This window comes from Oryctolagus cuniculus, chromosome 7 (genome assembly GCF_051225735.1).
Source record: "Oryctolagus cuniculus isolate XC-2025 breed Fujian yellow rabbit chromosome 7, ASM5122573v1, whole genome shotgun sequence".
Taxonomy (NCBI): domain Eukaryota; kingdom Metazoa; phylum Chordata; class Mammalia; order Lagomorpha; family Leporidae; genus Oryctolagus; species Oryctolagus cuniculus.
In genome coordinates this window covers 87,287,365-87,554,655 of record NC_142873.1, presented here as the reverse complement: position 1 = coordinate 87,554,655, position 267,291 = coordinate 87,287,365, and the positions used below count along the sequence as shown (strand labels likewise).

The following is a 267,291-nucleotide window of genomic DNA, read 5'->3' as shown; positions in this document are numbered from 1 at the left end:
GCCCTCCATCACGTTAAGGACACAGACTCCTCCTGTCTCTTTGCCCCCTCATACATTTGTTGTACATCATAACATCCATTTCTAGAATCAAATATTTTACAGCTCAGAATATCTACTTAAGCTCTCAGCATCACTACCTGGAGTCTAACCATCAGGGAGGAGAAAAGCAGAGAGGGCCGGACCTTCTTCCTAAAATGACACTCCTAAGAAACTGTATATAATTATTTCCTCTCATTTACTTGTAGACACACCCACACCCTGCTGACTAGAATTCTGTCACATTGCCATACATAAGCTGCAAGAGAAGCTTGGAATATTTCTCTTTTTTGGAGACCACGACCAATCTGAAATTCAGAAGTCCCGTCATATACAGATAAAAGGGGGAAGATATTGAGGAACACTGTTGTCACTGCCAGCTGATCACTAAAAACTCAATGCAAATGAGATTGAAAATGTCTTCCTCTGTATTTTTTCCAGTTTTGAACTTGGATTCATCAACATCAGACCTGGACTTTGCTATAAATGTTTGTCAGGAGGATACGAAGACAAATAATTACAGAGCAAGCAGAACACTATAAAATCGTTCCTCAGCTTCTGATGGCAGCCTTCAGGCAAAATTAGTGAATTAAAGTTGTCTGCTTCCTTACACCCAGTGCAAAGGCCTATGACACGCAAGAGGCCTGAGCCCTTTGGCAGTGATTGAAGGTGCTTGCGTCCCTCCTCCGTGGAGGTGAGGGGGAGCAAGTGTGATCAAAATAGCCAGAGAGAGAGGCTGGGAGTACTTGAAATTCAGCAGGTAAGCAGCCTTTGTCTCCAGACAGCTGTAAACACCAGAGACCTGGATTCCTTTTCAGATCACACTGGATTTTTATTAATGTGAACTGAATCTGCGACTAGTAGCAAATACACAGGCTGTGAGGGAAAGCACTTCAGGAACAGGAGAGGGAATGGACTCGCCCTGATGCCAGTCTATTTTATATCAAAGGTTCATGTGAGAACTGATTAATGCTGAATTTGATCACTCTCAATCACACAGACAGAGAGGACTTCAGCATCACAAGGACTGAAGGCAATGACTGCACTCCAGCACTGCTGGTCACCCCCACATTCAAACCTGACAAATGAGATGGAATGAATTGATGTAAAGGCTAAGGCACAAACTGGCCACTCTCCAGTGAACCTAAACCAAGGTGTTTTCGTTTGGCCAATGCAATCTGCATGTGTGTTTAAAATTACATTTACACCCTTCTAAAGTAAGACCAAAATCTCCAATTTGCTACAGTCTCTTCCATTACCTGTCACAACCAGCCAACTTCACACTTTCACATTAACTGTCTGGACCCTGAAGGCATTTTAACTTTTAGACACTCCTACACCACCCCTGAGCTAGAGAAGAAAAAAAAAAAGAAAAGAAAAAAAAAAAAAAAACCCACAGCCTCCTTAGAGTAAGTTAATTCAGGAAATGGAGATATGGAGACAGCAAGGAGATTTAGTTGAAAAGAAAATGAGATGGCACATTGCATTGGAGTGCACAGCAGTTTGAAGTGTTTTTAATTCTTAGTGGACATGATGATAAATAGGCAGAAAAAGAAGCCAATCAGGGGCAGTCTATTGGTGTCCTCAACAAATATGCTACGTGAATATATAGGTTTCTGTCCCTCTGGGATTAGCGTATGCTGTCAGGAACACACTGTCCTTCAATTGTATTAGTGAAATATATCTTTGGGGGAATTTAATTTGCAAAAGTCTAATGACCCACAGTTGCCCAACCACTCCCCTATTTGGAAGCCAAATACAAAAAGTACTTAGTGGTGGTGATTCATCTGCCTTTGACGGTCCTGCAAATGGGATCTGCAGGGGTCAGGTCTGGGCCCAGAGCCATTGAGTGTTTTCTGTAATGATTTGGAAGATGAAGTTAAACGTTCAAAGAGCTGACTGCTGCAGGACAGATATGCCTCTTAGGAGAAAACTTGTTAATTCTGCTTCTAAACCAGGAACAGAAGCCCCAGGAAGGAGAGAGCGCACAACGGGGGCATTAATGAACAGCTCGTTAGTTTCATGCTGTAGCTCCAGAGGCAATTAAGTAGTCTGGGTACCATTTCTGGCCAAAGTATATAGACAGAAGGAGATGAACACAGTCAGATCCAAGTTCGTTCAGTGACTGTGGCACTCTTAAGTCCTGAAATTACTTGGAGGTGGGAAAGAGTGTGTCTAGCCTAGCACTGAGGCCAAAGAACGAAACTGGGAGTCAAGATGTCTCTTTGTCTCAGTTAGGTCCGGCTGTCCTGTCCCCTGTGGTCTTTCAGAAAATTCAGGAAAAGTGGGGGTGCTGGGGCCATCTCCACAGAACAAGTCCATGGACCAGCCTACCACATTTACCACAGGAGAGTGGGGGAATGGTCCGCGGGGAAGGTGTGAGCTACATGGAATGGCCTTGTCGCCTGTGGAGGAAGCCACGGCCCAGGCAGGCAGATAAAGAAACACAGGGCGTCACTCATGGGGCATCTTTTGGTGGTGGAGTTAAAGGCCTCGAGATTCCAGAAAAGCCAGGAAAAGTAACCAAGGCAAGTTTTTCCCCTAGAGCCCCCACTTTTGCCATCTGTGGGATGTATCAATGGGCAAAGTATCCCAAGTTAAATGTCTTCCGTTGGAATTAAAGACAATGGAGTCATTCAGTAAATTGTTTCATATCCTTTTTATTTATTTATTTTTTTGACAGGCAGAGTTAGACAGTGACAGAGACAGAGAGAAAGGTCTTCCTTCCGTTGGTTCACCCCGCAAATGGCTGCTACGGCTGGCGTGCTGCACTGATCCGAAGCCAGGAACCAGGTGCTTCTTCTGGTCTCCCATGGAGTGCAGGGCCCAAGCACTTGGGCCATCCTCCACTACCTTCCCGGGCCACAGCAGAGGCCTGGAAGAGGAGCAACCAGGACAGAATCTGGCGCCCAGACCGGGACTAGAACCCGGTGTGCTGGTGCCGCTGGCAGAGGATTAGCCTAGTGAGCCGTGGCACCGGCCCATATCCTTTTTAAAATAGATGACATTTAGCTTTTCGTGCTGGGAAATACGCAATTGGAAAATAATACTATAGGACTCATCAGATTATAAGCATCTTTTGAGGAGAAATCAGTGAAACTCTTCAAATTGCCAGCACTTCCTGCCTCCAGAATCAGTATTTGGCACAGTATTGTCTTTTGCATAGCTGAGCCCGTGACGCCAGGTAAGATACACTGCATGCAGTGGGTGACATTACTGGGGTTGCTGCAGTTAGACCTGAGCTTGAATCCAGCCCTGCCATGTACTTGCCATGGGAACTTGGGGAAGCTGCACGTCAGCCTCAGGGACTTCCTGTCTTCTCAGTGCATAAATACAAGAGAGCAGAGCAGAGCTAGCTCAGCACTGTCCAGTAGAGACACACGGAGAGCCACATGTGTCATTTTTTTTATTTGACAGGTAGGTATAGACAGAGAGAGACAGGTCTTCCTTCTGTTGGTTCACCCCCCAAATGGCCGCTGCAGCCGGCGCTGCACCGATCCGAAGCCAGGAGCCAGGTGCTTCCTCCTGGTCTCCCATGCGGGTGCAGGGGCCCAAGCACCTGGGCCATCCTCCACTGACTTCCCAGGCCACAGCAGAGAGCTGGCCTGGAAGAGGAGCAACCGGGACTAGAACCCAGCGCCCTTATGGGTTGCCAGCGCCACAGGCGGGGGATTAACCAAGTGAGCCACAGCACCGGCCCCCACATATGTCATTTAGAAGTTCTTAATAGTCACACTCAAAAAATAAAGAGGACCAGGAGAAACAAATACTATGATTTTTAAGCCAGTATATCCAAAATATTATCATTTTAATGAATGATAAATATAAGAATTATTAGAGATTTTACAATTGAATTTGATTTGCCTTTAGAATTCAATGATTTTCTATTTAAAGTACATCTAAATTAGGACAGTGTAGTTCATGAGTATCATTTAGGATTAATTTCAGTTGAAACCCCAAGTAACAGTAAGTTAAACAAGATGGGATTTTTCTATTGTATGTGAATACATGAGGTTTGAAGGTGAGCAGTTCAGAGTAGGTATGCCTGCTCCATAATAGTTGGGTCCCAGTTTTCTCTTTGCATTTTGCACCGTCATCCTCAACACATAGCTTCCTATGTGGCCCAAGATGGCTGCGTGGGATTCAGTTATCACAGCTGCACTCCAGCCAAGAAGAAGAAGAAATTAAATCTAATATAAGAAACTGCATACAGCACTCCCGCTGACATCCTTTTAACAAAACCTTGGTTATTTGGCAATAGGGAGGTTGGGAACTGTTTTAGGCAGCCAAGTGTCCAATTAAATAAGGATGGGAGGATTAATGCTGTGGAGGAGCTGGCAATCCCTCCACAGTACCACTCTCATAAGGTTGATAGGAAGTTGAATGAGAGTACATTATACAGTCCTTGGTATTACATTAAAAATATGGTTTTATTACTATGACCTCACCCTGTTCAAGTGAAGTACAGTCAAAATTAACAAATGTATGCCAAACCCAAATACTATTTATTTGATGCATTCTAATAGTACAAAAAAAATAGAATTAATTCCTTAGTTCTTTGGAGATTGGGTAGTTCTAAGTGCTGCACCTTCCTAAGTTCATATGGACCCAAACCAAGTCCAATACAAAAAGCAAATTGAGTTATTTAACTGTCTTAAAAAATTGTTATGCTGACTTAAGGGAAATGTGCTGGGCAAAATGGGTATAAATTGGTTTTGGTCTCCAACTATGTATAGAAGTAAGTTGGAAGCAGTGGTGAGTTCTAAGTCTATCCTATTCCCAATCTAAAATGAGCATTCAGCGGCATTCAAAATGGTTTTAAGAGCAATGAAAGGAAGACCCATGCTACCTTTGTGATTGTAATGAAGGTGTGTGAGGGTCAATCACAAACAGCAAAACATGTTTTGAAATAAAATGTTACAAATTGGAGTAGAGCTGCATTCCTTAATTTGAGCCAAGTATGTTGACACCAGTCTGCTTAATTGTCTATCTGGGCATATGCCTATAATGAATCTTTTTTTTTTTTTTTTTAATTTTTTTGACAGAGTGGACAATGAGAGAGAGAGACAGAGAGAAAGGTCTTCCTTTTTGCCGTTGGTTCACCCTCCAATGGCCGCCGCGGCCGGCGCGCTGCGGCCGGCGCACCGCGCTGATCCGATGGCAAGAGCCAGGTACTTATCCTAGTCTCTCATGGGGTGCAGGGCCCAGGGACTTGGGCCATCCTCCACTGCACTCCCTGGCCACAGCAGAGAGCCGGCCTGGAAGAGGGGCAACCGGGACAGAACCCGGCGCCCCAACTGGGACTAGAACCCGGTGTGCCGTCACCGCAAGGCAGAGGATTAGCCTAGTGAGCCGCGGTGCCAGCCGCCTATAATGAACCTTAAATGCTACGATGACCTCTTGCAGGGCTGGCACTGTGGCCTAGCCACCACCTGCAATGCCGGCATCCCATATGGACACCAGTTCGAGTCCCAGCTACTCCACTTACAATCCAGCTCTCCGCTATGGCCTGGGAAAACAGTAGAAGATGGCCCAAGTCTTAGGGCCCCTGCACCCACATGGGAGACCCAGAATAAGCTCCTGGTTCCTAGCCTCAGATCAGCCCAGCTCTGGCCATTGTGGCCATTTGGGGACTGAAGCTGCAGATGGAAGACCAGACTCTCTCTCTCTCTCTCTCTCTCTCTCTCTCTCTCTCTCTGCCTCTGGCTCTCTATAGCTCTGACTTTCAAACAAATAAATAAATCTTAAAAAAAAAAAAAAGAAAAAGATGACCTCTCCCAGCCACCAGCATTTCTGTAGGTTGTTCATCAGCCTTCCATATGGAATGTGTGCAGAATGAGGAGTAAGTTAACATTGGCTGAATCTGTACACAGTGAGAAAGGAAAACTTTGGGGTTATGAATACACAGTGGAAGAGGAAAGAAATACTGGAGCAGAAGTCAGAAGACCTGAGTTCTGATCTGAAATCCACTTCTGACTCAGAGACCTTAAAGAAGTCTCTTAGCCTCTCTTGCTTCAGTGGCCACCCCTGTAAAAGAAGCCCAACTAGAAGTTAATCTCAGCGCGGAATTCCTGTGATTTTCTAAGACCACAGTGATCTGACTTACATGACACTGCTCCCCTATGCCATTCAGTTAAAACTCAACAGCATTGTCACATTCTACAGTGTCATTTCTTCTTAACAAATGTTCTAATATTTTGACCTGATTTTGGTTTTCTCTATAGTGGACTACGAACAGCTGTTTTTCTTGAGAAACGTCGTTTGATGACTGTGTAACCCTATTGCTTTAAGTTTAAATCACTCTCACTGTGTCCCCTGGTGGATGTTTCCCTAGGAATAGAACTTCTACATAATCAGAACCTAGAGTTGAAGGGATGGGGAAACACACATTTCCCAAATGCGGCCCTAGTAGTGATGATAAGTATGGAATGGATGGCAAGCCACTCCTATGGCCGCACCTTGATGGGACATAGCACCGTACAGGAGTCAGGGTTTAGGGAATACACTGCATGCTATGTACCCCATCCTCACGGTGTATCAGCTCCAAGCTGACTCTTCAGTTGTGCCGCTAAGGGAACAGCCCATCTTTTCAGGCTGACAACTCTGGGATGGTGTAAGTGGGTGATAGGATTGTGTAGCCTAGGGTCACTTACAGATTGTCACAGTTCTTCAAAGTGGGTCAGAGTAAAATTAAATGGAATTCTGGAGGCCTTTGGATGATGGTGCCTGCTGAGTCCCTATGGCCAGGAAAGGCAAACCCATTCCCCGAATAGCTGTCCCATTCTAGTCCAGATGAAACTCTGCCCCTTTCTGAATGATGTATTCAACTTGCTGGGTAGTCTACTCAAAGACTGGTACCATAGCAAGAACTCACTCCAGGCTGATTTCTATTGCTGGAAGGTTGTTAGCAGCCATTGTCAGTAATGGCGACCTGGATCCCATGCTTTGGGGCCTTTGTATGGTTTGAACTCTTGCCACAATGACTACTCTGAGTTCATTGTGCCAGCACTGGGATTGCTGATAACAGAGGCTAACTGACATCAACTGGCCAGGACATTCTGTCTGCTTGATTATTTCTTGCTTCTTGCATGGTTGATGCCCTTTTGTAGACAGTAATATGCAAAACAATGATCTTCCATTTCATTTATATCCATGCCAATGGGTCTGTTCACAAGCCTCTTTCTTCTGCCCAATCTCTTAAACTTCCTCTTTCCAGGTGCCTGACCAACCAAGTCATTTGCCACTGCCCATGAGTTTGTGTGATTGTTAGCTAGGGACACATCACACACAAGTAGATGACTTCAGTGTATTTCCTAACACTATACTCATTGGGAGAATTTCCCTTAACAACTACACTAAGACCCACTTTTTTTCTTCAATCCTAAGCAGGAAAAATGCTGGAGAAACAGTGGGGAGTAACATAGGGATTTGGCCTTCTGCTCATGTACTTTCCTGTGCCCTCCATGCCTGCCTGGGCCTGATCTAAGATCCCTTGTTTCCATCTTCCAAGACACCACTGCTAGCCAGGTTATGATGAGAACCAGGCGTATGATGAGCCACTTCTGCCATAAATTCCACAGATGCCCAACGGACAGATGTTCGTCTCCTGAGACTCAGTCATACACCAGGACCTGTTTTTCAACTGATGACTAATTATCTGCAGTAGATAACATGGCCTTGCCCCGGAGCACTTGTAGTCCATGTTGTAGTTTTCCAATTGCGTCTTGCCCTAAGCCTCAGAGTTTTACCCATCTGAGTCACTTCGAGCAGCATAGAGTTCACCTACAGCCTATGCAGAAAGAATGTTTGTAACCAGTCTGGACCTGCTTCAGACCTTTCTACTGCTCTGGGCCCCACACAAAGCTGGAAGCCTTCCTTGTCACAAGTAAGGGAGTGATTCTCCCAAAATCAGCAGCTGAGGCTCAAATTGACACCCATATGGGTTGCAGGCACTGCAGGCCAGGGCTTTAACCTGCTGTGCCATGACACCAGCCCCTCTCATTCTTGATTTGAAAATTTGATGGGTTTTCAGTAGCATCCACATAAAATCTTCCAGTTACTGTACATATTGTCTGGGCCTTTGCCACTCTGGCCTGTTGTCCCTTTTCCCTTAGCACACCTAACATGTCTCTGGTTTATTAATGATGTGACATTACCCTGTTTGTAGGTCTGGTGGCCAGGAGGATAGATCCCAGGAGCCTTGTGTGTCTTTGTAGGTAGAAGTGTCTGCATCATCTTCAAGAACAGTGCTAGCTTTTAACATGGAGAAAGAGGCCAGTTCTGCATGCCCAGAGAATTCAGGCAAAGCTGAGGACTCACAGTTTCAAGTGCATCAATCAGGAGCCTGATCTTGGTGTGACAGACCTGTCAGAGTTGAGAATTCAATTTCCCTTGGAGCTCTGCTACTCTTGTAATTAAGCCTTAGGCTCAATTCTAAGCTTTTTATGTCGCTTGGTTGTATAATCTCTTTGTATGCTGCCAGGCTAGCCCTCTGAGTTTCATGTTTTACCTTATATTGATTATTATCCTTAGCTGTTCATTTCCTTCTTACATTATTGATGGTTCCCAGCAATACCAATCCAACATCCATGGTCCTTTTAATAACTGTTTCTTTGAAACCTCTCAGAAGTCTGAGATATTGCTCCTGCTTGTGTATGCCTTTCTTCCAGTATCCCATCCCATCCCATCCCATCCACCTCTGGGAAAAGCAGTAACAACTGCATGACTACAACATTCCAGGGGCTCCTCAACAGCTAGCAAGCAGGTGACCCAGCTCCAAAGTGTCATTTTAGAATCTCCATCATAGAAACACTCCTGGTCTCACAGATAAGAGAAAAATATAGTGAGACCATGAGATTTTCATGCAGGAGTTTCCTTGGGAAGCCCTCTCAGAAACAATGCCTGTGGGGGAGGCGGGGGGGGGGGGGAGAAATTGGACAGTTGTGATGGAAGACCTCAGCCAGTGGGGAGCCCTGCAGCTGGAGTGGCCATGCAATCGAGGCAAAGGAGTGAGGACTTTGTATCTCTCACATCTCTGAGACATCGGATGTGAGCTGTTCCCAGGGAGTAGCTGTAAACTTGGGACAGATAGCTTCCTCAACCAAGGACAATCCCTGCATGGAGACTTAGCTGTTAGCCTCCAGTGGCCAACACTCTGGCATCACTGGGAATGAATGCTTTTTGGTCCCAGAGGAGACCCCAGTATCTTTAACAAGAGTTCTATCTCTCATTTTGTGACCACAGTGGGGACGTTACTGTACACCAAGGGCAGCAGAGGAGCGAAGGATGGAATGGGTCAGAATCCTGCCTTTACTGAATCGTCACACCAAACCTGGGAGAGTCCTGCCACTAAACTTTAAGAGTATTTTCCGCTTAAGACACTCATAGACATTCAGTCATTTGTGACCCAAAGCAGTCTAAGCCATACATGATTTCAGTTAATCCTCTGCTCCCTGTGCCCTGTTTCATGAGTGAGAGAACAGGAGCTTAGAGAGTATGACTTGCTCAGTCAAGGTCACACAGCTAGACAGCGGTGGAGCCCACTCTGAAACAGCACCGTCTAGATCCAAAGCCCATGTAACCATTCCCCAGATCAGAAGGGAAGAGTGACCTGCGTGTAGCTAAAGATCTGGGCACTGTTTCCTTACTTGGTACAGTGGGCTGAGTGGTGGTCCCCAAAACAGTCTACCACCTAATGCCCAGAATCTGCAAATGTGAACTTATGGGGTGGGGGGGAGGCTTTGCACAGTTAAGTTACGGGTTTTGAGTTAAGGAGATTACCCTGGGCTGTCCAGGTGAGCCCCAGATCCAATGATCAGCATCATTATCAGAGCCACGCAGGGAAAGGCTGACAGAAGAGGAGGAGGTGATGTGACCGTGAGGCAGAGGTTGAATGACACAGCCAGGAGTCACAGAACCCTGAAGGCGTGAGAAGCTGCAAAATACAAGAACAGAATCTCCCCTAGAGCACTGGGAGGGAGCATGACCCTAGTTTCCAAAACAGGAGGGAATACCCACCCACTCCCAAAAGCCTCAGGAAACTAGTGTAACTGGCTCCTTTTTTCTCTAAACATACTTACTTCTTTTCACATGTAAAGATGAGTGTACACCTTTCTTGGAATTTGGTTCAATGTGCTCCTCATAGGACTTTCTGTTGAAGTCCCTGAAGAGTAAGATGTGACTCATTCCTGAGGAGCGGTTGAGGCAGGTGCAAGACGTGAAGGAGCTTCTTTGCTGGGAGGAGCCCCTCAGCCGACATATTCTGAGCAGGGCCACAGTAGGCTTGAAGAGACTTTAAGAATTTCTGAGGGACCAGCATTGTGATGTGGTGGGTAAAGCCACCACCTGCAGCACCGACATCCCACATGGGCATTCGAGTCCTGGCTGCTCCACTTTCAATCCAGCTCCCTGCTAATGCATCTGGGAAAGCAGTGGAAGATGGCCCAAGTGTTTGGGCCCCTGCACCTGTGTGGGAGACCAGAAACAAGCTCCTGGCTCCTGACTTTGGCCTGGCTCAGTCATGGCTGTTACAGCCACTTAGCGAGTGAACTAGAAGATGGAAGATCTCTGTCTCTCTGTCTCTGTCTCTCTCTCTCTCTCACACACACACACAAGATTTCTGAGAGGGAGTTTGGGAACTGGAAGAGCAAGAAGCTGCTGGGCTCTAAGAGAAATGAGAACAAAGATCCCCCAAAACACAAAGAGATGAAGTTTGAAATATTTAGAAACAGGAAGAACCCAACACACCCTCCTAGGAGGTTTGAAACCTACGTCTTTGGAAACGGGTTTTGGTTCACTCCTCAGGGCTGGTAAGGAGGAAGACAGGACAAAGGTTTTGCAAAGGCTACCACAAAGGACAAACTCCACACAGCTCCAGGCCTTGAAGGAAAGGAAGTGTTGTCAACAGAGGTCAGGAGAAAGTTTTTTTTTTCCACGAATTTCTGTGGTCAAAAGCCGTGGGTTATTGAAAAAGGGGAGGGTGGTGGGGATTCTGCATCAATAATAAGTAAAATGCTGTCTCAAAAACAATCGCTACTGGGGCCGGTGCTATGGCATAATAGGTTAAGCCTCCGCCTGTATGGGCACTGGTTCAAGTCCCAGTTGCTTCTCTTCTGATCCAGCTCTCTGCTATGGCATGGGAAAGCAGCAGAAGATGGCCCACATGCTTGGGGCCCTGCACCTGCGTGGGAGACTCAAAAGAAGCTCCCGGCTCCTGGCCCCAGATAGGCCCAGCTCTGGCTGTTGTGGCCATTTGGGGAGTGAACCAGAGGATGGAAGCTTTTCTCTCTCTCTCTCCCTCTCCCTGTCTGTAACTCTGCCTCTCAAATAAATACGTAAATCTTTTTAAAAAATATTATTACAGTAGGCAAGAAAAACAGCTTTGAAAAATAAGGACTAGTGCAAACTTAAGCTGACTCTCTAAAGGAAAAGGAAAGGATATATTTTCTGAATCTGACACTACAAAAAGTTACAAGATGAAATCCAGAGACTACAGCACAGTTAGCCAGAACCCTGGCTGCCAAAACCACAGCCTGCTCCATCTACCCCCTGCAAACTGCTTCCCAGCAGTACCTGGGCCTGGAGTCGCCTGCAGTTTTCCTCCATGGACGTTCTTCAGAAGGGGCTTGGGGTTAAGGAGAAGAGAGAGTGTTGGGAGAGCAGCTCTGCTTCCCAGAAAGCTGGAACAGAATCCCTGGAGCCTTCCTTAGCAAAATTATACCATGTTTTGCTACAAACTATCTCACAGGTGTTTACGGTTCAGCTCTGCCTGCCCCTCTGCCAGAGCTGAAAGGAGCAGGTGAAACCCAAAGCTGGTTTTCGGCATTTATTTTACACTTCTAACCACAGAAATCATCCTGCACAAAACAGGAACCTGCTCCTTGGCAGTTCCACAGACTGCACACAGCCTTTGCTGGCATACACCTGGGATATAGCATCCAATCACGCGTCTCCAACGCATTACAGGAGGTATGCTGAGTCCAGGAGATGCAAACGCATAGATGTGCAAATTGGAACATGGTGTCTAAGGATTCTGCTCTAACACAGGCTTCTTCTCTGAAGAAAAATATATATATATAGTGTTTCTAAAACCAGCAAGAGAACAGCAAGTAAGAAAGGCATGTGTTTCTCTGTGTGTGTGTGTGTGTGTGTGTGTATGATTGTATTTTTAGCAAAGTCAGGCTACATTCCAATTGGAACAGAATCAGCCATTATTAGCAGATAAGTAAAATGTACAAGCCACTAGGTCATGGATGTTATGTGATGTAGAAGTACATTTTGTAGCAGGAATATTGAAACTAGCAGAATATTTTCCCTAGGAAGTTATTTCACCTTTCTTACCCTGGGCCTTTCCAAGAAGGCACGAGCTGGCAACGGCCTCCAGCGTCTCGTAGGGTTTGTTGCTCTCATTCCTCCAACTCTCCCTTGACCCACAGAGCCAGTGAGGGCTTCTACTTGGGTCTAATAATAAAGGAGAAAAAGTCAGGATGTGAAGTACAACCTAAGAATATTTTATACTGAAAATGTCTATGTGTCAGGCACAAATACTGCAAGAACACTTTATAAACATTCCCATTGCCATGACTTCCAGTATCAGATTATCTTATGGATGAGGAAACTTGTCACAGATCTAATAATCACGTGGAGCTGGGATGTAAATGGGTTTGTGGCTGACCTCACAAACCATTTACATTCCTGCTCCACGTTATTGTCAGTGGTCCTGTGAGCAAAGCAGAAATATCAAATAATAGCAAAGGCTATGGACACATTGCTTAAAAATGGAGGCTTCATTTCTTTAAAAATGTGGAAATTTTAAAAGCAAGAAAGGTTATCTAGAACATTCACAGGGATAGATTTCCCTGGTGAGCTTCTAATATGTAAACGATGAAGGTGTGTGGTGTCTGTCAGGTAATGTTCATCAGTTGACAGAAAGGTCATCTACCCCTCAAACCTGTGTTTACCTTTAAATCATTTTAAACATATTTCTCTGATTCTAAAAGCAATAAATGCTCATAATTGTAAGATTCAAAAAGCATGTGGTAAAAAATTTAAACCCAGCCTTATCATCCAGAAAACATCATTGCTGATATTTTCACAAGTATCTCCTCTCTAATCTTCTATCTTTATGGATGTTTTTACATCTGTATACTAACAATATTTATAAAATATGACTCTTTGTGCCAAAATGCTCCTTATTCAAAGAAAAGCAATTTTAACTTCTTTTTTGTGCCCCAATGTGTACTAAATATCCTCCAAGTGTTGTAAAATTGCAAAATTGATACAACAGAAGGAGTATGTAAAAATTCTTCCATTTCTACAGGTTTTGTTTTGTGAATTTAAAACTATTCTGGAATTAAAAGTTTTAAAAGAGAAAAAACTCACCTTAGAAAAAATCACAAAGTACAATTAGAGTAAAAATACAATAATGATATATATATGCTAACGCATTTTTAGGATTTCAAATATTCCAATACAATCCCATCAAGATTGCATGTACCAATGCCATCTCACTAGTCCAAGTGATCAATTTCAGTTTACAATTGATCACACTGACAGGTCTAAGAGTCAAAGGGATCACACAAACAAGACTAGTGTCTGTGGATACTAACTGATAGAATAAAAAAGGGAGAGAACGATCCAACATGGAAAGTGGGATATACAGCAGACTCATAGAATGGCAGATGTTCTAAACAGCACTCTGGCCTTAGAATCAGCCCTGAAGGCCTTCGGATATGGCTGAAGAGCCCATGAGAGTATTTTAGGCATGGAAAGCCAAGACACTCTGGAAAAAAAAAAAAAAAAAAAACTAAATGAAAGATTTCTGCAAGTGAGATCCCAGTAGAAAGAATGGGCCATCAAAGGAGGAGGTACCTTTCTCTGAAGGGAGGAGAGAACTTCCATTTTGACTATGACCTTGTCTAAATAAGATTGAAGTCAGCGAACTCAAGAGGCTTCCATAGCCTTGGCAACTCATGACTAGAGCCTAGGGAGATTTCTGATGCCATAAACAAGAGTGTCAATTTGTTAAGTCAACAACAGGAGTCACTGTGTACTTACTCCTCATGTGGGATCTCTGTCCTTAATGTGTTGTCCAATGTGAATTAATGCTATAACTAGTACTCAAACAGTATTTTACACTTTATGTTCTGTGTGGGTGCAAACTGATGAATTTTTACTTAATATATACTAAATCAATCTTCTGTATAAAAGAGAATTGAAAATGAATCTTGATGCAAATGGAATGGGAGAGGGAGCAGGAGATGGGAGGGGTGCAGGTGGGAGGGAAGTTATGGGGGGGGGGGAAAGGCCATTGTAATCCATAAACTGTACTTTGGAAAATTACATTTACTAAATAAAAGTTTAAAAAAATTAAAAAAAGGATTTCAAATATTCAATCAATTGAAGTCACAACTGTGACATTTTTCAATATGATTTTTATTTCCTTTTCTGCATTACTCAGAAGCATCAGTAGGATGAAAATAATACTTGCTGCTTTAACTTGCACACAAATTAATTGATGATGACATCCCCATTATTTCATGAGGATTTTCTTAATGAATTAACTTTAAAGCTTCTCTAAGGTAGAAAGGCACAAGACAACTAAAAAGAAATATTGATTTATGACTGTTCTAATTCTGCTCAGTTTTTCAAGCAAACTGTATCTATGATGCACATTATTATTACCAATAAGGTAATCCACAAAATCTTTGCTGAGCAAGATGTACACAAAATAAATTATTTCATATGAGAGGAAAGTGAACACTGTAAGTCAATATTCCAGGTTGAAAATGTGCATGGCTATAATCTCCAGTATCAAAAACAGAATAAAGGAACTCCTCAGCCGAGAGTAGATTCCTGCCGGTGGCCACAATGTCACAGCCTTGAAGACAGCTTCCTCTTGACAGTACCAGTAATTTTGCCATATGGATTGTCTAATGGCAGCAAGACCTGCAGAAAAAGCACTTGGTAACTTCAGACACATTAAAACAGCCCTCTCCTATAAATGAGTCAGTACTAAGACAACAATGCAAACAACAACTTATCAACCAGGAAAATGTGTGTACCCCAGAGTAAAGTCATTTCAAACATGAGAATGGCTTATTTCTGCAGTGATAGTTTGATAGATGACTTGCTTTTCCAGAAAAGCAAAGTGTTTTTGAAAAATTTTGACCATTAGGATACAAATGCTTCTAAAATGCATTACATACCCCTGCTTTTTAACTAGAGTGCTGGAACACAGTTTGACCTTTCCTTGATGATTCACTTCTGCCATCCATCACTGTCCAAAGCTATAATGCCACCATGCCCTCAGGATCAGCTGAGGACTGCTGGGCTGTTAGCTCAGCGCTAAATGGCCCCAGACAGCTGCACTCTGGGGCTCTGTCTTTCTGCCTTGTCATTTGTTGCTTCTCTACTGTTGTCATAGCATCCAACTGCATACCTCTCATGTGCTGCCTTTACCTCATACACACCTGCTAGGTGAGGGCCCCAGACTGGCTCCAGACATCCCCAAGGCGCAGACACAGACACAGACACAGGCACAGGCACAGGCACAGGCACAGGGAGAGCTTGTTCAGTCCCTCAGATGCCTTTATGTGGAGCCCTGACCTGAAGAAACTCGGGGTCTTCCTGCCTGGAGGCCTCTGGCAGATCCCAGTAGGAGCTGCAAGTCTGACCTCTTAGAGGGGCAGATCAGCAAGCCCTCCAGGAGGGACCCCTGCAGGTGTGGGGGTCACTGACAAGCCCCCTCCTCCCTCTGCCTGGGGTCCTTGAGCTGAGCACCACGCTGGTCATGGTAGCTGACCTTTTTTCTGTTCCATGCTCTTTTATTTTGCTTCAGGTGGATATGGCCAGGATCACTTTCAGGTCGTCTCCCATCCTTTGGAAGCCAATCATTTTTGGAAGGCCTTGCATTCTGGTCAGTGGCCTTGTGGTGCTCACTACCCTTTCCTACCCTGAAGAAAACAGTAGTGTTTCCATCCTTTCCGAGAATGAATGGTGTATGGGCCCGAGGTTGCTCATCTCTGCAACTCAGGCCTCTAGATCACTTCTGTCAGGCACCTGGGCTTGACCTGTGTTTCCCAACACCACCCCCAAGCTCCACCAGCAACCAACAGTGGCGCAAATCTCAGTGGTGTCTATTAGCATTATTTGCAGGACGGTCACAAGGCCCCTGGAGCAGCTGGTCCAGAATGGGAGACCTTCTGGAGACTCCAGCCCTAGCCCTTTTCCCCCAGTGGATGTGACTGTGCAGCAGGAGAGCCATGCTCGTAGGTGGCTCCTTCTCTACTCACTCCCTCCTATACCAGAGAAGTCACCCAGAACATGTGCTGCCAATCCAAGAAAGCGGTGGAAGGATGGATCCAGTGGAGGACTACTATCGTGTTGAAAGTCCAAGGGGCAAAGACTGTGCTTGTTCCTGGGAACTGACCACAACAGGCAAGGGATCAGGGCTCCGGGCTGCCAAGTCAGACACATTGAGTGGTTTAACCTTCTGCTGTGGCTACAAACAACTCAGAGTAAAGCACTTTTTCCAAAATAAAGGTTTCCTTTCAAAAACTCAATTTCCTCATCTTGCCTTCTATAATTGCAATTAGAAACACAAACACAGAAAGAAAAAAAAAAACCACAAATACCCTTTCATCTACTCAGAGTGTGTTGGGAGCTACTAAACTGACCACTTAATCAAATGGTTGAGAAGAGGGAAAAAATGAGAAGAGGGAAAAAATGCGAAGAGAATCCCTTTTTTCCTCTTCATTGCCTCGTCGTGGAAGAGTAACGAAGCTGCAGCCTCGCTGGCGCTTTTCAGAGAAGTCGCTCTCGGAGCAGTTCGTTAGGCACACTCTCTTCTTTCCTTGCCTTTTCCTCTCTGTTACTCCCAACCCTCCTCTATAAAAATCCATCCACTTCTAGGATACTCCAGCCTCAGGCATTTGAAAGGCCCAGAGTCTAAGAGGCTTCTAATCAATGGCAACTACAAATATCCCCAAAAGCGGGGGCAGGCATTTGGCATAGAGGTTCAGATGCCACTTGGGGTGCTCATACCCCATATTGGAGTTCCTGAGTTTGAGTCTTGGCTCTGCTCTCAATTCCAGGTTTCTGCTAATGCATAGGCCAGGCAGCAGGTAATGGCTCTGCCACCCACAAAGGAAACCTAGATTCACTTCCTGACTCCTGGCTTCAACCTGGCCCAACCTGGCTGTTGCAGGCACTTAGGAACTGAACTAGCAGGTAGGAGACATGTCTTTCTGTCTCTATTACTCATTCTTTCAAATAAATATAAATGAATTAAGTTAATTGTGACAACGATACTAATATGAGATGCTAACATGGGAAATGGGCTGAAGTGTATACAGGAACTGTGTATATTACTACCCCACAATTTTTGTTTTATAAATTTAAAACTATTCTAAAATAAAATGTTAAATAAATACCTAGATATATGTATGCATAAAACAAATAAATATTCCTCCAAAGCAATAGCTGTTAACTGTGATGTTATCAACCCCAGTTTATAAAGAGGCACAAAGGGGATGGGATCGAGATGTGCTTTAAATATTTTTAAGTTCTCTTACCTCTTCCTTGTTGATCAGTCCCATTTTGGACATGTCTATGTTAAAGTAGTGAATGTTTGGCAGGCTGATTTCCATATCTTCTATCTGGAATCCACAACAGTATGCATCACATTGGGCAACTCTAAATCTGTCACTTTGTCACTCTGCCCACCCTCATCCCACTTATCCACTGCCCCGACACTCAGGTCCCAGCTCTGTGTTTGAAACACCCTCTGGTGTTCCTCTGTTCTCTCCTGCTAGTCCTATTATCAGGTGTTAGGCTCTCTCTTCTCATCTCAGTGCTTCTCGGGAAAACAAGAGTTCTTTGGGTCAGAAACCTGGGACCTCTTCAGCATCCAACTGGCTGGCAGGTATCGGTCGATCATCATCCTGAATTCCTCTTCCTTCTATTCCCTCCTCTCCCAGTATGTCCTTAACATCGACAAGCCCTGGAGTAAAACTATAATTGGAGAGCCATGTGCCAGATTTGTAAAGACTTTGAAGTTATAAATTAAGCTAAAAAACTTTTAAGTGAAATATGTTCTTTCTTCTAACTTGACAAAAATATACCTTTATAGCAACCTGGAAATCCAGGTTTTAATTTAAAATTCTGTTACTCTTTGGAGTCCCATGCCAGGACATGACAACACGGGAAGAGTCAATCCCCAGCACCTGGCCCATGCTCTCTCTCTCTCTCCCTCTCTCTCTCTCTCTCTCTCTCTCTCGGGTTCATGTGGGCAGGCACTCTGGCTTGCAAGTCAGTCCTTCCATATCTTCTGCAAGCATCCACCCTTTGCCAGCTCTCAGTCCTCAGTTGTGCACATCAAGAACATGCCCTGCCCTTCACAGAATGGATCTCGGGAAGAGCTTAGCCCGTGTTCTGCAAGTATTCTCAGGGCTCTTGGGCAGGAAGTTCTGAGAACTATGGCTCCTAAAGGGTTTGTTGCCTTGGTCCTACCCATGGAGGGGGCCCAAGCAGAAGAAGGCCTGAAAGGGGAGCTTTGACAGTGCTGTGCCATCGTGGGACTCCCCCTTGCCCAGGCCTAAGGGAGGTGCTCCACCCTTCATTCTCACCAGACTTGCCCACGCTCCCTTGCCACATTTCTGCAATACCACCCTAACAGGTGTCCTTGCCTTTTAATCCATTCTACTTTTCGAGCACAAATCTGGTCACGCCACACTCTGCCTAACCCCTCAGTGGTTCCCTAAGAACTTTCAGTTTAGAGCACAGGCTCTATAAATAAGACCACAAAAGCCCTCCTGACTGGTGTCTGCCTCATTGCTAGGCACACACAGAGATTCTCACTCCTAGAGCATCCTATGTAGGAGATCCTTAAAAGGTAGTGAGCCCATCATTCTCCTCCTGTCTCCATACTTGTTCTTACCCTGCCCTGCATCCTTAAGAGCAGACTCATGACTCCCATTGTCCCTAAAGGATCAACTCAAACACATCTCCCTCCAGAAAATCTGGCTGGCCGGAATGAGTATCCCATGACAATTATTCTTTATTGTGTTGTTATTTTACTTAATTGTTGCTGCTGTTGTTGTTGAGCACTGAGTCGGGAGCTCTTGGAGGGTAGGGGCATGTCTAGTTGATCTTTGGATCCTTGGATCCTTGGGGTACCACCAGAGACATAACAATGATTCCACAATTGAATGAATGGATGGGTGAATGGGTGCATGAATTCGCCTACATCTACAATCCTTCCTTCTTTGTCTGGCTCCCCCTGAAACACAGACCCTCCATCTCATTACCTTTCCCTCCAAGCATTCAAGTACCCTGAACACGAGGCTTACATCAGTGACAGGCTGAAGAGACTTGAAGAATTTTCAACAAAACTAAAGAACTACAGCAGTGGCCTGCATTTTCGGGTTGGACAGATTTTTCCATTTTTTGCTCTCTTCTCACTTGCTATAACAAGCTTTTGAACAACAACAGATGTCATGTTTCATGTGTCTCCCACTTTCTTATTTTAACTCACAACTCTATCTCAGAGCTGACAGGAGACACAGCAAGGGTTCTAAATCCTCATCATGGCAACTGACACAACCTACCTGGGGCACACGGCTCAGGGTGAGCACCTGGATGTCATAGAGGGTCTTCTGGACAGAGGGCGAGTACTCGCCTTTGTCATAGGGCCCAGCAAATTTCTCTAGGACAGTGTCCCGGACAATGTCCCTGAAACACAGAGAGAGGAGAAGTGAGGACTCTCATGGGATGGTATTTTAGGAACGCTTTATAGAGCAAAGAAGTACAGCACTTTTCTCCCCCCAGAAAACAATTTCATTGGTGGTTTTAAAAGACAATAATACTTTGTAATGTCAACACACACACACACACACACACACACCCTCATTTGCCATTCCCTTACACACACACCATTTCATATTGGGTATCACTGGGCTGTCTTTTGGCACCAGGACCAAATGGGTATTTCATCTCCCACCATGTTTGAGGAAGCCATGATGAAGAAGCCTCCCAAGTACTGAATGCATCTTACTGAGCTGTGCGACTGGTTACTTGAATTGTGACATTAGGGGTTTTACTTTGTGCCTAATCTGGGCTAGGCAGTTTGTGATTGTCACTGAATTCTTGATAGAGATAAAGTAGGTCCTATCAGTTTCCCCAGTTTAGAGATGAGGAAACTGAGCGTAACATTTAAATCAGGAATGGGTGTTTGGTGCAGCAATGACACCCGGGACAACTGCATCTCATATCAAAGTGCCTGTTTCTCAAGTCCTAGCTACTCTGCCTCCAATCCAGCTTCCAGCAATGGGATCCTGGGAGGCAGCAGAGGATGGCTCAAACAACTGGGTCCCTGACATACACATGTGAGACCAGATTTAGTTCCAGACTTTTGGCTTTGGTCTGGCCCAGCTGCGGCCTTGCAGCTATTTAAGGAGTGCATCAGTAGATGAAAGATCTATCTGTCTCTCTGTCTCTCTGCCTGTCAAACAAGCTGAAAATTTTTAAATTAATTAATTAAAAATAAATAAATAAAAGTTAAGTGACCCACTCCAAGTGCCTCTCTTTAGTGGGAGCCCCAGCCTATGACCCTGATGTTGGCATGTGCAATGTTGTACTCTTCTCACCATAAATATGGCAGGCTCCCATGGGGCACATATGAAATATAAAAGGAAAAAAGAGGAATGAGGTGAGATTCCAGAAGCATTTTAAAACCTATCACATAATAGAGGGAGCAGAGAAGAACTGTGCCAGTGGGAGGGAGCTCCCGAGAGGGAGGGCAGATTGCAGCTCATCATTGGGTGAAAATTCCTAACAATTAGACTTCAGCAAAGGAATGAGATTGCCAGTCAAAAGGCAAACTCTGGGAGTTCAGAGGCCTAATTATCCCTTGTCAAAGATATAATAATAGTAATAATACCTTGACATTTTTAAAGCATTTGTCATTTACAAAGCACATCTATGAAAATCATATCATTCTGAGTTTAGCCTAGAGTGACCGACCAATAGTGTCAATTTTCCTGGGACCATGGCATCTACAATGACATGAGACTTTTGGTGTTCAAACCAGGAAAACTTGCAAACTGGGGCAGACTGGTCCCCCTAGGTTAACTCTGCATCACCACAAAGCCAGATATTCTCTTCACTTGATGCTGTGAGCCTCAAAGTCTGGTCCAGCAGCCTTAGCATCAGCTGAGAAATTGTAACAAATGCAAATTCTCAGCCCCCCCCCCCAAGATCTACTGTATAGAAGCCTCTGGGCCTGAACCACAGGGCCTTCATTTGAACAATCTTCTGGTGATTTGGATGCACATGAAATCTGAGAACCTCTGATTTAATAAGTCAAAAAACAGAAAGGATTTCTGGATAGCAGGAAATAGCTCTGTCTCCCTTTCAGATCTAGGACTCCATGAACTCTGGCCACAGGGAAGAGGGAAGATACCACCTGCCCCAGCACCAGGTCCTACACACATTCATACCAGGTGGCCTCAAAGTCCACGTCTTGGTTGTGCTGGTAGCGCCACTTGCAGTACACTTGGGTGGCAAAGCACCGGTCCTTCACCTCTGGGAGGGTGGTGAACTGGTCCTTAATGAATCCTTCAAACCCAGACTGAGTCGTTTTCAAGACCTTGAGGTCTTTGATTCCAGAATGAATGACTGGAAGTCCTGTTTAAAGCAGAAAGGTAGGAGAGGATGAAGTCGTAGACAAAAGTGCCTCCTACTGACACCTGCCCTGAGGAGTGTAGTCACAGAAACATGGCACAGTGTGCATATACAAAGAACCATTTTCCTGCTCATATTTTCTGTCTCCCTGTGTCTTCTGAGGTCTGAGCCAAGGGGCTGACAACTCCAATCGACACCAGACCCTGATGGCATCTCTATTCTTTTGTGGTTAGGAAGGCAATGGAACTAGACAATGTCATGGACTGATAATAGCATGGACCTCCCTGTACCTAAAGAAAGACTGGGAGGACGAGGCACATGGCTCACAAGTCTGCCTCAGTTGATGCATGAAGGCTTGGGGTTATTGACCGAAGGAGAAGGATTGCAGTTGGGTCATGGGTAATTTTCAGAGAGGAGGAGGAGTTGGAAACAGTGGAGGGGATGACCCAGGTCCTTTTCTATCTCTGCTGATCCTCATGAGCTAACAGGGCAGGGGAGGGTGCCAGGCCTAATCTGAAGAAGCTGTTTACTTGCATGCCCAGCACTTACAGCTCAAGACTCAGGTGATAGGTGGGGCACAGTCTTAGGAAGGGCCAAGATTCTCTCTGTATGAACACTCTGTAACTACATTAGCTGAATGAAGCCAGAAGAGAACATGGTACCCAATGACACACAGGGAGGGCCCACAGAGTGATGCTCTGTGGAAAACAACGGACATGGCAAATGCCGGACAGAGACAATGGGCAGCAGATATACCCAGTGGGTGCAAACTTCTTCCTGAGCATGTGCGAAACAGCCCTTTGAGGTTGTCAGGAGGTGGGCATGTTTGTTGGAAAAGTCTAGACGCTTTGTAGTGAGAAAGCTACAAGACCAAGAAAATTCAGGAATTAACATTACCATGTCCTTATTTGTGTGTTGCAGGCTGGTACCATCAGGGGACTTGCAGCGAGCACTTGGCAAACCCACAAAGCTAAGTGTGAGGACAGAATTATTGCCTCTTTTTAGTCTCTAAGTCAGCTCTGTCTAGTAGCTGTCCCTTTTGACCTGTTTAGTCTAAAACTCAAGGGGTAGAGGTGGCAGGGATCACCGTATCTGTGGTCTTCATTGGAGAATAAGAATGTGACTCATGATTCTCAACTGAAATGCAGGAAAGCTCTGAAAAGTCAATGGTTTACAACACATGTGGTTTCAAATGGTCTGCTTAACTCAAGAGGCGGGGAGTTTCAGAACATAAATAATGACTGTATTTTGGTATTTTTCTATGTTGCCTGTGTGAACATATCAGAAAGAGCAATCACCAGTGGTTAGTGGCAGATCTCCTGATTAAATATGTTCTGATTAAATAAGGAGTTTTGCGCAGAGTGTTGCAGGACAATGTGATTAAACAGAAAATGATAACTGCTTAATTTTCTGAAGTTCTCATTGGAAACTATATCTGAAGGAGGATCATGAGAAAAATATCAGCAGTGCCTTAATGCCTCCAGTTGGCTGGGTTTATCAGATTCTAAATGCATAAGGATTTAGTGCCTCAAAATTAGAATTTCTAAATGCAGTGAGTCTAGTCTCAAATCCAAGAAGCAGTCAGTATTTGTTGAATGAATGAATGAATGAATGAGTGTAACAAGGGTGATTCACATCAAGGAATAAGTATGTCATATTTCCTACCTTTCTCTTCCAAACAGTTCATCTCCATCAGTCCTTCCCATTTCCCCTCCTGATCCCAGCTCTCACTCACAGTGTGGTGGAAGAGAGGACAATGGTGTTGACGCTGGCTGAGACCCTCCTGTCTGGAGACATGCCTTTGGTTGCTGCCTTTTCAGTCTCTGTCTTACTTAATCATCAAAGCTTTCTATGCAACTGACTTTTAAGCATTTACCTATAATCAGATGGCTAGAAACTAGCAGACATGAAGTTCAAATTCAGCACCACATCGAGAGTCCATGCTTTTGTTACCCCGTTTTCTATCATTCTCCATCTATGCAGTATTTCTTCCTTCCTTTAACTGTTTCCCCATTTCTGTGCTATGAGAGATCTTTCCAGGAGACAAGAAGGCTGCTACCTCCACTCCTTAGTGTGACTTGAGGGGCTCAACCAGCGGCCCCAGCCTGGAGAGTACAGTCCCCATTGGTCTGAAATGGAGATTGATACATCACTTTTAGAAATGGCTTTCGGGGCAGGTACTATGGTGTAGTGGGTAAAGCTGCCGCTTGCAGTGCTGGCATCCCATATGGGCACCGGTTCAAGTCCCGACTGCTTTACTTCTGATCCAGATCTCTGCTATGGCCTGGGAAAGCAGTAGAAGATGGCCCAAGTCCTTGGGCCCCTGCACCTGCGTGGGAGACCCGGACGAAGCTCCTATCTCCTGGCTTCGGAGCAGCTCCAGCCATTGTGGCCAATTAGGGAGTGAACCAGCGGATAGAAGACCTCTCTCTCTCTCTCTCTCTCTCTGCCTCACCTTCTCTCTCTGTGTAACTCTGACTTTCAAATAAATAAATAAATTTTTTTTAAAAAAAGAAATGGCTTTTGAGTATCTTGAAAACTTTTTATTCCATAAAAATTTCCTGTTGAAATGCAGAGATCCCTCAATGGACTGACTCCTTAAGTCTTTTCGAGTTAATATCAGAATCCACTTCCAATAGTAATTCCTTCCAGAAAACAGAATCCGATAGAAATGAAACATGAGTTTGTAATCAGGAGTGACACTTACATGACTAGCAGAAACTTTGGAATGGTACTAAAATTAAGGTGGAAGAGAAGTAAGGCAAACTTCAACTCTTATGTAACTGGCTTTGATCATCAGCATCCATGTGAGCAGTTCGAACTTCGGCTCTTCCAAGAGACTGAATCTTAAAAGGATTCCTGGATGCAGCGTTGCATGGGGGTTGAATCCACAACTTTAGGACTCAGATGCTTTATTTCAAACCCTAGTGTTTTCCCTGCTTCCCCCACCGCCGTTTAAGAGCACTATGTCCCTGGAGAAATTACTTCACCTCTCACTATCTTAACTTTCTCATTTGTGGAGTAGAGATGGTCATCACACCTATTTACTAGAGTGGATACAGGTCTAAAACAATGCACATAAAGGACTTGGGAGAATGGGTGCCTTTGAGGAAATGCTCCATGAAAGTTAGTATGGTTTTAGCAGAATTAACCTTTCCTTATCCACTTCAGTCACCTGGAAATATTTTCCAAGGTTTACAAAAGTTCTTTGGGTTGTGACAAGTTTCCCTCTCCACTTCTGTCCCTGGGAGATTTATTGACCTGAGGATCGTGTCAGTCCTGCTAGGTCACTTTAAAAACATCTAGATTGGCTGAAAAAGAAATGCAAATCTGAAAAAGGAGAAAGTGGTTGCATTTATATAATTTGTTCTGGCATGGGGCCGATGTTATGACACAGCTGCTGTCTGCAGTGCCAGCTTCCCACATGAGTACCAGTTCGAGTCCCTGTTGCTTCTCTTCCAATCCAGCTCCCTGCGAATGTGCCTTGAAAAGTAATGGAAGGTGGCCCAAGTGCTTGGGCCCCTGCACCCACATGGAAGAAGCTCCTGGCTCCTGGCTCCTGGTTCCTGGCTCTGGATCTGCCCAGCTTTGGCTGTTGTGGCCATTTGGAAATTGAACCAGCGGATGGAAGATCAAGATATTCTCTCTCTCTCTCTCTCTCTCTCTCTCTCTATCTCTATCTCTATCTTTTTTTTCCAAGTAGATAAATAAATCTTTAAAAAGAAAAGAAAATTTGTTCTGGCATCAGTTTCACACAGAATAAAATGTCTCACGTTCATAAACACAATTAACTGTTGCACAGTTTGGGCAGAAAGCAAACCATCTACTCTGGTGCCCTCATTTTATCAACAACAATACAAACTATTCTCTTTGAATGCTAAAAAAAAATTTTTCCTTGGCACGCGTTAGACACGCTGGATGAAATCAGAGAGCTTATTTTGTCTTCTCTGTTGGCGGCATCCCAGCTCTCTGAACACTTGTAAGAATCTGAAGCTTTCAAATTCATGGGCCCATCAACTAAAAATACAAAACCTCACACCCAACAACAAAGATTCCAATTTAGACTAACAAGAAGTAATTCAACCAAAAAGACTGTCCTTTTCCAGGTTACTTCCCTTGAAACCACTTAATCAGCATCCTCCCTCCTCTGAGTTTTCTGCCACGGTTATGGTATAATGCAAAAGGAAGGTTTTTCATACTTTACTGTGCTAGAATATAATCTTTTCTAGCTTTTAGTGTCCTCCCACACACTTAACAGATTGTGGTTTATCTCTCGGAGAAGCATACATCCTACCCTTTAGCTCTCCAAGTGAAAAACTCACAGTGAATTAATAGAAAATAAGCCCAATTTCTTACCTACGCATCAGGTGTCACAAAGCACAAAGCTTTACAGAGCCAAGAGAAAAAAAAAAATCTTGTCATGAAGAGGATAATTGCTTCCACATTTAACACCTCCAAAAAGGACACAAATAGCTAAAAGGAGGATATTTTAAAACTATATGAAATCATTCTAGTGGAAAATCTCAAGCTTGTACAGTGCTAGAAAAAATGAAGATCGATTAAATATCGTTTACCCTTGAGAGTCAGTGTAACTCATGCAAGGGATGCAAAAGCTCCCTCCCTCCATGCAATTCTGGGTGTGGGGAGATGACATCACACACAGGGAAGGAAGTGAACTGGCGTTTGTGATGATCACAGGGACTGTAAAGGACCTGGTGTCCACCAAGAACTTCTCTTATAAAGGAACCGAAGTACACCTTGACATCTAAAGGACATCAACAGCCTTCTTGGCTGTGGCCATCTCTGTCCTTGGTCTTACACTTCCCCTGTCTCACCTCTTCCATTTGCTCACCTCGTCACCTCCTAAATGTGTTCTCCTCCAGGGACTCTGATTTCAACAGCTCCCTTCCTTAAAACCATCTTCCTATCCAACCTGCCCTCCCATCAGTGGATGTGGGGGACTTTCTCTTTGGCCACCACAAGATAGTGTTTCATACTTGAGGTCTCATCTCCAAGGCCCATTCCTCTATTTTACCCAGGCTTAGCTGAATTGTTGTAATGAATGTCAGCACAGGAGAAATTTGGTGCTTAAAGAACTGTGCACTGTAATTCAAATAGTACAGAGGTTTAGGACCAATTTAGTTCAAATTAGTAGCAGCCACCTCCATAACATCAAGGTTCAGCTAAGCATGCAGTTCAACAGAGAAAGAGTTCAGAAGATCCAGTTACTATATGACATCTATGCCAACAGCTTGCCTCACACATGCACAGACTAATTCTCATCTTGGGGCTTGGGAAGTCACAAGCACAACACCAGCCCTCATCCCTTTGAGTGAACAAGTTTCTTTCTGTCTTCCAGATTCCTCCACGGAACCAGTAGATTTTGAAACAGCTAAAGGTACAGCTCAACAATGTAGCTTTAAAAGATCTACTAGGGGCCGTCGCCACGGCTCACTAGGCTAATCCTCCGCCTGCGGCGGGTTCTAGTCCCAGTCGGGGCACCGAATTCTGTCCCGGTTGCCCCCCTTCCAGGCCAGCTCTCTGCTGTGGCCCAGGAGTGCAGTGGAGGATGGCCCAAGTGCTTGGGCCCTGCACCCCATGGGAGACCCGGAGAAGCACCTGGCTCCTGGCTTCAGATCAGTGCGGTGCACCAGCTGCAGCGCGCCGGCCGCAGTGGCCATTGGAGGGTGAACCAATGGCAAAAAGGAAGACCTTTCTTTCTGTCTCTCTCTCTCACTGCCCACTCTGCCTGTCAAAAATAAATAAATAAATAAATAAATAAATAAATCTACTAGGAGAAACAGCATAATGGTAGTTTTAGAACAATTCCAAAGACTTCAAATGATGCTCAAGATTCATCAGGGTTTCCATAAACATTTGCTCTGTTGTTAAGAGAGAATAAATTAAATCTACGAGGAGAAACTCAGTTACATATTCTGATGGCAAGAGTCCTTTTTGGGAGTTCCACAGCTGACTGTGTAATTAAATACCTATTTTTTTTAATTATTCATTTATTTGAAAGGCAAGGGAGAGAGAAAGAGAGAGAGAGAGAGAGAGAGAGAGAGAGAATGAATCTCCCATTCACTAATTCACTGTCCAAATGCCTGCAACAGCCAGGATGGGCCAGGCCAAAGCCAGCAGCCAGGAACTCAAGCCAGGTCTCCCACACGGCTAGGAAAATCCAAGTATTTGGCTCACCACCTGCTGCCTCCCAGGGTTTGCATCAGCAGGAAACTGGATTGGAAGGCAGAGTCAGAACTCAAACTCAGGCACTTGAAGGCATCCCAAACAGCATTTAACTACTGTGCCAAATGCCTATCCCAGGACCCATGTTTGAAGGGGTAGAAGTCTTATCATTGTAAGACAACTTCTTACCAAAGGCACTACTCAGGGGTTTATAATAATAGCCTTCACATTGCATGAACTGGGGTGTGTGTGTGTGTGTGTGTGTGTGTGTGTGTGAGAGAGAGAGAGAGAGAGAGAGAGATTTATTTTCTTCAATTAAGACTACACCAGGACATTTCTTATGACACTGATTGTAACATAGACATACATCATAATATCTGTGGTCGTAGTTCTTGGATAATAAAAAAATTAAGAATTAAACTTTTCTACCAAAAGAGCCTACGTCCCAGCTCTCCAAAGAGAGACAATACAAACATCTTTGTAGACATAGCCCTGGAAGATACACACACTCATATACATATGCACACATATAGCTGCACACATTTAAGGGAACAGATGTCTCTGCCTCTACCCTGGTCCCTGCCAGCCCTGCATGACACTGGAGAGGGGCTGGACTCTAGATGAGTCAAGCTGGAGCTTCTGGGAACCCTGCCATGATGATCTCAGTCCCCTGAAGCTTTTAGCTTTCAGCAGAGAGAAAACACTTCACCCTGATTGTGGTGGCTAGTTTTTCCACTCTGCAGCAGCCAGGTGATTAGAATTCAGGCTGATCTCAAGCCCTAGTAGTTCCTGGAAAGAACAAGGGTATAAAAAGAAGCCTGTTTTCTTTTCATGATCAGCAGAACCCTGTCTTTGGTCACTTTGCTTCCTCCTCCATAGCTCTGCCAAAAGCACTCTGGTGGAAGTCACCGATTGATGCCTGTTTGTCAACCGCACAGTTTCTCTGCAAGTCTTCTTTTAATCCAAATTTCTTAATCCTCTGGGAGCGGGGGGGGGGACTAAATAAATTTCCTCTTCCTCCTGGATACCCAGCTGGACCACACTTGGCAGCCCCACCTTGCACTTAGCCATGGCAGTGCTGTTGGGTTCTCGCCAATAGAAGGGCTATGTGCTATTTGAAGGCCTGGTACCTAGTCTTGTGGGGTTCTGTCCCTTTTTTTGTTCCTCCAAGTTTTTCTTCCTGTGCTGGCTATCTGAGGAGCTACTCTCAAGGTGAATCTAAAAACAAAGGCTTAAGACTGTAAGGATGCCATCAACTTGGGCTCCTGCATAACTGCATGGAGAGGAGCCATATTCTCACCTCCACCCCTCAACTCACACACACAACGTCTAGACACTCAAACACAGACCAGACTCCCATGAAAAAGTCAGCTTCTTGAGCTGAGACATTGCACAGGGGACTATTTGTTATGCATCCTATTATCTCGATAATCATCGCTGGTTCCTTAAAAATATTTATTCTGCTTCCATGATGCCACTGTCCCAACCATTCTGTCTCTTGACCATTTTTCAGTCTCTTTCTCCTTAAACTGCCCAGAGCTGAAATTAAGGCATTTTTTCCTGGAACTCTCACCTTTCCTCCTCTCAGTCTATGTTTTTCTGGAATCATCTCCTTCCTTAGTACGTCTTCACCTACTGTCAGTTTAATGATGGTCTCCAAATAGACCCCCATCCAGTTATTCCAAACTCACTGGCTTCCCCCTGGAAACTTCCTCCTTGTGGGCATTCTCCTTAGTCATTCCCAGGCTCTCCCACTTCAGGGTCACCTGGAACCCCTTCTGCTCTCTATCCTTCCATGCCTACTCAACCACCGAGACTGATCGGTTACACTTCACAAATGCCCCACATAATGCCCCCCGCCAATCTCTCAGTCTCTCCACCTCGACTTCCACTACCTTACACCAGACACCATCACGTGTTCATCTGGGCAGCAAGGCTCCAAATGTCTCAGCGTGGCCTGTTTCTCCAGACTGTTCGACAAATCTTAGTCAGGATTGCTGAGCGAAAGCATGAACACACACACGCACACACACACACACACACACACTCACTCAACTGCTCACCTAATTACTAAAGACCTCGCCTCATTGTCCATTGCCATTCCAAACAGTAATTCTAGCTGTTATTTTAGGAATGTTTCCTATGTGCCAGGTACTCTGCTAAGTGTCTCAGTAGAATCATTGTAGTATTTATCTCCTTTATTTCTCTGGACAACTACAGAGGAAGAACTGGTGCATTTCATTTACAAATGAAAACTCATGGAAGTAGTCTAAGTCCCTTGCTTCCAATCACAGAAATTTTTAGTAGTGGAGCTCAAGCTCAAATCCAGTCCCTTCTGACTCTGAATCCTCTGGGCTGAACCACTGTGCAAATCCACCTGTGAGTGACGGGACAATTGCTAGCATGGCACAGGAGGCCCTTCAGTGTCCAGTCTCAGCCACTTCCATCCTCATCTCCACTTCTGACATTCCAGGGCTCGGACCCACTGAACTTGTGGCTGCTTCTCAAATGCTTTGTCCTCTCGACGATTGAGTGAACCACTTGCACATATGGAGCTCAGCCTGAGGCAGGCGCTCAACCTATTTCAGTTCCCTGCAAATGTTCCTTGGTGAATCCTACCTCTATGGACCCTGCGTCTTCTATTTACAATTCTTTTTCCCTTTCTATGCCTAGCGTGTTCAGAAGTATTTTTCAAAAGTCCCTTGAAATATTTCCTCCTGGCTGCCAAGCTGTGGGAAGAGTTAGTTTTCTGCTCCTCTTGGTTTCATAGCATGCCCGATCCCTCCACGTGGTCTTTACCTTCTCATAGTGCAATAAACCTGTTTAAAAGTCTATCTCCTATTATTCATCTACTATTAACTCCGTAGGGTTAGAGAATGCCTTATTCATCTCTTTATCTACAGCTCCTCGTATGCCTAATAAGTCCTCAAAAGCTAATTGTTGAATAATAGTATGTGAAGGACTTATATAAGCATTTTTCATAAGTGCTCTCATTTTTGAAATTCTGCTTCCTGGAGTCTAATTTGAGCCTTTGCTATTATCCTACATAACTAAAAGCAGAATGAAGAACATGCTAAGAATTACCAAAGTCACTGAAAGTCCGTGTTGAGCTGTGCTGATCAATATAGTAGCCACAAGCATCCTGGTGCTATTCAGCACTTAAAATATGACAAGCCTGACCTGAAATGTGTTGTGAATATAAAATACACACAGCATTTAAAATGTACACAGATGTAAAATATTCCACTAATAATTTTTTATATTTATTACATACTGAAATATTTGGATATAGTGAGTTAAATGATACATATTATCAAATTTAATTTCCCTCACTTATTTTTGCTTTTCTAATGTGACTACTGGAAACTTTTTAAATTACAAATGTGGCTTGTGTTATCTTTTAGTTGGACAGAGCTGGTTTGGGGTTTCTAATTTAATGAGTGTAATCAGTGTGGTTTGGGTGGCAAAACATCCACCTAAGAATCAGAAAATTGTTCTTTTTCCTCCAAAGTCACATGAAAGAGAAGGAGGAAGGAAGTTATTTCCATTTTAACTAGCAAAAAGCTCATCAGGTAGTGATATCACATGGCTACACATTTAAGGGATACAAAATCAGCTTTTAAGCTTAATACTATTCATTCTCTGTTGTAGAACAATATATTTTAACTGTTAATCAAACACCAAGAAGGTACTAGCTGTGTCTCAACTTCAATACAGATGGTGAAAAGTGCTAAATGAAGCTATCATGCTAGAACTTTCTAGAGAGAAAGAATTCGGCATGAAAAGGGTCCTTATATTTTATGAACCTTGGAATATTCTCCACATTTACTGGATACCACCTCAAATTCTTACTGTAGAGAGCTAAAGAAAAAAAGAGAGAGAGAGAAAAAACAAGGGCCCAAAACAAGGAAAAGGGAGGGAAGGGAAAAAAGACAAAGAAGATAGATCACAGTCCACACTCTCACTTTATAATTACTATTGAGTTTTGTTTTGTACTGGGATAGAGACTTCCTACCATCTTTGGTTCTATGGGTCCTGGAGATCTTCTAACCAAACTTTTAGCCAGTTATTGAGGTTTGTTCTGATGACCTCAGCAAATCAGTGAACACAAGCTTTGAGAATTTTATTACTTGCTAAGTTTAATTATCAATAGTAGCAAAGCCTACAGTAATGCTCCACAGTTAATTTTGAAACTTCCTGATAAATAGATTGCATAATTGCCATTGCTATTCTTCTTTATTTTTAAAAATTTTAAATTACTTTTTTGCATTGCTATTTTAAATGAAATTCATTTTATAGAAATTATAATAGTATCAGTGATTTTATTGTGCAAATAAAATGTTGAGAAACTTGATTGTTACTTAGTAAAGATTTCCTATAAAGCTTACTAAAATTATAGCATGGTATGATGCAAAATGTATTGGTCAGAAAGTTCAGAGATTTGGAGTTTTGTTAGCCGGAGCCTTTTTACCTCATCTCAAAATCAGACAATAGGAAGGAACAGTCCCTCTCAGCCCTCAAATTTTGTTACAAAATTAATTATTTCATTTTTATATACTAAGGCAAAATGTAGATAACTCTTTACTGTACTTCAAAGTCACAATATTCATTCCCATTTACAATTTAAAAGCCTTAAGAATCTCTATGGTTTCCTCCATGTTAATAAATCAAGTTGTTTAAAGGAAAAAAAAAAAAACAACTCTGAAGTGCCTTTTGCAGAATCAAAGCATGAAAAATATTTTCTTACCACTCCTCCTCTGTTCAACCTCACAGAAGTGTGTTCCAGTGGGAGTATGAATAAATGCGTGGACATGCTGAACTCCATTCTGAAAATTAGGAAAAACTGGCTTTCAGTACAATTTCAGCATACGCCATAAACCCAATGTCTTTCATTAAACTTGGGACATAAATAAGTGAGATAACCTTTTCCAAACGCTTCCAAGGGACTTCTTCCACGTAGACGTGAACTCGGACGACGTGGTTAAAGGAAGAAAGGAAGTGCTCACAGATATTCATAGCAAAGACTTCTATGCTTTTGATCTGTAAAAAGAAACAAAATGCTAGCAACCAGAAATACTTGCTCCATTTAAAACTATTTTTTAAATATTTACGGAGCTCTCTTTCCTGATCAATTGCTTTTCAGAAGGAGAGAAACACAGAATTGGAAAGAATCTCAAGAGAGGTACTGGTCCTAACCCAAATTTTTCACTAGTACTCCAAGTGTAGTTAATAGAAGAGCCAGGGGCTTCATCTGGGTCTGCCATGTGAGTAGCAGGGGCCTAAACACTTGAGTCACCCTCTGCTGCTCTCCCAGGCGCATTAGCAGGGAGCTGGATTGGAAGTGAGCAGCCAGGACTTCAACCAGTGCCCATAAGGGATGCCGACTTGTTGTAGGTGGTGACTTTACGCACTCTGCCACAATACCAGCCCCATCAGAATAATTATTAATAGCATCCCATTTCATTCTTTAAAGTGTCCTGGCTCAGATAAGAAATTACATGGTCATTCTACCTATAATGAATGAATTTAACTTGTTTTCAGCATGTAGTTTCATTCCATCACTTGTCTTAAAGCTGTCACACACAAAAAGAAATTTAAGAATCTGTGCTGCCTGGCCCTCTTCTCTATCGCCAGATAGGTGTATTTTCAAATAAACGTTTTAAGAGAATGATTCTTTCCCCTTTCATCCTGTCTATGTTTGCTGGGCTATTCTGATTAGCAAGAGAGGTCCAGGGTAGAAATAGGCCCTACACAAATTATATTCTGACTAGTTCATTTATTTAATGCATTATGGATGCATGTAAAACCAAGGGAGAAGCAGCTTTCCAGTGTACATTTCTTATCCTTTTAGGCTTCTTGGAAAATAATATGTGTGTGTGTGTGTGTGTGTGTGTGTGTGTATTGCCCTGAAGTCTGCTGGTGGCCCTGCAGAGCTTCACTCACACCTAAACTACCTGGGCATGGAATTGCTCAAATGCAAGTTTTTACCAGATCTAAGTCCCATCCAAAAGCACAGTTGATTAGCATGTAGGAAAAGCAAGTAGCAACTGAGTTGAGAAAGTTAGGAAGACATTAAAATTTGGACAAATAGATTTTGATAGTTATTTTTCAAATGTATCTGATAATTGAGATTTTCCTCTGTGGTAATAACAGGAAAAGCAATGGTACTTCCTTCCGTGAATGCACCTAATTCTACAAGAAAAGTAAATGTTAGGACTCAACAAAATGCATGAGAAAAATGCATTAGGTTCCGAAATCAGGACCATAAGTCATCTATAAGCCTAAAAAGAGATATCATGTAAACTTGTCAGGTGAGATTCTCTGCCTAAAAGATTGTCGCTTTAAAAAGCTCTGAACTCAGAACCTTGATTTCTAGAGGCTGGGAGATTAGAGAGATAAAAGGAGTTAGGATTTGAAAAGTAGGGGTGTTTCATTAATTGTGACAAAATAGACGAATATAAAATGCTACTAATAGGAGAGGTGGGGTGAGGGTATATGGAAACTCTATTACTATTTTGCAATTTTTGTTTGATAAATTTAAGACTATTCTGCAATAAAATATTAAAAAGACAAAAAGAAAAAAGATGGTAATGAGATGAAAGTCAAGAAGTGAAAACAAGAGTCGAGCTTAAAAAAAAAATGGGAGTGGGGTGCAGACTTCTCTGCAAGTCTGAAGGTTTTAGTCTAGAAATAATATTTGGGGGCTGGCACTGTGGCAGAGTGGGTGAACCCACCATCATCCTATATGGGCACCGGTTCTAGTCTCGGCTGCTCCTCTAATCCAGCTCTCTGCTATGGCCTGGGAAAGCAGTAGAAGATGGCCCCAAGCACTTGGGCCCCTGTACCTGCATAAGAGACCTGGAAGAAGCTCCTGGCTCCTGGCTTCAGATCAGCCCAACTCCCACTATTTGAGGCCATTTGGGGAGTGAACCAGCAGATGGAAGATCTTTCTCTCTGTCTCCTCTCACTGTCTGTAATTCTACTTCTAAAATAAATAAATAAAGATCTTTTCAAAAAAAAAAGGAAGAAAGTTTTGTAAATAGTTTAAATGTAAGAATAGCTTAAAAGGTAAGAGAATCTGGAAATAAGCAAGTCACGTGCCCATACTATAGCATAGTGAATTCTGCACCAAGACAGGTGGTGTCCAAGAAGACTGACACCTACCCCTTTGAACTTTGCCAAGACGTGAACCGTGTTCTTGATGGTGTCTGTAGGGATGATGTCTGAATTGTCTCCATACACGTAATCTTGTTTGGAACTCAGAGTGAGCTGCACGGAAGTTGCCACTTCTTTAATGCTGTGGTATTTTCCATCTCGTTGAATATGAAGAACTTTTACCATATCCTTTCCATAGCCGGTTCGGACAAACTCCACATCCTCATTCTGCAATGATACCACAATCATGTTTCAGAAGGTGGCTGAATGAGAGCAAGCTGTCAACTGTTTATCACGTAATTCAAAAGGTGAGATTCAGTGTATTTATGAGAGCAAGATCCCATCCGCAAGTTGCCATTTGAGGAAATAGGGGGCCTTGTGTAGGCACAGAGAATCCCAAGAAGTGAAAATGCATCAGACCTTCTGAAGAGAGACATGTAGGTGGCTTCCTTGATAATAATTACAACTAATAATAAAATCTCCTGGGTCAAAACCAGGCTGCTCTATTTTATTTATTTATTTATTTATTTAGACAGGCAGAGTGGACAGTGAGAGAAAGAGAGACAGAGAGAAAGGTCTTCCTTTGCCGTTGGTTCACCCTCCAATGGCCGCCGCAGCTGGCGTGCTGCGGCCAGCGCATCGTGCTGATCCTAAGGCAGGAGCCAGGTGCTTCTCCTGGTCTCCCATGGGGTGCAGGGCCCAAGCACTTGGGCCATCCTCCACTGCCTTCCCAGGCCACAGCAGAAAGCTGGCCTAGAAGAGGTGCAACCGGGACAGAATCCAGCGCCCCGACTGGGACTAGAACCGGGTGTGCCGGCGCCTCAGGCAGAGAATTAGCCTATTGAGCTGCAGCGCCAGCCTCTATTTTATTTAAATCTTGCTGCTCTAATCCTTGTAACAGCTCTGTGGACTAATATTCCCATTTTTCAGAGGGAGAAACTGAGGTTCAAAGAGATGATGTGATTTCCCTTAGTCCACAGAGCTAGTAAAGGACTGAACCAGGATTTGCTCTCAGCCCGGAGTCCTCCAAACTGCAGAGTGCTCACCCTATAAACTGCTTTTCTTCTATAGAATGTCTTGACTGTGTTAGCTGGAAACAATGATATGCCCTTTTGGTAGGGAATGCTATTCTGGAGAAAACGCCCTGTGATTTGAACACTGCCTTTTCTACTGGCTGCGGGGAAGGAGAAGAGTAATTGGTGACAGAGTCCAGATTACCTTCAGAAGCACAGTGCTGGGGCCATCTGGCTGCAGGCAGAGCTGTGCTGTTAGCAGAGAGACACTGCATAAAAGCTGGTGCCTGACTCATTAGTACCCGTGTCTGACACTGGAGTTTCAGCTAACAAACGCGTCTCCTCTGGTAGAAGCCACCAGACTTTTCTCCGGGCCTGGCTGGTGTTTGAGAGAAGAGGCAGGAGAGAGCAGAGGGACAGAAGCATCTATTTTAGTTAGCATGGAAATTGAACATTAAAATGGTAATGAAGGAAGGTGACAAAAATAATAGTGAACCAAAAACAGCATACAGGGAGGGTCTGGAGAGGAGGATAAAGAAGGAAACTCACCTGCAAACAGCACTCAGGATGTTACCTAAATGTTAGGGCTGCCTAAACATCCAAGCGCAGAGAAAGTCACCAGATCCTCTGAGAGGAATTTAGAATAGCAGGCCAGATCGGAACTTATGGCCATGATCTTAAAGTGGGAGATGGGAGGCTGTCTCAAACCTTAGGGCCAGTGCTGTGATACAGCAGGTAAAGCCACCACCTGCAGTGCTAGCATTGGATATGGGCATCCTGACCCGGCTCTCTGCTGTGGCCTGGGAGAGCAGTGGAGGATGGCCCAAGTCCTTGGGCCCCTGCACCTGCATGGGAGACCTGGAAGAAGCGCCTGGCTCCTGCTTTGGATTAACCCTGCTTCTGCCATTGCAGCCATTTGAGGAGTGAACCAATGGATGGAAGACTCACTCTCTCTCTCTCTCTTTCTCTCTCTCATATATCTATATCTATATCTATATCTATATCTATATCCATATTTGCTTCTGCAACTCTGCCCTTCAAATAAATAAAAAAACTAAAAAAAACAAATAAACAAACTTGGGAATGGAGCTGGGTGAGGCTGTCTGTTTCCCTTCTTTAACACTTCCTGGCTTCTCGAAGTGTCTGAATTAGGTCTTTTCTACCTGACCTGTTAAACATCTGAGGCACCCTTCTAGATGAATATTCAAGAAAAGGGTATGTAAGAAAACCAGAAGAGCAGACCCGAGGGATCCTAAACAGAAACTGGCGCAGTTGTATGGTTGTGGAATCAGACCAGGTCCATAGTCAGTCCTGTCACTTACAGCTTCATGGCGTGTGTGACAAGTGATTTGATGCCTCCGAGCCGTACTTTCCCAATTTGTACAAACGCCAATAATACCTCTACCCTGTAGGCCTGCTTCTGAATATGAATGGCTTGGCTCAGCTTTAAATAGCCAAGACAGCAGCAAGATCAATGCCAGCAATGATGGCCATGGCCAGCCTGGCTGTGGAAGGGGCAGCAGCAGAGGCAGCAGAGGGCTTTAACCATGGGTCCTGGTTTTAGGGTGGAGAACACTGCCGGAGGCAGGAAGAAGAATCCAGCAGGTCTTGAGGCACACGAATTCCACCAAGAGAAGAAGGGAGGGATTTGGCTGGTCAGGGCCCCTGGGGTCGAGGACCAAGGCACTCTGAACACACCCATCATCCCCAACACACTGCCGGACTCAATAAATGTTACTCTCCAGCCCCGGGCCCTACCGCTCAGCATGCAGGCTGCAGCTGTTCAGCCTGTGAAAGCAAGTGGCGCCTCCATAGTGCAGAAAATGCTTGGACAACAGCCACTCTTCCCATCCCCCACCTGCTCTCCCCTCCAGCTTCTTATCTAGCCACATCCTATTTTCGACCTTGTTTCAGCCATCCTGAGCTAATTCTGGCTGCCCAGACTCCGTCTGCCTGCAGGCCTCTGACTTGCTTATTCCTTCCTTTCTGAGCACTCTCCTCCTCGCTTCCCAACCACCAACCTCTTTTGCAGTGTAACTTCTCACCCTCCTTCAGAACTCACCCAGCACTTCCCCCAGATAATGTGTCTCAGGCCTTCCAGTCTGAGACCGGCTCCCCTTTCCCCTGCTCTCAAAATACTTGTTATCATCTTATCAGAAACATCACCAAATTGTATTGCAATCACCTGTTCATGTGTCTGATTCACTCAAAAACAGTAAACTATGAACCAGGGTCTATCTTGGTCACCATGGCAACGGCAGCACTCAGCACAGTGCCTGGAACATAAATAGGTACTTAATAGATATAGATGTGTCATGACTGAATGGATGGTGCCACCGCCACCTCCACTGCCTGTGTGGTGACACGCTATAGTTCATGAAAACACACAGAAGACTGCAATACAGGAAGAGCCACTGCAGCTCAGATCCCCGTCAGGAAGTTCTTTTCCTAGGAGAGTGGGGAAAGGAGCTTAGGCCTGGAGATCATAGGCACAGCTGCCAGAGAACAAGGGCCCAGGAAGAGCAGCACTGAGTGTGGACAGCCCGTGGTGCAGCACAAAAGTGCTTGCATTGCTAAGGAGACCACGCGCCAGCACAGCACAGCACCCCCGGGCTACACGCGAGATGTGTACCAGGGTGGTCAGTGCTTCTTAGCAAGAGCCCCACTATGGTGGACAAAGCTTGGCATTTGGGCAGAGCTCGAGTAATCCAGGTTAGCCAGAAATGAGTCAGAGCAAAAAGGACCTCACCATCCGTGCCTGGAACAGGATAGAACCAGTCCCACATGGGACACCCAAAAATGCCTCTCAGGAGGCCCTGACAACAGATACTGGCCCAGACTAGAGGCCAGGCTGTCCTCCCCCAGGGCTGCATCCAGAGAAACCAACATGCCATTGTATGTAACACAGACTGCAGTGCAGAGATCCTTGTCTAAGACAACCACCCACTAAAATACAGCGCTTGTTCTCAGCTTGAGGGAGGTGGGACAGAGACAGCACACTGAGAGGGGCAAGGGGCTTCGGGCTCTAGAGTCAGGCAGCCCAGATGGAATCCTAGTTCTCCACCTGTTAGGGCTGAATGGAGGCAACTTTCTCCATCTACAAAATGGGAATAATAATAATGTCCATCTCTCAGGATTGACATGAGGAGTACATGAGAAAAACATTTTTTAAAAAAAGCATTTGTCAGATAGTAGCTTCTCAATAAATCTTAGCTGATAAATGTCACTGATAAATAATTATGCGTCAAATTTTCCATCTAGGCCAGCGCAGCGGATCACTAGGCTAATCCTCCACCTTGTGGCGCCAGCACACCGGGTTCTAGTCCCAGTCGGGGCACTGGATTCTGTCCCGGTTGCCCCTCTTCCAGGCCAGCTCTCTGCTGTGGCCTGGGAAGGCAATGGAGGATGGCCCAAGTGCTTGGGCCCTGCACCTGCATGGGAGACCAGGAGAAGCACCTGGCTCCTGCCTTCGGATCAGCGCGGTGCGCCGGCCGCAGCACACCGGCCATGGCAGCCATTGAAGGGTGAACCAACGGCAAAGGAAGACCTTTCTCTGTCTCTCTCTCTCTCACTATCCACTCTGCCTGTCAAAAAAAAAAAAAATTTCCATCTAAGGAGTCTTCCCATGACAAGAGACATGCACACCCAGAGTGTTCTCCAGAGCTGGGGTGATAAAACCAAAGGGATACTGTTGGTACGAAGCCTGTTTCCACCTGCCTACCCCGAGTCCACTGACCTAATTGAAGTCATGATCACCGGTGCCAGCAAATTTGACCTTCCTCAGGCTTGTCCTTTGAGAAACAGTTACAAAAGGAAACTCAATTTCCTGGGGTAAGACTGTGCGCAAAATATTTGCAGGAATCCATCTTTAAATCTTTGCTTGGCTCTATCCAAAAAAGAAAATCATTTTTCTATATGTTTTTTGTACTATAAAGAGCTGGAGAAACATCACCCATCACCAGTCTGCAAGTAATGCTGAAGACAGCTCACAAGGATTTGAAGTGACTCATGAATCTTCAGTTCTATAATGAGATATCGAGTGTCCTCTTGCTTCTGCGCCATATTGAAAGTGACTAGGTTGTCACTACGGGGCTAAGAGGTTCTTAACCTGGAGTCTCTAAACCTCAGATGGTCCAGTTGAGACATGGGAGGCAGGACTGTGTACTTCCAGCAGTTGTAACTTGAGCCTCCTGTGTTTGGGGGGAGGATGAAAGGGTGGATTTTTCTGGGGAGAATCCTCACAGATTTTATTATATTCCAAAAGAGTTGGTTCGTGACTCATAAAAGTTTAAGAACCATTGTTCTGTACAACTGGAGGCCAAACTGTTAGGGTCACTTTGGCTAGACTGACTTTGCCATGGTCTAAGAAATAGCCATGAGACAGCAGGAGGGAGAGAGCTTTGCCATTGTCGGTGTGCAGCCACATGTATGCAATGGAACATCATTGTAAAGGTCAAGAGCACATGGGCTCTGGAGTCAGACTGCCTGAGTTTAAACTGACTCCATCCCCAGCTAGCTCCATGGCACTATGCAAGGTACTTAATCTTTTTGCTCCTTTCCTTTCTGATCTGTAAAATAGGATAATTATAACACCTATTTTTTTCTTGTCATCATGCAGTTGAAGGCAAATGCTTGGAACAGTGACTAGTACATGGTATCAGTGAATGTTTACTATCACCATTATCGGGCCTGCCAATTTGACCAGACGTGGTGGTTGGAACATTTTGATATCAATTCCATCACTAAGTGTGGGGAGAGTTGTGCTTCTCTTTTTGATAAGAAAAACTGTAGATGTCATACAGATACGCATTACTTCGTGCTACAGATATGCTACTGATAAAAAAATTCTTGTCAATATTAATCACATTTTAAAATTTTTATAAAATTTATTTGATTTATTTAAAAGGCAGAGAGATACACAGAGAGACAGAAAGAAAGAGCGAGAACAAGAGTGAGAGAGAGAGATTACCCCATTCACTGGTTCACTTCCCAAATGACTGAAACACTTGGGTACAGGCAGGGCTGAAAACAGCAGCCAGGAACTTAATCCTGGTCTCCCACATGGGACACAACCCATTTGAGCCCCTCAGGGTGTGTATCAGCAAGAAACTAGAGTCAGGAACACAATCACGGCTCAAACCCAGATACTCCAATATGGGAAGAGGGCATCTCAAGCAGCATCCATCTCAACCCCTATGCCAAACCCACTTAAATGAATTCTAGGTGCTTATACACACTGAGGGCAATCTTTATATAAGCTAATATCTTCACCCATATGCTGTACTTTCTGGCTTCTATGCATGTTTATTTTTAAATTTTTTATTTAATTTTTCTTTTTTCCTTTTCAACTGTTATTTAATAAATATAAATTTCCAAAATACAACTTTTTAATTATAGCAGCTTTTCCTCCCATAACCTCCCTCCCACCTGCAACCATCCCATCTCCCACTCCCTCTCCCATCCCATTCTTCATCATGATTCATTTTCAATTATCTTTATACACAGAAGATCAACTTAGTATATACTAAATAAAGATTTCAACAGACTGCACCCACAAAGACACACAAAGTATAGAGTACTGTTTGAGTAGTAGTTTTACCATTAATTCTCATAGTACAACACATTAAGGGCAGAGGTCCTACATGGGGAGTAAGTGCACAGTGACTCCCGCTGTTGATTTAACAATTGACAGTCTTTTTTTTTTTTTTTTTTTTTTTATTTTGACAGGCAGAGTGGACAGTGAGAGAGAGAGAGACAGAGAGAAAGGTCTTCCTTTGCCGTTGGTTCACCCTCCAATGGCCGCCGCGGCCGGCGCAGCGCGCTGATCCGATGACAGGAGCCAGGAGCCAGGAGCCAGGTGCTTTTCCTGGTCTCCCATGGGGTGCAGGGCCCAAGCACCTGGGCCATCCTCCATTGCACTCCCTGGCCACAGCAGAGGGCTGGCCTGGAAGAGGGGCAACCGGGACAGAATCCGGCGCCCCGACCGGGACTAGAACCCGGTGTGCCGGCGCCGCTAGGCGGAGGATTAGCCTAGTGAGCCGCGGCGCCGGCCCGACAGTCTTTTTTATGACGTCAGTAATCATCTGAGGCTGTTGTCATGAGCTGCCAAGGCTATGGAAGCCTCTTGAGTTCACTGACTTCGATCTTATTTAGACAAGGCCATAGTCAAAGTGGAAGTTCTTTCCTCCCTTCAGATAAAGGTACCTCCTTCTTTGATGGCCTGTTCTTTCCACTGGGATCTCACTCACAAGAGATCTTTCATTTAGGTCATTTTTTTTTTTTTTTTTTTGCCATAATGTCTTGGCTTTCCATGCCAAACTCTCATGGGCTTTTTAGCCAGATGTGAATGCCTTAAGGGCTGATTCTGAGGCCAGAGTGCTGGTTAGGGCTTTTGCCATTCTATGAGTCTGCTGTGTATCCTGCTTCCCATGTAGGATCATTCTCTCCTTTTTAATTCTATCAATTATTTGCAGACACTGGTCTTATTTATGTATTCCCTTTGACACTTAATCCTATCTTTTTGATCAATCATGAACTTAAACTGATCACTTTAACAAGATGGCATTGGTACATGCCACCTTGATGGGATTGAATTGGAATCCCCTGGCACGTTTCTAGCTCTACCATTAGGGGTAAATCCGAGTGAGTATGTGCTGAACTGTACATCCCCTCCCTCTCTTATTACCACTCTTATATTTAACAGGGATCACTTTTCTGTTAAATTTAAATGAATAAGAATAATTGTTGGCCGGCGCCGTGGCTCAATAGGCTAATCATCCACCTAGCAGTGCCGGCACACCGGGTTCTAGTCCCTGTCGGGACACTGGATTCTTTCCCAGTTGCCCCTCTTCCAGGCTAGCTCTCTGCTGTGGCCCGGGAAGGCAGTGGAGGATGGCCCAAGTACTTGGGCCCTGCACCTCATGGGAGACCAGGAGAAGCACCTGGCTCCTGCCTTCGGATCAGCGTGGTGTGCCAGCCGCAGTGGGCCAGCCGTGGCGGCCATTGGAGGGTGAACCAATGGCAAAAGAAGACCTTTCTCTCTGTCTCTCTTTCTCTCACTATCCACTCTGCCTGTCAAAAAAAATTGTGTGTTAATTAAAGAGTTCAACCAATGGTATTAAGTAGGGGGAAAAAAGCACGAAAAGGAATAAAATAGTAAGTTGTTCCTCAACAGTCAGGACAAGGGCTGATCAAGTCATTGCTTCTCATAGTGTCCATTTCACTTCAACAGGTTTCCTTTTAAGTGTTCAGTTGTCACTAATCAGGGAGAACATATGATATTTGTCCCTTTGGGACTGGCTTATTTCACTCAGCATGATGTGTTCCAGTTTCCTCCATTTTGTTGCAAATGACCACATTTCATTGTTTTTTACTGCTGTATAGTGTTCTATAGAGTACATATTCCATAATTTCTTTATCTAGTTTTTTTTAATGGGCATTTAGGTGATTCCATGTCTTAGCTATTGTGAATTGAGCTGCAATAAACATTGAGGTGCAGACAGCTCTTTTATTTGCCAATTTAATTTCCTTTGGGTAAATTCCAAAGAGTGGGATGGCTGGGTTGTATGGTAGGGTTATATTCAGGTTTCTGAGAAATCTCCAAGCTGACTTCCATAGTGGCTTTACCAGTTTGCATTCCCATCAACAGTGGATTAATGTCCCTTTTCCCCCACATCCTCACCAGCATCTGTTGTTAGTGGATTTCTGTATTACATTCATACTTACATGTACCAGATACCAAATGAATTTCCCCACTTACATATAAGGACCACTGCAGAAATCAGTATATTTCTTCTGCCATAGGACCAGGATTTGATGTCAAGTCTCTCTGTGACTTTAGCCACCAAGCGATACACTTTCCCTCTGGCTGGAATGCCCTTTCCCCATATACCACGACTCCTTCCACACTGGATTTCCTCTATAAAGCTTTTCCTGATGCTCTCAAGAGAAAATGTAGTCTCCAGCCCTTGAATATCCAAAGTGCTTAAATGCATAGGCGTTAGCTATGTAGGTCACTGTCTTCCTTTATTATCCTTATTTGTGTGTATATCTTAATAACCCCAGTGTGGCTGTCTTGAAGGTGAATCTTTATATTCCCACAGCACTTAACAATGCTTTCTAAATTCTCATGAATTATTTGTCCAAGGAACAAGCTCCTTCATGTTGCAAATTATTTCAGGAAAAAAAAAGTAGGTCATTCCTATTTTAATAGGAAAAACATTGCTTCAGCTATGTTACTCTATTAATCCAGCTTCAGGTTCACATTTTCAAATTATGGATGAGGTGGAGGAGTAAAGGAAGACCCCACTTATACCAGTCTATATTTTCTCTACAAGGACCTTATAAGGAAAAGAAATAAGATTTGTTTGAGTCACTTATGTGCTCAAAATTATTTTCAGAAAATACAAATTCCCATGGAACTGCCCACAAGCCTTTATGTCATTAAATATTATCAGAAGTAAAAATAAATTATGGTATATTTCCAATACTTAAACCTCAAGCACACCTTTACTTATTTTTTTACACAGAATCTTTATTCTAGTGGCCTGTTTTAGCTGTGATCCTGTGTTTTTGATCTCAGTTTGCTATAATACAACCACTGAATTTATCTACTGTGCTGGAAAAGTTTGCTGTTTGTAATTTTAGATTTTTCTAATACTTAAATAGAAATATTGGTTTGATATAAGTGTGTGGTCACCAAATATGTGTTTATATAGAGAGATTTTAATTAGAGAGAAACTATTGGAAAATGCTAGACAAAGTAAGGTGAAACTTCTATAGATTTAAAGTTTTAAATAACCGGAATTTTCCCTCAAGTCTTAGAAGAGTTTCTGTAAGAGTCATCTCTATCCTCCAAAATAGAAAAAAAAAACAAAAATTCTAGCTATGTAGGACGCATCCATATGCATAAATATTCGGTTGCAACATTCCGGGACAGGAAGAAGAGTTGTGCATGAAGGCAGCCCACCCTCCTGTGTTTGGAATGTGCTGGAGACATTCTTCTAGTTCTGTGACCAGGTTTCTCCTAGCCTGATTATTGCCTTGGGCCTTGGTGAACAAAATGAATTGAGAGAGAGAGACAGGCATTTGGTGCAGCAGTGAAGACTCCACTTGGGATGCCCACATCCCATATCAAAGTCCCAGCTGGTGCAGGCATGTGGGGAGTGAACCAACGAATGGGAGATCTCACCTTCTGTCTGTCTCTCTCTTTTCTATCTCTTTGCTTTTCAAATGAATAAAGGAAAAAGATAACATTTTTAAAAAGACTTCAAAGAAAAATACTGAATTAACACAAGGAGGCAAGCACTCCTATGAATAATATTAATATCACCTTGGTGGATCTTAACCATACACATTAATAATACCAATAAACATGAATAATAACCTAGAGGGAACTGATATTTTTTGGCTGCCTAGGATTTATTAAATGTTAGATGGTAAAATATTGATATCCAGTAGAAAAATATCATGTTGCTTTAACCTGTAGAATGGCTTATTGCTATCAAAGGGGAAATGCATTACATTCAAAGTGTGACTCTGAAGAGATTTGTCAAACAGATGTCTCAAGAACAGTACAAATCATCTGCATGATTATGGTAGGAAGAAAGGTTACCTAATGAAGACTCCATTTGCAGGTGCTCAGTTGTTTTTGTTCTTCTGCCAGTTACCAAAAACAGAAACTCATCACCAAATGCCAGTCTCTCCACTGTGGCTATCGGTTTAGTACAAGGACCCTAGACCAAGGTTCATAAGACCTTCTAGGATGAGGAGCAAGAAATCCACAATAAAGAATTGATAGATGAGGCCGGCATTGTGGTGTACTGGTTCATGTCCTGGCTGCTCCACTTCTTATCTAGCTCCCTGTTAATGGTCTGCAAAAAGCCATTAGCCCCCTTTGCCACTGATGTGGGAAACCTGGGAGGAGCTCCTGGTTCCTGGCTTCGGCCAGGCTCAGCATTGGCTGTTGCAACCATCTGGGGAGGAACAAGCAGATGGAAGTTTCTCTCTCTGACTTTCAAATAAATAACTGAATCCATTTAAAAAAAAAAAAAAAAAGAATTGACAGAGTCCTCCAAACATGTAGTTGGAAGAAAATTTTACTGAAATGTATATATCAAAACATGTCTGCTTCTTAATGTATAAGTCTTGAAAATAAAATAATAGCAGCAACCTTGCATTGGGAGTATGGTATATGTCATGAAAGTTGCATGCTCTTTCTAATCCTTTATAAGAACCCTGTGAAGTAGGCATTACAATCCAAATATGGCAAAGGGAAGAAGACAATAGGATTAGATCATCTTCCAAGGTCAAATAGTTACCAGGGGACAGAGGAAGGACGGGAGCCCATTCATGTGTCTCCAGATGACATGCCTTTTCTCATCACATTCTGACACCCCCTTTGATTGTGGGCCCCTCCACTCATTAAAAAATAAAAAGAAAGCACCCTGGAGAGCAGGCATTTAACATAGCAGTTAAGATGTCCACCTCCAAAATAGAGACATCTGGGTTTGAATCCCAGCTCAAGGATCCTGACTCCAGATTCCTGCCATGGCAAATCCTGGGAACAGCGGTAATGGCTCAAATAACTGGGTTCCTACAACCAATGTGGGATACCTGAATTCAGTTCTGGCCCAGCCTCAGGTGTCCTAGGCATTTAGGGAGTGAGTCAGTGAATGAGAGCTCTCTCTCCCTCTCTTAAATAAACAAATAAATTTTTCATAATTTTTTTAAAGAAAGAAAGCACTCTGATCCCAACAGAAGGGAACTGGCTATGCTTTCAGAAACGTACATTTATATGTCATTTATGGGGCTGGTGCTGTGGCACAGTGGGTTAAAGTCCTGGCCTGAAGTGCTGGCATCCCATATGGGCACTGGTTCAAGTCCCAGCTGCTTTTCTTCCAATCCAGCTCTCTGCTATAGCCTGGGATAGCAGTGGAAGATGGCCCACGTCCTTGGGCCCCTGCACCTACATAGGAGACCCGGAAGAAGCTCTTGGCTCCTGGCTTCGGATCAGCGCAGCTTTGGCCATTGCGACCATCTGGGGAGTGAACCAGCGGGTAGATCTCTCTCTGTGTCTCTACCTTTCTCTGTAACTCTTTCAAATGAATAAAATAAATCTTTTTTAAAAATGCCATTATACTCACTGGAATCTACCTTATCTATTCCTGACTGTAGTCCTGTGAATTTGTAGAAAGAATTCCCATTTTAAAATGAACCAGCTCAGAGGTGTTAACTGAGCTACCCCAAGTCATACAGTTGACAGATATGCTGGTTGATATCAGAAGAAATCCTGCAGAGACTGAACAGACAGCACACTAGGCAGAACTTAAGCAACACAAAGATGATGGCACTACCCAAACCATCCCGACTTCCAGCACCACACTCATTTTTTTAATTAGAGGGAATTCCAAGCTCAAATGGATTCTGTGTTTATGATGGGGATGATGAAGCTGTGAAGCAGGTGGAGAATAAAGAGTGATTGTCCTTTGGGGCCAGACAACAGTTCGGCTTCATATCTTCAACAGCTGGGCAACTCATTTGGGATTCTGGATAAGGACCATTGAAAACATGAGAAATGTGACTTTCTTTGTGGCCATTTAAAACTAGCTTATAAAGGACTAATTTTAGTGTACCTGCAAGGAAAACGTAATAACTGTCATGGAAGAAATGGCACCAAATTTCAAAAGAACCAGCACTGGTTGGAATGTAAATTAGTGTAGCTATGGTGGAAAATAATATGGAAATTTCTTAAAAACCTGAAAAAGAACTGCCTTATGACCCAGCAGTCCCACTAATGGGTATGTATCCAAAAGATGTGAATTCACTTATCAAAGAAATACTGGTCCACCATGTCTATGGCAGCTCTGTTCATTATAGCCAAGATACGGATTCAACCCAGGCGTTCATCTGCAGATGAATGGGTAAAGAAATTGTGGTATAAATACACAATGGAATGCTATTCTACTGTTTAAAAAGAATGAAAGAATGAAATCCTGTCATTTACAGCAAAATGGATAAAACTGGAGGCCATGATGTTACATGAAATAAGCCAGACATAGACAAATATCAGATACCCCCCTTATATGTGGGACCTAAATTAAAAAAAAGAACTCAATCTGAACACAGAATGTTGAATCCCAGAGCCCAGGATGGGTAAAAGGAGCTGTACTAAATAAATAAATAAGTAAATACATAAATAAATAGAAGCTGGGCATAATTCATTAATTGTGCCAAAGATACTAATATGAGCTGTTAATAGGGAAAATGGGGAAAACATTATATGGGAATTGTTTGTATTACCACTTGATAATTTTTGCTTTGTAAATTTTTTAGGGGCCGGCGCTGTATCATAGCAGGTAGAGCTGCCATTTGCAGTGCCAGCATCCCATATGGGCACTGGTTCAAGTCCTGGCTGCTCCACTTCCGATCCAGCTCTCTGCTATGGACCAGGAAAACAGTACAAGATGGCCCAAGGACCCGAGTAAGAGACCCAGAAGACACACCTGGCTCCCGGCTTTGGATGGGACCAGTTCTGGCCTTTGAGACCATTTGGGGAGTGAACTAGTGGGTGGATGACCTCTCTTTCTCTCTCTCTCTGCCTCTTCCTCTCTTTAACTCTGACTTTCAAGTAAATAAATAAATCTTTAATAAATTTTAAGAAAAAAATATTTTTGTTTATTTGAAAGGCAACATTACAGAGAGAGAGGCAGACATACAGAGAGAGAGATCTTCTGTCCTTTATTTCACTCCCCAGATCATGGAAGAAGCAACACTGGACCAGGCCAAACCCAGGGGCCAGCAGCTTCATCAGGGTCTCCCATGTGGGTGGCAGGTCCCAAGGACTTAGAACATCCTCCACTGATTTTCCAGGTGCATAAGAAGGGTTCAGGATCAGAAGTGGAGGAGCTGTGACTCAAACTGGCACCCACATGGGATGCCAGCATTGCAGGCAGCAGCTAAACTCATTGCGCCACAATGCTCACCCTTGTTTGAAAATTTAAAACTATTCTGGAATAAAATATTACAAAAGTAAAAAGAAAGAAACAAGTATTTAATTTGCATGAGTTACATGCCAGGGCTGTACACTTGCAAGGGTACTTCAAAAAGTTTGTAGAAAATATAATGAAAATATGAGCTTATTTTGATGCAAAAATATTTTGAGATTCCTGCATTGTTTTTTCGTAATAACCACTTTCCATGTACTTCCTACCCTCTGAGAGCACCTGAGATCATCTGAACCCTGAGAACACTTTGTGAAGGTGGCAGTCATGAGTCCCACGCTTAGAAAAGGAAGCTGCAGCTCAGTGGGGTTAGACTGTTGGGGCGGAAGCACATGATTAGTGAGCGGCAGGGCCCAGCAAGTATCTCAGGTCTTCCCACTGCACCCAGCTGCCTCCCTGACTTACAAACATTGCAATGAAATTCTTTATAATGAGGTTTTACTCCCTACACACTTACTTCTAGTTTCTTCTCTTAATAGTTTTAATTCATTTTAAATTCCACATCAGTCCAAAATAGAAGTCTCTGAAACCTTTTGTATTCAAGCCATACATTCACCTGACTTTATCTGGAATCTTCTAGGTGATGAGCCCTGTGACAAGTGCTGCAGATGCAACCATAAACAAGGCAGAACCTGTTCTGCCCATACAGATTACACACTGGAACCAAACCCTCTCAGGAAATAATCAACTCGTTGACATTTTCAGCGTCACAGGCCATAGGGTCTCTGTTGCATCTACTCAACTCTGCCATTATAACAAAAAAGCAATTGCATATAATGCATGAAAGAGTGGATGTGGCTGTGTTCCAATAAAACTTTTTTTACAAAAATAAGTAATGGGCCAATTTGGCTCAGACTTTTCTGACCCCAGCTCTCTAGAGGAAGATTCAAAAAAATAACCAGTTAACCAGTAATACATGGTGGTTATCGTTCTGATTGAAAAAAAAAAAAAAAACCCACCATGAGTTCTGGTGTTGCATTGGTATCTGAGCCAGACTGGAGACCAAGGATGGCTTCTGGGAAGGACTGGCATTCTCAAGACATTTTGGAAGATGAGTAGAAACTAACCAAATACAAATTTCTAGTTCTCACCAGCACCATGGCTCACTTGGTTAATCCTCCGCCTGCAACGCCGGCACCCCATATGGGCGCCAGTTCTAGTCCCGGTTGCTCCTCTTCCAGTCCAGCTCTCTATTGTGGTCCGGAAAGGCAGTGGAGGATGGCCCAAGTGCTTGGGCCCCTGCACCCACATGGGAGACCAGGAAGAAGCACCTGGCTCCTGGCTTCAGATCAGCGCAGCGCCGGCCGTAGCAGCCATTTGGGGAATGAACCAACGGAAGGAAGACCTTTCTCTCTGTCTCTCTCTTTCACTGTCTAACTCTATCTGTCAAATAAAAAAAAAAAAATTCTAGTTCTCTTCTACTCATGATACTTATGTTTTCCTTCAACCACATTTCTCATGAGTTCTTTATTCTAGAAATACCAGAGTCATTTGTGTGTCTCATCCCTTTTTGTCAAAATAATTCAAGTCTTCTCCCCTTCCTCCCACTAGTACATCAATTTTTCCTTTAGTTTGTAACATTCTGAATTCTACTGAGTCCATCAATAGTCTTGTGAAAGTCTGAATAAAAAACAAAGGTGAATTTAGATAAATTTTACAGTATGTAAATATACTCCGAAAAGCTATTTACAATAAATAAGTAAAACTAGCAGATTCTCTCCCAGGAGCCCTCCAAAGATGATTGAATTTTGCTGAAGCCAGCACAGACAAGGTCTAGAGAAATCCAACTTCATATCAATATCAAATAATTCTCATGGTTAAAGCTTTAAGGAACATGAATTCATAGCTAAAAACCAAAGGTATGTACAACAGCAAAGTGCACAGGAAACAGTTGTAAAAATATCAGGAAGCAAATTTTGACCTGCAAAGGACTTCATATATTTTAGTTAAATGCAAAAGCATAAAATAACATATTTTAAAGTTTTACAGAAATAAAAGATTGAGAAAATAATCAAAAAACAGGAGACTAAATTCTGTTGAATAAAATCAATAGAACTTCTATAAATGCATTAATAAGTGATGAAGACACAGATTAAACATAACCCAGGAAGGAATTCAGAAACATACAACTCTAATTTGTCAATTTATAATCAAAACCAAAAATTTGAAAAATAATCTTTTTTTTTTTTTTTTTTGACAGGGAGAGTGGACAGTGAGAGAGAGAGACAGAGAGAGAAAGGTCTTCCTTTGCCGCTGGTTCACCCTCCAATGGCCGCCGCTGCAGCCGGCGCACCGCACTGATCCTGGCAGGAGCCAGGAGCCAGGTGCTTTTCCTGGTCTCCCATGGGGTGCAGGGCCCAAGCACCTGGGCCATCCTCCACTGCACTCCCTGGCCATAGCAGAGAGCTGGCCTGGAAGAGGGGCAACCGGGACAGAATCCGGCGCCCCAACCGGGACTAGAACCCGGTGTGCCGGCGCCGCAAGGTGGAGGATTAGCCTATTGAGCCACGGCGCCGGCTCTGAAAAATAATCTTATAAAGAACTGTTTGAGGCCGGCGCCGCAGCTCACTAGGCTATTAGAACACACAAAGTTCTAGTCCCGGTCGGGGCGCCAGATTTTGTCCCGGTTGCCCCTCTTCCAGGCCAGCTCTCTGCTGTGGCCAGGGAGTGCAGTGGAGGATGGCCCATGTGCTTGGGCCCTGCACCCCATGGGAGACCAGGAGAAGTACCTGGCTCCTGCCATTGGATCAGCGCGGTGCGCCCGCCGCAGCACACCGGCCGCGGCAGCCATTGGAGGGTGAACCAACGGCAAAGGAAAACCTTTCTCTCTGTCTCTCTCTCTCTCACTGTCCACTCTGCCTGTCCAAAAAAAAAAAAAAAGTTTGAAAGACACAGACTAAGTACTAGATTGGTGTTGCCAAAAAGGGAATTTAGGAACTAGAAGATAGATCCAAATAAAGAGTCAAAGATGAATGCAGACACACAAGGAACTAAAATCTATGAGACATAAACTAAGCCAGAAAGGTACAGAGAATGTGGAAGAGGCACTATTTGAAAAGAACAAGATGTATTTTCCAGAATCATTAGATAAATGAATACAAACTTTCAACCATAAAATAAGAAACGCATTACCAAGTGAAGAAGTCAATTGCCCAAGTTACAATCAGAGCATTTTCTTCTATTTTTAAAGTTGAGTTGTGAAGGAGCCATAATCTACTACCTAGGCTTCCAAAACCGTTGATCTTGTGGGGGGAAAAAGAAACAGCCTGTTCAATTTGCATTTTCTTCATGCACTGAATTCATAGGATTCTTCCCACAACATTAACTTTGCTGTGTTAATTCAAAAGGAGCAGACTGAAATTTAAGATTAGGAGTAGTGTTGAGAGTTCTGGGACCCTTCAAAGTCTGGAACAGTGGCCAACAGCAATGATTGTATAATAAAGCTTGTTGACTGACAACCAGCATGATAAGGTCAGCCAACAACAGACAATAAGAGAGTTTATTGTAAGTGATGTCTAAAAGAAACCAATCTAAAAGTATCTTTCCAGATTTTGAAATAAAATTGGATTTAACAAACACTATCTTAATACAGATGTTCCCCAGCCCACCTCACAGGAAGGGGTCAGGTTATCCTAAGAATGATCCTAGCTCACATTTATGAAGCACTTACTAGTACCAGGCACTAATTTAAGCATGCATTGAAGAAAGGAAAATGGGAATTATCTTAAACCTTATTCAGCAAACTCTCTTTAGCCTACACAACTGAAAACAAGTAACTTATATTGTCAATAGATCAATGAATCCTACACCTGGTGTTTTTAGTGGTTACCATTGTAATAATAAAAACTTTCATAAAAATATTAGTTATATTTTACTCTAATATAGAAAAGTAAACCATGTCATAAAAATTTTTTCTTTTCATTTTTTTTTGAAATTGACAAAAAGTTTGGAGTTGTGGAAATCGGTTTTTCTAAACATTGTAACAACATATATAAAACAAAATGATATCTGTGGAGGAATGATAAGAAAAATGTCTTGGTTTAGCCTATTTGCTCTGCTTCTTGTAGACTAAAGCTATGGATCTACCAGAGATAGCATAGTCTTCGCCTCAGAGCAGTGACTTTCAAGATACACTATGTACCAGCGTCTCCAATAAGCTATGAAAAGTAGACCCCTGGGGCCGGCGCTGTGGCAAGTGGGTTAACGCCCTGGCCTGAAGCATGGGCATCCCATAGGGGCGCCGGTTCTAGCCCTGCTGCTCCTCTTCCGATCTAGCTCTCTGCTGAGGCCTGGGAAAGCAGTAGAAGATGGCCCAAGTCCTTGGACCCCTGCACCTGTCGCTCCCCCTCTTCGTGGAGGAACGACACAAGACCCTGCCTAGGCTTCCTATCCGAGTCACGACACCATTATGTCGCTCCCCCTCTTCGTGGAGGAACGACACAGGACCCTGCGCTGTTCTTTTGTCTGCTCGGCCCTCCCCGGGTTTGCTGCTGGTTCTTCCCGGGTTGGCTACCATCCCTTCCACCTCCGTGGAAGGGCGGTTCCCCCTGCCACTTTCCCCACTTCCGCGGGGGAGCGGCACACCGCCAGCCGGCTCTCTTGGGGGCTGCACAGGTGTTCCTTCAGATAGATGTTCCTGGTGCATGTTGTCTCTCTCCTCCTTTATAGTCCTCTTCCACCAATCCCAACTCTGCTACCCACACGCCGAGTACGCTGCTCTCCTCCAATCAGGAGCAGGTCCTGCTGTTTATTGGTTGAACTGGAGGCAGCTGTGTAGAAGCTGTTTCCTCCTCTCCCAGCGCCATATTGTGGGAGAGCAGATGCATAGAATAAGTCTTAATTCCAGTAACAGTCCGAGTTGCTCCCAGTTGCTCCCCACATGCACCCACATGGGAGACCCAAAAGAAGCTTCTGACTCCTGGCTTCAGATCAGCACAGCTTTGGCCATTGCGGCCATCTGGGGAGTGAACCATCCAACAGAAGATTTCTCTCTCTTTCTCTCTGCATCTCCTCTCTCTGTGTAACTCTGACTTTCAAATAAATAAATAAATCTTAAAAAAAAAAAAAAAGTAGGTTCCTGAGTCCAACTGGAAGGATTGTGACTCAGCAGGTTTGCATGAGGCTCAGAATTTTGGCCCTTGTTGTAGGCACCATAGGTAATGTGAGCAGGTAGTCCAGTCTCCTCACAAAACTCTGCCTTAGGAGAAATGGGGCCACAAGCCACTCCCTCTTACTATGAACTAAAGAATCTTCAAGCTTGTGCACAGAGGTGATCTAATATCCAATGGTCCACGAAGTGAATATAACCAGGATCCATAATCAGAGGGAAAAGCCATCAGGACAATCATTCTTAATGAAAATAAATTATTTTTCATACTTAATTATGGGCAGGCATTTAACATAGCAGTTAAGACCTGCCTTGGGACTCCCCCCATTCCATATATGAGTGCCTGGGTTCAAGTCCTGGCTCTGCTCCAGATTCAGGCTTCCTTTTAATGCACACCCTGGTGAGCAACTGATGATGACTCAAGTTGTTGGGTCTCTGCCACCCAAGAGGAGACCTGGACTAAGCTTCCAGTCTTTAGTTTGGGCCTGGCCATTGGCAGGCATTTTGGGAGTAAACCAAGAGATGGGAAATCTCTCTCTCTCTCTCTCTCTCTCTCTCTCCTCCTTCTCTCTCCTTCCCCCTTCCCTTTCAAATAAATAAAATAAATAAAAATTTAAACATATAATCAGTTTATTTATTTAAAGAATACTTAAGGAAATGTTAACTAATCCAATTTGGTCACATATTGAATACACAAAGAATTATCACACTGTACCCCATAAATACATATAATTAAAATTTTTAAAAATCCATCAACATTTATTTATTATATCATATATTTATTATATCATATTTTTATCATTTATTATTTAATCAGACATCATGCATTTTAAAAAATTCTATTCAGGGACTAGCACTGTGGGGTGGTAGGTTAAGCCACCCTCTACAATGCTGGCATCCCATATGGGCGCCGGTTCAAGTTCCAACTGTTCCACTTCCAATCCAGCTCACTGCTAATATGCCTGGGAAAGCACAGAAACTGGTTCAAGTGCTAGGGCCCCTGCCACTCACATGGGAGACTTGGAAGAATGGCAGCCACCTGGGGAGTAAACCAGTGCATGGAAGATCTTTCTCTCTCTCTCTCTCTCTCTCTCTCTCTCTCTCCCCTCTCAATGTAATTCTGACTTTCAAATAAATAAATCTTCTTAAAAACATTCTTTTCATAAATTTGTCTGCCCTTCCCTCTTCCAAAAAGAGATTGGTCTCACCTTTTTATAGTTGCCATGCCTATGGTCCATTTCCCTGGGCTTTCAACTTCAGATTCAGTTTCAAGCATAAGAAAGAGTAGTTTGTGTAAAATGGATTTTTATAACACTTTTTATTTAACCTGAAAAGTGGACGATCGATATGTTGACCTGATTGTACAGCAGCCAACTGGACACTAAACCCTCTTTTAAGGAAAGCACCACTCTGAGTGGCTAAACCCTGAGAGGTGGGGAGGATATGTAAACATTTCTGGCAAAATGCGATTCACTTTGCTTTAACTTTGAAGCAGCCCTTTGAAGTACCATTTAGCAACTATTTCCTTAATATAAAGAGTATTATAAGTGACGGATCTAATGACTGCTAAGACATAAGTTCATTTCCATTTAAAGTGTGAACCACGCGCATTTGCTCAACCACAAAGAGTTAATCAGGAGGGAAGAACCACGAATTATAATTAGTTCAGCATCAACTTATCTACATGGAGCTCCTCTGCTCACTGAACTTCCTACTGCACAATATTCACTCCAAAGAGCTAACTCCATATCCCTTTGTTTCCTCTCTGGAACTTTTTTTTTTGTTTCCTCTGCAAAAAAGTCAACAATTCAGCACAAAGGCATCAGGAGTCACGCTGACACGTTGTGACAGAATCACACATCTACACGGGATTCGTCCCATTCCGAAAACGCCTGACCAGCAAACGCCAGAGGCCACGCATCCAGCGTCACAGCCGGCGCGGCCTGAGAGAGACTTGCCCCTCAGAGTCCGCAACCTGCGGGCAAAGTTTCCTACTGCGGCCTGGGACAGAGGTGACAGAAAATGACAATGAGAACAACCCTCGCTTTGCTCTTCCTTGGCCTCTTTGGGCTCCTGGAGGCAACAACCATCGCATGCAGAAATGAAGAAGGTGACGCTGTGGACTGGTAGGTAAGGAGAGGTAGGGCTGGGCGCGCCGACAGCAAGCCAGCACATAGGAGGCACACCGCGCTAATCCTAAGGAGAATTTCCACCCTGTTTCCTCTCTTCACAAAGAAGGGAAGTTCGTGTGCAAATGGGCCAATTTTGCAGGCAAGGGTAGGCTGCTGAATGAATGAGCTTGCCCCCCGAGAAAGAACTGGGTAGCCCCTCTCCGGCCTGACTCACTGCTCTGAGCAGGGCAAGGCTGGTAGCTACGGAAGTGGCACTGAGCTGCCAACTTCTGTCAGTTGGCAGTTCCCTTCATTTCCGCTGTGGCTTTTCCTGACAGAACTCTGCCAACATCCTTTCAGAGACTCACCAAGGAGAAAAAGCACGTGACATTTTCTAAAACTGGAGCACGCACGTCTCCTTGTGGGACTGAGCAGGAAGCCGTGGCCATACGCGGCCCTGTTTGATTACCTTTGGTTTGGTTGGCAGCACAGGCAGGTGCTGGAGCGAGTGGGAGGTCACCGGCCTCTTGTGCAATATTCGAGACTCTAAACCCAGGGTCGCATTATAGTCACGGGTTTTCTAAACTTTGCTCAATTTTTCACTCTTGCCTTTGGTGTTTGGGTTTGCCGTTATGTTTGGCATTTGGCTTTGTACAACCTTACTTCATCTTTTCGCAACTTAACGCCAGGCTCTGTGCTGAGCTTCGAAAATGCATGAATGGGAATAAAACATTGTTCCTGCCCTGAAGTAGCTCAGTTATGTGGTGAGGAAGAGGGGGAGTAGTGAGGGGTATAGAACCCAGAAGGCTTCTCTAAGGAAATAGTTTTTGAGCCATGTTTTAAGAGCAGTCAAGAAGTAGCTAGAAAACGAATGGAGACCCAAGAGTATCTCAAGGCAGTGGAAGAGAAATGAGAAAGTATACAGAGGCCAGGAGCAACATGGCAAGTTTGGAGTTGCAAGCAGTTTGGTAATGCTGGCGCTCTGGGAGAACTTGGGGAAGTGGCAGTGGGTGAAGCCAGAGAGGTTGGTGAGGGCTAAGTCAGGAAGGGCTTCCTGTGCTAAGTGCAGGGTTTGGATATGACATGGAAAGAGCTCCTGAAGGAACATGATATGGTGAGATTCGCATCTTTGGAAGCCCACTGGCTTAGAGACCAATGGAACTTTTGCAGCATTGCAGGTGGGGAGAGGTGTGAACCAAAGTGAAAGAAGCGATTGTGGACACAGAGAGGAGAGGGCACAAAGAAGGCTTGGTGATGGGTGAGTTGCTGAGAGTGGGAGGAAGGGAAAGGGAATGCTGACTTTTAAGTTTCTGCTTCTGGGAGGGACTGCATGAATCTAGGTTCTCTAATAGCGTGGGATGGGCAGATTTAGAGCAAAATATGAAACTTGTTTCAAAATATGGAGTTAGAGGTTTCTGAGACACCTTTGTGTTTAGGTTTATCTGAACCTCTAAGAGAAGCCCGAGCTAGAAAAGGATTCAGGAATTTCCAGTGTATTATTGGAGACAGTCACTCAGGGAAAACGTTTAAAAATGCACACTGACAGTCCAACAGCCCCTTCAGAGTTGGACCACCAAATTGTGATAGACATGTCAAATTTATTTTTGTCACATGGCAACAGACATGTTACTCAGCAATATCTGTAGGAGAGAATATAAGCAACTTGTGGCCCAGCTGCTACAAGTTACTGAGAAAGTTAAACAGCGGAGGCCGTCGCGTTAACCCCGGAGAATTTCATGTTTCCTGCCACACGTGAGGACCTAGCCCTGTGAAGAAGAAAGAAAAGCAGGGCAGGAGAGAGTCGACTGAAACAGGAATGTGTCCCTGAGAAGACCCTCGTGGAGCGTGTGACGCTCTTAGGGGTATCTATTACGTGGTAATAGTGCATGTGTGATGTTATGGGGTTGACTGAGCATTCACAGGTTAATGGTGAAGCATGCAATTAGTAAGTATTGGCTAAGACAATGGTTCCTAACTGAGAAGACTTTTGACACTGTCTGGGAACGTTTTTCATCATCAAACACTCAGGGAAACTACTGGCATCTAATCGGTGGAGGCCAGGAGTCCTACAATGCACAGGGCAGCTTCCACAAAGAAAGAACAAGCTAGCTCAAAGTGTGAAAAGAGCACACTGAGAACCTCTGGGTGATGGGATCCAAGAATGACAGTGCTATACAGGCCTACCCGCCTGTGCTCCAAGTGCCGTCCAAAGTAGCTATACATACTGGAAACACTAGTGACGGAAAGAAAAGGCCTAGTTGGCTGTTCCTGGCCCTGAATCATCACTACTTTGCATTCTAATAAACTGAGCTGAAGAACATGACTTAAGCCCAAGATTCAGGATGCGCCCATGTACTCTGAAGCCCAAACCTAAATCCCAATTCAGCCAACCAGTTGCAAAGAGCACTTTCAGACAAAGAGCATCTAAACTTTCTCTAGTTTAGGGCTGGACCATGGCCTCTCCCCACTGCAGCCTCCTGGACTGTGCAAGCAGCAAAGAAAGCCATTGTCTATGTATAGATACTTGGAGAAAGAGAAAGACAGATTGAGCAAACCCTTTCCCTTAGAGGTCTTCTGTGAAACATGAAGTAGAGGTGCCTTTAAGAGTTTGACATGACAGCCACCAGGAAAGCAGTCAACAGATGTTAGTGATTAGCAATCATTTTCTTTTTTAGGTTTACCTTTTATAAGTTACCTAAAAGGCAAGACAAGGAAGATGGAGAGACGGGGTTAGAATACCTGTACCTAGACTCTACCATTAGAAGCTGGAGGAGAAGTAAGCAACTAATGAACAGCACCAAGAGTGTTCTGGGAAGAACACTGCAGCAGCTATATGAAGCAGATGCCTCTGAGGTATGGGGTACTTCATCATTCATTTGAATCATAAAATACTTAAAACAGAATTCAAGGCTTCCAGAACAGCTATGGAAACTTATTTTATCTGCACATCTTCCAGTCCCAGTAACTGGAAGTAAGCCAGCTCAGACTTAGCCTAGGACAACTGTCTGAATCAGTCTGACTGATAGCTTGGGAAACAGTCATCATACTCTACAGTGATGCCAAATTATTGGTCCACTTGGCATCACATCCAGTGATATCACTAGGTAAAGTGTGAACTAATTGTATATTCAAGTCTTCTGGCTGTCAACCCTTCTGCCAATCCACTCAGTGCTTGCTAACCTATCCACCTAAAAGTCATATTGGGGGTGAGCCCTCTCCTGCTGCCAGGCAGCATAGATCTATGACCAGTAGACCCTGAGTTATGGGTTGTCTGTGCCACGGTGTTGATGAGTGGTGATGATACAAGGATAAGGTATTCCTTTTAATTAATTATTTTCAAAATGATAGGTTGACAACTAGACCTCTACTTCAGGGTTCGCGAACTAACTTGCCTGAATGGAGATTAATCCTGCTATCTGGACTTCATCAGGCAGTGAGCTAACCAGCCAAAGAGAGCTAGTTATGTAGGCCTGCTGGCAGCTTCCCAATATTCCGGAGCCATCTGTTGTTCAGTGACAAGATACTGCTTTCCAAACAAGGGTGACTAGGAAAATCAACCAGTAACCAGCTTCCAATTACACTTTTGTATTCATGTCCTAACAATAACTTACAGAGAAGCAAATCTATAAAATGATTCCATTCCTACAATATGATGGGCTCTGTGCTTGACCTTTGCACATGTCGAGCAATTTAATGCCCACAATACTGTTTTGGCCTCTAGCAATACTGGACATGTGAGTCTGAGTATTTATGCAAAATGTGTAGGGAGCTGTCACTGTGTGTAGTAGTAGTCATTTTATTCACCAGTCATTAAGACCAGACTTCAGAGACAAGCTACAAAATTAAAACTGGGTTGTAGCCTTATGAGTGCATGTAATGTGCCAAGCACTGTTCTGGGTGCTTTTAAAAATTATTTCATCTTGGGTCCACCATTGTGGTGTAGCAGGTAAACCCTCCACTTGCGATGCCAGCATCTCATATGGGTGCCAATTGACTCTTGGCTGCACCACTTTCAATCCAACTCCCTGTTAATGCACCTAGGAAAACAGCAGAGGATGACCCAAGTACTTGGGCCCCTGCACCCACATAGGAAACACAGATAAAGCTCCTGGCTCCTGGCTTTGGCATGGCCCAAACCTGCATATTGAGGCCATTTAGGGAGTAAATCAGCAGATGGAAAATCTCTCTCTCTCTTTCTCTGAGTTTCAAATAAATAATCTTTAAAAAATATTTAGTCCCAACTATATGCAACCCTGTTTCAAATAAACATACTAGTACGTAAAATAAAAAATTGCCTATAGCTTCTTCTGCCTTCTAAGGCTACAGTGGGGATCAGGAGCATAGCCCATGGATAAGAAGATAAATGCTGTGTTGTTGTCTTCTCCATCACAGGGACTGAGAGGAAGGGAAGAGGAATGGTGACATTGGAAAGCCTCTGCCCTTTACCTTGGCTGGAGTAGACAGTTCTTAGTGTGACAGAATACAATAATGATCTGTGTAGGTACTGAGTCCGCTCCAGAGCCTAGGAAGGAGAAAGAATTAAACTACTCTGCAAAATACAAAAATGTGGAAGGAAAAAAAAAAAAAACTGCAAGAAAACAGAGGGAAATTGGAAGGGGACATCATGGTGAAGGAGTTAAGGCTGCGCCATGACAAAATACGCCAAATTGGCATACTGATTATTTCATAGTAAAATTCTTCCAGGAACTATACTTCAGAAATGGTCACTTGGCCTATCATTATTTCCTAAATGCAACAAGCTGTAAAGATTCTTTGGGAAGGAATGTCCTTCATATAGCAAGACCAGAAAATAGCCTTGATCCCCAGAGCTCAGTAACCAGGCCTACAATGAGCCTTCTCTTCCACTATCTTCAATACTCCCTCCCCAGTATATGCTTAGTAAGGTCCTTAAAATGTTCTGCCCCAGACCAGAGAGCCACTTTTTTCTGTCATTCCTTCACAAATTGACAGCTTGTTGTCTAAAAAGTATAAAGGCATCAGGCTTTGGTTATTTCTTCAGACTTCACTCTTTGAGGAAGATCTCCATGTATATGTAAATTTAATAAAATGTGCTTTTCTCAATCAACTCTTGAATTAGCTGAGTTCCTAATCAAGCCAAAGAGCCCACATTAGAGCTTGGGGGTTGGGGGAGGAGGGTGGCAGGTAGTGGGGATCTCTCCTGACCCTATAGTGGTGACCTAAAACCATTAAATGTTTCTTACGTTCAGTGAAGTCCACTCACACACAATGCCCTGACTGGTTGGTTGTGGGAAGAAAATGACAGGAAAGGGGCTATTTCCATGTCTTACTGGGGAGGAGACAAAGAAGCGAGCAACAACAGTGAGCGATATCCAGGTGAGACAGAGTTATTTGGAAGCTAAACTGTGCACCAGAAATGGCAGCACTGCCCTAACTCCCCCATCCCCTGGCCTGCAATCAAACACCTAACAGGGTAGAATGTAAGATCAGACCAACTAGTTTTAAATCTAAATGTCAAGGTGACCAAGTTCAATAGCTTGGTGTCATTTGGAATTATTTCCTTTCTTTTGCCTTTGCAAATAAGAGCCTTCTATACGCCCTCATAATAACAATTCTCAAACTATGTGTACTATAAACCACACCCACGTGAGTATAGTCACCGTTAGACTGAGGGGCACAGACTGTACCCTTCTTGTTCAACACCCAACAGTCAAAACAATGCTCACTGTATGTGTTAAAGCAATAGCAAGGTCCAAGGCACACACCTGCATCTCCCTATTCTTTAAAAAAATATATTTTATTTGCTTACTTGAGAGGTAGAGCTACAGAGAGAGGGAGAGACAGATAAAGGTCTTCCACCCAGCCTTCTCTGGGTTTTCCATGTGGGTGCAGGGCCCAAGCACTTTGAGCCATCCTCCACTGCCTTCCCAGGCCATAGGCAGAGAGCTGGATCAGAAGAGGAGCAACCAGGACACCAACGGGCGCCCACATGGGATGTCGGTGTGCAGGCAGAAGCTTAACCTGGTATGCCACAGCACCGACCCCACTCCCTGTTCTTTTTTTTTTTTTTTTTTTTTTTTTTTTTTGACAGGCAGAGTGGACAGTGAGAGAGAGAGAGACAGAGAGAAAGGTCTTCCTTTGCTGTTGGTTCACCCTCCAATGGCCGCCGCTGCAGCCGGCGCACCACGCTGATCCGATGGCAGGAGCCAGGATCCAGGTGCTTTTTCCTGGTCTCCCATGGGGTGCAGGGCCCAAGCACCTGGGCCATCCTCCACTGCACTCCCTGGCCATAGCAGAGAGCTGGCCTGGAAGAGGGGCAACCGGGACAGAATCCGGTGTGCCGGCGCCGCAAGGTGGAGGATTAGCCTATTGAGCCACGGCGCCGGCTCCACTCCCTGTTCTTAAGATGCATGATCTTTTTCCTTTACCAATAAACTCTCTTCCTACCAGGCCTACAGCACATTCAGCTTTAGTTGGCTGTTATAGTCCTGGTTGGAATAATAAGTACTGTCTATTAGAAACATAAACTTCCTCACCAGATCTTCTCAGAGCCCCTCCACATTGCACCCTGAAGGCACACAAATGGTCTCATTACTACGTACAGCTCTGGTAGCTCATAGATAACTGTGCGAGTTCTCTAGAGAAGGATGACACACATGCCATTGTGTAGCTATAGTCAATTAAGGGAAATGAAGGTGAGAAAGCAGTTTTTCCTAAATGGTAGCCAGAGTGCTACACAGACTCCATTGTACATTTTAAAATTATGTCAAAGAAGTGACTGCAAATGACTCAATTATTAGTTTTTTTCTGAGAGATAAGAAAAGGGCTGTTTTTTCTTTAAGGAAAGGGCTGTCCTTTCCTGTTTTTATTATGTCACTGAGTTTTTTTTGTTTTAATATCAACATTACTGGCTTCAAGAAAAGTCACTGCATCATGACACAAATGAAATGGAACCACCGAGAACAAATGTAAGTAAATTTCCAAAGTATGACCAACAGACACTATCAAAATAGTAGCTTTATTTTGACTCAAAGATTTGGCTAACTCTTTGCAGAATGGACTTGTATTTTACTTTACCAGAGGAGATTCACTATCACACGTTAAATTTCACCACCTTTTCCAAGCAGGAATATCAAGTTAGAAAAATGAAATGACACTGAGAAACTGATCACAGAAAAATTATCCAATATCCGGAGGCAAGGGAGAGCAGCTAATGAGAAACCCTGATTAAATACAAAGCTATGACCAAGCAGTGAAGCACCAAGTGGGCAGAGGAAATCAGCTCCTGACAGCCTGTAATATCAATGGAGAAAAAAACAGGTGTAATCCCTGCTTGATTGTTTCGACCTCGTTTCCTGGACAAATAATTCAGTACTGTTTTATCATACACTGGCTTCTTTATCAGAAACATGGCTCCAAAATAATCAAGAAAAAAAGGAAGACTACCTTCACCACAGATCCACAATTCATGGGGGCCCTGTCACATGAGCTGAAGCCATGCATGGTTGGGAATGGACTTCCTTTCCTCCTGTTACGCATGGGACAGAGTTCATATCAATGGGGAAACTGCCCACCAGGAGAACGGATGACTTCTCATGTGTATTAATGAAAGCTCTGTATTGCAAGCTGAGCAGCTGGTAGAAATGTTGTGAGCATTTGAGAGTGGAAGACTTATGCCATTGTAACCCTAATATATTCCTGCAGAGTAACCGTACAGCCTATCTAATATACAATGATGCAGTCCCTAAATCTGTGAATTACAGCAGAAAGTACGGACACACCAAAGGTATGACAGAGGCTCTTAGTTTCTCTTTCCTATTGAAAACCAACATTTTCTTAAACATTTCATCTTGAATAGTCTCATACCAGAAAGATAGCTTTTATTCTTAATGCTTTGTTTAAAAATATGATTTCTATATCACAGAATATAACTATACAGTTTGACATGGAAATCCCTTTCTCAGGAACCCCATTTTATTTCTCTCTCTATACACACACACACACACACACACACACACGTATATGTTTTAGGGCACAAATCAAATTACTGACTATTGAGAATACTCAAACATACATACACATACACATACCGCAAGTTTATTTGTATGTATATGTATGTGTATATGTGTAGTGTGTGTAGTCAGACTGATTTACTATTTTTTAAGATTTATTTATTTATTTGAAAGGCAGATTTACAGAGAGTCAGAGGCAGAGAGAGAGAGAGAGATCCTCCATCTTTTGGTTCACTCCCCAAACAGCCGCAACAGCCAGAGCTGGGCCAATCCAAAGCCAGGAACCAGGAGCCAGGAGCCTCTTTTGGGTTTCCCATGCAGGTGCAGGGGCCCAAACACTTGAGCTATCTTCCACTGCTTTCCCAGGTCTTGAAGAGAGCTGGATCGGAGTGGAGCAGCTGAAACTCTAACTGGCGCCACTATGGAATGCCGGCACTGCAGGCAGCGTCTTTACCCACTACGCCACAACATCGGCCCCAGAATGATTGGCTATTTACATTGAGTAAAAGTCACACTTCTTAATGTAATCATTTTTTTAAAAAAAGCACTTTTAAATTGTTTTATAGAATAGCAATTTTGCTATTGTAGATTATGTTATATATTATTATTATATAGTAATTTTTATTATATTAACTTATCATTATGCATTTATACATAATGCAGTATATATATGCATTAGAGAAAATTCCAAAATGTAAGTAAACAAAAAAATCTGTAATACTAATAACCCATTAGATAACTATACTTGATCTTTTCTACTTTTTCTAAAAATGTTTCTTAAAACATTTTATGAAACAAGTGTAATGGCTATTTTTGAACATTTTTTCAACTTCACACTCATGAATAACTTTCTGTGGCAATATATTTTCCCCATAAGGTCCTAAACACAAATGCCTTTGGGGACAGGCCGGTAATGTCAGCAGGTGAAGTGGATGGAAGTAGCAGGTGACTACAGGATACACACTCACTTGAAAGGGGGCAGTTATTTCTCACTTGCCTTATAGGGATGCAATTTCTCAGGAAATGTTAAAAACTAGTATTTATGGAAAACTGTTCCAGTTTTTACATGTTGGCAAGAAGCTTAAAGGTTTAAAAACACTCTGCAAGTCTAGCAAAATGTACTGGTTATGGCCCATGGGCTGCCAGTTTGCAATCTCTGATTTAGAATACGATCTGCAATGGCTGTCGAAAGTCATGAGCCTTTAAAACTTTGGATGGCCCTACTTAGGTGGAAACCAGCAATTCTGATAACATGCCACATTCTCCAATCTTTCGTCTAGCAACCTCCAACCATTACTCCTATTCCCCTTTATTAGCTGCTACAAGGGTTTGGAAAAATGCTAGAAAGAGAATGAGGCCTAATGACAAGTCAGGGAGAGGGGCAGGTTGGTTCTGTTGCCAACAGATGCTGGATCATGCTGCGACATTCAATCCAGAAGGTTAGGATTTCAGCAAAGTGTGACTGTCAGCTGAGCGGAGGAGAGCACCTGAAGGTCATCCAGCTGATAAGCAACACAACTTTCAACATTTTCCCCTTCACCATAGGCCTTGAACCTAAAGAGCAACTCTGAGAAGTTGCTGTTTGAAAAAGAAATAGCTAGTACGCATTTGGTTTCCAGTCTAATGTTAAGGTAAACATGAATGGGTTGACTTACATTCACTAATTTGCATGGTTAAATGCAAACTGGAAAGTCCAGTTACCATACCAAATCTATCCCTCGAGATCTGCAAACACGGAAATAGTTGTAGGTGCCTGCTGGACAGGCATTTTTTCCCATGTCACAAAATGATGAAAATCTTTTTTATTTTTCTCCTTTCTGGCTTTCATGTTGTTTTGCTCTGGAGGTTTTTGCAAAACGTAATTGAGTAGGAAACTTCAGCAAGGCTTCCTTTTTTCCCCTCGTTGCCTCTTTTATCAGGCTTGTAGAACTGAGTGACTCTTCTGGCAATAAATGAACACCAGTTTCTTAAAACAAAATACTGCAAGCACATTTCTTCATTTCATATTTTCTTTTTTAGCTCTGTTTTAAGCCAGTTTTTGAAACTGGCTTAGCTGCTTAGCAGTAGACACTATCTGAAGCTTGCCAGGTGACTGGATAGCTTTACAAGGTCAAATTCCAATTTAGCAAATTTGCATTCTGCCAAAACAAATTTTCCTTGTAGTTTCAACATGAAATTCCTCTTAACTCTTCACAGGGTGGCTGCCCTGGCTCCCATTTTGTGGTGACTTATTATCAGTAATGGAGAAACACGCTATGTGCCTGAATTGTTTTTGAAATCTTTAAAATGTGAGCATGGTCCTCGTGATTATTAGCTTAATCAAACATTAGCCCAAAGCATAAACAGACTTGCCTGTTGCAGCTTTGAACCCTGTTTTAAAAGGAGTGTTGTCTTTCTGATGTGTCTGCATGGAATATATCTTTGGTAGGCTTACTGCTGTGGAACGGAGCCCAGGGATTCTGGCTGATTCATTCTATTCCTCGGTTTCCTCCGATTCCAGAAGAAGGCTATGCTTATCCGACCACAGGGAGACGCAATGGACAAAGCGGCATCTGCATAACTTTCAAGCACCGCCAGTATGAAGCCATAGGTAACACTAGGGGATGTGAAAAAAGAGAAAGCAAGCTCGAAGAAGGGCTCTGAATTGTAAAACAAAGATGTCCCCTCATTTGTTAATCTATTCATAGACGCTCTAATAGCTACGAAGGGCTTTGCCATGGTGAGACACTGGGCAGGCTCATTTATTGGGCTTCAGGTCCTGGGGTACCCATGAAGTCACTGAAGTGGATCAGGGGCAATAGTTGCAAATGTATTCCTGGGCCAGCAATCTAGACAGATGTTGCATGCAAAGTGGGGAAGAGTGAAAAACTAGGCTGTTGACCCCTCCTTAGCTCTATATAAAGGCCTCCACTTCATGGTATTGTGGTGCTACAGGAATACAAGCCTAATAATTAGAAATCTTGGTTTTTTCACAAGAAAGTAGAAGGAGTGGAGGGGGGAGAGGGAGAGAGAGGAAGGAAGAGAGAGAGAAAGAAAAAAAAAGAGAGAAATACAGATTTTTAAATATGCACTCAATCTTGTTTTTCATTTTTTAAATTTTGCAGACCACATGTTGTATACACTGGCAATATAACACTTTCTTGTTAGATGATCTTCAAGTTTAAAAGAAAAAAACCAAAATACTTAGACTTAGCAAACTATGGTGGAGAAGGAGGGAAAGTGGGAACACTGTTTAGTCAATCACCTTTTACTGAGGCATTTGCTACAGTCATTGAAGAGTGACTTGTCTAGAGGTTTAGAGAATGTTTCTCATCAAATTTCCACCTTTTGGGAAGGACATTGAGCCTCTTACCTAAGTCAAGCTCTAATCTAACCAGTTGAATTCATCAAATAATTGGAGAGCAGAACAGCATAGAGTAGATAGGTGTACAAGCTGATAGTGATGATTCTTTCTTCTTCTTTTTTTTTTTTTTTTTTTTTTGACAGGCAGAGTAGACAGTGAGAGAGAGAGACAGAGAGAAAGGTCTTCCTTTTGCCGTCGGGTCACCCTCCAATGGCCGGCGCACTGTGGCCGGCGCACCACGCTGATCCGTTGGCAGGAGCCAAGTACTTCTGGTCTCCCATGGGGTGCAGGGCCCAAGCACTTGGGCCATCCTCCACTGCATTCCTGGGACACAGCAGAGAGCTGGCCTGGAAGAGGGACAACTGGGACAGAATCCGGCGCCCCGACCGGGACTAGAACCCGGTATGCCGGCGCCACAAGGCGGAGGATTAGCCTAGTGAGCCGCGGCACCGGCCTGTGATGATTCTTGATCCTAGATGATCAGTACAAGGAGTGTTGTACTTTTCTATATGCAAATATTGGAGAAAAAAATATGACTTCCAAGGCCAGATTACCTGGTTTTGGTTATCAACTACATCAGTTACAAGTTTTATAACATTGCATGTTATCACATAAAGTCTCATTTAATTCATCTATAAAATAAGGACAATGATAATAGAATTTACCTAATCAAATGTTTTAGGAAGATTAAATGAGTAAATTCAAGTAAAACTCACGGAACAAAGTCTAGAAAGTAGGAGGTACTCCTTGGGTGCCGGTTATTTTAACCAAAAGTAACTTAAAAGCTACCTTTTTAAAGACAGTGTTGCCAACCAACAAATCAACCTAGTTGGAAGTACTGCTATAGAACCCCAAAAGCTGGGTTCACCCACCCAACAGGCACTAAGTCAATCACTGACATCATTGCCATATAGTGGGTGTTTATTTCTAAGTGCAGAACACGATCTGGGCAGCTTTTGCTTAATTCCCAGGCTCCCCCGGGAAGGTTAGGATTAGAAGTGAAGCTTCCTATAGATTGTAAATGGGGCTGAGAGGAGCATGTTCAGCTCATGTCCAAGTTCCTGGTTGATCACTGGTGCTCATCACTTTCCTTTGATTGGTCAGGGATGCTGTGCTCTGTAGGGAATTTTACGGTGGCCAGGTGGGCTTCAGTGGTCTGCAGGTTACATAAGTGGTTCCAGACCTGGAACTTCCCTTCCTGCACCTGGAATTCCCCTAAACAAACGCCTCTGGACAAGACTGGCTAACAAAGCCTTGCTGGAGAGGGAAATGGTTTCTTGAGTCTGGCGATTAGAACCTTGTAGGGCCAGCTGTACAACTCTCTCAATCCAGAGAATTCCTCTTGATAAAGGCAGGCAAGGACACCTTGCACTAAGGGAGACAGATGAAAGGCTTGGTCCTGCCTTTACATTATAGGGGTTGGGTACGGTCTCAAATGTGTTTGAGTTTTTTCTTTCGTTTTGTTTTTTAAACCACAACATGACATATAATATCAACAGGCATTTCCATTTGTGTCTAAATTCTCAAAATTTCTTTATCTGTCTCGATTCAGCTTCTCAGCTCCTGGTGTGCAATCCAAACATCTATAGCTGTTCCATCCCAGCCACCCTTCTCCAGGAGCTCAGCCACATGGCCCAGCTCTGCACTACGGCCAGCTCCCGGGAGAGTCCCGTCCGCCGTGTCGCCACACTGCGGTCGGCCCAGGGACACAGTTTCCTCCATTTTGCAAAGTCTGATTCTTTCCTGGACGGTATGAAAGACCATCCCCAGACAATGTGCTATATAACCCTGCTGTTGGACTCACTATGGATTGTTTAAAGCAAATGTTCTAATTGTTTGGGGGAAGATCAATAGCAAAGAAAAGAGCAAATAGGAATGAAAGGGAAGAGGGCAGTCAAGGATCCATTCAAACATTTGCCTTCTCCATCTGAATAGCAGCATTGCTGATTCAGCCAGAGAAGTATCTCACAACCACAGAGCCGTAAGTCAGTGACAACTCACAGGCTGAGCCCCTGCTGGGCCTGCGGCCCCTGCCACATCTCTCCTTCCATTCTCTTTTGCAGGTCATCCTCTTGTGACTACTCTTTAGGTGATGGGGTTGCCATATCATCCTCTATCTTTTCTGATCTCACTCTGCATACCCAAGCTGGCCAATTCCAATGAGGTGTCAGGTGATCCCTGATTCTGGATCCACTGTAGACCTCTGCACTGACTGATGAATTCCACAGCAAGTGGAATACTGCTGTGCAGAGGTGGTACAACCACATCAGAGCCAGCAGGCTAAGCTCATCTCATCACCATCCTCCACAATTCTATTTCTTTTCTAGTACTCTCTACACTTGCCCACACATTCTAGACCCCTTATTTTTCAGTAAACTTCAGATCTTTAATGACTCTGACATTTACCTTATCACCAGATTCTTTGCGACAGCTAAGACCACTCCTGTTTTTTTTTTTTTTAACTTTTATTTAATGAATATAAATTTCCAAAGTACGGCTTATGGATTACAATGGCTTCCCCCCCATAACGTCCCTCCCACCCGCAACCCTCCCCTTTCCCACTCCCTCTCCCCTTCCATTCACATGAGGATTCATTTTCGATTCTCTTTTATATACAGAAGATCAGTTTAGCATACATTAAGTAAAGATTTCAACAGTTTGCTCCCACACAGAAACATAAAGTGAAAAATAATAGATGATTTTTTAAATGATGATGAACCACTCCTGTTTTTATTGTCTCAGTGACATTGTATTTTGCTTCTCTCCTCTGTAACTCCTCCCTCCCAATTCATACTGCACATTCCCTCTCAACTAATGTTTATGATCATCAATCAGTTTCTGTTAATTCCTTACTAACATACCCTTAAAAATTCCCCCACTTATTTTAGAAAAATCTAAATGTAATCCATTTTAGTATGGCTTCCTAAGACCCCCCAGGAACTAGCCCCTGTTTCAGAGGCATAGAGTCCCCAAATGACATGATTACTTCTCCAGGCTTACTCTTTCCAATGGTCTTTTCAGGGCAAAAGTACACATTGCTCCCTTGGTTATATGGAACAGAAGACGTTTGCAGACACCAGTGTCATCATCGTAATGATAACAATGTTATTTTCATATCAATTTAGCAAGCACAAATGGTCTCCCATCAACTATCAATTACACTGTTATTATTGCGCATGTGACATAGCAAGTGTCACATATATTCCTGAGGATATATTCCCTGATTTCTCTCAGTGTAAATACCATACTCACTGTGTTTCTCCTTCTAAACCCTAGACATTTTTGCAGCCTGGATGGCTCAACATTTGAAGACACACTTGCTAACAGAAACCTGGCAGCGAAAAAGGCAAGAGCTTCCTTCAAACTGCTCCCTTCCTTACCATGTCTACAACATCAGAGCAATTAAGATATCTCGAAGATCTTACTTCAGTTCTTACCAGGATCATTCCAAATGGTGTGTTTCCCAAAAGAGCACCAAAAATCACTGGACATGTATTGGAGACCTAAATCGGAGCCCACACCAAGCTCTCCGAAGTGGAGGATTCATTTGTACCCAGAATCAGCATATTTATCAAGCATTTCAAGGATTAGTTTTATATCATGAGAACTGTAATTAAACTTGTTGAAAGGATGCATACATGAGTACTATCATTGAAAGCATTGCTATTAGGCCTTCTTCCATTAGAACCATTCTTTATAAACTACAAGCAATAATCCACCCACCATCAGATAAAACACATTTATTGGGTTTGCTATTTTATTTTCCAATCAGTGGTGATTTATCTACTTTATATTTACATATCATAAACACATTATAAACTTTCATAAATAACTAAGATGAGAATAGAGGGAATGAAATGTTTTCTAGATTAGTCAATTCCCATTGTACATGGAAGTGGCTTGCCTGGTCAGCTCATAGATTAAAATTCAACCCCTTCACAAAGACTTCCCTCTCTACTTCTTCTTTTTTTTTTTTTTTTTTTTTTAAGAAAAAGCATTACTTCTGTACTTCCATACTATTTGGTCACATTTCTCCTATGTTCTTCTTTATGTCCTTGTAGTTGCTACCTACTATTTATATGACTTTGGGCAATTCATCGAAATTCTCCAGGTCCTGATTTTTTTTTCATATTTGGGTATGCTCAAGCATGCAGCGAAGGGCCAAGTGCTTGACTGACATTGAAAAAATCAGGCAAGCTGAGGCTTGTGCTTAGTGTAGTAGGCTAAGCCTCCACCTGCAGTGCCGGCATCCCATAGAGGCACTGGCTCATGTCCCAGGTACTCGTCTTCTGATCCAGCTCTCTCTCTTATGGCCTGGGAAAGCAGCAGAAGATGGCCCAAGTGCTTGGGCTCCTGCGCCCACGTGGGAGACCTGAAAGAAGCTCCTGGCTCCTGGCTTCAGATCAGCTCAGCTCTGGCCATTGTGGCTATTTAGGAAATGAACCAGTAGAAGGAAGACCTTTCTGTATCTCATCCTCTGTCTGTAGCTCTACCTCTCAAATAAATAAATAAGATCTTTTAAAAAAAATTTGGTAGCACTGGGGGTCAGTGCTATAGTGCAGCAGGCTAAGCACCCACTTGGAACACCTACACCCTGTATCAGAGCACTGGCTCAAATTGCAGCTGCTCTGATTCCCATCTCAAGAACTTGGGAAGGCAGTAGAAGTTAGCCCAAATACTTGGGTCCCTGCCACCCATGTAGGAGGCCAGGATGGAGTTCCTGGCTGCTAGCTTTGACCTCGCCCAGCCCTGGCTATTGCAGCTATCTGGGGAGTGAACCAGCAGATGGCATCCCTCTCTCTCTCCCCCTTTCGCTGATGTTCTGTGTTGCAAATAAATACATATATAAATCTTTGTAAAAAAAAATAATTCTGGTAGATTTTGAATTTGAATCCTACTCACCCAACAAGAAAACACAAAAGAGTGTTTTAAAAATAAGTAATGTTGGGGCCAGCGCTCTGGCCCAGCAGGTTAAAGCCCTGGCCTGAAGCGCCTGCATCCCATATGGGTGTTGGTTCTAGTCCCAGCTGCTCCTCTTCCGAACCAGCTCTCTGCTATGACCTGGGAAAGCAATAGAAGATGGCCCAAGTCCTTGGGCCCCTGCACCCACTTGGGAGACCCAGAAGAAGCTTCTGGCTCCTGGCTTCGGAACTGCTCACCTGTGGCCATTGCGGCCGGTTGAGGAGTGAACCAGCGGATGGAAGATATCTCTCTCTCTCTCTCTCTCTCTTTCTCTCTCTCTGCCTCTCCTCTCTCTGTGTAACTCTGACTTGCAAATAAATAAATAAATCTTTAAAAAAAAGATTGCATTTGACTGGAAACTATATATTTAATAGGGAAAAGCTGGGAGCATTTCAACAGAGATCTGGAGCCAGACACTCTCACCACTTTCACTGTTTTTTCTGGAAGTTTTAGCTAGAGCAATCAGGCAAAAAAAAAAAAAAAAAAAAGAAATCAAGGGTATGCAAATTGGAAAGGAGGAAGTCAAACTATCCCTGTTTGCAGATGACATGATTCTGTATATAGGGGAATCCAAAGACTCCACCAAGAGACTATTAGACCTGATGAGAGAACTCAGCAAAGTTGCAGGATACAAAATCAAAACAAAAAAAGTTAATAGCTTTCTTACACACCAACAATGATCTGGCTGGGAAGGAACTTATAAAAACAATCCCATTCATAATGACTAAGTAATAATTTAAGTTCCTTAGGATAAATTTAACGAAGGATGTGAAAAATTTCTACAATGAAAATAAAAACCTTAATGAAACAAATAGAAGACAGAAAAAATGAAAAACTACTCAATGTTCACAGAGTGAAAGAATTAATATTGTCAAAATGTTTGTAGAGCCCAAATAAATGTATAGATTCAATGCAGTACCCAACAAAATTCTAAGGACATTCTTCACAGAACTAGAAAAAAAAATTCAAAAACTCCCATGGATATGCAGAAGACTCCAAATAGCCAACACAATCTTCAACAATAAAAACAAAGCTGGAAGCATCACAATACCAGATTTTAAGGAACATTACAGAAATATTACAAACCAAAATAACATGGCACTGGCATAAAAATAGACTTGTAGACCAATGGACAGAATAAAAACTCCAGAAATAAATTCACACATCTACAACCAACTAATCTTTGACAAACATGCTAAAAAAAAATTCCATGGAGAAAGGACAGTCTTTTCAACAAATGATGCTGGGAAAATTGGATTTTCACACACTTAAGTCTGAAGCAGGCTATCTTACATCCTGTATAAAAATTGGAAAACATTATGCTGAGTGAAATAAGCCAGTACCAAAGGGACAAATATCATATGTGCTCCCTGATTGGTGACAACTAACCAAGCACCAAAAAGGAAACCTGTTAAAGTGAAATGAACACTATGAGAAACGGTGACTTGATCAGCCCTTGCCCTGACTGTTGATGAACAACTTAATACATTATCCCTCTTAGTATTTTTTTCTTTGTTCTACTTAATACTTTTGGTTGAATACTGTAATCAATACATGGTTATTCTTTAGTGTTGAAACTTAACTGAAAATTGATCGCTGTTAAATATAAGAGTGGGAATAAGAGAGGGAAGAGATGTGCAATTTGGGACATGCTCAAGCTGACTTGCCCCAAACGGTAGAGTTAGAAAGATACCAGGGGATTCCAATTCAACCCCATCCAGGTGGCATGTACCAATGCCATCTCACTAGTCCAAGTGATCAATTTCTGTTCACAATTGATCATAATGATAGAACTAAGAGCCAAAGGGAGCACATAAACAAGACTAGTGTCTGCAAATACTAACTGATAGAATAAAAAAGGGAGAGAACGATCCAACATGGGAAGCGAGATACACAGCAGACTCATAGAATGGCAGATGTCCTAAACAGCACTCTGGCCTCAGAATCAGCCCTTAAGGCATGCGGATCTGGCTGAAAAGCCCATGAGAGTATTTCAGGCACGGAAAGCCAAGACACTCTGGCAAAAAAAAAAAAAAAAAATGACCTAAATGAAGGATCTCCGCGAATGAGATCCCAGTGGAAAGAATGGGCCATCAAAGAAGGAGGTACCTTTCTCTGAAGGGAGGAGAGAACTTCCACTTTGACTGTGACCTTGTCTAAATAAGATCAGAGTCGGCAAACTCAAAAGGCTTCCATAGCCTTGGCAACTCATGACAAGAGCCTAGGGTGATTACTGATGCCATAAACAAGAATGTCAATTTGTTAAGTCAACAACAGGAGTCACTGTGCACTTACTCCTCATGTAGGATCTCTGTCCTTAATGTGCTGTACATTGTGATTTAATGCTATAACCAGCACTCAAACAGTATTTTTCACTTTGTGTTTCTATGTGGGTGCAAACTGTTGAAATCTTTACATAATGTATGCTAAACTGATCTTCTGTATATAAAGAGAATTGAAAATGAATCTTGATGTGAATGGAAGGGGAGAGGGAGCGGGAAAGGGGAGGGTTGCGGGTGGGAGGGAAGTTATAGGGAGGGGGGAAGCCATTGTAATCCATAAGCTGTACTTTGGAAATTTATATTCATTAAATAAAAGTTAAAAAAAATCAACTCAAAATGGATCAAGGAGGGGCCAGCATCCCATATGGGTACTGGTTCGAATCCTGGCTGCTCTACTTCTGATCCAGCTCTCTGCTATGGCCTGGGAAAGTAGCAGAAGATGGTCCAAGTGCTTGGGCCCCTGCACCCATGTGGGAGACCTAGATGAAGCTCCTGGCTCCTGGCTTCTGATTGGCCCAGCTCCAGCCACTGCGGCCATTTATGCAGTGAACCAGTGGATAGAAGACCTTTCTCTCCACCTCTACTTCTCTCTGTCTGTAACTCTCTTAAATAAATAAAGAAATCTTTTTTTAAAAGTAAGGAGTTCAAGAAACCCAACAACAACAAAATAAACAATCCAGGTAAGAATTGGGCAAAGGACATTTAAAGGCAAAAATACAAATGGCTGACAGATACTACTCATCAGGAAAATGTAAATAAAAGCACAATAAGGTGTCACCTCACTCCAATTAGATTGGCTATTATTCAAAAATCAAAATATAACATGCTTGCAAGGTTATGGAGAAAAGGGCAGCACAATGCACTGTTGATGGGAATGATGTTGTTACAATCATTATGGAAAACAGTCTGGAGAGTCCTCAAAAAACTAAAAATGGATCTACCATATGACCCAGCTATCCCACTTCTGGCTAGATATCCAAAGGAAGTGAAGTCAGCATATGTAAGAGAAACCTACACCTCCATGTTTATAGCAGCCCACCTCACAATAGCAAGGGTACGGAACTAACATAGAAGTACCTCAGCTGATGACTAGATACAAAAACTGTTTTATATGCATGATGGAATATTACTCAATCATAAAAGAAATGAACTGCTGGCATTTGGAAAAACATGGATGGAGTTGGCAATCATTATGCTAAGTGAAATAAGTCAGACACAGGAAGTCAAATATCACGTGTTCCCTTAAATGAGGAAGCTAATATATAGAGTATAAAAATTGTGGGAATGTCATATTAGCCAGAATATAGATAGTTGTAAGTATTGTCTTAACTAAATTACACCATCTACATGACAATATACCTTTCTTTTCTCATGTTATGATCATTATCATGAATTCCACATTATGTGATATTAATATTTCTGTTTTCAAGAAAAAAGTATATATGTGTACATTTGTAATATCTCCATATGAGACAAATATGGGAAAGTGTTGAAAATTATTCAATTTTACTTTTATGAGTACAAAAAAGTCACACTGTACCCCATACATAATTATTGTTAATAGGATATTTTAATTTAAAAACAAAGTAAAGCTCAAGATAGTCCAAATTTCAAAAAGACTGAGATTGAGCTACAAAACAAAATATGACCCAGTGGCAGGAGGCTCAGAAAGGGAATGCAGCTCAAAAGGTGAAAACAAAATTCTGACTATGTGATGTCACCTTGTGGAAGACTGGGATAATGGCTCTAGAGAAAGCAATGTAACTACACAGCCTGTTTTCTCAAGAACATGTACAACCTGTTTGTACCAGTTATGGAAGAAAAAGTCCAACAAACAAGGAAAAACACAATAATGACACCAACCTTTACATGTAGCAATAATATCAAGGCAAAAACGTCAATGCTATTGATCACACAAAATGCTAAGGTTGTTAAAAAAATGTTTTATCCTTATATTTGGATGGGGATTATATTAGAGCTAATAGTAATTTGTGAAAAAAAGTCACTAATTTCTTTCTTCTTGTTGGAGGTGAATGATATTCAAAGTAAGAAGGCAAAGAAATGGGTAAAGGGAGCTAAATCAAGACTTCTGCAAACCAATTTTAAGAAGTACAGGGTTTCTTACAATGAGATCCTGTTTTCAGGTCTAATAAATGATGGTGAAAACTGCAAGAGCAATGATTTTGAGGAAACATGGAAATAACAAACACTATTTTAATTTTCAAAGCTGAATCAAAGTGCGATGTCAAAGTCAATCCTCAGCACAATATGCTGCTTCAGTGGATTTTGAACAAATTTGATTAAAACAGCTTGAAAAACAATCACTAGACTGCACAGGTACACACACAAAGCAGGTGGTCTATGAAGCAGGAATCTCTAAGTACTTAATTTTTCTTTTCTGACAAGACTTATAGGACTGGTGGGTCATGAAATAGTAGTAGGAACAGTATTCTCGGGCAGCAACACAACAAATGCCTTTCTTGATATCTTTATGGCCAAGATGATAACATTGGATAAAAAGAGCATAGTTCAATGAATTTAGGCATCGTGCAAAGTATTATAACAGTGGCTTTGTGTCAGTTTGAAAGGAAATTCTCAATGCGACATGAAAGAGCCCAAATACTTTTTCCAATTGACTCTATCAAACGTACCCTGTACCAGGCATGGTAATGACCAGAAGGAGTGACAAACAACAAAACAGATAGCCTCTGCCCTTATGCCCTACAAATCTTACAGTTGACCCTGTCCTTAGCCCTCTTTCCAAAAACATTTTTAGATGACCTTGGTTAGTATTTGCTAAATACATTTATTAAATTTGTATATGACATGTAGGTAAGAGGAACAGCAGAGCCATAGATGATGAAATTTGCACCCCAAGGGATCTTGAAAGGCTGACAAAATGGGTTAAATCAGATAATGTTGCATATAATAAGGATAAAGGCAATGTTTTTCCTTTGAATCAAAACAAAACACAATGATCATCTGAGAGATATAGGTTAAAGGGAAAACCAGTTTAGCAGCAGATAATGTACAAACAAAACACAATGATCATGACAGAGATAAAGGTTAAAGGGAAAACAGTTTAGTAGCAGATAATGTACAAAATGATACAGTAGAGTTTCGAGCAGAAAATTCAATATAACTAAACAGTGGGCTGGCTGGAAAAAGAAGCAAATACAATTTTGAGTTATATGAACAGAATATATGTTAGAAATAGTGATGAATTCAGTCTACTATATCCTATGTCAGTGGTCTAGGTGCCACCTTTATGCAGATTACAGGAATGAAATGGAATTGGGTTGGGGGAGAATAAAGTAGCCAGGATGGTGATGGCTCCTCAAACAGTAGAAGGAATAAGATAAAGAAATGGAAGTGTTTATCCTTGAATAGGCTCATTAGGGACATAGTATGTATCTTCAAACACATAAAAGACTGCTCTGTGGAAGAGGACTTATACTTGTTCAACAAGTATTAATAGATTTCAAATATTTTTTGTATCCATGAAAACATATTTTATTTCACTTTTCCATGAACTTTTGAAGTATTCTCATATCTGATGTCTAGAAGCAGAGCAAGGGTAAAGGAATGGAAAATAGAGTGAACCAGGTTTAGCTGCAATTAAACACAAGTCGGGTTGTCCAAACCTCTTGCCGTGGACTCTGAACTCTACAGTCTCTGTCCCAGGCTCCCTCTGCAGCTGCATCTTCCATGTCTCTCCCACCTACTCACTACACTTGAACCACTGCATCCTACCTGTTCCTTAAGTCCAAGTTCAACCTTACCTCAAAGTCAAGCATCTGCTCTTCCTGCTGTCTGAAAATATTTCTCAGAGATGTGCACATGGCTGGCCCCTTCCTGTCATTAACACCTTAATTTAAGTATTTTTATGAGACCTTTCTTGTTTATCTAAATTAGCATTTCCAGTCACTCTCTAACACAAAACATTTTTATTTTCTTTCAGTATTTGCCACTATTTGATATTATATTTTATGAGGATACACGGATGTTTGTATCTTGTTCACTGGTAAATTCCCAGCCCCTAGTATAACATCTGGAACATTAGGGGTTCAGCAAATATCAGCTGAATAAATGAATGAATATTAAAGATGGTAAGATCTCACTAGGCTAGTGTTTGGGTGCAATGCAAAAGCTCTTCGGGAGCGCTGTGGTAGAAGGGATTCATGCATAGACTGAAGATGATCTTGAAGTCCTTCTCAGTCCTGAAAATCTATAATCAAGCACTTAATTGTGGGATGCATTACAAGTGTACTATGGGTTCAAAGAAGGATGATTAATGAAAACTGGAACAATCAAGAAACCTCCGGTGAAGAGGTGAGGATTGAGAGGTGTTCAAGAACAGATGGGATTTAATTGGAACAGAGGACAGGTGCTCTTGAAGGAAAGAACAGCACTGGCAGAGCCTCAAAGGAGATCTGAGTACCACACCAGCAGGGAACAACTGTAAGCAGCTGGGCTTGAAGGAGTGGATGTGCTTTTGGTAACAGAAGAATGAGACTTGGGCAGGTAGGGTGGGGTCACAATGCCAGATCGGACATTAAAGCCAGGCAATGAATTAAACTCAGTGGACAACCCCTGGGTAATCTCAAAGTCATAGATGCATACTGCGAGAGGTGACAGTGTAAAGTCTTTCCAAGCCCTGTGATTGACTTGAACCAAATAATACCCTTTCAGCTCTAAAACAGCTCATTCTTCACTATTCCATTCCATTTTAGGAGGCTCTTAGAATTATCCTGGTGTGAAATGATGAGGTCTTGACCTAAGATTGTTAATTAATGAAACAGGAAAGGGTCACTATGAGAGACATTCATAAAACACTGTCTGGATTTTATGCCTAAATTAATAATATCTACTACATATAGTTACTCCCATAACAGGAACCCAACGTATTATAGATGCTCAATGAATACTTGCTTGGGTACCATAAAAAGATCATATTATTGATTGGCAAGATGTCTGAAAACCTTCGTATAAGAATGGCAGTGGATTTGCGCATGCTCACTGACTTGGATTCCTTTGTCACTAGTGCCCTGCAGGTAGCTGACTGATGATAATCAGATGAAAAATGTCCTCATGGTAAACAAACAGCCTCTGTGACCTATATGCCTGTGGTCTGAACAGTCATGCTCCATACAGACCAGTTGTAACCTGATAGAACCAGATTGAGCCTGTATGAGGTAGTACCGTAAATGGATTAAAATGACTTTGTAACCACCTCACCAGCATTTTCCAATTAATCACTTATAAACTGAATGCGGGGGCTGGCGCTGTGGTTAAGCCTCAGCCTGTGATGCTGGCATCCTAACGCTCTGGTTGGAGTTCCAGCTGCTCTGCTTCCCATGCAGCTCTCTGCTAATGCACCTGGGGAAGCAGTGGAAGATGACTCAAGTGCTTGGGCCCCTGCACCCGTGTGGGAGACCTGGAAGAAATTCCTGGTTCCTGGCTTCAAATTGGTCCAGCTCTGGCCATTTAACCATTTGAAGAGTGAACCAGCAGAGAGAAGACCTTTCTGTTTTCTGTCTCTCTAACTCTGCCTCTCAAATAAATAAACAAATCTTATCTAAAAAGAAAAAAAAAACTCAATTAGTCAAAAGAATGCTTCTTTTTCTAATTACTTTTTTTAAAAGACCATCCCCTAGTCCCATTCTTTCCACCCTTTCTGACACTTCTTTTTAGAAAAGGCTTTCAAAATCCACACAGCAGCCCAACAATACAAATATCAGTGTTCAGCAGGCCGTGGCCTGTGCCATGTAACTCCCTCTAAAGCATCAACAATAGCGTCATGCCCAAGGCAGTAACAGAGTTCAAGACCCGACCCGGACTGTCCCTAACCCCACTCCATCCTTCCTGGTAACCCTGCCCTATTGCCTGAGGTTGTGTTGTTGTTTCCTCACAATGTTTGTGACGCTCTTTGAGGAGCTGATATATACATTCAAGTGAATCTATTAAGTATGCCACGCCAAGGGCACCCTGCTGGGGACACAGTTCTGGCACCCCGCCTGGGTGCAAACCCTGGCTCTGCGGACCTGTGGTAACTACCAGGGTGTGACGCTGTTTAACCTCGCAAAACCAGCTTCTAAACTGAAAAACAAGAACCTTAATAGTGGGAATACGTGCAGGGCTGGAAGAGCTCAGTGCCTGGCACTTGAAGCCCTCCTCTCCCTTCCCTTTAAACCGTGGGAACAACACATATTCACTAAAGCAGTTGATCGTGTTCGTCCCAGGTGGGGGGAAAGCACACATTCTGTGTGAACTACACCCGCCTCCACCAAGAAACCTGTCCAACAGCTGAGTGTAAATGGGGAAAGGGGACTGAAAATGCTATGTATTTAAACCTTTAAGCCTTTCCCTTTTCCATGGCAGTAGGGTTTTCTCCATAGCAGACAAACAAAAACCATTTTTTTTTTTTTTACTTTATCTCACACTGGAGAAATGAAGAGGAAATGAACACAACAAATACTCTCCGAGAAGCAGCAGCCAGAGCATAATAAGCCTTACAAACATCCATGAGAGCCCTTTTTGAACCCTTTTAGGACAGACGTTCCTGATGCTACATGAACATGCAGGCTAAAGGGCACTGCTGCACCCCAGCAGGGGGCCAGAAGAGCAGGATTTTGGAGGTTAACATTCCAGTTCCGCCCCTTTCCAGTGAGGCAACCTCACATGACTTACATCTTCCAAGCCTTGACCTTCTCATCTGTAAAATGGAGACTAGTAAGAAAAGTAATATATGCCACATTCTTACACAGGGTAAGCAGGCTGCCTGTACGGTATCCCTTCCCTGTTAGGATGAGGACAGCAAGATGCCAGTGTGTTCTGGTCAGGCTGCATCATAGGAAGCATGCCTGGTGGTTTCCTACAAAGGAGGACTTTGTATCTGGATACGAGGCAGGCAGGTGTTCAATAAATATTTGATCGTTTGTTTTGGCTTTCATAGAAGTACTTTGTGTACCCAGTGCCTCGTCCAGGATCTTCTTCACAACCTTTGTAGGCAGGGAAGCCACCAGCTTGTGAGATCCGCAGCATCCTAATCTAATCCCAAGATCCTATCTCTGTCATTCACCAGTTTTTCTTCATTTCCTGTGGGATCAGGAAGTTTCCAGTGGTTTGGCAGGACAGCTCTCCCCAGAAGGCAATCTTTCTGATATGTTTGGACTGAGTCAACCTTCTTCTACATCCAGTTATCACTGAATTATCAGGAGAACTTTAAAACAGAATTGAAGGAAAAGGAGTGATTTAAATGATTGCTTGCCCCAAATAATAAATCAATGTCAATATCATATTTCTAAAACCTTATGAAAAAAGGGCCATCACTTTTCTTTCTATTTTCAGTGAAAAGATTGTTTTAATCTATGGGAGTGACTGATTCAGGAAGGGCTGGGAAGGCTGGCTTTGGAGGTAGGGATAGTCTGATAGCCTTGGGCCAGTCCAGTGACTGGAGTGTGGGGGAGGTTGGGTCTTTCAGAAATAGGCAGGAAAGCAGGGAAATAGAAGTGGAGGAGAAATAAATATATTGAATATATTAATTAGCTCTATTATACGTCATGCTGCCTTATCAATTTTCATTTCTTTCCTATTTTTTTTAAAATTACTTCCAAATTTTTAAATAAAAAGAAATACATGGTAATTGAAAAATGTTATAATACACAGATAAGCAAAATGTAGAACATTCAAAATACTTCAAAAAAGAGCAATGATTGGGGCTGGGGAAGATGGAATTGATTAAAAGGAGCACAAAAAATTTGGAGAGATACAAATGTTTAATGCTTGATTGTATTGGTGGCTACATATTTGTACACATTGTCAAAATTCATTCAACTTTTGACTTAAAACATGTGCATTTTATTGTGTGTGAATTATACCTCTATAAAGTCAATTAATTACTTTTCTTTTTGCATTTACCTTTTTAATTTTGATATCAATTTTTAAATTTTTAATTAGTTTTTAAGATTCCGTGCATTTTGTAGATACAATTCTAAGAACATAACAGTCTTCCTTCCCTCCCCCCTCCCTCCCTCCCCCTCTTTCACTCCCACCCTGCTTCCTTTTCCCTTTCTTTTTTTTAGTTTTTGAGATAATGTATTTTAAATTTACATTACAGTAAAAAAGGCTTAATGCTCATTGAATAAGAAGTTTAGCAAGTTTAAAAGCAAAAAGACCCTCATTTAGTGGGAATATACACAATGGCTATAAACAATAACTAAATTAATTACTTTTCAATGCACTTATGTCATCACCTATACAAAATTATTCTTAATAGTCTTACATACCTTTTTCAAATGGTTTCCTATACATCTGTATAAACGTGTGTGTTTATACAAAGGATCAATTTTAACTGAATGTAAGTAATTTGTATTTCAGTGTTCCACTATGTTACCTGAAAGTGGATTTTACTGTGCCCACAAAGCTTATTTTGTAACACCCAAGGGGGAAGATTACTCTGGGGCGGAAGAGTAGGCTATTTTGACTTTTGCGACCTCCAGGCCCTCATTCTTGAAGACCTAACAGCCATCATATCCTTCATAGGCAGGGTCTTGCTACATAATCATCGTATGGCAATGTTTGCCTTTGGTAATGCAATGACAGCTGACTGTCACGAGGGAGGCTCCTACCGAGGCTCTTGACTCCAGCACATCTGTCTCTGAAACTGGGATTCCATCTGTATCTTGTTTCAGATATAAAACCCTCTGCCTCTGGAGTTTTGCCAGGCACTTTCAAGATGACAGAACATTCTGATCACTTCTTCCAGAAGCAGAGCCATCCATTTGGAGGCTTGTAATCCTGAATGTCTAAGAGCCAGATCCCTCTTATCTACTCAAGACCTCAAAAATAAGAAAGGGACCAGAGGATGCAAAGTCAAATCGCCCCAGCAGTAAGCAGAGCCATCAGCCTGAGGGCCTGGCAGCAAGGAAAGCAGGAGCCCCTCCCTCCCCCGCCTCCTGCCCCTGCTCTCTGGGCACCCGTGCGAATGCATGTGCAGGTGGCCACGCAGGCAGGAACGAAGTGATAGTTCCTCCAGGGGGTAGACAAAGCTTCTAACTATGGGGTACTATGTGTCCAGGGTACATGCTTCCTAGAGAGTAGAGAAACAAGCTGTAAAAATCAAGCCACTTTTACCAGGGATCAAATCATTTGGCCCAGGGCCAGCCTTGTGGCACAGCTGGTAAAGCCACCACTTGCAGCACTGGCATTCCACATGGGCAGTGGTTGTGTCCCAGCCACTCTACTTCTGATCCAGCTCCCTGCTATGGCCTGGGGAAAGCAGCGAAAGATGGCCCAAGTGCTTGGTCCCCTGTACCCACGTGGGAGACCCGGATGAAGCTCCTGGCTCCTGGCTTTGGCCTGGCTCAGCCTCTGCCATTGTGGCCATCTGCGAAGTGAACCAGCAGAAGGAAAATCTCTTTTCTTTGTAAGTTTGGCTTTCAAATAAACAGGTAAATCTTTAAATAATAACAATAACAACAACAACAATAATAATAATTTGGCCCATTGGCAGAAAAACGAAAACAAAATCACTGGGATTCACGATTCATTTCTAGCAGTAGCTCAGGACCAGCTGCAGATGAGGATTTTTAACTGGAACCTCCTGATGACTGAGGTCCCTACAACTTTGTAAGAAGGACTCTGGGGGCCCAGGAGAGGCTAGCCCCAGCGGCAGAGCTTGCCAGTTGTGTGCCTACTCCCAAGAAGTCAGACTTATGGCTAACCTCAGCCTCCTCCTTGGCCCAGCAGGGACTTGGAAGCAGGAAGGCATGAGTTCCCTTGGGTCATGGCTCTGAAAAACTATTGGGGAGGCTCAGCAAACTGTCCCCCCTGCCCCCTGGCTTTGCCTACATTTTGGGGATGGCCCTTATCCAACAGGCTGATACAAGGTGAGGGCAACACGTGAGTCGTAAGGCAGTCAGGACACAAGGACCACAGCAGGATGGTAACAAATCACAGGGCAGGAAAGCACAAGATTTCCAAGAGCACAGCTCTCTGGGGCCACTTAGCATCGGGCTCACAGCCCTGCAGACCTCAGCCACTCCTGGGGGCATGGTGGCGTTCACAGCCTTGGACAATGAAGGATGTCCAAAGCGAGTCATCCAGGAAAAGTCAAATCATGGTCAGAATATGTTGTGTAAGAAAACAAAGTCCTAGGTAAAATATTTTTTAAAATCACTTGTTGAAAATTCTTTAATTAATTTATTTTATTTGAAAGGCAGAATTACAAAGAGAGGAGAGTCAGAGACAGAGAGACAGAGACAGAGAGAGACAGAGACAGAGAGACAGAGAGAGATCTTCTCACCACTGAGTCACTCTCCAAATTGCCTGCAATCGCTGGGTGAAGCAAGAGTCAGGAAGCTAGAATTCAGTCTGGTTCTCCTACACGGGTGATAGGGATCCAAGGACTTGAGCCATCACGGGCTGCCTCCCAGGATATTCATGAGCAGAAAGCTGGGGTCGGAAATGGAGCCGGGACTCAAACACAAGCACTCCAGTCCAGGATTTAGGAATCTCACACAGCATCTTAACCACTGTGCTCAATGCCTGCCCCCTGCGGTATTCCGGATTTGACGGCCGACATGATGTTCCTCACCACCACTTTTCCAGAATTCTGGAGATTTACTCTCGCTTATGATCCACAAGGCCCTGTTCCTGGTGTATAGTCCACAGACTACTTTCCTCCTACTCTTTCCAACAACCTGCTCCCCCACCCCCAAGAAAGGGGAGAGAAAAGGGGGAAATTTCTCTCTATTAAGGATATTCCTATACAATCCATAGCTCAGTCATAAGTAATTGCTCTGTATTAGAATTATTGGTTCCTTTGCTGGCTTCCACTGGATAGCCTGAATTATCTTTAAGTTCTTAGATGCTGACTAATATCTAGATCTTCCCTGTGTCTGTGTATAGTATCTACCATTTCTCTTGATTTTTGACCATATCGTATCACCTTGTCACAAGCCTATTAATTTTGTGTTGTATGCAAGACATTGGATGTGAAAAAAAAGATCATGACGATTCCAAACACTACCTGCTACCAGAGAGGCCTCAACCTTTCCTCTGTTAGGCAGAGAAAATAGGATGTTGGTTGGTGATTTCGAGGAACAGAGGTGTGCTGGGCTTGGGTTTCAGTTTGTTAAGACTTGCTCTACCTCTGATGTGCCTCTGTTCATAGGGTATGGTCCTTCTGGGTTCACGATTGTGAGCCTAGGAGTCTTCACCTTCTTAGCCCTGAAAGTTCCAGGAAATCCAGCGTTGCCTTTCATACGTTCCAGTCCAGCTCTTCAGACTGCGTTACTTCACCATGCAGATGAGGGCTCCCGCAGGTTGCTTCCTAAGCATGGCAGAACTAGGGACACAGAGCCCCCTCCACGAGCTTTTGCCTTAGCTCCAAAGCCTTCTGCGCAGTACCCAAACTCCACGAATGTGTGATGGGGAAAATCCACCACGGGTTTGAATGTTCTCCTTATTTTTCACACTGTCTTAAAACTGGGCAAGAATTACCGATTTTTCTTTACTCCAGCAGAGACTGCCTGTCTAGGCAAACCTTTCAATCAGCAAATGACCTCGTGACAAAATATCAAATAGTGTCAGCTCACTTTGGAAAGGAGTTTACCCTCTGGAATTTTACTTCATCTAATCCTCACTACTTCTGCAGACACTTGATGCCTTTAAAATACGCCATTTTTCCAGACTACTCCAGTTGTAGCACTGGAAGTGTTGGCATCCCTGGACTGCCTACTACATCTTATCCAGAAGTGGTAGTCTCATATAGCCGCTTGTGTATGATATGTAACAACTCATCATGTGAGTTTTAAATAAATCATCAATTAATTTATTTTTAAATCAAATTTGTATTTCTTTACATGATATAAAAGAAAGTATTCCCTCGTGGTGACATGATAAAATTTAACATGAACATAATGCTTAATGGTATACAAAATATCTTCAATGCAAGATAGAAGGCAGTTCATCTTCAGTATTCATTTAATTATAATAATACCTCGTACATAAGAATTTTAATGGGGGGGGGCAGTGTTATGATGTAGCAGGTAAAGCCACTGCCTGCAATGCTAACTTTTCATACGGGAGCAAGTTCAAGTCCCAGTTGCTCCACTTTCAATCCAGCTCCCTACTAATGCACCTGGGAAAGCAGCAGAATCTGGTCCAAGTTCTTGGGCATCTATACCCACATGGGAGACCTGGAAGAAACTCCTGGCTCCTGGCTTTGGCCTGGCCCAGCCCTGGCCATTATAGCCATTTGGAGAGTGAAACAACAGATGGAAGATTTCTCTCTCTGTCTCTGTAACTCTTTCAAATAAATAAAATAAATATCTTTGAAAAACCCTTATATCAGTATGTGCATGATATTGCCATGTGAATTTTAGATTAATCTAATTTAAATCAACTTTAAACTTTTCTCAATGATTTACAGAAATCATTTCCTCCTAGTGACATGTAAAATTCTATATGAGTCTAGTGCTCAATAGTATACAGAGTATCTACAATCTAAGAAAAAAGTGGTTTGTATTCAGTATTCATTTAATTCTAACAATACCTCTTACATAAGAATTATAATGATGAGGCTAAAGATAGCTACTGCTTATTGAGTACTTTCTATGTGCCAAGCACTATGCTAAGTACTTTATATATATTAACTCATTTAATCCCTACAATAAGCCGGGAGATAGGTATTTCTCTCTCCACTCCCACGAGGGATCTAGGCTGGGAAAGGTTAAGTGACTTGTCAAACTATACAAAGCTGATAAAGAAAAGAGTTGGGGATTAAACACAGTGTGTCCAATTTTCTGTCCAGGATACTTTTCACAGCATTTCAGCTTTTTGTCTGGTATAATATCAGTTTCCTGTAGGATTTAATTAAAATACATGGAATACCCTACTTTATAATCTAATAGAAGAAGGGTAAGAAACTTGATTACCTGTTACTGATGAAGATTATTTCACTTTATTTAGGTAACATTTAATTCCTTGTCTCAGATCTGAACAGCAATAATACTTTATAAGATGAATAATTACCTAGGCTTAGAGCTGTATCTGTGGCCATAGTAATAAGTAAGCCTGAACCTCACAGGAACTAAACTTCTTACTTTGACTTCATTAGCACCCACCTCACTCTCGGTCTCTGAGTTCATCAGTCATAGATCAAATATGTTAAATTGCACTTTATAATGGAAGTTATTCCATTTGTTGTCTTTAAAATTCATTACTTTAGGCCCACGCCATGGGTCACTAGACTAATCCTCTGCCTGTGGCACCGGCACCCTGGGTTCTAGTCCCGGTTGGGGCGCCAGATTCTGTCCTGGTTGCCCCTCTTCCAGGCCAGCTCTCTGCTGTGGCCTGGGACTGCAGTGGAGGATGGCCCAGGTCCTTGGACCCTGCACCCGCATGGGAGACCAGGAGGAAGCACCTGGTTCCAGGTTTCGGATCGGCACAGCGCGCCGGCGGTAGCAGCCATTTGAGGGGTGAACCAATGGAAAAGGAAGACCTTTGTCTCTCTCTCTCTCTCTCTCTCTCATTGTCTAACTCTGCCTGTCAAAAAAAAATAAAAATTAAAAAAATTTTAAAAATTCATTACTTTAAAACAATTAAAACCATAATGAAATATGTTAAATTATTCGTTGTCACTTGGAAAAAGAGAAAGATGTATTGGGGGAAAAAACAGCCACTTTAGACACTGAATTTTGTGTGTGTGTGTGTGTGTGTATATATATATGTGTGTGTGTGTGTGTGTATAGTTTGGTGCCAAACTAGATTTCCCTTTATACTTCTATTTCTCTTAAAGTGCTTATAAAAATATTGTAATGCTATGCTTCCATTCAGGGTATAAATGACATGAGGGAAAGTGAACCGGCAGAGTGTTTAATCAGTGTGTTTGTTAGATAAGGATAGGCATGGAGAATGGGCTCCTGTTCGAACATCTTCTCTAATCCTTCTCTTAGAAAATGTGTTTGAAAAATAAGTGACTTCAAGTCCTCCTTATCAAATAAGAATTTTAGGAAGTAAACGCCTATCAAGAGTACTGGATTCTTTATTAGTTCTGCCTTTGAGCTATTATTATTCTCAGTGAGTAGAGTAATTTCTATAAACAGTATAATTCAGAAAGAATTGCATTCACCTGTATATCTCCCATTTGTGTATAGATTTCTCTCAGATATATGTATCTTATATGAATAAAAGTTTACCTACTTAGCTATATACACTCTCTTTATATATAGGGTATTATGAGGGTATTTTAAAAAGTTCATGGAAAATTAAATTAAAGTGTATTTCTGTGCAAAAAAAAAGCCTTTGAAATCGATGCATTTTTTTTTCATGACACACATTTTGCCCGAAGGTTTTCGAAGATCCCTTGTATGGCACCATTTTGAACCTGTATGTATGAGCCAAGCTAAGCCTTTAGTGTAAGTTATTGTGTAGATATTTTCCGAGTTTTCGAAGTGTTTTCGAATCCATTTGATCATTTTCCCTTCGTAAAAGCGCGATGTTCCTAAGAAAAGAGGCCATGGCTCCAGAGTTAAATGAAACGTTTTGTTCAAGATCCCAGAAGGACTCCAGATGACAGCCCAGCCTCCTCATGCTTCCCTTTCTCAAGGCCGGTCCCCCTGGCCTGCCAGGCTCCAGTCCAGCCGAGTCTGAGAAGGACACCATATCCCTGTTTCCATCTCCTCGAATCAATTCACTCACATAGAAGGTCATTTCCGACAGAAATCCACTTGGACTGATTTCTCTCGCAGGGCTGAGCAGCTTAAGTAAAAGGAGCCAAGCAGTGCCTTCGCTTCCGTGTCAGACAGACGCGGCCTCGAATAAGGACCAGGGGCCGTGACACCAGCTTCCTGACCCATTTTAGACACCACATCCGGGATTAAAAGCCTCTCTCCCTAATTAGCAAGTGATTGAAAGGAAGGACGCAAAGATGAAAAGACAGCAGGTAATTCCTTCCTGAGAAAACACTTTTCAATTACAAAGGCAAAAAAAAAAAAAATCAAGCTATTTTTAAATATTGCAACCAGGAGGGAGCAAATGTATCGATTGTCTCATTTTCTTTTCCTCCTCGTTGCTAGGATGTGGTCTATATTAAAATACAGTTGCCTTGGTGAAAATTTTCCCCAGCAAGGTAATAGTGCTCCCCCTGCTGACCAAGAAGCCCAGGCAGTGGTTTTTTTGTTTGCTTGCTTTGTTTTGCCTTTTTTTTTTTTCAGGTGAAACAAAACAAATAAGGCCGTCAGACATCTTTAACAAATAGCTGTGGACATTGCCTGCAAAAGTGTATTCCAATGCTATCAGAAATTTATTTTTTAATACAAGAAGTTTTCTTTCCGATACATGTGATGAGACACAAGGCAAATTCACACAGGTACCAGGCTTCTTATTGCTGGGAGCTATTTTAATAATTTCTCTCTTTTAACTCAGCATGAGCCTAATGCTTAAGACATTTTTTCACCTTGATCATTTAAGCTCTTTGGACACCGTTCTAATTTTTGAAAGGCTTGGGGCAGGAAATTGCTTATAATAATATTAAGTAGTGATGTTTGCTAATTACCAGTTGCTTGTAACGAAGGACTGAGAGAAAAAGAGAAAATCCTATCAAGGTCCTCACTCCTTTCACTGTGGGAATTACTGAATACATCTGACATTAAAGCCGTTAGCAGTGGCTTGGTTGGGTTATGGAGGGCTGGTGAGCCTTGCTGGATGTGAGACACCTGCAACCTAGCCAATTAGGTATTGCCACAGGGAGTAGAGTGCAGGAGAGAGGTTGGGGCATGGAGTTGAAGATTTAAAAACCATCAGTATCATGGGAATGAGTGAGATCATCCTAAAGACAGAATGTAGAAAATGAAGAGAAGAGGGCTGAACATTGAGAGACATTACGAATATTTACAAAGTAGGCAGATGATGAACTTTTAGCGGAAACTGACACAGAATGCTTGGGGACTGTGGAGAAAAACTAAGAGAATTGTCAGACTGAAACCAAAAGAGAGGAGAATTTAAAGAAGGAAGAAGTCAACTGTGTCAAAAGTCAAAGAGAGGTCAAGGAAGATGAGAACTGGAAGGAACCATTGGCTTTGTTACTGAGGAGGTCCCTGGTGTCCCCAAAAATGTTGCAGTCTAGCAGTGAGGATGACAGTGCAAATTCAGTGACAATTTCAATGATAGGTGAGAAATAAGAGTGATGAAGAAATTTGGCAGTGAAGTAGAAGAGAGAACAAGGTGGCACCCAGAAGAGAAATTGGAGCAAAAGAAACTTTCTTAAGATCCACTGGTTGAACATGTTTGAGGGTTAACAATGAGCCGTTAAAAGGGGAGAAACAGATGAGGGAAGCAACAGTTAGCCCAACCAAGTTCAAGAGAAACTGGGCGGGAAGAAAGGATCAAGAGCACAAGCTGAATCTTGAAAAAAGTAGCAATTTACCTGCTTCACCACGCAGGTGGAAGCAGGGAAGGCTGTGCACTTGACTTCTAAATGCCGAGAGCTGATTCCAGAAGCTCAGTGTGGAGGTGAGGGCAAGGAGACTGGACAAGGTTTTATGCTAGAGCAGATGCTATAGGAGAAAAGGAAGAATGATGTAAACACTTGTAAAAGCCATAATGCAGGGACTGGAAGAGTGGAAACAGAAGCATGACACTGAAGGAGGTGAGCACTGGCATGGCTGATGGGCTTTCTCTGGCAGCAACAAGTCAACCAAAGACAGGAGAAGAGAAAGCAAGCCATTGGGTGCATTCGGAGTTGCAGAATGTCGTAGCCAAGCAAGTGGCTGAGGGCGATGTTCTGGGGAGCCTGTAGCAGTGAACGTTTGGCTGTGGTCTGCAGGAAAGACACGGAAGGAAATGAAGTTGGCGAGGAGCATAAAGATGAGTTTGAGGGTAGAGGGTGGGGCTAACCGTTCGGAGAACTAAGATGGAATCCAGGGACCAGAGAGGCTGCTGGGACTGCAAAGCCAGTATAGGGGAGAGGGAGGTCAAAGTAGAGAAGTTGGCGTCTGTTAGGGGCTTTGAGGATTCAGGCTTTCTGGCTGGAGCAATTCTTGGTTGAAGAGGCTCTCTGAGGCAGAGTGAACTAAGAGCCAGATGCCAAAACCCTAAGGAATGTGGGAAGAGGAACCTGAAGATCAGGTTATAATCACTATAAGGACAGCGATCTGCAATAGGCCCTCACTTATTAAGCCCCAACTATGCACCTGGCAGGAGGTGGGAGTCATTTGCATGTATTATCTCATTTAACTCTCCTGCATTGCTGCCACACTGAGAGAAGTTAGTATTACTCCTGTTTCATAAGAGGTGAAACTGAAGCTCGGAGAGAATAAGTGATTTACCCAAAGTCAGTTGCTGGTCCATGACAAAGATGGACTGCAAATGCTCCCCAGCCTGGCAGCTTCCTACTGTGTAATTCGGCTTTGTGTCCCCAGCAGCTAACAGTGCCAAGCATATTTTAGGAGCCTAAAAATATTGTCAACATAGGAAGGACAGAAAGAAGGGAAATAGAGCATAAATTAAAGACAAAAAAAAAAAAAAAAAAACCACGAAGGATGGACTTGAAAGCCTATGTGCTTTCCTCTGTATCCCATTGCCTCCTAGGGGTGTGATCTTATCAGATGGCAAGATCTGCTGTCCGCTGTAAAATGCATAGGAGCCTTCCAATTGTTCCCTTTCTCTTCCCCCACCATTTAACATGAAATTTTGTTTTATAATTGGATCCTAAGCTAAATTAAGTTTCCTGCATCAGGCCTCCCTGGTTATCATCATCTGTCCTCGATTGTCATGTGGGCCATGAAAATGACACAATCTGTTCTTTAACATGCACCTTTCCAAAAACTCTCACAACCATCAGCCTCCTGCCAATCCTCCCTCTGCTACCATTAAAGAAATGAAAATGAATCAGGATGCCCCGGAGGACAGAGACAAGTGATACGAAGGGAAATTCAGCTGGAGTCTGCTGGTCAAAAGCTGAAGTGAGAATGAGAAATGTTTTGTGTCTTTGCAAACTCACAGGGAAGTGCTTTCTCACCACAGTCACTGGAAAGGAGAACATTTTCACAAGTCTCTATTTTTGCTAAAGATTTTGAGAGTGTCGTGTTGTAATAAGAAAAAACTTAGCACTTATCTATAGGCTTTGGGACTATCTTCAAGGACTGTCATCAATAAAACCCAGTTTCATGACACTCACTGCTGCAAAGTGTTGTTAAGCCTGGGACTGCCAGGGGCTGGCACCTCACCCACCAAACGCTGGGTCTGGTGGGTAGTAGTCTCAAGTTCATGAAGACAGAGATCAGCCAGCCCTGTAAGGGGCAGGAGGCAGTATATAAAGTGAAACTCTAGCAAAACATCTAGCAAATCAAGCAGATTTGAGAGGTCTTCCGTGGAGTAATGCTTCTGTGGTGTCTGCTGGCCATCCTGGGAATTCAGGGGTGAGATCTGAGAGGGTGGTAGGGACTCACTGGCCCATCATCTAGCACTGTTCTGCTCTTAGTTGTTTTATAAACTGGGTTTCCAAGTAAGGTTTCTTTTCAGGAGAGATCCTGATGATTTAAAAACAAAAAACAAGACAAAACAAAAAAACCAGCAGATAAACCCTAAGGTTATTCCTAGTTACCAAAACATGCTATAATTATAATTTTGTGAAGCAGTTACCCTATAGGTAGAACACTGCAATTTTCTATGGTTTGGGGAAATTCCCAAAAATCCATTTGTTCAAAAAAAAATCTCTCTTTGAAGATTCCAGATGCTGAAAGGGGAAAGGCGCCCCCGAGAAGCATAAAGTCTTCTTAGTAGGAAGAGAGCTATCAAGTGACCCTGGAAGACCACAGGCAGTCAAGGGGCTGCCGGAGGCCCCAGAAGACCTGCAAGGGAGAAGAACTTTGAATGAGGCTTTGGAGTGCTTGGGAAAATTCCATTCTAGCCAAGACAGGTCCTAAGTCCAGATTCAACAGAAAGTGTGAACTATTTCTAGTCTCCAGGGAAACATAATGAAGGCAGCACAGGTGATAATCCTTCCTGGAATTGACAGAGATATTCCTCAGAGGCTTGGGTACCCGGCTTGTATCAAGAAAACAGGTTTGGCTAATGAGAGAGAAGCAGCGTGTATGCTCAGACACGATGAAGTCCGTCTTTCAGAGCTTTGGGAACAGATTGGGGGGGTGGGGGAGGAAGAAGTACTTGACTATCCTAAGCCCGAGGAAGAGAGAAGACGGTGACAAGCAAAACTGTGGCCAACTTAGAACTAAGACGCCCTTTCGTATCTGTGATGCTTTGTGCAGCCGGGGTTCGTTTTTGTTTTTGGATGACGTCTGAAGACAGGAGTAAAGTTGGTATGAGTGGAAAAGTATAAATTGAGGACGAGTCATGCGTTCACTGGGCTCTTTTCCTTTGGTTTGTGAATGGCCCATGTCCCATCACAGCAGCTGACATAGTAGGTATTCAGTAAGCGTGAGCTGAATGCACAGATATTGAAACGTGTTTGTGAGTATGAAGTCATGGCTTTTCTTCTCTTCAGCAACTGATAGAGTGTGGGGATGGGGTGGGTGCCCAGGGGTGTCTTTGAGAGCTCCCACTTTAGTGTTAGCACAACATCTTCCACAGGACTGTAGTCTTCACGTCTCTGCTGCAATTTGTATGCAAGGGTGCCTTGAGGGAATCTGCAAATCCAAGAACGGGCTCAATCCTGGGAGGCAGCGGATGATGGCTCAAATACTTGGGTCCCTACCACCCACATGGGAGACCTACCTGGAACTGCAGACTCCCGGCTTCAGCCAGGCTATTGCAGGGATTTAGGGAGTGAACCAATGGATGCAAGATCTCCCTCTGTCTCTCTGCGTTTCAAAAGGAAATTGTTAAGTGTGCTAGGGAGGTAGCAGGTTAAGATGGACGGCGATATTCCGTGTTGGACTGCCTGGGTTTGAGTCCTAGCCCTGCTCCTGATTCCAGCTTCCTGTTAATGCGGACCTTTTTCTCCTGTGTCTTCTTGGGGCTTTCTCTCTGCTGCTGCTGCATAACCCTCACTCACATATTCTACCTCCTCAATGAGGCCTTTCCAGCTACCCTGCAATAGGTAGTACAACATTATATATGTACAACATTAGATATGTTGTACTATTCCTCCCCCACTTCTCTGTTTTTTCTCCTTAGCACTTATCACTATTTAACAACTGTCTTATCTGCCCTGCCCCACCCTTAACTAGAAAACAAGCTTAGAGGACAGAGTGTTTGTTTTCTTCTCCAGCCCTTAGAAAGTGCCTGAGACCTAACAAATGCACCCAGATACAATAGTGAATGAATGGACAGCACCAATTTCCTGCCCAAGAATAAGTCAGAAAAGGGTAAGAAAATATGTAACTTAAATTCTTTAAGCTTTACTACTTTAGGCAAATTGCTTTTGATGAAATTAGCCCATCTGTAAAAACTGAACCTTCTGATTAGCAGATTTTTCATTTTTCAAAGGTTTCTTTCTTCTCTCCCAGGAAACCATTCAAGATGACACATTAAGTAGCAAAAGTAGTGCTTTTCTTTCTATACATTTTCTCTGCTCCTTTCCACCAAGTTAAAGAGACAGCAAGAAGAATAAAGAATAAGAGCAAAAAACACAGATAATGTCAAACTGGGCAAACAAACAGTGCATGCATTAAAACACAGTTGGTCTTATCAATGGAAATTTAATAACACTGGCACCAGGGCTTTTCCTCACAGAGATCCCCACCTGTGCTGCATTGTTGAAGCCACTTTATTCAAATAGTAAATATACAAATATGAATATATACACTACATGCTAATGGACGAGAAAATAATTCCTATTACACAAGGAGGCAGTGTTGTGCAGAAAAACTAAAGATTCTGCTTCTTTACTAAGTCGCAGGTATGAATCATCATCATACCCAAAACCACTACAGAAAAAAAAAAAAAAACCAGCATAATTTCTCCACATGACTGCTGGTGTGACTTCTCCAAAACTCATTATCTCATTGCCCAAAAATTGATGTCACAGGAAATCCAACACTGCTGCCTTGACAGAACTCCACTGGAAGGCATTCTGCTTTGAGTGTTCCTGAAAATGCAGCCTTGTTTCAGGTCAGGCTTTTGCCTTCCATAGGAAATTCCCAAGATTTTCTTTCAAGAACACTTTTTTTTAAAACTTTTATTTAATAAAAATAAATTTCCAAAGTACAACTTTTGAATTATAGCGGCTTTTCCCCCCATAACCTCCGTCCCACCTGCAACCATCCCATCTCCCACTCCCTCTCCCATCCCATTCTTCATCAACTTAGTATATACTAAGTAAAGATTTCAACAGACTGCACCCACACAGACACACAAAGTATAAGTACAGTTTGAGTAGTAGTTTTACCATTAATTTGCATAATACAACACATTAAGGACAGAGATCCTACATGGCGAGCAGGTGCACAGTGACTCCTGTTGTTGATTTAACAATTGACATTCTTATTTATGATGTCAGTAATCACCCAAGGCTCTTGTCTTGAGCTGCCAAGGCTATGGAAGCCTCTTGAGTTCAAGGTCATAGTCAAAGTGGAAGTTCTTTCCTCCCTTCAGAGAAAGGTACCTCCTTCTTTGATGGCCCATTCAAGAACACTTTTATACTTTTTAAAAGGTAATTTGAAATGTAAAAAAGTGGCTAGTTTCTTATCACCATTTAAACTCCACAAGGTTTGAAGTGCTAAAGGTCTTTACTTCATTTTTTAGATGGAGTCTGAAGGAGTCCAGGCCTCGGCCAGCCATGCCAATGGTGAGGCCTGCGGATTCCCCTTCTCCTGCTATCAATGTCTTACTAACTCACTCCTCATAGTGATAAAAGTATTCACGAGGTATACTGCCGACACGAGAGTTACAACTCGACAAAGTTGCAAATCGACAACAGTAATGAGTTTTGCTTACAAAATCAATTCTCAATTATTCCTTCTGTGGATTACTACTGGGCAGACTCTCCACATGGAATGTTAACACCGGTTGGCTTTCTCCTGCATTAGCATTCATCCAAGCCCACTCAGTCTATCCTCAGGTAGTGAGTGCTCCCCAAAGTCAAGTCATTTCAAGTGCCACCTGCCTGAGGCGAATCATAATTAGGATGGGGAAGTCTGCTACTACACAATACATCCCAAGGCCAAACAAGCTACTGGCTCTAAGTTCTGAACGCCTAGCACCGCAGTCCAACTTCCTCTGATGCCCCTAACTGTTTACTAATATAATTTGTACCTTTTTTGAAGACAGATAATATATTTTTAACACACACTTCTGAAGGCAAATCCAGGAACCTGGGTGATTCAGTAACTTACATTTCAGAAGTTGGTTCTGCAGAAGAACTAGATATGAGTAGAGCCCTCTTGGGATTCCTACAAGCAAATCTGAGAGGCATTCTTCCAATTGTGGTGTCACATTCTTTTCAGTTCTACCCATGTTAAAGAAAATAATTATTCAGTGATACTTGCTAAAGTCCAGTAAAGAAGACTTTATTCAGACCATTGAGATAGGTATAGGCACCACTACAATGGGTGGAGGAGAGAGATTGTGGTCAATTCTGAAGACAGGAAGAGCATATAAGAATTTATGGCTAAGGATTGGGTTGAGGTTCAGTGCACAGAAAATTACTGAGAAGAAACACCAGAGGAAAGGAGCATTTTAGCTAAGCCACTCTAACGGAATTTTTCTGAAGACAGACCTGGTGACCAGGCATCATGTAGGGGGCAGTAGAGGTGAAAAATCTGATCAGATATCTCAGATGATTGGGCATTAAGGATGAAGCGGTTCTCGCTAAATTGATTTAGCAAAGTTCTTTGCTAAAAGTGGATTAAGAAAGTGCATCAGTGGGCCTAGATGGAGGTTCTGGAGCCTGACTAAAGTTTGTCACCTTTGTAAGGCCACCACAAAGCACACCAAACACAGGAGTAAGGGAAAGGGTTTATTGGTGGGGGAAACCCAACAGACCGAATTGAAGGAGTGAAGAAGGAAAGAGAGAGAGAGGAGGAAAGTGTAAGAGAGAGCCACCTATTCAGGAACAGGTCCTGTTAAACCTTTGCAGGGGGGTGGGCAGCGAAGTAGGAGCGGCGAATCCCATTAGGATGGGGGTGGAGCTGACACCAGTGGTTAGGCCATGGGGCTTAGGACCAAAGCCTACCGTGCAATGTGGTGAGAGGGGCCAGGGCATAGATGGTGCCACAAATAAGACGGCGCCATTTTACTAACAACCTTCAGTGAGACATCAATGTCGACGTGTATTTGAATTTAAAGAAAAGCAGATGTCACCAAACTTTTCAGTTATCAGTATAATCTAAGCATGATTTGTTATTAAAAAGCAGGGTATTTTTTAAAAAGATTGAAAATCCAAAATACCAAAAAATCCTTTAAAGCCAGATATATTTGTGTTCTATAATACATGAATAAGAAAGCTTAACCATGTTTTCTTGAATAACAACAAAGACAAGGAAATGAGAGCTTACCAGAAGACCTGATTCTTTTTGTTTCAGCATTTAAACGTCTAAAGTTGAAAGACTGAGTCTTTGAACTTTCTAGTGACTATTATGTGAGTCCAAGTTGGGTGCTCAAGTTTTTGTTTGAGAATATTATCGTTGCCTTCATGCCATTGTTAGTGAGTGTGTTTCTGACCATAGCGGAAACATTATTTGCACTCTAGTTTCTTGCAGATATAATTTTGAACACTCTGCTGCCAAAGTTACATTGGCAGCTCACTGACCAGAAAGAATATTTAATGTGAGTTGTCCTCAAAATATGCTGTCCATTTATTTCCCTAGGTCAGTGATTTTTCAAGCACTTCTTAAAGGCAGGGATCTTTCTTCAAAATAAATCTTATTTAAAACTCCAATTTTTAAATTCATAAAACAAGGCTTTCTTGGTGTTAGTAGGAGTGGAGCTTAGAGCCCCTTTCACACCCACCACCACTAACCCTCAGGTTCCAGAAAAGATGAAGGAAGTGGCTGAGTAAAGTGCTTGGGACATAAGCAATTTATGGATTAGGCCAAGCTGTCATAGAGATATACATTTGAACAGTGATGTGGCCCTTCTAGAAGTAATTACCTCAGGCCGGTGCTGTGGCTCACTAGGCTAATCCTCTGCCTGCGGCGCCAGCACCCCAGGTTCGAGTCCCAGTTGGGGCACCGGATTCTGTCTTGGTTGCGCCTCTTCCAGTCCAGCTCTCTGCTGTGGCCCAAGAAGGCAGTGGAGGATGACCCAAGTGCTTGGGCCCTGCACCCGCATGGGAGACCAGGGGGAAGGACCTGGCTCCTGGCTTCGGAGCGCAGCGCGTCAGCCGTAGTGGCCATTTTGGAGGGTGAAACAACAGAAGGAAGACTTTCTCTCTGTCTCTCTCTCTCACTGTCTAACTGCTTGTCAAAAAAAAAAAAAAAAAAAAAAGAATTAATTACCTGAAAGTGATGATGAAACAAATGTCTCCTTGCACTGAGGCCTCTAAACTTACTTACAAAGTAACCTAAGGACTTCTATCACTAAAATCATGCTTGGCATAGTGGTCCAAAAGTCAAAGTTGGAGTGAAGCTGCCCAAGTGTCAAATCCCACCTCTACCATTTATTACTTGCATGACTTCTGCAAATTATTTAACCTCTATTACCTGTGCATTCTCATCTGTAAAAGGACACAAGGACAATAAGAGTACTGAATGGCTTGGGGAAGAATAAATGACGACAAGTATGTAAAGCAAGTAGAGGAATGCTATTTGTCTTTTTATAAAGAGTCATGAAATATTCTTTTCTTTAGCCTTCAGTATTTTGTGCCCTGACTATTGTACTGTGTTTTGTTATGAAAACATTGTGACTTCTTTATTATGGGAAAATATAAAGCTGTGTCTCTGCTTTGCCTTCCAGGACCCATGGGAAGAACAAGTAGCCAATCTTTCCCACTAAAACCACACAAAGCCTCAGAATTTTTGGCAACACAGATCTCCAGGCACCTACTAATAATAAATCAAAGCTGCCGTATACGTAAAACCCAATGTTCTCCCTGGGGTAGAAGGACTCTTTCCACTAACCCACTCTACAGTACAGCCAGAAGAAACAGCAAGACCACAGGAATGAGTACAGAGAAGTACTAAGCATATTTTTAAGACAGCAAAAATAAGAAGCCAGTGTAGGCTTTAATCTATTTATAAAAGACTAACATTGGCTTATTTATGCAAAGCTCTATTCTGAATGTCTTAAAATATTAACTATTAGGGGCAGGCATTTGGAACAGTGGTTAAGAAATGGCTTGAAATGTCTGCATAACATGTCAAAGTACCTGGGCTTGAGTCCCAGCTCGGCTTCCTGCTAAAGTGCACCCTTGGAGGCAACAAGTGATGGCTCAATTATGTGGGTTCCTCTACCCATGTAGGAATCTCAAGTTGGGTTTAGGAATCCTGGCTTCAGCCTGGCTGAGCCTTAGTTATTGCAGGCATTTGGAGAGTGGACCAGCAGGTGGAGATCTCTCTCTCTCTCTCTCTGTCTCTCCTCCCACCCCCTTTCAAATAAATAAAATTTTATTTATAGAAAAATATTAACTATTAGTTCTAAATAATAAGAACCACATGATAATCCTTTGAGGCAGATCCTCTTATCCCTATTTTACAGTTAAGAAAACTAGGTTGGGCCGGCGTCGTGGCTCACTTGGTTAATCCTCCACCTGCGGCGCCGGCATCCCATATGGGCGCTGGGTTCTAGTCCTGGTTGCTCCTCTTCCAGTCCAGCTCTCTGCTGTGGCCTGGGAGGGCAGTGGAGGATGGCCCAAGTGCTTGGGCCCTGCACCTGCATGGGAGACCAGGAGGAAGCACCTGGCTCCTGGCTTCATATCGGCGCGGTGCGCCGGCTGTAGCGACCATTTGGGGAGTGAACCAATGGAAGGAAGACCTTTCTCTCTGTCTCTCTCTCTCTCACTGTCTAACTCTGCCTGTCAAATTGAAAAAAAAAAAAAAAGAAAAGAAAAAGAAAACTGAGGTAGAGAACTCAAGATCATATAGCTAGTATGTGTAACCCAGGCAACCCAGCTACAGAACTCAACTTTTAACCATTTCATGATGATTCTTCTCTTAGGATGTTAAGGAAGAGAAAGCATCAGAGTCAGCTTTAGGAGAACTAACTTGAGAACAAGAAGTAGGATAGGGGAGGAACAGTCATTTCTATTATGTGTCGAACACTTAATATATGCTAGACACTTTACTGAGTATTTTACACACATTCTTTTATTTAATTCTCACTGCTCTTTGACCAATACAATTATTATTTCTTTTTTGCAGATAAAGTAACTAAGGGTCAGAGAGATTAATATTGGCAGTAGGTGACAGAGCTAAGACTCAAATCCAGTTCTACATAACTCCAAATCCATGTTCTTAAACCACTCACAAAATAGGATTTTTGTGACATGGGTGAAAAATGACAGGAATGAAGAAGTAAAATGGATGTAAGTTATATTACAAAGGAGTAACCCATGGAGTTTAGTGACCATTTCAATATATCAAGGAAAGAGGAGGAGTCACAGATGACTAAGGTTGGAAATGTGAGTACCTAGGTGAATGGTGACACTGTTCAAAGACATAAGGAAGCCAGAAAGAGCCCAGCCTCCCAAAGGAAGAGGAGTTCCCACTGGGACAACACACAGTCCTAAGCAGGGAGACAGTGTATGTATGGAACTGAGAGCGACCATATTCACATTTATTGTTACCTGTCCATTAGGTTCTCAAAACCCATGTAGAGTCTCGACTAGAACTGATGCTTGCTTGAATACATTTTTCTGTCTTCCTTTACAATTTGAACATTCAGTATTTTAAAAGTGAAGTCAGAAAGAAACCTTAAAAGAAGGCACAAGTTTCTTTAAAAAGATGGTCTTCTTCTCCAGGAGTTCCAGTGTTTAATCCTAAAGCAACCAACCTGTATCTCTGCATAAGAGCCACCAACATTTTGCTACAAGATACACAAGGACTATCGTAGGCTGTCTTGGTAGAAATAAGAGTTACACTATTTTATGAGAATTTTTGCTTCCTTTATACCCATCACTGTCACCAAAAATTAATGAGAGAAATTTTTCAGACAAAAAACTCACAGTTGATGGCAAAAATGTCAGATTTCTGCCACTGACTATTTTGTGTGCTCAGGGCAAGAAACTTGACTTTTCTGTGTGCACTTAATTCCCTGCTCTGTAAGGACTCACCCTGGATAAGATACTAGCTAGCAACCAAGTCCAATCTGAAACTGAGTCCTGATTTACAATCAGGTTGTTTTTCCTACTAGAACACGTAGTCAGCTTGTTTGGAAATGCTCTCCTTGGATGAACTCAGACTGAGTTATAAGGGGGGGGGGGGGACAACAAAGCCTGGACGTCCTGAGAGAGATTTATGTGTTGAATTTAGGTTCTTATAAAATGAAATCTCATAACACTTCAACTGCAACATGAAAGTATTAGTCTGTGTTACATGGTTTTTATAGTGTAGCATTCAATGGCCAAAACCTCAGACAGAATTTCTGGTCTCACTGCTGCAGACACAGCACCACATCCAAAAAGTCACTCTGAAGCCATGGCTCCTGGGGTTATAAAAGGAAGGGGATGGTGCCCTTACTACCTAGGGAGTGCACCTAGCCACCTCTGCACTTGGCGCCCACTTTGACTTTGCCAGTGGAGGAGCAAAGGAGGGCAGAGGCTTTGATCTGGGTAGACAGGAAAGGTGGGTGACAGAAGGCAGCAGTCAAGTACTCCATCAACAGCCCCAACATTAATTCCCCCATCGCTTTACTGCTGGTGGTGAGAAGGACACAGAAATAGAGGCGTAGCAAGCACAAAATTCAAACACAGAAACTCTAATAAGGGGCAGTTTGGCATGGCCTGCGGAGCTCTGAGCAACAGTACACAGACCAGCCACCACAAGGGTTGCCTCTGCTCACAACCTCTATGTTGAGCTGAGTTTAATATGACCACTTAGCCAATGCCTTGGAAATCTTTACAGATAGGCACAAAACAGATACAGCAAGACTAATAAATGAAACCAATCATTGTTTTTATGGATCAGAGTTTCTTTACTTTCCAAACGAGTGAAAATGAGAAAATGAAATTAACCACATCCCTCCTTTAGAGCAAAACCAATCTGGAATGTACAATATCTTCCCATGGGGCTGGCACTGTGGCATAGTGGATTAAGCCACCTCCTGCAATGCCAGCATCCCATAAGGGTACCAGTTTGAGTCCCAGCTGCTCCACTTCTTATCCAGCTCCCTGTTAATGCTCCTGGGAAAGCAGCAGAGGACAGCTCAATTGTCTGGGCCCCTACATCCATGTGGGAGACCTGTAAGAAGCCCCTGGCTCCTGGCTTCAGCCTGGTTCAGTCTTGGCTGTTGCAGCCATCTAGGGAGTAAACCAGCAGATGGTAGACCTCTCTCTCTCTCTCTCTCTCTCTCTCTCTCTCTTTCTTTCTCTGCCTTTCAAAAAAGTTAAGCAAGTCTTTAAAAACGAGTCTATCCACTCTGAATGTAAAGTAACAAATCTCTCTGACACTTGGATGTTTCAAGTCTTCCTAGGGTCTTTTTTAAAATGACAGAATTTATTATATTCACAATTGTATACCCAACAAACAGAGTTTATCTCTTACTCTAAAATGAATTTCTCTTTTTAAAAATCCACACTAGGGGCCAGCACTGTGGTATCATAGGCTAAGTCTCTGCCTGCAGCACCAGCATCTCATATAGGTGCTAGTATGTGCCCCAGCTGCTCCTCTCAATCCAGCTCTCTGTTTATGGCCTGGGAAGGCAGTGAAGGATCTCCAAGTGCTTGGGCCCCTGCACTCACATGGGAGACCAGAAGAAGCTTCTAGCTCCTGGCTCCAGCTCCAGCTGTTGCAGCCATCTGAGGAGTGAACCAGCAGATGAAAAACCATTTTCTCTTCTCTCCCTCTCTGTCTGTAACTCTGCCTCTCAAATAAATAAAAATCTTTTCCTTTTCATTCTTTTTTTTTTTTGACAGGCAGAGTTAGACAGTGAGAGAGAGAGAGAGACAGAGAGAAAGGTCTTCCTTTTCTGTTGGTTTACCCCCCAAATGGCTGCTACGGCCGGCGCGCTGCGCCGATCCAAAGCCAGGAGCCAGGTGCTTCCTCCTGGTCTCCCATGTGGGTGCAGGGCCCAAGGACCTGGGCCATCCTCCATTGCCTTCCCGGGCTACATCAGAGAGCTGGACTGGAAGAGGAGCAACTGGTACAGAACCGGCACCCCAACCAGGACTAGAACCCAGGGTGCCAGCGCCGCAGGCGGAGGATTAGCCAAGTGAGCCGCGTAAAATCTTTTTCAAAGTCCACACTAACATTCACTCACCCACAAATATTTATGGACTGCCACCTATGTGCCAGACACTATTCTGAGAGCTGGGTTGGGGGGCAGTGAGATGAAGCAGTACTCATGGAGTTCACCTTCTGGTTGAAATCTCTCCCTCTCTATTTCCAAAGTGCTCAGCCGAATCAATGTTTGAATGAATAACAAACAACGTGGGGTAATCTGAGGGACTCAGGCAAGTTACATTGTAATGAGCCATGAGCCATATAAAACCCAAGACAAAATTTGTATATTTTATTAATTAATCCTTGACCTTCATTCCCCTGCTACAAAATAGAATAGATATAATTCCTAAGGCACAGGGTGCAAAATATCATCAAAAGAGAAAGAGGCTCTTACAAAACAGAAAAGAAGCCTGCTAATGATCACCCTCCTTCCCTGAAGTCCTACTTTGGAGACATTATGCTTCCCTGCATAGCATCAAAATTTTAAAGACCCAATGAAGTGGCATCTACAAGTCCAACACTAAAAAATTAATAACCTGGCTGAAAACTTACTTCAAGGAGGTTCGGAGATGACTCTTGAGAGCCTGGCTGTGGGGGTTCCATATTGGTTTAAGTTCATCTGGACCCAAAGGAGAATTGGTGACCTCCAGTCGGTGGCAACTTCATTTTCATGCTGTGGGTGGTGCAGCCTGTACAGGGGTGGGTCAGACAAACCCAGGTGTTTCATAATGCAGTCAGGTACAGAGCATGTCCTTTGCCTCTGGGAAGGAAAGATTATGAGGGAAGTAAAAGATTATGAGGGAAATCAACTATAGCATCAAGGAATAGCAACAAATATGGAAACATGGACATCAAAGCTTGGGTAATTATTAAAGCAAGGCCTCCGAAGAAAGAAATGCTAACGTTGGATGAAGCCACCTTTCAAGCTTCCCTTCTAAGCTGACTGGATGAAAGAAGAAAAGAATTTATTATTATATCAGGAAGTAAAAGAGAGAAGTACCAGAACAGCACACTCATTTGTTAGCATAAATAATGCTGCCTTCATCTCAATGTGGCCTTCCATAGAAGACAACCCTGTAACAAAAGGAATGAACTAGCTTTTCTTTGCCATTGCTTTCCAGCAACCTACCATTTATATTAATATCAGCTACATTCGTGAGCAAAAACAAGAGCTGAAGCCAGACAAAAAATTTCAAACACTACCAAGGATACACAAGTAAAAAGAAATATCATAAACAAAAGTAGATAATGGTTCAATGAGGCCCAGAATACAAACTACCCCTGTCCCAAGGGTAGCGGTTGAGAAGTGGCTTCAAATCTTGATTTCTACCTCTGTTCATCCTCTCAGGGAGTCCCTTGGAAGAGACCTGACTTCATCACTTAGTCATGAGAAAGCAGGTGAAAGCAGTTGTCTGTTTAATTTAAGGAACCCAAGTAAAAAGAGGCAATCACTGAAAATGGGTATTGAAAAAACACATTCAAGGCTGTTATGACTTCTGTGGAATAGCCACTCACAGGACACATGCAACTGAAATGGCCGGATCAGAAAGGCTTGAGGAAAGGGAAAAGAATAGGGGGAATGGTGAGAGGATGAGACCCAGATGCATAAAAGAAGCAGGCATAAGTGACACTCTTAGTAGTTTGTTGTCCTTGACTAATTCCAATTCTTTGCTTTTGAATATTTTCAGACTACTGCGAGGATATTTTTTCTTTCTTCTTGTTTACCTTTTCAGCCTTCTCTCCAGTTTCCTGTCCTGCTTTCTCCCTTTCTCTTTGCCTCAGTTTTCTGTATGCTGTAAAGCTCTTAAGTTTCTTGTGACAAAAAAGGAAACCATGTGAGATGGAGAATGGGAGTGTGATCAGGATTAGGAGAGTATTTTATCTCTCTTGAGCCCTGGTTCTATCAGAGTATCTATTTAGCATGGTGAAAGTCATTGCCGAATGTGGCAGAGATGGAGATGTAAGAAACGCCAGCCAAGAAACCTGTTAGAGCACTCAGTCATTTGCTGCACCCCCATACATCCTACCATCTGGATTTGAAATTACATAAAATCATACAGAAAGCTTTGCAAGTCAGCAGTCAGAAGGTGAACATGAAAAAGACGAGTAAATGACAAACCTTGCCAGTGACCCAAAAGCCAGTCTTACGGACAGATAAACTGTACCATAGACATCCTGATGGCAAGTGTGGTTTCCAGCAGCTCTTTCAAATAATTCGGAAAATGCATGAAGATTGTTCATCTTTGGACACAAACACACCATTGCTTACATTAGAATTACTAAAAGAAGCCATTATGTAACCTGGAAAGCAACCCAGTGCACACAGTAATGAATAGTTTGTGGGTGAAATACCAACAAAAACAGAATAAACAAATCAAAAAAGGATAAAAAATGATAATAAAGATATGCTGAAAAGTACCATTGTTTACATTAGTAAACTACTGGAGCATTTTGCCTTTTTATGAGAGAGATCCTGTTCTCTGTTTCATTCCTCAAATGCCTGCAACTGCTGAGACTAGGCTGGACTACAGCCAGGTGTCAAGAACTCAATCCAGGTCTCCCAAGTGCTGAGCCACAATACTTGTGTCATTATCTGCTGCCTCCCATGGTGTGCATTAGTAGGAAGCTGGAACTGGAACAGAGGCACTCCATTATGGCATGTGGCCATCCCAAGAGGCATCAACCACTCAGCCAAATGCCTGCCCCTTCTAGGGTATTTTGAAATATTAACTTATTTTCATTTTCTCCTCTGTGCCCTCTTTTTTTTTTCTGTCTTCAACCTACCCCCAGTTCAAACACACAGTTACAGTTTATGGCCTCTGAGTACCTTTGGGGCAAGATGGAAAGCAGAAGAGGCCTATATGTCTTTTTTGTTGTTCTTCCAAGGTCTTAGGAGAACATTTTTGGGGAACGGGGTAAGTTTTCATACTAAACATAGGAAAAGTGTCTTGGCCACAAATGTAAAGTGGAAAAGACTTTCATAAGAAGAGATTCCTCCCAGTACAGGTTGGTGGCTGAGGGAGAAAGACAACGAGAGTAAGGAAGGTTTCTAGTTCCTGAGAGCAATGCAGATTTGACCTCGTTTCTTGCCAGCACCATGGTGCAGTAGCAAGATCCAGGGAACAAAGAGCTACGTGCTGTGTCTAGGCTGGTAGGAGTACAACTGTTGTTCAACATTTCTGCTAATCTTAGCAGGTAAAAGTAAGCAAGTCATCCCCCAGGTGATGTGTAAATTAAGTCTTTAGCTCAGAATACTGCAGCTGGTTTGAGTTGAATTTGTTACTTAAACAAAAAATGGAATTTACTGGAGGGTTATGGAAAAATTCAGGAACCAAAAGCGATCTGGGAATACCTAGCTTCAGAAACAGGAGAACTAGGAAACTTTGGTAACCTAGGTAAAAGGAAGTACAGAGCCATTCCCTCAGGGTGCTGATGCCAAGTGGATCAAATGCAATGTTTTTCCACCCCTGAGTACTTCTAATAAAATAAAATTCTTGGAGGAGTTGGAAGAGACTTGCTCAGATCTGTTGCCCGATCTTCAGCCAAAGAGAGTAACATAGTTTTTCAATTGTTTTAGGAGACTGCGGCATTGTGGTACAGGTAATTCCCTCAAGAAAAATCAGCTGCTATTACCAAAAGAAGAATAGAAAAACAGATATTGGGAAGGCATTAAATAAATGCTCCTAGGGCTGGTGCTGTGGAGCAGTTGATTAAGCCTCTGCCTGCAGTTCCAGCATCCCATATGGGCTCTGGTTCAAGTCCCAGCTGCTCCACTTCTGATCCAGCTCCCTGCTAATGGCCAGAGAAGGCACTGGAAGATGGCCCAAGTCCTTGGGCCCCTGCACCTATGTGGAAGACCTGGATGAAGCTCCTGCTTTCTGGCTTCAGATCTGTGATAATCAATTGGATTATCTCAATTCAGTGTGATAATCAATCAAAAGAAGTGGAATTCAGTTTATCTCAACACTGAATTCACTCTCTTCCACTTAAAACTCTTCAGTGGCTCACCATTCCCTCCAATAAAGCTCCAAATTTCTACATATTCTTCTAGACCTGCCTACTCACCCAGCTTCATCTTCACGTCCCTTCCTTCCCTGCACCAGTGTGCCCATAACATTTCAGTACTTGCATTTTCTTGAATACATTATCCCATTTCACATCCATGAGTCTTTACACATGCCATGCCCTCTGCTTGTATTATTCCCCCCTATTCCTTGTCTACCTGGAGAATTCACGTATGCAGTTCAAATCGCTCCTTTTTAAAGATGTCTTTCAGGTACTCTCTTCTCTCTAATACTACTTCTCCGACCACTTTTCTTCTTCTTGATATCCCTACCATATAATTTGCTCATCTCTATTTTTAAAGTATTTTCTGTGTTGTAATGTTCGTTTATATGTTTGTCTTCCCTGAAGATCTATGAGCTGTCAGGGGCAGGTTCTGAATAAGTGGATGCTGAATGACTGAATGAACTACTGAGCTTTCCAATGAGATATCATCATTCCTTTGGAGTCCATTCTTCTTGAAAACATAAGCAGAAGGGGTAGTAAGGACTTATGTAGGATGTTTGCTAAAGCATAGTTCTCAACAGAGGAATACAGGCCATCGATTGGGAGAAACAATTATAGACTGGACACAAGTTTTCCTTTTTTTTTTTTTTTTTTTTTTTTTTTCTCCACACAGCACATCAGTGTATCGCATGTACCATCAGGCTTCAGCAAGTTTTCCTTAGAATCCCTAAATATTCTCTGCCTTAATCCTCATGTCCACTTCCAGGCTTAATGTGCTATTTTCTGCATTCCTTATTTACCAATAGAGGCTGCATATTTCTTATCTGAAATGCTTAAGCCTGAAAGTGTTTTGTAACATTTGAATATACATAATGAGATATGTTGAGGAGTCTAAACACAAAATTATTTTGTTTCATATGCACCTTATACACATAGTCTTAAGGTAATTTTATACAATATTTATAGTGCACTTCTGTTTTGACTGTGACCCATCACCCAAGGTCACATATGGAATTTTCTACTTGTCATATCATGGTGTTCAAAATATTTTGGACTTTGGAGTAATTTCTATTTCATATTGATGAGGTATTCCCAATGTATACTATTTTGTAAATTTTTATTTATCTTCATATCAGTTCTCTAGTGGTAAAACTTATACTCTAAAATATAATCATATGCTTAATTACTAATTGGTTTTATATAGTAAATAATTTATACCATGGTTAGTAAGAATGTGAGCTTAAGGGCCAGGTTTCCTGATGTGGATCTTGGCTCTGGTCAGGACTCTCTGGACAAGACATTTAATCTCTCTGTGCCTTAGATTCTCGTTCTATAAAAATAGGGCCCATAATAGAACCCAAAGCATTGTTGAGACCTGTAAATTAGTCATAGATGTAAAGCACTTAGAACATTGCTTGGCATGTAAAAAGTTATAAACAAAAGTTAGCTGCTATTATTATTGCAATAAAATGTTCCCTCTGCCAAATTACTGCAATTTTTGTTTCATAACCATAATACAGTAAATGAGAAGTATAGTGAGAATTATAATAAAAAGAATGCATGTAAGTAGGGATTTATTTGTTTCCAATATAGTAGGATCCAGGTTTTTTGCCAGAGTAATTTGCAGGATATAGAAACACATCAAAACCATTGCAATAGAGTGACCCTTAAAAAACGTATAAATGAATGGAAGAAACAGGATAAACACAAATCCAGATCTACCCAGCAACACTTGAACATACTTCTTTCACAAAAGATCTTGAGGCTACGCTGTGCCGTAGCGGGTAGAGCCGCTGCCTGTAGTGCCAGCATCCCATATGGGCGCCTGTTCAAGTCCCAGCTGCTTCGATCCAGCTCTCTGCTATGGCCTGGGAAAGCAGTAGAAGATGGCCCAAGTCCTCGGGCCCCTGCATCCGCATGGGAGACCCAGAAGAACTCTGGCTCCTGGCTTCGGATCAGTACAGCTCTGGTTGTTGCAGTCATTTGGGGAGTGGACCAGTGGATGGAAGACCTCTCTCTCTCTCTCTCTCTCTCTCTGCCTCTGCTCTCTGTAACAAATAGATAAATAATTCTTAAAAAAAAAAAAAAACTTAGTAACTAGGGAATAATCAAATACCAGTTCATGGAAAAGTTCATGGGAAAATGGAATTAAAGGATACAATGTAAACTTCATTTCTCAGCATAAATTCCATCAGTTTCAAAACATTTTTGGAAGTGATGATGTTAGCCATTTAATCCATAGCTAAAGAACTGAGAGTCTAGGAATTGAACCACGTCAATGCAGTCTTTTTTCTTTTCACATCATTAACTAAAGAAAACCAAGGGCTCTTTAAAGATTTTAAGATTAGAGAACAAAAAGAAGTCTGAAGGAATAAATGAGGACTTTAACGTGGATGCCTAATGATTTCGTATCAAAGCTCTCATAATATTCCCTTGTTTGAAAGTGGAATGGTTCTTGTTTGAGGAAAAGAATGAACAGGAGCATTGTTGTACCAGAGAACAGTCTGATGAAGTTTCCAAGACATTGTTCAGCTAAACAATCTGGGCTCACTTTCTCAAAACACTTTCCTAGGAAGATGTTATGGTTCTTTATCCCTCAAGAAAGTCAAGAAGCAAAATGCCTTGAGTCTGCCAAAAAAGTATTGCCATGATCTTTACTTTTTAGCAGCGTTCTGCTTTTGCTCTCCCCAAATGGCCGCAACTACCAGAGCTGGGCCAATCTGAAGCCAGGAGCCTGGAGCTTCGTCCGGGTCTCCCACGTGGGTACAGGGGCCCAAGCACTTGGCCCATCTTCTACTGCTTTCCCAGGCCCTTATCAGGGAGCTGGATCAGAAGTGGAGCAGTCGGGACCTGAACTGGCGCCCATGTAGGACTGCTAGCAGCTTGACCGGCTATGCCACAGCACTGGCCCTGTAAAATCACATTTTATCTCCTGTTCCAATTCTTCGAAGAAGTACTTCACGATCTTGATCCCACTTGTTTACGGTTTCTATTGAAATGTCTGCTCTTGCCTGCAGCTGATCTGGACATAACAGTTTTGGTACTCATCAAGCAGAAAGTTTGCTCCACTCCAATTTTTCAGTCAGAATTGTGTTAACTGAACCAAAAGAAATTTAATGGGGCTTTCTATTGTTCCTGTTGTTAACTGCTGGTCCTCCTCATTTGGAGTATGAAAAGATTAATTTTCCATTCACAAATTCATGTCCACGTTCTACTACATCAAGTTTTTTTTTGTCCACATCATCTTGTCTTTTCTTAAAATGATTTATCCATTTGTAAACTAATGATTTATTTGAGGAATTAGCCCTATAAACATTTTGTAAAGCATAAATGATTTCACCATTCTTTCAGTAAAGTGTCAACATAAATTGAATGTTTGTTCTTCATCAATTTTAACAGGATTAATGTGCTTCAGGCCAAATCCTGTTCACACATGTTATATCAAGTTGGTATGAATTCATTTTGGTCCAAAAACATGAAGTCCATCATTGCTTTCTTTTTTTAAATAATATACATTTCCCATGTACTTTGTCAAGACCCCTCATCTAAGTTCAGAGAAATTACATAATTTTTGATGAGCACAAAAGGAAGGGGATTGTCTCTTGGTCTGGGCAGAAGACAGCATTTAAAAAATATTGGAAATTGCTATAAAAGCAAGAAATTGGGAAGCATCAAATGAATGAACTATCAATGCATCTCAAGGACCTAGAAAAACAACAATCCCCAAACTCAAAAATAGAAGTGGAAAGAAATAATTAAATTAGAGAAGAAATAGACAAAATTGAAACAAAAAAATACAAAAGATCAGTGAAATTAAAACTGGATTTTTGAAAAAAGAAAGAAAATTTATATGCCATTGATGCAACTAAATAAAAGAGAGAGAGAAAGAGAAAGAGAGAGACATAGAGAGAGGGAGAAGACACAAATTAATAAAACCAGAGATGAAAAAGGAAATGTAACAATAAATATCACAGAAATAAAAAGAATTATCAGAAATTATTACAAGAGCTATATGCTAATAAATTGGAATATCTAGGAAAAAAATGGATAGATTCCTGGACACACACCATCTACCAAAATTGAGTCATAAATACACGGAAAATCTAAACAGACCAGTAACCAAAACAGAGATGGAGTCAGTAATAAAGACCCTCCCAACAAAGAAAAGCCCAGAATTGGATGACTTCACTGATGCATTCTATCAGACTATTAAAGAAGAGTTAATTCCATTTCCTCTCAAGCTTTTCAAAACAATTGAAAGGTAATCCTCCCAAATTCCTTCTATGAGACCAGGTTCACATTAATTCTTAAACCAGAAAAGGACACAACAGAGAAGGAGAACTATAGACCAATATCTGTGAAGAACATAGATGTAAAAATCCCCAACAAAATATCAGTTAAATAAATCCAACAACACACCAGAGAGATCTTTCACCAAGTGAGATTTAACACTGGTATGAAGATGTGGTTCAACACTTGCAAGTCAACAAATGTAATATATCACATTAATAAACTGAGAATAAAAATCATATGATTATCTCAATAGATGTACAGAAAGCATTTGATAAAATACAACAGATTTTCATGATGAAAATCTTAAGCAAATTGAGTATAGAAGGAACATTCCTCAACACAATCAAGGAAATTTATAACAAACCCACAGTCAGCATCTTATTGAATAGGGAAAAGTTGGAAGTATTTCTACTAAGATCCAGAACTAGACAAAGATGCCCACTTTCACCATTGCTATTCAATGTAGTACTGGAAGTTTTAGCCAGAGCCATTAAGCAACAAAAAGAATTCAAGGGGATACAAATTGGAAAGGAAGAAGTCAAATTATCCCTATTTGCAGATGACATGATTCCTTATATAGGGGAATCCAAAGACTCCATTAAGAGACTATTGGAACTCATAAAGAGTTTGTTAAAGTGGTAAGATATAAAAATTAACAAACAAAAATCAATAACTTTTGTATATACAAACAATGCCCTAGCTGAGAAAGAACTTATAATATTAATTTCATTCACAATAGTTACAGAAAAATATTAAGTACCTTGGAATACATTTAATCAAGGAGGTGAAAAATCTCTATCATGAAAAATTATAAAACATTAAAGAAAGAAATAGAATACAACACAAAAACATGGAAAAATCTTTCATGTTCATGGATTGGAAGAATTAATATCAACAAAATGTCCATACTACCAAAAGACATTTATAGATTCAATATGGTCCCAGTCAAAATGCCAGCAGTCTTCCCAGATCTAGAAAAAAATGAAGCTAAAATTCACATGGAAACACAAGAGACCCAAATAGCTAAAGCAATCTTATACAACAAAAACAAAGCTGGAGGCATCATAATATCAGATTTCATGACATACTACAGGACAATTATAATCAAAATAGCCTGGTCATGGTACAAAAATAGACATGTAGATCAATGGAACAGAACAGAACTTCCATAAATCAATCCATGCATCTACAACCAACTAATCTTTGACAAAAGAACTAAAATCAATCCCTGGAAAATGGATATCTCTTCAATAAATGATGCTGGGAAAATTGAAACTCCACATACAGAAGTTTGAAGCAAGACCCCTATCTTACATCTTATATAAAAATCAACTCAAAATGGATCAAGAATCTAAATCTACGACCTGATACCATCAAATTACTAAAGGAGAACATTGGAGAAACTCTGCAAGACATTGGCATAGGCAAAGACTTCTTAGGAAAGACCCTAGAAGCACAGGCAATCAAAGCCAAAATTGAAAAATGAGACTAAACCAAGCTGATAAGCTCCTGCACTCAAAAAAAAATACTCAGCAAAGTGAAAAAGCAACAAACAGAATGGGAGAATATATTTACAAACTATGCAACTGATAAAGGATTAATATCCAGAATCTATAAAGAGCTCCAGAAACTCAACAACAATGAAACAATCCAGTTAAGAAATGGATAAAGGACTTGAACAGGCATTTTTCAAAAGAGGAAAAAATGCTCAGGATTATTAGCCATCAGGTAAATGCAAATTAAAAACAACAATTAGGGGGCCAGCGCCATGGCTCACTTGGTTGACCCTCCGCCTGCGGCACCGGCATCCCATATGGGTGCCAGGTTCTAGTCCTGGTTGCTCCTCTTCCAGTCCGGCTCTCTGCTGTGACCCAGGAAGGCAGTGGAGGATGGCCCAAGTGCTTGGGCCCCTGCACCCACATGGGAGACCAGAGAAGGGCATCTGGCTCCAGGCTTGAGATTGGCGCAGCGCTCCAGCCGTGGCGGCCGTTTGGGGAGTGAACCAATGGAGAGAAGACCTTTCTCTCTGTGTGTCGCTCTCTCTCTCACTGTCTGACTCTGCCTAATAAATAAATAAATAAATAAATAAATAAATAAATAAACCTATTGGGTTTCACCCCACTCCAGTTAGAATGGCTCTTATATAAAATTCAACAAACAATAAATGCTGGCAAGAAGGTAGGGGAAAAGATACACTAATCCATTGTTGGTGGGAATGTGAACTAGTACAACCATTGTGGAAGACAGTATGGAGATACCTCAGAAAATTGAAAATAGATCTGCCATATGACTCAGCAACCCCCTGGGAATTTACTCAAGGGAAATTAAATCAGCATGTGAATGAGTTATCTGTGCCTCTATGTTTGTTGTAGCTCAATTCACACTAGCTAAGATATGGAATCAACCCAGATGTCCATCAACTCTTAACTGGATAAAGAAATTATTATTATATATATATATATATATTATACACACACACTATGGAATACCCTAAGCCATAAAAAAGAATGAAATCCTGCCTTTTGCAATAAAATAGATGCAACTGGAAATCATTATATTTAATGAAATAAGCCAGTCTCCAAAGATCAAATACCTTATGTTTTCCCTGATCTGTGGTAGCAGAGTACCAAAAATGTAATATATAGGAGTGAAATTGACATTTTGAGATTTGATGATTATTTACAGTTCTTGTCTCTACTGTTAGGGAACAGTGTTTTTTTTCTTCTTGCTATTTGTTGAACTGTTTTCTTAGTGCAATGTTAATCTTATGAGTATAAAGTAAACTTAAAGTTGATCATAAAAATTAAGAGAGAGAATATGAGAGGAAGGAGGAGGAAGGGTGGGAGCACGGGCAGCAGGAAGGGTTGGGTGGGGGCTGTCACTATGTTCCTAAATCTGTGTGCATGAAATACATGAAATTTATTTACCTTAAATAAAATAAAATTTAAAAAAATTTTCTCTGTCTCTCCCTCTCACTGTCTGTAACTCTACCTGTCAAATAAAATCTTGAAAAAAAAAAAGGGGGGGTGGCCCGGCACCATGGTACAGTAGGTTAATCCTCCACCTATAGCACTGACATCCCATATGGGCGCCAGTTCTAGTCCCAGCTGCTCCTCTTCCAGTCCAGCTCTCTGCTGTGGCCTGGGATAGCAGTAGAACATGCTTGGGCCCCTGCACCCGCATAGGAGACCAGGAGGAAGCACCTGGCTCCTGGCTTCGGATTGGCGCAGCTCCAGCTGTTGCAGCCATTTGGAGAGTGAACCAATGGAAGGAAGACCTTTCTCTCTGTCTCTCCCTCTCACTGTGTGTAACTCTACCTGTCAAATAAATAAATAAAATCTTTAAAAAATTTAAAAAGAAAATGTGGCATATGTACATAATGGAATAATATTCAGCTATTAAAAAAGAATGAAATTCTACCATTTGCAACAAAATGAACAACACTGGAGCACATTATGTTGAGTGAAATAAGCTAGACTCAGAAAGACAAATACCACATGTTCTCCTATATATGTGGAAACTAAATTTTTTAAAAAGACAAAAAGAAATAAATGTCTGTGTGTGTTAGTATTGCTGCAAATACAGTTTTATAAAACTTTGTTTTATGCCTTTTTCAAACCAATGGTTAAGAATGTTATACTGCTTTAATTTTAATGATCTATGATTACTTCAAAATTTACTAAATATGGGTGAAATGTCTGTACTCCCACTAAAATAAGGTATTTTTGCTTTTTACTTATTAAACTTATTCAGTGAAATATTAGGTCTTTTTAATGTAATATAAATTTAAAATATGTTATCTCAAAAACCAGAAGGAAAGGGAGAAGGAAGGAAGTTGGTAGGGAGAGAGGAAGGGAATATCATTATGTTCTTAGAATTGTGCCTATAAACCACATTGAATCTGTTAAAAACTAAGATTTCAAATTTTAAAAAATTTTAAATCTCAAATATTGTGAAAAAAGAAAAACATCTTGCCTGGCTTGGATAATTAGAATTAATTGATGAATAAAGTTAATTCATGAGCCAATATTTATATTTTCAATCAGTCCTGTTCTTTATAATCAAAGCTACAAAGTTTGCTCATCAGTCATGTATCAGAGAATCCCAGCTAACTTCCCAGAAATTGATTCCTGTTAAAGGAAATTTAAACCTTTCGACTCTAATCTTCTAAGTCCAGTGCAAGTAGCTGCCAAACAAAAACTGGTTTTCCTTGTTTTCTGAGCATGCTGGTCTTATTTTTTTTAAGACTTATTTGTTTTATTTGAAAGGGAGAGATAGAGAGAGAGAGAGAGATTTATCTATCTATCTATCTACTGGTTCACTCCCCAAAATGGCCACACAGCTGTGCCAAGCCAGGATCCTGGAACTCTGTGCAGATCTCTCATGTAGGTAGTAGGGACCCAACCTCTTGTTCCATCTGCTGCTGCTTTCCCAGGCACATTAGCGAGGAACTGGATCAGAAATGGTGCCACCAAGACTTGAGATGGTGCTCATATGGGATGTCAATGTTGCAGGCAGCAGCTTAAATCTACCCCAAACTGGCCCCTCAGTAAATATTCTATGATAAGGTGTGTTATAATCTTATTTTGGAGGTTTCAAATGTCACTGTATTTCTATGGGATATGCTTGGAAATCCAGTCATTTCTATACTTTTCTCTTATTACAAATTGACTGAAAATATTACTTTTTATGGTAAAAATGAAAATAAGTGCTGGCCCTGAAGTCCAAGGTCAAACGAAAGTGAGTTTAGGAATCACCATGCCTTTAGACTACTGAGCTCACGAAAACACCTTGCCTTCTTCCTAGCCTCTTAAGGTTTAGCTTTTTTTTTTTAACTTTTATTTAATCAATATAAATTTCCAAAGTACGATTTATGGATTACAATGGCTTCCCCCCCATACCGTCCCTCCCACCCACAACCCTCCCCTTTCCCACTCCCTCTCCCCTTCCATTCACATCAAGATTCATTTTCGATTATCTTAATATACAGAAGATCAGCTTAGTATACATTAAGTAAGGATTTCACCAGTTTGCTCCCACACAGAAACATAAAGTGAAAAATAATAGATGATTTTTTTTTAAATGATGATGAAATCAGATCAGACCTATTGTCATGTTTAATCCCAGTGAGAGTCAAGTTGGGAGTTGATAATTTCTTTTTTTTTTTTTTACAGAGGATCAGTTTAGTATGCATTAAGTAAAGATTTCAACAGTTTGCACCCCCATAGAAACACAAAGTGAAATATATTGTTTGAGTACTCGTTGTAGCATTAAATCTCAATGCACAGCACATTAAGGACAGAGATCCTACATGAGGAGTAAGTGCACAGTGACTCCTGTTGTTGACTTTACAAATTGACACTCCTGTTTATGGCATCAGTAATCTCCCTATGCACCAGTCATGAGTTTCCAAGGCTATGGAAGCCCTCTGAGTTCTCCGATTCTTATCTTGTTTAGACAAGGTCATAGTCAAAGTGGAGGTTCTCTCCTCCCTTCAGAGAAAGGTACCTCCTTCTTTGAAGACCTGTTCTTTCCACTGGGATCTCACTCACAGAGATCTTTTGCCAGAGTGTCTTGGCTTTCCATGCCTGAAATACTCTCATGGGCTTTTCAGCCAGATCCGAATGCCTTTAGGGCTGATTCTGAGGCCAGAGTGCTATTTAGGACATCTGCCATTCTATGAGTCTGCTGAGTATCTCACTTCCCATGTTGGATCACTCTCCCCTTTATTTATTCTATCAGTTAGTGTTAGCAGGTACTAGACTTGTTTATGGCTCACTAGGCTATTCCTCCGCCTAGCGGCGCCGGCACACCGGGTTCTAGTCCCGGTCAGGGCACCGGATTCTGTCCTGGTTGCCCCTCTTCCAGGCAAGGTTTAGCTTTTATTAGAATGTGTATTAATGAATAAACTGAGAAAAGCTACCAAAAAAAAAAAACTTCTATTTCAAAATGTTTGAGACAATACATGGAAGGCCTTGAGTATGAAAGAAACATATTGTCTCAACAAAATGTTTTCAGTCAAATAAATTGAATTTGTACTCTAAAAAGCTTCTAGGTTGAAGACAAGGCATTGTTTCTTGTGTAACTGAAATATTTTCCTATAAACTCACCTTACCAAACAAACAAGTCAGACACTTCATTAATTTGCACAAACTGAAATCTACACATCTACCTAAAATTACACCAAACCTTTCTTGCTTTCCTTTTCCTATCTAAGGTCAGTTTCTGCTTCTGTGCTCCGGGTCCCACCCAGCTGCCTTTCTCTTGTGTGTTTAGTTCCTGAAGGCATCCTATCCTATCCTAAAAACCTGGTCCTCTTGACTTGTCTTTATCTTGCCATCCATCCTTTTTCTAGGTCAGAGATGTGGAATCATCCTTGACTTTCTTCTCCTCACCTCCTTCATTTAATACTGCTGGATGATAATCTGCTTTCTTTGTGTGTTCTCAGCATTGCTACCCATGCTCCAAAGCTGAAGACATCATCCGAGGAGAGCTAATGGATTTTTACCAAGAGGCAGCAGAACTGACTTTGCTCCTCCAAACATCAGTCTCTCACCTCTCTTTCTCCATCCTGTGTTTTCAATAACTATATCATATACAGACGAGAGGAACATGAGAATAGCCCTGGGGCTATGTAATGTGATTCTTTCCTTTCCTGCAAGTCAAGTTACAGAACCTAATCAAGTCAATTGTAAAGACAAGAAATATCTGTAAGAAAGAGATACAAGCATCTCATTACTGGATTGAACATCCGTGGAGGAAGTGGACTTACTAATCTGCTCTTAGTATTAACTTGAGCAAGAGAAAAAGCAAGATTTGGGGAAAAGTGAGAAGTGGCATCAATTGAGGTAGGAAAATGCTTCTATTTTCTAGAAGATACCACAGAAGTCAAGTTTCAGGTGAATTTCCAGTACCTGCCCAAGAGGGCTATCCACCAAGCGAGCAGGCCCCAAAGCCAAAAGGCTGTAAGGTACATTGTCAAGGAAGGTGTCAGCAGAAGTGGCCTCGTCCACATCCAAGACCTGTGCAGAGGCCCTTGCATTGCTTCTTAGCAGATAGACGCACCATGTGGATGCCTACCCAACAGAGGATATTGGCCACAACTCCAAAAATGGGGGAGACATTTTCAACTTCTCCCAAGCCCTTCACTAAGGCCTCACCAGGCAGGGAACAAAAGAAAGCCTACAATAGAGATGAACAACAAAACACATCATCTGTCAACCCCACTTCCAGAGATGTCCCTCAACCCTCAACACATAATTGGGATGGAAAGACATTGGAGAGAAGGTGTAGGAACAAACTATTTAAAGATTTTATTTACTTATATGAGAGGTAAAGCTATAGACAGAGAGAGGGAGAGACAGAAAGAAAGGTCTTCCATCAGCTGGTTCAATCCCCAATGGCTGTAATGGCTGGAGATGGGCAGATCTGAAGTCAGGAGCCAGGAGCTTCTTCCGGGTCTCCCACATGAGTTCAGAGGCACAAGCACTTAAGCCATTTTTTTTTTTTTTTTTGGACAGGCAGAGTGGATAGTGAGAGAGAAAGACAGAGAGAAAGGTTTTCCTTTTGCCGTTGGTTCACCCTCCAATGGCCACCACGGCTGGCACGCTGCGGCCGGCGCACTGCGCTGATCCGAAGGCAGGAGCCAGGTGCTTCTCCTGGTCTCCCATGGGGTGCAGGGCCCAAGCACTTGGGCCATCCTCCACTGCCTTCCCGGGTCACAGCAGAAGCTGGCCTGGAAGAGGGGCAACTGGGAAAGAATCCGGCGCCCTGACCGGGACTAGAACCTGGTGTGCCAGCGCCACTAGGTGGAGGATTAGCCTATTGAGCCACGGCGTCGGCCCACTTAAGCCATTTTCCACTGCTTTCTCAGGCCATAGCCAAGAGATGGATCAGAAGAGGAGCAGCCGGGACACAAATGAACGCCTATATGGGATGCCAGCATCACAGGTGGAGTCTTAGCCTACTACGACACAGCACCAGCCCTGGGAACAGTTTAAATTTGTGTAAGATTGGATTAGAGCAGATTGGACTTTTAAGTAACAGAAAATATCAACAACAATAAAACAATCATTCTAGTTAAGAAATGGGCAAGGGGCCAGTACAGTGGCACAGTGGGTTAATCCTCCACCTGAGGCGTTGGCATCCCATATGGGCACCAGTTCTGGTCCTGGCTGCTCCTCTTCTGATCCAGCTCTCTGCTGCATCCTGGGATAACTGTAGAAGATGGCCCAAGTGCTTGGGCCCCTGCACCCATGTGGGAGACCTGGAAGAAGTTCCTGGATCCTGCCTTTGGATAGGTGCAGCTCTGGCCGTTGCAGCCATTTGGGGGGTGAACCAACAGAAGGAAGACCTTTCTCTCTGTCCCTCCCTCTCACTGTCTGTAACTCTACCTCTCAAATAAATAAATAAAAGTCTTAAAAAAAAGAAATGGGCAGACATCTTCCTCTTTTTTTTTTTTTTTTTTGGTAAGGTTTATTTATTTATTTGAAAGGCAGAGTTACAGAGAGAGAGAAGGAGACACAGAGAGAGATCGTCCATCCACTGGTCCACTCCCCGAATGGCCAAAATAGCCAGGGCTGGGCCAGACTGAAGCCAGGAGCCAGGAGCTTCTGGATCTCTCACATGGGTGCAGTGGCCCAAGCACTTGGGATATCCTCCTCTGCTGCTTTCCCACGTGCATTAGCAGAGAGCTGGAGGGAAGTGGGGCAGTCAGGACTTGAACTGGAGCCCATCTTTTAAAAGAAGAAATATAAATGGCCAACAAACACATGAAAAAATTCTCAGCATCACTAACCATTAGGGAAATACAAAGTAAAACCACAATGAGGTATCAGCTCATTCCAATTAGAAGTGCTTTTATCAAAACTTTTAAAAATAACTAATTCTGGCAAGGTTGTGGAGAAAAAGAACTCCTAATACTCTGATGGTGGGAATGCAAATCAGTACAACCATTATGGAAAACAGATCTATTATATATATATGAAATAATATATATGAAATAATATACTATATATATATGAATATTATATATATATGATATATATGAATATATAATATATATATGAATATCATATATATTATATATATATGAAATAATATATGAAATAATATATATATTATATATATATATGAAAAATAGATCTATTATATGGCCCAGCTATTTCACCTTTAGTAATATACCCAGAGGAAACTAAGTCGGCATATGAAATAGGTACCTGCACTCTTATGTTTATTGCAGCCCAATTCACAATAGCAAAGATATGGAATCAACCTAGATATTAATCAATGGATCAAAATGGATAAAGAAAATGTGATATGTATACACAATGGAATATTATTCAGTCACCAGTAAAGAATAGAATCTTGGCCAAAAATGAGTGGAATTGAAGATCATCATGCTAAATGAAGTAAATCAACACATAAAGGTAAATACCACATGTTATCTCTTACATGTAGAAGTTTATACATATGTAGATGATACATGTATATCATATTATTTGGTATATAGATATTTATATATGCTATCTTCACTAAGTTATATCCCCTGTAAAAATAATAATATACCTTTTTCTTTATTTCATCATCTTTGTCATGACTTTCACATTATATGATATTAATAGACCCATCTCTGCTTTTTTTTTAAAGATTTATTTATTTATTTGAAAATCAGAGTAACACAGAAGAGAGAGAGGTGTCTTCCATCTGATGGTTCACTCCCCAGATGGCCGCAATGGCTGGAACTGAGCCAATCTGAAGCCAGGATCCAGGCATTTCTTCTGGGTCTCCCAAGCGGGTGCAGGGAGCCAAGGACTTGGGCCATCTTCTACTGCTTTCCTAGGCCACAGCAGAGATGCTGGATCAGAAGTGGAGCAGCTGGGACTTGAATAGGCACCCATATGGGATGCCGGCACTGCAGGCAGCGGCTTTACCTGCTATGCCACAGCGCCGGCCCCCACTTTTGCTTTCAAAAAATAATATTGCATTTATATATGTAATGCTTACGTATAAAGTGAATGTGTCAAAATGTTAAAAAGTGCTAATTCTATGTATGCTTATGGATGTCTTCTTTATACTTCACTGAGTTACCTAAAATATTTTAGAAGTAAATGATAAAAATGAATAAATAAAAATAAAATGGAAAATAGCAAAAAGTCATCTGGAATTTATGAAAATCTGCTGGAGATCTTGAGGAATTTGAGGGGAATTTATCAGTAACATTTGAAGACACGGTCAGCAACGAATGTAGAATATTTTCATATTTATACTCCACTGAGCTCAGTTTCTTCAATCACTTGGCTATGCAATCAATCACAGGGATATCCCTCTACATCTAGTGCTCTCAGCTCTTCCCACACTTTCAAAACACAGATCTGATCATATCATACCCCTTCTTAAATCCTTTAAAGGCCTTTTCATTAATAAACCTAGATAAACTCCTAAATGCTTACCACTGCCCCAAACAGTGACTTTCATTCCACCGGCCTACCTCCCCTCTCTCTGCCCTACATTGATACTGATGTCTCAGGGCTTCTGGCACACCATATGCTATACCCCTGCCCAAATACCCTTTCCCATCCCTCTCTCCCCACATCCCAGCCCGTAAGTCACTTCCTCAGGAAAGCCTTCCCCATCTAGGCAGATGGGCCCCTTATTGCACACTCTGGGGCACAGCATACTGCTTCATAACATTCATTATAATAATTATATATAATTATGTAACCATTTGTTAAGAGCTGATCTTCTCCATTAAGCTTAAAGGGCTTGAGTGTTTTACTTACCTTTATATTTTTGGTATCAAGCACAGTAGCCATCAATAAAGAGATAGTGCTTGGCTTGATATCCAAGATTTTACGTTTGTAAGTTTTGGTTTCTCATTAGATTTTAAGTTCCTTGCAGAGAGGGACCTTATGTTATGTTGTATTCTTTGGCTTCCTTACAAAGTCCCCATCTGGTTGTAAGTGCTTAGAAATACTTGTGGTATGAATAAATAAGTGAATACTGGAATAATCTTACTTAATAATTTATATGTACAACAATGTGCTATAATCATTAAACTATCCCAGGTTTAGGGAGACCTCTGTTTTTAATGAAGATGCCTGGGGAGCATTACTACGGTCCTTATTTAAATGTGGGATATGATAATGGAACATGCATCTGGGAAAGATGACACAACATATCTCCTCATCTAGAACAACAAACCTTATGACATCCCTATGTTAGATGTCAGTTTCACAACAAATGCAGAAATATTTATGTTAGGTTTGAGATAACATTTGAAATGGAAAAACAGGTTGCATCATTTATCAGATGTATAGAGTCTATTAGAGTACATTTTTATTTTGTAGAAGGCTAGAATGTACAGTTTTCCAGCAGTTTAAATGACAAACCTCCTTGTACTAGCTCCAATACTAAACTTCCTTATGAGTGATCTGGATGTAAAATCTTATTCAGGTTTGATAACTTTTACTTTTGAAACAGAAATTTGGAATAAAAATCAGTGGTTCTCCTAGCCTCTAACCAACATTATTTAATTGTGTCAACCAAATAATTTTGCTTATTACCTTACCTCAGAAAGTCATAAAGATAACTCCTACTTTCTGTAACTGGGAATGCCTGAAGTAAGTCTCCCTGGTGTAATAACACAAATGAGAAATGATAAATCAAATATTTATCTCTTTCTTTAAATTCATTTCACCACAATGATATAAAGGTCTGTCATCCCATAATAGAGGACATGAATTGAAATAGTTAGTAAAAGGGGCTGTTGCTACAGCATAGTTGGCTAACCTTCTACCTGCAGTGCCAGCATCCCATATGGACACTGGTTCTAGTCCCGGCTGCTCCTCTTCCAACAGCTCTCTGCTATGGCCTGGGAAAGGAGAAGATTGTCTAACTGCTTGGGCCCCTGCACCCAAAAGGGAGGCCCAGAAGAAGCTCCTGGCTCCTGGCTTCAGATCTGTGCAGCTCTGATGGTCGTGGCCAGTTTTGGAGTGAACCAGATGGAAGACCTTTCTGTTGTCTCTGTCTCTGTCTCTCTCTCTGTAACTGTACCTCTCAAATAAATAAAATCTTTTTAAAAAAAAGAATTAGTTAATAAAAAAAAACAAAAGCTGCTTTTACATTCACTGCCCCAAAATTCATGCATCTGCTTGTTTTTTTTTATTATTTTTTATTTTATTTATTTTGACAGGTAGAGTTACAGACAGTGAGAAAGAGAGACAGAGAGAAAGGTCTTCTTTCCATTGGTTCACTCCCCAAATGGCCAATATGGCCAGAGCTATGCCGATCCAAAGCCAGGAGACAGGTGCTTCTTCCCGGTCTCCCACGCGGGTGCAGGGGCCCAAACACTTGGGCCATCCTCCATTGCCCTCCCGGGCCACAGCAGAGAGCTGGACTGGGAGGGGAGCAACCGGGAATAGAACCGGCACCCATATGGCGCCTATATGGGATGCTGGCGCTACAAGCAGAGGATTAACCAAGTGAGCCATGGCGCCCCCCCCCCCCCCTTTTTTTTTAAAGATTTATTTACTGAGTTTAGTTACAGAGAGAGAAGAGAGGCAGAGAGAGAGAGAGGTTTTCCATTCGCTGGTTCACTCCCCAGATGGCCAGATGGTCGGAGCTGCATTGATCTGAAGCCAGGAGCCAGGAGCTTCTTCCCAGTCCTCCACGTGGGTGCAGGGGCCCAAGGACTTGGGCCATCCTGTGCTGCTTTCCCAGGCCATAGTAGAGAGCTGGATCTGAAAAGCGGCAGCTGGGTCTCGAACCTGCGCCCATACAGGATGCTGGTGCTTCAGGCCAGGGGGTCAACCCACTGCGCCACAGCGCTGGCCCCTTACCTAGTGCTTTCTCTCTGAGCATACACTGCACAGTCAAGGAAAGAAAACTAGTTACATGCAAATATACAGGGTTTTGTTCACTGAATAATTTAAGTAATGCAGACTTAAGGACATGCCACATGATTAATTGAAAGAATAGCAAAAGACATAATTTGTAGTTTAATCTGGGTGATATTTTTAATCTCTTTAAATTTTCATTTTCCCCTGGAAAAAGAACAATAATTTCTGCATTGCATGTATTTTATAGGAACTTTAGAAAGAGTGAGATGATGTGTTGGAAACACTTTGAGAATCTACAGTGTTAAATGTATCATAAATGTTGATATCTTTAAGGAGCTTTGACTTTAATTCACATAGAAGATCAGGATGCTACATGGTTCTTTTTATTATGAGTCTTTTTCAGAATTTCCTAAAACAGCAATAGCTACAGCAAGAACATATGTATTTGATTTTTAATTACGTTAAAAAAACTTGAAAGAATTGAGACCAATAACTTAGTGTGTTCAGCTCAGAATTTATTCTAGAAATTTTAACTTCACCATGAACTGTTCACCTTCAGTCTTGAGTATATTTCATACGGGTGATTTGAATTTTCGATGTTCTGGTTTCCACTGAAAAATTCTGCATTTTGACAAGTTTTGATGAAGTCTATTCACTCTAGACAATTATGCGAACCTACCTTGAATAGTTGATTTTGACTTTATCCCCTTGAGTTTCTAGAACTGCCCTGATTAAATTTTAAAATATAATTACAGGTAGCACATTGAGTGAGTCAGTTAGGCAGAGATCTGAGCTCTGTGAATGCCTGTTTCCTGCAGCAAACTGCATTAAGTGCAGTGGAGGAGGGCGGGGGTGGATGGGAACAGTCACCTATGAAATGACTTAGGGATCATTATTAAAACAATATATCACCAAGTGCAAAGTGTTGGAGCAGAAACTCTATACATAAAAGCTCAAAGAATGGAGATTAAAGGAAGTATCTTCCCTGTTTTAATTGTCTAGCTTGTATTTTTAGCAAATGTGTTTTGTGACTGATACTACTTTATAGGCATCACAACAAAACAAATTAAACAACTGTAGATCTACCTACAAACACACAGCCTGAGTTGGTATATAGCAATTTTTTTAATCTTTCAACTGGAAATACTGCAAGGATTTATTAAGTAAAGAATCAGAAAGATTTTGTAATAGAAATTTTAAATTTTAGAATAGTCATATTTATAGAAATGCTGAAAAAATAATTGACAGCTCCTATACCCTCTCACCCACTTTCCCCTAATGTTTACATCTTACATTGTCATAGTATGCTTTTCAAAACTAAGAACAAACATTTGTACATTACTATCAAACAAAACTTGGGCTTTATTCAGATTTTATCCATTTTCTTTTTTTTTTTTTTTTCTGTTCCAGGATTTAATTCTGGTTAACATATTGCATTTATTATTTTTAAAATTTTTTATTTTTTGGACAGGCCGAGTGGACAGTGAGAGAGACAGAGAAAAAGGTCTTCCTTTTTTCCATTGGTTCACCCTCCAATGGCTGCTGCGGCCAGTGCACTGTGGCCAGCGCACCACGCTGATCTGAAGCCAGGAGCCAGGTGCTTCTCCTGGTCTCGCATGCGGGTGCAGGGCCCAAGCACCCGGGCCATCCTCCACTGCACTCCCGGGCCATAGCAGAGAGCTGGCCTGGAAGAGGGGCAACTGGGACAGAATCCGGTGCCCCGACCAGGACTAGAACACGGTGTGCCTGCGCGGCGAGGCGGAGGATTAGCCTAGTGAGTCGCAGCACCGGCCAGCATATTGCATTTAATAGGGACAAATATTATTTCACTGCAGAGATCAAAAATCAATAATTTCTGGGCAACGTAACTACTCAGTGTTAGATATTAATGTTACTTGAATGAAAATGAATTGAGTGTGCAGGAACCACCTGAGCATGCTACAGTGTCATATTTCTAACATTAACTAAAAGTAAACATGATTTTGTAGACACTCATTAATCTCTGTTCTATTTACATGAAGGTACTTGCTACACAAAGTTTTACTATCATTACTGGAGTATTTTTTATTGTATCTCCATGAGAGCATCTTGTTGCAATAAATCTTTTGGTATCACTTAATATGGACTCAACTTTTTCTACAACAACGCATAGAAAAACGCTTATTTTGTTACTAAATCTACCAGTTAGGGAAGCTTACCCTGAACAGCAGAGAAGCAATTTTCTGAATGGTCTGCTTAAACGTATCAGAAGAAACTAATGGATCAAGACCAGTGCACTGGTGCTGGCACTGTGGCACAGTAGGTTAAGCCTCCACCTGCGGCATCAACATCCACCATATAGGTGCTAGTTCAAATCTCAGCTGCTCCTCTTCCTATCTAGCTCTCTTCTTATGGCCTGGGAAGGCTTGCTTGTTACCTGAGTTTTTAGAATCATATCTAAAAAACCACTGTCAATACCAATGTCAGGAAGCCTTTTCACTATGTTTTTTTCTGAGTATTTTAAAATTTCAGTCTTACGGCCGGCGCCGCGGCTCACTAGGCTAATCCTCCGCCTAGCGGCGCCGGCACACCGGGTTCTAGTCCCGGTCGGGGCGCCGGATTCTGTCCCGGTTGCCCCTCTTCCAGGCCAGCTCTCTGCTGTGGCCCGAGAGTGCAGTGGAGGATGGCCCAGGTGCTTGGGCCCTGCACCCCATGGGAGACCAGGAAAAGCACCTGGCTCCTGGCTCCCGCCATCGGATCAGCGCGGTGCGCCGGTCGCATCGCGCTGGCTGCGGCGGCCATTGGAGGGTGAACCAACGGCAAAGGAAGACCTTTCTCTCTGTCTCTCTCTCTCTCACTGTCCACTCTGCCTATAAAAAAAAAAAAAAAAAAAAAAATTCAGTCTTACATTTAATCTTTAATCCATCTTGGATTGATATTTAGTATAAGAACCTGATTTCATTCTTTTGCACATGGATTTGCAGTTTTCCCATCACTACTTATTGAAGAGACTAACTTCTCCATTATCTGCCTGATTGGCATCCTTCTTGAAGATAACATGACTGTATGTATTAGGTTCATACCTGGACTCTCTATTCTGTTTCACTGGTCTGTGTGTTTGAAAGGAGAACTGACATTGTGGGAGTCCAACTGACACTCTGAATTCCTGTAATAACATTTCAACAGCCTTCCAGGGTCAGTAAAGCCTGGAAAACAAACTTCATTAGTCACTAAGATAAGGTAAGGTACAAAGAAAAAAAGAATTCTCAAAATTCCTTAGAGTAAGTAGTTCAAATGCCAAAAAAAACACTGGGATAGTACTACAACGTCAATAGATAAAAAGTCAGTTTTGTAATGGTTATATTGTTTTTGGGTTTTTATTGATTGATTTTTAAGATTTGTTTATTTGAAAGGCAGAGTTACAGAGAGGCAGGGGCAGTGAGAGAGAGAGGTCTTCCATCCACTGGTTCACTCCCCAGATGGCTCCAATGGCCAGAGCTGAACTGATCCGAAGCCAGGAGCCAGGAGCTTCCTCTGGGTCTCCCAGCCAGGTACAGGATCCCAAGTCCTTGAGCCATTTTTCACTGCTTTCCCAAGCCTTAGCAGAGAGCTGGATTGGAAGTGGAGCAGCCAGGACTCCAGCCGGTGCCCATATGGGATGCCGGCATTGCAGGCAGTGGATTTACCTATTAAGCCACAGCGCTGGCACCCCATCCCCTATTTTTAATAGTTATATTGTCATTATCAATGTTCCTATACTGAATGGCATAATTCATTATTTTATTTATTTATTTATTTATTTATTTTATGTTTGTCAAAGAGCTATACCATTGTAGATAAGGAATGTGTTAATCTAAAACTAATGCTTCCTCATTCTCATGCAATAAATTCATATTTTTGTGCCTTTGGAATGGTTTCTAAGATGTACAGAGCTTAAGTCAGATTGTAAAATAATAGAACAAATTTTCTTTTTTAAAAAGATTTATATATTTGAAAGTCAGTTACATAGAGACAGAAGGAGAGGCAGAGAGAGAGAGAGATCTTCCATTTGCTGGTTCACCCCCCAATTGGCTGCAACAGCCGGAGCTGCACTGATCTGAAGCCAGGAGCCAGGAGCTTCTTCCAGGTCTCCCATGCAGGTGCAGGGGCCTAAGGACTGGGCCATTTTCCACTGCTTTCCCAGTCCATAGCAGAGAGCTGGATTGGAAGTGGAGCAGCTGGGACTCGAACTGGTGCCTATATGGGATGCTATGCCACAGCACCAGCAACAGAAAATTTTCTAAACTGAATCTTGATTTGAATCCTTGAATTCATCTGGTGTCTGACAGTGATATTCTAGGGTCCCCCAAATGTCTGAATCAAAACAATAAACAAAAAATCAAATAATTTTATTTAAAAATAGCAATTATATTGGGGCTGGCGTCATGGTGCAGTAGGTTACTCCTCTGCCTGCGGCACTGGCATGCCATATGGGTGCCGGTTCTAGTCCCGGCTGCTTCTCTTCTAATCCAGCCCTCTGCTGTGGCCTGGGAAAACAATAGAACATGGCCCAGGTCCTTGGTCCCCTGCACCCATGTAGGAGACCGGAAGAAGCACCTGGCTCCTGGCTTCGGATCGGCGCAGCTTCAGCCATTTGGGGAGTAAACCAACGGAAGGAAGACCTTTCTCTCTGTCTCTCCTTCTCACTGTCTATACCTCTCAAATAAATAAATAAAATCTTAAAAAAATAAAAATAGCAATTATTATATTGAGACTGGGCCCTGAGAATAAAAATGGGCAATAAAGCAATTAGTAAGAAAAAGCAAAAGTCTGAAGTACACTTGGTCTCGCACCCTACCCTGATCTCTATTTATCATTTGACACACTAGAATTTCATCTTCTTCTAAACTATACACTGTTGAAGGACAAACATGATGTCTTTTTCTTCCACACTGCTTAGCAGTCTGTGATACCTAGAAAAAGCAAAATTTATAAATATTATTAAATGTATTTGATTCTTTAATGTACACAATCTCTACTCCTTCCTATAGAAATATGTGGTAGAATAACTGGCCCCAGTTTGCAGATGCAGAAACTGAGATCTCAGTTTACAGATATCATATCACAGAGATAATGTGATGGAACTGATATTTTATAAAATTTAAATGAGTCGGCCGGCGCTGAGGCTCAATAGGCTAATCCTCCACCTGCAGTGCCGGCACACCCGGTTCTAGTCCCAGTCGGGGCGCTGGATTCTGTCCCGGTTGCCCCTCTTCCAGGCCAGCTCTCTGCTATGGCCTGGGAGTGCAGTGGAGGATGGCCCAAGTGCTTGGGCCCTGCACCCGCATGCGAGACCAGGAGAAGCACCTGGCTCCTGGCTTCAGATCAGCGTGGTGCGCTGGCCACAGTGCACTGGCCACAGTGCACTGGCCGCAGCAGCCATTGGAGGGTGAACCAACGGCAAAAAAAGGAAGACCTTTTTCTCTGTCTCTCTCACTGTCCACTCTGCCTGTCCAAAAAAAAAAATGTTTAAATGAGTCAAGATCTGAACACAGAACTGATTCACTGCTTCCACCATATCTACCAACTTGACTTATTTAATCTGTAGCATTAAATACAAATTCATTGAATTGAAATGATGTTTTTGTGACTTCTTCAGAATAAGGATTGTATTCTGGCCATAGATGTCCTTTCAACTCATACAACTATTATTGTGAGTAAGGCATGAAGGAAATAGAGGAAGTCTCAGCTTATGGTCTCATTTGTATGGCACCACTGAATAAAATTAAAGCAGTTACTTCAGTCTTTCAGGATTTTGTGTTCTTATGAAGAAAAGATATATTTAGGGAGATAGACTATTGAGTCTAGAAGACACATCCAAAATATTTTTCAGCTTGTATTTTACAGATGAATTTCCATCTCTTCCTCCTGCCCCTCCTCCTTCTTCTCTTCTTTTTGATTATTCTTTTGAAAATAAATTACACCTGAAATTTACCCTTTATTGAGCCAAACCCACGTCAGTGATTTTAAAGCTCAGCATCATTTTTATTGTATAATTCAAATCCAATGTCAAATCTAAACATTATGGTTTTAGCTTTTTAACTGTAATTTTAGACTTGTAGCCTAATAGCAGAATTTGATGAAAGATGTAATTTTGATAGTTTTAATGCCTGATTTTTGTTAAAAAGAACTTGAATGGGTAAAAAATGAAGTATGACCACAAAACACTAGATTATTAAAATGCTCATTGCAGACAATGGGATTTACAACTTAAAATTCAAGCATATCAAGAAAACTGACTCCTAACAGTAAACCAAAAGGAGCTCTTTTGTCTGTTTGGAGGGAATTTTCATAAAATTAAAAAGGATACAGCAAACTTAAACAATGGGGAACCCCTTTCTTTTTTTAAAGAAAAATTTATTTATTTAAAATTCAGAGTTACAGAGAGAGGGCAGAGGCAGAGAACCAATTTCTCACTTGAATTCCATGACCCTTTACTCTCAATTTTCTCAGTTTTCTTTTTTAACGGGAGGTGGGGTATGCATTGTGGCACAGTGAGTGAAGCCACAGCCTGTGACACCAGCACCCCATGTGAGCGTGGGTTCAAGTTCTGGCTGCTCTATTTCAGATCCAGCTCCCTGGTTTTGTGCTTGAGAAGGAAGCAGAAAGTCCCTAAACTCATGGGAGACCCAAATGGAGTTCCAGGCTCCTGGCTTTGGCCTGGCCCAGCCCCAGTCATTGAAGCCATCTGGGTAGTGACCCAATAGATGGAAGACTAATTCTAGCCCCTCTCCCCAATTCTGCCTTTCGAGTAATCTTTTTGTTTTAAAAAAGATATTTATATATATATATATATATATATATATATCTAAAAGTTGAAGTTACAGAGAGAGAGGGAGAGAGAGAGAGAGAATGAGAGAGATCTTCATTCATTGGTTCATTCTTCATCTTCCAATCCATGATTCATTCCCCAAATGGCTGCAACAGTTAGGATTGAGCAAGACTGAAGCCAGGAGCCTCAGCCAGAAATTCCAGACAGATATTCCACATGGTTGGCAAGGACTCAAATCCTTGAGTCATTGTCTGCTGCTTCCCAGGCACATTGCCAGTGAGTTGGATTGGAATGGGAGCAGCTGGGGCTCAAACCATCACTCTGATTTGGGATGCAGACATCTCAAGGGCAGTTTAATCTGTTATACCACAATGCTTGCTGCTTCCTATTCTCCTGTTTTGAGTCAAACTTTTCTTGCCAGGTTTTCAAATCTTACTGTTCTGTGGTTTAATCCTTGGCCCTCATCTCTTTTTTTCAGTTCATCTATAACTACTCTAATGCTTTGAAATATTTATATGCCAACAACTCTCAAATTTTTATCATTAGTTCACACCTCCCTTTCTCGCTGCAGAACAATACATACCAATGGATTACTGGACAACATCAACTTGATATTTCCAAAATTGAAATCCTGAATTTTTTTTTAATTTACTTATTTGACAGTTAGAGTTATAGACAGTGAGAGAGAGACAGAAATGTCTGCCTTTCGTTGTTCACCCCCCAAATGGCCGCTACGGCGGGAACTGCGCTGATCTGAAGCCAGGAGCCAGGGGCTTCTCCTGGTCTCCCATGCAGGTGCAGGGGCCCAAGCACTTGGACCATCCTCCACTGCTATCCCAGGCCACAGAAAAGAGATAGACTGGAAGAGGAGAAGCTGGGACTAGAACCTGGCACCCACATGGGATGCTGGCGCTGCAGGCGGAGAATTAACCAAGTGAACCATGGCACCGGTCCCTGAAATCCTGATTTTTAAAATATTTATTTATTTGAAAGGTAGATTGACAGAGAAGGAAAGACTGAGAGATTGTCATCTGCTGGTTCACTCCCCAAGTGGATGCAACAGCTGGGGCTGAGCCAGGCCAAGGCATGGAGCCAGGAGCTTCATGTGGGTTTTCCACATGAGTAGCAGGGGCCTAAATACTTGGGCCACCTTCTACCACTTTGCCAGGTACATCAGCAGAGAGCTGCATCAGAAGTGGAGCAGCCAGGACTCTAGGGCACTCATGTTTCTCCTTTTTACCTTTTATTTATCTGAAAGGCAAAGAGATCTCCCATTTCTCTGGCTCGCTCTCCAAATGCGGATAACTTCTGAGCCAAGCCATCATCTGGGGCTTCCCAGAGAGCACATTAGCAGGAAGCTGGAATCTGGTGGTGCCAGAGCTCAAAACCAGACACTCCAATATGGGTGTGTGTGTCTGTCTGTCTGTCTCACTGTCTGAATTTCTATGCCAATGGGGCCCTTCCATGGTGTTTCTTGAACAGGCCTTACATGGGTCCCTGGCCTAGACTTTTTTCCTAGATAATCAGCTTTGCTTGCATTAACAGCTCTTCCCCCAGTTAATCCATTACCTCCTTCACACGTAACTTTTTCAATGATGCTTACTCTGAGAATCCTATTTAAAGTTGCAATGTGTCACTCTGCCCTCTCATCTTTTTATTCTATTTTTTCCATACTGTTTTACCCCATAGCTCCCCTACAGAACTTGTGCACTCATTTTCTTTCTTTCCAATAAAAGGTCAGCGAAGTAGGGCAAAGATTCTTTTGTTTCATTATTTCGAAGAGTTGGCACACAACTGACGCTCACTAAACGAGTCCGCACACTGATCATCTCGCTGTTCACACAGCTGGGCAAGTCACCTAAAAGTCTTTCAACCCTCGGTTTTACAATCTTCTAAAATAGCTAAAGGTCACTAAGGTTTTTCTTTTTCCTCCCAAGTTCGCGACACCGGAAGTAAACCTGTAAGGCGGGGCTCAAAGAAATATTACTTCCGCTTCCGTGCCGACGCAAAGAACCAAAGAAAAATGGCGAAGGCCGCGGATAAGACCGGCAGTGGAGGGAAGAAAAATCTGAAAAGGAAAGCCGTTACCGAAGAACCGCAGGAGGCTACAGTCGCTGGGGATGAGGCGACAGAAAGTGGGGTTCAGCCCGCGAAAGCGGCTGCGTTTCCCCCAGGTTTCAGCATTTCCGAGATTAAGAACAAACAGCGGCGACACTTAATGTTCACGCGGTGGAAACAGCAGCAGCGCAAGGTAGGCGACGGGCGGAAGCGGCCGGGGCGCGTGCGCGAGGTGGCTCGCGCGTGGTCGGGACGGAAGCGGGGAGCGTTCAGGCGTCTTCGTCTCTTCCCGGGGGACACGAGCGGGTGCCAGTTGCGCCCGAAGGGTTGTCCGGAAGGGTGCCTCCAGCTCTCCTGTCATGGCGCTCTCGCTGGACTTTGGGAACTGCATGTTCAGCCGTTTGAGCCTCAGGGTGGAGTTTTCCCTTCCGTGGCGGCCTCTCCGCGAAAGGAAAGCCGGCAGTCCTGCTCTCCTAGTGGAGAGTACCCGCTCTTGACGCGAGAGACCAGGGTCTCGGTCCCCCGCTTTGCCACTCTACTCGACGTTGATGAATTTTGAGAATCTGTAATATAGACAGTACATAGCAAGTCCGAACAGCTCTTGATTATATTAGTAATGTGGACTGGGCTGGTGGTTGGATTTGTTCTTTGCAACCTTTCCCTCATATTATTCTGGGAGGTTAAGGATAAACTGAAAAGTGGAAATGTTTAAAATGACTTGCCCGAAGTCACAGTGCTCAATTCTGGTTAAATTTCAACGAGAGGAAAGCATTTAATCATCATTGAGTACGCTGGAAGTTCACACACAATATCCTTTATATTTGCCTGCCCTCTTTCACTAGACTGTAGGGGCCCTGGACTGATTCTACTCACCGTTAAGTGTGTAGGTGCTAATGGAGTACATACAAGGGGTATCTGACCCTACCAGGATGCGGGATGTCTTAGAAGACAACACTGTGATTTCTAATCTGGCTTGATGGGTTGAGGGTCAGGAGACGCTAGAGACATCAAGGATGTCAAGCATTCTGTTTAGAAATCTCCAGAAGATACTTTACAGTACAAATAATCATAACCAACATCGCAAGTTCTTACTGATAGTAAAAACAGATTTGGTATGTGGATAACTAGCGTTGGCTTTATCGGAAACCTGAAAACCCATCTTGTGTTTCTTTTCATTTTTAGCGCCTTACAGAAAAACAACCAGCTTGGTAAAACAAAACAACTGTGCTAGTTTACATTTTACATTTTCTTTAATTTAACTTGCTTTATAGTAAGAGCTAATGCTAGTGAAATTTTAAATGCTGAAACTTACCAATTTAGATTTTGTTAAGGTGCAAGATCTCAGATTTTATTGACCAACATGTTTGGCTTACCGTTTAGGTATAAAATCTTTGTCCAGGTGGCTATGTTATTATATCATAAAGATTACCTAATTTAAATACACATAGCATTACTAGTTGGTAGTTTTGGTGTGTATGTGATGTAACTGGTGGTTTTTCAATATTTTGTTTTCAACCTTTTAGGAAAAGTTGGCAGCTAAGAAAAAACTTAAAAAACAGAGAGAGGCTCTTGGTGATAAGGTAAATAAATTTTTTGCCATCTGCTTTCTGTTTTACATTAAGGAATACTTCCTAATTGTATTTTCAGTGACTTCTAAAGTTTATGAAATATTTCACATGTATAAAAAGTTATAAAAATTATGTAACAACTCCCTTTATATTTTTTACTCAGCTTAAGAAATAATACATTAGCAAATAACATTGGGATGCCCTTGTCAGTTTTTCCTGATTGCTTTCCCTTCCAGACATACCCACTAATAGGAAGTTATTTTTCCTATGCACTGTTTTATATTTGTACTAATGCATTTCTGTATCTGAACAATAAGCACAGTGGTGGCATTTCACATGTGATATTTCTGAAAGGAAGAGGCACCACCCCCTAGCTTTGGGAAAGGGGAATCTTCCCAGTTTAGGCCTAATGTTTCAGTTTTTGTAACTTAAAGCAAGGCTCTTTGTCAGGAGAAAGACAGGACAGAGCTTCATCTGTAGTAGAATGAGCTTAGTAAGAATGAGAGCTGACACAGACGATAGGAACCTGTGAAGAACGAGAATGGGAGGAGAAGCAGGGTGAGACCTGGTTGGATTATGGCAAAGAGAAGTGGAGAAAATATCAAGAAAAGACTTGGTTGTTTTTGTGATATTAAGTGAACTCTTTCTGTTGAAAACTTCTAAAAGAACTACTAAATAAATATTATTTATTGTATAGCTAGGTAATTTTCATTTTGTTACATTTTGTTAGTAGTTACTCCCAGGTTACAGTCTACACTTGCAAATTTTAAAAATGTTCAACTAGGCTGGCGCCGCGGCTCACTAGGCTAATCCTCCACCTAGCAGCGCCGGCACACCGGGTTCTAGTCCCGGTCGGGGCGCCGGATTCTGTCCCGGTTGCCCCTCTTCCAGGCCAGCCCTCTGCTGTGGCCAGGGAGTGCAGTGGAGGATGGCCCAGGTGCTTGGGCCCTGCACCCCATGGGAGACCAGGAAAAGCACCTGGCTCCTGGCTCCTGCCATCGGATCAGCGCGCTGCGCCGGCCGCAGCGCGCCGGCCGCGGCGGCCATTGGAGGGTGAGAACCAACGGCAAAGGAAGACCTTTCTCTCTGTCTCTCTCTCTCACTGTCCACTCTGCCTGTCAAAAAAAAAAAAAAATGTTCAACTCCCCAATTCATATCTGTTAATACAAGGAACCAAATAAGAATTAGTGTTTTTTGAGGAGAGGAAATAAATAAAGACTATATATTTGTACAGAAACTCTGATCAGTTACAGCAAGTGAACAAGTTGATCACCATTTGAAAATATTACCATTCTTATTTTTTGGACTGAAGGATGACTTCCTTGAACTATGTCTCTTAAAAAATTATTTAAAACTTAATGTTTGTTTCATAGTGTAATAAAAAAAATCCCAAATGGTTATCAGTTCATATTTTTTCCATTTCTCTAGTAGTATACCTCTCTTTCAAGATACATACTCTATTCTTATAGTTCTGTTTTCCTGCTCCTTAATATAGTTCATTTATGCAGGTTGAGTCTGCATGATTGCTGATTGTAACAGTATTCCAGTCATTATTGATGTGCTGTTTGCTGTTTATTTACATTATGAATAGTGATTCTGCTATTTCCATTATATTTTTTCTTCTTTTTTTTAAAATGTTTGTTATTTTTCTCCTTAGTGGATAATTATCTTGATTCCTCTTTCTTCTCTCTGCTACTTTTGCCAAACTCAAAGTTAGTCATTCTTCCAGTGAATGTATGTTTCTGCCCAGATTAAAAAGCCTCTTATTTAATATTATTAGGATCAGTGTAAGCAGTAGCAGTGGGTTGAAATGAGAATCAGATTGTTTGTCCTATGGATGGATTTCTGTTCTTTCTTATAGATTCTTTTAGATTTCTTTTCTCTTGTATTTAGGCTCCACCAAAGCCTGTACCCAAGACCATTGACAACCAGCGCGTGTATGATGAAACCATAGTAGACCCTAATGATGAAGAGGTAATGTTAAAAGTTTTAAGTGAATTGGAATGATCACACTGGATAGATTATATGTTGATATTGTTTATATTTAAAGCGTTGGCTGGAAAAGTTGTATAATGGATTGATTCAGATGTGATGTCTGTATATCTTTTTGTTTGGTATAGATTATTTCATAATAGAAATTCTCAATAATGCTATAGGAAAAATGTGGTAAATACTTATTTCTCTGGAAATGTATTTTATACCTAGATAAACTTTAAGGTTTTAAAAGAATTTCTCATACCATAGATTTTTATAGTATTTGTTAGACATTTTGATAACCTAAGGGTAACATTTGATGATTTTTTGATGTCTTCATAAAACTCTTGGTTTCAAAATAATTTTCCCTTTGCATGTTTTCTCTCTTTAGAAGTTTGTAACAGTGCAGTGAGAAAAAAATTGAGATTTTAAAACTTTGTATATTTTCAAATTTTTTCTAAAGGAAACTTGGTTTGGTAATGTTTGTTAGTTTGCTTTTAAACACTATTTTTTAACATACATCCTCGTACAACCCAATGTTAATTCATTCAGTCTTCCAGCAAATATTTTTTGATTGCCTAAGTATTGAATATTTTAAACATTAAGATAATGTTTTAGGGATTTGATATCCATCAGTGAACAATACACTCTGTCTGGCTCATTATTTAGTGCATTGCTTAATTGCCAATGTCTGAGAACTTTCCAGATTTTTCTTACCATCACTTTCTAACTTAATTGTGGAACATAGAGCACTCTGATTTAAGTCCTTTCCAAGACATTGTCTTTGCTCTATTGTTTATTCTGAGAAGATCTGTGTAGCTTTTGAAAAGGTGTATTTTTCTGTTTTGAGGATGGATTATTATGTATGTGAGAATTATTTCAAAACATGTGTTTTGTTGGGATGCGTTGTTATGAATGTCAGAGTTGGTTGGAGTTGGTTGATAGTATTGTTCACATCTTGTATATTCTTTCTAAATTTTTATCAAGTTCTATTAGTTGTTGAGCAAGAAGAATTGAGATCTCTTTTTTTTTTTTTTTTTTTTTTTTTTTATTTTGACAGGCAGAGTGGACAGTGAGAGAGAGAGACAGAGAGAAAGGTCTTCCTTTGCCGTTGGTTCTCACCCTCCAATGGCCGCCGCGGCCGGCGCGCTGCGGCCGGCGCAGCGCGCTGATCCGATGGCAGGAGCCAGGAGCCAGGTGCTTTTCCTGGTCTCCCATGGGGTGCAGGGCCCAAGCACCTGGGCCATCCTCCACTGCACTCCCTGGCCACAGCAGAGGGCTGGCCTGGAAGAGGGGCAACCGGGACAGAATCCGGCGCCCCGACCGGGACTAGAACCCGGTGTGCCGGCGCCGCTAGGCGGAGGATTAGCCTAGTGAGCCGCGGCGCCGGCCCGAGATCTTTAACTAGCTGGATTGTTCTGTTCCTTTCAGTTTTTGCTTCACATATTTGAGGATTCTTTTGTTGGGTACATATACTTTTATAATTCTAACTTTATATACACATAATTACATAATTATAAGTACATCTTCTGGATGTATTTACCTTTAACCCAATATAAATTCCATGTATTTATTCCATAAATAGAATTCCGTGTCTCTAGCAGTATTTCTTTTTTTAAATGTCTATTTTGTTTAATGTCCATGTAACTCCTTAAACTCTCATTACTGACTGCGTGATACATCCTTTTTTAAAAATGCTTTTACTGTTAACTTACATCTTTGTAAGATTTATTTATTTATTTGTAAGGGAGAGGGGGGAAGAGAGAGAGATTGATCTTCCATTCTCTGGTTTACTCCACCAATGCCCACAATAGCTAAAGCTGGACTAGTCTGAAGTCAGGAGTCAGGAACTCCATCTGGGCTCCCATGTGGATGGCAGGAACCCAAGTTTCTCATCCCCTAGGTACTTTCATGTCATATGCAGCATCCCAGTCTCAGGGGTGGCTTAGCCTGCAATGCCACAGTGCCCACCCCCAGTTCACATCTTTGTACTTAGGTTATATCACCTACAGATACCATCTGGTTGGATCTTGCTTTTTTATTCAGTGTGACAAACATTTTAAGTTGGTTATTGATATACGTCTACCATTTTGCTCTGATCTCAAAATATCTTGTATCTATTTTTCCTGTTTCTCCTGGGCTGATATCCTTGGTACTAAATATTTTTTAGTATGCCATTTTTATTCTTCATTTTTAAAGTTACAATTGAGTTCTTGGTCACTCTAGGAATTGCAAACTGCATCTGTATCACAATTAACTTAAAAAAAAATTCTGACACAGTTCTGGTAAATATGGCAGGTTTGTTCTAATACAGTTTTGTTCCTCTACCTTTGTCTTATTATCATATACACTACATTTTTATGTGCTGTAAACTTAGTGTTATAATTTCTGCTTAAACAACCTCATGTTTTTTAAAAGAAATGAAGAATTATGTACATACACATATAGTGTTATATTTATCTACCTGTTTACAATTAACAGTTTTCTTCTTTCCATCTTCTGGATCTCAGTTGCTGTTTGATGTCATTTTCTTTTAGCTTATAGGACTTCGTTTCGTCTTTGTTTTTATAGCAGATTTAATAGCAACTACTATCTCAGTTTTTGTTTATGTGAAAGTATGCTTCTTTTGTCTTCATTTAAAAAATTTTTTTAAGGATTTATTTATTTATCTTGAAAGTCAGAGTTGCGGAGAGATATTGAGAGTCAGAAAGAGATTGTTGATCCATTGGTTCACTCCCCAGATTGTCACAACATCCAGCACTTGGGCCATCTTCCATTGCTTTACCTAAGGCATTAGCAGGGAGCTGGATCAGAAGTGGAGCAGCTGGGACACAAGCTGTTATACATATGGGATGCCAGCATTGTGGGTCATGGCTTTACCCACTGCACCTCAATGCTGGCCCCCCCAATTTTTTTTTCATATACTTGAAAGGCAAAGCAATAAAGAGAACTTGCATCTGCTGGTTCACTCCCCAAATGCCTGCAATAGCTAGGGTTGTGCCAGGCCAAAACCTTGGAGTCTGGAACTCCATCTTGGTTTTCCACATGGGTTGCAGGGGCCCAAGCACATGAACCATGATCTGCTGCTTTGCATTATGCATTTACAGGAAACTGGATCCGAAGCAGAGTAGCCGGGACTCAAGCCTGTGCTTTGATATGGGAGAAGGGAGTTCCAAGAAGTGGTTTAAACCCCTGTACCATAATGCCTGCCTGCCTGTCTGCGCCTTCATTTTTAAAAGATAATTTTGCAAGATATAAAATTCTTAATTGTCCTTTTTTCCTTTTAGTACTTTGAACATACAATTCCACTGCATTTTAACCACTTATTTCCACTAATTATCAGTGTTTCCCTATATGTTATTTCAGAACTGTTTCAGCTTTTAACGATTAGCAGTTTGGCTCTGATGTTTAGGTATTGTTCTTTTCATCCTCCTTGGAATTTATTGAGCTCTTGGACTTGTATGCTAATATTTTTCATCAGGTTTGGGGTATTTCCAGCCATTATTTCTTCAGCTATATCTGCCCCCTTTGGGACTCCCTCTACATGTACAGTCATGCATCACTTAACAAAAGGAATACATTATGAGAAATGAGTCTTTAGCTGATTTCATCATTGTACAAACATCTTTAGGTTGCTTATATAGACCTAGATGGAGCCTACAGTGCACCAAGGCTACAGATATATAAAAGTGGTGTAGTCGATTTCTTCCAGAGCCACGATGAACAACTTTAGATTAAACAAGCACGAGAGAAAATGATGCAGACAAAAGACTACAATAAACATGAGACAGGTGGCTACTGCTACATAACACAGCATGCTTGCCCTGTAAGCTTTATTTCCTAATAAGTATACTCTGTAGTAAATATATAAATCAGTGACAGTCATTTCTTTTCAAGTATTACATACTATACATAATTATATGTGTTATACTTTTATACAACTGCCAAAGCCTTAGTTTGTTTATACCAACATTGTGCTTCAACCTCACTGTGTGAGTTTTTCATCTCCTTTGTATCTTAGAGGATCACTTACTTATATAGTCCATAGTTGACCGGAGCACCATGATTCAGCATATGACTGTACTCTAGAAGTATCTGACGTTGTCCAGTTTTATACTTGTATCCTGCAGATGGGAAATCATCCAACCTTTTCATGTTGCCATTAATACCAGTCCTTTTGTAAATGCCCTACCAGCTAGGTAATCAGTGTCAGAATCCTTTAAAATTCTGGACCAGTGGGAGACATTTGGCTTGATGGTTAAGACATCACATGGAATGCTCATGTTCTATATCAGAGCACCTGGGTTTGAGGTAGCAGGTGGTGGCTCAAGGAGTTGTGTTCCTTCCTCCCATAGGGAGACCCTAATTTGAGTTCTGGCTTTGGCCTGGCCCAGCCCTGACTTTCATGGGCATTTTGGAAGTGAATCAGCAGATGAGAGATCTTTCTCTCTTACTCTTTTTTTTCCTTTAAATATTTATTTATTTTTTATTTGAAAGAATAATATAGAGAGGTAGAGACAGAGAGTGAGGTCTTCCATATCTGCTGGTACACTCCCTAAATGGCTGCAACAGCTGGAGCTGAGCCAATCTGTAGACAGGAGCTTCTTGCAGGCCTCCCACTTGGGTGCAGGGGCCCAAGTACTTGGGCCATCTCTGCTGCTTTCCCAGGCCATTAACAGGAAACTGGATCGGAAGTAGAGCAGCTGGGACTTGAACCAGCGCCCATATGGATGCCAGCACTGAAGGCCAGGGAAAAATCTGGGGGCCAGTGCTGTGGCACAGTGGGTTAACATCCTGGCTTAAAGCACTGGTTCAAGACCTGGCTGCTCCACTTCCAATCTAGCTCTCTGCTATGGCCTGGGAAAGCAGTAGAAGATGGTCCAAGTACTTGGGCCCTTGCACCCGCGTGGGAGACCCGGAGGGAGCTCCTGGCTCCTGGCTTCGGAATGGCGCAGCTCCAGCCGTTGCAGCCAATTGGGGAGTGAACCATCAGATGGAAGACCTCTCTCTTCTCTCTCTCTCTCTCTCTCTCACTTTCTCCCTCCCTCCCTCCTTCTGTGTAACTCTGACTTTCAAATAAATAAATAAATCTTGAAAGAAAGAAAGAAAGAAAGAAAGAAAGAAAGAAAGAAAGAAAGAAAGAAAGAAAGAAAGAAAGAAAGAAAGAAGATAAAAATCTGGTCTAGTAAAGTATTTGTTGTAAAATTATCTCTCATCTCTCTTCTTAGGTTGCTTATGATGAAGCTACAGATGAATTTGCTTCTTACTTCAACAGACAAACTTCTCCCAAGATTCTCATCACAACATCAGATAGACCTCATGGGGTAAACAAATTGATTAGTGTAGCTCTTAAGTTCTTAATTTTCTTACATTAGTTCTACAGTTTAAAGTATTCTGCTCAGAAGAGTTAATTATTTAACTGCCTTATAGAATGGAATTGAATAAGCTAAATGTACTGGTGATATGATATAGATAAATTAACCATGATTCTTCTAGATAGGCTTTCTCAACCTCAGCACTATTAACATTATGGGCTAAATAATTCTTTGTTCTAGTGAGCTATCCTCTTCATTATAGGATGTTTATCAGCATGTCTGGCCTCTACCTATTACCAACCATCTGCCACCAATCATAACCACCAAAACTGTCTTTAGGGCATTGTTATATGGCCATTGGTGCAGCGAAATCACCCCTGGTTGAGAACCACTGCTTTGGGACGATCAACCTTTGGTAAAAGATGAAACATTGTTAGATTTCATTTTTTCCCATCTTGCTTTCAGAAATAGCACTGGCTTATAATCATCATTGTTTCTTTCATAATTAATATTATACCATGTGAGATTTTATTCTGTCTCTTGAGAATTTTTGTTGCTTTGTTTTACAGAGAACAGTAAAACTTTGTGAACAGCTCTCCACAGTTATACCAAACTCACATGTTTATTACAGAAGAGGACTGGCTCTGAAAAAAATTATTCCACAGTGCATTTCAAGAGATTTCACAGATCTGATTGTTATTAATGAAGATCGTAAAACACCAAGTATCCTTTTTATTATTATTGTAATATTAAAGAAGTTTTCCTTTTTTCATTAAGGAGGCATTTCTGTACCTTCCCTCACTCCCTTTAAAAATGTATTTTAAAGAGCAGGCATTTAGCCTAGCAGTTAAGATGCTTATGTATCACATCAGGGTACTTGGTTTGATTTCTAACTCAGCTTCTTACCAATGCAGACCCTGGGAGGCAATGGGGATGGCTCAAAAGTAATTGGGTTCCTGCCACCCTCATGCGACATACGGATTGTGTTCATGGTTCCTGGTTCCAGCCCAGGCTAACCTCAGCTATTTGTGAGCATTTGGGGAGTGCCCCAATGGTTATATATATTAAGAATAAGGTCCTACCTGGGGAGCAAGTGCACATTGACTGCTGTTGTTCCTTTAACAATTAACACTTGTGTTTGATGCCAGCATCACCCAATGCTTGTCGTGAGCTGCCAGGGCTATGGAGGCTTTTTTGTGACGATAGACTCCGTTGTTACTTGGACACAGCCATAAGCAAAGAGGATGTTCTCCTATCCCTTTAGAGAAGAGTATCGCCTTCTTTGATGACCCTTTCTTTCCTCTGAGGTCTCGCAGAGATCCTCTGTGTAGGGTTGGTTTTTTTTCCGCAGAGTCTTGGTTTCCATGCCTGAGATGCTCTTGCAGGCCTTTCAGCCTGACCAGGAAGCCTTATGGGTTGATTCTGAGGTCAGAGTGTTATTTACTGCGAAAGTCATTCTAGGAGTCTACTGTGCAGACTGCTTCCCATGTTGGCCCCTCCTTCCTTTTTTAATTCTATTATTTTTACTTTTTTTTTTAATTTATTTGATGTTATTTATGTCGTCCCTTATAAACTTAGACTGGTCTGTCTGTTGCCTTTAACACTTAAGTTTATCATTATAACATTGAAGATGGTGTTTATACCACCGGTTCTTATGGGTTTGGAGCCCCATGATTAGTTCTTAGGCTGTACTGTTAGAGGTGAGTCTATATGCTTGTATGCATAACTATACTTGTTTTACAGTTTTAGACTACCTCCTCCATCTCTTATTCCCTCCCTTTTTTTTTTAAGCTGGTATCTTTTCCAATTGCTTTAAAATACATACAATTAACTCTGTGTTACATAGAGAGTTAGGCCACAGTGTGAGGTAGATGAGAGAGAGAAAGAAAACAGAGGAAAAAGAGAAAAGAAAAACAACCAACAAAACAAAACCATAGGGATATACACAGTAAAAAGTAACAGTAGTTAACTGTCTGTCAACAATCAGGTCAAGCTTTCTTGAGCACATTAGTTCTGAAGGTGACATTATATATCTGTCTAAGACTCTTGAAATCGATTTTTTCCTTTTTATTCATCATTTATCAGTTATATGCTCCAGTCAAGAAACTGTTTCAATGCTTAATAAAAGATGCAGAGATAAGAGATAGTCAAAGAATTTATAGTTGGATTAAATAGATTTATCTATTCATTGTTGGATTAAATAAATTTGGTCATCTAAAAAGGACCAATTAAATGAATTAAAATGTCAGTGAACAGTTTTAAGTTAATAAAATATAGTATGGCTTAAACAATTGAAGAGAGAAATGTAGGACATAGTAGAAATCCTGTTTCTGGTAAAACAGCACTTTAGGATATCAGGGAGAGGGAGAAGCTCTTAACTGGGTTCAGGAAGATAAGGGTGAGAGTTTAATAATGCAGATTAAGGGTGCTCGGGCAGTGGGAGAACTGTTTGGAAAGATAGAGACTTGAAAGGGCAGACCCAGTTAGGGATCTGCGTGTATTTTAGCATGGCTAGATATTATATTGTCAGAGGTGGTATCAGGATTGTTTTTGAGGTAGGGATTTAAGCTGATTGGTAGTGTTTCAGCGGCCAGTGACAATCTGAAACTTTTTCTGTGAGTCTCAGTTCTGAGTTGAATGTGTCATTTAAACTCAAAAGTATTTATTTCTGTTTTGAAATAAGAAATCACATAAAAGATATCTAGGTGTGTGTGGGTGCTTTTTTTACAGGCAGAGTGGACAGCGAGAGAGAGATAGAAAGGTTTTCCTTTGCCATTGGTTCACCCTCCAATGGCCGCTGCAGCTAGCCCGCTGTGGCCAGCGCACTGCGCTGATCCGCAGGCAGGAGCCAGGTGCTTCTCCTGGTCTCCCATGGGGTGCAGGGCCCAAACACTTGGGCCATCCTCCACTGCATTCCTGGGCCATAGCAGAGAGCTGGCCTGGAAGAGGGGCAACCGGGCAAATGGCGGCCACTGGAGGGTGAACCAACGGCAAAGGAAGACCTTTCTATCTCTCTCTCACTGTCCACTCTGCCTGTCCAAAAAAAAAAAAAAAAAAAAATGGGAGTACTCAGGAAAGCAAGTTACATAGAAACTGATATATTTGGGATTTGTGCTTTGCTTTCAACACAAACCACAACTTAGTGTGAATGTTGCAGAAAGGAGTCAAGCCTTGATTTTGGTTGGAAGAAATGACTTTTATATCTCCTAGTCCTGTGAATATTTTATGATTTTCACATGTGCAAGTGATAGAGATTGTCTCGGCTTACTTCATTAAGATGAATCTGGGGAAAATCTTTAAAAAGGGGAAGAATGGTAATCTGCCATGTGGTAAGCAGTAATATCTGTAAGAAACAGATCTATTTCCAAAAGTGAACAGATCAGGCCGGCGCCGCGGCTCACTAGGCTAATCCTCCGCCTTGCGGCGCCAGCACACCGGGTTCTAGTCCCGGTTGGGGCGCCGGATTCTGTCCCGGTTGCCCCTCTTCCAGGCCAGCCCTCTGCTGTGGCCAGGGAGTGCAGTGGAGGATGGCCCAGGTGCTTGGGCCCTGCACCCCATGGGAGGCCAGGAAAAGCACCTGGCTCCTGGCTCCTGCCATCGGATCAGCGCGGTGCGCCGGCCGCAGCGCGCCAGCCGCGGCGGCCATTGGAGGGTGAACCAACGGCAAAAGGAAGACCTTTCTCTCTGTCTCTCTCTCTCACTGTCCACTCTGCCTGTCAAAAAAAAAAAAAAAAAAAAAAAAAAAAGTGAACAGATCAGTTAAGAAAGGGATTGTCATAATTGTAACTCAAATTTAAGTGATAAATGTTATGCTAATTAACTTAACATTTAATTAGAACCCTAATCCTGAATAAAATGAGGTGGAATTTGAAGTGAGCCTTAACAGATAAATAATACAAGTATTTGAAATAGCTTGAGCAAAAAATGCATGATACTAACATATACAGTACATGAAATTGTGAATATCCGCAAAACAGCTTTGGGGGCCACAGGGTTAAAAAAAACAGGTTAGAACAGTAGATTGTACCCAAGAGTGCCATACTTATGTCTTAGTATGGGTGAATCTGTGGCACGACAATGAAAGAAATCTAGTTTTTCACTTAGCACATGAGAATCCATGGTACAGATATAACAGCCAAATCCCATAGCTGATTACTTACAGAACCAAGGCCTAACTCCAGATTTGATTTACAGCCTCTTGTAGATGATATACTTGAAATGGTGAGAGAGAAAATAGGACCAATCAGTATACTGTTTTAATAATTTAGATGGAAAAATCCACAGGCCTTCAACAAAGACTCTAATGGTAAGGGTAAAAAGGAAGCTGAAGGGTAAAAAGAGAACTTGTGAAAAGAAAAGCAGTTAAGATTTAGTGAGAGATGGAGAAGTTGAAGATAACCAAAAATAGCAACATCTGTTTTGTAAAACAGATTATGTTCATATAGACTTGAGAAACAGTTTTCATTCTGAGCAACATTAATGCTGTTCCTGAATCAGATGTTTGAAAATTTTTCTTAATCTAGAAAAGCATACTATGAATTAAAAAGTCTACTGCTGTCAGTTCTGCCTGCTTATAGTGCTGTAAAATAAGAGCCTTAAGTTATTCATTGAGAAAATAAAGGTGTTTCATGTTGTGAAGTTTGAGCAGTGTTTAGGGAGTAATCTTCAGTTTGCTGCAGCCAGAATTTTGAGAGCTTTTGGGCAGTGAAACTTGATGATTGTTGGTAGGTATCCTGTATTTATTTTAGCCTAATTATCTGATCATAGTAGTAAATGGTTATTAATCAGTTGATTATAATTTATGGGACAGTAATTCTAAGAGCTTATCTTTTCAGAACTATTAATAACCTTGATTTCAGGAGCATTTAGGAGTCTGCTGTTGGGGTGATATTTATTTTTTTAAAGATTTATTTATTTGAAAGTCAGAGAGAGGGAGAGATGAGGGAGTTTCCACCCCCTAATTCACTCTCCAGATGGCCACAATGGCCGAAGCCATGAGCTGGGAGCTTCTTCCAGGTCTCCCATGTGGGTAGCAGGGGCCCAGGCACTTGGGCCATTTTCCATTGCTTTTTTTCCCAGGCCATTAGCAGGGAGCCAGATTGGAAGTGGAGCAGCCAGGTCATGGTTTTCTCTGCTGCACTATGACTCCAGCCCCTTTGGGGCAATATTTAAAGCATACCCTAACCATACAAACATGAAGGTGGTATTCGTAGGGCTAGAAGTCTTCTGAACATGGAGATAAACCTGTATTGACAATGCTACATCATTCTAGGATCTCATCCTTTCCTATCCCTGGTTGAGTAGTGGTCATTAAATAGCTTTTTCATCTACTTTGAAAACTCAGATACTCTATTAAAACTATGTATTATGTTGTAAAAAGAAAAAAAAAGGACTAATGTATTTTCTTAAAAGATTTATGTTACATGTTTTCTGTTTGGTATGCTAGGAATACTTAACCCAGTGGAATACATGCATCCAGCTATTCACTTAGCTACTGATTTGAAGGGCTGATAGAGGATCAGTTAAATTTTTTACCTATTTGAAAAGCAGAGAGGGAGGGAGATCTCCCATTCTACTGATTGACTCCCTAAAATGCTTACAACAGTTTAGTCTGGGCCAGGCCAAAGAGAGGAGCCAGGAACTCAGACTCTCACATGGATGGTAGGAACCCAAATACTTCAGCCATCACCTTCTGCCTCCCAGGGTGTGCATTAGCAGGAAGCTGGATCTGAAGCAGAGTCAGGACTTGAACCCAGGCTCTCCATCATGGGATACCGGAGTCCTAAGTGGCATCATAACCACTGCAACAAATGCCTGCCACTACATAAACATGAGTTAAACTTTAATGTGTTTTCTTAACTTTCATAAACAGATGGACTGATTTTGAGTCACTTGCCAAATGGTCCAACTGCTCATTTTAAAATGAGCAGTGTTCGTCTTCGTAAAGAAATTAAGGTGAGTTTTATGTGTTCCTTCTTTGGCACTGTTCACAAGGTTTTTGATTGTCATACAGACCTAATTGATTTTAATAATAGCCACTTGTTTTCCTAATCAAAGCAGTTTTCTTGTGGGATTATGGATTAAGGTTGTGGTGGATAGGAATAGTCAATACCACAAAACATGTTGGTTTTCTAGACTTTCCTGCTCTGTCCATAGCCTATTAAAGTAACTGATACATCTTTATCCATCAATTTGGTAAATCTGTGGTAGCTTGCCATTCACAAAAATTAAAAAATTATGTAAATTCCAATACTTGAAATTGCATCAAGATGTGTTATTTGCTAATTAGCCTAATTCATTATTGTATTTTTTCTAGAGAAGAGGCAAGGACCCCACAGAACACAGACCTGAAATAATTCTGAATAATTTTACAACACGGCTAGGTCATTCTATTGGTCGTATGTTTGCTTCTCTCTTTCCCCATAATCCTCAGTTTATTGGAAGGCAAGTTGCTACATTCCATAATCAGCGGGATTATATCTTCTTCAGATTTCACAGGTGAGGAAGGAATTTTTAACTTGGATTTTGACTTCCATCATGAACTTTGTTTTCAATGTGAAAACTTTCTAACATACAGGTTTCTAATATATTGTGACAAATACTGAAGAGTAGAAATGCTTATAATATTAAAGAAATGACAATTGGGTTCATTGAGACTAATTTCTAGTTTTAATTTGTCTTTAAAGATACATATTCAAGAGTGAAAAGAAAGCAGGAATTCAGGAACTTGGACCACGTTTTACCTTAAAATTAAGATCTCTTCAGAAAGGAACCTTTGATTCTAAATATGGAGAATATGAATGGGTCCATAAGGTATGCCCTTACTATTTAAAATTCATTTCAAAAGTATGGAATGAGAAGACAATGAGGTGCTTTAAACTTTGAGTGTTCATGTTTTAATTCATACTACTGAATTACTGCCCCATTAAGTTAGAAAGAACAGATCTGCTTTGGTATCTGGTTCATTTTAAGTATTCCTGAGAATTATTGCAAGAGGCTTTACACAAGACTACAGATTATCACCTTAAATGTAAATATTATTAGAGAATGTTTTCCATCTGGTGTGTAGTTCACTTAAGTACATTTTGGGGGCTAGCATTGTGGCCTAGCAGGTAAAGTCTCAGCTTGCAAGGCCAGTATCCCATAAGGGTGCTGGTTTGTGTCACAACTGCCCTGCTTCCCATCCAGCCACCTGATGATGGTTTGGGAAAAGCAGCAGACAATGAATGGCCCAAGTGTTTCGGCCCCTGCACCCATGTGGGAGACCCAGATGAAGTTCCTGGCTTCAACCTGGCACAAACCTGAAAAGTTGTAGCCATTTGAGGAGTCAACCAGGAGATGGATCTATCCTTCTCTCCCTGTAACTGACTTCAAATTAATGAATCATTTTCTTTAAAGTAGTATTTATTTATAATTATGCACTTACACATGGAATAACAACTGACAAAACTTTTTATATTAGTCCTTAAGTAGAATATTTAGGGTCTCAAACTCAAAGTGTTTTTCAGAACTAGTGTTACTTATGAAGATCTAAGAAAAGTTAATTTTATTGTGTTATCTGAGTAGTTCATTTTTTCCTTTTCAGCCCCGGGAAATGGACACAAGTAGAAGAAAATTTCATTTGTAAAGTACTGAGGGGATAACTTGGATTTTGCTGAACAGGCCTATCTTGAACTTGGTAAATTATTTCTGATGGAATACCCTTTTCAAAATGGCATTTACTGATTTCAAAAACTCCCTTTCATGTCTGGACAAAAATGACCAAGTACCCTGGACTGCCATTGTTTATATAGTAAATGTAAGTCACTTAGGTTTAATAAACCTTTTGTTTCATAATAGCCATGAGTCAGATTGAATTAAATCTAAATTTAACTTTCATTTGCATTTTCAAAGAGCATATGTGCTGGAGATAAAGTGGTTGATGGATACTATGCTAGATTAATCTTGGATCCAGTATCTGGCACATAGTTTGAAACCGGAGATAAGGTTTCTGGAATATTTTAACATTCTTTAAACCTTTCAGAATGGTAGAAGATATAAAGCAAAATGATTGATCAGGATTTGAAGGAAAGTTTCAAAACTGAAGCTAATCTTTTCTTTGTAGCTCATTACACATAGTACTTGAGGGATTTAAGTTCTTTACTTTTGCTAATGAAATTATTTCAGCCTCTAACTGTTCCTGTTAACAAAGCTATGTGTTACAAAGTAACTTATTTTTAGGTACAATCAGTAATACCCCTAAAAGGAGTTCATCTGAAGTATCTGTTACATGGGTGCTGTGGCACAGTGGGTTAAAGCCCTGGCCTAAAGCGCCGGCATCCCAATTGGGTGCCGGTTCTAGTCCCAGCTGCTCCTCTTCTGATCCAGCTCTATGCTATGGCCTGGGATAGCAGTGGAGGATGGCCCAAGTCCTTGGCTCCTGCACCCACGTGGGAGACCCAGAGGAGACACCTGGCTCCTGGCTTCGGATCAGCATAGCTTCGGCCATTGTGGCTAACTGGGGAGTGAACCTCTCTCTGTCTCTAACTCTGTCTTTCAAATAAATAAAGATAAATCTTTAAAAAAAGAAAAAATATATGTTACAAAATTAATCCTAAAGATGAAAAGCCAAAACATTTTTGCACTGAAATAAATTCATGAATAGAAACTGCAGAACTTAAAAAAGCCTCATCCTTTGCAACTTACATTTAATTTCCTGGTAGTCTACAAATTCATACCATATCAAGTTTCTAAATGTTGGTGGAGCAAATACAAAAAACTTAACCCCAAGGTGTTTAAGACAGATTAATAAAGGACAACACTTTTATATTAAGTATTTTATTGTATGCTGCTGCCAGTGTATATAAAATAATTACCCTTGTGAAATAGAAATTCATGAAAATTCAGAGAGGTAGATGTTAGGACTGACAAAAGTAGAAGTTTGTATATTATGGCACATGTTAAAGGAAGCTTTTGTACAGGCTTCAAATTTAGCTCTCTTGAATGAATGAATATTCACCGGTTAATGAGAAGTGGTTCAGGAACCCTGAAATAGGTGGGGGAGAAAAAGATGAATTAGGGTAAAATAGCAAAGAGCATGGTTTCTAAAAAACTTTTCATGAGTAATCCTGTCTAACTGCAGTTTCTTACAAATTGCTCGTGTCTTTACCTACTTTTCTGAACATGGCACATCTATGCAAGACAGTACAATCCAGACTTATGATACCAAAGTGATATATGTTCCATACAAACCATACTTCAAGTTTTGAATCTACATCTTTTTCTGGACTGGTGGTATAAAGCCTCCAGGTAGTCACACAATAACAGTATTCTATATTGTGTTGCTGAACTATAATGTCCAGTAGAGGTTAGGTGTATTAAATGCATTTTCAACTTGGGATGGATGTAACCTTAATTTAACTCAAGGACCATCTGTACTGCTTTCAATGCAATTCATTTAAATGTTAGTTCATAAAGGACTTTCAACTACATTAAGCTGTGCCCTATCAGTAGTTTTTAAAAAACAAAACAACGGGATTTTTAAGAAAAAAATGAGCATTAAGATGGAAAATGCCTGACCTTTAGTAGGCAGTAAAATGTAAATTCATCTTAATTTTCATAGCTACTCTCCATTTTATAAACCAACTTACAGATTAACTTGCTAAGATTACTGCCAAAATATACTCTTTTCAAATTCAAAAAGTTAATACAAAAATCTTTTAAATCAAGAAAAATCTGAACAGTAGGAAAATTAGCTAGAATATTTAGGAGAGCAATTTGGCACTATCTAGTTAAGTAAAAGATGCAACGATACTTCTATTTACCTAAACAAATGTACATAGAAAAAACATGTACAGGACTTTACAGTAGTGCTTTTAATAGCACAGAATGGGAAACAGCCTAAATGTAACTCAGAAGAATGGATAAACTAACATTTATATGTGATACAATACATAAAGTTATTAAAATGGCCAATCTATATGGCTAATATACCAACAATAAAAAATTAAGATATTCATTACCAAATAAATTATGACTTCAAACTATAAAATACAGAAAGTATATGTAGTAAAAAAATACCAACTTCAGAGTAGGTTCTCTCTAGAGAGGGAAGGCAAAAAGTATTAACTTTTATTTCTTTTAAATAAGTTAAAGTGTTTAATTCAGAATGGTTAGTTGCAATGTTCATGAGATATAAACAAAATACTCTGGTACAAAACCATAAGTATTTAGCCTCACTTAGAATAACAGCAAATGGACAACTAAGGTTTGTTGGGCAAGGGCTGAGCCAAAGCTGATGGAAGACCAAGGAATACGGGTGGTGGAGATCAAGTATTGTATTTCTAAATATTCACTCCTTATTCATCAACTTGACCCATTTCTAGGAGTAAAGTATAAATATATGAATACAAAGACACATCAAAAAGTTCATGGAAAAGGGAATTCAAAGATGAACTTATGAAGGTGGGCACTTGGCACAGCTGTCAAGACACTGCCTGAAATGTCTACATCCTATATACAGTGTCTGGATTCAAGACTCCGCACCTCTTCCGTTTGCAGCTTCCTGCTAATGGGAACCCTGTGAGACAGCAGTGATGCCTCAAGTACTTGTGTCCCTACCACCCACATGAGAGATCTGGACTGAGTTCTGGGGTCCTGGCTTTGGATTGGCCACGCCTCAGCTGCTCCAGGCATTTGGGAAACAAAGCAGCAGATACAGGATCTGTCTGTCTGTCTGTCTCTCTTTCTCTCTCTCTATTTATTTGACAAGCAGAATTTACTGAGAGAGATCTTCTGTCTCCTGGTTCACTCTCCCAAAAGGCTGCAAAGACCAGGGCCCAGGGCCAGGACCTTCTTTTGGTCTCCCACATGGGTGCAGGGGCCTAAACACTTGGGCTATCCTCCACTGCTTTCCCAGGCACATTGGAAATGGAGCATCCAGGACTCAGACCAGCACCCTTATGGGATGCAGGTGTCACAGGCCATGAATTTAACTGCTATGCGACAGCACCAGCCCCACAAAGATACTTTTAATGGGGTATGTTTGATGCCAAAAATTAACCCATATTGGTTTTTCATAATACTTATTTTCCATAAACTTTGAAGACACTGCATAGACCTTCATCACACTGTAGCTTCAAATTTGGAAACAAATCTTTAATATTCAATGAAGTACAACTGATACAACTACTAGAACTTTATGAAAAATGTTTCATGAAATAGGTAGTTTTTAAATGTTTTTATAAAGCAGAATGAAAAACTCCACATACCTTTATTCTTTAAAAATATTATAAAGAAATGTCGGCCGGCGCCGCAGCTCACTAGGCTGATCCTCCGCCTTGTGGCGCCAGCACACCGGGTTCTAGTCTTGGTTGGGGCGCCGGATTCTGTCCCAGTTGCCCCTCTTCCAGGCCAGCTCTCTGCTGTAGCCAGGGATTGCAGTGGAGGATGGCCCAAGTACTTGGGCCCTGCACCCCATGGGAGACCAGGAGAAGCACCTGGCTCCTGCCTTCGGATCAGCGCGTTGCGCCGGCCGCAGCGGCCATTGGAGGGTGACCCAACGGCAAAAGGAAGACCTTTCTCTCTGTCTCGCTCTCTTACTGTCCACTCTACCTGTCAAAAAATAAAAAAAGAAAAAAGAAAAAAAAAAAAAAAGAAATGTGGGCCAGCACTGTGGCATAGTGGGTTTAGCCACCGCCTGCAGCAGCATCCCATGTGGGCACTGGTTCAAGTCCTAGCTGCTCTGCTTCTGATCCAGTTTTCTGCTAATATGCCTGGGAAAGCAACAGAAGATGGCCCAATTCATTGGGCCCCTGTACCCACATGGGAGACCCAGAAAAAGCTCCTGGCTTTAAACTGGCCCAGCTCAGGCCATTGTGGCTATCTGGGGAGTGAACCAGCAGATGGAAGACCTCTCTCTGTTTCTCTCTCCCTCCCTCTTTCTAGCTTTCTCTCTAACTGTGCCTTTCAGATAAATTTAAAAAAATAAAAATAAAAATATAAGGAAATGCAATTCTGTTAACAGTGATATTTCTAAGTGTGCTGCATGATGGTAATTTCTATTTTTCTTGTACCATGTTATTTTTAATTACAAAAAGCTACATTTACAAGTATGAAATCTCCAAAGTATTGCAAGTATGAAAACTCCATGTATATCCTATACATGTCTAGGACAGTAGATATCAGATGTTTAACATAGGCGCTTTAAGAAATTCAAGTTCTATGGCCATACTTCAGACCTAATGAAATCTAAGTTCTATTTTACAAGGTGGTTTGTGGATAAGTTCAAGTTTAAAAAGCAATACTTCTATATTCAAATATTCTGTCCTTGACCCAAACTACTTCAAATCATAATAGCCACAAAGCTTTTTTGTTACACTGCAGGGATAATGGAATAATATCCATTGTTTTACTTTGAAATATGTATTATTATCCAAACCATATTTGTAAACTTGACCAAGTTATTTAAAGAAAGAAAAATACTGACAGCTGCCCAGGCTTCTTAACAGTATTTTGTGTCAAATGAAAATAAACCACTTTACTTTGCACTTTCGTAAGGCAAATACAATAGGACCTGAGGTTAAAAACAATCTGTAAAAATACAAAGTTTCCAAAAACTGCCAGAAAGAATTAACTATGGGCCAGTGTATTTCATTCTATAACTTCCTGTACACTCCCAAGTCCACAAAGCTTTACTGGGGAGTACACAACCATGTAACAAGATGTTTTAGAAAGCAGCTTCCTGGTGCCAGCACTGTGGCATAGTGGGTAAAGCTGCCGCCTGCAGTCCTGGCATCCCATGTGCGCATTGGTTTGAATCCTGGCAGTTCCACTTCTGATCCAGCTCTCTATTATGGCCTGAGAAAGCAGTAGAAGATGGCTCAAGTCCTTGGGCCCTTGCACCCGCGTGGGAGACCTGGAAGAAGCACCTGGCTCTGGATCAGTGCAGCTCTGGCCCTTGTGGCCACCTGGGGAGTGAACCAGTGGATGGAAGACTTCTCTCTCTCCCCTTCTGCCTCTCTGTAACTCTGCCTTTCAAATAAATAACTGAATCTTTAAAAAAAAGTAAAAGAAAGCAGCTTCCTGAACTTTTTAAGTCAAACCACTGGTAAAGGATATATTTATTTGAAAGGCAGAGTTACAGAGAGAGAGGGAGAAGCAAGAGATCTTTGGTCGGCTGGTTCACTCCCTAAATGTCAGCAACAGCTGGGGCTGGCCTAGAAGCCAGGAGCTGCTTCTAGGTTTCCCATGTGGGTGCAGGGGCTCAAGGACCTGGGCCATCTTCTGCTGCTTTCCCAGGCCATTCGGAGCAGCTGGGACCTGAACCGGAGCCCATATATGACGCCAACAATGCAGAACGAGGCTTAACCTGTTAGGCCATAGTGCCAGCCCTAAGTCTTTTTAAAGCAGTAGCTTAATTTTGCTATTCATGGGTCAACACTAGTGAATATGCACTCCAAGAACACTTCAAAAAAAGCACATACAAAAAATGGAATTACAAGTGTAATTGGACCCCCCCCCCACCCCCGGAATTTTGAAATCCATACAAATGAAGGGGGTCTTAAAATGGTTCAGGGGAATGTGTATTATGAAAAAACTCCATGTATTCAAGAAAGAATTTCTGCACCAAAAATTATCCTTTAATTCCTCTCTTCTACAACTTTTTTGACATACCCTCATAATAAGCACTTATAAAAGATTATATCCTTAAATTATACAAAGCAGGTTTTTGGTCATATCTCATTTGGACAAACATGTTTTGCATACAGGGCATCTGACCTGGAAGGTACAAATTAACATATAGCAGCATGCCTTAGTAATACACTGAAGCTAGCAAATCATTAGTTTCTTAATCCTCTGAAGTCCAGTCCACTGCCTATTCGCCACCATGAACTCAAATACTTCATTTTCCTCATTTTACCTTTGTCCAACAAATGAGAAGAAGTAAAACTCTTAACTCTATATTCCAAATGCCTAAACCATGCTGGCTTATTCAACTCCTGATTTTCTTTTGCATTCCCAATTCTTAATTCTGTATTATCCAAACAGCTGAGTTCTATTAGAGCAGAAACATCAGATTTAATCCAAATTAATTGTTAGTTTCTTAAAAATCATCCCTATAAACATTGCAGGTATTTTAAAAACTGTCTAAATTATTTGTTACATACACAAAAATTAAACTATCCCTTGGGGACTCCAAAATTTATATGCCATTTTAGGGTAATACTATAAAAATTAGCACATGGCTTGTCTCAGTACTGAAACTGTGTTTTAAGAATGCTATTATTAAATCCTCTATTTAATTCTTTTAATGATTAAAAAACTGTTTTTGACTACTGAAATACCAGGTTTCATCAATCCTCACTTTCCTTACAAAACAGAAAAAGTCTGTAAACTTAGAGTGCCAAGAAACTTAACTACTCATCCCTACACTGTTTTTTGTTTTGTTTTTAAAGTAAACTTACCTCTGAAGGATTCCTACAAAAAGGAACAGACTTTCTGGGGTCTGAAGGGATTTGTACTTGAAGATACTCCAGTCAACAGTGGGTCATGTTGAGCATTCTGCAGACAAAACTGTTTCAAGTCTGCAGCTGCCTGGGAAACCTACACATAACAAAGAGGGGAAAGTGCCAGGTTTTAATGAAGGTTTTTCAAAGATCTTCGTAAATGCTTGGAAAAAACCGCACTTCTCCTGCCTCAAAAGAGAATGATATGCACTAATTAAAGACTAACAGTAAATATGAGTTTTTATAATACTTACTATTGTAAATAAGATTGGTTTAAACTATGTTTTCTTTTTGCTTACAAATCACATCACATTTTACTTATTAATAACCAGCTTTTCAAATGCAAGCCTGCAGGTTCTAAACATCTTGTTTTTTACATTAAAAGCATTAAGAACATTAACATTCTAACAATTACTTTATCTTAAAAGCATTATTACTGGAAAAATGCTACTGTGAATGATCATAACATAGAATACAGAAAACCCAACACTGTAAGAATACATTCAGTATATTAACTGGTAAAACCTATACTCTCCTTTTTGTATTAATCTGAAACAGGCATGCACTAAAACGGGCATGCACTCATTCACTTAAACATCTGCTATTTGTATAAAGAGATGTAGAATTAAAAAAAAAAAAAAGTTGAGCCATACAAACTCTTTAGGTCCTGGTTTTGGTGGCACTGCACTGCATACATATATGAATATTGGTCAATCACACTTAAAGGCAAGTACAGTTTCTTAAAGGCAGGCTGCTCATTAGTTAAACAGGTTTGCTTTTCACCTTTCATTCTACAATTTTGTAATTCTAAACAGTTGATAGTACACTAAGACCAAAACAATGTACTGAACCACTGAGATGTAGAACATGAATGATTAAAATGTTAAGTCTTGAATTAAGGTTTAGGAAGATAGGGAACTAACAACAACAAAGTAAGCAGTATTCCAAGTTCTGGGGAAAGCTGAGACGGAGACTTCAACTGGACAAGCTGCTGGCTCCCAAGGCACTCTAACAGTCATCTTCCAGAGGCTAAAGCCCTAAAGTAATTACTGGTGCCCCTTTCATTCTGGAAAGTGCCCTGCCCTGCCTATGAAAGATGTGTCTGGCACTTGGGATTTTATTTTAACCAAGTGTGCTCAAATAAAAAGGTTTAAACACAGTAAGCTTACAGAAAGACATCTAGCACAGTCATAAATTAACAATGAGAAATGGAACCTAGTGTGTCTAGAGAAAAGCTCATCTGAAATCCCAAGGGGGATGCCTTCTCCTCTTTGCTGCAGCCCTAATGCCACACAAAAATGGAGAACTCCAAAACCAAATCACTTGTGGTGGCTTTAATGATCCCAACCAGAAGCCACTGAAAAATTCTGTATACAAGGTAGCATCTGACTAGGGAGAAGGGGGCAGCAACCAGAGTTTTCAAGGTTACAGCTTGCGGAGTTGACTGACTTCATCTCATGTAAGTACCCTTACTTAGAATTACTTTCACCAGCCTTGTTTGTTTTTTGCGACTCCCTCTCTCTCTGCCACCTGCTTTTCTTTACTAGCCCACTTCAATCTGTCATAAAGGCATACCTGATGACAATATAATAGTTATTTAAGAAACAAACGATTTCAAATGTCAGAGCTAAATCTGACCAAAAATTATGATCATAAGCCACTGAGAATTTGAGAGATTAGAGAAATGGATTCCAAACAGCAGTTTTGTCTACCACACTTAATGGTTAACAGGTCGGGGGAATCCCACATTAAGACCGACAGAAATTTCCCTTCTCTCCAGGAATGGCCACAAATAACCATGTCCGTCACATATATTGACAGTCAAGGAAAACGGGAGACCCTCTCCAAAAAAAAGAAAAAGTGTCAGGAAGAAACAAAGACTAGACTAGTTCGATGAGTAGTACAAAGTCAAATCATCTTGGAAAGTGCCTACTGCTAGCAGGGTTTATGGTCTACAATCTTTTTTTTTTAATTACAAGGAAGTCTTTCCTATTGTAACCTAATTGCATCAGAAACTAGCCAATTTATCTAGGATTTTTTAAATCAGAAAATATTTGGAATAGCGCTTGAATGTCAAGCTGCCCTACCAACATAGACAAAAAGCCTTTCCCCAAAGACACAGCCAAGGCCAACCAGCCGCCAAAATACCTAAGACGAGCACCGGCCCACCCTTCATCTCTCTCTCGGGCGGTCAGATCCCGGCCCGCTGAGCCAAAGAGGTATGAAAGGCACGCTTTGTTGGAGGCTGTGCCGAGCACGGCGGTAACCTCAGTCTCTGGGAACTTTCTGAACACAAACACACTTCTTTAATCCACAGTTACGCAAGAATTCGTTTACACGTTCGTGTTCAACACAACGAGGTGATCTGGAGGCAAGAATCTATCACTAAACCAAGTAGGTGTGGCAAAAATCTGAATCTTAAGTAAGTCTGTTCTGAATCATAAGTTGGAAAATACCCTGTCCGATGACAACAAACAGCGGAGGCTGTTGCAGAGAGAAGGGAAGGGAAGGACGGGTGCGGGCGGCGCTGAGAGAGGCCGACGTCGGGCCAGCGCGGACGGAGGCGGCCCCGGGACGCGGAGTGCGCTTCAGCTTGGGGGCCAGCCCGCATCGAAAATCCTGGGGCGGAAGGGCGGACTGATCGGTTCCCCAGCCCGCGCGGCAACTTCGAAGCCGGCGGCTGGCAGACTGAAGCGGCCCAGCGCGGTCCCCCCGCGCCCCAGAACCGAGGGCCCGCGAGGGTGGCGCCCGCTCCAGCCGGCCCGGACGCCGGAGCCCACCCGCCGCAGCCTTCCCCTCCCCCACCCGACCGCGCCCGCTCACCTTCACTCGGTTGAGGCCGGCCTCCAGCCGGAGCTGCTGAACCACTTTCTTCATAGCGGCGACGCTGGAGGAACCAGACATGGCACACGCGAGACAGGGGGGCCGAAGCGTCGGTCACGGGTCGGAGAGTCGGAGAGTCCGCGGGGCCAGACGGCGGGCTGCCCGGGGCGGGGCTCCGAACTTTGTGTCTAAGTTTCCGGTTCTGTGCCTGGCGACTCCACCCTCGGCACGCATGCGCGCCGCCCGCCGCTCCGGCTCCGGCCCGAGCGGGAGCGCGAGCCGGGGGGGAAGGGCAGGGGAAGGGGCGGAGCGGCCGGTGGGCGCGGTGGCGGCGGCTGCAGGGCGCTGCCGGACGCCCAGCCTCCGCTCCTCCCCTCTGCGGAGAGGCTGATTTGGGAGAGGTAAGGAAAGAGCTCGTCGTTAGCCGCCGAGGCCCGAGAAGGGCTCCGAAGAGGCCGTGTGACGGACTCAGAAGTTTGAGGGAGTTTCTAAGAGGCCTGGTGGCGGGCTGACGAGGGAGTCCCGGTTTCCCTCCTGGAGTTTTCGGTGGAGGCTGAGGGAAGGAAAAGGGAGAAGGCTTAAAAACGACAGGCTTAGACGTTCAGTGTGCGCGGCGCGAGTCACCCGACTCCAGGCGGTCTTCCAGGAGCCTTTTGTCCAATGGGCGTCCTCGGCCGTTGGACCCCCCCCCCCCCAACTCCGCCCGGAGCCCCAAACGACCGAGGGGAGCCGGGCGGGCCGGGAGCGGGGACTGTGATTGGCTGGAGAAAAGAGGATCGCTTCTTGGTTTGACTTTTGTCACCTCCCGGTTCTGAAACAGAGAGTGGCCCAAGATGAAACCGTCTGCTCTGTTAGCCATTTCACTTGGGAAACGAACCCTTCTTGTACTTTCCGTGTTTCGGGAAAGTTTGCTCTGCTGTATTCCGGTTGCAGTTTATTACCTCCTGGGCCAGCGTTGTGGCCTGCCAGATTAAGCCGCCGCCTGCAAGCCCATGCTAGTGAGAGTGCCTGCTGCTCCACTTCCAATCCAGCTTCCTGCTGATGTGCCTAGGAAAGCCGTGGAGGATAGCCAAAGTGCCTGGGCCCCTGCCACCCACATAAGAAATCTGGAGGAAGCTCTTGGCTCCCCCACCTGGCCCATGCAGCCGTCTGGGAGTGTACCAATGGATGGAAGATCACACTGTCTTTCCTTCTCTCTGTGTATCGCTGACTTTAAAAAGAATAAATAAATCTTTAAAAAAAAATCATTATCTCCTGCCAGAAACTGATCCCCAAAGGAGTTTTCAGGAGACAGAGCAATGGGCGTTAACAAAATAGGCTTAGCCAGTGCGTCTTTGACCGTGGGAACACAGAGCTCGTGATGCTACCAGCTCACGAGCCCAGTGTTCCAGAGCTCTGTTAGGCTATCATTGAAGATACTGATATTTTTCAGTAAGCTAAATAATTTCATCGTTAGTTAGTTTTAGTTTTGTATAGTGAGGAGAGCGCTATACAACAGGTCAACAAAATGTATATACCAAATAGTCTATTTCAGTTCACAAATGTAATGTTAAGTTTAATACTCTTCTTAATTCATACAATGGATGTAATGACAGAGGTTAGAAAAAAGGGCTGGGGGCCAGAGTTGTGGAATAGAGGGTAAAGCTGTTACCTGCCAGGCCGGCATCCCATATGGGCACTACTTCCTATCCAGCTCCCTGTTAATGGCCTAGAAAAAGCAACAGAAGATGGCCCAGGTGCATGGGCCCTGTTGCCCATCTGAGAGACCAGGAAGATGCTGCTCTTGGCTCTGGTCTGGCTCAGCCCAGCCCTTGTGGCCATCTGAGAAGTGAACCAGCAGATGGGAGATCGCTCTGTCTCACCTTCTCTCTAACTCTTTCAAATAAATCTTTAAAGGAAGAAAGGAAGGGAGGGAAAGAGAAAGACAGGCTTGAATTCCGGCTCTACCACTAAACTACAGTATCCTTGGACAAGCCACTAGACCATCCCTGAGCCGGTTTCCTCTCTTCCAAATGAAATAATGAAGCTTACTTGCTGAGACTGCTTATGAGGATATGAAATGATTTCTGTAAAGAAGATGAAAGACATATCAACAAATAATGTTTCTCTCTTTTCCCCGGTGGTATTTTAAATTATTTCTTTGATGTTTTGTTGACTGTGCAACACCACTGAAATCTCATTCATATTTTATAGATTTGTTAGGTTAAACACATATATGTGTACTCAGTGTCCAATTTTTTTTAACTTTTATTTAATGAATATAAATTTCCAAAGTACAGAATATGGATTACAATGGCTTCCCCCCCATAACTTCCCTCCCACCCGCAACCCTCCCCTCTCTCGCTCCCTCTCCCCTTCCATTCACATCAAAATTCATTTTCAATTCTCTTTATATACAGAAGATCAGTTTAGCATATATTAAGTAAAGATTTCAACAGTTTGCACCCACATGGAAACACAAAGTGAAAAATACTGTTTGAGTACTAGTTATAGCATTAAATCACAATGTACAGCACATTAAGGACAGAGATCCTACATGAGGAATAAGTGCACAGTGACTCCTGTTGTTGACTTAACAAATTGACTCAGTGTCCAAAGGATTTCAGGGAATATATGATCCAGTCTGTTTGGTGGGCAAGAATATTGGAGAATAAGCAAAGCCTATATTGTATGTGGACTGAAGCAGAAAATATTTTTTTCTTTTTTTTTTTAAACTACTGCATTGAGGAACTGAAAAACAGATTCCTGTCTCAAAAACCAGATATTATCTTGGTTTTTGTAGTATGTGTCTAATAAAGGATTTGATTTAGGATAGGAAAAAAGAACATGTAGTTCACTTCCGTTTCAGCATGTTGAAGTTACAATTTTTTAAAAAAAGGAGGTGTTCTTTGTCTACAATCATCTAAAATATTTGAAAGATCTTAGCAACTATACAGACATGTAAGTTCACATTTCAGTTGATTAAAGAAAGCTCTGTTGTAAAAATAATTTGTTTCCAACAGAATCTTTATAACAGTGAATCACAAAAAAACTAAGAAGTATGTCATTTTGTGTTCTATCAGCACAGCATTGTCATTTAAATTTACCTGCACCTCTTCACCTTCTTCACTCAGTGACCATAAGTTCTTTAATTGAAAGGGCCCTGAAACCAAAGAAAGAGACACACATATCCAGGGTTATACAGAATAAATTGGTTAGGGACTTAAAAATGAACTTGTGGTCTTGGGTGGCCACAAAACAGTGAATACTCACAGTATGAGTCAGGAGGAAAAGGATTTAAAAAAAAAAAAAAACATTTATTTATGTGAAAGAGTTACACAGAGAGGAGCGGCAGAGAAAGAGAGAGAGAGAGCGAGGTCTTCCATCTGATGGTTCACTCCCCAGATGGCTGCAACAGCCAGAGCTGTGCCCATCTGAAGCCAGGAGCCAAGAGCTCCCTCTGGGTCTCCCACACAGGTGCAGGAGCCCAAGGACTTGGGCCATCTTCTACTGCTTTCCCAGGCCATAGCTGGATTGGAAGTGGAGCATCCGGGACTCGAACCTACACCCATATGGGATGCTGGCACTTCAGACCGGGGTGTTAACCCGCTGTGCCACAGTGCTGGCCCCGAGGAAAAGGATTTTATAGAAAAAAGTGGCCTTTAGCTAATGAGTGTACCTGGGCTTTGTCAAGAAATACTATTAAACAGGCATCAGATATGAACAACAGGTTATCTCAGCAAATTTATCTCAGTATTTGGGAACACTCAGGATTACCTAAAGGGCAAGATGACAAGTACTACCAAGATAGCTATGGTGAAGTCAAACTGGATCCCTGCAACTGGAGTATTGATTAATTTTTAAATTTGAATATAGAAAGAACTAGGGAAATTTGGTTATAGGAAACAGCAAAAGGATAAAAGTTATATAGTAAAGGGGTCTTAAGACTTTGTTGTATTTTTTGCTCAATATAGCTCAATGTCTATAGTGAAATGTTATAACCCATTATTTTTAAAAATTACAATAGTTTATTACCTTCTTGTATTACCCTTCGTCTCATAATTATGGTCACAAAAAAGTGATAGAGGCCGGCGCCGCGGCTCACTAGGCTAATCCTCTGCCTGCGGCGCCTGCACCCCAGGCTCTAGTCCCGGTTGAGGCACCGGGTTCTGTCCTGGTTGCTCCTCTTCAGGCCAGCTCTCTGCTGTGGCCCGGGAGTGCAGTGGAGAATGGCCCAAGTCCTTGGGCCCTGCACTCGCATGGGAGACCAGGAGGAAGCACCTGTCTCCTGGCTTCGGATTGGCGCAGCCCGCTGGCCACAACGTGCCAGTTGTGGCAGCCACTTGGGGGGTGAACCAAAGGAAAAAGGAAGACCTTTCTCTTTGTCTCTCTCTCTCACACACTAACTCTGCCTGTCAAAAAAAAAATGTGATAGAGATTTTTATCTGTTGTCTCTTTTGAAAGGCTTCTGAAAAGGTGCATGGAGAAGTATATGAGCAGTCTTTCATCACCAGACATGTGTATGATTCAAAAACTTCATATTCCATCCTAGAGAAAGAGATGCAGGGGTAGTATTCTTTCTACTTCTGCTTATAAATTCATGTTAACTTTAATTTTGAGTTAAAATCATATTGACTAGTACTTATAATCAAGAAGAATGAGACAAGATTTTGCATTCTATATTCAACTCTGAGTATACTTGAAACTGAATCATTTCCAATGTTGTCTATTTTTGGAATATAAGCTTTGAGAATCTCTAACCAGACATTGAAATACCATTTTCAAAAAAAAAAAAAAAAAAAAAAGAAATTATCAATTCCCAACTTGACTCTCACTGGGATTAAACATGACAATAGGTCTGATCTGATTTCATCATCATTTAAAAAAATCATCTATTATTTTTCACTTTATGTTTCTGTGTGGGAGCAAACTGTTGAAATCCTTACTTAATGTATACTAAGCTGATCTTCTGTATATTAAGATAATTGAAAATGAATCTTGATGTGAATGGAAGGGGAGAGGGAGTGGGAAAGGGGAGGGTTGTGGGTGGGAGGGACGTTATGGGGGGGAAGCCATTGTAATCCATATTCTGTACTTTGGAAATTCATATTCATTAAATAAAAGTTTAAAAAAAAGAAATGTTAATTGAATCTAGGTTTTTAAGAAATATGGCAAATGTCCTAACAGCACTCTGGCCTCATAATCAGCCCTTAAGGCATGCAGATCCGGCTGAAATGCCCATGAGAGTATTTCAGGCATGGAAAAGCCAAGACACACTTGGGGGAAAAAAAAAAACCTAAATGAAAGATCTCCACGAGTGAGATCCCAGTGGAAAGAATGGGTCATCAAAGAAGGAGGTACCTTTCTCTGAAGGGAGGAAAGAACTTCCACTTTAACCATGGCCTTGTCTAAATATGATCAGAGTCAGTGAACTCAGGGGGCTTCCATAGCCTTGGCAGCTCATGACAAGAGCCTAGGGTGATGACTGAGGCCATAAACAAGAGTGTCAATTTGTTAAGTCAACCACAGGAGTCACTGTGCACTTACTCCTCATGTAGGATCTTTGTCCTTAGTGTGCTGTACATTGAGATTTAATGCTATAACTAGTACTCAAACAGTATTTTTCACTTTATGTTTCTGTGTGGGAGCAAACTGTTGAAATCTTTACTTAATGTATGCTAAACTGATCTTCTGTATATAAAGAGAAACGAAAATGAATCTTGATGTGAATGGAAGGGGAGAGGGAGTGGATAAGGGGAGGGTTGTGGGTTGGAGGGATGTTATGGGGGGGAAGCCATTGTAATCCATATTCTGTACTTTGGAAATTTATATTCATTAAATAAAAGCTAAAAAAAAAAGAAATACCATTTTCAAAAAGAATCATTGTAATGTACAATGCTAGGCAAGGAAATATCTCTATTGCTTTGAAAACAAGAAACAAATTTTTGTAGTTAGGTAAACAGAAATTTGGATAAGTGTCCTGTTTCTATTGTATGGTTATAAAAACTTTACTCAAAAGAACTTGAAGGAATATAGGAAAAAGAGAATGCATTTTATAATTCCTTCTTTTTTTATATAGGCAGTGTGGACAGAGAGAGAGAGAGAGAGAGAGAGAGAGAGAGAAAGGTCTTCCTTTACTGTTGGTTCACCCTCTAATGGCCGCTGCGGCCAGTGCACTGCGGCGGGCACACTGCGCTGATCCGAAGTCAGGAGCCAGGTGCTTCTCCTGGTCTCCCATGCGGGTGCAGGACCCAAGGACTCGGGCCATCCTCCACTGCACTCCTGGGCCTTATTTATTTGAAAGGCAGAGTTACAGAGAGGCAGATGTGGGGGGGGGCATCCATCCACTGGTTCACTCCCCAGTTGGCCATAACAGCCAGAACTGGGCCAATCTGAAGCCAGGAGCCAGGAGCTTCTTCCAGGTCTCCCACATGGGTGCAAGGGCCCAAAGATTTGAGCCATCTTCTACTGCTTTCCCAGGCCATAGCAGAGAGTTGGATCAGAAGTGGAACAGCCAGGACTCGAACCGGCACCCATAAGGGATACCAGCACCGCAGGTGGTGGCTTTACCTGCTATGCCACAGTACTGGCCCCTTGTAGTTCCTTTTCTGACATAGATAACAATTCTATATTATTCTGTTAACTCTGAGAGATCTCTCCCACTCTAAAATGCTGTCCATATCCTGAGACAATCCAAAATCCAAGTAAGCTATTATGTCTATACTAGAATCTATGTAAAATAAACTTTTTCTTTAAGATTTATTTATTTATTTGAAAGAGTTACACAGAGAGAAGGAGAGGTCTTCCATTTGTCCGTTCACTCCCCAACTGGCTGCAATGGCTGGAGCTGCACTGAACCGAAGACAGGAGCCAGGAGCTTGTTCTGGGTCTCCCATGTGGGTGCAGGGGCCCAAGGACTTGGGCCATCTTCTACTGCTTTCCCAGGCCACAGCAGAGAGCTGGATTGGAAGTGGAGCAACCGGGACTCGAACTGGCGCCCATATGGGTTGCTGGCGCTGCAGACGGCAGTTTTACTCGTTACGCCACAGCACCAGCCCCGGAAAATAAACTTCATTCCTCAATTGGTTCTACAAATGTAAGGATTATAATTGCTTAAGGGCTTTGGAGTACCTTCACAGGCATTTTAATCTGTTTACCTAAAACAGGTAACCTTTTATATGGTTTAGAACTTTATTTAAAGATTGATTAACCATGAACTAGATAGAGCAGAACTCAGGAAATGGATAAAACCTGGATTTTTTTTTAAGGCAGTTACAGAGAGAGGGAGAGATCTTTTGTCTGTTGGTTCACTCCCTAAATGGCTGCAATGGCCAGGTTGGGCCAGGTTGAAAGGCACAAGCTTCATCTGGGTCTCTCACATGGATGGCAGGAACCCAAGTCCTTGGCCCATCTTCTGCCATCTCAGGCACATTAACAGAGAGTTGAATTGGAAGCAGAGCAGCTCTCATAAAAGATGCTGAATTACAGGCAGCAGTTTAACCTGCTACACGACAACACTGACTCCAATCTGGATTTATCCTGATCAGATAGACCTTATGCCTAGATGATTTAAGAATTAGGAACTGTGTTAAGAAATACTCCCGGGCCGGCGCCGCGGCTCAATAGGCTAATCCTCCGCCTGACGTGCTGGCACCCCGGGATTCTAGTCCTGGTCGGGGTGCTGGATTCTGTCTCGGTTGCTCCTCTTCCAGTCCAGCTCTCTGCTGTGGCCTGGGAGTGCAGTGGAGGATGGCCCAAGTGCTTGGGCCCTGCACCCGCATGGGAGACCAGGAGAAGCATCTGGCTCCTGGCTTCAGATCAGCGCAGTGCACCGGCCATAGCGTGCCAGCCGCAGCAGCCATTGGGGGTTGAACCCCAAGAGAGAAAGGAAGAACTTTCTCTCTGTCTCTCTCTCTCACTGTCCACTCTGCCTGTCAAAAAAAAAAAAAAATACTCCCATTATCTGTCACAAGCTTGACTATATTCTGATTGCTTTTTCCAGTTAAGAATTTCCCTATCACTTTTTGCATTACTTGAGCAATCAAGTAAAAAAGAGTTTGAGCTGCAAAGGATCTTAAAGAATCCAAGTCATTTACTTTACAGATTAATTTAGACCAATCAGTGGTCTCATAGGTTACACAGAACTAGAAATCTCATTTTCTGGATGCCAATCCACTTGATTACCTAGTGTGAAATTCTATTGTATTGGTATGTTTAAACATAGGCCATGTAAGAGTTCCAATTTTAATTTTTATTTAGAACTTTTTAAAGTCCTTTGAGCATCTCTTTGTAGAACCTATTATCTGATCAGGAAATAAATGTCACCAGAATCTTGGTTTCTAGGCAACAGGTAGGCATTAGAAATTAGTAAACTGAAGCGCCGGCATCCAGTACGGGCGCTGGTTCGAGTCTCAGCTGCTCCTTTTCCGATCCAGCTCTCTGCTATGGCCTGGGATAGTAGTAGAAGATGGCCCAAGTCCCTGGGCCCCTGCACCCGTGTGGGAGACCCAGAAGAAGCTCCTGGCTCCTGGCTTTGGATCAGGGCAGCTCTGGCTGTTGCAGCCATCTTGGGGGGTGAACCATCGGATGGAAGACCTCTCTCTGCCTTTCCTTCTCTCTCTGTGTAACTCTGACTTTCAAGGAAAATAAATAAAAAAAATCTTTTAAAAAAAGAAATTAGTAAACTAGATTTTCAGCTCTGCTACTGACTTCCAAAATCATTTTGGAAAAGGACAAAGATGATAGCTAATTGTTTTGAAAGTAGAGATTAGATCAGAGATGGCAGTTAGTTGATGTATCTACCAGGAATTACTCCTTCTCAAACTCAGAGTTGACTATAATAATTTCTGTATACTTTTCACCTGAGGCCAGCTGTGGCATTGAGATCCTTTTTAGCAGCTTACTTTTAGATAGCCAGTACCACTTGATGGGAATAAGGTAAAGTTGATTTTCCATACCTGACAAGGAGCATTGTAAAGCAAAATTATACAGTGAATGAGAAAGAAAACTGAAACTCCATAGTCATTTTGTCTGATTATCAAGCTGTGAGTTTCCTTTTGTTTAAATTGTTGGCATTATTTTGTTGATTTGTTGGTTATTAGCAGGTTAAGAATTCAAAACCACAAATACTGTATGTTACGAGTTAATATGTGAAATGTGAGTTTGTTGGGATCAATCACAAATTCTAAACATACCTAAAGTTTTAATTAGGCTCTTTTGATTTTAATAGAAAAGAGTTCCTTGGGTTAACTCAAACAATGGGGGAGATTATTGTAAAGATTAACAGCGAGATTCGGAGAAGATGGTGGAATAGGGAGGGAGCACACCGAAGGTCCAGTAAGGGAAGGTTCAAAGAGGGGTGAGAATTTGTAGTTTTTAAGGAACAGGAAGCCCTTCCTGAAACTGGGGAGATAGGGTGGACACGTGAGGAGGACGCGGACGCCTGAGGCGCAGGATACCAGCAGGAGTGTGTACGCACCAGCGCTGGAAGCCGAGGTGAGACAGGGCGCTCGTCCAGCACAGCGGCAACAGCCGCCGCTGCCCCTCCCCCAACCCACCCTGGGACGGACACTGAGAAACACACAACTGAGTAGGGGAGGAAATAGAAAACGGAACAGAGTGAGTGGTGCCTGCGGAAAGAGTGTGCGATTCAGGGGTACTAATTGAGAGACTGAGTAAGCCAGTATCTCTTGGCGCCTCCTCGGAGCTGCAGCAGGCGGGAAGCAGCCATTTTGTCTGTTTACATTCAGGCTTAAAGGAGAACTGTCCTTGCCTCAACACTAACCCTCAGAGGCGGGGCCCAAAGGTGGAGCAGAGCAACAGGACACTTCTTGCTCCAGGGAAGGCAGCTCAAAGCCCTGACGCCCGTCTACTCAAGTTACAAGAAAAAAAAAATTGAATAACACCTGTGGCAGGGGAAAAGGGCAGGATCCAGAGCTGCAGCAGGCAGAGAGCAGCCATCCTGTCTGTTTACGTTCAGGCTGTGTAGAGCAGCCTGCTTACACTGGATATTGGTACAGACTCACAGCAGCCTATAGCAGAGGGAAATCAACCTGAAAAACCACCCAGACAGAATGCCAAAAAACAAAACAAAAACCCACAATAAGAATATAGAAGAACATATAAACTTGCCAATGGAGCAGGCTAAACCAACCATAACAGAGGCAGAAGAAGAAGAAGTTGAAACCACGCCAGAAAAAGAATTCAGGAAATTAATAATCAGAATGCTTAGAAATAATGAGAAACAGTGTCAAGAGCTGAATGAAAAACAAGCCCAAGGATTAGAGATCCTAAAGAGAAGCCAGAATGAAATACTAGAACTGAAAAACTCAATCAACCATATAAAAAACACCGTGGAATCCCTAGGAAATTGAACAGATGAAATAGAAGACCGAATATCAGAATTCGAAGACAAACTTCCCGAAATAATACGGTCAGTTCAAACGCAGGAAGAAGAAATTAAAAAATTAAAAAATACGGTCGGAGACCTACAAGATTCAATCAAACGGTGTAATGTTTGGATAATAGGAGTCACTGAGTGGGTGGAAAGAGAGAATGGATTGGAAGGTGTCTTCAACGAAATAATATCAGAAAACTTCAAACAAAGGCAGCTGGGTAACAACACACAAATACAACAGATATCCAGGACTCCGAACAGAGCAGACCAGAAGAGAAATTCACCACGACACATTGTGGCAACACTCAGTTCAGTGACACACAAAGAACAAATCCTAAAATGAGCCAGAGAAAAGCGACAAATCACATTCAGGGATAAGTCAATCAGACTCACCCAGACTTCTCATCGCAAACACTACAGGCAAGGAGACAATGGCATGATATATTTCAAGTTTTAAAAGACAAACGATGCCAGCCTAGAATACTATACCCTGCAAAGCTATCATTTATGAATGAAGGGGAAATAAAGATCTTCCATGACAAACAGAAACTGAAAGAATTTGTATCCACGCGTCCAACCCTACAACACTTGCTCAAAGACATGCTGCACACAGAAATACAAAAACAAGAACTTCACTACAAAAAAAAAAAAAAAAGCGAATCTAGAGTAACTCACAAAGTTCAAAATACATGAACAGCTCCTTTCAGGAAACATGAAGGAGAAAAGACAGTACTTAACAGTAATCACATTGAATGTGAATGGTCTTAATTCCACGACAAAGAGACATAGACTAGCTGATTGGATAAAGAAAGAGAATCCATCTATATGCTGCCTTCAGGAGACACACCTTATCAGCAAAGATGCGCGCAGAATGAAAGTGAAAGGATGGAAAAAGATACTCCAAGCTAACAGAAATCAAAAAAGAGCTGGTGTGGCCATCCTAATATCAGACAAAATAGAATTTAACATAAAAACTATTAAAAGAGACAGAGAAGGGCACTATATAATGATTAAAGGATCTATCCAACAGGAAGATATTACTATTATAAATGTATACACACCTAATTACAGGGCGCCTGGCTACCTGAAAGAATTACTAAAGGATTTAAAGGGAGATATAGACTCAAATACAATAGTAACAGGGGACTTCAACACCCCACTCTCACCAATGGACAGATCAACCAGACAGAAATTCAACAAGGAAACAACTGAGCTAATTGATGCCATAGACCAAATAGACCTAATAGATATCTTCAGACACAGAGTTCACTTATTTCTCCCCAGTACATGGAACATTCTCTAGGATTGACCATATGCTAGGCCATAAAGGGAGCCTCAACAAGTTCAAAAAAATTGAAACTATACCATGCAGCTTCTCAGACCATAGTGCAGTGAAACTTGAAATCAACAACCCAAGAATCTCTACACCATATGCAAATATATGGAGAATGGACAACATGATCCTAAATGAACAGTGGGTCATTGAAGAAATTAAAAGAGAAATCAAAAGATTTCTAGAAACAAATGAAAATGATAACACAACTATCAAAACATGTGGGACACAGCAAAACCAGTGCTAAGAGGAAAGTTTATAGCAATTAGTGCCTACATCAAGAAGCTGGAAAGGAACCAAACAAATGAACTCTCCATGCACCTAAAGGATTTAGAAAAACAACAGCAAATAAAGCCCAAATCCAAAAGGAGGAAAGAAATACTAAAGATTAGAGAAGAAATAAACAGAATTGAAACCAAAAAACAATACAAAAGATCAACAAAACCAGGAGCTGGTTCTTTGAAAAAATAAACAAAATCGACACACCATTGGCCCAACTAACCAAAAAAAGGAGAGACCCAAATCTGTAAAATCAAAGATAGTAATGGAAATGTAACAACAGACACAACAGAAATAAAAAGAATCATCAGAAACTACTACAAAGAGATGTATGCTAACAAATTGGGGAACCTGGAAGAAATGGATAGATTCCTGGACAAATACAACCTTCCTAAACTGAGCCGTAAAGATATAGAAAATCTAAACAGACCCATAACCATGGAAGAAATTGAATCAGTAATAAATGCACTACCAAAAAAGAAGAGCCCAGGACCTGATGGCTTCACTGCCGAATTTTACCAGACATTTAGAGAACAACTAACCCCAGTTCTTCTCAAATTATTCAAAACGATTGAAAGAGAGGGAATCCTTCCAAATTCTTTCTACAAAGCCAATATCACCTTAATTCCTAAGCCCGGAAAAGACACAACAGAGAAAGAAAACTACAGACCTATCTCCCTGATGAACATAGATGCAAAAATACTCAACAAAATTCTGGCAAACCGAATCCAACTGCACATTAGAAAGATCATTCACCCGGACCAAGTGGGATTTATCCCTGGTATGCAGGGATGGTTCAATATTTGAAAGTCAATCAATGTAATACATCACATTAATAAATTGAGAAACATAAATCATATGGTTATCTCAATAGATGCAGAGAAAGCATTTGACAAAATACAACACCCTTTCATGATGAAAACCCTAAGCAAATTGGGGTTAGAAGGAACATTCCTCAACACAATTAAGGCAGTCTGTGATAAACCAAAGTCCAGCATCATATTCAATGGGGAAAAGTTGGAGGCATTTCCATTGAAAACTGGCACCAGACAGGGATGCCCACTCTCATCATTGCTATTCAATATAGTCCTAGAAGTGTTAGCCAGAGCCATCAGGCAAGAAAAAGAAATTAAAGGGATACAAATGGGAAAGGAGGAAGTTAAACTATCCCTATTTGCAGATGACATGATACTATATATAGGGGACCCAATAAACTCCTATAAGAGACTACTGGAACTCATAGAAGAGTTTGGTAAAGTAGCAGGATACAAAGTCAATGCTTAGAAATCAACAGCCTTTGTATACACAGACAATGCCAGGGCCGAGGAAGAACTACTAAGATCAATCCCATTCACAATAGCCACAAAAACAATAAAGTACCTTGGAATAAATTTAAGCAAGGAGGTCAAAGGCCTGTATGATGAAAATTACAAAACACTAAAGAAAGAAATAGAAGACGACACAAAAAAATGGAAAAACCTGCCATGCTCGTGGATTGGAAGAATAAATATCATCAAAATGTCCATTCTCCCAAAAGCAATTTACAAGTTCAATGCAATACCAATCAAAATACCAAAGTCATTCTTCAAAGACCTAGAAAAAACGATGCTGAAATTCATATGGAGAAACAGGAGACCCAGAATAGCTAAAACAATCCTTTACAATAAAAACAAGGCTGGAGGCATCACAATTCCAGACTTCAAGGCATACTACAGGGCAGTTATAATCAAAACAGCCTGGTACTGGTACAAAAACAGATGGATAGACCAATGGAACAGAATAGAAACACCGGAGATCAATCCAAACATCTATAACCAACTCATATTCGACAAAAGACCTAAAACCAACCCCTGGAACAAGGATAGCCTCTTCAACAAATGGTGCTGGGAAAACTGGATGTCCACATGTTGCAGTATGAAGCAAGACCCCTACCTTACACCTTATACAAAAATCCACTCGACATGGATCAAAGAACTAGAGATGCACCATGACACCATGAAACTAATTGAGAGCATAGGGGAAACCCTTCAAGATATCGGAATAGGTGAAGAATTCCTGGAGAAGACCCCACAGGCACGGGTAATCAAAGATAAAATAAACAAATGGGATTACCTCAAATTGAAGAGTTTCTTAACAGCAAAGGAAACAGTCAGGAAAGCGAAGAGGCAACCAACAGAATGGGAGATGTTATTCGCAAACCACACAACAGATAAAGGATTAACAACTAGAATCTACACAATGATCAAAAAACACCACAGAATCAAAACAAACAACCCAATAAAAAAATGGGCCAAGGACCTTAACAGACATTTTTCAAAAGAGGAAATCCAAATGGCCAACAGACACATGAAAAAATGCTTAGGATCCCTAGCCATCAGGGAAATGCAGATCAAAACCACAATGAGATTCCACCTCACTCCAGTTAGATTGGCTTACATACAGAAATCAACCAACAACAGATGCTGGCAAGGATGTGGAGAAAAAGGGACACTAATCCACTTTTGGTGGGAATGCAAACTGGTAAAGCCACTATGGAAGACAGTCTGGAGAATCCTCAGAAATCTGAATATAGCACTACCACAGGACCCAGCCATCCCACTCCTTGGAATATACCCAAATGGAATTAAAGGGGAGAAAAAAAGCCATTTGCACCTCAATATTTGTTGCAGCTCAATTCACAATAGCTAAGACATGGAATCAACCTAAATGTTCATCAACGGATGACTGGATAAAGAAACTATGGGATATGTACTCTATGGAACACTATACAGCAGTAAAAAAAAAAAAAAACACAATGAAATCCGGGCATTTACAACAAAATGGAGGAAGCTGGAAAACAACATGCTGAGTGAAATAAGCCAGTCCAAAAGGGACAAATATCACATGTTCTCCCTGATCGATAGCAAGTAAACGAGCACCTAAAATGATACCCATTGAAGTGAAATGGACACTATGAGACAATGACATGAGCAGCCCTTGTCTAGACTGTTGAGGAACAACCTACTATTTTGTTCCTTTAGTATTTTTGTCGTCGTTGTTGCTCGGTTTGCTCTACACAAGACCACTGGTTGAACTCTGCAATCAATGCACAACCATTCTTAAGCGTTTAAAAATTAACAGAAAACTGATCTCTGTGAAACATAGGAGTGGGAATAAGAGAGGGAGGAGATATATAGGATGGCACATACTCAGACCTACCTCCAATGGTGGAACTAGAAATGTGCCGGGGGATTTCAACTCAACCTTACCAAGGAGGCAGGTACCAATGCCAGCACACTTGGTAAAGTGACAAGTACAAATACACAACTGATCAAAAAGATGGGGTAAGCGTCGAAGAGATTACACAAATAAGAACTGTAAGCAAATAATGACAAATAGAATCAAAAGGGAGACAATGATCCTGCAGGGGAAGCAGGACACACAGCAGACTCATAGAATGGCAAATGCCCAAAACAGCACTCCTGCCTCAGAATCAACCCTTGTGACATTCGGATCTGACTAAAAGGTCCATGAGAGTCTCACAGGCATGGAAAGCCATGACACAGTGGCAAAAAACAATCTAAATGAAAGATCCTGGTGAACAAGACCCCAGCAGAAGAATCAGGCCATCAAGAAGAGAGGCGCCTTTTTCTGAAGGGAGGAAGGAACCTCCACTGTGATTTGGCCTTGACTAAACAAATTCAGAGTTGGTGAACTCAAGGGGCTTCCATAGCCTAGACAGCTCATAGCAAGAGTCTCGGGTGATTGCTGACATCATAAATAAGAGTGCCAACTGTTAAATCAACAACGGGAGTCACTGGGTTCATGCTCCCCACGTAGGATCTCTGTCCTTAATGAGTTTAACTATGAAACTCAAAAACAACACTGCTAGTTGAACAATACCCTATACCTGGTTCGGTTGTGTGAGTGCAGCCTGTTGAAATCCCTGCTTAGTATATACTAAGTTGATCTTCAGTATATGAAGGTAATTGAAAATGAAACTCGATGAAGGTGGGATGGGAGAGGGAGTGGGAGAAGGGAGGGTCACGGGAGGGAGGGAGGTGGGGGGGGGGAGCCACAACAATACAAAAGTTGCATTTTATATTCTACTTAAAGCTATTGGTTGAACTCTGTAATTAATACACAATTACTCTTAGATGTTTAATTAATGCTAAAACTAGTACTCAAATAGTATTTTACACTTTATGTTTCTGTGTGGGAGCAAAATGTGGAAATCTTTACTTAATATACACTAAATTGATCTTCTGTATATAAAGATAATTGAAAATTAATCTTGATGTGAAGGGGAAGGGGAAGAGGGAGTGGGAGAGGGGAGTGTTGTGGGTGGGAAGGAAGTTACGGGGGGGAGGAAGCTATTGTAATCCATAAGTTGTACTTTGGAAATTTATGCTCATTAAATAAAAAAAAGATTAACAGCAATAGCATAGATAGATATTCCATGGAAATCCTAAAAGGGAAACTATTGGCACTGATGGGCCAAACTGGAAGTGAATCCAAGGCTCAGGAGCTCAGTAGCAAGAATTCTTGACTTCTGTCTAGTGCTTAGCTATCAATATGAATCGGCTATGTTATCTCCCTGGTTTGCTTCACAACCAGTTCACTTAGTCATTCGTGATATGCTTTATCTCTTTTTCTATCTGTTTACTAATAGAGCTTTCCATAACATGGACTTGCTTCATGGCTGTGATACTACTTCACTGACTTCTCTTCACACATTATTTTTGCTTCAATGTCTACTAACTAATATTTGAATCTTAAGTTTTTAATTCTAGTTCTAAAAGGATCTTTTTTTTTTTAAGGTTTATTTGTTTATTTGAAAGGAAGAGTTAGAGAGGGAGAGACAGATGGCTGCAATAGCTGGGGCTAGGCCAAACTGAAGCCAGGAGCCTGGAGCTTCTTCTGGGTCTCCCATGGGATGTCAGGGGCCCAAGTACCCAGACCATCCTCTGCCTCCTTCCCAGGAGCATTAGCAGGGGAACTGGATTGGAAGTGGAGCAGCCCAGACATGAGCTGCCACTCATGAGATTGCCAGTGTTGCAGGCAGAGACTTAACCTGTTGTGCTACAGCCTGATCATCTTTGTATATCAGGCTTTTTGCTTGTTTCTGGCTATAAGGATATGGTTACCAGCAATGATGCAATCAGAAATGACTAAAAGGAGTTTGTATAGTTCAACACATGGCTTCTTTACTGTTATTTTGTAAGGGATATTTTAATGGAACAGTTTATCATAGGGTAATAGTAAAGCAAGTCTTGACTGATCTGTCTTGAGTTGATGTTATTAAAAATTTGTTCAATCAAGTTTTTAATGAATCTACAGCAATTTAAAGTTCTGGATTCCTAATTTACATTGTTCATCATTAAATGTCCTTGACGTGTAATTCTTATAAATTGTCTGTTCTTATCTGTTGAGGAAATGACCATGTATGTATCTGAGTCATGGTACATTTAGGTTCATAATGGAGACTAGTAACAAGTATTAGAATGGCGGAAAGATTCTTTGGATAGATATAGAAATTGGAATATCTAAATGTTTTCTTAAAATAGCAGTGTATTTAAAATTGTGTTTTAAATGGTCAAAATGATAAGTCATATTTCAAGTTGTAATTGTAAGAAATCCATATAGGAAATAGTATATGAAACTAGTTTGATTTGGATTATATATACCAAGAAATAATTTTTAGTTTTGATTATGTTAAAATAATTAGTGGTATCTGATAGGATTTTATAAAGCTATGATCAGTACCAAATCAGAAGAATTTTAGGTTTTGTTGCATTTAAAGCATTATTTTTATAAAAGGCAAGGTGGAGAAATGCTTTGCAAATCAGAAAAAGGTTATGCAGTGGTATTAGTGTGATTAGTATATCCTGAAGGATTGTCCCACTTTGATAATTCCTTTTTAGATTAATAATTCAACTACCTTATTTTCAACTTTCATTTATATTTTTAATTTTATCATGTATACTTGTAAACTGTCTGAGGAAAAACATAGGAAGTATACAAATTAAATTGATATATTTAAAGACTGATATTTTCATCTGGAATGATTGTTTACATATGTTGTTATTGAGGCATTGAAACCCAGGAAAAAATGCACATAATAAAACCATTTTAAGCAGTCTGTAACTATTCATGTAATTAATTCTTTCCACTTCAAAAAGTATGTTTCTTCTTTATGTAAAATGCTATTTAAACAATTTTTGGCCAAGGGAAAATGAATTGTTTATAATAGCAAAATATGTACTGATCACAAGTCTGTTAAAATTCATCAGTTTACTTGGTTATACAGATGCTCCTGAACTTACGATGGGGTTATGTCCAGATAAACCTGTCCTAAGTTAAAAATATTCTAAGTTGAAAATGCATGTAGTACATCTAATTTCTTGAACATGAAACCTTAATAGAATAGAGCATTGATTGTTTAACTTTGTAATCACATGATTGCCTGGTGAAGAAAATAGAGTGTCTTATGTTACCAGCCCAGGAAAAAAATCAAAATTCAAAATTTAAGATTTCTGTGGAATATCACTTTCATACCATTGTAAATTTGGGACTTTATAGAGTGTGTATTCATTTCATTGCAGTTACCAGCTCTATTTATCAGTGTATTATTTTAAAATTAGAATAATAATAACAGTATAAACATTCCTGTTTTCATTTTGAGTCTATTGTAAATCTTTTGTCCTTTCTTTTTTTTTTTTTTACTTTTTGAACAAATCAGAGACCAGAAATGAGTGGAATGCTACCTAAAAAAGCCAAAAGTCTATTTTAACTTTTGTTTGATACCATTTAAATGAAGAAAGAGAAAAAAATCCCAAAATTTCAGCTGATAACTATCCCGTTCAGACACTGGTAAAGATGTCACTCAATCTAAGTCGACCTTCCTCATCAGAGGTAAGAAAATATTTTTATACTAAGTTCAGAAAAAGTAATTGCTTTTTTAAAAGTTTTGACGAAGCCAAAATGTAAATTATAATAAATATTAGGAATTGACTTTACCATGATCCCAATTTTTTGTGTCCCATGATCTGATTATACTTCTTGTGTCTCTAGCTTACTTCCTCTACTGCTCATACTGTATTTGAATATCCAGTGTATTGATCCTATCACTTTTTTTAACCCTCCCCCAACTGGTGATATCCTGCATACACCAGTCACTCCTTTGCATGTATTTTTGACGCCTTTGACCCTCTCTTGTGTCATTACTCCCTTTGGAAAAACAATAACCCTATTTAGTCCATTTTCCCACCTATTCTATGTATACTCTTGAGCAGTTGAACATGGCTAGAGAAAATATACTAGCCTAAGTCCTGTTCTCACTTTAAACTCATGACCATGAATCTCAAGTAGGCAATTATACTGTCTGCCACTCACTGATTCACTCTTCTAGAAAAGCATCTCATACCTTCTCAAACCCCCAGTATCTTCTTCCCATTTTCTCTTAAACCAACCATAGACAAGCTTTCGCTTTTCACAAATCTGCTCTTTGTAAATTCATCTCTTCATCATAAGATGGTCAGTTCTTATCATAAACATACTTACTCTATCCTTGCACACCTGTTGACACCATTAATCACTCCCTTCCTTTAAATAATTTCTTCAGTTGGCTTCTAGCATGCACATTATCTTGGTTTTCATCATACCTCCCTGGATATTCATTTTGTCTTCTACCTGATATCTCAATATAGAGTATTTTTTTATTTTTAAGATTTATTTATTTATTTGGAAAATCAGAATTACAGACAGGGAGAGAGAGAGGCAGAGACCTTCTATCTACTGGCTAACTCCCCAAATGGCCACAATGGCCAGAGCTGGGCCAGACCCAAGCCAGGATCCAGGAGCTTTTTCTAGGTCTCCCATATGGGTACATAATGGCCTGCTGCTTTCTCCAGGCCATTAGCAGGGAGCTGGATCAGAGTGGAGCAGCCGGTACACAAGCCAGCGCCTATATGGGATGCTGGCATTGCAAACAGCAGCTTTACCCACATGGCCGCAACACTGGCCCCAAGAGTATTCTTTATTTTCTTTTCTGTATGCCTCGTTCCTTGATGTTCTCATCTAGCCTAATAGATTTAAATACAATTGTTATGCTATAGGTTTCCAAGTTTATATCCCCAGCCCAGTCTTCTACATGTACAAATGAGAATACTTCAAGAAGTTTTTGGAAAAATGGAATTTAAAGATATGTTTATTTTGATGCAAAGGTTCTTGGGGATCCATGCATAATTTTTTCACAATATATGTTTTCCATAAATTTTGAAATACTCCTTCAACTAACTCCTTGATATCTCCAATTGGATCATTAATAGACATCTCAACATATCAGAAACTGGATCTTTTTCCCCTCCTAGAAACCTGACTACCCATTGTGGGGAGCAGCTCGGACTGGACTAAGTTACTGGAATTAAGACTTATTCTATGCATCTGCTCTCCTCTGTGGGGAGCAGCTCGGACTAGACTAAGTTACTGGAATTAAGACTTATTCTATGCATCTGCTCTCCCACAATATGGCGCTGGGAGAGAAGTAAACAGCTTCCGCACAGCTGCCTCCAGTTCAACCAATAAACTGTAGGACCTACTCCTGATTGGAGAGCAGCGTACTCGGCGTGTGGGCAGCCGAGTTGGGATTGGCGGAGGAGGACTATAAAGGAGGAGAGAGACGGCATGCACCGGGAACATCTATGGGGAACATCTAAGGGAACCCGTGCAGCCCCCGAGAGAACCGGCCGGCGGTGTGCCGCTCCCCTGCGGAAGTGGGGAATGCGGCCAGGGGGAACTGCCCTTCCACGGAGGTGGAAGGGATAGTAGCCAACCCGGGAAGAACCAGCAGCAAACCCGGGGAGGGCCGAGCAGACGAAAGAACAGCGCAGGGTCCTGTGTTGCTCCTCCACGAAGAGGGGGAGCGACATAATGGTGCTGTGACTCGGATAGGAAACCTAGGACGGATAGCAAACTTAGGAGGGAAGAAACGGGAAGAAACGGGAAGAACTGGGAAAATACCGGAGAGAGAGACTAGCAAACAGCCTAGGGAAAAGCCGGACGAAAAGGGTGCCGGAAGAAGCTATTGAAAGCCTAGGCATAGACTCAGATACGGACTACGGGGGGAAGCTGGGAGAAATCTCTAAGGTCGAAAGCGAAAGTAAAAGCTAGAACAAACAGACTCGGACGCGGACTGTGGGGAGAGGCCAGGAGAAATGAGGGAGGAATATTGTTGGAGGAAAGCTTGGGGAAACATACCGGGTAGAGAAAAGTGTTAGGGAAATTGAAGCCACGGGGGGCAGGCCGAGGCGGATACGAAAGCCACTTTGGGATTCTCAAGTTAGCCCGGGAATAGGGGGCGAAAAGTTGAAACCAGAAGCTGAAACGTGAGCCAGGTTGGGATCCGTCTGATTAGCCCGGGGAGCAAAGGACGGGAAGCCAAACCGTGGGGCGGAGACGTACGCTGGGTTGAATTCGCCAGGCTAGCCCGGGGAACTTAGATTGAATGCTAGTGGCGGACACGTAAGCTACGCTGTGTTACTCGCGGAAGCCGCCGCGTGCAGAGAGAGCACGGGGCGTGAATAGATAGGGAACGGGGCTGGCGTAGGCCGTGGTTCAGACGCGAAAGGGTTAAGCGTGGAGACCGCGGAGCGCGCGAAGCCGAGCCGCGCAAAGCCGGGAAGCTGCGCAGATGAGAGAGGCGCGCGGGCTGAAGCGGCGCAGAGCCGGGAACCCGCCGGCGGGGCGAGGTGCCGGAAAGCCGCAGGGATAAGAGAAACAGAAGTTTAGAAGTAAAGTGAGAAAAATAGGAATGCTGGAAGATAGAAGTAAAATGGGAGAAATAGGAATGCCCGGAGATAGAGAAATAGAGAAATAAAAAGGCCTCCCTACAACACTGCAATGTGAGAGCTTGGATTCGGTCTGCCTAATCAAGTGAGGCGATGAGCACCTGCGGGCAGCTAGCAGCTTATGCGCCGCAGGTCACCGAAGACAGGCACGAATTAACATCAGTAAGGCTTCCCCACAATACAACAATATTAAGCTTGGATTCGGTCTGCCTGATTTAAGGCGGTAAGCGCCAGCAAGCAGCTCGACCAGAGTATGAGCTGCAGGTCACCGAAGATAGGCACGAACCAACACTAATAAGTCTCCCCCACAATAAGGCAATGAGAAGGCTTGGATTCGGTTTGCCTGATAGAGCTTGTAAGCCCCTGCAGGCAGAGCAAAGCATGCGCTGCAGGGCACCGAACACAGGCACGCATCAGCGCCTAAAAACCTCCTCACAACATGGCGAAGAGAGGACCCGGATTCGGTTTGCCTGATGGATAGGACTTGTAAGAGCCTGTGGCAACTCTAGCAAGTAGAGCAGAGTGTGTGCTGCGGGACACCGAAGACAGGCGCGTATCAACGCCAAAAAAATAAAAAGAAAGGGGGATCTGTGGGGAGCAGCTCGGACTGGACTAAGTTACTGGAATTAAGACTTATTCTATGCATCTGCTCTCCTCTGTGGGGAGCAGCTCGGACTAGACTAAGTTACTGGAATTAAGACTTATTCTATGCATCTGCTCTCCCACAATATGGCGCTGGGAGAGAAGTAAACAGCTTCCGCACAGCTGCCTCCAGTTCAACCAATAAACTGTAGGACCTACTCCTGATTGGAGAGCAGCGTACTCGGCGTGTGGGCAGCCGAGTTGGGATTGGCGGAGGAGGACTATAAAGGAGGAGAGAGACGGCATGCACCGGGAACATCTATGGGGAACATCTAAGGGAACCCGTGCAGCCCCCGAGAGAACCGGCCGGCGGTGTGCCGCTCCCCTGCGGAAGTGGGGAATGCGGCCAGGGGGAACTGCCCTTCCACGGAGGTGGAAGGGATAGTAGCCAACCCGGGAAGAACCAGCAGCAAACCCGGGGAGGGCCGAGCAGACGAAAGAACAGCGCAGGGTCCTGTGTTGCTCCTCCACGAAGAGGGGGAGCGACACCCATGGCTTTCCCCACTTGAGGTGGTGACATGTCTGCCCTTTCAGTATCTGAAGCCAAATGCCTTGAAGTCATTACTTGATTATTCTTGCACACTTGTCTCTATTCTCTCAAATTCCACTTCCAGTGGCTTCATCATATATATAAAATCTGGCTACTTATCACTTCAACTGCTAGCACATTGTTCTGAGCCACCATCATCTTACACTTTAATTACTCCCAATAGCTTCAGGACAGTTTTCCTTTTCCGGCTAGCATCCCCTTAATCCAGGTATTTATGGGCATTTGAAAGTAAAGCATGTATGTTCTAATATAATATAATATAATATAATATAATATAATATAATATAATATACAGGGCACCACTCATTTATAAAATATTTTTTAACCTGTATCATATGGAGGCTGTATAATTAACTCATTACAGGAGATAGAGGGGGTTGTAAAACAACTTAAATGATACATTATGCAGGGTAGAGAACACATTTTTTTCTTCTAAGGGCTATTTGGATATTTTAACATCACTCACAGGACACACAAAATTATCAGCTTAAAAATTAGTCTGCTATAAGTGTATTGAATTTTGAGTACTGACTGTGGTTGCCTTCGCAGGGCCAAACCAAATGCTTTCTCAGGCCTTATATAGCCCTTGGGTTGGATGTTTCCTGACTCTTGCTAGAGATAATAAATTCAGAATATAGAACATTCCATAAGACAACTGGCCCAATATCTTTAAAAATCGATGCCATAAAGATGTAAAAAACAGGGTTAGAGGGCCTGGCATTGTGGCTTAGTCCCCTTCAATGCCAGCATCCCATGAAGGTAACAGTTCTAGTCTTGGATGCTCCACTTCCAATACAGCTCTCTGTTTTTGTTTTTGTTTTCATTGCCTGGAAAAGCAGTGGAAGATGGCTCAAGTCCTTGGGCCCCTGCACCCATGTAGGAGACCCAAAAGAGCTCCAGGCTCTTGTCTCCGGATCAAACCAGCTCTGATCCAGCTTGCGGCCATTTGGGGAGTAAACTAGCAGATGGAAGACCTCTCACTCTCTCTCTTTCTCTGCCTTTGCCTCTGTAACTTTGCTTTTCAAATAAATAAATAAAACTTAAAAAAAACAGATTAGGAAACTCTTCAAGATTAAGATTTTATTTTTTTAACTTTTATTTAATAAATATAAATTTCCAAAGTACAGCTTATGGATTACAATGGCTTCCCCCCCCCCATAACTTCCCTCCTACCTGCAACCCTCCCATCTCCCGCTTCCTCTCCCATTCCATTTGCATCAGGATTCATTTTCAATTCTCTTTATATACAGAAGATCAATTTAGTATATATTAAGTAAAGATTTCAACAGTTTGCACCCACATAGAAACACAGAGTGTAAAATACTGTTTGAGTACTAGTTATAGCATTAATTCACAAACACATTAAGGACAGAGATCCTACATGAGGAATAAGTGCACAGTGACTCCTGTTGTTGACTTAACAAATTGACACTCTTGTTTATGGCATCAGTAATCACCCTAGGCTCTTGTCATGAGTTGCCAAGGCTATGGAAGCCCCGTGAGTTCACCGACTCTGATCTTATTTAGACAAGGTCACAGTCAAAGTGGAAGTTCTCTCATCCCTTCAGAGAAAGGTACCTCCTTCTTTGATGGCCCATTCTTTCCACTGGGATCTCACCAAATGCAGTGTATGGTCCTTAATTGAATTATGTATTGGGAAAGCATTTTGAAGACAATTGGGAAAACCTGAACATGGATTTATTTATTTATTTGAAAAGGCAAAGTTACAGAAAGGGAGAGACAGAGAGAGAAAGAGATCTTCCATCTGCTAGTTCACTCCCCGGATAGCAACAACAGCCAGGGCTGGCCCAGGCCAAAGCCAGGATCTTCATTTGGGTCTCCTACATGTTGGCAGGAACCCAAGCACTTGGGCCATCTTTCTCTGCTTTTTAAGCCATTAGCAGGGAGCTGGATTAGAAGTGGAGCACCTGGGGGGTACCACAGGATGCCAGTGCCACAGATGGAGACTTTACCTGCTATACCACGATGCTGACCTTGAATTAATTTTTTTGCTTTATTTAACAGGTAGAGTTATAGACAGTGAGAGACAGAGAGAAAGGTCTTCCTTCCATTGGTTCACTCCCAAATGGCACTGTGCCAATCTGAAGCCAGGAGCCAGGTGCTTCCTCCCGGTCTCCCATGTGGGTACAGGGGCCTAAGCACTTGGACCATCCTCCACTGCATTCCCAGGCCACAGCAGAGAGCTGGAGTGGAAGAGGAGCAGCTGAGACTAGAACCCTGCGCCCATATGGGATGCCGGCGCCACAAGGCAGAGGATTAACCAAGTGAGCCACGGTGCCAGCCCTAAATTTTTTAACATAAAAATTAGATTGTGATTATCTCATGGGAATCCTTACTTTTAGAAGATGGATGCTAAAATATTTAGGAGTATATTATCACGTTGGCTAATTTACTTAGAAGTAAGAGAGAGAGAGAAAATATGGTAAAATGTTAACTTAAAATAATTGATATTTGACATCCATAGGATTTTTCTTTTTTATTTGTATTTATGTTTAAAAGTTTTCGTATTAAACAAGTGATAATGTAAAAGGAAGTCGGATCTTGTCTTGCTTCTATTAAAACCCTGCCTTGCCTATCCATGTTGTAAGGCTTTAGAATGGCCAAGAGGCCCTATGTAATTTGTTCCCCCTCCACTTCCTTATTTTTCTTTATTTATTTATCTCTTACTACTTTTCCCCCAGTCTCTCTGCTTCAGTCTTACTAGCATGTTCTCAATTTAAGGACTGTGCTTTAGCTTTTACTGGGACTCTTTCCCTCTGGATCTTCACTTGGCTGATTCCTACTCTCCCGTAAGTCTTTACTAAGATCTCACCTCTCCCATGATACCTACCTTAACTATTCTATTTAAAACTAAAACTGTTTCAATCCCTCTATTTCCAGTCTACTCTACCATTATTCTATTTTCCTACTTATTAAGGCTTTCTAATGTGCTATATAAGCTATTGTTTTATATTTGTTGCTTATATTTTCTATATCTCTCGCAAGCACAGAACAAGTCTCAGGCATAAGAGATACTTGCCGTTGCTGCTAAATTTAAGGGATCACCAAAAAGTTCAATAATCAAGATGACTATTGTAATGAAATATTTTTTAAAATTAAAATTAATGCAAAGAATTTATTATGAACAGATATTAATAATTAAAATAAAGACAGGATCAAACAGTGTTCTGGTTAGCCATTTTAAAGCTTAAGGCAAAAGGAAAAAAGCACAAAAATATATATGTATATTTTTTAATTTTTTTAAAGATTTATTTATTTATTTGAAAGGCAGAGTTACAGAGATAGAGAAGGAGAGACAGAGAGGTCTTCCAATCACTGGTTCACTCCCTAAATGTCCACAATGTCCGGAGCTGGGCCGATCCAAAGCCAGGAGCCAGGAGCATCATCCTATACTCTCCCATGTGGGTGCAGGGGCCCAAACAGTTGGGCCATCTTCTACTGCTTTCTCAGACTCATTGGCAGGGAGCTGGATGGGAAGTAAAGCGTGGAGCAGTAGAGACTCAAACTGGTACCCGTATGGGACGCCAGTATCACAGGCAGCAAATTTACCTGCTATGCCACAACACCAGCCTCTTAATGTATTTTTTAAGTGGTTTATGATCTTAATGAAAATGTTATTGTGTTATTGCCAGTAAATCCAGGAAACTAAGAGTATAATAAATATTAGAGTTTTGTATAAATACAGTATTTAATCTTAAATAATATTGTGAGCTTTACTACAATGAACTATTAAAATGCATTTTTATTTTTTTTAATATAATGGCTTTATCTCCTTTTTCATTACATATCTTTTTATGGTACTATTCATTCTATTATCATATTTGTATGTATAATATACCTGTATATAAAACCCAGTGAAGGTAACAATTTTTTTTAAACTTTTATTTAATGAATATAAATTTCCAAAGTACGGCTTATGGATTACAATGGCTTCCCCCCCATAACGTCCCTCCCACCCACCACCCTCCCCTTTCCCACTCCCTCTCCCCTTCCATTCACATCAAGATTCATTTTCGATTCTCTTTATATACAGAAGATCAGTTTAGCATACATTAAGTAAAGATTTCAACAGTTTGCTCCCACACAGAAACATAAAGTGAAAAATACTGTTTGAGTACTAGTTATAACATTAAATCTCAATGTACAGCACACTAAGGACAAAGATCCTACATGAGGAGTAAGTGCACAGTGAATCCTGTTGTTGACTTAACAAATTGACACTCTTGTTTATGGCCTCAGTATCACCCTAGGCTCTTGTCATGAGCTGCCAAGGCTATGGAAGCCCCGTGAGTTCACTGACTCTGATCTTATTTAGACAAGGCCATGGTCAAAGTGGAAGTTCTCTCCTCCCTTCAGAGAAAGGTACCTCCTTCTTTGATGGCCCATTCTTTCCACTGGGATCTCACTCGCAGAGATCTTTCATTTAGGTTTTTTTTCCCTTCCAGAGTGTCTTGGCTTTCCATGCCTGAAATACTCTCATGGGCTTTTCAGCCGGATCCGCATGCCTTAAGGGCTGATAAAATGCACTTTTAGAAACATGTATGAATGTTTAGTTCAAGAAATATTTCATGCTGTAAAATATTCATACATTTCAATAAAGATAAGATCATATTTATTTCAAACTTCTTGTGATTTTGCATAATCTTTTTTTTTTATTTTTTTTTATTTTTATTTTTTATCTTTTATTTAATGAATATAAATTTCCAAAGTACGACTCATGGGTTACAATGGCTTCCCCCCCCATACCGTCCCTCCCACCAACAACCCTCCCCTTTCCCACTCCCTCTCCCCTTCCATTCACATCAAGATTCATTTTCGATTATCTTAATATACAGAAGATCAGCTTAGTATACCTTAAGTAAGTATTTCAACAGTTTGCTCCCACACAGAAACATGAAGTGAAAAATAATAGATGATTTTTTTTAAATGATGATGAAATCAGATCAGACCTATTGTCATGTTTAATCCCAGTGAGAGTCAAGTTGGGAATTGAAAATTTCTTTCTTTTTTTTTTTTTTTTTTTTTTTTTTTTTTACAGAAGATCAGTTTAGTGTACATTAAGTAAAGATTTCAGTCGTTTGCACCCCCATAGAAACACAAAGTGAAATATACTGTTTGAGTACTCGTTATAGCATTAAGCCTCAGTGTACAGCACGTTAAGGACCGAGATCCTACATGAGGAGTAAGTGCACAGTGACTCCTGTTGTTGACTTTACCAATTGACACTCCTGTTTATGGCATCAGTAATCTCCCTATGCACCAGTTATGAGTTTCCAAGGCTATGGAAGCCCCTTGAGTTCTCCGACTCTTATCTTGTTTAGACACGGTCATAGTCAAAGTGGAGGTTCTCTCCTCCCTTCAGAGAAAGGCACCTCCCTCTTTGAAGACCTGTTCTTTCCACTGGGATCTCACTCACAGAGATCTTTTTGCCAGAGTGTCTTGGCTTTCCATGCCTGAAATACTCTCATGGGCTTTTCAGCCGGATCCGCATGCCTTAAGGGCTGATAAAATGCACTTTTAGAAACATGTATGAATGTTTAGTTCAAGAAATATTTCATGCTGTAAAATATTCATACATTTCAATAAAGATAAGATCATATTTATTTCAAACTTCTTGTGATTTTGCATAATCTTAATAGCATAGCTAGGGAATATGCATCTAAATGCTCTGGAGTACAAAATGACCATATGATCAATGTCATTATCTTGTCTGTACAAACATTTTAAATTGTTGATTAGTAATTCATTCTCAAAAGTATAGGAATAATTTACTTTTACAAAAACAATTTGAATAAAGCCTTCTGTTCAAGAACCATATTTATCTCTTATATAGATTATTGGTATTAATAATAGTTCATATTCAAAAGATATAGAAGAATTCTAATTAAGTTCAGAATAAAACATTGACAGAAAAGTTGATACAGACATATCCTATGTAAGAACAAACATTTCTTTCCCCATTACTGGTCAGAAATAGGGGTTCCTGGGATTCTGGGGAGCAAATATGTTCCCCCAAACCACAGTATTAACCCTTTTGCAGGTGCTGAGAGCTAGCAGTCATCACAGCCCTAGTAGGGAGACATATGCAAAGGGTAAGGATCACACAAGTCACCCCAACGCAACTGAGCAGATGGGGAAGGGGTAGGGGTATCTATTTCTTTTTCTTTTTTCTTGATGGATGCACATATTCCATGTATATTTCCATTGTGATTTTTAAACTTAAAATTCTGTAGTACCTCAATTGATTTTTTAATGCTTTAAATTTTAACTGATGTTCTTCTCAATTTATTCAGCTGGTGGAACTTCATGTTTTTTATGTCCCTGAAGGATCATGGAACTATAAGTTAAATACCATTTCAATACAAGTTGTTAACAAATTCATTTCAGCTGGATTTATAAGGCAAGTATTTTTAGTCATGTAACTGTGTGAAAAGTACTCTTTCATTGTCAGAAAAAATGCTTTCTGTAAATTAAAAAAATTACAAGTTAAAAAAATATCTTGTTCATAGAATAGATTATTTCCAAAACTTAATGCTTTCAATAAATAATGCTATGAACATTTAAGTTAAAAAAAGTTCTTTAAGTACAGATGTCACTTGGCCATAAGACTGACACATAGAAAACAGTATAAAAACTGTGGATTACTATGGTTATGCACATAGAGAATTAGGAGAGAAATTATCTGAAATTAAAATCCTGTTGAAGAGCTGTGAATAATAAAGCATCATACCCACAATGCCTTTTTCTTTTAATTGTTTGGAAATATAAGCAACATATATATACATTTATGTGTGTACTATGTAGTTTATATGGATGTATGTGTGTATTTTCATATTCACAGGAAGCACACACAACATTACATGATTTGACTGTCAGTTGTTACCTTTTTTTTTTTTCATAGAATAGTCTTTTTTTTTAAAGATATATTTATGGGGCCGGCACTGTGGCAGATAGAGCTGCCGCCTGCAGCATTGACATCCCATATGGGAATGAAGATCTCTCTCTGCCTCTCTCTGTATAACTCTGACTTTCTTTTTTTTCTTTTTTCTTTTTTTTTTTTCCTTTTTTTTTTTTTTTTTTTTTGACAGGCAGAGTGGACAGTGAGAGAGAGAGACAGAGAGAAAGGTCTTCCTTTGCCATTGGTTCACCCTCCAATGGCCGCCATGGCTGGCGCACTGCGGCCGGCGCACCGCGCTGATCCGATGGCAGGAGCCAGGTACTTATCCTGGTCTCCCATGGAGTGCAGGGCCCAAGCACTTGGGCCATCCTCCACTGCACTCCCTGGCCATAGCAGAGAGCTGGCCTGGAAGAGGGGCAACTGGGACAGAATCCGGTGCCCCGACAGGGACTAGAACCCAGTGTGCTGGCTCCACAAGGCGGAGGATTAGCCTACTGAGCCGCAGCACTGGCCTTGACTTTCAAATAAATATTTTAAAAGAGAGAGGCAGAGAGAGAGAGAGAGAGGGGTCTTCCATCCGCTGGTTCACTCCCCAGTTGGCTACAACAGCCGGAGCTGCGCTGATCCGAAGCCAGGATCCTGGAGCTTCCTCCAGGTCTCTTACATGGATGCAGGGCCAACTTGGACTTGGGCCAACTCCCACTGCTTTCCCAGGCCACAGCAGAGAGCTGGATTGGAAGTGGAGCAGCTGGGTCTAGAACTGGCGCCCGTATGGCATGCCGGTGGCACAGGCGGAGGCTTAGCCCACTACGCCACAGCACCGGCCCCAGTTGTTACTTTTCTTGAGTGTCCCTGTCTTCCTAATCTTCCACATTGCTTTCTTGGACAACAACCTTCTTTTTGTTCTGGACCACTTCAGACATGGCCCTAACTCAGGACCCTTGTACTTGCTGTTCCTATTATCTAGAAAGCATTCTATGCCCTTATGGTATGGTCTATTATCTCTTCCATGTCTTTACTCAGATATTATGTTTTTGTGTAGATATTTTCCAATCACTGTATTTCAGGAGTGGGTGTAAGCTGCCGCTGGAATGCCCACATGCCATTTCTGTGTCTGTGATGGAGTCCCACCTCTACTTCTAACCCAGCTTCTTGCTAATGTGTAACATAGGAGACTGCAGATGATGGCTTAAGTACTTGAGTCCCTGCCACCCACCTGGGAGACCTAGATGAAATTCCTGGTTTCTGGCTTTAGCCTGGCCTGGCCCTGGCTGTTTCTGGCATTCAAGGTGTGAACCCAGGGATGGAAGATCTCTCTAACTCACTCTATTGCTCTGCTTTTCAAATAAAAATAAATAACAGCTATTGTCCCTTTCTCTCTTCTGTTTTATTTTTCTGTATGGTACTTAGCATTGTCTTATGAATTATATTTTTTGCTATTAATTTTCTGTCCAACTACTAGATTATAAGTTTTTGAGGGCAGAGACTTTTGTCTGTTTGTTGATTGCCCCATGTCCATTCCTTGAAACAATGTCTGGGGACCGGCAGTGTGGCATAGTGCAAAAGGCTGCTGGCATCCCATATGGACACCCATTGGTGTCCTGGCTGCTCCATTTCTGATCCAGCTCCCTGCTAATGGCCTGAGAAAAGCAGCAGAAGATGGCTCAAGTGTTTGTGCCCCTGCCACCCACATGGGAGACCCAGATGAATCTCCTGTCTCCTGGCCTCAGCCAGGCCCAGGCCTGGCCATTGTGGACATCAAGATTGTATGTGTGTGTGTGTGTGTGTGTGTGTGTGTGTGTGTCTGTAACCCTGATGTTCAAATAACTAAGTTTTTTTACAAAGAAAAATATCTGATATATAGTAGATATTCAATAAATATTTATTAGTTAAATAAATTAATTCTCTAATATTCCATGCCTTGAAACAATAGCACATATTAAGTTTTCAATCAGTTCTCTAACATTCCCATTAGGTCCCTAGAAAAATAAGAACATAGAACAATAGCATTAGTGATAATGTTAAATTTTAGACCTTGAGGAATGAAATATCCCTTATGAACAAACAAGCAGAAGCTGACAAAATTTGATCATGGGAGACAATTTTTTCATGGTTAAAGCAACTTTATTGATGGCAGTTAGTACAAATCAATAAATATTGATCTCTGAAGAAGAGCTCAGTTATCAGATTATTGGTCCATAGAGAGCTGAATGAAATTGAACCAAGTGATTACCAGGATGACTGAAGTAAATCCTTCTTGGGAAATGAAGACATAGCCAGCTGATGAATGGCATTTGATGTTCACAACTGTCAGAACCATGGGAACTCTGTACAGGAGGCCATTGGCTTTCCTACCCTTCAGATGAATTGGAATTCCATTACTCTCCTGAAACAGCGTTTTGTTTCTCTGGAACTTTAATTTCAAAATATGTGTCTGAAGCATACATGTAGTCTGGACAGTGCTCTGGACAGTCTATAAAGAGCCAGAAAATACTGCAGCATCTTGACTCAGGTACTGCCCACTAACCACAGTTGAACACCAGGAGTCATTATGGAAATTTTTAAGTAGTAGCTACTCCTGTCAAACATTCAAAACAAATATAAATATATGTTGTCGCTCCCCCTCTTCGTGGAGGAGCAACACAGGACCCTGCGCTGTTCTTTCGTCTGCTCGGCCCTCCCCGGGTTTGCTGCTGGTTCTTCCCGGGTTGGCTACTATCCCTTCCACCTCCGTGGAAGGGCAGTTCCCCCTGGCCGCATTCCCCACTTCCGCAGGGGAGCGGCACACCGCCGGCCGGTTCTCTCGGGGGCTGCACGGGTTCCCTTAGATGTTCCCCATAGATGTTTCTGGTGCATGCCGTCTCTCTCCTCCTTTATAGTCCTCCTCCGCCAATCCCAACTCGGCTGAGTACGCTGCTCTCCAATCAGGAGCAAGTCCTACAGTTAATTGGTTGAACTGGAGGCAGCTGTGCGGAAGCTGTTTACTTCTCTCCCAGCGCCATATTGTGGGAGAGCAGATGCATAGAATAAGTCCTAATTCGAGTAACTTAGTCTAGTCCGGATTGCTCCCCACAGATCCCCCTTTCTTTTTATTTTTTAGCGTTGATACGCGCCTGTCTTCGGTGTCCCGCGGCACACACTCTGCTCTACTTGCTAGAGTTGCCACAGGCTCTTACAAGTCCTATCAATCAGGAAAACCGAATCCGGGTCCTCTCTTCGCCATTGTGAGGAGGTTTTTAGGCGCTGATGCATGCCTGTGTTCGGTGCCCTGCAGCGCATGCTCTGCTCTGCCCGCAGGGGCTTACAAAACCTATCAGGCAAACCGAATCCAAGCCTTCTCATTGCCTTATTGTGGGGGAGACTTATTAGTGTTGGTTCGTGCCTATCTTCGGTGACCTGCAGCTCATACTCTGGTCGAGCTGCTTGCTGGCGCTTACCGCCTTAAATCAGGCAGACCGAATCCAAGCCTCCTAATTGTTGCATTGTGGGGAAGCTTTACTGACGTTAATTCGTGCCTGTCTTCGGTGACCTGCGGCTAGCCGCCCAGGTGCTCATCGCCTCACTAATCGGGCAGACCGAATCCAAGCCTTCTAATTGGCATGTTGAGGGGAGGCCTTATTTTTCTCTATTTCTCTATCTCCGGGCATTCCTATTTCTCCCATTTTACTTCTATCTTCCAGCATTCCTATTTTTCTTTTACTTCACTTCCAAACTTCTGTTTCTCTTATCCCCGCAGCTTCCCGGCACCTCGCCCCGCCGGCGGGTTCCCGGCTCTGCGCCGCTTCAGCCCGCGCGCCTCTCTCATCTGCGCAGCTTCCTGGCTTTGCGCGGCTCGGCTTCGCGCGCTCCGCGGTCTCCACGCTTAACCCTTTCGCGTCTGAACCACGGCCTACGCCAGCGTTCCCTATCTATTCACGCCCCGTGCTCTCTCTGCACGCGGCGGCTTCCGCGAGTAACACAGCGTAGCTTGCGTCTCCACCACTAGCATTCAATCCAAGTTCCCCGGGCTAGCCTGGCGAATTCAACCCAGCGTACGTCTCCGCCCCACGGTTTGGCTTTCCGTCCTTTGCTCCCCGGGCTAATCAGACGGATCCCAATCTGGCTTGCGTCTCAGCTTCTGGTTTTAACTTTTCGCCCCCTATTCCCGGGCTAACTTGAGAATCCCAAAGTGGCTTTCGTTTCCGCCTTGGCCTGCCCCCCGCGGCTTCAATTTCCCTAACATTTTTCTCTACCCGGTATGTTTCCCCAAGCTTTCCTCCAACGATATTCCTCCCTCATTTCTCCTGGCCTCTCCCCACAGTCCGCGTCCGAGTCTGTTTGTTCTAGCTTTCACTTTCGCTTTCGACCTTAGAGATTCCTCCCAGCTTCCCCCCGTAGTCCGTATCCGAGTCTATGCCTAGGCTTTCAATAGCTTCTTCCGGCACCCTTTTCGTCCGGCTTTTCCCTAGGCTGTTTGCTAGTCTCTCTCTCCGGTATTTTCCCTAGGCTGTTTGCTAGTCTCTCTCTCCGATATTTTCCCAATTCTTCCCGTTTCTTCCCTCCTAAGTTTCATATCCGTCCTCGGTTTCCTATCCGAGCTAGGTTTCCTAATCCGAGTCACGGCACCATTATGTCGCTCCCCCTCTTCGTGGAGGAGCAACACAGGACCCTGCGCTGTTCTTTCGTCTGCTCGGCCCTCCCCGGGTTTGCTGCTGGTTCTTCCCGGGTTGGCTACTATCCCTTCCACCTCCGTGGAAGGGCAGTTCCCCCTGGCCGCATTCCCCACTTCCGCAGGGGAGCGGCACACCGCCGGCCGGTTCTCTCGGGGGCTGCACGGGTTCCCTTAGATGTTCCCCATAGATGTTTCTGGTGCATGCCGTCTCTCTCCTCCTTTATAGTCCTCCTCCGCCAATCCCAACTCGGCTGAGTACGCTGCTCTCCAATCAGGAGCAAGTCCTACAGTTAATTGGTTGAACTGGAGGCAGCTGTGCGGAAGCTGTTTACTTCTCTCCCAGCGCCATATTGTGGGAGAGCAGATGCATAGAATAAGTCCTAATTCGAGTAACTTAGTCTAGTCCGGATTGCTCCCCACATATGTGGCTAAATTATTATTTAATATATCTCTATATAAAAGGACATGTATTCCAAAGCAAAGTTTTCTTTTGACAATAACATTTGGAGGAAGATTAACAAAGTAGACAAAATTATTTTCCATTTCAGTACAAGGATTACTTTTATAAATTTCATTTGTATATTTTTAAAAGATTCTTTAAAAATGTATTTGAAAGATGGAGAGACGTGGGGAGAGAGAGATCTTTCACCCACTGGTTCACTCCCCATATGGCTGCAATGGCCCAGGCTGGGCCAGGCCGAAGCCAGGAGCCAGTAGCTTCGTTTGGATCTTCCACGTGGGTGCAGAGGCCCAAGCATCTGGGCCATCTTCCACTGCTCTCTCAGATGCATTTATAGGGAACTGGATAGGAAGAAGAGCAACTGGGGCTCAAGCCAGTGCCCATGTGGGCTGCTGGTATCTCAGGCAGAAGCTGGCCACCATTTGTATAATTTTAAAAGACAAACTTAATCATCTATCTTAAAAAATATTTGACTGAAGACCTACAGATTACAAAGCAATATGCAAACACAGTAAGCTATGTCTGGTAAATTTTATCAGTATTCATGTTTGAGATAGCTGACTAATGTTACTGAAATGTTAGAATATCCAAAAATCTATCAAGTTTTACATTGCAAGGCAATTTCATGATATTTCAGAGTATCTCCTCACCTTACTTTACAAGCCCTGAGGGAACGTCTTGGTGAGTTCCTTGGTGAAGATGCTGTTGCAGAAAAATTTTTATTTCTGAAATGCATTGGAAATAATTTAGCTGTGGTGAGTTTTCTTATGTTTTTCTTTCTGATTAAAGAAAAGCTTACCTTATCAAATTATATTTAAATCTTAAATGCTTAACAAGTCATCCCCTTAACATGCTGTAGGATATGTAATATTACTCATAATTAAATGGAAATATCAGCAAGGATCGAGAAAGATAGATCTGAATGGCTTGTCATCAGGCATTAAAATTCTGAGGGAAGGAGGTTTTTGTGTCAATTTCCTTGAGAAGGGAAGGCAAACAAATTTAAAATATGATGAGGAGCAGATGTTTGGCCTACCTGTTGGGATACCTGCATCATCCCATTTCAGTGTCTAGATACAGTCCTGGCTCCACTCTTGATTCCAGCTTTCTACCAAGGCAGACCCTGGAAGCAGCAGTGATGGCTCAAGTAATTGAGTTCCTGCTACCCCTATGGGAAACCTGTAGTGAGTTCCTAGCTTCAAGAATCCTGGGAGCTCTTTCTGTCTCCCCCTCTCAAATAAATAAATAAATTATAAAAGTGATCATGTAAGTAATAGATATTTTTAAATTTAAATGATTGTCTCCTGGAGAAAATAGGATTCTCATTGCTTGAACTATAAGTAGCTTCATTTGGTGTAAAAATTATGTGGTTCCAACATAATTTTTGTGTCAATTAGTATCTGTTGAACACTTCTATTGGTAGTTTCTATGATTTAGCAATAGCATATTCTGAGGAGATAGTTTTTTGACTGAAAGTTCCAATCCAGCATGCCATCAGAACCTAGTTTCTAGTTTCTCATATCCTTTTTTTAAAAAAAAATTGTTTTATTTATTTGAAAGGCAGAGTTACAGAGAGAGAGAGAGAGAAAGAGAGATCTTCCATTCACCGGTTCATTTCCCAAATGGCCACAATGCTCAGGGCTGGACTAGACTGAAGTGAGGAGCCAGGAGCTTAATCTGGATTTCCCACGTGGATGCAGAGGCCCAAGACTTGGGCTGTCTTCTGCTGCTTTCCAAGGATCATTAGCACTGAGCTGGATTGGAAGTGGAGCATTGAGGACTCAAACTAGCACCCATATGGGATGCCAGCACTGCAGATGGCAGCTCTACCCACTATGCCATAGTGCCAGCCCCAGTTTTTCATATCTATGTAAGGTTTATTTCTTTAATAAATATTTTCTGTATTTAAGCTTTTTAAATTACAATCTGTTCTTATTCCACTCTAGTTAGTAGATTATATTATTGCTATGTGTTTCTTTATGTGATTATTTACTAACATCTAACTATGATTAGGTTATAGTTCCTTTTGGACAAGCATTTTATTTTGTTCACCATTATATTTATAATCAGTGCTTTGCAATGGAAGTATTTAAATGTTTATTAAATACATAAAAAATAAATGAAAAGGACAAAAATAGACATTTTCCCCAAAGTACTACCATATTTGCTATGTAGAATTCTTTAATAGCAATTGACCTTGAAAAAGCTTTGTAATTAAGGCTCTATTTTGTAAGCCAAAGAATTCATTTTCTCATCGTTAAATTAATTTTCCTGACACTGGATGGAATAGACACAATTTTCATACTTTTTGTTCTTTCCCATGATACGTTAACATAAAATACCAATCACGGGGAGACGCTGTGACACAGTAGGCTAAGCTTCCGCCTGTGACACTGGCATCCCATAAGGGCACCAGTTCCTGTCCTGGCTGCTCCTCTTCTGATCAAGCTCTTTGCTATGGCCTGGAAAAGTGGTGGAAGATGGCCCAAGTGTTTGGGCCCCTGCACCCACCTAGGAGACCCTGAAGAAGCTCCTGGCTTCAAATCAGTCGAGCTCCAGCCATTGTGACCAATTGGACAGTGAATCAGTGGATGGAAGAACTTTTCTCTCTGTCTCTCCCTCTATCGGTCTGTAATTCAACCTCTCAAATGAATTTTTTTTTTAATTTAAATACCAATCACAGAATCCCAGGTTTACAGGGACCTTGAAGGTAATTAAGGTCAACTTCTTTTTTCTTTTTTTTGGTTGGTTTTTCCAAAGAAACCTTTTTTTTTTTTTAAGGAATACAAACTTCATGCATTTCATAAATACAACTTAAGGAATATAGTGATTCTTCTACCATTCCCGCCCTCCTCCCCCATCCCCAGTGCCATTCTCCACTAAGATCCATTTTTGATTACCTTTATACACAGAAGACCAACTCTATACTAAGTTCAACAATTTGCATGAAAACAACAGTAACAAAAAAATGTTCCTCAACAGTTGAGACAAGGGCTGTTCAAAGTCATTGCATCTTGAAGTTAATTTTACTTTTTTTAAATTTTTTTAAAATTTTTGTTAGACAGGTAGAGTTATAGACAGTGAAGTGAGAGAGAGACACAGAGAAAGGTCTTCCTTCCATTGGTTCACTACCCTAATGGCCGCCATGACCGGCGCTGCGCCGATCCGAAGCCAGCAGCCAGGTATTTCCTCCCGGTCTCTCATGCGGGTGCAGAGACCCAAGCACTTAGGCCATCCTCCGCTGCCCTCCCAGGTCACAGCAGAGAGCTGGACTGGAAGAGGAGCAACCAGGACTAGTACCCGGCGCCCCAACCGGGACTAGAATCTGGGGTGCCAGTGCCGCAGGTGGAGGATTAGCCAAGTGAGCCACAGTGCCGGCCCAGTTCTTTTTTTTTCTAAGAAACTTAATTAACTTTAAAGAAACACCCAAGAATGATACACCTTTTGCAAGCACTTAGACATAATTACAATGCAACTCTTAAGAGGACAGAGGTCCTGCATGGGAAGTTAGTACACAGTGACTCTGTTAATTTAACAACACTGTTACTTATGACGTCAGTGTTCACCTGAGGCTCTTGACATGAGTTGCCTAAGCTTTGGAAGCCTTTTGAATCCACAGACTCCATCAGTATTTAGATAAGGCCATAAGCAAAGTGGAAATTCTCCCCTCCCTTCAGAGAAAAGTTCCTACTTCTTTGATGATCACTTCTTTCCACGGGGGTCTCACCCACTGAGGTCCTTCATGTAGCACATTTTTTGCAAAACATCTTGGCTTTCCATACTGAAATGATCTCATGGGCTTTTCAGCCAGACCAGAATGCTTTAAGGGCTGATTCTGAGGTCAGAGTGCTACTTAAAGTGATTCTCATTCTATGAGTCTGCTGTATGGACTTCTTCCCATGTTGGAGCATTCACTCCTTTTTAATTCTATCTATTATTATTACCAGACATGCAATCCTATTCATATGATAACTTAACACTTAAGATGATATTTTTACCACCCAGTCTAAGGGGATGTGGGGCCCCATGGTAAGTTTTTAAACTGTACCCTTATAAGTAAGTCCATAAGAATGTATGCAGATGACACGGTGGCAAAAAACAATCTAAATGAAAGATCCTGGTGAACAAGACCCCAGCAGAAGGAACAGGCCATCAAGGAGAGAGGCGCCTTTTTCTGAAGGGAGGAAGGAACCTCCACTGTGATACGGCCTTGACTAAACAAGTTCAGAGTCGGTGAACTCAAGGGGCTTCCATAGCCTAGACAGCTCATAGCAAGAGTCTCAGGTGATTACTGACGTCATAAATAAGAGTGCCAGTTGTTAAATCAACAACGGGAGTCACTGGGTTCATGCTCCCCACATAGGATCTCTGTCCTTACTGTGTTTTACTATGAAACTTAAAAACAACACTACTAGTCGAACAATACCCTATACCTGGTTCGGTTGTGTGAGTGCAGCCTGTTGAAATCCTTACTTAGTATATACTAAGTTGATCTTCAGTATATGAAGGTAATTGAAAATAAAATTCAATGAAGGCGGGATGGGAGAGGGAGTGGGAGAGGGAAGGGCCACGGGAGGGAGGGAGGAAGGTTGGGGGGGGCACAACAATACAAAAGTTGCACTTTGTAAATTCACATTTATTAAATGAAAAAAAAAAACTATATAACAAACAAAAAAAGGGGAAAAAAAGAACTTAATACTTTACCCTTTTAGTATTTTTTATGTTCTACTTAAAACTATTGGTTGAACTCTCTGTAATTAATACACAGTTACTCTTAGGTGTTTAATTAATGCTATAACTAGTACTCAAATAGTATTTTATACTTTGTGTTTCTGTGTGGGTGCAAACTGTTGAAATCTTTACTTAATATATGGTAAATTGATCTTCTGTATATAAAGATAATTGAAATTAATCTTGATGTGAATGTAAGGGGAGAGGGAGTGGGAGAGGGGAGTGTTGTGGATGGGAGGGAAGTTATGGGGCGGGGGGAAGCTATTGTAATCCATAAGCTGTACTTTGGAAATTTATGTTCATTAAATAAAATAAAAAAAAGAATGTATGCAGAACTATATAGCTTTACAGTTATAAACTTCAAACACTTCATAATTACAACTTTAATAACATGGTAATTCTTCCAATCATGCCCACCCTCCCATCCATACTCCCACCTCTCTTCCTCCTCCCTCTTATTCCCATTCTTATTTTTTACTGAGATCTATTTTCAATTGACTTTATATATATATATATATATGTTTAGTTCTATCTTAAGTAAAGAGTTCAACAATTAGTATAAAAAAAAAACTGTTCCTCAGCAGTCAAGACAAAGGCTGTTCAAGTCATTGTTTCTTTAAGTGTCAATTTCACTTCTGCAGATTGCCTTTTAGGTGTTCTATTAGTTATCACAGGTCAGGGAGAACATATGATATTTGTCCCTTTGGAGTGGCTTATTTCACTAAGAATGTTTTCCAGATTCATCCATTTTGTTGTAATTCCCTGGATTTCATTTTTTATTGCTGTGTAGTATTCCATAGTTTTCATAACCCATAATTTCTTTATCCAGTCTTCAGTTGATGGGCATTTGGGTTGATTCCATGTCTTAGCTATTGTGAATTGAGGTGCAATAAACATGAGGGTGCAGATGGTTGTTTCATATGCTGATTTCATTTCCCTTGGGTAAATTCCCAGGAGTGGGATGACTGGGTCATATGGTAGATCTATATTCAGATTTCTGTGATATCTCCATACTGTCTTTTATATTGGCTTTACCAATTTACATTCTCACTAACAGTGGGTTAGGGTCCCTTTTCCTCCACATCTTTGCCAGCATTAGTTGTTTGTTGATTTCTGTATGAAAGCCATTCTAACTGGAGTGAGGTGAAACCTCGTTATGGTTTTGTTTTCCATTTTCCTGATGGCTAGTGATTCTGAGCATTTTTTTCATGCGTCTGTTGGCCATTTGGATTTCCACTTTTTAAAAATGTCTATTTAAGTTATTTGCCCATTTCTTCACTGGGTTGTTTGTTTCATTGTTTAATTGAGTTTTGTGATCTCTTTATATATTCTAGTTATTAACCCTTTATCAGTTGAATAGTTTGCAAATAATTTCTCTCAGTCTGTTGGTTACCTCTTCACTTTCCTGACTGTTTCTTTTTGCAGTACAGAAGCTTCTCATCTCTGATCTTCTGTATATAAAGAGAAGCGAAGATGAATCTAGATGTGAATGGAAGGGGAGAGGGAGTGGGAAAGGGGAGGGTTGCGGGTGGGAGGGACGTTATTGGGGGGAAGCCATTGTAATCCATAAGCTGTACTTTGGAAATTTATATTCATTAAATAAAAGATTGAAAGAAAAAAAAAAAGAAGCTTCTCAGTTTGATGTAATCCCATTTGTTAATTTTGGCTTTTATTGCCTGTATCTCTTGAGTCTTTTCCAAGAACTCTTTGTCTGTGCCAATGTCTTGCAAGGTTTCCCTAGTGCTCTCTAATAATTTGATGGTACCAGGTCACAGATTTAGGTCTTTAATCCATTTTGAATGGATTTCCTCAGAAAACTAGAAATAGAACTACTATATAATCCAGCATTATTTGGTATAAGTTCAGAGAAAATGAAATCCATATGTTGAAGGGACCAGCACTCTCATGTTTACTGAAGCACTATTCTCAATGGCCAAGATATGGATCAATTTATGTGTCCACTGATGGATAAAGATATATATATATATATGTATATATATATATATATATACACACACATATATACACACAATGCAATTATATTCAGCCATAAAAAGAGTGGAATTCTGTCATTTGCAGCAACATGGATGGAAGTGGAGGACATTATGCACAGGAAGACAGCTATGGTTGGAGGGAATTGGTTGAGTATTTCAAAGTTGTTGATGGTGGAGGCTGTGGGGTGGGGTTTGAATGTTTATAGTATGGGGAAATGATGTATTCCTGGGGTAATGGATGTGTTTATCACTCTGGTGTAAGCATTACACATTGTGTACATGTGTTTAGATGCCAGCCACTCTGTACCACATAAATATGTACTGTTAAAATTAAAATAAAATTTAACTCCCCACCTACCCCCCAAAAATAGCTTCTCTCATCCTTCATCTTTGCAAAAAATAAAACATTTATCTTTGTCTTTTAAAGAAGATTTATTTATTTAGTTGAAAGGCATAGTGAGAGAGACCAAGAGGCCGGCGCCACGGCTCACTAGGCTAATCCTCTGCCTTGTGGCGCTGGCACACCGGGTTCTAGTCCCGGTCGAGGCGCCGGATTCTGTCCCGGTTGCCCCTCTTCCAGTCCAGCTCTCTGCTGTGGCCCGGGAGTGCAGTGGAGGATAGCCCAAGTGCTTGGGCCCTGCACCCCATGGGAGACCAGGATAAGTACCTGGCTCCTGCCATCGGATCAGTGCGGTGTGCCGGCCACGGTGTGCCGGCCACAGTGCTCTGGCCGCGACGGCCATTGGAGGGTGAACCAACGGCAAAGGAAGACCTTTCTCTCTGTCTCTCTCTCTCACTGTCCACTCTGCCTGTCGAGAGAGAGAGAGAGAGAGAGAGAGACCAAGAAAGAAAAACATTCTGTTTACTGCTTCACTTTCCAAATGGCCACAACAACTGGGGTAGGGGCATGCCGAAGCCAGAAGGCAGGAAATCCATCCTGGTCTTCCAAGCCAGTGGCAGGGGCCCCAAATACTTGAGCCATCATACGATACCTTCACAGGTGCATTAGCAGGGAGCTGACTATCAACATTGAAATTGATTGTTTCCTTCCTCAAAGTTCTTTGCCTTCCCTTCCGAATTCCTCTGCTGGAAGTAATCTGCTTTTTTAAATATGCAAAATATGGTATTTAAAACAGTCATTTTTTAGATTTTATCTTCAGCATTACACTGAATAGTCTTTAAGGACAGGATCCATATACAATTCTTTTTCTAGTTTTACATAGAGAAAAACATTATAAATACTACTGAAAATAAACTATTTTAAGGATTTTCCCTAGAAGTTGACCTAACCAGAAAGAGGAGAGAGAAGACCCAAATTAATATAATTAGGTTAAAGAGAAAATGTAACAACAGACACCACAGAAATAAAAAGAGTCATCAGAAATTACTACAAAGATATGTATGCCAACAAACTGGGAAACCTAGAAGAAATAGATAGATTCCTGGACACATACAGCCTACCTAAATTGAGGCATGGAGACACAGAAACCTAAACAGACCCATAACCAAGACTGAGATTGAATCAGTAATAAAGACCCTCCCAACAAATAAAAGCCCAAGACCTGATGGCTTTGCTGTTGAATTCTACCAGACATTTAAAGAAGAACTAACTAATTTTTCTCAAGTTATTCAAAACAATTGAAAGGGAGGGATTCCTCCCAAATTCTTGCTATGAAGCCAGCATCACCTTAATTCCTAAACCTGAAAAAGATCCAACTGAGAAAGAGAACTACAGACCAATTTCCCTGATGAACATGGACACAAAAATACTCAACAAAATTCTAGCCAATCGAATTCAACAACACATCAGAAAGATCATGTACCCAAACCAAGTGGGATTGATCCCTGGTATGTAAGGATGGTTCACATTTGCAAATCAACCAATGTGATTTAGCACATCAACAAACTGAAGAACAAAAACCATATGATTAAATCAATAGATGCAGAGCAAGCATCTGATAAAATACCATACCCTCTCATTATGAAAACTCTAAGCAAATTGGGTATAGAAGGAACATTCCTAAACACAATCAAGGCAATATACAACAAACCCATGACCAGCATCTCATTGAATGGGGGAAAAGTTGGAAGCATTCCCACTGAGATCTGGAACCAGACAAGGATGCCCACTCTCACCATTGCCTTTCAATAGAGTCCTGGAAATTTTTGCCAGAGCCATTAGGCAAGAAAAAGAAATCAAAGGATAGAAATTGGGAAAGAGGAAGTCAAATTATCCCTATTTGCAGATGACATGAATCTATATACAGGGCATGCCTGCAAAAGACTCCACTAAGAGACTATTAGAACTCATATAAGAGTTTGGTAAAACAGCATGATATAAAATCAATACACAAAACTCAAGAGCCATTGAATACACAGATAATGCCATAGCTGATAAAGAACTTCTAAGAGCAATCTCATTCATTATAGCTAACAGAATATCAAGTACCTTGGAATCAAAGTTTTGGTCTTTAATGCATTTTGAGTTGATTTTTTCATATGGTGAGAGAGGGATCTAGTTTTTTTCTTCTGCTTATGGATATCCAGTTTTCCCAGTACCATTTATTGGGAAACTTTCCTTTCTCCAATGTATGTACTTTCTGCTATTGTCAAAAATAAATTAATTCTAAATGTGTGGATTCAAATGTGGGTTTACTTATTATTTATTATTATTATTTTTATTTCTGGGTATTTCTTTCCATTGGTGTATGTATCTGCTTTATGCTGATACTCTGCTGTTTTTTTACTATAGTTTTGTAGTATATTTTGAAGTCAGGTATTGCATTGCACCCTAACTTTTTTCTTTTTGCTAAGGATTACTTTGGCCATGCAAGGTCTTTTATGGTTTCATATGAATTTTATGATTTTTCTGTTTCTATGATGGGTGCCACTTTGATAGGAATTGCATAAATTTGTAAATTGCTTTGGGGAGTATTGACATTTTAAGAATATTAATTCTTCCAATCCACTCATTTTTCATGTGTCCTCTATACTTTCTTTCATCAATGTCTTGTAATTGTCATTGTAGAGATAGATCATTCACTTCCTTGGTTAAATATAGTCTTAGATTTTTGTTGTAGGTGTTGTGAATGGAATTGTCCTCTTGATTTCTGTTTTTAGCAATTTCCTTATTGATGATTTTAAAACTACTGATTTCGTATGCTGCTTTTATATCCTGCACCCTTATTGAATGAGTTTATTGGTTCTAACAGTTTTTTGGTGGAGTCTTTTGATCTTTCTATATATAAAATCATGTCAGCTGCAAACAGGGATAATTCAACCTATGCCTTTCTGATTTGGATGCCCTCATATTTCTTCCTCTTGTCTAATTTCTAAGGCTGAGACTTCCAATAATACATTGAGTGAAAATGAACATCTTTGTCTTGTTAACTGATGTTAAAGAAAAAGACTTGTTTTTTTCTCATTCTGTGTGACAAAAGCTATGAATTTGTCATCCATAGCCCTTATTGTATTGGGATACATTCCTTCTGTACCTAATTTCTTGAAGGTTTTTACCACGAAGGGATGTTGACTTTTATTGATGTTTTTCTATACCTATTGATATATCATCTGACTTTTATCCTTCATTTTGTTGATGTTTTATATGATGATATTTATACATATTTTATATAATGATATTATACATATTGATTTGCATTTGTTGGACAATCCTTGCATCCATGGTATAAATCCCACTTGTTGGTAATATATAATCTTGAATGTGCTATATGATTCAATTTACTAGCATTTTATTGCATTTATTTTATTGCATAGATGCAAAATCTGCATCTATGTTCATCAGGGACGTTAGACTGTAGTTTTTTGTTGTTGAGTCCTTGTCTTGTTTTGGTATCAGGATAATGCTGGCCTCACACAGTTTGGAAGAGTGCCCACACTTTTAGTATTTTGGAATAATTTGAGAAGTGTTGATGTGAGCTCTTATTTAAAAGTTTGGTAAAATTCATCTGGTCATGGGCTTCCCATTGTTGAGACACTTTTTATTACTAATTTAGTTTCATTGCTTGTTACTGTCTATTCAGGTTTTCTCTACCCTCAAGGTTTAATTTTGGTAGGTTATATGTTCTCTGAAATTTATCCATCTCTTCTAGATCTTCTAATTTGTTGGTATATAGTTGTTCATGGGAAAAATTTTCTGAGCAGCAAAAATAGAATGAGCAGGGCTAGTGCTATTGTGCAGCAAGTTAAGCCGCCGTCTGCATCTGCAGTGCTGGCATCCCATCTTGGTGCCAGTTTGAGTCCTGGCTGTTCCACCTCTGATCCAGATCCCTGCTAAAGTGCCTGGGAAAGCAGTGGAACACAGCCCAAGTCCTTTTGCCCTGCACCCATGTAGGAGACCTGGATGAAGCTCCTGGCTCCTGGCTTCAGCCTGTCCCAGCCCTATTATTATTATTATTATTATTGACAGGCAGAATTAGACAGTGAGAGAGAGCGACAGAGAGAAAAGTCTTCCTTCCGTTGGTTCACCCCCCAAATGGTCACTATAGCCGGCGTGTTGCACCAATCCGAAGCCAAGAGCCAGGTGCTTCCTCCTGGTCTCCCATGCGGGTGCGGGGCCCAAGCACTCAGGCCATCCTCCACTGCCTTCCCGGGCCACAGCAGAGAGCTGGACTAGAAGAGGAGCAACTGGGACAGAATCCGGCGCCCCAACCAGGACTAGAACCCGGGGTGCCAGCGCCACAGGCAGAGGATTAGCCAAGTGAGCCTTGGCGCCGGCCCCAGCCCTGACTATTAACAACCATTTGGAGCATGAACCAGCAGATGGAAGATTTCTCTCTCTCTCTCTCTCTCTCTCTCTGTCTCTTCCTCTCTGTAACTCTGATTTTCAAATGAATAAACTAAATATGTCTTTAAAATAAATAATAAATAAAAACATAAGTAGAATGAACACAAAAGTAGAAAAGCAGGCACCAAAGAAAGAATAAATGTTTCAATTTTTTAATGGAGCACTGGCTGCATGAAGGGAATAGTGGAGGACAAATTATTGAAGGATTTTAATGCCAAATTAATAGTTTGGAAATTTTTCTGAAACTTCAGAGTTTCTTAAGCAAAAAAGTGACATGATAAGAGCTCTTAGTAAAATTAACTGGGCCTCACTGAGGAGGATGGATTGCAGTGGGAAGAGAAAAAAGGCAGAGATTCCAACTTGGAGGCTGGAAGAAGGGTAAGGAGGGTCTAGGGTAGAGTTGGGGAAGGTCGGGCCCTCAGGCTATATAAAGCCTGCAAAATGATTTAGTCCAGCCCTTCCAAGGCAACTGCAGGTGGGACTTGAAATTCAGTAAATCTATAAGAGGCTAGTTTTTAAGTTGATCATTTTATAGGGTCCATGAATAATGTTATATATATCCAAATGGCTCTTAGCAGGACAATGAACTTTGTCTACCTCTAGATTTAATCTGTTGTCATATTTTTCTAGATCCTACACTTCAGCTACAAAAATTTTCCTTTGGTTTTCATTTCTTATATATGGTCCTTGTAGTTTCCTGGCAAATCACTTCCCTTTGATGTTTGGATAGCAGGCTGTTGCTTTTCTTAATGTGGGTCTTAGATCATGTGTTACCTTTTCAAAAAGCCCTTACTTGACCACCTAGTTATTTCTCTAATTTACTCTCTGTTATATCACCCCATTTTAGTTTCAAAAAATACATCTCACAGTCCTAAATCATGCTTATTTCTTTATTTAATGTCGTCTCTCCACAGTAGAATGTAAGCTCCCAAGGGCAGGGACTTAGCCTTATTTATTGTTATATCCCTACCACGTAGAACACTGCCTAAGACATAGTATTCCCTCAGTCTTTGTTTAAATAAATAAATAACAAATGAACTTCATGAGATTAATGGGTAGGAAATAAAGTTTACAAGGTTGAACCCTAGAGTCAGATCACCTGTCTTGGAATCTCAATGTGAAAACTCTCTGGGTAAACAATCTGAGGTAAGTAGTTGTGATTGCCTCATTCTCCTTGTTTGTAAACTGTAGTTGATGTTAGTACTGATGGTATGAAGTTATAAGACTTAGCTGATACATGTGAAATACTTAAAATAGTGCCGGGCATGTAGTGGATCCATGCAAGTGTTATCTATAATGATTACTAGTAGAAGACATAGAATTTCTATTATGTTGATGCAGTGAATCTAGCCATAGTTCTAAGCTTTTAAATTTGATTTATATGGCACAAAAGTGTGCCTGCTGCAAAAAAGTGGAGGTAAAAATTGGGAAAATGTTACCAAAGTTTTAATTTTTTTCTCACTTATTTATTTCTAGGTAAAGGAAAAACAAGAATCAGAACTGAAGCTCAAATCTTTTGCTCCTCCATATGTATGTAATCTGACATTGTAAACTTATGCTAAGTTTCAAACGCAAACTATTTTTTATTTAAAACTAATTTTTTAAATTTCCTGTATGTTTTAGGCTCTTCAACCAGAATTATATTTGCTTCCTGTAATGGACCATTTAGGAAATGTATATTCAGCGTCAACAGTTACTTTAGATGGGCAGCAGAGTTATAATGATGTTGCTGAGGTTGATGGAACAGTTCACAGACCAGTTAGTGTAACTTTGTCAGAGGAAGAATCTGGAAGAGACCCCAGTTTGTTAGAAAACATTCTGAAAGAACTTCTTAACAAGAATCAGCAAGAAGGTGAATTTTACTAATATAAGGAAAGATTATTATAACACATTTTACCGTGAGGTTTGTGAGGAAATTCTGGGCAAACCCAGAGTATAGGCAGGAGAAAAGAAAAGCTACAGTTCCATTTAGAGGTTTTTAAAAATAAACTTTTTCCAGGTAATATAAAAAACAATTTAAATACTTAAAATAGAAACAAAATCAAAATAGTTATAGCACTTTATCACCTTTACTTATTTTATAATAAAAAAGTTTCAGTTAAAATTAAGGGTACAGAGGAAGAGAAATGAAGAGTTTACCACATAAAACTCTGGTATTATTCAGAGGCCAGGGAACCATATAGAAGAAAATAGTGTTAAACCAAGGAAAAACAACTTTAATGTTGGGAGATGTGTGTATTTCAAAGAATTTTTAAATTTTTATCTGATTATAAATCAGCTTATCAATTTAGTATTAGTTTTATTCTTAAAAATAGATAATTAAAATTATATCAAAATTAAATTGATAAATATATAAAAAGATATGACTCTCTAAGAACCAATAAAAATCAGTTAAACTTTTAAATCATTACATAAGGAAATAAACTGAGGAAAAACAGATATGTAATTATGCTTCAAATAGTTAATGGAAAGATACGCTTAAAAGATAAATTTGTTTTGGTGCCAAAAAATTTGAACTCCCTGCAAAATATTTTAAAATAGGCATTTTCCATATACTTTTTAAAGATTTTCATAACACTTTAAACATCTATAAATGAAATTAATCCACTCAAAACTAATGACAGTGTCTGTTATACCTGTCAAATATGCTAGTTCCTAACTAGTTATGTTTCTCACATTCTACATTGAGGCTATTCCCAACGATTTTCCAAACTTAGCACTGTCTAATTGTAGGCACATTAATATTCACTACTTTTTACTTAACACCACTGAGATGCTCAGCAAGTCTTCACCTTCTTTGTCTTGACATGATTCGGTTTTCCAGTCATGATAGTCACGTGAAGGGTAAATGGGGATGGGAGAAAAGTATTAGATCAAGTGGCTAATGAGATGGATAGTTGCCCTAAATAAAGTAGCGGGTAGTGTCATATTTCACATGCTGGGCTATTGGCCAAATCCCTGAACTATACTGTTTGCACAAAATCTCTGTCTAAAGAAAACAAACAAACAAACAAACAAAAACACACAACTTTGGCAGAGTTTTAAACTCTGTGAATTCCATGAAAGTGTAGTTTTAAAATGAAACTAATTTCTTGGTTCTTACTCAAAAAAAAAAACAAACCTCTTTAAATGGGAAACCACAATACTCTCATTAGTAAGTATAAATTATAGTTCTACTTTAAACTCAATGAATATAGGGAAAAAAAATAAAGATTAACAATAATTCCACCACCCAGAAACAGCTTCTATTAGTGTTTTGATATATATCCTTCTGGTTATTTTTTTTTCAGTTCTTATATGTAATATGTGTTTTTCAGTTTTTCAAAAATAAGAGCTCATACAAACTCCTTTAAAAGGGCTTTTATTTTGTGGCCAGCATTGTAGCATAGCAGCTAAAGCTGCCACCTGTGATGCTGGCATCTCACATGGGCACTGGTTTGTGTCCCAGATGCTACACTTCTGATCCAGCTCCTTGCTAATGGCATGGGTAAAGCAGCAGAAGATGTACCAGGTGTTTGTACCCCTGCCACCCATATGGGAGACCCAGAAGAAACTCCTGGCCTGGCCCAGCTCTGGCCATTGCAGCCATCTGGGGAGTGAACCAGTGGATAGAAGATCTCTCTTTCTCGGTCTTTCCCTCTCTCTTTGCATCTCTGACTTTAAAATAAAAATAAATAAATCTTTTTTTTAAAAAATTCTTTTATTTTGGGGCCAACATGTGGCACAGTAGATTAAGCTATCACCTGTGATGCCAGCATCCTATATGAGTGCTGGTTTGAGTTGTGCCTGCTACACTTCTGTACTACCTCCTGCTAATGTGCCTGGGAAAGCAGCAGAAGATGGCATAAGTTTCAGGCCCAGATGGAGTTCCAGGCTCCTGATTTTGGCCTCCCCCAGCTCGGGCTTTTGTGAACATTTGGGGGTGAATCAGAGGATGGAAGATGTTTCTCTCTGCCTCTTTTTTCCCGTAACTCTGCCTTTCAAATACATAAATAGATCTTTAAAAAGAGAGAGAAAAATTACTCTTTTAAAAAACTACATCACAGATACTTCATATCAATAAATACAGATTTCATCATTATAGAATTTCTTTGTGTCGTATTTTGTTTCCCTAACCTGTATTAATTTATTTGCTATTATGAATAGTGCTAAGAACAACACTGTTCTAAATGCAGCTTCATTCATTTGCCCTATTGCTTTTTTAGAAGTTTAATCGCAGCTTAAAAGGTAGTATAGTTTTGTTATCTGTTCTTCTTAAAAGACTTTCTTTTTTTTCCCCATGATTTTTTTAAACTTTTATTTAGTAAATATAAATTTCCAAAGTACAGCTTATGGATTATAATGGCTTCCCCCCGATAACTTCCCTCCCACCTGCAACCCTCCCCTCTCCTGCTCCCTCTCCCATTCCATTCGCATCAAGATTCATTTTCAATTCTCTTTATATACAGAAGATCAGTTTAGTATATATTAAGTAAACATTTCAACAGTTTGCACCCACACAGAAACACAGAGTGTAAAATACTGTTTGAGTACTAGTTATAGCATTAATTCACATTGTACAACACATGAAGGACAGAGATCCTACATGAAGAGTAAGTGCACAGTGACTCCTGTTGTTGACTTAACAAATGGACACTCTTGTTTATGGCATCAGTAATCACCCTAGGCTCTCGTCATGAGTTGCCAAGGCTATGGAGGCCTTTTGAGTTTGCCGACTCTGATCTTATTTAGACAAGATCATAGTCAAAGTGGAAGTTCTCTCCTCCCTTCAGAGAAAGGTACCTCCTTCTTTGATGACCTGTTCTTTCCACTGGGATCTCACTCGCAGAGATCTTTCATTTAGGGTTTTTTTGTTTGTTTGTTTGTTTGTTTTTGCCAGAGTGTCTTGGCTTTCCATGCCTAAAATACTCTCATGGGCTCATCAGCCAGATCCGCATGCCTTAAGGGCTGATTCTGAGGCCAGAGTGCTGTTTAGGACCTGCCATTCTATGAGTCTGCTGTGTATCCCAATTCCCATGTTGGATTGTTCTCACCTTAATTCTATCAGTTAGTATTAGCAGACACAAGTCTTGTTTATGTGATATCTTTGACTCTTAGACCTATCAGTATGATCAATTGTGAACTGCAATTGATCACTTGGACTAGTGAGATGGCATTGGTACATGCCACCTTGATGGGATTGAATTGGAATCCCCTGGCACGTTTCTAACTCTACCATTTGGGACAAGTCCGATTGAGCATGTCCCAAATTGTACATCTCCTCTCTCTCTTATTCCCACTCTTAAATTTAACAGGGATCACTTTTCAGTTAAATTTAAACACCTAAGAATAATTGTGTGTTAATTACAGAGTTCAACCAATAGTATTAAGTAGGACAAAAAAAAAATACTAAAAGGAATAAAGTATTAAGTTGCTCATCAACAATCAGGGTGAGGGCTGATCAAGTCACTGTTTCTCATAGTGTTCATTTCACTAGAAGACTTTCTAACTTCATTTTTTTTTCCTCTGACCACATTCTTCTCCTTCCCCCATATGGATAACTAATATGTTACTTTCTGTGAAAATTGTTTTCTTATTTTTCTTTATACTTTCACAACCCTCCTTTGTATCACTTAAAAATATGGCTTTGTTTTGTTTTAAATGTCATATATTTATAGATAAATGGATAGGTAGATAGATATAAGATGTATTGCATTCATCAGTGTTGTCACATGTAATACTACTCTAATTGCATTTTTATACCATACCATTGTAATCCATTTACCTAGTCTAATACTGACATTTTGCTTTGTGATATCTGCAAATATCTATATTTGCTTTACAAATTTTGAAGCTCTGTTTTTGGTGCACACATATTTATAATTATTGTATCCTGATGACTTTATCCCTATGTTATGTAATATTTCTCTTACCTCTGATAATAGTCTTCACTTTGAAGTTTACTTAGTCTATTATTAATAAAGGTGCTCTAGCTTTCTTTTTTAAGATTGATTTATTTGAAAGAGCAACAGATAAAGAGAGTCTCATCCCAATAGTTCACTCCCTAAGTGGCCACAACAGCTGGGTCTGAGCCAAGTCAAAGCCAAGAACCAGGAACTCCATTCCTGTCTCTCACAGGGGTGTTATGGCCCTAAGTACCTGGATCATCTCTGGCTGCCTTCCCAGGCTCATTACCAGGAGGCTGCATAGGAAGCAGAGTAGCCAGGACTTGACTTGACACTCTGATACCGGAAGCCAGCATTGTAAGCAGCAGCCTAACCTGCTGTGCCACAAGAAAAATGAATTTATTTGCAAATTTTTCATTAGTCTATTTTAACAGATCATTCCTTCATATTTCTTCCTATTTATTCTGCCTATTTAATCCTAACTTTGCACTATTCATTTTCCTCTAATATTTGAGTCATCTTCCTCTTTGGAAAATTATGTCTGGTGAGATATGCAAGGTTTATTTCTTGGAAATACATTAAAGAAGGACAAAACTACAATCTGAGCATCCCTAATCCATGCAAACATCCCCAAATCCAAAAAAATCCAAAAAACATGGCATAAAAAAATCCTCCTCCTCTGACTTCCAAGCCAGAGTTGCAATGTATGACCATGCAGATTATTCATTGCCTACCTCCAAAAGGCTTTCTTTATGTAGGTCATGTTATGAATGGAGTCTCCAGGATTGACTTAATGTGGTAGTTGGTTTGGTAATTTTTAGCTATTATTAATGCACTATTATTATTAGAGTATGTAGGTAGCGAGAGGAGTGAGAAGTATCATGAACTGGTATTTCTGGAACGGTAGGTAGAGATTTAAATTGCAAGAGCCTTATTTATAAAGCTAAGGAATTTAGTAGGCATTGGTAAGCCATTTTGAAGGCTTTAATAGGAGTGGCATGATTGGATTTTAGTTGTAGAAAAAAAACAAAAAAAAATCTTAGGTGATAGGACTGAAAGGGTATATAAAAGCTGAAGTAGGAGAGTGCTAGTGGGACAGAAATCAGAGCATGACATCAAGAGACTTCTAAGGATTGGGCACTGTGTTGGGTGTTTTACTTACTCGATGCCATTTCAGAGATAAGAAAGCTGAAATTAGAGAAATAACTTACCTAAAGTTGTACCTGCTATGACAATGCCAGGCCTTCAGCTCTTGATTTACAACACTGAACATACCGAAATTTTCACTGTTAATACAAATGCTGCATACATTATTAGTACCATGTGCGTTATACATGCCTATCTCTTTGTTTACATTCCTCTGTCGTCTTTGCTATGAAAGCAGCTTGCAGTTCAAAACTTAATTTCATAGTTATCACTCCCTTTTCTGTGAACCTACCTATCCAATAGATTATGTATCTATAAAAATTATAGTTCCCATACCATTGTATTACTTTTTTCTAAAGTAAATAGGTTTGCTTTTATTTTGTATTATATTGCACAGGTGTTGCAGGGAGCAGTTCATCCTGTTCTATGCTGTTCCTAGGAATAACAGATACATATTCTATATACCTATCAAAATTAACTCAGAATCTATTGAGTTTTGCAGTGGTAATTCTTTTTGGGGGTGGGTAGGAGAAGTTGTATTTTACTATTAGCTTTTAAATGGCTGTTATTTCCATATATTTTTCATTTTGCATTGAATAGATCTCTCAGAAAATTCTGTCTGCTGTCTTTATGCCAGTTGGGAAATAAATGGTAGCAGCCAAACCAAAATTAAGCCAATAAGCGCTTCATCTTACAATTATTGTGGCAGTTCTTGTGAAATGACTTTTCAAATATTAGTTTGACTCATTTGTTTCTAAGTTTTTTTCTCCATGGGGAAAAAACCTATATTAACAGATAATGTACAACAATAATGTTAATATTTTTAAGACAGATAAATTCTGTTAAAGTGAAAGGAAATTTTATAAATGAAAATGTTATTTCACAATAATAAATGACGGTTTATGCTCAGTATTTTCCAGAGGTTCCTCAGAGCACTATTTCAAAAGAGGCTTTTGATAAAAATTTTCTGAAGAGAACTAAATTTAAGAAAAATCCATCTTACCTCCTTTCAGATTCATTTTGTACATTGAGATGGAGAAATCCTGCAATAAGAGTATGTGTGTGGATGGGTGTTTAGGGTGTTATGTTCCTATTTAGTGTTGCTTAATTAAATGCCTCTCAACCTGAATTGACCAAAGAATATTCTTTTCACAAGAACTAATGTTTCATGAAATTCACTTTGGAAATTATTGTTTTGCATCTGTAAAGTTCATGGAGATTCTGAAACATATGTAGGACAAGATTATAATGTATACATATAAAACAAAATTTTATTTTAGTATTTTCTTAATATTCTGAACTTTATCTGCCATGGATGAATATCAACCTCACCTGGGGAAAAAGCCGTTCGAAAAGAAAGCCAGACTGCAAAAAATCAAATTGGAAATTCTGAGTTGCCAGAATCATTGGAAGATTCAGATAATGATTATTGTAGCAATAAAAAAAGGTAATTAGTATAGATGCTGATTCCACATGTTATACTCTAAACTGTAAGAAAAAGAGTGATGTATCCAGAGTACTATTATGAGGAGTTCTAATCATAACAAATATATGAGTGAGATTAGTGATTTTTTTAAGCTAAAATTTCTTTGATTCTATCTTTACTGTTACAGATGAACATTCCTCTTGAATATAATGAGTAATAATTTCTTATATGTATTTCTATTGTAATCTTTTTGTTATCAGAGGCAACCTGATCACAGAGAAATGTTTCTGTTTATTTGCCTTTGTTAGAACAAATTTGTCCTCTCTTGGATTCTTGGTTATAGGTAAACTAATCAATGTGCTTAAATTTTACACTGGTATCATTTCATTCAAAATTATAGTACTGAGAATTCTGTAGAGTCTTTTGAAGTTAAGATGAATTTTAATAGACAGTTATCATTCACAAAATATCTATAAGCAAAATACTTTCTAAAACTTCTGGTTATATTTTCCTGCCATAGAAATTGGACTATGATTTGAATTTGGTAGTACTATAATGAAATATGATTTTGTTAGTTGTGTTAAATGTAATTTCTGCTGATCATTAATGATTTTGAAAGAAAATATGATAATGTTATCAGGCTTATTTAAAAAGAATAATTTTGTATTTGTGCCTAATATACCACCAAATAAAATAGTTAAATTATGAAAAGCTAAATTCATGGAATTATGTTTTAATATGACTTTCATATCTGTCACTCTCTTTAAGTCAGTTTATTTGGAAAAATGAAGATGATTCAGCTATCAGAAGACAGAACAATCAGGTAAGTTTTTTTAAATGTGACATTACAAAATAATATATAGAAGTTGAAATAAAATTAAAATACCTAAGTTCCCTTGTAATATATTCTAAAATCATTATTGCCAATGGTAGTTCAGTAGTTATCTCTGCTTTTGTGACAGTATACAATATGCCCAAATATGAAGGGGAATATATTATACACTAACACTTTTTGATTCTCCTCTCAAATTTTATTACTAGTATTAAGGTACACTAATCTTCATTTAAGTGGCACTTTTAACAGCTGACTTGTACTTTAATACATTGATACTTGTATTTGATTGGCTCAGCTCTTTAGGACAGATTAGCACATTAAGAAGAGGTATGCTAGTGGTTGGCTGTGTGATCTTCACTAAGTTAACTAATTTGAATAGCAGTAGTTTCAAGATGTTAACACTTCAAATATCAGCAACGTAAAAATTCAACAACAGAAAAACAATCCAATTAAAATTGGGCGAAGGACCTCAATAGTTCTCAAAAGAAGAAATACAGATGGCCAACAAATATATGAAAAAATGCTCAACATCAGTAGCCATCAGGGAAATGCAAATCAAAACTACAATGAGATACTACCTCACCCCTGTCAGAATGGCTAAAATGCAAAAGCCAGTAACAAATGCTGGTGAAGATGTGGAGAAAGGGGAACACTTATACACTGTTGGTGGGAATGTAAATTAGTGCAGCCACTGTAAAAAAAATGTGGAGATTTCTTAAAACATTAGAAATAGACTTGTATTTGATTTGTTGATCCAGGAATCCCACTGCTAGGTATGTGCTGCAAAGATTTGAATGCAATGTATCAAAGAGATACCAGCACCACCATGTTTAAAGCAGCACTGTTGATAATAGCCAAAATTTGGAATCAACCAATGTGTTCATCATCAGATGCATGGATAGAAAAAATGAGGGATATATACACATGGAACATTATTCAGATATAAAAAAAGAATTAAATTCTACCATTTGCATCAAAATGGATGCAACTGGAGGACATCATGTTGAGTGAAATAAACCAGACACAGACAAACACTGCATGTTCTCTCTTATATGTGGGAGCTAAAATAAAAAAAAAAAAAGAAAGAAATGCTTGGGTGTATCAGTATTGCTGCAAATATGGTTTTGTAAAACTTGTTTTATACCTTTATCAAACCAATGGTTCAGAACGTTATCCGTCTACAGTTTTAATTAACTCTATATGGTAAAATGGTCATATTTGCATTCAATTATTGTTTATAACCATTGTCTGTATTCCCACTAAACTAAGGTTTTTTGCTTTTTACTTGTTAAACTTGTTATTTGGTGAGGCATTAATTATTTTACTGTAATTTAAATTTAAAATATGTTATCTCAAAGTAAAAAAAGAAAGGGGAGAGAGAGGGAGGAAGGAAATATTTATATTCTTAGAATTGTATGTGCAAACTATACTGAATGTATTAAAAACTAATTAAAACTTAAACAATTTTAACAACCAAAAGCAAAAACAAAAATAAAAATATCCATTAAACACCAGCCAAAAAAAAAAAAAGAAAGAAAAAAACCCAGCTGACTAGGGCATACATGAAACAGAATTAGCCATGTGGTGATAATTATTGAAACTGGGTTATGGACTCATAAGAGTTCATTATGTTGTTTGCTTCAATTTCCAAAAATGTTGACAGTTTCTATATAAAAAGTTTTTTAAGAAAGAAAGAAAGAGGGAAAGAGAGAGAAAGAGAAAGAAAGAAAGAAAGAAAGAAAGAAAGAAAGAAAGAAAGAAAGAAAGAAAGAAAGAAAGAAAGAAAGAAAGAAAGAAAGAAAGAAAGAAAGAAAGAAAGAAAGAAAGAAAAGAAAAGAAAAGAAAAGAAAAGAAAAGAAAAGAAAAGAAAAGAAAAGAAAACCCCAACAGTGTTGATGGGAATGTAAAGTAGTATAGCATTATGAAAAACAGTATGGAGGTTCTTTAAAACATGAAAAAACAGAACTACTGATCGAGGACCTCAATTACTGGGTACATGGCCAAAGGCAAGGCAATCAGCCTATAGAAGAGACATCGGCACCCACTGTGTTCACTGTACCACTTCTCATAGTAGCCAAGATATAGACTCAACTAAAGTGTTCATCAGTGGATGAATGGATAAAGAAACTGTGGTGTTAGTGCTCAACAGAATACTGTTTAGCCACATACACACACACACACACACACACAGAGGAATCCTGTCACATGTCACAATATGGATGAGACTGGAGGATGTCATGTGAAATGAAATATGCCAGCCACAGACAAAAAATTCCACATTTTCTCAGTCACACATGAAAAGTAAATGGGTTGATCTTATAGAAATAGAGTGAAATAATGGTTACCAGTGAATGGGAAGGTAGTGGAGAGGGCAGTGGAGCCAGTCTAGACCATTAGGATCAAATTCCAGCTCTAGTACCTCCCAGCTGTATGTATGACCTGGGCAGGCTACTCAGCTTCTTCATCTGTAAAATTCAGTTGGTAATTGGATACCACCAAACAGAAGGGAGGAATATATTCTAATGTTGCAAGGCACAGTAGAGTGACTATCATTAGCAATAATCTATTATATATTTCCAAATAGTTAGAAGAAAGTCTTTAATGTTCTTAACATCTCAGTGTTTGAGATGATGCATATGGTAATTACCCTGGTTTGATCATCAAACATTCTTACATATATGGAAATACCACACAGCACTCCTCAAATATGTACAACCCAGCCCCAGCCATTGCAGCCATTTGCAGAGTGAACCATTGCATGGAAGACCACTATCTATGTCTCTTTATGTCTTTCTCTCTGTAACTCTGCTTTTCAAAATAAATAAATGTATTTTTGAAAGAATCTGTCGCCACTCGTCCAGCCCTGCAAAAGATGCTTAAAGATGTGTTACACACAGAAACACAGAAACACGGTCATCAGTATGAAAGAAGGTAAAGGAAGGAAACCTCACAGCAAAAGATCACAGGAAGTTCAAAGCATTTATTAGAAAATATCTTTGGCAAATGGCAGGGCAAAGTTACTACTTATCAATAGTCACATTGAACGTTAATGGTCTGAACTGTCCAGTTAAAAGACACAGATTGACTGATTGGGTTAAGGAACAAACCCATCTATTTGCTGCTTACAAGAAACACATCTTTCCAACAAAGATGCATACAGACTGAAAGTGAAAGGCTGGAAAAAAGATATACCATGCCAACAGAAATGAAAAAAGAGCAGGCATAGCCATCTTAATATCGGACAACATAAACTTTAACACAAAAACTGTTAAGAGAGACAAAGAGGGACACTATATGATTAAGGGATCAATACAACAAGAAGATATAACAATTATCAATGTATATGCACCTAACTACAGGGCACCGGTTTATCTAAAAGATTTTTTAAGGGACTTACAGGGAGACTTAAACCCCAATACAATAGTACTGGGGGACTTCAATACTCCACTCTCAGAAATAGACAGATCAACAGGACAGAAGATCAACAAGGATACAGTAGATTTAAATGACACTATAGCCCAAATGGATCTAACAGATATCTACAGAACTTTCAATCCTACAGTTAATGATTTTACATTCTTCTCAGCAGTACATGGAACCTTCTCTAGGACTGACCACATACTAGGCCATAAAGCAAGTCTCAGCAAATTCAAAAGAATTAGAATCATACCATGCAGCTTCTCAGACCATAAAGGAATGAAGTTGGAAATTAGCAACTCAGGAATCCCTAGAGCATATGCAAACACATGGAGATTGAACAACATGCTCCTGAATGAACAATGGGTCATAGAAGAAATCAAAAGAGAAATCAAAATTTTTCTGGAAGTAAATGAGGATAACAGCACAACATACCAAAACTTATGGGATACAGCAAAAGCAGTGTTAAGAGGAAAGTTTATATCAATAGGTGCCTACATCAAGAAATTGGAAAGGCACCAAATAAATGAGCTTTCAATTCATCTCAAGGATCTAGAAAATCTGCAGCAAACCAGACCCAAATCTAGTAGGAGAAGAGAAATAATTAAAATCAGAGAAGAAATCAACAGGATTGAATCCAAAAAAATTACAAAAAATCAGCCAAACGAGGAGCTGGTTTTTTGAAAAAATAAACAAAATTTACACCCCATTGGCCCAACTAACTAAAAAAAAGAAGAGAAAAGACCCAAATCAACAAAATCAGAGATGAAAAAGAAAACGTAACAACAGACACCACAGAAATAAAAAGAATCATCAGAAATTACTACAAGGACTTGTATGCCAGCAAACAGGGAAATCTATCAGAAGTGAATAGATTCCTGGACACATGCAACCTACCTAAATTGAACCAGGAAGACATCGAAAACCTAAACAGACCCATAACTGAGACAGAAATTGAAACAGAAATAAAGGCCCTCCCAACAAAGAAAAGCCCAGGACCAGATGGATTCACTGCTGAATTCTACCAGACATTTAAAGAAGAACTAACTCCAATTCTTCTCAAACTATTCAGAACAATCGAAAAAGAGGGAATCCTCCCAAATTCTTTCTATGAAGCCAGCATCACCTTAATTCCTAAGCTGGAAAAAGATGCAGCATTGAAAGAGAATTACAGACCAATATCCCTGATGAACATAGATGCAAAAATCCTCAATAAAATTCTCGCCAATAGAATGCAACAACACATCAGAAAGATCATCCACCCAGACCAAGTGGGATTTATCCCTGGTATGCAGGGATGGTTCAATGTTCGCAAAACAATCAATGTGATTCACCACATTAACAGACTGCAGAAGAAAAACCATATGATTCTCTCAATAGACGCAGAGAAAGCATTTGATAAAATACAACACCCTTTCATGATGAAAACTCTAAGAAAACTGGGTATGGAAGGAACATTCCTCAATACAATCAAAACAATTTATGAAAAACCCACAGCCAACATCCTATTGAATGGGGAAAAGTTGGAAGCATTTCCACTGAGATCTGGTACCAGACAGTGATGCCCACTCTCACCACTGCTATTCAATACAGTTCTGGAAGTTTTAGCCAAAGCTATTAGGCAAGAAAAAGAAATTAAAGGGATACAAATTGGGAAGGAAGAGCTCAAACTATCCCTCTTTGCAGATGATATGATTCTTTATTTAGGGGATCCAAAGAACTTTACTAAGAGAATATTGGAACTCATAGAAGAGTTTGGCAAAGTAGCAGGATATAAAATCAATGCACAAAAATCAACAGCCTTTGTATACACAGGCAATGCCACAGCTGAGGAAGAACTTCTAAGATCAATCCCATTCACAATAGCTACAAAATCAATCAAATACCTTGGAATAAACTTAACCAAAGACATTAAAGATCTCTATGATGAAAATCACAAAACCTTAAAGAAAGAAATAGAAGAGGATACCAAAATATGGAAAAATCTTCCATGCTCATGGATTGGAAGAATCAGTATCATCAAAATGTCCATTCTCCCAAAAGCAATTTATAGATTCAATGCAATACCAATCAAGATACCGAAGACCTTCTTCTCAGATCTGGAAAAAATGATGCTGAAATTCATATGGAGACACAGGAGACTTCGCATAGCTAAAGCAATGTTGTACAACAAAAACAAAGCTGGAGGCATCATGAGACCAGATTTCAGGACATACTACAGGGCAGTTGTAATCAAAACAGCATGGTACTGGTACAGAAACAGATGGATAGACCAATGAAACAGAATAGAAACACCAGAAATCAATCCAAACATCTACAGCCAACCTGTACTTGATCAAGGATCCAAAGCCAATCCCTGGAGCAAGGACAGTCTATTCAATAAATGGTGCTGGGAAAATTGCAGAATCATGAAGCAAGACCCCTACCTTTCACCTTACACAAACATTCACTCAACGTGGATTAAAGACTTAAATCTATGACCGACACCATCAAATTATTAGAGAGCATTGGAGAAACCCTGCAAGATATAGGTACCAGCAAAGACTTCTTGGAAAAACCCCAGAAGCACAGGCAGTCAAAACAAAAATTAACATTTGGGATTGCATCAAATTGAGAAGTTTCTGTACTTCTTAGTATGAATTTTTTCTAAGATTTTATTTATTTATTTGAGAGGTAGAGTTACAAACAGAGAGAGAGACAGAGAAAGGTCTTCCATCCACTTGTTCACTCCCTGAATGGCCACAGCAGCTGGAGCCTAGCTGATCTGAAGCCAGGAACCAGGAGCTTCTTCTGGGTCTTCCATGTGGGTACAGGGGGCACAAGCACTTGAGCCATCTTCCACTGCTTTCCTAAGCCACAGCAGAAGAGGAGCAGCTGAGACATGAACCAGTGCCCATATGGGATGCCAATGCTGCATGTGGAGGCTTAGCCTACTACACCACAGTGCCAGCCCCAGTATGAATTTTTTTTAAGATTTATCTTCTTGAAAGTGTTACAGAGAGAGAAAGAGCACTTCCATCTGCTGGTTCACTCCCCAAATGACCACATCAGCCAAGGCTGGGCCAGGTCAAAGCCAGGATTCAGACACTTCATCTGGGTCTCCCATATGGGTTCAGGGGCCCCAAAACTTGGGCCCTCTTCTGCTGCTTTCCCAAGTACGTTAGTAGGGAGCTGGATCAGAAGTGGAGTAACTGGGACTTGAGTGTGCTGGCCTCTAATTTTTTTTAAAGATGTTGAAAGGCAGAGATAGAGAAAGAGAGAGAGAGAGAGCGGAAAAGAGATCTTTGATCTGCTGGTTCACTCTGCAGAGTGCCAGCCAGGGTTGGGCCATGCTGAAGCCAGGAGGCTGGAACTCCATTCGAGTCTCCCATGTGGGTTCAGGGTTCTAAGTACTTGGGGCATCTGCTGATGCTTTCTCAGGCATGTTAGCAGGGAGCTGGATTGGAAGTGGAGCAGCCAGGTAAGAATCAGCACTCTTAGGATGCCAGGTGGCAGCTTACCCCACTATGCCACAATGTCAGCATCATCCAGTGTGTTCTTAGAAATAATGGAGAAATTTTAAGAATTTGTAAAATATTTGTAAGATGAATTGGTTTTAATGATACCAATAATAAACAACAACTGCCAGGCACTCTTTTAAGTATTTTACACATATTGATTCATTTAATCCTCACAAAAAGCTTATAAGGCAGGTATGGTTATCATCCTCATTTAAAGGTGAAAAAACTACCCAGGTCATACCTGTAGGTGGAAGATCCTGGTGCTCGAATTTGATCCTAATGGTCTGAACTGGCTCCAGAGTTCATGCTTTGAACCACTGAAATAAATATCTAACATCATCATAATAAAGCAGCAATTAGATAGCATGTATTGAGCACCTGTGTCCTAGGTGCTTCACATATGTTATCTCATTTAATTCCACAACACTCTGAGGAGGTACTATTATCCTCCTCCTCAGATGAGAAAACTAAAACACAGAAAGTTATATTACCTTTTCCATGGTTACAAGCTAATGGAGTCTGTACAAGCCCTGGTAGGAGAATTACCACTCATGGCCCTTGGGTTCTGCCTCAAAGGCATGAAATCTCCAGCAGGTTTGTTGTTCAGTTGTTGATGGATATTTGTATCATTTCTAACCTTTACCTCTTACAAACAGTGCACACAAACAGGAGAGGAATGTATTGTGTCTAGAGTTTTTGAAAATGGCTATCTGTTGTTTAATTAAGTTACATTAAATTGTGTTCTAAGATGCTTGTACAAATGAACACCCCCCCTAGGAATCCAAAAGATTTCCTGTTTTTCTACATCCTCAATAAAACATGCTGCCTTCACACTTTAAAACTGGTGGCAGTCTGGTGGCTGCTTAACATTATTTCACTGTGATTATCCACAAAGTTCATCATGCTTTCATATTTCATTGATCACACTTTTATAGTCTTAAAAATTAGTTGTTCAAGTATGTCTATTGGGTTATCTGCCATTTATTTCTGATTAAGTAGGGATATTTTACATTCTGGGAGATAGTCCTTTGATGCTTCTGGGTGTTGCAATTATCTTCTCCCACTTTATGATTTATCTGTTGTCTACCTTGGTGAATACATTGTTTCAATATCCCATGCCCCTATTTAACTCTTTCCACATTCTCTTTCTATGTTTTAGATTTAGAACAGTATGTTAAAATCTCCTTTGATTAGTGTGTTACTATTTATCCTTGTATCTTCTGTGCTTTCTTAGGTACGTTTATCTGTATTATTTAGCCTAAAGTTGTTTTTGTGTGAATATTACTGCATTTGCATTACGAAGTGTCCTTCTTTGGCTCCTTTAGTGCTATAATTTTTGGCCTCAATTCTTCCTAATGCATATCAAGACACCCAAGTTTCGTTTTCCTTGTTTAGTTGGTGTAGCTCCATTCATCAACTTACTCCTTTTTGTCAGCTTTTCTGAATCATTTCATTTTAGGAATGTATTTTATGTACAGCCTAAAGTCAGGTTTTGCTTTGTGACCCAGTTGAAAAATATTTTTTATTGAAGAGATGTATGTTTCCATTTACATTATTGATGGGACTGATATGTTTGGTCATAGATTTGTCATTTTATTTGTTGTTATAGTTACTGTGTATCTTTTACTATGCTTTTTTTCTATCTGCTATTTAGGAAGTTTTGTATCTTTATTGTAGTGTTTACTTTTCTAATAATACATTTGTGCCAGTGTTCTTGGTCTTTTGTTTTCTTTTTTTAAAAATTATGCTTTGGAGAGGCCAGTGTTGTGGTAAAGCGGGTTAATCTGCCTTCTGCAACATGAGTATCCCATATGGGTGCTAGTTCATGTCCCGGCTGTTCCACTTTCCACCCAACTCCCTTCTAATGAACCTAGGAAAGCAGCAGAGGATGACCCAAGGGGCCCTTGTACTCATGTGGGAGACCCAAATGAATCTCCTGGCTCCCCGCTTCAGCCTGTCCTAGCTGTGGCTGTTGCGACCATCTGTGGAGTGAACCTGAAAGATCTCTCTCTCTCTCTCTCTCTCTCTCTCTCTGTGTAACTCTGCCTTTCAAATAAATAAGTAAATTTTTATAATGAGCAGTTTGCAAAATAAATTAAGAAAATAATTCAAGGAGTATCAAAAGGAGAAAAGTATCAAAAGTGTTTGACTAAATATATTTAAAAATTATGCTTTGGTTTTGATTTGTTCTATTGAAAATTGTGCTCTGTCTTCTATATCTTATATTTAGGGCAACCAAAATTTTTCCATCGTGTCTTGGTTGAACTACAACTTGTAGTAGGAAAAGTTCCTGAGTACATTATTGCTTTAGTTCCAGCACATTTAAAACTCCCTGGAGCAGGAATGAGCAAACTAAGGCATACAGCCTCTTTAATAAGGCTTGCTAGCTAAGAGTGTTTTTACATTTTTAGAGAATGATGACAAAGATAAAAGGAAGACTGTATGGCTGAGGCTATATGTGGCCTGTGCATATTTATTTACTCTCTGGCCCTTTATAGAGGATTGCTGATCCCTTCTCTTGAACCTTGATAATTAAGGGATAATTTGATTGACTGTAAAATCCTTTGCTCAATTCCCTTGAGTCTCCTTAAAATGTCGCTCTATGATTTCTTGATTTATATATTATTATTTAGAAGTGTGATACCAACCTGATTTCTTTTTCTTTGTAAACTGATTTGGGTATTTTTTGGCCTGGAAATCCAGAGGATTTCTTCACTATATTTACCTGGCTATCTCTCAGTTGAGAATTCTAGGTTTGTTTGTTTTTTTTTCTAGGTACATAGTGGGCCTTTTTCAGTATAAAATTCAGGGCTTATTTTCATTCTTCCTTCTTTCTCTCTCTCTTTATTTCTCTCTCTCTCTCTCTCTCATTTTAAAGTTATTTATTTTGAAAGTTAGAGTTGCAGAGAGAAAGAGAGAGAGATCTTCACCTACTGGTTCCCTCCCCAAATGGCTGCAATGACCAGCACTGGGTCAGGCCTGAGCCAGGAGCTTCATCCAGGTATCTCATATGAGCAGGGGTGCATTATATAATGTGCAAGTTATAATGGAATGGAGAGTCTGCTTTCCACAGGCCATTAGGAAGCTGAGTGGGAAGTGGAGCAGCCAGAATAAGGCAAGCGCCTATATGGGATGCCAGCTTTACCTGCTACGCCACAGCTCCAACCCTAAGATTTACTTTATTTCAATAATGTTTTTAAAATTATAACTTTAAATAGATCTATCTTTTTACAAGGACCACAATTTATCTTAGATCTTCTTTGCCTTTTGTATCATGTTCTTTCTGCACCATTTTATTATTTTCTTTATGTTTCCTTTTCTTGGCTCCTTTTATTTCTCCTCTTGTTATCTTTACTGTATTTTTGGTCATGTCTGTTCCCTCTTGGATACCTGTGAATTTACTCAATTTTGAGACAATTTTGATTTTTTCTTAATTTCTTTCTTGTATTTGGCCAACTTAGATTTCACATCTTCCACTTGTTTTTCCATTCTTTTTTGAGTATCTATTTCTTTATTTAATTGAAAGAATTACAGAGAGAAAGATAAAGAAAGAAAAACAAGTCTTCCATCTGCTGGCTCACTCCCCAGATGACTGCAACATCAGGGGTTAGGCCTGGCAGGAGCCAGAAGCTTCTTCCAAGTCTCCCAAGTGGGTGCAGGGGCCCAAGCACTTGGGATATCCTTTGCTGCTTTTCTAGGCATATTAGCAGGGAGCTGGACTGGAGGTGAAGTAGCCAGGACTCAAACCGGCACCCATATGGGATACTGGCATCACAGGCGGTGGCTTAATCCACTACACCACAATGCTGGCCTCTGTTTTACATTTTCATTCAAGCTTTTAAATGTCTATTTTATGGTGTTTGATAATATCTACAAATGCTTGCATAATTATATTTAATCTATTTTTGGATCATTGTTAAGTTCTCTGCTTCATAATTCTGTTTTGTCTTGTTTTCAGCTCTCAGAGTTGAGATTTTATTCATAAATAACTGTGTGGATGCTTGATTATTTTATAGACTTTGTGTTTACTTATTTTTGTTGTTGAGAAATATGGAGTGTTTTGGTGTTTCTTAGAGCAGGAGCACCCTCTTCTGTTGCTGTAGTGAAATGCAGTTTCCCTCCTTCCCTCCCTCCCTCCCTTCCTTTATCCCTCACTCCCTTCCTGTCTCCCTCCCTTCTTTTTTTCCCCCTTGCTTCCTCACGTCCCTCCCACAATCCAGTTCTCCCAGGGTCCCTGCTCTGCTCTCCATTCCAGTATCCTGCTAATGCACACTCTGGGAGGCAGCAGGTGATAAAACAGGTAGTTGAGTCCCTGGCATCCACTTGGGGACCTGGATTGAGTTCCTGGTAATTTGCCAGCACTTGGGAAATGAACCAGGAGATAGATGTCTCTCTCTCTTTGTCCCTCTCTCTATCTCTCTCTCTGCCTCTCTGTCTTTCAAATGGACAAAATATGTAAATTAGAGAAAATATTTGTTAAATAATAAAAACACAAAAATTAGAAAAGATTAAGGCAATATAAACACAAACACAGGTAAGATAATATATGAGAATAAAATGTAAAACTGCTAGAATTTTGAAAGTGATAAAATAATCAGTTTTCTAAACAACTGTAAGTTATCACAATTGACTAAACATGAAAAAAATCAGTAGTTACCCTAGAAAACTTTGAAAAGTTATAACAAGTGACTGAGACCAGAAATCTTGTCAGGAAATTATGTTTGAAAAGAAAATAATATAATGTCCAAGTTACGGTGGAGTGGAGGGTCTGGAGCATGAGAGAGAATCTGTAGCTATGAATACAGAATTGGGAGTTCATCTCCCTATAAGTAAAATAATGCATTGTTCATATGTATCATCAAATACAGAGAGGTGAAAAAAAGACGTGATTTTCATGTTTTCTTACAGACAGGTGAAAAAGAGTGTATCACCCTACCAGATCTTACTGATTTTCCTTCACTTCCTTGTCATCCTGTTCTTTCTTCAGAAATAACTGATCCCTCTTTTTTACAGATTGAGAGTAAGTATTGTCACACTTTAAGTACAGATGATTCTGTGAAGTAAAGTATGTTACTGGATAGTCATTATTTTATACATACAGAGTTTCAGGATGGGAAGATTAAAAAGTTCTGGAGATATATGGTGGTGATGATTGTGCAGCAGTGTGAATGTACTTAATGTCACTGAATTGTACACTTACAATGTTAAAATTTATTATAGGCAAGCGGTATTCAAAAAGTTCATGAGAGGTAGTATTGTACAAAAACTGCATGGTTTAAAAAAAATTTCTGGTACTAAAATGAATTTATCTTTAATTCCATTTCAACAAACTTTTTAAAGTACACGCATATCTTTTACTGTATTGAAAACTGATATTAATTTTATGTTGACTGCTGCATTGTGTAGTCACTAATATTTCATTTTAAAAATATACCCTAATTTTCCATGGAAAATGTAAGTTCAGCAACTTTGGATCCAAGATAAATTTGCCAAAATAATTAAACCAAAAAAGCATAAGCATAACTATCTGAGCTTTACCTAGTTTCTAATCATATATGTAAATGCAAAAAATGTACTATTTTATAAATCTCCTGTGTATCACTCTTTGAAGCTGAAATTACTCCTCTACATTTTCCATATTGGTAAATGCAGCAAGAAAAATACGAGTTTGGGGCAAATTTTATTTTTGTTCTTTTAGACACTTAAGTTTTACACTCCATCTTTTAAAATATGAACCCTTTTGTGCTTTTAGACATTGATGAATATGGGTTATAATCTCTTTAGGAGAGAAGATTATTGAGCAAATGAAACAAGTAAAGGAAGAAAGAAGACATCTGGAAAGAATTAGAGAAGTACTATTAAAAAAAGTTGAAAAGCTATTTGAACAGAACAAATTGAAGCGCTATCATGGTATAGTTTATTACATACTTCTGAAGTTTTGCAGAATTAATTTTGGAATATTAATACAGTTATAATTAATATTTGCTGTCTTAATGTTCAACTCCTAGATCCACTTCTGATTCCAACTTCCTGTAGATGTTCACCCTGGGAGGCAGTGGTTGATAGTTTAAGTACATGGGTCCCTGTCACCCATGTGGAAGGCTCCTTAGGACTGCTCAGGCTTTGGCCAATCTGGCTGTTGTAGGCTTTTGAGGAATGAACCAACAGAGTAAGAAAACTCTCTCTCACTACTTTTGTCTCTCTCTCTCTCTCAAATAAATAAAAGTAATTAATTTACTCAAAACAATTAATTATAGATCCCAATGAATGTTATGATAGAGGAATCATACAACTCTATGGCTGGGAATACAAAGAAAGAACACCTAAATTAGATTAAGAGATGAAGAGAGGGCTTCAGGAAAAGTGTTGAGTATGCTTCTGGACTCCAGGCCTTCAGGCATTCTTTTCCCTTCAACATGTACTTCATCCTACCCTCTTCCTTTTTGTTCACCTGGCTGTCAGCTTAGATAGCACTTGTTGTAGAAGGCTTTGCTGAGTCCCCAGGACTCCCCTAGGTGTTTGGTTTTCCTGGTGTGTGTGTATGTGTGTGTCTGCCTTACTAAAGTGAATGAATGAGGGAAATTAGGAAAAGTTAAGTCTTCTTGCAATATGATTGGAAACTGAGTTATTAGGACTGGTGAAAATGGAAAGATGAACCAGGATGAAAAAAGTATAGAATAATGGTTTGAGAGATTTAAATTATTTGGGAGGCCAGCATTTTGGGTTGTATATTAGGATTATGAGGATAAAAGGAATATACGGCATTTAACTAGTTTTAGGATTCTCAGTTTACAGCAAAATTATTGTTTTTGTGCTGACTGAAGGTTATAGACAATGTCAGGAAATATTTCTGGATATTTTGCCTTATATTGTTAAAATGTTATCTTAGAAATGGTGGCAGTGGCCAGCCTTGTGGTAATGTTAAAAGAGTGATTTTATCAGACAAATTGGAACAGTGAAGTAGAAATCTCAAGGCCTGGATTCTAATACCAAATAAGTCTTTTACTTACGCAGGTTATTTCTCCTTCTTGTGCCTCACTCTTTCTGTTTATAAAATGGGAATGATGAGTCACTTTCTATTTTAACAGGAGTGGTTCAAGATAGAAAGCATGTATTAGCCATAAAATATTTGTTGAGCCTACTCTGTGCCAGACATTGTTTCAGTTGCTGAGGATGCAGCAATGAACAAGACATGTAGGGAGCTGGTTTTCCAGTGAGAAGAGACAGACAAGAAACAAATAAGACCGTATCAGTTACTGATCAGAGTGAGACACCAACTAAGAAGAGCAAAGAGTAAAGGGGCAGGGCAGGAAGTGCTTTAGCTAGGATTCCAGGCAGGCTTCTCTAAGGAGATACCATTAAAATCGTATTAATAAGGAGACAGGTAAGTAGAATGATATAAAGCAGTCTGAACAGAAAGGACTGTAATGATCAGGATCTGGCGATAGAATGACCTTTAGAGTATTAAGGGCCTGAAATAAGGCCAGTATGGCTGAAGCGTGATAAATACAGAGGAATGTAGGAGATAAAATCACAAAGGTAGACCAGGAACACACAGGCCAAGTCAAGGAGTTAGGATTTTATTCCAAATATGGTGGAAGCCATTAGAGGATTTTAAGCTAAGGATTGACATGATTTGAAAAATATTTCAGAAATTTCAGAAGTGACTACTGTATGGAATAGCATTTAGAGGGGCAATGGTGGATGCAAAGATACCAGTTAGAAAAGCAATACAATTTTTTCTTTATTTTATAAAAGATGAGAGGGATTGACTGGAGACAGCACTGAAGAAGGTAGAATATATCGTATGTTGAAAGTATTTAGGCTTGGGGCTGGCGCCGTGGCTCACTTGGTAAATCCTCTGCCTGCGGCGCCAGCATTCCATATGGGCGCCGGGTTCTAGTCCCGGTTGCTCCTCTTCCAGTCCAGCTCTCTGCTGTGGCCCGGGAGTGCAGTGGAGGATGGTCCAGCTGCTTGGGCCCCTGCACCCGCATGGGAGACCAGGAAGAAGCACCTGGCTCCTGGCTTCGGATCGGCACAGAACCAACCGTGGCGGCCATTTGGGGAGTGAAACAACGGAAGGAAGACCTTTCTTTCTGTCTCTCTCACTGTTTAACTCTGCCTATCAAATAAAAAAAAAAAAAAAGTATTTAGGCTGTAGTACCAGAAGTTGCTGAGGAATTGCATAAGAGAGCATGGGGGAAATAAATAGCTAAAATCTAGAGCTGAAGTTCCAAATGACTATATAATTTTCATCAGATCACCTTATAATGTAGAACTTTCAGATTTGGGGTATTCATTCCCATGATATTCTGAAAGAAATAAGCATAGTATATTCTAGTAAAATAGCATATAGTTTATAGTTCTGTTTTACATTTTTACTTAGAATCTGGTGTCAAAGTAATTTCCTAAACTGGATGTGTTTAATTTCTATTATCAAACAAGGAGGCCGGCACCACGGCTCACTAGGCTAATCCTCCGCCTTGCGGCGCCAGCACACCGGATTCTGTCCCGGTTGCTCCTCTTCCAGGCCAGCTCTCTGCTGTGGCCAGGGAGTGCAGTGGAGGATGGCCCAAATGCTCGGGCCCTGCACCCCATGGGAGACCAGGAGAAGCACCCGGCTCCTGCCATTGGATCAGCGCCGTGCGCCGGCCGCAGCGCGCCGGTCGCAGTGGCCATTGGAGGGTGAACCAACTGCAAAGGAAGACCTTTCTCTCTGTCTCTCTCTCTCACTGTCCACTCTTCCTGTCAAAAAAAAAAAAAAATTATCAAACAAGGGTTCCAGAATTAAGAAACTCTGACATATTATAGAATTTGGGGGAAATATTTGGAATAATTCTGATAAATAATGAATCAGCAGATTTCACAAAACATTGATTATGAGAGCTAAAAAAAAGAACAATCTTTTTTTTTTTAAAGATTTATCTATTTATTTGAAAGGCAGAGTCACAGAGAGGCAGAGGCTGGGGGGGGGGGGGGTCTTCCATCCACTGATTCACTCCCCAGGTGGCCGCAATGGCCAGAGCTGTGCTGATCCGAAGCCAGGAGTCAGGAGCCTCCTCCAGGTCTCCCACACAGGTGCAGGAGCCCAAGGACTTGGGCCATCTTCCACTGCTTTCCCAGGCCATAGCAGAGAGCTGGATCAGAAGTGGAGCATCTGGGACTCAAACCGGTGTCCATATGGGATATCAGCACCACAGGCAGAGGATTACATAATACGCCACAGCACTTGCCCCAGAACAATCTTTTAAAATATATTATGTCTTCTACTTGTGCAGTTTTAATTATATAGATAATTATTACAAAAAAGATTATGCAAAAATAAAATAAATATAGTTTTTAATATATATTATATATAATAGTTTTAAATATAGTTTTTTAAAATTTAGTTTTAGCTAGTTTGGTATTTGTTTATGTTTAATTTTGTTTTTGAGAAAGAGAGACAGAGAAGGTGATTCCATCTGCTGGTTCACTTCACAAATACCAGCAAAGGGCTAGACCAGGGCCAAAACCAGGAGCCAGGAACCCAATCCAGGTCTCCAATGTGGGTGGCAGAAACTCAGTTACTTAAGCCACCAGCCACTGCCTCCCAGAATCTACATTAGCAGGAAACTGGAATCAGGAGCAGAACCAGAATCAAACACAGGCATCTTAACTGCCATCTCCATGACTAAATGCCCACCAAAGTATTTTTTTTTAACAAAGACTTTTCAGACTCGATCACATGTTTAAAGGAAAATGTGTTTGTGTCCTCTGAATGTATCACTTTTTTACTGTATTACTAGGCAATTTCTTTTTCTGTCCAACAAATATTTCTCTCTTAGCTCTAATGTCCTCAGAATATAAGGGAGGGAGAAGAGAAGGGGAGGAAAATGATTTAAATACACATTATCTGTTTGCAAGCTGAAAAATTTAATCCTTTAACCATATTAAACCTAGCCTTTGCTTTTTTTGTAGCCTGTGATAGTTGGAAGAAAAAATACCTTGAAACTAAGAAAGTGACAGCATCATTGGAGGAGGTCTTAACAAAACTTCGAGAAGATTTGGAACTTTACTATAAAAAATTGATGATGCAACTTGAAGCCAGGGAGATCAAGATGAGACCAAAAAATCTGGCAAACATTACAGACTCTAAAGTATTACCAAATATGTCCCTGTACAATTATTCTATTCAAAAATGCATGTGTTATAATTGTCAGTATTTAGAGGTTTTAGGCTGCAGATAATGAAACTTGGACTTCAACTTGCTTAAACAAAATTCATGACATGGAATGGGAGGATGGTTGATAGGAGATACAGTCAGCAGCTTAATAATGATAGCCTTAAAAATCTAGGTGCTTCCAATGTTATCTCATTATTTTTAGTGTTGGCTTCATTGGAAGACTTCTTTTTCTAATAAATAGCAACTGAGTTGCCAAAGGCAAGTAGGGCTACATATCTCAAAAACAAGATGGAAGCCACTCCCTGAATAATGGAATATATAAATCTTTCTCTTTTTTATTATTTTATTTCATTTATTTGACAGGTAGAGTTACAGACAGTGAGAGAGAGACAGAGAGAAAGGTCTTCCTTCTGTTGGTTCACTCCCCAAATGGCTGCCATGGCTGGCACTGCACCGATCCAAAGCCAGGAGCCAGGTGCTTCTTCCTGGTCTCCCATGCGGGTGCAGGGGCCCAAGCAGCTGGACCATCCTCCACTGTCCTCCAGGGCCACAGCAGAGAGCTGGACTGGAAGAGGAGCAACCGGGACTAGAACCCGGCGCCCATATGGAATGCCGGCACTGCAGGTGGAGGATTAACGGCGCCGGCCCCAAATCTTTCTCTTTAGCTTAGCGGTGGATCAACCAGACCCACCCTGAGATCATTAATAGTTACCAAGGAATGCTATGTACCAACTGATTTAGACTGATCAGCATCTACCTCTTAAGTATGGATGGGGCCACGTTTCCTGACTACAGGAAAGGTGAATACCTGATGAAATAGAGTAGGAGATGGGGCCAGTGCGTGGCTCACTTGGTTAATCCTCCGTCTGCAGCACCAGCATCCCATATGGGTGCCGGGTTATAGTCCCGGTTGCTCCTCTTCCAGTCTAGCTCTCTGCTGTGGCCTGGGGGCCAGTGGAGGATGGCCCAAGTGTTTGGGCCCCTGCACTCGCATGGGAGACCAGGAAGAAGCACCTGGCTCCTGGCTTTGGATTGGCGCAGCTCTGGCCATTGTAGCCATTTGGGGAGTGAACCAATGGAAGGAAGACCTTTCTCTCTGTCTCTCTCTCTCACTATAACTCTACCAGTCAAATAAATTTTTTAAAAAATAGAGTAGGAGGCCAGCAGTCCACTACAGTTATTGATAGTGTAAAGAAAATAGGAAATTTTGACCAGTTCACATTTTCTTGAGATAATCTTAACTTAGATCCGAAGCATGAAGTTTATTATTAATTCAATATAATTAAACAACAGATAAAAAATTCTAGAGGCCATTTAATAACTTGATTTTTGTTGGATTGACCTCCCACAAAAGATTTTAAAGATAAGTTAATTATGATGAAGAGCAAATATTTAACTTTAGACATGATGAAATATTAAAAGCTTACTATTTTAGATAATTTATTTTTTTTATTTTTTGACAGGCAGAGTGGACAGTGAGAGAGAGAGACAGAGAGAAAGGTCTTCCTTTACCATTGGTTCACCCTCCAATGGCTGCTGCGGCCGGCGCACCGCGCTGATCTGAAGCCAGGAGCCAGGTGCCTCTCCTGGTCTCTGATGCGGGTGCAGGGAGGGGCCTAAGGACTTGGGTCATCCTCCACTGCATTCCCAGGCCACAGCAGAGAGCTGGACTGGAAGAGGGGCAACTGGGACAGAATCCAGCGCCCCGACTGGGACTAGAACCCTGTGTGCCGGCTCCGCAGGCGGCGCTGGCCTGTTTTAGATAATTTAATATAAACTCCAAATAGGCTTAAGTAATGGTTTGTCAATACTAATGATCCTTGAGGTTGGAGCTGTGGTGTAGTGGGTTAAGCCCCAGCCTGCAGTGCCCACATCTCCTATGGGGGCTGGTTTGAGTCCCATCTGCTCCACTTCTGATCCAGCTCCCTGCTGATGTGCCTGGGAAAGCAGCAGAAGATGACCCAAGTCCTGGGGCCCTTGCACGCATGTGGGAGACCCAGAAGCTGTTCCTGGCTCTTGGCTTTAGTCTGGCCCAGCCCTGGCCATTGCGACCATTTGGGGAGTCAGCCAGTGGATGGAAGACCTCTCTGTCTCGCCTTTTCTCTCTGTAACTCTCAAAATAAATAAATCTTTTTAAAAAAATTAGTATAAATCAGTTTTTAAAAAATACTAATGATCTTTTTTATAAAGGCATAGCTGATACTTCATTCTTTTATTAAGTTCAGGATAAGAATTTTTTTATAAATGTAGTTTAAAGTTCTTACATAAACTTCTTTAATGGAGATTGTACCTAATTAAACTTCTCTGGACAAAAGTCTTCACAATTTATTAGATTTGTTTGTATTAAAAAATGTAGTGTTTCACTACTAAATATTTTAAAATAATTTTAATCTGACTTAGCTAACAAGCCATTATGCCAATTTCTTTTTTTTTAACAACAGTTTTTTGGTTTCTCTTAAGATGTATTCATTTGAAATTCAGAGTTACATTCCTCAAATGGCCACAAAAGCCAGGGCTGAGCCAGGTTGAAACCAGGAGCCTAGAACTCCATCCAGGTCTCCCACATGAGTGGCAGGGGCCCAAGCATTTGGACCATCTTCCATTACCTTACCAGGCACATTAGCAGGGAGCTGGATCATAAGCAGAGCAGCCAAGGACTGGAACCATTGCTCAAATGGAATGCTGCATTGCAGGCAGCTGCTTAAGCTGCTTTGCCACAGTACCAGCCATATATGCCTTTTTTTAAAAAAAGATTTATTTTATTGTTATTTGAAAGACAGAGTTACAAAAAGAGGGAGAGACAGAAACAAAGAAAGAGAGATCTTCCATCTGCTGTTTTACTCTCCAAATAGCCACTATGGTCAGGGCTGGGCCAGGCTGAAGCCAGGAGCCCGGAACACCATCCAGGTCTCCCACGTAGGTGGCACAGACCCAAGTACTTGTGCTGTCTTCCACTGTTTCCCCTGGAACATTAGACGGGAGCTGGATTGGAATTGGAGTAGCTGAAACTTGAGACTGGTACTCATATGGGATGCCATTGTTGAGGGCAGTGGTTTAACCCACTGCACCACAACACCAGCCCCATTCATGTGCCAATTTCTAAAGTTTTGCTAGTATCTTAAACCTCACTTATTTATTTATTTTTTTAAGATTTTATTTATTTGACAGGTAGAGTTACAGTGAGAGAGAGAGACAGAGAGAAAGGTCTTCCTTCCATTGGTTCACTCGCAAATGGCTACAATGGCCAGAGCTGCGCCAATCCAAAGCCAGGAGCCAGGTGCTTCTTCCTGGTCTCCCATGCAGGTGCAGGGCCCAAGCACTTGGGCCATCTTCTACTGCTATCCCAGGCCATAGCGGAGAGCTGGACTGGAAGAGGAGCAACTGGGACTAGAACCCGGCATCCATATGGGATGCTGGTGCCGCAGGCAGAGGATTAACCCCAATGCGCCATGGTGCCGGCCCCTACTTATTTCTTTTATAGCAATAGTTGTTGGCTTTATAGTGTTAATTTAATGATAGCTTTTACAAGTTTTGTTTTAAGTAGAAAATGAATAATGGTATTAGGCAGAAGAGAAATAATTCACAAAATTAAGGAAATTAGCAGTAATCAGAATAGGAATTTATTCCAAAGTAATGTTTATTTTATGGGATAGGTTGTTTTCATGATTTGTCTTTTAATATTTGTTATCACTTCATAAGTGTGTTTTCAAAGCAGTATATCTTGTATAAAATGTATAGACTAAATAAGTACATCTTTATATATCTCACACAGAATTACCTTATAATCCAGATCACTGAGGTACAGCATGCAATTGACCAACTTAAAAGAAAATTGGATACTGACAAAATGAAACTCATAATAGAAGTTAAGGTAGTTTAAAATTTTCCTCATCTTATTTATAACATTTGTCTTGAAATAAAATATTTCAGTGTCTTAACTTGGATGTTGATACTATAAAGGTAGGCAGGAATGCTGGTCTTAATACTGCTGCCTTAACAACAACAAGCATGAGAAAAAAAAGTGCAGGAAGTAAACCCTGTGAAAAGATGCATGTTGTAACAAATTTTAGCAAATTTTCACTAAGAAGAATTAAAGGTAAAATGGCCTTGTGAGTCATTATGGTCTCAAAAGCTATTTTAAAAGAGGTAATTTTCCTATTTTACTGTCATTTATAAATAAGTCTGACAAACCACTGACCTCTCCTTTTAACTCCCATTTAATTTTCCCCCCTCTATTTGGTAATTATCTCATTCTCGCTGGTTTTAGATATATATATATATATATAATGTATATTATCTATACACACTTACTATTTATATGCTGTTTATTTTTAATATGAATCATGGACCTTCTATTACATGTTAAGTTTCCTTCAAGGCAGAGACTTACACCTTAGTTAACTTTGTTTCTTCCTTAGGAGCTTTTATAACGCTCAGTGGAGCGTTTTGGGCATAAGATCTGATAAGAATTGTGTATAATTATCACAGCACACGAATACTTTCTGAAATAAAGAAGTCTTGGAAAGCTCTTTTGTTAAACAGAAAATAGGATTACATATTTTCATACAAATAAACTCATAGAACAGGAAAATAAGAAATTACATGAATGCTCTCAATTCATTCTTTATCAGAAAAAGCTTTATGACACAGAGTAATGACCCCTTTCTAGAATTAGGATTGTCCACTAGCACTTTTTGTGATTATACAAATATTCCATATGTATACCATCTAACATAGTGGCCACTAGTCACCTACAGATACTGAGCTTGTGCGATGTAGGAACCAAATTTTAAATTTTATTTAACTTTAGTTAATGTAGATTTAATATATATAGAACCAGCTACTATATTGAACAGTAATGATTCTAGATTCTTTTCACTAGCAGTATTTTTGAGGCTACACCCTGGCTTAGCACTGGCAAGTTTAAAATCTAAAAAGGGAACAAAGTCTTCAGCTTATAAAATGAGAGAGGAAAATCTTGTGTTTGATCTCTTATGTGATTGGTACATAAGAGACATTATAATAAGTATTTATTAGTTTCTGAATGAACTATCCAAAACAGTCCTATCTCAGATTCAGAACTAAGGTTTTCTCAAAGTTTCATTGATATCTGGGGAATCCTGTTAAAAAATATTCAGGAGGTCTGGGTACCAGAGACTCTTCATTCTTGCCAAGTTCCCAGACAGTGCTAATGCTACTGGTTCTTAGACAGTAATTGGAATAGCAAGGGTCCTGGTACCAGGTAGATTGGGTTTGTATCCTGACTGCATCATTTTCTAGTTTTAAACCCTAAGCATGTTACTTAGCCTCTTTGGGTCTCAAGTTTCCTCAGCTATAAAATGGGAATCCATGAATATCTGCTTCAGATAAAATTTTTGAAAAAATTCAAAGGGGTAAATGCACTAGAAGAGTGCTTATGTTTCTTAAATATTTGTTCAGTTACTAAGTGCTAAGAGTTAATATTGTTTTTGAATTTCTGAGTTTTGTTTTTTTTGTTTACTAATTTATGTACATATTAAAAACAGCAAATTTTGAAGCTCAAGCAAAAAATAAAATTTGTTCTGTCTGGTTTGTAGGACAGTTCAATTACATTATCCCTGTATAAAAGGGCACTTCAAGAAGTTTGTGGAAGATGGAATTGAATCTGTGCATACAAAGAGTCTTCAAAGAGTTAATGAAAAGTCTGTTATGAAAAAACTATGCATGGATCTCAAGATTTTTTGTGCCACAATAAATATATTTTAATTTCATTTTTCCACAATCTTTTTGAAGTAGCCTTACACTATAAAGGAAATTATCCCATAACATATAGATAAGCAGGATAATTAAGCAGAATTTATGACCTACATGTTTATTATACTTATGGAATCACTGAAGGCAAATAATGGTTAAAGTAGTTATTTTTAAAAACCTTATTTACATGAAGATTATGGTGCTCTTTTAAAAAGGTAAAATGGAGTTCATTTTTAAAAGGTAATTGTTTTTATAGATGAGAAAACAAGCTGTTTCAGATTTACGAACATTGAAAGCTGAACTGGCACAGAAAAAAAATAACCCATCTTTACAATCACAATTAGGTATGTTAATTCAAAATTTTTATTTGTTAAAAAATTTAAATTTTTGAGAAGATTTATTTATTGTTCTCTTCGGTAATATTCTATATAAATTATAAGGCTTATCTTTCTTCATTTTTAACATATTACAAACAATTTCTGGAAATATTAATTGTAACATAAAGCAGAATGGTTGCTATTTGTTTTTTGAAGATTGCAAGTCTATTACCTGTTATTTTACAGTACTATGTTTTATAATTGCTTTCATTTTAAACATTTAAAATTTATTTTATTTATTTGAAAAGCAGAGAAGCAGACAGAGATTTCCCATCTGCTGGTTTACTACACAAATACCTGCAACAAATAGAGCTGGCCAAGCTGAGGCCGGGAGTCAGGAGCTCAACCCAAGTCTCCCATGTGGATGGCAGGGATCCAAGTATTTGAGCCATCACATGCTGCATTCAGAGAACACATTAGGAGGAGGCTGGAATCTCAAGTACAGTCAGGACTGGAACCCAGGCATTCCCACATGGAATGAAGATGTCCCAAGTGACAATTGCTGCACCAAATGCCCATTCTGCTTTTCACTTTTAATCTTAAAATTTAAGAAGAAATATAACTGAAAAATCCAATTACAAAGAAAAATGTATTAACAAAGATCGATACATTTGCATGAAAATACACTTAATTTGTTATTTTATCATAATCTAATGTAATCTGGAGGTAGAATAGATATATTGAATTTATATCTAATGAAAGTGATTAGTATATTTATTTCAGAATTCATTTTTCAGAAATAGAAATATATATATAAAACATTTAAATATATAAAGTTATTTTAAAACTACAAAATGATTCCATATGTATTATAGAATTAGTTCATTTTACTGTTATAAACAATTATGTAAATAGGAAATGTAATTTCATAACAGATAGTTGAATCATCAATTTATTCTAGTTGGGGTAGGGGAGAATGTTTAGGGAAGGCAAGGTTTATGTAAATCTAGAGTTCAAGGATGCACATTTTTAATCTGTATGTTTAGAAGAACTAATATAAGTGAAAAACGGTGTTGTCCTTAACTGCCTTGACAAAGAGAACAGAGACTTCATAACATTTAGAAAAGTTCTTTTCATAAAATTAATCTTTAAAAAGGTAAGATTAATCAATGTCTTTAGATAGTTAAATATAAAATGCAAATATAGAAAAAGAAAACTATCCAATAAGTAAATTATAGATGTCCATAAATGGATATGAGTAATTAGAGGTATAAATGATAGTTAATAAAACCAAGTTATTCCTATTGAAAAATATTTTACAGATAAACCTCATAAAAATAATCTAGTTAGAAAATATTAGGCAGCCCTAACTTACTAATTCAAAATATTACCAAGCTTTGTTCTTACATTTTGTGGGTACATTTAATTCTTTGCATTATTGTTTTTCTCTCATTCACATGTTTGGAGGTTTAAATGAATCTATTCCAAGTACCTCAGAGAACATGTGTACACTCCATATAGTGTCAGGAACCGGAAAAATTATTTTTACTACTTTGATCAAGAGGAGACATGTATATTCTATATTTTAAATTAAAGATCTACAGAAAAAAATAAGCACAGCACAAACTGTTTCTCAAGAGCTAGGTTTTTAAAAAATCTTAAGAAAACAATTTACATTTCAAATTATATGTTTTTAAAACCAACATTGATTTATAAATGTATATTTTAATATCAATGGTGGGGGAGATTAGTATAACATTTTGAAAGGAATTTTTTTTAATTACATTATAGTATTGGAACAGAGGACTATTTAACATAGTAAGCTGACTTGTTTCTTCCCTTTGTTCCCTGGATACTAAAGATAGAACTTTCTTCTTTTTTTTAAGATTTATTTATTTATTTAAAAGTCAGAATTACAGAGAAAGGGAGAGACAGAGATCTCTCATTTGCTGGTTCATGCCACAGATAGCCACAACAGAGCCAGGAGCTTCTTTCATGTCTCCCACATGGGTGCAGGGGCCCAGGGACTTCATCCATCCTCTGCTGCTCTTGCAGGTGTATTAGCAGAAAGCTGTGGATCAAAAGTGGAGCAGCCACAACTCGAACTGACGCCCATATGGGATGCCAGTGTCACAGGCTTTACCCACTATGACACATTGCCGGCCCCAGAAATTTGTATTTTTCAAATCAAATCATTTCTTTATTCTTTATCTGGGTTTTTTTTCTCAGTATATTAATAAGAAAAGTATATAGAAACATAACAAAAAGGAATACATTTTTTATCTCTTCAAGAAACTATTTATATAGATCGTTTTTCTAAATCGTTAGTAGTTTGACACAAGATGTTCATCTCTGTGCTGGTTTCGGCTTTAGGGCTTTCCACATTTCTTCAGTTTGTTGTTTGGCTACAGCACCTCCAGAGTAGTCAAGACAGTCTGCATTCCACATGCCAATACCGCGTAAGCCATACTGTGGTATATGTTCTGCCTTCAAGGAAATGCTCCGAGGGTTATCATACCACACTTGATGTAACTGGCCAGAAGGATCCTATACAAATAAATTAGAATGGAAATTTGAAGTATTCAGTACAATAAGAGGAAAAAATTCTTAAATCCAAGAACTCAAACAATATACAATGAAATAATGAAACTTAGTTTGTAATACTTTCCCATTCTATTATTTCATGGTTCCATATATGATGCCTTCTAGATATTATTGTTTATGGTACTTGTAATAATATTAAAGATTACACAAATTAATCTCCTAAAATCTGCTCTTTAAGGTCCTTCTCATGTCCTGAGATTCTTTCCTTACTCTGACCTAATGATTATCAGCCAAGATGAAAATCTGAATCACTTATAGAGCTTTAGAAAGTAAAGATATCTGGTACTCACATCACACCAAACCTTACTGAATCAAAATTGTCCAGGGTTGATGCAATGACATTTAGAGTGTTTTAGTTTGCTCTTTTAATATTCCATTAGGTAATTCTGATATGCAGCCAAAGTTAAGATGAATCGCTGTTCTAAAACTAGCTAATACACATTTTTGTATTCCCTACAGTTCCTGGAAATGTGCATAGCTAGGAGCTGGACAGATGATTTTGTTTGTGATGAATCAGTCAAATCAAAAGGTAACAACAGAGAAGGAAAGTGCTCCTTTTATAGGTATTGCAAAGTTGATTCTAAGAGCCTATTAGGTCTGGACTGTATGAGCGGTTTAACACATACCTGATTAAGAACCACAAATTAGATTCTGGATATGCTCATGTTCCACTCTGCATAGCTCTTCAACTAGGTGATGCCTCTGCCTTATACTATCAGTCTCTCTTAGGAGGCACATGAGTTATTGGATAAAGGATAAAGGAAAGCTGGCGCCGCGGCTCACTAGGCTAATCCCCTGCCTTGCGGCGCCGGCACACCGGGTTCTAGTCCCGGTTGGGGCACCGGATTCTGTCCCAGTTGCCCCTCTTCCAGGCCAGCTCTCTGCTGTGGCCAGGGATTGCAGTGGAGGATGGCCCAAATGCTTGGGCCCTGCACCCCATGGGAGACCAGGATAAGTACCTGGCTCCTGCCATCTGATCAGCGCGGTGCACCGGCCGTGGCGGCCATTGGAGGGTGAACCAACGGTAAAGGAAGACCTTTCTTTCTGTCTCTCTCTCTCACTGTCCACTCTGCCTGTCAAAAAAATAATAATAATAAAAATTTAAAAAAATTTAAAAAAAGGATAAAGGAAAAGGATAGGATCAGATTTAGGCAAAAGGGTAATGGAAAGGAAAAAAGATAGGAGGTAAAAATAGAAAGATCTGTAACTAAAAATAATTTGCCAATTTTTACATACATCTAGGATATTTCTTAAAGGCAACTAACAATGAATGCTAGTGATATTTTTATTTACGGTAGCATTCTCCTGGAATTGGAATAGTTTCCTAAGATGATTTCTTTAAAGGACAACAGTCGGCCAGCACCGTGGCTCACTAGGCTAATCCTCTGCCTGCTGCGCCAGCACTCCAGGTTCTAGTCCCGGTTGGGGTGCCGGATTCTGTCCCGGTTGCTCCTTTCCAGTCCAGCTCTCTGCTGTGGCCCGGGAGGGCAGTGGAGGATGGCCTAAGTCTTGGGCCCTGTACCCGCATGGGAGACCAGGAGGAAGGACTTGGCTTTGGATCGGCACAGTGCATCGGCCATAGCAGCCATTTGGGGGTGAACCAACGGAAGGAAGACCTTTCTCTGTCTCTCTTTCTCACTCTCTAACTCTGCCTGTCAAAAAAAAAAAAAAAAAAAGGACAACAGTCAGTTGGTAAATTAATAAACTGTGGCATATTTAATATAATAGATTCATTACATATAAACATCCCATTCTGTATCTTGGGTTCTATTCTTTACCATTTTTTAGAACTAGACAAAGCCAAGCATGGTCTCATATCAGTTGTGATTCACAATTTAAAGGCAACCAGAAGAACCTGTACCTAAATATAAAAGATTTTTGAAGTCTCAGGGGCAAACTCAAAAATGTACTCCATATATCTTTGATTTCTGTTGTCATTCTAACTAGTGCTTTGAACCTTTTTCTTAAAAAGATTTATTTATTTATTTGAAAGGCAGAGTTACAGAGAAGCAGAGACAGAGACAGAGTTAGAGTGAGAGGTCCTCCATCCACTGGTTCACTCCCCAGATGGCTGCCAACAGCTAGAGCTGCACTGATCCAAAGCCAGGATCCAGGAGCTTCCTCTGGGTCTCCCACATGGGTGCAGCCACCTGGGCCATCCTCCGCTGCTTTCCTGGGCCATAGCAGAGAGCTGGATCGGAAGTGGAGCACCCAGGACTCGAACTGGTGCCTATATGGAATGTTGGCACTGCAGGCAGTGGCTTTACCCGCTATGCCACAGCGCCAGAGCCTTTTTGACATTGTTAAGAAAGTCAAATGGATCAAAATAGTGAAGGATCAAAGGGTGAAAAATGACATATTTGTAGATTGATTTAGGCATGGTTTGGGCATATGTGCCTTCTAGAATATTGAGTCCAAGATGAAGCTACTGTTGTCAAGACCATGTAAGAAGGCAGAGTTTATGCTAATAAGTATATATTTTTTATTCTAAAGTTCAGAAAGCTCTACACTAGAGTTTTCTATGTAACTGAAAAGCTGTATACATGTTTATCAATTATAATTTTATATATAAGAAATGTATGGTCAAAGACAAGTTTACTCATGTCTGAATGTTTTGCCCTGAAATAAAACTGATAGAAATTATTACTATCAAATATATAATTATAAAAACATATAATTATAAAACTAATATAAGGATCATAACATGTAGAAAGTCTTACTTTATAGTTATAATAAGGAGCTTGCTGATCTTCATCCCATTGGCTTCCAGAAATAGAACTATGTATTTCCTTCATAATCACTTTATAGGGCACCTGGTGTCCTGCAGCATCACTGCAGGGCGCCCCCCGGAAAGGGACTTTTGCAATGGTGCAAACATGACTCTAGAAATGCAAAAATGTTCTCGTTATAGATTATCGATTAAACAAATCTTAGGTGTCAAATCAGAAAAATAAACAAAAACTGGTATAAAATACATGCTTTTAGTAGAAAACCTGACTTTATAGAATAAAAGTTTAAATAAATTTAATGATTAGATGAAATTGTATCACAATCAAAAGCTGCCATGAGATCAAATAATTTAAAATACGTAATTATTGGTCTCAAAGTATATTTCAGAAATTCTAAAGTTTGTATATTTATAATGAAACAAAAGAAGTTATAAAATATTATATATTCAAGAAAAAATGAGATAACAAATGACCTATTCTTACCTCAGATAGATTCAGGCAGGTGTAATCATAACCATACCAGGGAACACCCATTACAAGTTTCTTAGGGTTAATGCCCATCTTTATGTAGTCTCTATATCCTAGTCAGTAAGACAGAATAAGCATATTTGTTTCTCTTTGTCTGCTAATGTGTTCATAAAAGCCATGCAACACTCAGAATCTAGGTATGTAAAAACAAGTACATTTATGCAAAGTACTAAAAGTTTCTCCAACATAACATAATAAAAGTAATTCCTTAAAAACTATAACCCATATCTTCCTTTCTTAGCTGTTTCTTTCTGGATAAGATAAAGTTTTCAAAATAATTAAGATCATATTGAAGGAAAAATTACAAAATCTAAGAATGACACATTTCAGGAAAACATGCTAATTGTTATCCATTAACTGCTAAGATATGATATATCTAAAAAGTGTTAACAAAATTGTATAAATCTTAAACTTTTGACATTGATGGTCTCAGAAAGCAAAAGTGTTCTGTGTTTACAATATCCTATAAGGATCTTAGTGATGGCTAGGGATGGGAAATGTCCCCCCTCTTATTCTATAGTAGACAATCTGTAGTTGGAGGAAAGAAAGAGAAAAATAAATTTTGGTACTATCAATCCTTTCCTTACCCAATACTGTAAAACATATTTTCTTGATCTGCAGTCAAATGCTCTACCACTGAGCTATACCCCCGCGCCAAAACATATTTTCTTACAAAGAGATACTCACAGGTTATCTAGAATGTTGAGTTAAATACATTTAATTGCATTTTCAGACCCTTTAATATCACTCTGTACTGATAAACATCTAAAAGAGGGATGGGATATGCTTTGTTTCCAAAACATAGTTGATAATAAACCTTTTACTGATAAAACATAATATCTCTTCCATGAAACACAGTTGGAGAACACTGAATTAAGTTCTTTGTAATTTTAACAGAATGAAAGTTAATTTTAAAATTTAAATAATAGATATTTATGATCAGCCTATTCTGTCCCACCATCATGATATGATTAAATGAGACTGGGTTCTAAGATTTTTACCTTTACGTGAAAGAGGAAAAAATTTTATTTGCAAATCAGTCAACAAGTAATCAGTACCAAGTATCCAGAAGATTTCAGTTGAGTCCAAAAGATAGCAAGCAATCTTTTATTCAATTGACTGAAGGATACAAACCATTCTTGGAGAGGGTAATACAGATACTATAACTTGATAGGTCAGAAGTAGTCTTAATTACAATAGGAATATAATTTTTAATATAAGTAATAATGTTAAATAAGATAGTCAATCCCAAATATAGGAGGTACCCATACCAAAATTATCTTTGCTATTATTTAACAGATTATTTCAACAAAAATATCCTATCAAGTTCTAGATAAGCAAGTATCTTCTTCATGTAATTTCATGACAAAAGTTGGACTTAAGGTTAGAATACCTGTTTGATTTATAATATTTACTAGATATGCAACCATGAGCTCTTTTCATCTCATCTATAATAGAAGGTTAATGGTAATATATCAATCCCATAAATTGTTATATGAATTACGGGCAAATTTAGAAACATTCTGTAAACATTAAATAACCCTTCAAATTAAGTGACTTTTACATGTTTCAAACAAGCTTTACAAATGGAAAGGGTATACAAATAACTTAGAAATACCACAAGATATCTTAATGTTTGAGATTCTGGAATTAATATTACTAATAAATGATCACTTTGTGGCTTCTTACCAGTTAATGTCTGATTGAAGGGAGCATTGGCTGCTGCAATACATTCTGACCAGACCTGACTTTGTTCATCGTAAGACATCACAAAGAGAAAGTCACAAGCATCTGCAATTCCAGTATAATTATAGCACCTTCCGTCTATATTCTTTGGAGACCAAGCAACATCAAAGGTTACCTGTGAGAAAAACACAAATTGTTTTGTGTAACATGATCAAATGTCTATATTATATCAGATTTTTTTATTCTATATTCTCTTACCTCATGCTACCCAAGAAAAAAAGAACTACTTAAAGTGTATAAATGTTGAGTTTTACATATACAGAGCTACAACAGTACTAAGAAATATATATTTTTTTTACTACATTCAACTGGCCCAGACATATGTTTGGACATACAATGACTAGGACCAGGGCTCTCTATAGAAGAGCAGCTTGATACCCAAATGATTTCAATCAGCTGGTAACTCAACTGATTGAAAGAAGCCTATTTAATGACAATGGGAGAGGGGGAAGCTGAGTAACTGGAGAGTAAAGGAACCCTAAAAGAATTTAAATACAATACTTATTAAAGGTAGTGTGGGGGCAAAATAGGTCACCTGATGACACAAGCAGACTGGGTTGTGAGGTTAAGCTTCTGATGCACAATCACGTTAATTGGTAGCTTTGGCCCAATAGTATATTATAGTGGTGTTTTATGGCCCACAGTTATAATCAACTCAAAATGGCAAAAAAATCATTTAAAATGATCTTTTATTGAAATATTCAAATAAAACTTGAGTGATGTATTGTCTTTCATTTTGAATGTTGAGAGACTCTTTAAATTGTTTATTGCTTTAGCCAAATATTAACCAGCTTTATTTATGTATATAAATATTCTAAAACTTCATTAGAGGTTTTTTCTCCTTAACTAGACACTCAATAGCACCTAATAATTAATTATTACAAAAGTTGATGGGGCTGGCATTGTGGCGTAACTGATTAAGTTGCCACCGCTTGTCACACAGGCATCCCATGTGGTTGCCAGTTCCTACAGCCCCACTTCAGATCCAGCTCACTGCCAATGTACCTGAGAAAGCAGTGAAAGATGACCCAAGCACTTGGGTCCCTGAACCCATGCTGAGAGAACTAGTTGAAGCCCCTGGCTTTAGCCTGACCCAGCCCTTGCCACTGGCAGCCACGTGGGAGTGAACTACATCAGCTATTATTTTACCAATGGTTCTCTCCTTCTCTCTCTGTCTCTCTCTTCCTTCTGTCTCCTCCCTCCCCCACTCCTTGCTCTTGCTCTCTCTTTAACTCTTCCTTTCAAGAAATAAATCTTTTTTTAAAAAAAAATTGAGATACTGGAGGTAAAGTTTTTATATTTTGACCAATTTTTCCTACCAAAGCTCTGTTTAGGATTTTCTCAGTTCTCTCTCAATTTTTTGAATATTAACATTAATACTAAAAGAAGCTCAGCTTTACAAGGACTGGCTTTCCAACAAAATAGGTTATGAAGTAAAATTGGACCCCATTTTGTCACTGCCTCCTTTTTCAAAATGGGAACTACATGATAGGAATTGAGAAAATAAATAAATACATCTAAGTATGGAAATTTCAAATCTATTTTGAAAGTCTTTACCTTTCCCTTGAGTATTAAGAGAACTACCACCTGAATTTTCTGTCATAGTTTACCTCATATTTCTGAAAAGATATATATTAGATACAGAAATCAAAAGATGTGGCTTCTAGTCTTGGCTGTGTTATAACCAGGTCTGTATCACTGTGAAGTCACTTAAAGCTTCTGACTCTGTTTTCTCACTTATGAAACTAAGAAAGGAAAAAGAACTCTTCAAAGGCATTTTTAGCTCTTTACTTTTATGAGCACAATTTCATAAACTTAAATCGTCATCTTTTCCCCAAAACTCATTTCCCCTTCTATTCTCCCTATTTTAGTCCTTTCTTAGTTTTGCTTTATTTTTTATTCTTTTCTGGTCACCAGTTTAAGAATCTTTTGGCCATTTTTTGACTCTTCTCTCACATTCCAAATCCAGTCTCACTTTTTCCTTTGAGTGGCCTCCCACAGTTAGCTCTGCTTCTTCCTTTCCAATAATCCATTAATTCAAAACAAATTTATTTTAACACCTGCTGAATGTGTTAGGGTTATGTCATCATCTCAGTCCAAACTATAAATCTCTCATTATTGGACTGATAAATTAGTTCTTACGAGTCTTCCTTTCTCCTATAGTTTTACATACTATTACAAAATAATATCCCAAAACACTGTTCTACATATATAACCCATTATAAACAGCATAAAATGGCATACCCCTCAGCCTGATACACTAGATCTTCCACAATCTGGCCTTTCTGTACAGTTGTACCTCCATTTAACTCACTTAACAGGAACCTGACACAGTAGCCGCAGCCACTCTACATGCCCTTCAAACATGGAAATAGATGCTCCTACATAGAGGTTTTCCTCAGTCTTCATCCTGGCCTTTTCATTATAGCTTAATCAGGACTGGCAAATAGTTATTGGCACACACCAATCTTAAGCTATTAGTAACAACTAGCTAGAGAATGAAACAACAATTTCTGAAACCAAAATTTGTGAGGGGAGTATTATGGCCTGCATGCCAGGAACTTGTTACTCCTCATCTACATAGTACTCACCTGAAGTTTCCCTAGTGATAAAACTTCCTTACTCACATCAGCTATTATTTTACCAATGATTCTCAAATGCATAACAACCAAAAAAATCATCTACAGCACTTGACAAAGATGCAGTTCTCAGGCTGTATCCCAGGCCCAGTGGATCAATCTTGGGAGATTTTACGTGAATGCTCCCAGGTCATTCAAAGGCTCTACATTTTAAGTACAGTCAGCCCTCTATATCCATGGATCATGCATCCTTGCATTCAACCAACTGGAGATCAAAAATATTTTCTAAAAATCTGTGACTGGGGCCAGCATTGTAGTGCAACAGGTTACACTGCTATCTGCAACACTAGCGTCTCATATAGGTACTGGTTCAAGTCCTGACTGCCCCACTTCTGATTCAGCTCTCTACTAATGGGCCTAGGAAAGCAGTGGAAGATGGTCCAAGTACTTGCACCCATGTGGGAGGCCCTGAAGAAGGTCCTGGCTTCCACCTGGCTCAAAACCAGGCCCGTATATGGGATGCCAGCACTGCAGACTGCAGCTTAACCCACTGAGCCACAGTGCCAGCCCCTTAATTTAAAATTTTAAAAGATTATTCATTCACTAAGTAAACGGATTTTAAATAGTGTGTTTCACATCAAAGAGCTGGTCTCTTTCTTCAAAAAAAAAAAAAAAAAAACCTTATTGTCTAGACCAGTAACGCTTAACTGTAATTGTCGCTCCCCGTCTTCGTGGAGGAACGACACAGGACCCTGCGTTGTTCTTTTGTCTGCTCGGCCCTCCCCGGGTTTGCTGCTGGTTCTTCCCGGGTTGGCTACCGACCCTTCCACCTCCGTGGAAGGGCGGTTCCCCCTGCCACATTCCCCACTTCCGCGGGGGAGCGGCACACCGCAGGCCGGCTCTCTTGGGGGCTGCACAGGTGTTCCTTCAGATGTTCCCCTTAGATGTTCCTCGTGCATGCCGTCTCTCTCCTCCTTTATAGTCCTCCTCCGCCAATCCTAACTCGGCTGCCCACACGCCGAGTAGCTGCTCTCCTCCAATCAGGAGCAGGATCAGCTCCTGGAGGTCATCACTCAAGTTGGCAAGAGGCAGCTGCGTAGAAGCTGTTTTCTCCTCTCCCAGCACCATATTGTGGGAGAGCAGATGCATAGAATAAGTCTTAATTCGAGTAACTCAGTCCAGTCTGGGTTGCTCCCCACAATAATCAACTGTGAAACTTTTATAAATTATGGGTTCTGAGATCACTCAAAACCTCTGAATAATAATTTCTCAGGAGAAGGTATTGTGCTACAGTGGTTAAGACGCCACTAGGGACACCCACATCCCATATCAGAGTACCCACATTCAAGTCCCTGATCTGCTTCTGATCCATTGTCCTACCAATGTATACCCCTGGGAGGCAGCAGGTGATGGGTTCCTGCTACCCATGTGGGAAACCCATGTGAAGTTCAAGACTTCTGGTTTTGGCCTGGCCCAGCCCTGCTTGTTGTGAATATTTGGGAAGCGAACCAGTGGATAGGCACTTTGCCTTTAATTAATTAATGAAAATAAATAAACTGAACTTTAAAAAATTGGAGGGATTACCTGGTATAGGTATGTGTTTGTACAGATGCACACGTGCATGTATTTATTTTTTTAAGACCTGTTGTTATCTTACCATGTGGCCAGGTCTGAGAATCTGATCTGGAGTCACACTATCCTTAGGTACCTACACATTGCCTGGTAAGATGCCCTGTGTTGTGATCTGATGTAATCATGCTCGTTATGGCCATGGAAAAGCACATGGCCTACTGTCGTCACTCTGAAGATTTCTGTGGATTTAGCCCTTGAATCCTATCAGGCCTTGGGTCCTCTGCAAGAAATTCAGACTATAGGCTGGCGCTGCAGCTCACTTGGCTAATCCTCCGCCTGCAGCGCCGGCACACCGGGTTCTAGTCCCGGTCAGGGCGCCGGGTTCAGTCCCGGTTGCCCCTCTTCCAGGCCAGCTCTCTGCTGTGGCCAGGGAGTGCAGTGGAGGATGGCCCAAGTGCTTGGGCCCTGCACCCCATGGGAGACCAGGAGAAGCACCTGGCTCCTGGCTTCCGATTGGTGCAGTGCTGGCGGTAGCGGCCATTTGGGGGGTGAACCAACGGAAGGAAGACCTTTCTCTATGTCTCTGTCTCTGTCTCTGTCTCTCTCTCTCTCTCTCACTGTCTAACTCTGCCTGTCAAAAAAAAAATAAATAAAAGAAAAAGAAAGAAATTCAGACTATAGAGCAAGTGAGACACTTCCCCAGCACTAGTTTTCTGCTCACTAGTTGTATGCTTAGGCAAGAGCTGCTTCAGTCCTGCATGGGTGGAAGCCAGGTAGGCGCTCCCTGATCCTTGCTGCCCCCATTACCTATCTAATGCTTGTAAACCTACTGCAACGCAAGTAGTGGGGCAATCCACGTGTGTTGTTTTGACATGAATAGAGAACAGATTCAGTGTCTTAAAATTCCTTAAATAAGAACATCAGAATTTTTTTTTACTAAATAAGTGCTGAAATTCTTTCCCATTCCATCACTACAACACTAAGATTGCATTATTGTGTTTGTGCAGATGCATATACACAGGAATTGACTCTTTTTTAGGACTCCTCATGAGTACAATTTGATAGGGAAAGTATGGGATTTCCCCAAAAATGAGTTTTTACCTGTGATCCCTCAATTTCATGATGGAATGCATCCGTGGTTTCTTTGACTAAAGCAGTTAATGCATCATATTCTGGAGATGAACATGTAACTTCTTGCTCTATGTCTATATTAATTCCATCCATATGCTGCGCTTTGGCCAATTTCAGTTTTTCAGCTATCCAGGATGCTCTGAAAGTTGGATCAGTTATCTTCTTTAAAGATACATCTCCTATGGAAAAAGGATACATCTTTTATACATACATATTTTTCAGTTTAATGACATTTATTCACAAACTGATTCCCAAAGATATCAAGATGTCTTTAAGATACTTTACTATTTTGGAATTCTAAGCCCCTAATTGAAGTTTTCCAGATGGAAAAATAATACGCCAAAGTAACAAATACTCATTACTCATTAATCTCCACAATAATCATTATATAATAATTGGTAAAACCTTGTTCAAATTAGCAGCAGAAATTGTGGATTATGACTAACTGTTATCATGATAATTATTTTTTAATTTTATTAAAATTTTTTTATTTACTTGAAAGGCAGAGTTATAGTGAAGAGGAGAGTCAGAGAGAGAGAGAGGAAGAGAGAGAGACAGAGAAATCTTCTATCTGCTGGTTCACTCTGTATATGGCCACAACAGCTAGGGCTGAGCCAGACCAGAGCCAGAACCTCCTTCGGGTCTCCCATGTGGGTTCAGGGGCCCAGGTACTTGGGCCATCCTCCACTGCTTTCCCAGGCACATGAGCAGGGAGCTGGATCAGAAGTGGAGCAGTTGGGTCTTGAACTGACACCCTTATGGGATGCTGGTGTCACAAGCAGAGGCTTAACCTGACGGCCCCTATCATGCTAATTAACAGTACTGTTTTGCTCCAGATTACACACTGGTTTATTTAATTCCTTTTAAAAATCTATTTATAAATGAATTTTTAAAATAGTTTTAAAAGATTTATTATTTATTTGAAAGGCAGAGTTACAGAGAGAGGAGGAGACACACACACACACACACACACACACAGAGATCTTCCATCCACTAGTTCACTCTCCAAATGGCCACAATGGCCAGACCTGGGCCAGGCTGAAGCCAAGACTTTCTTTCAGGTCTCCCATGTAGGTGCAGGAGCTATCCTCAGCTTCATTCCCAGGCCATTAGCAGGGAACTGGATTGGAAGTGGAGCAGCCAGGACTTGAATCAGTGCCCATATGGGATGCCAGCGTCACAGGTGGAGGCTTAACCTGCTACACCACAACACTGGCCTCTATAAATGAATTTAACAATGTTTATAATTAATAGTAGGATAAAAAAAGACAAAAAGGAAATATTTTAGGAAGTCAGGAGTATAGCAAATGATACAGATAAGTTTGTCAACTGACTGGACAATAAAAACATACCTTTTAGTACTACCCTGGCTCCTTTTGAATGAGCATGGCACATAAGTTCTGAGTTGTATCTTCCAAAAACTGCCACAGTTGTAATCTGTGTCCAATCATAAGATTTCCAAGTTTTCTGTCCAACATGAAATACAAAGACCTGCCAGAGCAATAGGGATAAACATCATCACTTCAACCAAGAACATCATGCAGACCGTACAAGCCACATGCCATGGTGGACACTGAGAGCGTACAGTGAGTACAACAGAGGGGCCGCGGTAGAACTAGGAGATCCTGCAGCAAACTAACAGTACTTTGTGATTCACTGAATGAGAAGGCAAGAGACTGGGAGGAGTTTGATAATACTCAAGACTCTGGCTTTGCAGATGGAGCCACAGATAGTGAATTACTAGATGTGGTTTTTGGTGAAACTGCTAAGACTACTACTCATACTCTAAGGCAGCTGATATTATGTTTTCCAATCTTTCTTCTGACAGATAATTCTAGAAGTTCATAAGTCTCAATGATCATTCTAATTTTATCCCAATATATTAATTAATTAAGTTTCAGTAAGTTATAGGGAGATTACGTTGTTAGGCACTAGGAACACAGAGGTTAACAAGAGAGGCCTGGCCTGCTTGTGAGTTAATTACTAAATTACAGTAGTACTTAGGATGGTGCTGGGGGCCATGACAGCATGCAAAGGAGACCTATGATCCAGGTGCGGCCGGAAAACTTCCCTGTGGACCACACGTTTTAGGGAGATCTGTGGAATGAAGGATGAAGGCTACCTATGAACAAAAGAGAGCATTCTTGGCAGAAGGAATAAAAAGGTCCAAGGTCCCTACACCTCAGGAGAATTTTGAGGTGATGGAACTAAAAGGTCAATGTAACCGGTTACATGTACCACAGAAACCCTGAAAGTATGAGAGTGTGGAGCTGGATAAAACTAGTAAGGTGAGTGGAGACAAGATCAAGTAGCTATCTGTAGGCCTCTGAGGGTTTTATATTTTAGTCAGAGATCAATGGGAAGCCACTGGAGTTTTAAGCAGGAGTGGACATCAGATTTATATTATAAAAAGTAGGTCACTGGGTGACTGTGAAGAGAATGGATAGGGAAGGGGCATTAGCTATAAAAATTAAGACACTGCTTAATTTCATAAATTTTTTTCTGGTTTCTCAGAGTTAACTATGCATAACTCATTTTTCCACTAAGTAACAGCTGGTGAAATAAAAAAATTACAGAATGCAAAACCGAATGACGCATTCTTTAGGCTCATATTTTTATCAAACCTCCTCCCCTGTTTTGTTTTTTTTTTTTTTTTTTTTTTTTTTTTTTTTTTTTTTTTTTTTTTTGACAGGCAGAGTGGACAGTGGGGGAGAGAGACAGAGAGAAAGGGCTTCCTTTTTCCATTGGTTCACTGCCCAAGTGGCCACTACAGCTGGTGCATTGCGGCCGATGCACCGCACTGATCCGATGGCAGGAGCCAGGTACTTCTCCTGGTCTCCCATGAGGTGCAGGGCCCAAGGACTTGGGCCATCCTCCACTGCACTCCCTGGCCACAGCAGAGAGCTGGCCTGGAAGAGGGGCAACCGGGACAGAATCCGGCGCCCTGACCGGGACTAGAACCCCGTGTGCCGGCACCGCAAGGCAGAGGATTAGCCTATTGAGCCACGGCGCCGGCCCCTCCCCTGTTTTAATTGATAATTTTTTAAAACAAATTGAGAGCCTCTGATACAACAGAAATCCTTTAAAAAATATATGAATCAATTGAAAATATATATGGAAAAAAGAGTTTGTGTTTGAAAAATATAGGCAAGACAGGTAGAAAAAAGACCATTTATTATGAACATACACATAAGCATAATTCTGTTTCTTTATATAACTGGTTTCCAAAATGTCTACAACAATGCCTTACCCACTAAGTATTGATTTCTGCAATAAATCTTTCAAAATATCAAAACAATTTTAATTGAGAGGCTAACAGCTCACATCTTGTATGACTACTTAGGCGAAATACAGCCCAATGTAAACAGTAAAACAGAACATAAGGAGAACCAATCAAAAACCTTACGAACCTCCAAGTAGGGACTTTACACCAGATCATACCCCAATAAGGCAGACCTAGTCGCTAAAGAAAATTTCTCGGGGCTGGCACTGTAGCAGAGTGGGTTAAAGCACTGGCATCCCATATGGGCGCCAGTTCTAGTCCTGCCTGCTCCTCTTCCAATCCAGCTCTCTGCTATGGCAGTAGAAGATGGCCCATGTCCTTGGGCCCCTGCACCCACGTGGGAGACCCGGAAGAAGCTCCTGGCTTCGGATCGGTGCAGCTCCAGCCGTTGCAGCCAACTGGGGAGTGAACCAGCAGATGGAAAACCTCTCTCTGTCTTCTGCCTCTTTCTCTAACTCTTTCGGGTAAATGAAATAAATCTTTAAAAAAAATTTCTCTGAATCTCTTATGATTACATGCTGCCAATTTGTGGATTACACTTTGCTCTTAAGCCCTGTTCAATTTCGTTTGACGTTTTCCTTTTAACACAGCATTAGGTTCTCCGTAAACTTTCACCACTTCTATTTCTTCTCCTAAGCAATGTATATCTGCTTTTTAAAATTTAATTTTAAATGCCCCTACTTCAAAATTAACCTGTTAGATTAAGAACTAGGAACTGTTTCTATCTCTACAACAGAAATGTTCTTTATACCACTAGATAGGAAGATAGAAAGTAGCCTCTGTGTGAGAGAGGGGGCTAAGGAGAGCAAAGCACCTGGACAGGAAGGCAGCAGCCTCTAGCAGCCTTGGAGCTCACCTGGCAAGCGGCCCAGCATTTTACACTGCGAAGTCCTGCCCTCACCCAGTACCACCGTAGATGGTTCTCCCCAAGGAAGACACCCCAGGAGGATCCTCTCTGCCCAGCGTCAAGGAGGGGGGCACACAGGCTGATAACACCTCGCAGTAAATCTTGGGAGGAATTTGACCAGTTTCACACCCAGCAAACCCTTTTGTCCAGAAGAGGGTGAGGGAAGGAAAACCAGCAGGAGAAGCGGACCCAATTCCCGTGTCTAAATGCGGATTGCACTCTGAGCCCTTTGTTGAGGTGCCCGCCTGGTTACCAGGTGTATGCTCAGCTCTCAGCCCGCAGTCTGGCTCAGAGATGCCCGCCGGGCCTGTCAGGTGTATTCGCTCCACTTTCCTCAGTCTGGATGGGCATGCCCAGATTCCTCCAGGAGAGGCGCCCATCGGTCCCCGCAGATGCCCTGCTGTATTAAACCTCGCTACCTGGCTTGTCGGTACTTTTTCTCACATCTGACAAGAACCTCGGTTCAGTCTCCTGAGCCTTCCACCCTCCCTGACCTACAGTTCCTGCCGCAGCCGTCAAAGCGCCGAACAGGCAGGTGGATTGCAGTATTACCTCCCAGCAGGTGTTCCGCTGAAGCTGCCAGAAGCCTCGCAACACTTTGAGTAGAGGCAACCTTTACCGGCAGGCCTATTTTTACCCCTCTTTTGCAGTGGCTCAAGCAGCGTGAGAATATGAAGGTGTGCAAAGCCCTCCTGCCTGCCCCGCCTTGGAGCGCGGATTCTGCGGGAAGCCAGGCGCGGGCTTACCAGGCTTCCCCGCTCCTGACACCCAGCGCGCAGCCAGAGGGGCGGAGCGGGGTGACGAGCTGGGCCGGCTGTCGGAGGCCCACGGGGCTCTGAATGCGAGTGAGACCCAGGAGGAGGGCGTCGGCGCCTCGGAGCCGGAGTTTCCCCAGTCGGAGGAACTGGCCCTGACGAGTAGGCCAAGTTGGTTTCGGCCCCCACACCCTAGCTTTTTAGGACTCGAGGGCCTCGAGGACCGGACCCAGAGGAGAGGGGGAGGCGCTGACCTCGAAGTCGGGGCGCTGGCGGATCGGGAGGCAGAGCGCGGGCTCCCGGCACGGGCAGTGGTTCCCGGCGGCGGGGACAGGCGTCAGCAGCGGCAGCAGCAGCAGCAGCGGCGGCGGCAGCGGCAGCGGCAGAGGCGGCCGGCGGGCGAGGAGGCGCCGGCCTCGGAGCTGCGGACCGGCCATGCCTGCAGATCGCCGCGCCACTGAAGTGGGCTCTTCCTGCCTGGCTCGGCTCGATTTGCCGCGTGGGCCGCGCGGGGCGGGGCGGGGCGGGCGTGGGAGGTGCGGACAGGGCCTGGCTGGGAGCCAGGACGGGGTCAAGGGCCGCCCGGGACGTGTCCCAGGAATGAGCCAGTGCTGGACGCCAAGCAGGCGTCCAACGGAAAACCCCTGTTCAACTGGTAGTTGGCTCTCCCTGGTGTTGGTAACCCGTCGGGTCTCTCTGGTGGCTTGTGTACTCATAATGGGAGACGGAGCCCCCAAAATGGGGAACCAAGGTGTCTTGGGAAAGCACGGCTGAACAAGATGTTTGGAGTGGCCAAGAGATTTTTAGCATCCGGATATCTTGTCCTTTTTGAATTAAGATGGCTGTTTGAATACAAGCCTCCAATTCCCCTTCCTCCCATACTTATTATTTATTTATTCGAAAGATAAAGGAACAGAGTGAGCTTATGTCCATTGACTCAAATCCTAAGTACTCCCAATAGCCAGGGCTGGGCTAGGCTGAAACCAGGAGCCGGGAACTCCATAGGTATGGCAGGAACGCAACCCCTTGAGCCATCGCCTGCTGCCTCCCAGGGTCATATTGTCAGCAAGCAGAGTAGTTAAGACGCATTCCCAAAGCCAGAAGTCGACCTGTCCTATATTTAAACTCCAGTAAAAAGACAAAGACAGGGGAGGAAGCGCTGTGGTGTAGAGGATAAACCCGCACCTGCAGTGCTGCGTCCCACACAGACGTCGGTTCGAGTGCTGGCTGTTCCACTGTCAATCCAGCTCTCTGCTGTGGCCTGGGAAAGCAGTGGAAGATGGCCCAAGCCCTTGGGCCCCTGCACCCACGTGGGAGACCTGGAAGAAGCTCCTGGCTCCTGGCTTCAGATTGGCTCCATTCTGGCCCTTGCGACCATTTGTGGAGTAAACTAGCAAATGGAAGATCTCTCTCTCCCTCTCTCTCTCTCTCTAATAAATCTTAATAAAAATGAATAACTTAAACATTATATTCCATAGTACAGAAGAAAACTCAGGTCTATCTGTGTTGGCCCTTAAGATCATCCCCAAATTTAGTGATACATTAGAGGAACACATAGCACTCAGCTGTATGCATGCTCACAGCTAAGATCTGTCACAACAGAAAAACACAAAGCAAAGTCAGTACAGGGGAAAGTGTGAAACCAAGTGTGAACCAAGCACAAGCTTCCAAGAGTTCACTCCCCTTGGAGAGGCACAGAAGAAATCTGTGCCTCCCAGGGGTCTTCAAAATGTTCACGAAAAATGCATGCTATCCTCAGACTTCAAATGTCTTTTGCACATTGCCACCTCCTTTTATTTTTGCACATTTGAAGGATTAACTACAAGAGAGCAAAAAACCATCCTGTAACATCCTCTTAGGTTGCTGGATGCAAGTGCTTCAACTGAAGCTGTTTGGATCCAGTTGTACACACGTTGAGGAAGGTCTGACTGCAAGGTGCCTGAGCTGTACCCTTATCCCGAGTCTCCACTTTTACATGCATACATTCTCAGAGGTCTTCAGATTCATTTTTGAAAATTTGCCTAAAGTCTCTACATGTACAAATGCTCCCCTCACTAAGTGTACTGGGAAAAAATGTACTTTGAAAGGCTGAAAAACATAGATCCTATTTAACCCATACTTACACACCACGAAGACCAAATAATAAGCCAGGACAAATATTTGACAACCAATGTCAACTACAGGTCACTAAAAACACTTGGAAATCAATAAGAAGATAAATGTCACGAAAGAAAAATAGGTGACAGATATAATATGCAAATCAGAAAAGAACAGAATAAATAGGGAAAAACATTCAACCTTATTACAAATCGAAGACATGCAAATAAAGATAGGCTATGGCCTGTGTAGTGGCTTAGTGGGTTAAGCTGCCACCTGCAGCATTGACATCCAATATGGGTACCAGTTCCAGTCCCAACTGCTCCACTTCTGATGTTACTCCCTGCTAATGTGCCTGGGAAAGCAGCAGACGGATGGCCCAAGTATTTGGGCCCATGTACCTACATGGACGACCCAGAAGAAGCTCCTGGCTCCTGGCTTTGGATTGGCGCATAGAGTTCCAGGCCTCTGGTTTTGGCTTGGCCCAGACCCAGCTGTTGCAGCCATTTGAGGAGTGAACCAATGGATGGTAGATCTTTATCTCTCCCTGACTCTCTCTCTCTAACTCTGCCTTTCAAATAAATAAATAATTTTTTTAAAAAGATAAGGTAGCATTTCTTTTGCATTTTATGTAGACCAATAAAGATACTGACAAACATTAAATGCTAATAAAACTCATTGCAGCTGTAGATAAAAATAACACCACATACTTTTTTGGTATTAGTATAAATTGGTATAATTTTTCTGGAAATCACTATTTCAGTTTAAAATTTCATGCTTTTTGACCTTCCCCCTCCAATTTTTTTTGTCTAAATACCTGTGCTAAGTAGATAATTACAGAAACATGGAGACATACATGGCATGCTCGTTCAACATTAGCTGTAGTTGCAAATATTGGGAACAATCTCGATGTCCATCAGTTGGTAATTAGGTAAGAAAATATTCTGTTTATTTTTTATAATAAACATAATTTTTTAAAATAATACAATTCTTTCCTTTTTCTTTATTTATCTGAAAGAGTATAGAGAGGAAGAGACAGATCTTTTTGTAAAATATTTATTTATTTGAAAGAGTTAGAGAGAGGAAGAGGAGAGAGAGAGAGAGAGAGAGATTCTACCTACTGGTTCACTCCCCAAATGGTTGCAATGGCCAGGGCTGGGCCAGGCTGAAGCCTAGAACCAGGTCTCCCATGTGGGTGCAAGAACTCAAGCCCTTGGGCCATCTTCCACCACTTTCCCAGGCACATTAGCAGGGAGCTGGGTTGGAAGTGGAGCAGCCAGGACTTGAACTGGTGCCCATATGGGATGTTGGCACTGCAGATGATGGCTTAAACCTGTGTGCCACAGCATCAGCCCCAAAGCAATTGTTTTCTAAGAAGTTCTTTCAGAGTTGCACCAAAAATAATCTTTTCATCCTATTTTCTACAAACTGTTTGAAATACCCTCTAATGCTCATATGTTTGCTTTTGACTCCTCACCCTTTTATTCTGAATCTCTCAGCATCTCAGAATAAGATTTAAAGAACTGTGACTGTCTGTTAATTAAGTACTTTAACTACTGAATTCAACTTGTGAATCTACCTCCTTCTGGATATGAACAGAGCAAAATATCTAGCCTTGCCTTGAACTGTTTCCTATAATGAAAACCCCTACAAGGACACATACTGTCCAGAGCTGTCTGGAGCTTGCAATTAGAAAAGTGTCACACAGCCCCAAGTGTATTTTTACATTTTCTATAGAGTCTTTAATTGTATAAGCAATGAATAAAACCACCTTGAAAATAAGTTGCTTCTGAAACCTATAAGTAGTCTAGTTACCAGTAGTTAAATAAAAAGTGCGTTCAGATGTTGAGAATGCCACTAACTTGCTCCGATTGTTCACGTGGTCTGTTGTAATCATCTTGTTTCCTTTCCCTTCTCTAATCTGTACAGCAATTTGAAGCTTTGCAGACTTCAGTCTGGAAAAGAATCACCTGCAAAGCTTCTTGAACTGCAAAATCCTGGGAGATTCTCTTTTGCTAGGTCTAAATGGCACAGGAGCATGAATATGAAGAGCCCCTGGCAACCGTGATGCAGGTGGGCTGTGGCATTTAATTTTTAAGACTTATTTATTTATTTAAAAGTCAGAGTTACACAGAAAGCAAGAAACAGAGAGAAATATTCCATGTGCTAGTTCACTCCTCAGATGGCTATAAAAGCCAGGGCTGGGCCAGGCAGAAGCCAGGAGTTTCATCCTGGTCTCCCATGTGGGTGCAGGGACCCAAGCACTTGGGCCATCCTCCGCTGCTTTCCCAGGCCATTAGCAGGGAGCTGGGTCTGAAACAGAGCAGCTGGGACTTGAACTGGTGTCCATATGGAATGCCAACATCACAGGCTTTACCTGCTAAGCCACAACGCCAGCACTTTGACATATAATTTCAAAGATTCTACCATAATAAGTGTTTTCATGATTTTCCTTAAGTACAGGGCTTTTTGTTTTGTTTTGTTTGCCATTTCACCACTTTTGTAAAACCTTTCCCTATTTAGTTACAGTGGTGTTTCCCAACCATTCGGGAGCTCACAGGAGGATCTATAAAAAGCTATGTACCCTCTCTCCTGAAAAGTACATATACATATTCATGTAAATCTTGTGAGCAATACTATCCATGGGCTGCTGGGGTACCTGATCCTAGATAGAGAACTAAGAAGTGGTTATTCACATGTACATTCCTCCAGTGGCATTCACAACATTTCTGTTACTGACAAAATTCACTCATGCCCATTTCTCTGAAACTTGCTAAGCTCTGCTCCTTCTCATTTTTACCAGTTGGCATCTCATCATCTCACACTGTTAACTCTACATGTAAAAGTATCACATTTCCCTGAAATGAAAATCAGGATCCCAAAGGAGTCATGACACTTGATAGAAATGACAGAAAACTCAAAACGCAAAATTCTAGGTAGGTGAAAGTTGCCATAGTTATTTTTCTTACTTTAGCTTTTTTGTTTTGTTTCACATTTTATTATTTATTTAGTTTTAGTGGAACTTGACAAACTGATTCTAAAATTTACAGAAAAATACAATAGCCCTGATACTAAAGAACAAACAGAAAATTTATTCTACAGTATTTTAAAATTTTAAAAGATTAAGTGATTAATTTCACCCTCTAGTGGTGCTAGGGCAGACAGATTCACAATTTAGAACAAGAAATTTATGTATATAAAGAAATTTGGTTAATGACAAAGGAAGTTCTGGTGAATATAACTAATAATGGGATGTTGCAGTTGATTTCTCAACAATGTTGCAGTAGATTCGTTTCTGAGAGGAGGAGCGTGGTGGGGGTAAGAGACGGGAAGTCACCACACAGACCCCAGGAGTCGGGTGAAAGCCGGCCTGAGGCAAGCAGCCCACAGACTCGTTTATTTCAGTTAGTACAACAGCTTATATAGCCAAGACCAGCCAATCTGGTCAAGGGGCAGCCTATGCCCCAATCAATCACAACCTGTTGCTAGGCAGTTTCCAAAGCCATACAATCATAGCCTATTGCCAGGCAGGCTCCATTTGCCATGTGGGTTTCAAAGCCATCCAATCACAGCCTGTTGCCAAGCAGTTTCCGTTGCCAGGTGGGATTCAAAGCCATTCCTGAGTAACTGACGCTCACTTGCCAGTGGCCATCTTGGCATGGCCTTCTCATTCCACCACAATGGACAATTGTATATCAGTATGGGGAAAAAATGACACTTGATTTCCATCTCACACCATACAAAAACATCAAATCCAGTTTGTATAGCTAAATGTATAAGGCAAAATAACGGAGTTGTTAAACAATAGAAGAGAATATTTTCCTAACCTCTGGAGAAAGAATAATTCCTTAAATGGAACACAAAAGGTATGAACTAAAAAGGGGGAAAACAGCAACACATTTGGCTACTTAGTATTTAAGAACTTCTGCTTATCATAAAACAAAACTGAGAGTGTAAAAACTACAGCAGATAGTGGAAGAAGACAGTTGCAAAACATAATTAGCAATGCATTTGTAGCAAGAGCATACAATGAACTCACAAAATTTCAAAAAAAAAAAAAAGGCAAATAAGCTACAAAAAAAGAAGCAGGAAACCAGAACAGGCATTTTACAAAAGAGGATATTAAATTATCAACACATTTGGGGAAGATGCTAAGTCTTCTTGGTAACCGGGGAGATACAGACCAAAATTGTAATGGGACACTGCTGTATATCCATTGAAATAGCTAAAATTAGAAAGACTGATACTAGCAGGTGTTGACCAGGAGGAAACACAAAGGAAACTTCCATATGTGACTAATGTTACAGAGTAAAGTAGTGCAATCATTTTGGAAAACAGTACGACATTAGCTACTAAAGTTTAAGATACACATCCTCTATGAACCAGTAATTCTGCCCTACAGGAATGAATGAATATGTATGCTACTGTAGAAACAGAGTCTCCCATTTAAAGTCAGTATTCATTTACTATAAAAACAATTTGTAAATTAGGAAGAGAAGGAATGACAGAAAAAATGTTAATTTATAATGCTGTCTCCCAATTGATCTATAGATTTATAGCAATTTCATTCATAATTCCATCAGGAACACAAGGAACCTAACAAGCTTTTCTAAGTGCATGTAGAATAACTAAAAGAAAACCCACCATGCACAGTTAGAACCCATATTATTGGTATAAATTGGGACCACCACTTTGGAAAATGAGTTGTCATTAACTTATCAGTTCACACATCCTGGACTCAGCAAGTGCACTTCTAGACTAGAGAACTTTTGGCACAGCTGTTCTTAGCAGATGTAGAAGAGTATGTTCATGAATGGAGGAGAGGGTCAGATGGTACAGGAGGCTCATTTCCTCTGCTTTTATTGGTGTGGGAGAGAGCTGGCCCAGCAGATCTGAATTGAGTCTGCTGCTCTCATTTGCTGATTTCTGGAGGTTTCCCCTTTTTAGCAAAGCTCCTTTGATATAGACCCCAAAGTTTCTGTTCCTAAATCATTATATAATGTCCCTGCTTCCTGTTTTTGAATATACACCACACAGAGTAGCAGTTCCCATTCTACTTGAATTTTGGCCGTGGTATATGCAAGTCATTTCTGGTCAACCTAAACTGTGGTTGAATGTAATGAGCGTTTAGAAAAACGTGTGTGCTCTACTAAATCTCTAATTGTAAACTTTCTCCCTAATAAATCATATTTCAAGTCTACACTATTTGGCCCTAGGGGTGTGCATCAAAACCCTTTACCTGACAGAACCATTGTATGTGTTAGCAAAAAAACCAAATGCCCATCAATATAAGCAAAGATGCAATGTGCTTTATCCCTACAGTGGGATCCTGTGCAACAATGAAAAGGAATAAGCCAAAGCCATGGGCATTAATATGAATGAATCTTAGAACCATGACTGGAAAAAAAAAAACAAATTGTAGAAGAACATAAGCCATGATACCATTTTTATAGAGTTCCAAACTTTCTGCAAGTAACAGATACTTACATATGGATAAAACCATAAAGGAAAGCAAGGGGATGACAGGCAAAGATGATAGTGATTTCTGGGTGAGGGTTGAGGGTTCAGGTAATGGGATCCACAGCAAGCAGAACATGGAGGAACTTAAAGCTATGGATAATATTCATCTTAATAAAGCTGGGTATTCAGTTTATGGCATTTTCTCCATTGTTGTCTGTCATAACTTAAAGCTATATTATACTTTTGCATGTGTTAAACACTTGGTAACTATTAAATATGAAAAAGAAGGGCCAGCACTGTGGCATGGTGGTTAAAGCCACCACCTGTGATACCAGCATCCCATGTGGGTGCCAATTCAAGTCCTGGCTGCTCCACTTCCAACCCAGCTCCCTGCTAATGTGCCTGGGAAAGCAGTGGAAGATGTCCTAAGTACCTGAGCCCCTGCACCCATGTGGGAGACCCAGAAAAAACTCCTGGGTCCTGGGTTTGGCCTGGCCCATCCCTGGCCATTGTGGCCATCTTGGGAATGAACCAGTGGGTGCTAGATATTCTCCTTCTCTCTCTCTCTTTCTCTCTCTAACTCTGTCTTTCAAATAAATAAAATAAATCATATTTTAGAAAATTAAAAATAAATAAACATGAAAAAGAGAGTGACTTAGTTTGTTCCTTCAGCCGGTGAATCAGGCAGCCTCCTAACCTGTGATGAAATTCTCCTGGGTGGAGGTATTCATAAATTTGAGCACGAGGAAAGTGGTGGGGAAGGCCCTGTGGCCTGTGCGCACACAGCTTCCTCTGCCTGTTCCCATCAGCATATGGGAATTACAATTAAACAATTAAAATGCTAATACCCTGATTCCTCCAGTGAGCAGAGGAGTGCAGGGTAGGGGTGCTACTGACAAGCACGTGGAGCAGTCTTGTCAGGGTGGGCATGCGTGATTCAAATTGTGACAGAAGCAGGGCTGGGCAGCAGCGGGCCAGATCTGAGAGCAGAGGGAGAACCTACAAAGTCCCAAAGCCATTCAGTGCTTACTGAATTCAAGTCCTCAGTGCTTGTGACATCAAGACCTTTTTTTTTTTTATTTTTAAAGATTTGTTTTCATTTTATATGAAAGGCAGAGTTACAGAGAGAGAAATAGACAGACAGAGAGAATCTTCCATCTATTGGTTCACTCCCCAAATAGTCACAAAGGCCAGAATCGGGCTGATGCGAAGTCAGCCAAGAGTCAGGAGCTTCATCGGGGTTTCCCAAGTGGGTTCTGAGGCTCAAACTCTTGGGTCATCTGTGGCTGCTTTCCCAGACACATTAGCAGAAGTGGAGCAGCTGGGACTTGAACCAGAGCCCATATGAGATGTTGGCACAGTAGACAGCGGCTTTACCCACTACGCCACAGTACCAGCCCAGACATCAAGACCCTCCTGGCCTCCACGCATAGGTGATAGGTGACACCAGTTCTACAGCCCAAGATAGAACTAAAATGAGAATTATGAAGCCTAGCTTCTGGGATAGATGGCCAGGGAGCTAGGAGAACCAGGTGGCCTTTGCACCTGTCATTTATCTGCCCATCTCAGGAGCCTATTGGGATGCCAAAGTGATCTATAGCCATGAGCTCAGTACCTCCACCAAGCTCATCATAAACCAAGTGCTTGATAAGTGCTTACTGTTTGTAAAATTTAAAGAACTCACATTTTCTTTTAAAAATTCAACATTTATTGGATTGACACACATAAGGGAATTTTTTTTTTCGAGTCTCAAAACAAGATGTTAGAAAAACCATAAAATAGATGGGACAATATTATTTTCATACTACCAACTATCTAGATAAGTATGTTTTGTGATTTCCCAGGAAAAAATTAATTTGAATAAAGATAAAATAAATGTAGTCCTATGGACTTAGATGAAGTCTGACTTTATTGTAGGCCACTGCCTTTTCCTCCAGGAACACGATGTGTGAGCATAAACAGTTTCTATCAAATACTCAGATGTGTGTTCTGGATTATTCTGCTCTTCAACACCAGTGGCTCTTAGAAGAAAATAACATTTTCATTATTTGTGTCTTTGGGAATTCTTCTGTTTAAACATCAGTAGGAATAAACATTATCTTCATGGCTATAAAGGAAATTAAACACCATAGACCTCATAAAATAATAACAATTAAAATGCTAATCACAGCATATGAGTTTAAATTTATTTCAAACCCCCAAACACCAATAAAAATTTAAATGATGTAAATTCCTTTCCCAGAACCAAAATATTATCAGAATAAAGATCTCATTCCAGCTGTCTCAGAAGATCACACACGTCTGCTTTTTGTAGATTTGAAAAGCTTACCGTGAAATACCATTTCTGATAGGAAACCACATTTATTTCCCCATCTTTTTTTTTTTTTTTTTTTTTTTTTGACAGGCAGAGTGGACAGTGAGAGAGAGGGAGAGACAGAAAGAAAGGTCTTCCTTTTCCATTGGTTCACCCCTCAATGGCTGCTATGGCCGGCACACCGTGCTGATCCAAAGCCAGGAGCCAGGTGCTTCTCCTGGTCTCCCATGTGGGTGCAGGGCCCAAGGACTTGGGCCATCCTCCACTGCACTCCCTGGCCATAGCAGAGAGCTGGA

At 41.0% G+C, this 267,291-nt stretch overlaps 5 protein-coding genes and 2 long non-coding RNA genes across 16 annotated transcripts; 4 read left to right on the top strand and 3 right to left on the bottom strand.

The window, feature by feature from the left end:
• Positions 1-14,524: 14,524 nt before the first annotated feature.
• Positions 14,525-55,408, bottom strand: LOC100009266 (uricase; the record flags this gene model as incomplete). The annotated part of the gene is given in 8 exon segments (NM_001128073.1): positions 14,525-14,982; positions 17,610-17,693; positions 19,644-19,767; positions 21,534-21,720; positions 32,651-32,729; positions 32,827-32,943; positions 35,068-35,288; positions 55,389-55,408. Coding segments are annotated over 8 exon segments (903 nt in total). The 3' UTR covers positions 14,525-14,907.
• Positions 55,409-55,903: 495 nt separating this feature from the next.
• Positions 55,904-71,261, top strand: DNASE2B (deoxyribonuclease 2 beta). 5 transcript variants are annotated; one of them, XM_070078151.2, is made up of 6 exons: positions 55,920-56,305; positions 58,966-59,143; positions 63,974-64,055; positions 66,710-66,871; positions 69,177-69,374; positions 70,901-71,261. In XM_070078151.2, the coding sequence occupies exons 1-6, from the start codon at positions 56,202-56,204 to the stop codon at positions 71,239-71,241; spliced, it is 1,065 nt and encodes a 354-aa protein (XP_069934252.2). In that variant the 5' UTR covers positions 55,920-56,201; the 3' UTR covers positions 71,242-71,261. The 5 variants fall into 5 exon arrangements, with proteins under 5 accessions (XP_069934254.2, XP_069934252.2, XP_069934253.2 ...); XM_070078152.2 differs by having other exon boundaries at positions 55,943-56,309; XM_089337120.1 differs by lacking the exon at positions 55,920-56,305 and adding an exon at positions 57,066-57,548.
• A 62,826-nt stretch (positions 71,262-134,087) lies between these two features.
• On the top strand, positions 134,088-154,984 carry RPF1 (ribosome production factor 1 homolog). 5 transcript variants are annotated; one of them, XR_016237226.1, is made up of 10 exons: positions 134,088-134,331; positions 135,662-135,718; positions 137,600-137,680; positions 142,909-143,004; positions 143,565-143,718; positions 148,868-148,950; positions 149,312-149,493; positions 149,682-149,808; positions 150,581-150,793; positions 153,535-154,984. XR_016237226.1 is itself a non-coding variant. In XM_002715891.6 (9 exons), exons 1-9 carry the CDS (start codon positions 134,104-134,106, stop codon positions 150,620-150,622), a joined length of 1,050 nt encoding a protein of 349 aa, XP_002715937.3. In that variant the 5' UTR covers positions 134,088-134,103; the 3' UTR covers positions 150,623-150,833. The 5 variants fall into 5 exon arrangements, 3 of the variants coding, with proteins under 3 accessions (XP_002715937.3, XP_089193255.1, XP_089193256.1); XR_007924001.3 differs by having other exon boundaries at positions 153,360-154,984; XM_002715891.6 differs by lacking the exon at positions 153,535-154,984 and having other exon boundaries at positions 150,581-150,833.
• On the top strand, positions 146,017-147,333 carry LOC149125645 (uncharacterized). The gene is made up of 2 exons (XR_016237227.1): positions 146,017-146,378; positions 146,755-147,333. It is a non-coding gene; the product is annotated as an uncharacterized LOC149125645 (long non-coding RNA).
• LOC100341701 (guanine nucleotide-binding protein G(I)/G(S)/G(O) subunit gamma-5) lies at positions 151,797-160,494 on the bottom strand. Its single transcript, XR_518213.5, has 3 exons — positions 160,305-160,494; positions 157,440-157,578; positions 151,797-152,020 (listed from the first exon to the last, which is right to left on the bottom strand). It is a non-coding gene; the product is annotated as a guanine nucleotide-binding protein G(I)/G(S)/G(O) subunit gamma-5 (long non-coding RNA).
• A 63-nt stretch (positions 160,495-160,557) lies between these two features.
• Positions 160,558-239,317, top strand: SPATA1 (spermatogenesis associated 1). Its single transcript, XM_008264965.5, is given in 14 exon segments — positions 160,558-160,705; positions 179,013-179,185; positions 189,625-189,731; positions 195,978-196,095; positions 208,346-208,399; positions 208,493-208,721; positions 215,245-215,347; positions 216,095-216,149; positions 227,987-228,098; positions 228,863-228,988; positions 233,036-233,214; positions 237,013-237,111; positions 239,230-239,282; positions 239,284-239,317. Coding segments are annotated over 13 exon segments (1,305 nt in total). The 5' UTR covers positions 160,558-160,705; positions 179,013-179,149.
• Positions 239,314-257,588, bottom strand: CTBS (chitobiase). Of its 2 annotated transcripts, XM_002715538.6 has the most exons (7): positions 257,379-257,588; positions 253,532-253,670; positions 252,150-252,358; positions 246,841-247,012; positions 245,107-245,204; positions 244,615-244,776; positions 239,314-241,837 (listed from the first exon to the last, which is right to left on the bottom strand). In XM_002715538.6, exons 1-7 carry the CDS (start codon positions 257,559-257,561, stop codon positions 241,637-241,639), a joined length of 1,164 nt encoding a protein of 387 aa, XP_002715584.1. In that variant the 5' UTR covers positions 257,562-257,588; the 3' UTR covers positions 239,314-241,636. The 2 variants fall into 2 exon arrangements, with proteins under 2 accessions (XP_002715584.1, XP_089193254.1); XM_089337128.1 differs by lacking the exons at positions 252,150-252,358; positions 253,532-253,670; positions 257,379-257,588 and adding an exon at positions 250,185-250,444.
• Between the last annotated feature and the right edge of the window lie 9,703 nt (positions 257,589-267,291).

Excerpts from the sequence above, each read along its gene's own strand:
- DNASE2B (XM_070078151.2), top strand. The coding sequence starts at position 56,202 with ATGACAATGAGAACAACCCTCGCTTTGCTCTTCCTTGGCCTCTTTGGG. Across the intron at positions 59,144-63,973 it reads ATGAAGCAGATGCCTCTGAG|AGTAACCGTACAGCCTATCT; the intron begins GTATGGGGTACT and ends ATATTCCTGCAG. Across the intron at positions 64,056-66,709 it reads AAAGTACGGACACACCAAAG|GCTTACTGCTGTGGAACGGA; the intron begins GTATGACAGAGG and ends TATCTTTGGTAG.
- RPF1 (XM_002715891.6), top strand. The coding sequence starts at position 134,104 with ATGGCGAAGGCCGCGGATAAGACCGGCAGTGGAGGGAAGAAAAATCTG. Across the intron at positions 135,719-137,599 it reads GAGAGGCTCTTGGTGATAAG|GCTCCACCAAAGCCTGTACC; the intron begins GTAAATAAATTT and ends TCTTGTATTTAG. Across the intron at positions 149,809-150,580 it reads AATATGAATGGGTCCATAAG|CCCCGGGAAATGGACACAAG; the intron begins GTATGCCCTTAC and ends TTTCCTTTTCAG.
- CTBS (XM_002715538.6), bottom strand. The coding sequence starts at position 257,561 with ATGGCCGGTCCGCAGCTCCGAGGCCGGCGCCTCCTCGCCCGCCGGCCG. Across the intron at positions 253,671-257,378 it reads GCCAGCGCCCCGACTTCGAG|GTCTTTGTATTTCATGTTGG; the intron begins GTCAGCGCCTCC and ends TTGCTCTGGCAG. Across the intron at positions 241,838-244,614 it reads CTCCTTATTATAACTATAAA|GATCCTTCTGGCCAGTTACA; the intron begins GTAAGACTTTCT and ends TTATTTGTATAG.